This window comes from Prionailurus bengalensis, chromosome A3 (assembly GCF_016509475.1).
Source record: "Prionailurus bengalensis isolate Pbe53 chromosome A3, Fcat_Pben_1.1_paternal_pri, whole genome shotgun sequence".
Classification (NCBI taxonomy): Eukaryota; Metazoa; Chordata; class Mammalia; order Carnivora; family Felidae; genus Prionailurus; species Prionailurus bengalensis.
The window spans coordinates 104,989,601-105,269,782 of record NC_057354.1 but is presented as its reverse complement, the minus strand read 5'-3'; the positions used below and the strand labels follow the sequence as shown (position 1 = coordinate 105,269,782).

The 280,182-nt window shown below is 53.1% G+C and overlaps 7 protein-coding genes, 1 long non-coding RNA gene and 1 pseudogene across 13 annotated transcripts; 5 read left to right on the top strand and 4 right to left on the bottom strand.

The window, feature by feature from the left end:
- The first annotated feature begins 13,912 nt into the window (after nt 1–13,912).
- On the top strand, nt 13,913–16,292 carry DUSP2 (dual specificity phosphatase 2). Its single transcript, XM_043604052.1, has 4 exons — nt 13,913–14,437; nt 14,535–14,656; nt 15,096–15,315; nt 15,418–16,292. The coding sequence occupies exons 1-4, from the start codon at nt 14,050–14,052 to the stop codon at nt 15,630–15,632; spliced, it is 945 nt and encodes a 314-aa protein (XP_043459987.1). The 5' UTR covers nt 13,913–14,049; the 3' UTR covers nt 15,633–16,292.
- A 4,782-nt stretch (nt 16,293–21,074) lies between these two features.
- Nucleotides 21,075–37,438, top strand: ASTL (astacin like metalloendopeptidase). The gene is made up of 9 exons (XM_043604051.1): nt 21,075–21,120; nt 21,760–21,885; nt 23,785–23,846; nt 25,131–25,221; nt 25,894–26,011; nt 26,774–26,955; nt 31,314–31,395; nt 31,494–31,648; nt 35,865–37,438. The coding sequence occupies exons 1-9, from the start codon at nt 21,075–21,077 to the stop codon at nt 36,263–36,265; spliced, it is 1,263 nt and encodes a 420-aa protein (XP_043459986.1). The 3' UTR covers nt 36,266–37,438.
- Nucleotides 37,439–43,221: 5,783 nt separating this feature from the next.
- On the top strand, nt 43,222–46,959 carry ADRA2B (adrenoceptor alpha 2B). The gene has a single exon (XM_043604050.1). The coding sequence runs from the start codon at nt 43,695–43,697 to the stop codon at nt 45,021–45,023; it is 1,329 nt and encodes a 442-aa protein (XP_043459985.1). The 5' UTR covers nt 43,222–43,694; the 3' UTR covers nt 45,024–46,959.
- A 62,676-nt stretch (nt 46,960–109,635) lies between these two features.
- Nucleotides 109,636–124,393, top strand: GPAT2 (glycerol-3-phosphate acyltransferase 2, mitochondrial). Of its 2 annotated transcripts, XM_043604043.1 has the most exons (23): nt 109,636–109,766; nt 110,415–110,606; nt 113,928–114,056; nt 114,192–114,305; nt 114,966–115,039; nt 115,464–115,568; nt 115,813–115,941; nt 118,218–118,317; nt 118,702–118,835; nt 119,142–119,241; nt 119,338–119,550; nt 120,123–120,242; nt 120,412–120,494; nt 120,844–120,962; nt 121,693–121,763; nt 121,854–122,112; nt 122,201–122,349; nt 122,528–122,605; nt 123,081–123,212; nt 123,293–123,413; nt 123,511–123,576; nt 123,814–123,869; nt 124,151–124,393. In XM_043604043.1, the coding sequence occupies exons 2-23, from the start codon at nt 110,469–110,471 to the stop codon at nt 124,265–124,267; spliced, it is 2,607 nt and encodes an 868-aa protein (XP_043459978.1). In that variant the 5' UTR covers nt 109,636–109,766; nt 110,415–110,468; the 3' UTR covers nt 124,268–124,393. The 2 variants fall into 2 exon arrangements, with proteins under 2 accessions (XP_043459978.1, XP_043459979.1); XM_043604044.1 differs by lacking the exons at nt 109,636–109,766; nt 110,415–110,606 and adding an exon at nt 111,526–111,676.
- Nucleotides 124,394–124,564: 171 nt separating this feature from the next.
- Nucleotides 124,565–133,354, bottom strand: FAHD2A (fumarylacetoacetate hydrolase domain containing 2A). Of its 4 annotated transcripts, none has more exons than XM_043604046.1 (8): nt 133,144–133,354; nt 130,637–130,884; nt 128,618–128,834; nt 126,424–126,483; nt 126,069–126,231; nt 125,083–125,191; nt 124,885–124,972; nt 124,565–124,772 (listed from the first exon to the last, which is right to left on the bottom strand). In XM_043604046.1, exons 2-8 carry the CDS (start codon nt 130,876–130,878, stop codon nt 124,710–124,712), a joined length of 942 nt encoding a protein of 313 aa, XP_043459981.1. In that variant the 5' UTR covers nt 130,879–130,884; nt 133,144–133,354; the 3' UTR covers nt 124,565–124,709. The 4 variants fall into 4 exon arrangements, with proteins under 4 accessions (XP_043459981.1, XP_043459980.1, XP_043459982.1 ...); XM_043604045.1 differs by having other exon boundaries at nt 130,637–130,905; nt 133,144–133,344; XM_043604047.1 differs by having other exon boundaries at nt 130,637–130,861; nt 133,144–133,344.
- A 20,903-nt stretch (nt 133,355–154,257) lies between these two features.
- Nucleotides 154,258–239,222, bottom strand: KCNIP3 (potassium voltage-gated channel interacting protein 3). 2 transcript variants are annotated; one of them, XM_043604041.1, is made up of 9 exons: nt 239,087–239,222; nt 226,499–226,664; nt 165,510–165,634; nt 164,947–165,016; nt 164,660–164,730; nt 158,607–158,714; nt 157,799–157,903; nt 157,076–157,138; nt 154,258–156,414 (listed from the first exon to the last, which is right to left on the bottom strand). In XM_043604041.1, exons 1-9 carry the CDS (start codon nt 239,183–239,185, stop codon nt 156,367–156,369), a joined length of 855 nt encoding a protein of 284 aa, XP_043459976.1. In that variant the 5' UTR covers nt 239,186–239,222; the 3' UTR covers nt 154,258–156,366. The 2 variants fall into 2 exon arrangements, with proteins under 2 accessions (XP_043459976.1, XP_043459977.1); XM_043604042.1 differs by lacking the exons at nt 226,499–226,664; nt 239,087–239,222 and adding an exon at nt 181,990–182,116.
- On the bottom strand, nt 195,325–196,082 carry LOC122497208 (annotated as a pseudogene).
- Nucleotides 239,223–245,027: 5,805 nt separating the features above from the next.
- On the bottom strand, nt 245,028–260,581 carry PROM2 (prominin 2). Its single transcript, XM_043604039.1, has 24 exons — nt 260,178–260,581; nt 259,491–259,540; nt 258,862–259,064; nt 258,646–258,766; nt 258,305–258,368; nt 257,928–258,017; nt 257,439–257,638; nt 257,014–257,088; nt 256,146–256,209; nt 255,806–255,965; nt 255,367–255,519; nt 254,367–254,490; nt 253,758–253,849; nt 253,558–253,642; nt 251,012–251,158; nt 250,433–250,504; nt 249,524–249,616; nt 249,334–249,387; nt 248,903–248,983; nt 248,614–248,682; nt 247,825–247,914; nt 247,489–247,595; nt 247,061–247,135; nt 245,028–246,880 (listed from the first exon to the last, which is right to left on the bottom strand). Exons 1-23 carry the CDS (start codon nt 260,431–260,433, stop codon nt 247,072–247,074), a joined length of 2,514 nt encoding a protein of 837 aa, XP_043459974.1. The 5' UTR covers nt 260,434–260,581; the 3' UTR covers nt 245,028–246,880; nt 247,061–247,071.
- A 10,251-nt stretch (nt 260,582–270,832) lies between these two features.
- On the top strand, nt 270,833–273,219 carry LOC122497206. Its single transcript, XR_006301055.1, has 2 exons — nt 270,833–270,951; nt 272,482–273,219. It is a non-coding gene; the product is annotated as an uncharacterized LOC122497206 (long non-coding RNA).
- Nucleotides 273,220–280,182: the final 6,963 nt, after the last annotated feature.

The following is a 280,182-nucleotide window of genomic DNA, read 5'->3' as shown; positions in this document are numbered from 1 at the left end:
TGAGAGGTCAGGAACGGTGCCTTCTGGAGAGATGGGGATTAAATCTCCCCAGCTACCCCAGGGAGGCCTGGTATCCAAGGGCGAAACCAAACCTGAAGGAAGAACAGGGCAAAAATGTCACTTGTCCATCCCGTAGACCCCGATGGAGGACCTGCTCAGGCCAGGCCTGAGCTAAGAGCGGGCAACGTGAAACTGCCAAGGCCCATTCCCTGCCATCAGGGAGGCCTGAGTATTGGGAGGGGTGGAGTGCAGTGGTGAGCCTGGGCTCTGGGAGACCCTCGGAGAGGCCCTTGGTTCAGCCTGAGGATCTGGGAAGGCTTCCTGGAGGAAGTGAGGCGTAAGGGAACTCTTGAAGGAGGGGCCTGTGAGGGGTGGGTAAAGGCATCCCAGGCGGGGTCAGCCAGCACAGGGTGCTGGGGCACACCTGGCCTAAGGCGTGTGCGTCAGTGTCACGGGGCGCCTCTCTTTGCGCACCCGGCCAGAGCCGACCCCCTTGGCCTGCTCAGGGCCTTCGGTCTCCCCTCCGGCCTGGCCTCCCACCAACACTAACACTGGCACTCTCTTTCCTTGTCAGAGCAACCCCTGCCACACGCCCCCGCAGCGGACCTCAGGGCCCCTTCCCCTGACAGTTCACTTGTGGGAGAATCCTAGACATTCGCTTCCTGGCCTGGCCCAGCCACGTGTGGCCCCTGCAGCTCTTGCCACACCAGCAGCCACCTCTGGGTGCTTCAGTGCTTGTCCTTGGTTTGTAACCAGACTTTTTCTCCTAAAGCGTCTTCAAAAAACTTTCTTTGTTTTAATGTTCTAATTTATTTTTGGGAGAGAGAGAGAGGCAGAGCATGGCAGGGGAGGGGCAGAGAGAGAGGGAGACACAGAGTCAGAAGCAGGCTCCAGGCTCTGAGCTGTCCGCACAGAGCCCCATGTGGGGCTCGAACCCATGAACTGCGAGATCATGACCTGAGCGGAAGTCGACGCTTAACGACTCAGCCACCCAGGTGCCCCCCTCCTAGAGTGTCTTGATACATATTTACGTTTATGTAGAATACAGAGCTTTCTCTTTTTTATAAAAATAGTATCATACCATACGACCTTATGGGCAGCTCCCCTTTTTCATATTCTCTTGCAGCTTGTTCTAGATCAGTGCGTGTAGATTTGCGTCATGATTCTTTTACAGGTGCTTGGTAGAACTGTAAAAATTGTGTATTCCATTTCCCCCCGATACAGACAATGCTGCATGGGAAATCTTTGTACAAGTCTCTTTCCAGAGTGATACCCACAAGAGGGGTTGTGGGGTCAAAGGGCATGTGCTTTCAACATTTGGATAGGCCTTGCTGAATTGCACGTACCACCCCCGCCAATGATACCAATTTATACTCCCACCAAAGGGGCGTGGGGTTACTCATTTACCTGACCCTCCCAGTACTGAGCAAATAACCCCATCACATTGTTCCTGTGGGCAGAGTATGTTTGTTGGACATTTGCATTAAAAAAAATTTTTTTTTAAACGTTTATTCATTTTTTGAGTGACAGAGAGAGACAGGGCATGAGCAGGAAAGGGGCAGAGAGAGGGAGACACAGAATCCGAAGCAGGCTCCAGGCTCCGAGCTGTCAGCATAGAGCCCAACGTGGGGCTTGAACTCACGAACCGCAAGATCATGACCTGAGCCGAAGTCGGATGCTCCACTGACTGAGCCACCCAGGCGCCCTGGACATTTGCATTTCTTGACCTGTGAATTCTACGTTGCTCTTCTTTGCCCCTTTTTCTATTGTGTTCTTTGACTTTTTTTTATTCTTGCTTTCCTTCCCCACACTCCCTTTCTCCTCCCTGTTTATTTTTTTCTCTGACCGCCACCTGACACCCAATTTACAGGAGTTCAAATGTATCAATTCTTCCACATGTGGCTTTGTGTTGTGCATTTTGCTTATGGCTTTTTAACCCCAAAGCTTCCAACGTATTCTGGTGGATATTTTCTCTAATACTTGCATATTTTGGTCTTATTTTTTTTTAATTTTTTTTTCAACGTTTATTTATTTATTTGGGACAGAGAGAGACAGAGCATGAACGGGGGAGGGGCAGAGAGAGAGGGAGACACAGAATCGGAAACAGGCTCCAGGCTCTGAGCCATCAGCCCAGAGCCCGACGCGGGGCTCGAACTCCCGGACGGCGAGATCGTGACCTGGCTGAAGTCGGACGCTTAACCGACTGCGCCACCCAGGCGCCCCATTTTGGTCTTATGTTAAGTGATTTATTCTCCATGCAACGTGTTTTTGTGAATTTGAGATATGGATCAAAAATTTTGAAGGAGTGGATAGCCAGCTGTCCTATTGCTGTATGTGGAAGGGTCCAGTCTTTGCTCTGTTGGTTTGAAATAACGCCTGTGTCACTAAGTGGGCTTTTGGACCTTCTAATCAGTTCCATTGTTCCATCTGCCTATTTCTGGGACAGAACCACACTTGAAAAATGACCAGATTTTTGGGGCACCTGGGTGGCTCAGTCGGTTAAGCGTCTGACTTTGGCTCAGGTCATGATCTCAGTCCGAGAGTTCAAGCCCTGCATGGGGCTCTGTGCTGACAGCTCAGAGCCTGAGCCTGCTTCCGATTCTGTGTCTTCTTCTCTCTCTGCCCCTCCCCGGCTCGTGCTCTCTCTCTCTCTCAAAAATAAATAATCATTAAAAACATTTTTTGAATGGTTTATAAAAAAAATCACTAGAGTTTTGTGGCTTATTCTTTTAAAGTTCATTTATTTTGAGAGAGAGAGAGAGAGAGAGAGAGAACATGAACAGGAGAGGGGCAGAGAAAGAGAGGGAGAAAGAGAGAATACCAAGCAGGTTTCCACGCCGTCCACACAGAGCCTGACTCAGAGCTCGAATTCACGAACTAAGAGATCAGGACCTGAGCTAAAATCAGCAGTCGGACACTTAACTGACGGAGAGCCAGGAGTTTATTTTTAGAATAAGTGGGACAAGTCCTCTCTGTGTGTTCTTAATTTTCAAAAATTCCTTTGCTGTTTTTGTAATATTTTCTCTTTTCACATGAATGTAAAAAAAGTTTTGTCAGGGGCGCCTGGGTGGCGCAGTCGGTTAAGCGTCCGACTTCAGCCAGGTCACGATCTCGCGGTCCGTGAGTTCGAGCCCCGCGTCGGGCTCTGGGCTGATGGCTCGGAGCCTGGAGCCTGTTTCCGATTCTGTGTCTCCCTCTCTCTCTGCCCCTCCCCCGTTCATGCTCTGTCTCTCTCTGTCCCAAAAATAAATAAACGTTGAAAAAAAAAATTAAAAAAAAAAAAAAAGTTTTGTCAGATGCCATTAGAACATCTCACTGTTTGGGGCGCCCGGGGGGCTCAGTTGGTTGAGTGTCCGAGTTTGCCTCAGGTCATGATCTCACGGTCTGTGAGTTCGAGCCCCTCATCGGGCTCTGTGCTGAGAGCTCAGAGCCTGGAGCCTGCTTTGGGTTCTGTGTCTCCCTCTCTCTCTGCCCCTCCCCCACTCATGCTCTGTCTCTCTCTCTCTGTCAAAAATAAATAAACATTAGGGGCGCCTGGGTGGCGCAGTCGGTTAAGCGTCCGACTTCAGCCAGGTCACGATCTCGAGGTCCGTGAGTTCGAGCCCCACGTCGGGCTCTGGGCTGATGGCTCAGAGCCTGGAGCCTGTTTCCGATTCTGTGTCTCCCTCTCTCTGCCCCTCCCCCGTTCAAGCTCTGTCTCTCTCTGTCCCAAAAATAAATAAACGTTGAAAAAAAAATTAAAAAAAAAAAAAACATTAAAAAAAAGAGAACATCTCACGATTCTGATTGGGTTGTAATGCATTTATAGATCAAGCCAGGTAGGACCGCACATCTTCATGTGAAATATTCTTATTTGGGGGCCTGACATAGTTCTCTGTATACTTAGCTTTACCACGTCCTTTCAACCAAATTTTACAGCTGTCTTCACACGGGTCTTGCACCTTCCTGTTAGGCTTGTTTCTTGGTTATCTTATAGTTTTTGTTAATATTTTGAACGGCAACATTTTATTATAATTTCCCATTGGGGTGTGTGTGTGTGTGTGTGTGTGTGTAGGGAAGCAAGGATTATTGTGTGATGATCTTGTATCTGGTTACCTTGCTGATTTCCCTTCATAGTGCTAAGATTTGTCAGATGATTCTCTTAGATTCTTCTGACAGGGAGCCATATTTCCTACAAATAACAATGGTTTAGGTTCCCCTCCTACATCTCTTTCTTGTCCCGTTGAAAGACCAGGACCCACAGGCCTCTGTCCGGCAGCTGTTCTAGTGGGCTAGCTTGTCTTGTTCTTCCTCCTAGGAGAATGATCCGGAAGCTTCGCTATTAAGTATGATGTTCGCTGGACTTAAGAAGGCTTCTATTTTTTTCTATTCCTCGTCTGCTAAGAATGCCGCTTTCCCGTTATCTTGAATGAGTGTTAAACGGGATCTGTTTTTTGACAAGCTTGCTTGGCGTGGTGGAGCCTGGGATTTTAGCTGGGGACGTGGCTGCCGAGGATAATGGGTCTTCCTTGCAGTTAGGTGTGGGCCCAGGTCTGGCCGCTGGGTCACGAGCCTATTGTTTCATAATCCTTTACATTATTTACACATGCACAGCCCTTCATAGTTTCCAAAATGCCTTTCCGGAAGGCGGCTGATTCAGTTCCCACAACAAGCCAGGCAGGCAGGCAAGGTGGCGGTGCTCTGGGCCCTTCCTCGGGAGGCGTCTGAGGCTGACTCACCAGCCACAGCACAGCATGAGGGGGCTGCCCAGCAGAGCTCACTGGGAAGGGGAAGGTGCCTCCTTGTTGGTATGCAAGCAGTTTCTGTTTCCCTTATTTGACTGGGGCTGTGGGGTCTCTTCCCCCCCCCCTTCCCCCGTCGAGATCGGTTACGGCATAGCACCAGTCTGGGGGAGCTGCCCTGGCCCCCTGCGGGGTGGGGGCATGGGGGAGCCCAGCCTGGCCTCACCTCAAAGATTTCAGGCTGCTGGACACTGCCTTGCCCCGTGTCCCCCAGACCCACGTGGCCACCCCACGGCTCCAGAGTCTCCAGCAACTTATTCCCTCCCTGGCCAGGATGCAGTGAACTTCTCTTCCAGCCCTGAGGCTCTGGATGGGGAAACGGGAGACCACCGAGGACAAGCCCAGTGGCTCCTCTGTGACGTGCCCCTGACCCTTCCCCCACAGGAACCGCGGCTGTCAGCTGCCCACGGCCTCCTTGCTCAGCGTGGCTCTGGCACAGGGCCTCTTGTGACAGTCGGGCAACTGCGGGTGGCCCAGGGGCAGGAGAGTTCTGAAAAGGGGTGGAAGGAAGGGAGTGCGTCTCTAGGAGCTTAGACGGGACAGGTCCTCCCCTCCACCAGCCCCCTGCTCTGGACCTGGCCTCGCAGGTCTCACTTCCAAGTCCTCTCTGGACCTCTTTTGTCACCTGTAGATTAGGGCTAATGAAATTCCCCGGGGGTGAGGCCTGGGTGAGGCAAAGCAGGGAAAGGAAGAAAGGATGCACGAGAGCGCTCTGCACCCACCTCCTTGACTCCAGTCCTTTGCTTGGCACCGAGAGACAGAGAGACAGAGTGGCATCTGAGAGGGGCAGGCGGCAGCTGAGTGCACAGAGGCTCCGGTACAGCCGCAAGCTCCTGAGCGCTCAACAGTGCTGTGGTGCTCCCGAGAGAGAGTCGAGAGACAGTCGACGCTCCCTCAGGGCCGCCAGGGAGGCTTCCTGGAGGTGGAGGCAAAGCGAGCTTATCTCTCAGTCAAGGTGGTGAGGTTCCCTAGCCCCTGGAAGATGGGATCCAGTCCCTCTAATTTGTAGCTACTGTGGGTGGGTGGGGGGTTCGGGGCCCAGGTCCACCTTAGACTTGCTTCCTGTCGTTGGAGAGGCAGGAGCAATGCACCAAGCACAGGGACCTCACGGGGAGCAGAAGGGTTGACATCGCAGCTCAACCTTGAACCACTAGGGAAAATCTCTGAACCTCAGTTTTTTCATCTGCAAAGTGGGGAGAAAAAGTAATTCCTGTCAAAGTTAAGGGAATTCCTATCTTTTCTTTTTTTTTTTTAAAGAGAGAGGGTGCAAGTGAGCAAGGGGCAGAGAGAGAGAGAATCCCACAAGGGGCTGAGAGAGAGAGAGAAGTGGGGCTCACCCAGGACTTGTGCTCAGCCGAAGCAGGGCTCCAGCTCACGAACTGTGAGATCATTACCTAAGGTGAAGGCCGATGCATAACGACTAAGCCACCCAGGCACCCCAGTAATTCCTATCTCTTCAAGTGACATAAAGCGAAGAATGAGAAATGCCATAGAGTGTACCTAGCATCTGGTAGGCCCACAAAAAGTGTTTGAAAACATTGCTGAGTGTTTCTTGCTCTCAGCCAGTGTGAGGCACCACCCAGATGCCTGGGGCTCCTGGAACAGAGCTGAGCAAGCCCGCAGGGCCTGGGGTCTCCAGTGGGGCAGCAGAAGGCAGGCCCCGGTCCCCAGGAGCTGGGGAAGGTTGGCGGCATGGGGGGAGACCCATGGCCAGGCCCCTTAGCCATAGACGTTCTGGGCTAGAGTCTGCGGCCTGGGCAGAGGGGCCTGGTGGGGGAAGGGTGCAGGGAACTGAAATTCTGGTGTGTGGGGAAGCAACCAAAAATCTTGTTCTACCTGGTGAGCATCCTGTGCTGGAAGGAGCTGTCTAGTTCACGTCTGCCACCCCCCTGCCTCAGCAGGGGCTTCAGTCCCCAGATGGGAATATGTCCCCAGGCTCTGGGGCACCTGCTCTATTGGGGGGGGCAGTTCTGCAATTCTGACCTCAGAGTGCCGGCTTCCTCTCACTCCTTTGGCCTTGATGGACAGGAGCCTCAGGCTGGGGACGGAACTGACCCTCAGGTGGGGACAGTCCACCGCTCTGGCACCGTGCAGGGGAGTGTCCCTGGAGCAGCAGCTGTGCCGGGCCTGGGATGGTGTGGGGCTGCAGGGCAGGATGGAGGAGGGCTCCCAGAGACACCGGCCCCTGAGGGGAAATCTTCGGGGCTGTACTAGGGCCTAGCAAGTTTTCCTGGAGATAGTGGCTTCAGCAATGGCGGGGGGTTGGGGGCAGGTGGCCTCCCAGATGTAGGTCTTTCCAGCTGCTGCACCAGACACCTCCCAGGGCACTGCTCTCCTGCCCTCCCGTGGGTCCTCCTATGGGTTCTGGGCAAGGACAGCACACCCTCTGGCCCTCCTGTGTCTCTGGTGTCCCTTCCTCACCCTTAGTACCCAGACCAGCAGTGGGGAGGTCTAACCGCCTAGATTTCTAGCCTAATGACTCTTGTCTTTGGGGCTGCACCCTGGGGCCCATGGCCTCGTTCCAACCTCCTGCTCTTTTGCGCTCAGGCCGGCGTGATCTTGCAGCCTCAGCCAGCCAGCCCCATGATGGCAGGAACACTGGGCATCTGTGCCTACCTGGCCACCGAAGGCTCCAGGAAGGTGGGGCTGCGAAACTACCGGTGGCCCGCCTGGCCTAGCCTCCAGGGCCCTTTCCTGTGTCAGACTAAATCGGAGGCCTGCCCCTGCCCCTGGGGAAACTGAGGCCGGCACTCCTTGCCCAGTCCTTGCTATGCATGAGTCAGGCTGGGGAGACGGGACAGCAGCTTCCCCCCGGGAAGAAGCAGGGCACCTTGGTTGGGATGCTCAAAAAAGGACCTGCCGAGAATACAGCCAGGCCTGGCTCCTTGGACATTTCTGCCTGTATCGCCGTCTCCCTGACTTGGGGTAGTGGATGGGCTATAAGGAATTGTGTCACTGGGGATGACAGCAAAGCCCAGCTCATCGTGAAGTGTCCCTGGGGCACCCAGCACAGGGCCTGACACCCAGGGGAGTCTTTGCCACTGTATTTGCAGAGTCCAACACTAACGCGGGCCATCTTGTTTAGCCTCCAGATCTCCCAGGGGGATCTCCCCTCCAAAGAACGTGTGCGCGTGTGATTGTGCATGCACGTGTGTGTGGGTGTGTGCACGTGCACGCACGTGCGCATGGCCCTCTCTAGAGGTCCAGGGGCGACTCCGTGAACGGTGAGGGCTTCAGCTTTTCTTCAAGGGCAGCATAATCCGATCTGTGGCCCTGATCCGCCTAATCCTCTCCAGACACTTCCTCTCTCAACCCCCAAGCCATCTGTGCTGCTACAGCCAGCCTCAGAGCCAGGGCACTCCTGGGCACCCTCTGTCCTCCAGCCCCCCAGCTCCTCTCTGGCTGTGGCATGGGTGGCCTCCCTTCTCTGCCCTTCTCCTTCACACGTGCTGAGTAAGCGGCCCTCTTCCAGACTGTAAAACCGAGTCCCGGGACGTGGTGAGCACACACAGCAGCTGGCGTCCCCTGGCTGGCTTCTGGGTCCCCTGGCTGGGGGAGCAGGTGCCCGGGCAGAGCTCGGGGTCGGGAAGGAGGAGAGGAAGGCCTGGCCTCATCCTTCCCTTAGACAGCTGTCCAGCCCTCTGCTCAGCCCAAACCCGGGAGCCCTCCTCCAGTGGCTCTGTCCACAGTCCCTGCTCGTTCTCCCCACACCTGATCTGGACACATTCTCCATCTTCTTTACCACCCCAGGTCCAACCAGTTCCCCTGAGCCACTGCAGCGGCCCCCGGCGGCTCCCTGCACGGGTTCCGAGGACTTCTCTACTCATATGCCGGCCTGTTTCCTCTCCGGAACCATTCCCCGCGGTGGGGACCTGAGGGCTCCTCTTCTGCTCTGGAGCCGGGAGAAGGTCGGAGTGAGGGGCCTAGCGGGCCCCATCCTGACACTGACCTCTGCTCAACAGTGTGGATTTTCGACTTCCTATGTAATCAACTTCCCGTTTCAGGGCTAGCACTGAGACACGTTAACACATCTACAGAGGTGTGTCGGGCTGTGGCCGTGAGCTGAGCATCGGGCTGTCCGGGGCCCTGTGCACCCCGCATCCTCAAGGGCTTTGTGGCCGAGCCAGGAGATAGCGCTGATGCCCTGCAAGTAGCAAGGTCCTCCTGGATGGCCGCCTGTGTGCCCAGAGCCCAGCCGAGAGGAGGGCTTTGGGCAAGAGTAGGAGCAGATAAGAGGAACCTGGGTGGGTGGGGTGGGGATCTGGATTCCGAGGGCTGGAGGGAGGGACACAAAATTGTGAGCTCAAACTCTGGCTCTACGATCTACCGAGCTACGACAGCTTGGGTAACTTAGTTAGCCTCTTGGTGCCTGGGTTCCCCCATTTGTATTTGAAGTACCAGTCGTTCCTACCTCTTAGGCCTGTCTGAGGTTTGAATGTGACCATTCCCGTACAGGTTTTAGGACAGAGCCAGGCTTCCCAGTTTTCGCATTTACGGGCCGTGTGCCCTTGGTTCCACCACCTGACCCCTCTGGGCCTGGGTTTCCCTGTCTGCAAAGCCTGGGTAATGAGGTCGGCCCCCAAGCCCTGAAGCTTAGATGCAGGAATGCCTAGGAGACCCCCCCAACGCAGTGCTAGTAACTGCTCTTGTTTCATGAGGGCACAGAGAGGTTAAGTGACTTGTCCAAGGCCACACAGCAAGGAAGCAGCCCAGCTGTGTTTGAGCCAAGGCAACGTGGCTCCAGAGCCCCCAGGGCTCACTGATACATGCTGGGGCCATTGCCCTGCTGCTGGTGGCATCACTCGTCTTCAGGGGAGTGGACCAGCCTGGTCTTTGGTGGTGGTAAAGGTGTCAGGGGTGACAGGTGGGAAGGAACAGTCTCTGGCTCCTCTGGGCCTCCAAGCCCCCTTGCCACCCCTCACACTGCCCCCAGCCCTGGCCGTGAGGCAGCCCTGGGAGTCCTCTTATCACAGAGCCACGCACCCTGAGACCGCAGTGTGGTCACATTTCTGAGAATCCCTCGCCTCTTGCCTAACCGTTCCCACTGGTGACTGAGTTCTTCCTTAGCAACCTCTTCTTCCCTTCTCGGCCACTTCATCCTAAGCCAAGGGCACATCTGGCCAACAGGGTGGGAAGGGACCGTTTCACGGCTGCAAGAGGCAAGTGCTGGGGGCCCAGCGTGTGCTGGGGGTGGGTGCCTGCCAAGGGAGGAGGGCCTCCCCTAGCCCCGAGCCCGGGCACATCCAGGGGTGCAGCCCGGGTCCTTTTGATGGATACGCCCGTGGAGCATGGCTCTCGCCCAGGGGAGCTGGCTCTGGCTTTGGCAATGGGACCGGGTCTCCCAGATGCCCTTCGTCATGGCTGTGGCCTGCTCTCGCCTCCGTCCGCCATGCCTCATGCTCCTCTCTTGATGGGGGACCATGGCAGGAGGGAGAACCAGACCCCAGAACCACACAGAAGCTGGAAGGGGCTGTGGGGATTCTCTCCTGGACAGTGAGTCCTGACTCTCCCACCTGCGTCACACTCTTTAACATCTTTGGGTCCCATCTGTACCATCCAACTATATCATTACTCTAGGTGGATAACTAGTCTCACTTGCCATGAATACGACATAATCACAAAAACAAATATTATTGAAACAATGAGGTCAGCACCCTGAGGGCAGTGGTTTGTGATTTACTGCTGTATTCCCAGCACCCAGAAAAGTACCTGACACATCACGGGTCCTCAAAATATATTTTTTGAGTGAGGGGCCGGTAAATGAGCCAATGCACAGAGGAAAGAGTGATCTGGATACGGACGCTTGGGGAAGGCGCTAATGTTCGAGAGGTGTCAAAGCCACACCGGCTTCAAGTGGAGACTTTCTTCTCGACATATCTATTGTGGGGAGGAGAGCTTTCCCAGCAGACTGCCTGACTGTGCTCCTGCCCACAAGTACATGTGGCAACGTGCGTGGGGACAGACGCCAGCCCCTTCGGCCACAGGGGGACCCTCTTCCGAGTCGGGCTTTCTGACCCCTGGATGCTCCCCGTGGTGCTGGACAGGGCCATCTTCGAAGAGCATGCAGTCACCATGCCCGCCTGGCAGGAGCCTGTGGGGGTGGCCGCCGTGCCTCCTAGGCAGAGGCCTGGCACAGGAAACCTGACGTCACCCTGACTCACTCCTCAGATGAGGCTGAGGGTGCCCATCACTCGTCACTCTCACCTTCGTGCCTCCCTGGCATAGAGGATGGTAACCATGCCATTCATTTCTTCCTTCCTCCCTGGGGCGCAGGCTTGGGGTGTAGGTTTGGAAGGAGGAGGAAGGAATACGACACACAAGCCCACATCAGCACAGAGCTTCGAGCTTCGCGATTGTAGAAAGGAAACCACTTGGCGTGGGGGCTGGGTAGATGTGCTGGGGGGGGGGGGGGGTGGGCAGGGAAAGACCAGGAATCCCAAAGGCAGGAGGTGAATGACACTTCACTGTCCGAGCAGGTGGTTACAAAGAAGAACACAGCGTCATCATTTGTTCCAATTAGATATTTTAATTAAAAAGAAAAAAAATGAAGGTGGGTCCCAAACCTACTTCACAGTGCCCGCTCTGTAACTGAGTACGGCACGCCCCTGCTGTTGTCCCTTACGGTCTAGTGACGAGCGGGGTCCGCCCTCCAGAACCTGCAGCCTGGGGGGGCATCCAGTCGAACTGAGACCCCTCCTCACACTGTCTTCACCCGTGTGTGCCCGGAGCCCTGCCTCCCCTCTGCCAGGGGGGACGGTGTTCCTGCAGGAGGTGGCAGAGGAGGGAAGACATCCCCTGCCATGACTCACCAAAGGTCTGGAATCTTTAGTCAGAGCAGAAGTGGGGGTGGGACGTGGGTTTGCGTCTTCTTCTCCCTTTCTTCTTACCCCGGCCTTGGGCTTTCACCCTGTTGTTGGGGGTGGGGGTTACCCCAGTTTGGGAAGAGGGGGAAGGAGGCAAAAGAGAAGCTCCTCTTTCAGTGGTAAGTCAGGCCTCCTCGAGTCTGTGTTCCAGAGCTGCAAAAGGGACAGCCCCACAGCAGGTGGCTTCGAGGGGGGTGACAACACGTATGCAGCCACCTCAGGCAGAGCGCTGGGCAGGGCCCCGGGGACTGTGTCACCAGAGCAAACCTTTGATAATGTACTCCCACTCCCGAGTGGAACTTCGAGTCCGTTTTTCCCAAGGAGGGCAACAGCCCAGCATGGGAGTCCGCGATCTGCAGCCCCTACCATCGAGCTGATTTTCACTCCTGAGCCAGGATCTCAGCGGGCCAGTTCTCTCTCCTCCTCCCCAAGGAGCTGGAAGGCCGTGGCTCCCAGCATGGCAGGTGACGCCAGCCCCACGGGTTAGCAAGACTGGACCTGACTATTCTTTTGCATGCTCTGTAATTTGCCCCTGGAATCAGCCATTAAGTCATTTGCCAGGCTGATGCCAAGGATAAGGGCCCCATATCAGCCTCTGGGATCTGTGGCCCAGACACCCCGGCTCTGTTGTGGGCTTTGCCGCCTCAGCCTCCAGACTGGCCTGTAGGGAGGGACAGGACACTGCAGGGGCCCAGGCGCTGGTGTCACCTCATAGCCTTGGAACCGGTGTGGGTGAACAGCTGGTGAACTATGAGCTGCCATCTTACAGATGGGGACACTGAGGCATGAGAGAGTGACTTGGCCCCAAGAATCTCTGGAGTCCGTGGGGCTTCTGTTCCCTGGATCCTCTCTTCCCCACAGCACACATAAGCTACAAACGGTCTCAAACACTGTGCATACAGACCATGCTCCGACATCCATAGACACGGAGGCCCACCATCTTGAGGAGTTTAGAGTTTATAAGCCAAGTAGAGGGCTTGGGGGTTGACACGGGTCCTAGCTGCAGCCCTCCAAGACAGTCTGGACACAGGGAACAGCAAGGGAGCTGGAAGGATCTTACACAGAGCACTGAGTAGTGGGGGCCTAAGGGTTGGGATCTGAAATCCCACACAGCTAGGGGCAGGAATGGGGGCAGCTCCTAAACATCTCTGCTTTGGAGTTCAGCGGCCAAAATTTCTTGCCCCCAACCCAGGGGGGCAAGATCCTCCCCCCCACCCCTCCACACCTGGGCCTCACCACATCCGGTCCCTGGGCTTGTGGCTGGGGTGGGGGCGGGCAGAGGGATGTAGTCGCTGAGCTCCCCATTCTCAATGCTCGCTGTCTCGCTCTGGTGCCAGTCCAAGGTCCCTGCTGTCCAGGGGGCCTGCTACAGCCTAGGAAAGGTTGACAGGGGGCGTGGTAAGGGGGTGGAGGAGGCAGATTCTGGTAGTTCTTCTCCCTCTTCCCCTCGGTGAGGCTCTTGAAATTCCCACAAGGCCCCAGGGAGAGCCCAGCAACGTCAGCCAGAGTTCCCCTTCCGAGTAGGCCTGTGACTTGGGGAAGTGCTTCGCCCTGGGCCCCTGGGGTTTCCCTGGGCCCCAGGGGAAGCCGTGCCCCACTCATAACTGGAAACTCATCATAGGCCCCCTGCCTTTCCCCTGGAAGGTCCAGGGGTCCTTCTCATGCCCATGTCCAGGGTCTGGGGCCCAGAGGATAATGGTCCGGGCTAGCCTGGCCACTAACCTGCTGTAAGACCCAGAGTGCTGATCTCAGCCATGCAGTGCGGGAGAGGAGGGAGAAGGGGAAATAAAGTTTCTCCTGTGCGAGATTTCTAACTAGAAAAGGGCCATCTCAGCATGGCTTCCCAGTCTTCAGTGTAAAAATCATCACAATGTCAATTTTTTGGGGTAACAAATTCCTAGAGGGAAGATCCTGGAAGAGAAAGGCAGAAGGCAGAGGAAGCTTGGCAAGGGGCACGGCCTGCGCCGAAGTCTCCGGGCACGGGGATGTGCACCTGAGAAGCCAGTTCCCAAGCGCTGAGCGGTGTGGAGCAGCTCAAGGGGTGGGAGCGTTCTTCCAGGCTAGGGCGCAGAAGTGGCGGGTGGCATTCGCGCCCCACTGATCCTGGCAAACGCCTTCCCTCCCCAGCTGGTCCCGGCTTCCTCCCCCACCCTCCGCCCGCCCCGTCCCCGGGCCCGCCCAGCTCGCGCCAGCTGCGGGCCGCGGGGGCGGGCGCCGGCGCCTTCCTGCTGCCCTTGTATGGTGACCCGGGAGGCCGGCCCAGGGGGTACTTAAGCCGGGGCGCCGCCCAGGGCGCCCAGAACCCTCCTTTCGGGCAGCGCGGAGGCCGTGAGAGTCCCGGAGCGCTCCGGGTTACAAGAAGAGGAAGCGCGGTTAGAGGGGCCCGAAGAGCCACGGCCGTCGCTATGGGGCTGGAGGCGGCGCGCGAGCTGGACTGCGCGGCGCTGGGCGCGCTGCTGCGGGAGCCGCGGGAGGCCGAGCGCACGCTGCTGCTCGACTGCCGCCCCTTCCTGGCCTTCTGTCGGCACCACGTGCGCCACGCGCGGCCCGTGCCCTGGAACGCGCTGCTGCGGCGCCGAGCGCGGGGCCCGCCCGCCGCCGCCCTCGCCTGCCTGCTGCCCGACCGTGCGCTGCGGGCGCGCCTGGCCCGCGGGGAGCTGGCGCGGGCCGTGGTGCTGGACGAGGGCAGCGCCTCGGTGGCCGCGCTCCCGCCCGACGGCCCGGCACACGCGCTGCTCTCCGCGCTGCTGCCCGAGACCCGCGCGGGGCCCACGGCCGTCTGCTTCCTGCGAGGTGAGCGCCGCCCGCGCCGGCCCCCTCCCGGCCCACGCTCCCAGCCCGCCGCCCCCGCCGGGCCCACCCCGCTAACCGGCCCGCTCCCTCCCTGCAGGCGGCTTCGACGGCTTCCAGGCCTGCTGCCCCGATCTGTGCTCCGAGTCCCCCGCCCCGGCCATGTCGCCTGTTGGGGCCGAGAACAGCCGTTCTGACGCCAGGGCTCCCTTTTACGACCAGGTGAGTTGAGATCAGGGCTCCGTGCACTGCTCTCCCCGCCACCGCCACCGCCGTATTTGCCCGATAGGCACCTCTGGGGAAAGAGGCCGCCACTTGTGGATGCCAGGAGTCTCTCCATGTCCGCATTCGTGTGTGTGTGTGTGTGTGTGTGTGTGTGTGTGTGGGTCCGCAGCAAACGGGAGCACATCTATGTGTGTATGATATGGGCTGCTCACGTGAATCTGTGTGCCTGAAGTGTATTCGGGGCCTTGATGGGGGAGGTGTGTGTTTGTGTGTGTCCCCTTGTGTCCTCGTATTCTTGAGCGTGATCCTGGTCAGGATAGGCTGAGGGCTCCTCTTGTCCAGGCCAGCCTGCCCTGTCTTCCCTCACTGGTGTTCAGGCTCTCCAGGCCTGGGCCGGGAAGACCTCACCATCACCCCCTTCCTCCTCCCCATGCAGGGCGGCCCCGTGGAGATCTTACCCTACCTGTTCCTGGGCAGCTGCAGCCACTCCTCCGACCTGCAGGGGCTGCAGGCTTGTGGCATCACAGCTGTCCTCAACGTCTCCGCCAGCTGCCCCAACCACTTTGAGGGCCTTTTCCGCTACAAGAGCATCCCGGTGGAGGACAACCAGATGGTGGAGATCAGTGCCTGGTTCCAGGAGGCCATAAGCTTCATTGGTAAGAGGGGGGCCCTCGGCCCAGGGACCTGAAGGGGCACCTGTCAGCTCCCCTGCCTGCCTTCTTGTCTGACCCTCCTCCCCTTCCCCATCTCCTTTGCAGACTCGGTGAAGAACGCTGGAGGCCGGGTACTTGTACACTGCCAGGCGGGCATCTCACGCTCCGCCACCATCTGCCTGGCTTACCTGATCCAGAGCCGCCGCGTGAGGCTGGACGAGGCCTTCGACTTTGTTAAGCAACGCCGGGGAGTCATCTCCCCCAACTTCAGTTTCATGGGGCAGCTGCTACAGTTTGAGACGCAGGTGCTATGTCACTGAGGCAGGGCCGCACCTTGCTGGCTCCCCCAGGGCCACCGGGTCCCTCCGTTCAGGGCAAGCTGCCCCTTCCCTGGAATTCCAAAAGCCCCCAGCTGGTGGTGCTGGGAATGTGGGAATGCTGGACTTTCTCACCTGGTGCTCTTCTGCTAGGTTTGAGGGCTGGCCCTCATCCCGGGGGACCAGAATGGAGGGCGTGTCTGCTTCCCCTCGCCCCTCTGTCTCCTGGCAGAAACTGACTGGACTCTACACCCATGGATTCCCACTGGTCCCACCACCGTGTTGAAGCCCTTGGCAGCCCGAGAGCTCTGAGGGAACAAGCTGTGACAATCAGGAGCCCCGCCTGCAGGGGCGGGGAGGGGGGGGGTTCCACTACAGGCCTGGAGTCTGAGCCCTGAGCTCCTGGGGAGCTGGGTGTCGGGGAAGTGACGCGTCTGTGGCGTCCGGACCTCTGTGCTTGCGTGTGCGCACGTGTGTATGTGTGTGAGTGTTTCACGCCTGTATTGGCCAGGCGCTGGAAAGTTATTTGTGTTCAGCTGACATTTAACACTCCCTCCCCCACTTCCTCCCGGCCCTGTGGGCGGGGGTTGGAAACTTAGCACTTTATATTTATACAGAACATTGAGGATGCGTCAATAAAATATTGTTTTGTTTAAAAAACAACTTCTCAAGCGTCGGTCTCAAGTCAGTGCCTGGGAAAATGCTCGAACGCTGTTTCATCAGACCTCGCCTTTCCTCGTGCCGGCAGTATCCAAGAAGTGGAAGGAAGAAGGTGCTGGTGGGGGGGGCCTCACCTGCAGGAGGAGCCCCTCGGCCCTGCCCCCCCACCTCCGCCAACCGCCGTGTGGGTGTCCTGGCCCAGCTCTGTCTCCAGAGCTGAAGGAGGCAGTTTCAGGGAGGCTGTCTCCAACCTTATTCCTGTTCCTGGCTTTGGACCCTGTGGGGAAAAGGCCATGTGTCCATGGCTCGGGCCCCACTTCCTTTTTGGAACGTGGGTGCATATGTACGTGTGCGGGTCTATGTATGTGGCTGCTGCCACGGGTGTGGGTGTCTGTGCTCGGCTCGTACGCACCTGCATGCCGTGTGTACTTGAACGTATCTGTGTGTGTGCCCACGCGTGTGGCTCTTCCCGTGGCCGTACGCACGAGTGTGTGCTAGGCCGGGCCCCCTTTTCCCTACAGGAGGGCAGCACAGCCTCTCACCTCTTCTCTCACACACCCGGGCCGGGCCCCCAAGCCTCGGACTGCCCGTTTGCGCCGGGGCTCCCGGAAGCCCCTGTTCCAGAGTTCCCTCTTGTCCCCAGGAGTCATGTGGCCCGGGGTCTGGTGTGGAGAACACGTCACCAGGCATGGGCTTGGTTGTTCTTTCCACCCACTCAAGTAGCATGCCTTGACCGAATATTGGTTACTTGCCTGGTTTGAGACTACGCTGTCTGGGGAGGCATGAGTCGTGGGCCCAGGCCAAGCCAGAAGTGGAGGGGTGCATGCTGGGGCGGCCGGAAACGGGTACTGTGATTTGCCAGAGGGCAGGGGTGCTGAGGCCCTTGAGGACAGCTCTGGGACAGCTCACCCTGTGTCATTCAGCCTCCGCTCTGATGCTCCTGGCCCCTTGGAGTGTCATCTAACTCTGCCTTTCCAAACTCAGCTCAAGGGTCATCCCCGCGGAGTGCTGGCTCTTCCTTAGGAAATTCTGAGCGCCTGGCAGGGTGCACATGAGGGGTGTAGTTTGACGGTTAGGGAGCCAGCTTTGCTCGCTGTATTTCAGTTCCCTTATCTGTAAAGTGGGGTTTTATTATGAGCCCCTGGCAGTTAGGGTGGTCTTGAGAATGACACAAGTCAATCCGTTTAAGGGGCTTAGCCCAGCACCTGCACATAGTAGGTGCTCAGGACATGTTAGCGGATGGTCGGTGAAGGTTTTCAGGCGTGCGGGTGTGAAGGTAGGCGTCTCCGCTGGGCTGGATGCTCATGAGGGCAGGGCCTGTGGTCTGCTCTGCCCTCTGTGCCCGGGGTCTGGCACAGGTGGGCACTCATTCTACAAGGCCAGGTGAAGGACGAACAGCCCGCCCCCCAGCGCCTTGCTCCCTCGGCCGTCTAGGGGTGGGTGAGAGCTGGGCAGAGCCGGGCTTACTATCCGGGCTTCCTTAGGTCCTGAGTGGGGCTTCCGTTTGGACCTGCCACCAGCCGCTCAGCTTGGGGTTGGGGGGCGGGGAGAGCATGGGGGGCCCTGAGTCACGGGAGCCTTCCCACCACACGGTCACATCTCACAAACAGCAGGACTGGTGGCTGCCCACCCCACCCTCACCGCTACCCCATCCCTTCCATCTACCCTCCCCATCCAGCCTCCCTTGCCTGTGTTTTTAAGTTTGTTTTCCAAACAAACGGCATTTCTGTCTCTCCCCCTCCTTCCTTCTTATTTATTTTTTAAATATATATATTTTTTTAATTTGAGAGAGAGAGAGAACATGAGCAGGGGAGACGGGCAGAGGGAGGGAGGCGGGGAGGGGGGAGAGAGAGAGAGAAAGAATCTTAAGCAGGCTTCACGCTCAGCGCATAGCCTGATGCGGGGGGGCTCAGTCCCACAAACCTGGAACATGACCTGAGCTGAAATCAAGAGTCGGATGCTTAATCGACAGAACCACCCAGGCACCCTTTCCTTTCTTTCTTTCTTTCTTTCTTTCTTTCTTTCTTTCTTTCTTTCTTTCTTTCAAACTTTTAAATTGTGTTTAAAAATATACGGGGGGGGGGGGGGAGGGGGCGCCTTGGCTCAGTTGGTTAAGCACCCAACTTCAGCACCCAACTTCAGCTCGGGTCATGATCTCACGGCCTGTGGGTTCAAGCCCCGCATCGGACTCCGTGCTGACGCCTCAGATCCAGGAGCCTGCTTCAGATTTTGTGTCTCCTCCCCTCCCCTCGACCACCTCTCAAAGATAAGTGTAAAAACAAAACAAAACAGAACACTGCAGATATACAGTCGTCTCTCCTCATCCGAGGTTTTGCTTTCTGTGGTTTTAGTTGCCTCTGGTCAACCGCAATCCGGAAGCAGGCGATCCTCTCCCTGACCTCTCATTGGAAGGTCAATACTACCTAACACTGTGTCACAGCGCCGACACCGTGCGCCTCACCTCATCTCACCACGCAGGCATTTTATCTCCCATCGGCACAAGGAAGGGCAAATGCAGTGCAGCATGACATTTTGAGAGAGACCAAATTCACACAGCTTTAATTACAGCCTCAACGAGTTGTTGGGGCGCCTGGGCGGCTCAGTCAGTTAGGCGTGCGACTCTTGATTTTGTTGTGATCTCACAGTTCATGAGTTCGAGCCCCACGTCGGGCTTTGCGATCACGGTGTGGAGCCTGCTTGGGATTCTCTCTCTCCCTCTCTCTCTCTGCTCCTTCCTCACTCTCTCTCTCTAAAATAAATAAATAGACTTAAAAAATAATTACAGTGTTTATTAGTTGTTGTTAATCTCTTACTGTGCCTAACTTGTTTTCTTCCTTCCTTCCTTCCTTCCTTCCTTCCTTCCTTCCTAGGCACTATATCCAGCATGGCGCCCAACACAGGGCCTGAAACGACCCTGAGATCAAGACCCGAGCTGAGGTCAAGAGTCAGACGCTTAACCAACTGAGCCACCCAGGCGCCCCTACTATGCCTAATTTGTAATTTAAGGGTTTATCATAGGTATGTTTGTATAGGAAAAAATACTATGTATAGGGGTTTGTATTATCCACAGTTTCAGGCACCCACTGGGGGTCTTGGAATGTATCCCCTGCAGAGAGATTATACATTCATGTATAACATAAAATGTATCATCTTTACTATTTAAAAAAATTTTTTTAACGTTTATTTATTTTTGAGACAGAGAGAGACAGAGCATGAACGAGGGAGGGTCAGAAAGAGGGAGACACAGAATCGGAAACAGGCTCCAGGCTCCGAGCTGTCAGCACAGAGCCCGACGCGGGGCTTGAACTCACGGACCGCGAGATCATGACCTGAGCCGAAGTCGGCCGCTTAACCGACTGAGCCACCCAGGCGCCCCTCATCTTTACCATTTTTAAGTGTATGGTAATGTTGAGCATATTCAAGGTCTCCAGAACTTTCCCATCTTGCAAAGCTGAAACTCTGTACCCATTAAACAACCACTCCCCATTTTCTCTTTTCCCCCAGGCCCTGGCAGCCACCATTCTTTCTGTCTCTGAACCTGACTGTATACTTCATAAGCGGAATCATACCATATTTTCCCTGCGGTGAATGGCTTATTTTGCTTAGCGTAATGTCCTCAAGTCAAACTGTATCTCTCAACTGAGAATCTGTTGCTCTACCCAAGCAGGGCGATTATTATTATGATTATTTTACAAAGCACTCATCCGAAGCGGCCAGCTCATTGCATTTTTACACACATGAATACTGTGTCCGGGCACCAGGGGCAACTGTCTGTTCTCCCTGTGATTCTGACTCCTGTCTTTTGAGAAATGCTGGATTCTAGGCACGGCAGGATGCGGAGAGGCACTTGTGGACGGCGGCTGGTGACCTTGCCTCGTCTCTGTTGCTTCTTTTCGCTGGGCACTGGCTGGGGAGGTCCCCAAATCCCTCACCTCCAGGATTTAAATCCAGGTGGGACCCTTGGCGACCAAGCTCTGAGAATGGGCTTCTTCAGAGGCCAAGGAGCAGAGAGGAGGAGGGAGATGGGTAAGGAGCCTTAGTTTCTGGATCTGTGAAATGGGGATAAATGCCAGTCTTGCAAGGCTGTTGTGGGGGATGACAGGGGTAGTGTCCCTGCGAGGGTCCAGGTATGCAAGAGATACCCCTTTCCACATGGCAGGCTTCTCTGGGGTGCTGGTTACGCCGGGCGTTCAGCGTGTAAACTTTTCCTGATCCCTACGCTTGTGATGGTCCGCTTATAAAAATTAGTGCCCTTTCCCTCCTCCCACAGATAGACTGTGGTGCCTCAGGGTCTCAGGCAGCTTTCCCCATGTCTGAGCACAGGGCGGGGGCAGGAACGGGTCTCCACATATTGGAGGATGAGGTCCACGCCAGGGCGCCCACCTCAGCACCCTTCTGTGGTGTTCCGCTGCCCCCTGGTGGTGGGAGGGGACCTCAGAAGAGGCACACTCCCAAGTGGGACCCTCCCTCCCTGCAGGGCGCTTTGTGCCTGGATTCTTGCCTTCTTGCCCTCTTCAGCCAGGCTGGGAAGGGTTGACTAGGGTCCAGAAGGCTCGGCCTGGGCTGGGGGTGGGGAACACACGTAGGGGTGGGTAGGGCTGGGGGTGGGGAACACAGGTGTGGGTAGGGCAGCAGGTGGAGTTGGTTGGGGCAAGGCTGCAGGTGGGGGCTGGAGACGCTGCTATTTAAGCGTGGGAGTGGGGGTGGGAGTGGCTGGCTTGTCCTTGCCTGGGAGTCGTGCTCCCGCTTGCTGCAGGGCTCGCGGGGGGCCACCATAGCATGAATATGGGAGGCCTCTGGCCTTGGGTGCTGGGTCTGGTCTCTTTGCCAGGTAAGTGGGCTGCTAGCCTGCAGAGTGCTGAGTAGAGGCGAGAAGGGTGTGGCTGGAGCCTGCAGGGATCGCAGAAAATGGGCTCTCCAGGGATGTTCCCAGAAATCAGTTCCTAGGGGGCACCAAGGGGAGGCATCCTGAACATCGTGAAAGCAGAGGGCCTGCCTGGCAGGAGGTAGCAGGTGTGGCCCTCAGGCATCCCTGTTTTGCTGGTCATGCCAGGCTTGCTCGATCTGAGTCTGATTTCCAGAGTCCTGGGCTGAGAAGGGAGGCATGGGGCGGGGGCAGCTAGCCCGGGCTCACCCTCAGTGTTAGAGCCTGAGGTCTGGTCCCGCCTCTCTCTTTTGCTTCCTCCCCTATCTCATATACACAGCTATTCAGAGCCTGGGGCTGCTTTTTGGAACCCAGTGTTGGTCCCCTTAAAGAAGCTCCTTCCTCCAAGTCGTCTAGGCCTTGCCATCAGCTTGGACTGAAGGGAGGCCAGGCAGTCTCCCAGGACTACTTTCTGGGGGTCTGCCTTTGCGAAGGGCCTGGCTGTTGTGGTCTGATACTACCCAGCCCCCACCCCCCAGGCCCTGTTGTCCTCTCTCGCCAATGAGGGCACTTCGGGCATCATGGGTATGTGCCCGTCTGGGCCAGGTTTGATCCTAGGAGCACCCTCAGCCTCCAGCTGCTCAGAAGCCTGTGGAACCAGCTTCTCGGAGGGCCTGAACCCCGAGGAGACCCAGACATCCTGGGACAAGGACATCCCTGCGATTAACCAAGGTGAGGGCGCTGTGTCTTCTTGTGGGGTGGAGGGGCTACGAAATTGTCCACGTAGTGTGGTAAAAACCACGCAGAACACGCGGATGAGCAGAACGAGCTGGAACTGTGCCAGCTTACTGGGCTCTGGGTGAGTAGCAGCTCCTCGGTCTATGGGCAACTCTTGAAAAGTCTGTATTTCTGTATCTTTTCCATGAGATTGTTGCTTTCATAAGAAGGGAGGAAAGCCTACGTTTTTAAAAATGGCCCGATAAAAACGTGGGTCTTCAGTTGCTCCGGCTGGTGTTAAACTAAGTCATCAGCGGATGTTCGAAAAGATGTCAGCCACCTGGTGCAGGATAGGCTACAGGTGTGAGGGTATGAGCTGGGCTATAGACACAAAGAGGCATGAGGCCCATGGCCTTCCTGTCTGGGGATCCCCGCTGAAGAAAGGGAACGTCTAGGGGCGCCTGGGTGGCTCAGTTGGTTAAGCATCCGACTTCAGCTCAGGTCATGATCTCGTGGTTCGTGAGTTCGAGCCCCGTGTCAGCACGGAGCCTGCCTCAGGTTCTGTGTCTCCCTCTTTCTCTGACTGTCCCCCACTTGTACTCTGTATGTGTGTGTCTCTCTCAAAAATAAATGAACGTTAAAAAAAAAATTAAAGAGAATGTATAGATAACCTGGAATGAAGCTGTGGGGGTGGGGGGAATACTGGAATTCGGGTGTTGGAGCCGAAGTGTCGGGGGGGGGGGCGGGGGGTGACTTTGGAGGGATGGGGATCTCCCGGACGTGGCGGCTACCCTGTGGTCTGAACCGACTTGGAGCCCCGGAGCTACGGAGCCTCAGGGCAGTGCGCGACCTTTTGGTAACTGTGACCGGTCTGGAGGTAGCCAGAACCCATCTGAGGCTTCCCTGGCATTGATTTTGAGCTGCCATGGATCCTCTCAGCTCGGGCTGCTGGAGCCCAACTGCTATCCGAGAGGCCCTTTACCGGGAAGCACATCCCAGCCCCAGCTGCCGGGAATGTGGGCCGCTAAGGCCTCGCAGCTGAAGGCCCTCTGCCAGGGATGCTTGGGAAGCCACTCCCTCCCCTGCCCAAGGCGGCCCGCCGTGACTCCTGTGGGCCACGGGTCCGTCCCCTGCCTCAAAGTGGAACAAGTCTGTGGCGCCATTTGGGGTCCAGAGCTCCTGTGGGATCAGACTGGGGCTGCACCCCGGCGGAGTCGGGGTGTTCCCCAGCACCCCTCAGTAAATCGCTTGCAAGGTGCCTCCCCAGCCCAGGCTCTGCTTCTAGGGAACCCGACCTAAGGTACCGCCAGGGTGCCAGAGCCTCCTCTAAGACTCCTCACGGGGCTGTGGCAGAAACGGAGGCTGGAGACAGAAGCAGAGACTAGCTGAGATGGGGGGGGGGGGGGGCGGGGGGAGCCAGACTCAACCGGATCCAGACTTCCCTCCCTTCTGTGGTGGCGTGAGCTGGAATTTCACTTGTCCCCGCAAGGGTCCTGAATATCCTACCAATCGGCGGGCATTAGAGGGGGGACGAGGTAGGACAGGGGGGTCCAGGGCATGTTCCTAGAGTATGGCCTGTGCTGGAGAGGGGGGTGAAGGAGACAGCTGGAGAAAAAGTCTGCTTCTGATTAGCAGAGAGGTTCAAACGCAGAGGGAGGCGTGTGGGTGGCAGGCGCTCTGGGGCGTGTTTGAACAAGGGAGAGATGTGACTGGGCTGAGGGGCCATATATATTAGGTAGAGGGGAGACTCAGAGGGGCTGTGTGACTAGCCTGAGGCCACACAGCCTCGGGGGCCCAGGGAAGCTCCAGCTTCAGAGTCAGGAAGGACAGACTTTGGGGTTGCTTCTGGGGCCTGTCCTTAGAGTCTGGATTCTGGGGGGCATGGGCTCACACACTCCTTCCCTTCCTTCCCAGGGCTCATCCCAGAGGAAACCCCAGAGAGCAGCTTCCTCCTTGAAGGGGACATCCTCCGGCCGGTGAGCAAGCATACACATCTGTGTAAATAACTTCACGATGTTGTTGGAGGCCTTTGAGCCCAGCCTCTGGTGTCATGGGGGTGTGACGTGTGAAGGACCTGTCTCTGTCGCTCGTAGCTTGATAGACCACCCCCTCCCCCCACCCCCCTTCTTGCTAAAGTCACAGTGAATTTCCATAATTAGCCAGACTGAAGGGAAAAGAAGGGAGGGTAACTTCTATAGTGGTAACAGCAATCGGCCTCGGAGGGCTTCCTGAAGGAGGGCATTTGAGCCCTCAAGATCCAGCTTGGTACTGTGCCCAGGGGAGGTGCTCAGAAAGTACTGGAATGAAGGAAAAGATGAGCACAGATCGGCAGAGGGGCTGGTGGGGCTGTAGGGCGGTGGTGGTCGTGCACACCGGGGTGGTGGCCACGGTTTGGGGAGGTAAGGCAGGGACCCCATCCCCGTGGGAAGTGAGGGGTGGAGTCAGAAAGAGAGAAGGCTGGGTGGGAACTGGGGTGACTTTGCCAGGGAGCCAAGAATGCACGGTGTTCAGGGGAACAGAGCCATGTTTTTAGGAGACTGGGAGGCAGAGGTGCCCAGACCAGAACCGCGACCTGGTGACAGCAAGACCCTTCTGGGGTTTGGTGACTGCCCACTTGAGGGCACAGCGTGAGGCTGGGCTGCAGAGTCAAAGGCTGGGGCTGGGCGGGAGCCCTGGGGGTGGGGTGAGGCCCCTGTTTCCGGTTATTCAGTGAGGCCGGGGTAAGAGCGGAATCCAGGGAAGCCTGTGGTAGCCAGTGGGGCAGGACCCGCTGGGCTTCCGTGAAGCCCGTGCCTCCAACAGTTTTGGTTGCTGGAAGAGTGGAAAGAGGAGCTGCTGAGGCCAGGGGTGTTGCCTTAGCATGAGCCCTAACATTCAGGGACGTTCGGCTGACTGCTGTGTTTCTGGAAGGATGGGGCTGCTGGTGGGCCTTTGAGCTCTTTGGAACTAGGCCCCCCTGGGGAGCTGGGACGCCTTGTCAGCCTCGTCGGGAACAAGTAGTTTTGTTTTTCTGTTGGATACAATCGGTAACAAGTTCTGTGGTGTGGAACAAAGGGTGGTGGTGGTCACCACGGCTCACCTAGCAGGCCCCCACATCTCCCACTGCTCTGTCCTGTTTCTGATGTCCTCCTCACCCTCCTGGACCTGTGTCCTGCTTCTCACATCTTTAGGGTTCTTATGGCCTGAGATTTGGCACCATTGGGGGCAAGATGCTAGGCTAGTCCTACCCCAGGGGTCCCTGAAGTGCCCTCTCTCTTCAGAGTCCCTTGCGGCTGTTCTCAACTACCAGCAACAAGTGGCCCAAGAACGGGGAGGTCGTGGAGGTCCCCTTCCTGATCTCCAGCAGATACGGTGAGTAAGCACGCGCTCTGGGTCCTGGGAGCCGTGGGCCTCCCTCCGGCCCCGGCCCCTTCCTCCCCGTGCAGCCTGGGCTCCTCTCTGGGTTTCTTCCCTCTGCCTCTCCTCACGGATACCGCCAAAGAGCCTTTCCACAAGAAGCCCTTTTATTCCCGAGAGCCTCCTGAGCTGGGAGGGCCAAAACCCCAGAAGAGCTGATGGGGGGGACAGCCAAGGACTATCTGACCCATTTCAAGACCAGTCCAGAGGACAGGGACCTACCTAAGGTCACAGAGCTGGGGCCTGTCTGGGACCCAGCTTTCTCTACCTCCTCCCTGAGCCCCAGGCTACCCCCTTTTTTTTCTTAATTTTTATTTTTGAGAAAACATAAATTTATGTGGGGGAGGGGCAGAGAGAGAGCGAGAGGGGGAAGACAGAATCCGAAGCAGGCTCCAGGCTCTGAGCTGTCGGCACAGAGCCCGACGCAGGGCTCGAACTTGCAAACTGAGAGATCATGACCTGAGCCGAAGTCGGACGCTTAACCGACTGAGCCACCCAGGCACCCCTACCCTTCCATTTTGGAAGAGGGATTTGAAGCTCTGTGCTCACCCTGCAGGCGGGCTCCCAACAGGTCACAGGGGCTCTGGGGTCTTGGTGGGAGGTTCAGCCGGGGTGTTGCCTCCCCAGATAAAGCCAGCCGCGACATCTTCCTAAAGGCATTTGCCGAGTTTGAACGCTTCACATGCATCAGGTTTGTTGCCTACCAGGGCCAGAGAGACTTCATTTCCATCGTCCCCATGTCTGGGTAAGTACTCCTGGGGGCGTGCGTATCCACGCATAAGCGCGCATGTGCAGGGGGAGTTCCTCGGCTTTCTTCTGCCCTCAGCCTGGCTTTAACTAGGCCATTGTCTAAAACCTATTTGGGGGCCTGTCTCCCAGATCCAAAGCCCACCGCCCCCCCCTTGAGTGGTTGGCCCTGTGGGAGTTAGACCTACAAATACCCAAGGCAGAAGGTGGAGAAGGAGGGGAATCAGGTGCTTGATGTCCCTTACAAAACCCTCCTCTGGGGAGACTTCACGGTCTGGTGAATGGGGACAGCTTTCATGGGAGACACCCGGCCTTGGATCCGGGTTTCAGAGTGTAGGAACCACCCAACACCAGGCAAGTGCCTTATCTTGCGAGGCTCTCCTGCCTTCTCTGTGGAAGCAGGGATAACGGCGATACCCATTTCCTAGCTTGTTAGAGACCTAAGATCATGTGTGAAAACTTTGACTTGGGGACCCTGGATGGGGATGCTCATTCAATGAGCCGCTTCCGGTATCTGTGCTCCTATTCATGTCTACATCTTCCTTGTACCTCGGGTTGGTAATGAGTTCCAGTGTACCCATTTCACGGATGCCCAAGTGGTGAAGGGACTTGGGAATTGCAAACCTGGGACTAGAATCCAGGATGGAGACTACCCGTTGACGGTCATTCACTCCAGGACATGGGAGGAGGGGGAGGGGGCCTGGGTCTGCTCTGGATCTCTGGGCTGGTGTCTACCCAGTGTCCTCTCCTGGCCCTGCAGGTGTTTCTCCAGCGTGGGACGCAGCGGAGGGATGCAGGTGGTATCCCTGGCACCTACATGTCTCCAGAAGGGCCCAGGCATTGTGCTGCATGAGCTCATGCACGTACTGGGCTTCTGGCATGAGCACTCACGGGCTGACCGGGACCACTATATCCGTGTCAACTGGAATGAGATCCTTCCAGGTAAGCCAAATCGTGCACAGCCCACGCTGGACCTGGGGGTCTTGGGGCGAGAGGGCAGCAGGCACTGGCCAGGGCCTGAAGAGTTGCCTGCCACTTTAGAAGAGGTTATCCATTTTTCCTACCTCCTGCTTGTCCACCATTGGGAAGGTGGGGCTCCTGCTTCTCTTTGAGACCTGGAGGTGGTCCAGATACTGCTGCTCTGGGCCCCGAGCTTTCCATCTGCTCACCCAGAGTCATGCCTGAGTTAGGGAATCACTGTGTTTGTGTCTCATTTTTTTTTTTTTTCTCATGAACACAACCTGGTACCTGGGGATGGAGTTGGTGGTATCCTTTGACCCTTGTTCATGGTGCACTCAACTAGCAGTCCTTCATGTGCCGGATGCTGCTGTGTGGGGCGGGGGCAGGGCTTGTGTGCCCGCTGCAGGGGCTGAGCCGAGACCGAAGGCCTGGAAGAAGTGGACTGTGTGTGCCAAGTCCCAGATGCAGGAGGCTCCGCCCTTGTGAGATGGGCACCAATGGGCCTGCGGGACAGAGGAAGCACAGGAGGGCCATGTCCTGACAGGTGGCAGGGGCAAAGCCAAGGCTGGTCTGGGAGTGGGCCACTGTGTCGGATGCTGGTGAGCAGGAGCTGTGTGCTGGCCATGGTGCTGAGTGCTGGGCATCCAACCCCAGTAATGGTGGGATCCCACCCTTGTTGGGGGGACAGCCTGATTCAGGGAACGAGAAGAGTAGAGACAATCCCTTCATGAAAGAGGGAAGCAGAGGAGATACATGATAAGGGGTTTGGTCTAGAGGAATGGGTATAAAAGGGGAAGGGTTCAAAGGCTTCCTGTAAGTGGAGAACTTGTGGCATGAGCACTTCCGCTGTTGTGGAGGGAACCAGGTGAAGTAGGCAGGGGGCTGCTGCTCAAGAGATCCGCATTCATGGAGCCCCAGAGAAAGGGTGTTCTGGGGGAGACTTGGGTAGCACCTGATAATGAGAGGAGGGATGAAGCTTGAGATCAGAGCTTTGTCTAAGGAAGGGGGGGTGATGATAGTGACTGTACCCTGAAAACAGAGACTATAATCCTTCCAAGGGTTCATGGAGTACTTGCGAAAACTTAGCATATGATAGAAAAATATCAAATTTGAAAAAGTTAATTCAAGTGTTTTGTTGGTGATGTAACATGCAAAGTAGAAAATAACAAATCAAAACTGAAAACTTCTTATACTTGGAAGTTCAAGTCTAAAAAAACAACAATAATCCTCTTTTAGTTCCAAGGTTAAATTGCAGGAGTTCTTTAAAAAAAAAAAATCGTAACACACTAGAACTAATCATTCACAGCTAACGCAATGTTCAGGGAAATTGTGTAGACGTAAATTCTTATCAATAAAAGTAGAAAAAATTAAAAAAAAAATAGAAAAAATTAAGCATTTAAATCCAATTTAAAAAATAAAGCAGGAGGGAATGAAATTAAAGACAGAAGTTAATGAATTAGAAAACCAACGACACTCATAAACTCAACAGCGGTTTTCTTTTTTTTCAACGTTATTTATTTATTTATTTATTTATTTTTATTTTTGGGACAGAGAGAGACAGAGCATGAACGGGGGAGGGGCAGAGAGAGAGGGAGACACAGAATCGGAAACAGGCTCCAGGCTCTGAGCCATCAGCCCAGAGCCTGACGCGGGGCTCGAACTCACGGACCGCGAGATCGTGACCTGGCTGAAGTCGGACGCTTAACCGACTGCGCCACCCAGGCGCCCCTCAACAGTGGTTTTCTTAACCATAGAACAGGTTAAGACACCAGGTACTCTAGTGGGGAAAAATTGTTTAAGAATGAAGAGAAATGAGGGGTGCCTGGGTAGCTCAGTCAGTTGAGCATTCGACTCTTGATTTCAGCTCAGGTCATGATCCCAGGGTTCTAAGATTGTGCCCCATATAGGACTCCGTGCTGCGCGTGGAGCCTGGTTAAGATTCCCCTCTCGCCCCCCTCTCGCCCCCCCCCCCAAATAATAAAAAAAAATTCTAAAGGATGAAGAAAAAGGAGAATACATTTGTATTAGTTGATATGTGTAGAACAAACTAAGATATACAAACTAATAACTGTAATTGGGGGTGGGGAGCTGGGAACTTGGAAGATAGAGGGGGAGGTTTATCACATAGCTCAACATTTTTTTTTGACTTTTATTTTTTAATCCATTTTATTTTTTTTATAATTTACATCCAAGTTAGCACATGGTGCAACAATGATTTCAGGAGTAGATTCCTTAGTGCCCCTTCCCCATTTAGCCCATCCCCCCTCCCAAAACCCCTCCAGCAACCCTCAGTTTGTTCTCCATATTTATGAGTCTCTTCTGTTTTGTCCCCCTCCCTCTTTTTATATTTTTGCTCCCCTTCCCTTATGTCCGTCTGTTTTGTATCTTAGAGTCCTCCTATGAGTGAAGTATTATGATATTTGTCTTTCTCTGACTAATTTCGCTTAGCATAATACCCTCCAGTTCCATTCATGTAGCTGCAAATGTCAAGATTTCCTTCTTTGTGATTGCTGAGTAATACTCCATTGTATATATACACCACATCTTTATCCATTCATCCATCGATGGACATTTGGGCTCTTTCCATACTTTGGCTGTTGTTGATAGTGCTGCTATAGACATTGGGGTGCATATGTCCCTTCGAAACAGCACACCTGTATCCCTTGGATAAATACCTAGTAGTGCAATTGCTGGGTCGTAGGGTAGTTCTTTTTAATTTTTTGAGGAATCACCATAGTGTTTTCCAGAGTGGCTGCATCAGCTTGCATTCCCACCAACAATGCAAAAGAGATCCTCTTTCTCTGCATCCTCGCCAACATCTGTTGTCACCCGAGTTGTTAATATTAGCCATTCTCACAGGTGTGAAGTGGTATCTCATCGGGGTTTTGATTTGTATTTCCCTGATGAGTGATGTCGAGCATTTTTTCATGTGTCGAACATCTGGATGTCTTCTTTGGAGAAGTGTCCATTCATGTCTTTTGCCCATTTCTTCACTGGATTATCTGTTTTTTGGGGTGTTTGATAAGTTCTCTGTAGATTTTGGATACTAACCCTTTATCTGATATGTCGTTTGCAAATATGTTCTACCATTCCATTAGTTACCTTTTAGTTTTGCTGATTGTTTCCTTTGCTGTGCAGAAGCTTTTTATTCTGACAAGGTCCCAATAGTTCATTTTTGTTTGTTTCCCTTGCCTCCGGAGACGTGTTGAGTAAGAAGTTGCTGCGGCCGAGGTCAAAGGGGTTTTTGCCTGCTTTCTCCTCGAGGATTTTGATGGCTTCCTGTCTTACATTGAGGTCTTTCATCCATTTTCAGTTTATTTTTGCGTATGGTGTAAGAAAGTTGTTCAGGTTCATTCTTCTGCATGTCGCTGTCCAGTTTTCCCAGCACCACTTGCTGAAGAGACTGTCTTTATTTTGTTAGATATTCTTTCCTGCTTTGTCAAAGATGAGTTGGCCATATGTTGTGGGTGCATTTCTGGGTTCTCTCTTCTGTTCCATTGATCTGAGTATCTGTTTTTTGTGTCACTTTTGTTTTTTTGACTTTTAAACCAGATGAATATATTGCCAGTTCAAAACTGTTTAATATCTTAAGGGTTTTTAAAAGGAAGAGGTAAGTGTACTCTAGAGGCTGGTATGGCAGGTTGTGGAAGAGGCTGGCGGGGCCTGGGGGGTGTTGGGAGAGCAAATACCCAGGGTATGGCTGTTTTTTCAGAGGCTCACTGTGAAGGGCAGGACAGCGGCTGGGGGAGGGGATCTTGTCCCTCTCGGGCCTGGGGGACCCAACTGATGGGGGAAATGGTGCTCTAGCCAGTGGGGGAGTGTTTCACTTGAACCTGGGGGATGGGTGCTGCTAGCCTGAGGCAGGAAGAACAAGGTGACCTGCTGGGGAGTGGGAGCCCAACAGCAGGTGATGGCGAGCGGGTCTCTAAAGCTGGGTTGAAGGGTAGGTACTCTATCTCACGGGTAGGGGGCGTCAGAGACCCTGCGTAGCATTTGACTTAGCGGAAGCTGTTCTGTAAAAGTAGATGCACACTGGTGAGCTTGACAGGGGACAGAAGCAGAGTGAGCTCTAGGAAGCTGTGAGGTCCCTGTGCTTCCACATCAGCTAGTGCTGGTCTGGACCCATCGCGGGGAGGACAGGAGTTGGCAGTGAAAGCACCAAGGAGATGGGGACCAGGGACTGGTTGGTACTGGGAGGGGGGCACATCTGGCTGTAGTATTAGATCTGTCAGCTCAGGTAGAGTACAAGTACCTCGAAGGCCGCTATCACCCCACCCCTCCCTTCCCTGCCTTCTTCCCTATCACCAAGTTTTGTTGGTTTTGGCTTCCGTTTTTCCCAGGCTTTGAAATCAACTTCATCAAGTCTCGGAGCAGCAACATGTTGGTGCCCTATGACTACTCGTCAGTGATGCACTATGGGAGGTGAGGACCCCCTTTCCTTTTCTTCGTTCCTTCCTTCTACACTGCCCTGCCAGCCCCTGCTGTGATCTGGATTCAGGTCCCCACCTACTGGGTTTCAGGCTTGCCTTCAGCCGGCGTGGGCTGCCCACCATCACACCGCTCTGGGCTCCCAGTGTCTACATTGGCCAGCGATGGAACCTGAGCACCTCGGACATCACGCGGGTCCTCAGGCTTTATGACTGCAGCCCGAGTGGCCAAAGTCCCCGTGGGAGAGGTGAGTGACTTGAGAAATTGGAAGGATCCTATATTGAGGTGGTGTCAATGAGGGTGAAATGGGGGACTGAGGCTGCAGGACAAAATCACTGGGGTTACCACAAGACATGTCAAACAAAATATGTGAAAATGATCACGTAGGATTAAGAACCCTTAGGAATAGAGGTCCCTCTCTTAACCCTAACATGAGTATCTTCCAAAAACCCAGAGCAAAAATCATTTTTAATGTTAAAGCACTAAACTCAGGACCAAAACAAGTTTTTTTCACTGTTGTCCCGTCTATTCCATACTGTAGTGAAGGTCTTAGCCATTGTAGTATGGCAAGAAAAAAAAAATTAAAAATCTGAGTATTGGGAAGGAGGCAAAACTGTCACTATTCACAGACGATGATTATCTACATTGAAAGCAACCAAACCTATTCAATTATTGGAAGCAAAAGGATGTTAAAAGGTAAATGTATAGAAACAGAATTTCTTTTTTTTTTTTTTAATGTTTATTTTTGAGACGGCGAGTGCAAGTGGGGGAGGGACAGAGAGAGAGGGAGACACAGAATCCGAAGCAGGCTCCAGGCTCTGAGCTGTCAGCACAGAGCCTGACGTGGGGCTTGAACTCACGAACCGTGAGATCATGACCTGAGTCGAAGTTGGACGCTTACCTGACTGAGCCCCCCAGGCTCTTAAATGAGACACAAAGCAAGCCATAAAACTGCAAAGATTCATAAATCCAACTACATTAGTAACTACTCTAGTATACTATGTAACTACTACTTCTGTAATGACATAATAACTACTTATCAAGACAAAGTGAAAATACAAGTTACAAATCAGAACTCTTGCAACCCATAACTAACTGTATCTAAAATACATGATATATATTACATATTAATATATAATAATATAGATAAACACATGCTGAGCAAAATACAAAGCAGGAAAAAGGGCAAGAGACCTAATGGGGGAAAAAAACCAAATGGGAAATAAACACAAGACCATCAACCTTATTCATAATTGAGGAAATGGCAAGCGAAGACCACAATGTTACCACTTTTTACCCCTTAAATTGGCAGAAATCTAAAAACTTGATAATACCTGATACTAATTAGAAAATGGAGTAATGTCCTGTCCATACCCTGTGGACAGGAGTATAAATTGCTACAGCCACTTTGGTAAACAGTTTGACTTCTTTTTTTTTTAATTCTTTTTTTATTTTTTAGAGGGTTTAATTGACTTGGCCAATGTCCCATAACCAGTAAGTGGCACGTGAGCACCCCCCGAGGTAACCATGGCTCTATGCTCTCTCTAGGGTTGCCTAGTCTGGAAATTTTACGTAAATGGAATTATAGGATACGTGATCTTTTGTGACTGGCTTCTTTTACTTCATGTTTTCAAAGCTCATCCATATTGCAACCTATAGAAGCACTTCATTATTGTCAAATGATACTCCAACTTGGATGGATGAGCTACGTTTTGTCCGTTCATCAGTTGAAGGACGTTTGGGTTACTTCAACTTTCTGGCTATTATGATTCACGTTACCACGAATGTTTGTTAACAGGAACTTATGTGAACCTATGTCTTTTCCTTTGGATATATGCTTACGAGTAGATTGCTGGGTCCTAGGGTAACTCCAGATTGAATTGCTAAATTGTTTTCCGAATTGGTTGTATCATTTTTCACTCTCAAGCAGCGGACGAAGGTTCCAACTTCTCCATGCCCTTGCCAACACTAGCTATTATCTATCCTTTTATTTCTATCCTCAGTGGGTACGAAATGGCAGCTCATTGGCATTTTGATTTGCACTGCATACAGATGATTGGCTATCTGTATATCTTCAAAGAAGTGGGTTTTGATCCTTCTACCTGTTTTTCATTTGAGTTCTCTTTCTATTGCTGAGTTGAAAGTGTTCTTTGTGCATTCTAGATACATGTCCCTTATCAGACCTATCATTTGCAAATATTTTCTCACATTCTCTGAGGTTGATGGTGTCCTTTGAATGCAAACATTTTTAATTTTGATGGGGTCCGATTTACCTGTTCTTTTACTGTGGTTTTGGTGTCCTATCTGAGTAGTCTTTGCCTAAGCCAAGTTCATGAAGATTTAATCCTAAATCTTTTGCATGTGACTTTTGCTACCCAGTTCTAGCACTATTTTTTGGTCATTTATTTATTTTTTAGAGAGCATGCACAAGTCGGTGGTGGGGGGGGAAGAGGGAGACAGAAGTAGGCTCTGTGCTGAGAGTGGAGAGTCCAATGTGGGACTCAAACTCACAAATCATGAGATCATGACCTGAGCTGAAGTTGGATGCTTAACCAACTGAGCCACCCAGGTGCCCCTCTAGCACCATTTCTTAGACTATTCTTTCCCATACATAATATCAAATATTGCATCCTTTTTGAAGTTAATAAGTATAGATAATGTGGCAAGAGCTTTGTGGGTAACTACTGTTGAGGTTGGACTATTAGGAGAAATGAAATTGGGAAGTGGCTGGAAGGGGCTGTAGGTCTAGGGAAGGTTTACCATGATGGTAGACATTCAAGCATGCTTGGATGCTGAAATAACCCAATGGAGAAAGAGAAAGGTTGGATTCAGAGGGCAGAAGGATGCATATCTAGAACATTTGGGTAGGAGATGCCCTTGGTGGATAGGTCTCCAAGGATATGTCTGAGCTTCGTTGGTCCTAATGAGAAGGAAGACAGGTGCAGACCTAAATTTGCATGTGGGTCTTGAGGTGCAGATTCACGCACTTCTGAGGGCTTTGGTCACAGAGAATGACATGAAGTCACCAGCCTCGAGGCTGGGGAGAAGGGGATGGATGTGAAGGGAAAGGGTGTGACGTTGCCGACTGGGCTGCGGGAGAAGAAAGCAGCTAGAGATACCCTGCAGGGCTGTGGGTGGTGCTGGGGCAGCCAGGTGGAGGCATGGCATAGGTTGGTGACTTGGTTCTCCAGGACTGGGGTTTTGTGGGCAGGTGTGACAGAGGGGGGACGGTGCTTGAGGCCTAATTGCAGTGAAGCGTGTGGAGCCCAAGTCAGATGAGGAGAACGGTCTGGAAGTGAGGAGCTTGTAAGCAGGAAGACCTCGGAGTCCCTGCGCTCGAGGGGCTAGATCGTTGTGATATTTAAACAAGCGAGCTGGAAATATAGGCGTGGGCTGCCAGGAACCGAGACTTGGCAGTGGTGGTTTCTGGTACTGACCAGGTCTGATGGGGAGCAGGGAATGAACTGTGAGATCAATGGGACCAGAGGGGAGAAGAGTCGCCGTTTGAAGCCGATCAGCTCTGCTTTGGTCAGTATCTGGTTTTTTTTTTTTTTTTTAATTTTTTTTAACATTTATTTATTTTTGAGAGACCGAGCATGGGCGGGGGAGGGGCAGAGAGAGAGAGAGAAGGAGACACAGAATCTGAAGCAGGCTGCAGGCTCTGAGCAAGCTGTCAGCACAGAGCCTGATGCAGGGCTCGAACCCACAGACTGTGAGATCATGACCTGGGCCGAGGTCGGATGCTCAACCGACTGAGCCACGCAGGCGCCCCCTGCCCCCCCCCCCCCCGGTCAGGGTCTGTTGATGGAAGGGTGGGCTCATCATGAAGCCTTCAGCGCCTGGGCAGGGGTGATGGGTGAGAGGCAGCACTGAGAGGGTGGAGGGGCCTGGCCAGATAACTTGGGCTTAAGATGAAGAGGTTTACAAAGCAGTGGGTGGCAGCGGTGGTCCAGGAGAGGCAGGGAAGAGCAAGGAGGGCCTGTCTCACTAAGGACATGGGCCCGACAGGGCTCAGTAATGTCCTCCTGATGCTCTGGGTTTGGCAGGTGGTTGCAAATGCAGGAAAAGTTCTGTAGGAGGCTTCAGACATGGGGTGGTGAGAGCGGGGTGTCCCTCGGTACAGAGGACCCCAGGAGGCGTCGGAATGGCGAGGGCTGCGGTGTTTTCCGCCCTCAGCTATCTGGTGGCTTGACCATCAGCAGCTCGGGGGTATGAGTGGGAGACCATGGAAGAGAGCCCGAGGGCCTTTGTGGTGGTGACTGAGGAGTTCTGTGGTCCTTGTCTTTAAGTGTGGGTTGAGAACTTGGGTCTTGAAAGCGTTAAGCAGGGGCGAGGCAGGTTATCTCCGATGAGCTGAGCTATCCGTATGAACGAAACTGAAGGTCACTCTGGCTCTCTACAGCTGGGCCACACGTTTTCCTGCTGTGTTTCCGGGCCGTAACCTCCTGTCTTTCCTGCTTCAGGGTTCCAGCCCCACAGCGATGGTAGGAGCCCTACTCCTGCCTCTAGACCATACCTGCAGCAGCTTCTGAAGGCATTGTCGGCAGAATCTGGGCGCCCCGACCCCAGTGGCTCCAAGGCCAGAGCCCAGCGCATTGTTGCAGGGCCTGGAGAGAGCCCACGTAGCTGGAAGCTCCCTGCGCTGAGAAAGTTGGGTGTGGGGGCCTCTGCAAGGCTGCTTCAGACCCCAGCTTCCTCCCTAAACTCCAGGCCTGGAGCAGACATTCCTGGTTTGGCTCTAGAGAAGTCCTGGCTGGCCCAAGTGCCCTCTGTACCACTCACTGCTTCTCCGGAAGCAGAAGACCAGCCAGGACCCATCCAGGAGGCTTTGGGGAGCAGCTCTCCCAGGAGCACATGTACCTGAAAGTCCTTTCAGGGGGATGTGCAGAAGTCGAGCCTGTGGCTTCTGTCCCCAAGTGCGAAGGGCATCTCCGTCTAGAGTAGCCCCTGGGCCCCTCCGGGCAGTACCCTGTCTTCCAGCCCCAATCTGGCTACCCTGTGTGAGGCCTGGGACTCTCCCTCTGCCCCTTTCTTCTCCATATGTTCTCCTAAGGGCTTCTAGGGACTAGGGGCTTCTAAGGGACTTCTAGGTTTATCCGGGGAAGGCAGGCCAGTCAAGAGCTGCCTGGTTCTGCCTACTTTCAACTTCTGCCCCAGTCCTGGAGGTTGCTGGGAAGGGGAGGTGACATTCTCTAGGGCTCCAGGGCCAGGGGTCTGGAAAGGGGGGCAGAGGCAGGTTCCAGCCCTGAAGTCCCCTGGGAATCATTCTGTAGGTGAGTCACAGCCTTCCCAGCATGCTAAGGTACTGCCTCTGTCTCTCCCTTGGGCCAGGACTTGCAGGGGAGCCCATGGCTCGTGAGAGAAGTCTCCCATCCCTGATGTCTGGGCGCTAGGAATGTTGTCCTGCGGCTGTAACCTGCAGCCCTATTCCCCAGGAGGCTTTCAGCTTGCTCCCCTGCAGTGCAGGAAGGTTCTAGCGGCAGGGATGCCACATGGGGCAAGGAGGAAGGGTTGGAGGCACCCTCTAACACTGCACAATGGGGAAACTCAGCAAGAATGTGAGGCCCCTGAACATAGGACTCAAAGCTCCTTCCCAGCCTGTTTTGCTTTCCAAGAACCCTTCCCTTCCACACAGGGACTTGGCCAAAGGAGGCCCTGGAAGGTGTGAAGGGGCTGTAGGGGAGGGGGCTGGTCACCCTGCTTATCTTCCTTCAGCAAAGCCCTATTCCTGGCTCCTGCTTCCTGTGTGAGGGCTGTTCCAGGAATGAATAAGGTCTCCACATGGGCTGACAGGCCAGGAGCACCCCCCCCCCCCCCCAGAGCTGGAATGGCACCATACTTATGAACTGTCAGAAGCCCCAGGAAGCCCTGCCTGGAGGGAAGTAGGGGCCTGTGCCCTGGCCCCGTGGGGCCAAGTTCCTCACATGTTTTGGGGGAAGGCAAAAATAAAATTGGGTACTTGCTCCAAGCGCTAGGTACTGGGCTGTGCCTGAGTGCATTTAACCTTGCCGACTGACCTGGGAGGGGCCCTCAGGTGGTTACACCCACTTTCCTGGGGTGGAGAGCGGGGAAGCAGAGGGTCAGCAGCACAGGGCTGGGGCTTGCTGTGCTTGAGTTTGGGGGAGAGCGTGGCCTTTGCCAGCCTCCTGGGCCGAGTCGGGGTAGGGGGGCATCCTTGCAGGAGCCTGGAGCCTCTGCCCTCAGTCTCTCTTGGGTTTCAGTCTTGAGTTCGGGGATTTTCTCAGACTGAACAGGGGCCTGGTCTCAGGGATTAGCCTTAGGGAAGGACCGTCGGGTGGGGGAAACGCTGTCCCTCTGCTTGCCCCCCGGACACGAGGGGAGGAGTGTCTGAGTTTAAAGTGGGTGATGTGCTCCTCGCAGGGTGACAGCTCCCCTGGGAGATTCCCAAGCAAAGATCGAGGGTGTCAGAGAAATGAGTGTGGCCGCCTTAGCATCTCTGGGTCTAAGTAGTGGAGCCAGGCCTCTGGTTCTGGGCTGAGGGTTCTCGGTGGTCACCCTACGTCAGAGCAGGTGAAGTGCTTGGTGACCACGAGGAGGCCCTCCCCGTTCTTAGAGGCTGCCCGTGATGAGCCTCCATTAGGATATGGCTTTCGGTCTCAGAATTTGGGCTCTCCAGAGGGTGGGGCTGGCTGAGCCCGGCGGTTCAAGGGGAAGAGTGTTTTGCCCTCTTCTTTGGGGGTGATCAGGGATGAGGCTGCCCTTGTCGTTCCCCCATGGAGCCACCTATCACTACAGCTCCCCTTCTCCAGGCCTGTTCCACAGGTGCCACCCTGCCCCTGGGGTCCAGCCCCTGGAGCCCTGGCATGAGGGGTGTGCTGTGGCCAGGGCCCTGGGCTGTTACCCTGGTCTGTGGCCTATTCCCCAATCCCCAGGCACATAACTATGTGGGCTCACTCATCAATTTGTTCACTCACTGGACAGAATCGGTTGTATTACGTGCCAGGCTGGCTCGGCTATAGGCACCAGGAGTAACATGGTGGGCAAGGCAGGGTTTCTATTCTTGTGGAGGTTATTTGGGGGGTGGGAGAGGGATGGGCCGTGATTAGATAAATAAGGACCGTGATTAAGATTGGCAAATGGGGGGGGCATTCCTTTAGGTTGGTATTTCAACTGGGACCCAAACGATAGGAGGGACTATCTTATAAAAAAAAATCCAAAGAAATAGCCAGTGCAAAGGCCCTGAGCCACGAAGAAGGAAGGTGTGATGGGAGGGGTGAAATGAGGTGGGATGGGGGATGTTGGCAGAGCAAGGTGAGTGAGGGATGGTTTTATTCCAGGAGCAACAGGGAGCAGCCACTGGAGGGTTCTAAGGGGAGGGGCAAGATCCAAGATTTAAAAAAAATCACTCTGGATGCTCCGTGGAAAATAGACCGGAAGCAGGGAGAACAGTTGGAAGCCACTAACTACGGTTGTACAAACCAGAGTGATGGGGACTGTGGAAATGGGCAGAAGTGGATGCTTCTGGAGTATGTTTTGGAGTTTGAGGCAACCACACTTGTGACTGACGCAGGCGTGAGGGCCCCACATACAGCACCGAGACCTCAGGAGAGGAGAGAGTGTGGGGCCGAATGAGCCTGGAGTTCAGGGCTGGAGATGTAGTTTGGGGAGTCCTCAGCCTCTAGGTGGGAGCTGTGGAGCTAGAGGAAACTACCAAGAGGAGTTTGGGGCCAGAAGAAAAGGGACCCCAGGACTGAATGGCGGTGCTGCGACATTCAGGCCAGGGTCTCTCCGTCTCCGCGTTACTAGTGTTTTGTGTCATAGTTGTCGTGGGGGCCGTCCTGTACGTTGTAAGGTGTTTAGCAGGGCCCTTGGCCACTACCCACGAGATGCCAGTAGCGCCCCCTTCCTCTTGTGACAATCGAGAAATCTCTTCAAGTGCCAGATTGCCAAATGTCCCTGGAGGAGAAGGGGCAAAAACCACTCTCCGTGAGAATCGGTGATTGGGAGTTTTGGGGGAGAAGAGGGGGCTGAGAAGGAAGCGGTGAGAGCTAAGGAGGGAGTCAGGTCTGCAGTGTCCCCGGGGGTGGGGGTGGGGGTGGCAAGAGTCTGTCGTCTAAAATGTTTCTGAGAAAATTAAGAGGACACACTCGGACAAGAGTCCTGAATGACCCAGCAGCAGTAGATTCAGCCGAGGACAGGGTGCAGGTGCCCCATGGAGGGTCAAGGAGAGAATGTGAGGGGTTAGAGACCGTGCAGCAAAGAGTTTGAGAAGCCAGCAGCTACAGAGGACATAGAGGGCTTTCCAGGGCAGGGCCCGGCCCTGTAGCAGGGGAGGAGTGACCGTGGAGGGTGATAATTGCAGGAACAGAGTCCTGGGGGATAGGAGAGGGTTCGGGACACACACGCAGGACTTGCCCTCGGAGCAGAGATGGAGCTCGGATGCAGGCGCTTGTGGGGGTGACTTCCTGCCTAATGGCTTTCATCTTCTAAGTCCGAGGCAAAGGCACAGCTTGGAGTGGGGGAGGGCGTGCGGGGCGAGCAGGAGGAGGAGAGGGATGTGGATTCTGAAGAGTGGGAAAGGTGAGCACGCTAGGGAAGTCTGGAGATCTGTGGTCCTGACTTTAAAGCGAGGCTAGTGGATGCAATGAATGTTTTGCCCCGGAAAGAGCAGCTGTTCGGGTAAAAGCTGGGGGGGGGGGGGGCGGTGATTTAGGTCTGACCAGGGTTGGGGTTTTGTCGGGTGAGGTGTGATGGAGGAGAGGGTGGTGGCCTTACATTATAGAGGGCGTGGCTCAAGGGCCTGGGAAGGTCAAGGGGTTGGGTCACACAGGGTGGGGGTTCGGGGGATTTGAAAGGCTGCGGCTGCTGGATAAAGCTGGGGTGCGAAGCCCAGCTGGGCGTCGTCCCTGAGGAACCCTGGCACAGGAGAATCTGGGGCCGGTGTCCTCTCTCGGACCTGGAGAAGTGGCTCCAGCGCGATCAACTAAGGTGGCACGTCTCTTGCTGTGCTCTCACAGTTAGGGATGGGACAGCTGTCCCTCTTTTCTTTGGAAAAGATGGTGCGAGGTCAACTTCCCCCCCACCCCCGGCCCCTCTTCCCAAGGGCACCCCTCGGGGACGCCTTCATTTGGCCCTACCTTCAGAAAGGCTCCTGTGGAGGTCATCCGTGGACGCCAGGCTGCCACTCCCCCTCGTCATTCAGCAATCTTGGCCGGGTACTGGGGACAGAGAAGGGATGTGGGCTCCAGCGGACGGTGGGGGAGGGGTGCGCGATGCAGCAAACCCATCCACCCCCACCTCAGTACCTCTCTGAGCGTGAAAGCGGTACTGTGTAGCATCAAAGAACTTGGAAAGCAGGGTGTCTCTTTCTCTCTGCGAGGGCAGTGGGTGAAAGATGAGTAGACCTTGGAGAGTCGCCGGGCGGGGGGGTGGGGGTGGTGCCAGCCCCTGGGAAGGACTGGAGATGTGGGAGCTCAGGGCTTGCCCAGGGACCAACAGGTAGCCTGGTGGGGCCAGGAGGGCAGGCCAGTGCCCATCACGGCCTTCCTCTCCCACCACAGGTGGCTGGGTGCTCCTGGCTGGGTCCGGGATTGAGTCCTGCCAGCCCTGGTGGAAGTGGTCAGATCCAGTTGGGGAAGAGCTGAAGGAAAGCCCCGCTAAGGCCCCGAGGCTCTGATTCATGCGGGGCTGGGCAGAGCAGGCAGTACTGGAAGGTGCATGCGGGGGATGTGGAAGCTGCAGAGAAGAGGGGGAATCAAGTCATGGGATGGTCACCACTGCCCCAAGAGCCAGCTGCACATCTGGGAGGTGGCAGCAGGTGACACAGACCCTGGGGCTGTGTCTCACAGATGCCTGTAGCCTCTCCCTGGCTCCCTCCCCCCTCCCCTGCTCCCTGCCCCAGGCTTGTGCCCATTCAGTGAAGCTGCCCCTTCAGTGAAGACCCAGTGGGGGAGGAAGGAGCAGGGGAGAGAGTCTGAGCAGCCCTGGCCTCAGCTCCTTCGGGGTCCTGGCAGCCTCACCTTTCAAGGAAAACTTGGGCCAGGAGACAAAGGGCTGATGCTGATTGCAGTGTTGGGAGATACCCAGTGCCCGCCCCCCCCAGTCTGAGTATGGTTGGAGAGAATGAAAAAGTGGTCCCTCTTAATGTCCCTATGGGCCACCAGAACGCTCAGACTCCTCAGCCCCCTCCGCCCCTGGGACAGGGAGTCTCAGAGACAAGGCAGGAAACTACCTAAGTGGCTGCTTTCCAAGTTCCGGTGGCCACCCCTCAGTCCTCCCTCAGGGAAGGGGCTACCGAGACTTCTCCATCCCTGGCAACCTCAGGGCCCAGGCCTATCAGCCCAGCCCAGCCCAGCCGGTGGGAGGGATGTGTCCATAAAAACCTGTCTCTGGAGGAGGTGAGACAGGCTGGCTGCCCTGTCCCACCATCAGGCTGTCGGGCGATCCACCTAAGAAAACAGCTGAGTAGAATGGCAGGAGGCAGGGGCGGACTTGTACGAGGAACCCCAACACCCCCTGCCGTGTGAGCCTGGGTAGGGGTGAGATATTGTCTGTGGGCACTGAGCGGCCATTCCCTGGTCCCGTGAAGATGGGACAGTCAGGAAGGGAGGTGCAGTATGCGTGCTGTCTCAAGGCCTGGTCCTCTGGAGGAGGCCCACTTTCAGCAGTGGCTCGATGCTTATTTATACAGAGGATGTCATGCAGAGCTGTGGGCTATAAATATGGGGCCTGGCTCTAGCCTGGGGTTATAGCGTCAGGGGCTCCAGAAGCGGTGAAAAAATGTGCCCTTGAGGCTGCCCGGCCTGACGCTGGTGGCGGCCACAGGGAGAGTGAGTAGGGTGAGGGTGCCAGACGGGGCTCCTTCCACAGCCACCCCAAGAGGGTGTGCAGCAGATATGTGGGGGGTGCAGGAATGCAGGGGGGTGGTGTCAAAACACAAAGGGATGCTTCTCCCTTCATAGCCTCCCCTGACACCTACTTTTTCTCTGAGCCGTGTTAAGAAGACCCCACCCTTGCCTGAGTCTCCATTGCTGCTGCTGAGAGTGGAGTCCAAGCCAGTTTTCCTCTTACCTCTTTGCCCTTAGTGGAGGAAACCGAGGCAGCTGCGGGGAAACAGAAACCCTGAAGTCCTAAATCTTGGAGCACTGGCTTGCCCCACCGACCTTGGGAGCCTTTTCCGTGCGCCCCCCAGAACGCGGCGAGGACGCGGGTCTCCCGGCTGGCCGCGGACTATCGCCACACGCGGGCGGCGGCAGGGGGCGCTCGCAACCTGCCACGCGCGCCTCCCTGGGCTCCGCAAGCCCGACGGAATCCGCTCCGGGAGAGAGAGCATTTGGGGAAGGGGTTCCAGGGCAGTCTTCCCGCTCCCCCAACTCCTACTCGGCTTCCTTCGCGGGCACCGGGTAGGAGGGGGTGGTTCACTATGTTCCGGTGGCCCCAATCCACCCACCGACCCACCCTCTCTCCTTGGGGCTCCTGGGCGGCGCGGGGAGAGATCAGCTGGCGCCCACCGTCCTGGATCCTGGTGCTCGGACCCGGTCTGCAGGAAGAGAGGTCCCTCCCGGGTCCCAGCGCCCCGTGCGCACCCATCCTTCCACTTCTGCAAACGTCCTTCCCGGAGTCCCGAAGACCCCAGACGCGGATCTCTGGCCTTCCGTGGCGCGGAGGCCAGGAGGAAAAGGGGTAGGAGCGCCAGGGCGGAGGCCCTCGAGGAGGGCGGGCTGCTGCCGGCCGGTCCTCCCGCCAGGCGCACCTTCCACCCACCCGTGGTCCGCCGCCCGCCCCGCCTCCCTCCCCTCCTCCTACTCCCGCCTCCCGTCTCCTCCCTCCTCCGGCGCGCTCGCTCTCCTCCCATTCCCCTGCCGCGGCGGACTGCTTGCAGGCGCGGCTCCCGGCCAGAGCCAGCGAGCGGAACGGGCGCCTCGGCTGCTGCGCCTCCTCCGAGAACCGGTGGCGCGCCCCCCTTCCCCCCAACGCCGGGCCTGCCGGGTCCCGGGTCCCAGCGTGCGTCCAGCAGCTTCACAGCGGCAGGGCGCAACTTTCCCCCGGTCCCGGGCGGGGCGGGGACGGCAGCGGGACAACTTGGAAAACTTCTCCGGAGAGGACGGCAGGGACGCCGGGTGTCGGTGGAAGAGGATGTAGGAGGGCGGTGGCTGGCCCCAGGCATCCCTCCATCTCCTTGGCCGGGTTCGGCCTGGCCATGGGGCTCCAGCGCCTTGTGCGCCGCCAGGGGGTCGATCCCCCCTTCTAGACGAGCTGCGTAGGACAGTACCGTCTCCGGCTGAGCACGCCCTGGGCGAGCAGCGACCCCTCTGGCCGCGTCCCGTCCCGTCATGGACCACCAGGAGCCCTACTCGGTGCAGGCCACCGCGGCCATCGCGGCGGTCATCACGTTCCTCATCCTTTTCACCATCTTTGGCAACGCGCTGGTCATCTTGGCTGTGTTGACGAGTCGCTCGCTGCGCGCCCCGCAGAACCTGTTCCTAGTGTCGCTGGCCGCCGCCGACATCCTGGTGGCCACGCTCATCATCCCTTTCTCGCTGGCCAACGAGCTGCTGGGCTACTGGTACTTCCGGCGCACGTGGTGTGAGGTGTACTTGGCGCTCGACGTGCTCTTCTGTACCTCGTCCATCGTGCACCTGTGCGCCATCAGCCTGGACAGGTACTGGGCCGTGAGTCGGGCCCTGGAGTACAACTCCAAGCGCACCCCACGCCGCATCAAGTGCATCATCCTCACCGTGTGGCTCATCGCAGCTGTCATCTCCCTGCCGCCGCTTATCTACAAGGGCGACCAGGGGCCCCAGCCTCGTGGGCGCCCGCAGTGCAAACTTAACCAAGAGGCCTGGTACATCCTGGCCTCTAGCATCGGATCTTTCTTTGCACCCTGCCTCATCATGATCCTGGTCTACCTGCGCATCTACCTGATCGCCAAGCGCAGCCACCGCAGAGGTCCCAGGGCCAAGGGCCGCCCTAGGGAGGGTGAGTCTAAGCAGCCCCGCCCCGTCCCTACTGGAACTTCAACCAAAATGCCAACCCTGGCCTCTCTGGCTGCTCCTGGAGAGGCCAATGGTCACTCCAAGCCAACTGGGGCGAAGGAGGAGGGGGAGACCCCTGAAGATCCTGCGACCCCTGCCTTGCCACCCAGCTGGCCGGCCCTTCCCGACTCAGGCCAGGGTCGGAAGGAAGGTGTTTGTGGGGCATCTCCAGAGGAAGACGCTGAGGAGGAGGAGGAAGAGTGTGAGCCTCAGGCCTTGCCGGCATCTCCTGCCTCCGCCTGTAGCCCACCCCTGCAGCAGCCACAGGGGTCCCGGGTGCTGGCAACACTACGTGGCCAGGTGCTCCTGGGCAGGGGCGTGGGCACCTCGAGCGGGCAGTGGTGGCGGCGGCGGGCGCAGCTGACTCGGGAGAAGCGGTTCACCTTTGTGCTGGCCGTGGTCATCGGCGTCTTTGTGCTCTGCTGGTTCCCCTTCTTCTTCAGCTACAGCCTGGGTGCCATCTGCCCACAGCACTGCAAGGTGCCCCATGGCCTCTTCCAGTTCTTCTTCTGGATCGGCTACTGCAACAGCTCGCTGAACCCCGTCATCTATACCATCTTTAACCAGGACTTTCGCCGTGCCTTCCGAAGGATCCTTTGCCGCCAGTGGACCCAGACGGCATGGTGAGCCACCTGCCCGCCACCCGTGTGGGGTCGGTGCCAGGCGGCACCAGGGCCACTCTGATTCTTGCCCTATTTTATGTGGCCACCTCCCTGGGGCTTTCTGGTCCCTGCCTGGGTCCTGCAGGCTTCATCTTGGGAGCCCCCTGGGAGGGGCAGGGGCAGGGGTGCTGTTCACAGGGGTCCAGCTGAGGCCTCCGATTGCTGGCTTGGCTGTGGGGGGGAACATCTTCTCGACCCCCGTGAACACAGGCCCACGGATGAGGCTTGGACCTTCCTGAACATAGCCAAGGCTGGGCCAGATAGAGCACTTCTCTCCCAATGCCCCAGACCCCTGCAAGCCCACGGGTGGGCTTTCCTTCCTTAGGGACCCTTTGTTCCCTGGCTGGTCACTTGCTTGTGGCGTTTTTGTTTCTCATCTTCCCCGGGTAAAGAGCAGGAAGCCAGCCTTCCACTTTTCCCAGGAGGACCCGCTGCTGAGGAGGAAGAGGCAGAAACGAGGGATCCACGTTGGGCGCCCATGGTCCCCATCAGGCACTGGGTGGGGAGTTAACGGCCTGGCACTGTTTCTGGTCCTTCTTCCCTTTCCCCCTGCCTTTAGATTTGTAGCTCCTTTAAAGGCCAGAACCTTCTCTGGAATCGTTTTCCTTACCTGGCACCCCTCTGGCAGGCGGGTGTGTGCCAGCAGAGGCCTCGCCTTGGTGGGGTGGTCTGGAGGTCTGGCCTCCGCCTCGACGGGAGATCCCTGATCACTAGCATTCACCCCCTGCAAAAACCTGGCGACAATGGCTTGCCGCCTACTTGCTGCAGGGAGATGAAAGGCTTTGCGGAAAGCTTTGAGCTCCGTGGGGGAACGCACTAGAGAACCAGAAAATATGATTATTTGGAGATCTAAAAATCCCCTTTCTCTGTGTTTACCACCGCCTGTCTTCCTGTAGACTTTTTGTTCTGCGCCTGGGGTGCGGGAATTCTTACCCCAAACTGGAAGTGGGGAGTGGTAGAGAGAACCAACTACTTCAGTTAAAGGATTTCTTCGAGAACACGTTCTTGTGCCTGCAAGGGTTTAGTTATTATGCTGCATGACAGCTCCTCGACATTTCACCCGCGACACCGAGAGGGTTTTCGGTGGCCTGGCCCCCCCCCCCCCCCAACGGGGGACAAGTCTTTTGTCATCAGGCAGGCAAATTGTTTCCCCGAGATGGCTAAAAATACCCACCCCATCAGAACAATCTGAGATGAGAGTCTGTGGTGGGTGACAGGGCCCCCAGGCAGGCGCTGGGGCTGGAACGGGTGAGTGAGGGCCCTGTGGACTCCTTCAGGAGCCAGAGCGCCCAGGCGGTTCTCCAAGCCCCACGTGGGTCCCTGTGATGTGTAACTGATCCTACCTTGGGTGGGGGCCGGCTGGCCATCTCTGACCCAGCCATGTTGCTTCACCCCACTGATGAGGCTCCAGGGGCCTCTCCTCTCCTGGTTCTCTCCCCAACCCCAGGACCTAGCACCCAGAAGACTTGGGAGCATTGGAAGGATGTTTTCCAGTCTTCTCCAAGGAGCTCCTGGCTTCAGCATTAAGCCAGCGGGCATCTAGCATGGGGGGTAGGGCTGAGCAGCCAAGGCACTGTTGGCACTCTGAGGGGCCCGGCCGGATTTGGAGAGCTTTCTGGGGTGGAGAGAATGGAGGAGACCAAAGAGAGTCCTTTCTGGGGAGAGGGGCTGTCTAGCTCCTTCTTACAGTCTCATTGTGAGGCCAGGGCCTTGCCTTGGGGTGAGGCTGGGGAGGCTGGGCCCAGGGGAGTGGCTGACTTGTGACATCTGCTGACTGGTCTTGCGTGTGTCCCGGGAGACTCCTGCAATTATTGCCTGTGGCCCCCTTGTTGTGATATGCAGGTATTTTTTTTTTTAAGTCTGAGCTATTTTATCAATAAAGGATATTTTGTAATAAGCAAGCTGTGTCCTTGTTGCCCAAGGGCTGCCAGGAGTAATTGTTTCTCAGCTACTTGAATAGCATCTGTAAGCATGGGCTCCCTCCCAGGGCCATTTGCCCTTTCCTCCCCTAGGTACCTGGTACCTATCCACCTGCCTGTCTGCTTTGTCCATTCCGCGTCCCTTATCATTGCCAGTCAGTGGGACGAGAGTGGCCAGAGAAGCCTGAGACTGGCTGCCTGGCAAGGGAAGAAAAGGAGGGCTTCCCGGAGGAGGGCGCCTTGGGGCTGGGTCTTGGGGGAAGAGCAAGGGTACACCAAGAAACAAGACAGGAAAGGTGTTTCGGGCAGAGGACAGCACGCGCCAAGGGTGCGTTTGGGGGATTTGTGACAGTTTGAGAGTCAGTCTAAAGCCAGCCCCGCCTTGCGGTCAGGTGCAGCAGCTGGGGGCCAGAGGAGGTAGTTGGACAGCACCCACGGGGGGCGGGAGGAACACGGGGAGGAAGGCAGGACGGTCACTCTGCAGAATGTTTTCAGCTGCTGTCTTCGGCGAGGGCAAGAGTGGAATAGAACCGCTCTGCTCCAGGCTCTTTGACGCTAAGATTCAGTTACGAATATCAGAGCTGGAGGACCTGTGGACGTCACTCCTATCAATCCCATTTCCCAGAGGAGGCCTCTGAGGCCCCAGAGCCACCATGTGAGTTGGGTAAGGAGTTGAGTCGGGGATCCCATCCCACCTCCGTGAGGGCAGCCTCTGGGGCCCGTATCAGCTTGGCCCGGTTCTGAGGGCCAGGGAGGCCAGCAGGCTGGGGGCAGGGGCAGGACCCAGGGAGGCGCGAGGGCTGGGAGGGAAGGGCAGAGGGAGGAGCAGTGAGGCCCCAGGGTCTGGTGGTGGGTGGCCATCTCCCATAAACAGGATTCACACTTTCCTGGGGCCATGGCTTCCGCCATGGGCAACGGATGGAGACTCCTACGTATCTACCATCACTGGTGAACGTGGGGGAGGGACAGTGGGCTTCATCGAGGACTTGGTAAGAAAGCCACACTCGGTGGGGCGCCTGGGTGGCTCAGTCGGTTAAGCGTGGACTTCGGCTCAGGTCACGATCTCGCGGTTTGTGGGTTCGAGCCCCGCGTCGGGCTCTGTGCGGACAGCTCAGAGCCTGGAGCCTGCTTCCGATTCTGTGTCTCCCCTCTCTCTGCCCCTCCCCTGCTCATGCTCTGTCTCTCAATAATAAATAAACATTAAAAATAAATAAATAAATAAACAAACAAACAAACAAGCCACACTCGCCCGGGAGGAGCTCCCGGCAATTCCTACCCGTCTGCGTTTCCAGCGCCAAAGCCGGGAGGCTTGATGGGGTTAGATTAAAGAAGTTCATTTGTTTCCATTGACCGAGCCAATCAGTTTTCTGGCACTTCGTCCGATTACCTTGTTTAATCCTTATGCCCACTGTGTGAAAGAAGGATCTGCCCATTTTACTCGGGGGAAACAGAGGCTCAGAAAGCTGTGACGGCTTGACAGAGGTCACCAGTTGCAAGCTCTTTCCACTGGGCCACACTGTTTTACCTGAGGGTCTGTGGGAGGCAGGCCCCCGTGGCTGGGGGAAGAGCTCCCTGCCCAGTCTCTGGCGCTGGTGGCGGAAAATGAGCCCTTCTGGAGCGGGCCTTTTGGCAGTCCGGTTTGAACACGTTATCTTCATTCTCCCAACCTTGCTGGGTGGGTGTGGCCGTTTTCAGCAAGGAGGAAACTGAGGCCCCAGGTCACCCGGCTGGGCCCCCCGAAACCGCAAAGCGTTAAAATGCAGGTGCGGAAGAGTTGTGGTTCCCGCTCTCTCTCGGTGGCGCTGGCCGTTCGGGGATTCCGCAACGGCACCTGGCTGGAATCGGCAGGCGGCTGGATGGGCCGCTCGTGCCTGTCACTGCTGCGGACTATGTGAGTGATGGTATGTGTTTCACAGGTTTTCCGTTCCTGACAGCTCAGTCTAAACCCCGAATTTTAGTAAAGAAATGACTGAGGCCCAGGGAGCGATGGCTTGCCTTGGACCACCCCCCCCCCCCCCCGCCACCGCCCACAGCCACGTGGCGGCAGACGTGGCTGCCCTGTCACCGTGCCTGCCGTTCCAAGCCTTCATACTGAAGGGATAGCATCTAGACTCAAGGAATGACAGCACGGGTTCAGGAAACGTCCCCTGACAGCCGGCTGCGTGCCAGGGCCAGGGCTAGGCTCATCCCCGTCACGCTACTTTATGCAGTTCTCAGATCCTCAGAGTCTGAGGATCAGAGTCCTGGGTCGCACAGTTAACAGGTGGTGCAGCTGGAGCTCGATCCCAGGACCCCCGGCTCCCAGGCTGCCTTCTCTTCCTCTCACCGCCGCCCCCCTCCCATTCCTGCTGTTCTGTATGAACAGCACCTACGTTTGATTTCACCCGGAGCCCATCTGAGCGGTAGTTTGTTGAGGAGGTGGGCTCAGAGCAGCAGAGATGGGGGCGGGGGCGGTATAGCACGCCTCCGCCCAGGAATAATCCCCCAAACACCTTGGAGGTGAGGGTGGGGGACAGAAGGCAGCAGGGAGGCTTGGCAGTTCACCAGGTGGATGTGAGCTGTCTCGCCAGGGCGCGTCTACCTTCTGCGGACCTTTCTAGCTTCTGTCTTAGGACGACCTTGACAGAGGGAGGGACCAACCGAGAAGGCCGTTAAAGAAGCGGCGGAAGACATCTCCCCTCCAGTTTCACTCAGCGTGTAAGAATCTGGGTCCCTGGATCGCAGGGGATACCCTTGAAAGGGAGTTCAATCTCAGCCTCTGCCTCGGGCCAGCTGCTGAGAAATTCAGGGCCGCTGGAAATTCCTCTTTGGAACATTGCTGCGGGAGGGACCCCCCCAATCCGCCTGCTCAAAAGGCACCTGTGCCCCTAGGGCCGACTGATCTGCCTCCAAGACTCAAGGTGGAGCTCAAGGGGGAGGGAGTTTGTGAGGTCATTAGGCCCCTGCAACTCCCATCCTCCGCGTGACCTCCCTTTTCTGTGTGTGGGGGGCGGTGCCGAGAACGGGATGTGAGACCTCGCTCAGCTACCTCCTGCAGATGGGGTTGCTGCTGCCTGGGCCCGAAGAGCCCTCTGTCCAGGTGAAGCTGGTACTCGGTGATCTTCTGCTTCCCTGCTGCTGGCCAGGCGTTCTGCCTGGAGGGCCTGGTCGCTGTGCGCGGCAGGGCTGGTGTGGGACTTCGTGCCCGTGAAAATCGCACTGGGTCGGGGGTTGCTGGGGAGGCCGGGGTCGTGCTCTGCCTTTGTCTGCCTTTGTCTGCATTTGTCGGGCTGCCCAAGCAGGGCTTGGTTCTTCTTGGGGCTTCAGTGTCCCTGCCTGCCCACGAGGGGTTGACTCCATGGTCAACCATGGGTTGACCTAGCTGGAGGCTCCATCTCTGCCCTGCCCCCAGCTTTCTGGAAAACCCACATTCCGAGGGTGGGGAAGCAGGCCTCGGGCCTTCCCAGCCGGGCAGAGCCCCTGCCCTGTGCTGGCTGGAGGATCTCCCCCCAGCAGAGACCTCACGGCTTTGTGGGGGGTGATCTCCCTGCCTGCGGGTACCTCCGTGAGAGCGGGAGCTGGGCAGGGGTGGGAAGCTCTGCTCACGGTTGTTAGCAGGAGAGGCGGGAGCACTCAGCTAAAATTAGATTCTGGGATTCTTCGTGCTCCTGCATCCGTCCGTCCTTCCGTCCGGCGTGGGGACGGCTGTTGTCAGCACGCCAGGGCTGGAAGGAGCCTGGATGTCAGCTTGCACCCTCCCCAGGGCTTGCCGGCTCTGATCTTCTCACACCCTCGCCTGGCCTTTGGCCAAAGGCTCCTGCCCTTGGCGTGGCCTTGTGGCCATCTATCGATTAGCAGTGATTTAAAAGGAAGAGTGCCCTCCCCCCTTAATACCCACCGCCTCCCCCTGGGATTTTACCCCCCCTTCCTTCCTCTCTCCCCTCCTCTCCTGGCCCTTCCCACTTCCGGGTCCTCAGAGGCTTCTCCCCCTTCCCTGAGTGTCCCCTCTGCCTCCTGCTGAACCTCTGACTTCTGCCTCCCCCTTGGGGACAGTCCTGGCTCTTCATGGGACCTGCAGGCTCCATGGACCATTGTGGTTGCAAGGGGACCAGAACATACTAGAGACTAAAAAAGAGCCTGCCCCCCTGGCAGTTTGGGGCTATTTCTGGCCCCGCTGTAGCCCTCTGGGGTCCCTGGCGCTCTGGTGGCTGGGGGGAGGTGCTGGGCCCCAGCCCCAGGATGCAATGGTCTTAATCTTTGATTTCCCTGGGGAGGGGGCAGGCCCCTTCTGGAGCTGGGGGTGGGCCCTCCAACCTGAGGGCAGCCAAGGCTCAGATGGAATGCCACTACCTCTGCTCCTGTGGGGCCCTGGGCTGCTTTAGGAGGGAAGAGGGCAGGACCATGGTAGTGTGGGTGGCAGTGTGGAGTCCCGGTGTCCCTGTCATCCCCGTTTCCACCCCAGGCTGGCTGCAGCTGGGAGACAGGGAGCACGGGAGGCTGTCTGAGCCTGCTGCTGGGGTCCCTGGACACTGAAGTGGGGGGGCGGGGCAAGGGTTAAACCCAGCCCTCCCTCCCAGGCTCCACTAGGTCCCCGGTGCTCTCGGTCAGGTGCCGCTGTGACACTGCTGTCCTGGCTACAAATTTGGACAGGCTATGGCCTCTCCATCCCATGCTGGCCTGGCAGCTGGAGTTATGGTGGGTGCAAGACTGGTGACTGCCGGAAGGATTCCCTCAGCTGTTTCCGAAGCATTGGCCAGGGTCCAGCGGCTTGGGTCATGGTCCCAGGAGGGCCATCAAATTGCTCGGTGACCTTGGGCAAATCCCTTCCCTTCTCTGGGCTTCAAATTCCTCGTTGTCAGATAAAGGAGTCGGATTGGAGCATGTTCAAGTCATGTCCTGGGTTCTGCTCTAAGAACCGTGGAGCAGGGGCAGGGAGAGAAAGGGGCCCAGTCAGTGGCTTCCTGTCCCCACTTCACCCCTGCTTTTTTCTACCTATCCATTTTTAGGAAGCAACTCCCCCTTCCCGCCCACCAGGCTTCCTCCTCTGGGGGCGCCTATGACCTCCATCCCCTTCCTACCCCAGGCTCACGTAACACACGTCAGCCACCTCCCTGTCCTGCCCTTGACACCTATGTCCCAGCAAAATCTCACCGGCGTGAACTTCAGAAGGGCCGCCTCGGAAGACATTCATTCCTCCATGGCAGGCTGGGAGCTGGTGGCACGGGGGTGGACACGCGCCTGTGGCGTGGCAGAGGCCAGCCCTTGTTTTATGTTGGGTCTAAAGAAAGGCAGGGAGGGGCGCCTGGGTGGCTCAGTCGGTTGAGTGTCTGACTTCGGCTCAGGTCATGGTCTCACCACTCAGTTCATGGGATTGAGCCCCAGGTTGGGCTCTGTGCTGACAGCATGGAGGCTGCTTGGGATTCTCTCTCTCTTCCTCTCTCTCTCTCTCTCTCTGTGTCTCTGTCTCTGCTCCTCCCCCAGTTCTCCCTTTCTCTCAAAAATAAATAAACATTGGGGCGCCTGGGTGGCGCAGTCGGTTAAGCGTCCGACTTCAGCCAGGTCACGATCTCGCGGTCCGTGAGTTCGAGCCCCGCGTCAGGCTCTGGGCTGATGGCTCAGAGCCTGGAGCCTGTTTCCGATTCTGTGTCTCCCTCTCTCTCTGCCCCTCCCCCGTTCATGCTCTATCTCTCTCTGTCCCAAAAATAAATAAACGTTGAAAAAAAAATAAAAAAAAATAAATAAATAAACATTAAAAAAAGGTGGGGAAGGGGAAGGGACGTGGGTGAGGTCCCCTGGGAGAAGGGCTCCTGGAGAAACCATGCTGCCATAGGGTCAGGACCAGAATGACACAGAGAGAGGAAGCCCACGTTAACCCCAGCTGCGGTGCGTGTGCCTTCCGCCTTCGGACGACGGAAGCTGAGGGCAGAGGGGGTGCCTGTGCTCCCCTCACAGCCCGGCACAGAGCACACCAGGCAACATTGCTGATTGCGTGCGTTTTCCCAGGAAACTGGGGCAGCGTTGGCCTTAGTCACCTAAGGCTGGGGCCCCTGTGCTCTGGGAATGAATCTCTGATGTGGGGGCTTAATCGTTCTGTTTTGTTTTGTTTTCCAGAGTTTCCTAGAGAAATTCTGTTGGAAGGTTCCATGCTGGTCTTGGCTGAGCTAGGCGCGGGAGAACTGTCCTGCGGTGCGGGCGAAGCACCAGGACATCCCAGGAGGTGGTGGCAGGGACCTGTCCAGGAGTGTGGGAGCCTAGACGCGGCCGGTCAGAGAGAGGACAGGTAGAGAGAGCACACCGGTTGGATCATCCCACTGGCAGCGTGAAAAGGGTACTGACTTTGTCGTCAAACCTGGCTTTGTTGCCTGTGGGCCACGTGGCCTCAGGCAAACCGCCAAGCCTCTCTGAGCCTCAGTTTCCCCCCATTTCAAATGGTAGGTTAACTACATTAGGATTGGAGAGGTGTGCTGAGAGGTAGACGTGTGTAGAAAAGGTCCTGAAAGAGTGCCCGGGAGTGGCAGGGCCAGTCTGATTATTCCTCTCAAAGTCCAGGTCCTTTTCAAGGTAAGCTAGTAGAACCCTTGGTCCCCGGTGCCCCCTGAGTCACTGCTCAGCAGCCTGATGGAAGGAGGGTGGGCTCTGTGCCCTGGAAGATGGCCCCCTCTGGCATAGGGAGTCTGCTTTTTCCACCTTCCCTCACCCCTTCCTTCCCTGGGCTCCAAAAGCCTCTCCCACCAAGAGCTTCTCCCAAGCTCTTTCCAGGGTGTAGCTGGGAAGGGAAGGTTCTCAGGTGAATGTGTTAAATGTAGCATGTGTATACCTACCCCTCTACTGCTGTGTGCATGGCAGACGTCAGCTTTGGAACCCAGAACTCCCTATGCACTGAGACAAGCCCACAGGCAGTGCCAGCCAGGCATCCTCCAACAGCAGCAGCTGCTGTGCAAGATGAAACCCGTTTTCCCCTCAGTGTGGGGAGAACCCTTGTTCTGGGCAGGCGTGGGGGAAAGGGCTGCCCGGCCTGATGGCAGGGGAGCCATTGAGGGGGGGAAGGAGGGCCGTTTCTGGAGACCTCTAGGATTTCTGCAGCCGCCGCCGCAGCAGGAGCCAGGGGTCGAATGTCCGGGCCCGGGAGAACCCCAGAGACTGAGAAGATCGCACGTGGAAACACAGTTGCCAGCAGAGGGAATGGGGCCAGGCAACATGGCAGAGGTTGGGTGAGAGTGGGGGCTTCTTGGGCCAGCACACCTTGGCCTGGGCCAGAGATGGGCAGGAAGAGTGGGAAAGGGGTGCAGGGGCACTAGGAGGTCTTATTCTCTCGAGAGTGTGTAAAGGAAGGCAAGGATGGTTCAAGAGTCACCCAGCCCATGCAGTTGAATGGCCTATTCTGCTGCTTGTGAGTTCAATCACCTGGTTGGAGCGGATGGTGTTGCTCCCTGTGTTCCAGACTTTGGGCCCGATTTCCTCCACCTGCAGAGCACGAGGCCACCCTGCAGCCCCCATCCCCCAGTGTGCATCCGTGTGGCCGTGTGCTGAGCCTTCCCCGGCCCCTCCTAACATGTATCCCGTTTTCCTGCTGGAAGTTTCCTCAGCACTTATGACCAGCTAGCATCCTGGATATTTCACTTACCTGTCTGCTCCTTGTCATTGTCCCCTACTGGAATGTAAGCTCCCTGTGGGCTGCGATGGTTAACTCTCCCATCCGCCGTGGATCCTAGGCCTGACTGTGCCCGACAAACAGTGAAAATGTAAGGACTGGCCTGGTTGGCCGGTTGCCCTTAACGCAGTCTCCAAGGTTATTAAAATATCCTCGGAAATGTGGTGAGGGGAAGAAAACCATATTTATGAGAATTCCTTCCAGGGAGGGAGGAAGAGTGGGCAGGAGGATGGGAGGTGAGAGCCTCGAGGGATGGTCTCGAACAGTAACGGGTGTTGGTTGTTGGCTGAGCCACTTTTGGGGCCCGGGGGGGCCGTGAGTCCCCCCACAGCATAGCTTTGGTTTGGCTGGGTGGATTGAACAAGCCTGGGGCCCGGGGGGGGGGGAAACTTCTGGGGCCTGTGGAGGTGGGTAGAGGCTGCCCCCAGTGATGCCCTCCACCCCCCACCCTCTGCCCTATGCCCATCTTGGCTGTAGTCACAGGCTGGACAGCTGGTCCAGGATGAGTAATTTCGAGGACCTGTGTCTAAGAGAGAGACAACACCACACTGCACCCTAGGGGTGAGGTGGGGGGCTCCTGGGGGGACCCAGTGGGCAAGGAAGAGGCCCCCGGCACCAAGGTTACAGAGCACAGAGGGAGGCAGTACAGAAGAGGACACTCAGTATTCTAGAAGGGAAGGCGGGGCGGGGGACCTTGGTGAGGGCAGGAAGCCAGGAAGGAGGCCTGCGGGAGGGCTGCGCTCTGCTGAGGACTGATGGCTGGCGTCTCAGGCAGGAGGGGGACGGAAGGGGGAGCAGGGGGGCAGAATACTGTCCTCGCTATGGCTTGGGTGTGGGTTTGCTCACGATCTGAGGTGCCTTCTGGCCCTAGGATGCACCCCAGGGGCAGGGGACAGGGCGGGGTGAGGCCCAGGGCCAGCAGCCCTGCTCCAGAGGCAGCTGACTAAAAATAAGTCGAGATGTCAGGGTCTCCTGGCTCCAGGAAGTGGGGAAGAATGATGAGTGTCAGGAGGAGGAGGAGGCAAAGGGGAGGAGACAGTCACAGCTGAAGGCGGCCAACAAACTTGTTTGTTTATTTTCTTCTCTCTGGCCTGAAGTCTCTCAGCTGGCTGCTCCCTGGGTTTGGGTGAGGGGCACTGGCCTCCATGGACCTGCGGGCCTCCCCAGACTCCTGGCTACATGCAGAGGACCCCGTTTCCCATGCATTCCTTTGAGTGCATCAAACCCTGTGCATCCAATTTCATTTCTACCCTTTCATTCTGCAGATGCAGAAACCAGGCCCAGGTAGCTTAGGCTCTTGTCTCAGTCACTTGGGTGGCTTTGCCTGGAGCCACAGCCGAGCCCAGGTCTCCTTGCGGCGGGGCGGGGTGGGGGGAGGGCTTCTGCAGGGGGCTTCAGCCCAGATAGGGCACCAACACCCACACGGCTCTTAGAATGAGGGGCGATGTGAGGGTCTGCGATGAAAAAGGCCGCTCTGCAGGTGTGGTAACAGCCCTGTGGGTATGACACCGGCTGCCCCACAATTCTTCAGGGTTTACACGGCCCCCACCTTAGCCCCCCTGCCAGGCTTGCTGACACCTTGGGGGCATGGTGTGTCTTCCCCTCCACCCTGTGCTCCGGGGGCTGGGAGGGCTTTTCAGATGCCAGGGTAAATGTGGAGGGCCCTCTCCCCTCCTTCCTCTCCTCATGCCAAAGAGCCCCTGTTGTGGCGAACCCTGACCACCCGGAGGTCATGGTCCCCTTGGCTGTCCTTGAGCCTCCGTGCAGGGCCACTCTTGCTCTGCCGAATGCCTGTTGCTTCACCTGTGCCCCTGTGGTCACGGTCCCCCCGGGCAGCCTGAGAGGGCAGCGAGGTCCTCAGGAGGGGGCTGGGCTCAGGTCCTGTGCCACCTGCGGCTGCAGGGACAGGCCTGCATCCAGGGCTGTTGGAAAGGGTCCGGGGTTGCCAAGCAGCTTGCAGGAGGGACCCCTGTGCAAGGCTGTCAGCCCCCTTTATTCCCTCGCCTTCATTTCTCCTCCTCCTCTTCTTCCTTTGTTTCTCCAGGTCTGTTCATACATTCTCTAGAAGGGCTCAGGATCCTCAGTCTTGCCTCACCAACCACAGCTCCATCCCATGAGCGCCCCCCTTCCCCTCTCTCACTCACATGCACGTGCAAGCACACCCTCCTTCCCCCTCAACAGCCCCACTCCCTAGTGGCAGGCAGCCCAGAGCCTCTGGAAGCCGGGAGCCCCTTGGCCCTCTCCCCTCCCAGCTGGGTCATGCTCCAGTCCTGGCTAGCCTTTCTAGATTCTGGGGGTTATTTTAGGGAAGCCCTGATCTGGGTCTCATCCTTGAGGAGGCTCCCTTGGGATGGGCCTGGGGGTGTTAAGAGGGCCCCTGCTGTCACCCTGCCGCCAGCCAGGGAGGGCTCTGGGCCCACCGCATGGAGCCCTGAAGGCATGTGAAAGGCCAGAGCCTCATCCTCCCAGAGACTGGGATCACTAACAAACATGCCCTCCTGCCGAGGCCAAGCATGCGCTTCCTGCTGCCCTACGATTGCCTGGCTAGGGCCAGGCCACTCCCTCCCCTGCTCTGGGAGCTGGGATGTCCCACCCCCCCCTCAGCCTTGTAGCCCTGAGGTAGACATCTGTCTGGAGGCTCTCTGGACTTGAGGCTAATGGCCCAGAGGACGCGAACAGAAAGTGCAGCTGTGGACATCACGGCTTCCTGGTGGGGGCTGCTGTGGGCCGCAGGGAGCCTCCTGGGAGCCTTGGCCTCTGAGCTTCCCCAAGCCCCCAGGCTCAGGAGCACGACACACAGAGCCCAGGCCCTGCACTCACCGCGCAAACAAGCTCCCGAAATTCTCGCAATCCTGGGGTATCCAGCTTGATCAGGCCTAGAGCAGCCCCAGAGGGGATAGCTGCTCGTTAACAGGGCATCTATTCCCGACCAAAAGGGGTTCTTGGGCAAGTCCCTTCTCTGTGAGCCTGTTTTCTCAGCTACAAGATAGAAGGATCTCAAGACAAAACGGAATGTCTGTAGAGAGCATTTTCTGAACATTTTCTGTAATGCCCCCTCCCCGTCTCGCCCACAAACGCTGTCTCTGACCCTTTCCGGCAGATGCCGGAGGGTGAGATGCTCTGGAATAGCCTGTCTCTAGGCCGACCTAGGACCGGCCTTGGTCCCAGGAATCATCTGGGGAGCGGCTGCGCGGAGGAGCAACGCTGCATTCCGATCCTGGCTTATTTGCTATGTGACCTCATAAAAGTTTCTCAACTTGTCCGAGTCTTGTATTGTCATCTGCAATATGGCGTCCCTGCTGTACCTCACCCAGAGGGTCGTGGGGAAAGTTACGTTGAAATGCTTGTCACAGAGACGGTGCCTGTGTTTGCCGGGAGGACTAGGTAACCTGGGGACGTGGGTGTCGTTCAGAAGGTCAGCTCCGGGGCAGACTTTTGGACTGGAAAGTTCCCGGCTAGGCCGAGAGGTAAGGGTGTGGGCTGGGGCAGGGGCAGATGGGGGCCCAGGCTGCCTCCAAGACCACCCCCTCCCTCTCTGGGCTGCTGCACCAGCTAGGACTGCTACCTCTTCTCTGTTATTCACCAGTAATTACCCTAAATGCTACATCTGTTGTCATGACAACTATTACCCATCCTTAGGTAAAAGCCCTATTTGCAGGGGAGTCAGGCTATCTCCAGCTCCCTGGGCTCCATCATCGTCCCTGCAGCCCCCCCCAACCCACCTCAGGGTTCCCCAGCTGTCCCCCTCTCTCCCTCCCTCCCTCCCATTTTGTCCTTTCAGAGAGGTCACTCCTGTTTTCAAAATTCCCAGAATTTTCCTGTTACTTTTGTTTTTGGTCTCACTTTGTGACTGTGGGTCTCATCTCTCCTTCCTCCTCCCCTTCTCTTTCCTTTTCCCGGATCCTGAGATTCTTTCTTGGTTTCCGTCTGTCTCCCTCTCTCTGCTTGTCTGTGTGTCTCTCTCCCCCCTTCTCCTCCCCCCCCCCCTTGAGAGCAGCAGGGATAGCATGAAGAGGGGGACAGGGGGCCTGCTGGATGGGTCTGCAGGGGCCTCGGGAAGCCTATGGGGCTGCGTCACCTGGGCATAGGTGAGCCCAGGTTAGGCATGTCCCAAGAACCCCCCAGCCTATAAGGTGTGTGGCCAGAAGGCTTCCAGCTACTTCTGGAAAAGTGTGGGCCAAAGGGGCTGCCCTTACTCCTCCCTGACCTCCACCAACCCCTGCCTTTGGACTGTCCCTCTCTGGAACCCCAGTTCAAATGCTCTCCTGACTGGGGACTTGCACACTTACTGAGTGCCCCCTACACGCTCAGCACCATTGGAGGAACGTCTGTATAAGAAACCTGGCAACAGCTCCAGGAGGTAAGTGGTCCTATTCTGTTGTACAGGCCGGGAAGTGAAAGATCAGAGGAGTCAAGGAAGTTGCTCAAGGCCGCACAGCCGGCCAATGGAGGAGGCTAGACTTGAAATTCCTTTCCATAGCAGTGCTCTTCACCATGGTGCTCCAGTAACACTATTTATGTTCATTACATGTCAGGTGCTGTGCATTTAGTAACATGTGGAACACATTTAGCCCTCACGGCAACCCTGTAAGTTGGGACCGTGAGTGTCTATTTTACCAATGAGGGAATCAGGGCACAGAGAGGCTAAGTAACTTTCTCAAGGTCACTCTGTAGTCAGAGGTGTGCTGGCACTTGAACCCAGGTCTTTGTGCTGAGCCTGGGCTCTTAACCCCAAGCGCTGTTGCTACCCTCTTCCTCTCCTATGGGGAGGGGGCCGCAGAGGAGCAGGACAAGGACATGGGCTTCACATGCATATAAGTCCCTCCTCTCCCCCTCCCCCTGAGCCCCTGTAAAGTTCCCTCCGGGCCCAGCCAGGGATGTTTTGGGGAAGCAGAGGAGGAAGCCGTGTAGGAAGAGGCAGCACCCTCTTTTTTGCTGGGTTCCATGCAAGGGGGGGAGGGAGTTCTAGATGACCAGGAGAGGCCCACAAATCCTATAGGTCCCGTGGGCCTCCCAGGTGACCACAGCACCCCACAGGCACCCCCGGGGCTCTCCCCACTGGACCCAATACCCCAGGACCTTGAGGCGCAGGAAGACTGATGTGGCCGGGAGCCTGAATCAGGCCTGTGAGGCGCCGGCGTCTGCATGCTCTCCTGGCCTGGGCACAGCCCTTCTTGCCCTGTTGTTCCGGTCCCTAGAGAGCGTCTTGGGCCTTGGAACATGCTGTCCCAGAGTGCGGCTGTCGGGATGATGGAAAGGCAGGTTATTTTTAACAGCGGAGACTCACTCCCGGACAGAGCCTCTTCCTCATGGGGGGGAAGAGACCTCGAGGGAGGGTGGGGACCAAAACGCCAGGTGCTTCTGCCTTCTCCCGGCCCTCCCTTCTCTTTCCTCTCACTCCCCGGCCTGCGAGTCTCTGGCTGCCAACCATGAGGGAGGGCCTGGTGGCGGTGGGGCCTCAGAGGTGCCCCCCCCCCCCCCCCCACTGCTGGAAACCACAGGTCTGGGAGCTGGTCGGAACTGGTCTAAGCCGGCACTACCCGGAGGCCAGGCCTGCCTCATCCCAGCAGTCCCGGACCCCCTGTCTTTCTGTGCCCCCAAGGGACTTAGCTCATTCTCAAAGTCCCCCAGCTTTCCTCAGCTTGAGCTGGAACCCCTCTATGATGGAGTGTGGGCCCCACGGCGTCCCCGACTTCTTCAGACATCTCAGAGCTCACTCCTACCGGTCCTGACACCCCGTTCACTGGGTCCTACACGGAGCCAGGCGTGTGTTGAACACCTGACCTGGGTTCCTTCTCCCCTGCGAACCATTCATCCGGCTGAGGATGGGTGGAAATGCCTTACTCACTCCCATCTGGCTGCTGAACTTTTCAGTTCTTAGAATGACCCTCTCCCGCCCTCCTGTGTCCCTACTTCCAGGTGTCCTTTTAGGACTTTCAAAGGACACGCCATTACTTCTCACAGAGCATCATGTGAGAGCAGCTTGCTGCCTGGAGTGAGTGAGCACCAGGCCAGGGGGCCAGGACTTGGCTTCTGCCCCGCTCTGCCACCACTCCTGTCGGACAGAATGAGTCCCTCCTCCTGTCTCGGCCTGAGTCTTGTCACTTAGGCCAGGGTGGCGTGGGAGAAAACCTCCTCAAGACCCTCCTTACCTGACGCCCAGACTGAGTCCACCCTGAGTTCAGGCCCGACCAGCCAGGTCAAGGAGACGCTTGCTGGGCGACTGTGACAGTCACAGCACGACCCCCACTGCCGACCTAGCCCCCTGCAAACCCCTCTCCACTCTGCACTCAGAAGGACCATGGGTACAGCTCAAGGGCCGTTTCTGTGTATGTATATACCACCCAGAGCAAGGTACAGAGCATTCCCTTTACCCCAGAAAGTCTCTTGTCCCCCCTTCCCAGTCAGCGGTCCCCAGGAGAGAACAGCATTCTGCTTTACATCACCAGAGATGAGTTTTGCCTCCCGGAACTTTCGTAGACATGTAACCAAAACACGTATTCTTTTGTGTCCGGCTTCTCTTGATCAGTATAACATCTGGGCGGGCTGTCCAGGCTGTCTCAATGTTGGTCTAATACTACAGTTTATTGACTCATTCCCTGCCGCTGGACATGTGGATGGTTCCCAGTTTTTGGCCACTATGAACAAAGCCAATATAGATGCTCACGGACATGTTTTTGGTGGACACAAAAGACGCATTTCTTTTGGGTGAATACCTAAGAGTAGAAATACTGGGTCATAAGATAGGCAAGGATTTAGCGTTAGTAGGTATACCAATTCCACTTCTCTCAGCCGTGGAAGAGAGTTCCTGCTGCCCCGAGTCCTCGCCAGCGCGTTTGGCCAGTCTGTTGGGTGTGTAGTAGTATCTCCTTGTGGTTTTAATTTGCATTTTCCTATTGACTAATGATGTTGAGCATCTTTTCAGGTGCTTGTTGGCTATTTGGATATCTTCTTTTGTTTAAAAAAATTTTTTTTTAACATTTATTTATTTTTGAGAGACAGAGGATGAGCAGGGGAGGGGGAGAAAGAGAGAGAGAGAGAGAGAGAGAATCCGAAGCAGGCTCCAGGCTCTAAGCTGTCAGCACCGAGCCCAATGCGGGGCTCGAACTCCTGAACTGTAAGACCATGACCTGAGCTGAAGTCGGACGCTCAACCGACTGAGCCACCCAGGTGCCCCTGGATATCTTCTTTGGTGAAGAGTGTGTTCAAGTCTTTTTGCTCATTTAAAAAACGGGGTTGTTTGTCTTTTTCTTATCAATTTATAAGGGTTCGTTATGTACTCTGTAAGGATTTTGTCAGAAAATGTATTTTTTTAAAAAAAAATTTTTTTAACGTTTATTTTTGAGACAGAGAGAGACAGAGCATGAACAGGGGAGGGGCAGAGAGAGGGAGACACAGAATCTGAAACAGGCTCCAGGGTCTGAGCTGTCAGCACAGAGCCCGACGCGGGGCTCGAACTCACGGACCGCGAGATCATGACCTGAGCCGCAGTCGGCCGCCCAACCGACTGAGCCACCCAGGCGCCGCAGAAAATGTATTTTTTTATTGAGATAAAACTCACATAACATAAGATTAACCATCTGAAAGTGTATGATTTAGTGGCGTTTAATACATTGGCAGTGTTGTGTGACCATGCCTCCTGCCACCCCTAGCAACCATGAGTCTACTTTCTGTCTCCATGGATTTACCTATTCTGGATATTTCTTGTATAGGGAATCGTACAGTATGTGACCCTTTGCATCTGGCATCTTTTGCTTAGTGTGGTTTTTCCAGGTTCATCCTTAACTGTAGCAGGTATCAGAACTCATTCCTTTTCATGGCTGATTGTTATCCCGTTGAATGGATATACTCCCTTTTTTCCTTTTTTTAAAATTTAAATTTTAGTTACCACACGGTGCAATATTGGTTTCAGGAGCAGGATGCAGTGATTCATCACTTACCTACAACCCCCAGTGCTCATCACAAGTGCCCTCCTTAGTACCCATCACCCATCTAGCCCATCTCCCACCCACGTCCCTCTCTCAACCCACAGTTTGTTCTCTATCATTAAGTCTCTTGGGTTTTTTTTTCCCCCTCTCTTCTCTTGCCTCCTTCCTTCCCCTGGGTTCATCTGCTTTGTTTCTTAAATTCCACATATGAGCGAAGTCACATGGCATCTGTCTTTCTCTGATTGACTTAATTCGCTTAGCATAATGCATTTCAGCTCCACTACCCTCATTGCAAATGGCAAGATTTCATTCTTTCTGATGGCTGAGTAATATTCCATCGCGTACACACCCACCCACACGCCACATCTTCTTTATTCAGTCACCAGTCGATGGACCTTTGGGCTCTCTCCATAGTTTGACTATTGTTGACAATGCTGCTATAAACATTGGGGTGCACGTACCCCCTCGAACCTGTATTTTTGTATCTTTTGGGTAAATAGCTCATAATGCGACTGCTGGATCGTAGGGTAGTTCTATTTTTAGTTTCTTGGGGAACCTCCATACTCTTCTCCAGAGCGACTGTACCAGTTTGCGTTCCCACCAGCTGTGCAAGAGGGTTCCCCTTTGTCCACATCCTCGCCCACATCTTTTGTTTCTTGTGTTGTTAATTTTAGCCACTCTGACAGGTGTGAGGTGGTATCTCATGATTTTGACTTGTATTTCCCTGACAAAGAATGGTGTGGAGCATATCACATTTTTTAATCACTCGGCAGGCGATAGACTTTTGGGTTGTTTCCACCTTTAGACTGTTGTGAATAGTACTCTTATGAACACTTGTGTACCTGTTTTCAGTTCTCCTGGGTATATATCTAGGAGTGGAGTTGCTGATTCGTATGGTAATTCTGTGTTTCTATTTTTGAGGGACTGCCCAACTGTCTCTAAAGCAGCTTCCCCATGCTACATTCCTACCGGCAGTGTGTGAGAGTTCCGGTTCCTCCATATCCTCAACAAGACATTTACTGTTTGTTTTAAAAATTCTGACCACTGTAATGGGTGTGAAGTGGTGTCTCGTTGTGGTTTTGATTTGCATTTCCCTGATGATTAGGGATGCTGAACATCTTTACGTGTGCTCGTTGGCCATTTATGTATCTTTTTTGGAGACATATCTATTCAGATCTCTTGCCCGTTTTTTTAGTTGGACTATTTGTCTTTGTATTATTGATTTGTAAGGGCTCTTTATATATTCTGGAAACTAGATTCTTTTGAAATCTGTAAGGATCTGGTTTACAGATACCATTTCTTTTCCTTTTCTTGATGCACACAAGTTTTAAAAATTTTTTGATGGAGCCCCGTTTGCCTCTACGTGTTCCTTTTGTTGCTTGTGCCTTCGGTGTCGTGTCTAAGAATTCATTGCCAAACCCAAGGTCATGAACATTTTCTTCCAAGAGTTTTATAAGGTTAGCCCTTACATTTACATATTTCGAGTTCATTTTTGTGTATGCTGTGAGGTAGGGGACCACCTTCGTTCTTTGGCAGGTGGATACCTAGTTATCCCCAGGACCATTTGTCAAAGAGATTATGCTTTTCTCATGGAACAATCTTGGCACCCTTGTTGCAGATCAATTAGCTGCAGACATATGGATTTATTTCTGGACTCTCAGCTCTACCCCATTAGTCTATGTGTCTATCCTTATGTCAGTACCACACTGTCTGGATTAGAAAAAGTATTTTTTTTAAGTTTATTTATTTATTTTGAGAGAGAAAGTGCATGCACATAAGCAAAGAGGGGGAGAGAGAGGGAATCCCAAGCAGGCTCCGCACTGCCAGTGCAGAGCCCGATGCGGGGCTCAAACCTACCAACCGTGAGATCATGACTCGAGCTGAAATTGAGAGCCGGATGCTTAATCGGCTGAGCCACCCAGGGGTCCCTGTAAAAGTACTTTTGTTCCGTCTCCCTTTCTCTCTGTCCCTTCCTCACTCATGCTCTGTCTCTGTCTCAAAAATAAATAAACATTAAAAAAAAATATATATATATATATATAAAAGGGGGGGCACCTGGGTGGCTCAGTCGGTTGAGTGTCCAACTTCAGCTCAGGTCATGATCTCGCGTTTGAAGAGTTCGAGCCCCGTGTCGGGCTCTGTGCTGACGGCTCAGAGCCTGGAGCCTGCTTCGGATTCTGTGTCTCCCTCTCTCTCTGTCCCTTCCTCACTCATGCTCTGTCTCTCTCTGTCTCAAAAATAAATAAACATTAAAAACAAAAAGTACTGGGGCGCCTGGGTGGCGCAGTCGGTTAAGCGTCCGACTTCAGCCAGGTCACGATCTCGCGGTCTGCGAGTTCGAGCCCCGCGTCGGGCTCTGGGCTGATGGCTCAGAGCCTGGAGCCTGTTTCCTATTCTGTGTCTCCCTCTCTCTCTGCCCCTCCCCCGTTCATGCTCTGTCTCTCTCTGTCCCCAAAATAAATAAAACGTTGAAAAAAATTAAAAAAAAACAAAACAAAACCAAAACAAAACAAAACAAAAAAAACCAAAAAGTACTTTTGTTCCCTGAAGAAGACAGGCTTGTCTTCTTTGCACTTGCTGTTCCCTTTGCCTAGAATGTTCTTCCCTTCAGTGTTATGTGCCTCCTTTTTATCATGAAGATCTTCTGGAAATGTTTCCTTAGAGAGGCTTCCCTTTGCCACTCTTCACCACATGCTGTGTTTTATTTTCCTCATAGTACTTAATTGTGTTTGAATTTGTAAACTCCATGAGAACAGAGTCTTCTCTCCTAGGTATGGGACATAAGGTGCCTGCACACAACAGGCACTTAAAATATTATTGAATGGACAGTTTATGCTCCCTAGCCTGGAACGCCCTTCCCCACCTCTGCCCTGATTTCAGTGCTCCGTATCTTTTAATACCCCATCCAAGTGCCACCTGTAGCTTTCCCAGACTGCCTTTGTTGATGGTGCTGTTGGTGCCTCTTTGTCATGGGGAAGGTTGGACAAACCAGTCTCCTGCATTGATGGGATGCTCCCTGAGGGTAGGGCCTCACCTCTGCCTCCCCACCCACACCCCATAGCTCATATAGAGGGCCCTTGCTGCGGACAGGCTCTTAGTCTCGACCCTGGTCTGAGTATAGACGACTGGAGTGAAGGCAAATTTGGGTGAGGGACTCTTACCCAAGCTTGGTGACCATGGGTAGAAGGATTTAAGCCAAAAGGCAGAGTCAAAGATGATTTCAGAGCTTTTGGCCCCAGTGTCTAGGATGGTCACCATTCTCAGGTCAGAAATGTGGAACTTAAGTGGGGGACCTGGTGTGGAAACCAACAATGAGTTCAGCTTTCCAGAAGTTGACTTGGAGGCAAAGCAGACAGACCGTTCCTGGACGTTGCCAGGGTCGCGGGCAATCGAAGTGGGAGGTGACAGAGTTGGCCCTCGAGGACCATGAGCTCTGGTGTGGTCTGTACTGGAGGCATGGGATCCCCACAACCGTGCAAGATAGGCTACGTTGGTCCATTTACATTACAGGAAGCTAACGTTCAGAGAGGTGAAGCCACCTGCCCAGGGGCACGCCGCATCCAATAAGGGGGCCAGAATGACACCCAGGTCTCTGATTCCAAAGGCTGCCTGTCCCGGCAAGGCAAGTGCTATGGGGTTCCATCTTCCAGAGAATTGCCCTGGACCTCTGTTCCCCGGGTGCGTCAGCTAAAGGCAGAGGTGAGGTGGGACGAGGCTCAGATACGGAGGAGGTGCTGAGCCATAACTTCAGGCAACTGTAGCTGTCGGTGAAGGAATTCGAATATGAGGAATTTTCATTTGGGCTCAGGCCTGAAGACAAGACCGCCTTATACCAAGCGGCTGAGGTGAGTAGAGATCGTAAGACAGCACTGGGCCTCCCTTTGGCCTTTTCATTCTTCTTTCGTGTCCTCTTCTGAAGTCCCACCCAGCCAACCCTTCCACCCTTCCAGGGACAGAGGGCACTCAGGGCCCATCTATAGGTGAGCCTCTCACTGCCAGCTTCCCCGGCTTCCCATCCGAGGTCCTCGCTGGCTGCTTCTGCCAGTGGAAGGCACACATCTGGTTTCCCGGTGTTCCTGGGCCACCCAGGAGGCATGTGGGCGTGGAGGTAATAACATCCTTGGCTCCATGGGGAACTGCCCACTGCGTGCAGCTCCTTTAGGGGCTGTTTTCCTTGAAGTTATTCCTGCCTTCCCTTTGCTTCTGTCCACTGGGATGGAGCCCTAAGGCCACCATCAGCTGATGTCCCCCTCCCAGATCTGAGGGGCAGCTTGCGTCCACAGGACGGATGGGACAGGGAGGGCCAGGAGGGGGGTAAACGTAGCACTTCTGGCTCTGGCCCCTACTGCTGTGTGACCTCCGGCAAGCTCCCTGCCCTCTCTGGGCGGCAGCCCGTCGTCTGTGGATCTGGGGAGGACGGTGCTCACAAGCCGATTCATGGTGAGGTGAGGTGACGTGAGTGGAGAACAGGCCTGCCCGTGGCCAGCACTGGGGAACCGGGATGGTGGTTATGGCCGCCACTGTGGTTAGCTGGGAGGCCGTGAGGGGGGGTGAGGACAAGGGAGGGGAAGAGCCAGTAGCTGTGGTCTGGGGCAGGGGGCCTTCCACCACTCTGTGAGAACCCTGGGGTGGGGGCTGTGGAGAGGAGAGGGTCTAGAGGGGACAAAAAAGGCGAGGTGTTGTCACCAGGCTGCGTAGGGACAAGAAGGGGTCTGAGGAGGTTTACAGGGGCTGGAAACACCTGTCCTCCTCAGGCAACGAAGAGCCAAGATCCAGGGCCCGATGATTTACCTGCCCCACCAACGCTTCCTCCTGGGGAGGGACACCCCCAGCCTCCCCAGCGGCCCCACCGTACCCACCCCCTTGGGTCTCGCTGCAAGGCCCTGTCCTAATGAGGCTTCTGGGAGATGGTTTCCCTGCAGGGCACACTCGATCTAGGTTAATGGCTCCTCCCTGGGCCTGAGTGATGTGCGGGTGCCTGCAATGAACAAAACGTGGTTATCGGTCCCTCTGTCCTTGCCAGCTCCCAGACACTCACAATAGAATTACAGCCACGCGTCCGCCCTCCCAGAGCAAGGGCAGCCTTCCCTTAGCTGTCCTTTGGGGTGGGGCTAGGGTGTCCTGCTTAGGGCTCCTGCAGAGATCCTGTGGCCGGGCTTCCAGAATGGGCTGGGATAGAGGAGGATGAACACTGGAGTGGGGGTCCAGAGACTCAACTGTGGGTCACCATGGATCCTGGGCCGTTCACATGACTTCTTGGACTGGTTTCCTTTACCTTCCACCCCTGCCCCTCCCCCCCTCCCCAGGCAGTCTTATCTCTTTAGAACCCAGACTTACCCATGGCACTTTCCTGCCTAAAGCCTGTCAGTGGCTCCTCGCTGCCTGGGGACGAAGTCCAGACACCGTGGCTGGTGCTATAGACCTTCACATTGGGCCTGCAGCCCTCTGAGGGCTAGTGCTTCCCCACCCTTGCATTTGAGCCATGCCAGTTCCTTACCTTGGAGCCAAGGTGCCCAGTTCTTCCAGAATGTGTGGGAGGCAGCAGACTATGGCTAAGGACACAGGTTGAGGGTCAATTGCTCAGGGATCAGTCGTTCAGTATCCCTGATGTCCTTGGGTTTCTCTTCTTCCTGAGCACCCAATAGACCACATTTCCTACCCCCTTTCACCCAGGCATGGATAGGGCCAATGGGAAGGGGGCAGAAGTGACACATGCCGCTTCTACTTGGCCCAGAAAAGTCTCCCCTGTGCAGTCGCCAGCTCAGTTTCCACCCCGCAGCAACCTCAAAGGCCAATGGCCTAAACCTAGTGGTCCCAGAGGATGAACGGAGCCTGGGTCTCTGAGTCACAGCTTGGAGGCGGGTGCCTGACTCACACAGGACTATGAGGTGAGCAAGGAATCAATTTGTGCTAAGCCACAGAGATTTGGGGGTTCTTTGTTATGGCAGTTCACCTACCCTAACGTACAAAAATCTTAGAGGAGTAACTGTGGGCGGGCCATTAGCATACCACTCGGTTTTCTCATCTGTGAAATGACACAAGAATACCTACCCTGCAAAATTAGGCACTGAGATAGCGGCGGGCACTTAGTAAGGTCTCAGGAATTGAAGCCACTTGACATCATCACTAAGCCTTTGCACGTGCCATTCCTGTTGGCCTTTGCTCCCCAGCCTTCGCCACTCCGGGCCTCGCTGCTCTGGGAGGCTTTCTGAGCCCCCGTCATGATGGCTCTCATGCCTGGGCTTGGCAGCCAGCCCGAGGACACATTCTGCTGGCCTCCTTCCCCACCGCACCATTCTTGGTTGTCTCTCTGTCTGTCCGTCTCCAGACTGGGCATGCCAGCAGCCTGTGCAGAGCCTGTCACAAAGCAGGCCCACAAATGGCTTTTTTGTTTGTAAGATGGGGCTTGTCCTGCCCGTCTCTCAGGCCAGGGGCTGAGTCTGGAAGGTGAACGAGGCCCCGAGTGGCAAACTGCTTCGGAAAATGGAAAAGCCCATCCAGGACTTTTGGGGGTCAGTTCCTGGGCCCAGAGCACGCCCTGTCTCTTGCCTTGGCCCCACTCCCAGGAGCCCTAATCCCTGACGTTCCTCTGTTTGCCTTGGCTCGCTCTGTCTCTGAGACCTGAGGACAGCAGTTGCCCAGGTGGCTGGCCCCAACCAGAGCTCAGGTGAGACCTGTACCTGGGACAAGAGCCACGCCCCAGACCCTGACGGCCGCTGGCCAGAGGTGGTTGAGGACAGCTGAGTTTGACCAGAGCCCGGTCAACCATGCCAGCTGCTGGATCCTCCCTGACTTCCTCATCTCCTCTTTCCTTCCTCCCAGGTGCAGGGGGTCAGGAGTGTGGGTTTTTCTTTGGCTCAGGTAAGGTGGTGTGGCCAGCCTCCTTTGTCCCTGTGACATGGATGCGGGGGTAAGGGCCCCGAAGGCCTGCAGGGAGCCACCCACAGGAAGCATGGGGCAGGGGAGGAGGGGGTGGGAAGGCACTGAGGTGAGGAAAGCCTGGGCCCACTGGGCCCACGGAAGAACGGGAGGGGAGCTGTGCCGAGCTCGCTGGGCCAGACCTGGTGCGGCCAGAGGAGAGGCCCAGCCAGCCCCTGCCACCACTGCCTTTCAGAGAAGAAGAGCCCTGCCTCGGGCAGTGGGGCATGGGCTGGACCATGAGGGGACATCTCCCCCCCAGATTTCCTCCTCACTCCTCCACTGATGCTTTGGCCCTAGATAGTGCCGGAGCACAGGGGCAAGATGTGGGATGAGCCACCAAAGTCTTTGTCCAGAAGACATTTCCAATTTGGCACGAGGCAATGATTCCCCCCAGAGGGAGCCCCAGTTTCTCCTGGGGGGCTAATCCAGCCGAGTGAGGATGCTCCTCCTGGACCTCCCCACGGTCCCTGGCAGCTGCCCCCCGGGGACCCCTGCCCATCAGGGACCCCGACTTCGAGGCAGCCTGGGGAGTGGCCGCTTGGCTTCCTTGTCACCGGGCCCGCCTGCCCCATGAGGCAACTGCAGCCTACGGGTCACCTGTGCAGCACACACTACACACGGAGAAACTGATTTCCACCTCGTAGGTCACACAGGCACCGTGGTGGTGACGTTTGGTGGGTTTCTCAGTAGAAGTGGGACACGTGCTCTGTCTCACGGCTTCTCCCTGATGCGCCAGCTCCAGTCTGTCCCTGTGGCACTCTGGGAACGTTTACGTGGTCCTGGCCTCCTGTCCTCACTCAGCCCTGTCCCCGCTTTGCACCAAATGTCACAGCAGCAGCCTTTCCCATGTTTGCTGGGATTTTTAGGCCCCGTTTTAAATGGCACAACTGCTGTTTATGTAACTGTTCTATTGTGGTTGGGAGCTTAGGTGGCTTCTGGTTTTTCAGCTCTACAGAGAATGCTGCCCGGAACATTTTTGAGCAATAGTGCTTTCTCCTGCCCGAGGATGGCTCTCCAGGCGAGATTTCCAGAACTGGGGCTGCTGGCTCAAAGGGCTGCCACATTTTGAGTCATTGCACATCAGGGGTGAAAAGGCGCTCAGATGTCACCTGGTCCCCCCATTCTGGAGATGAGGAGACAAGCTCCAGAGAGGGGAGATGGCCTGGTTAAGGTGACCGGCACATCTGTGGTGCTGCTGGGGACTAGACCCAGAACCCTCTGCCCCTTCCTCTCCTGGAAAAGGGGACTGAGCTACTGTGGGTGCCCCTCCAAGGAGATCTAAAACGAATCTTTACTGAGATATAGTTCATACACAATTCTCCCTCTTTGTTGAGATAGACTTTATAATGTACCATACAATCCACCCGTTTAAACTACACACTTCAGTGGCTTTCAGTATATGCATGGGCTATGCAGCCATCACCACCATCAACATTAGAACATTTCCGTCACCCCCCAAAAGAAACCCTGTACCCTTTATCCATCACCTCTCAACCTTTGGCTCTGCTTCCTACCCCCAGTTCCTGGCAACCACCGGTCGCTTTTCCGTCTCTATGGATGTTCCCATTCTAGGGATTTCATGTAGATGGAATCGTACAATATGTGGCCTTTTATGACCGGCGTCTTTCACTTAGCGTAGCGTTTTCAGGGTTCCTCCTGTTGTCGGATGTATCCGTGCTTCATTTCTCTTTATGGCCAAATGATCCTTGCTGGCAGAAATATACAATTTGTTTATCGGCCCATCAGTGGATGAACATTTGGGTTGTTTCAACCGTTTGGTGGCTTGGAGCCTGCCTGGCCCTTGGGGGAGGGCTTCCGCTCCCCAGTGCTGGCCCACTTCCCTCTCCGCTCACGAAGCTCCACCTCCAATGAACCTTTCCCTCGCAGCCTGCAGGGAAGTGCTAGAAAGCCAGCCGCCCTCCTGGGTCCATTTCCCTGGAGTGTGGGTGGAGGGCAGGGGGCGGAAGTGCCTCCGGGAAAGGTACAGGACCAGTCCGGGACTCACCTGGAGGACCTCAGGCCAGTGATCTGGGGGCGGCTGCCCCATAACATGCAGGATCCAGCACCCAGTATGGATTAATTTGTCCATCCGTTCACTCATTCACTCACTCACTCATTCATTCATTTCCCGGGATGAACATGCCCTGATACCAGGCCCTGTGCCGGAATGAGGCCCTCCAAGAGCCATGGTCCGGTGGGGACAGAGGCCAGTGCCAAACCCTGGTGACACTGGGTGATGCCGCTGGAACCCAGGGTGGCATGCACCCTGGCCATGGCCCAGACAGGAGGGAGACCAAACCACAGGAGGGAAAGAGGATATTGGTCTCTCCTTGGGTATTTATATAGTCACAATGAATAATCTGACTTCATTGTAAGATTAAAAAAAAAAAAACAATCCCATTTACAATGGTATCAAAGAACAGAACGCTGACGAACAAATGTAACAAAAGAAGTGAAAAACATACTCTGGAAACCACAGAACACTGTTGAAAGAAAGCAAAGCAGATCTAAAGAAATGAAAATAGATGTCCATAGATCAGAAGACTTGATACGGTTAATATGGCGATATTCCCCCAACTGAACTACAGACTCAATGTAATCTCTATCAAAATTCCAGCTGGCTTCTCAAAAGAATGGAAAAGTTGACCCTGCTATTCAAACGGAAATGTAAGGAACCCAGAATAGCCAACACAATATTGGAAGAGAACAAAGATAGAGAATTTTTGACTTCAAAACTTACTACCAAGTTACTTTAGCTAAAGACTGTGTGGAACTGGCACAAGGTTACATTCCCATCAATGGAGCAGAACTCAGAATCTAGAAATAAACCCTCGCATTTACATCCAAATTACTTTTTTTCAATTTATTTATTTGTGTGTGTGTGTGTGTGTGTGTGTGTATGTGAAAGAGAGAGAGAGGCTGAGAGAGAGAGAATCCCAAGCAGGCTCCACACTGCCTGATGCAGGGCTTGATCCCACGAACTGTGAGATCGTGACCTGAGCCAAAACCAAGTCAACTGGTTGAGTCAACTGACTGAGTCACCCAGGCGCTCCTACATCCAATTGATTTTTGACCACTCCACCAAATGGTGTTGGGACACTGGATGGCCGCAGGCAAAGAAAGAATTTTGATCTCTGTGTCACAGCATATACAAAAATTAATTCAAAATGGAGCAAAGATTTAAATGGAAGAGATCAACGACAAAACTGTTACAAGAAAACAGACATGATCTCACGGCATGGGACTGGGCAGTGGCTTCTTAGATGTGACACCGAGAGTACAAGCAACCAAAGGAAAAAAAAAAAAACGGATAAACTGGACTTTTTCGAAAAAACAAAACAAAACAAAAAACCCCCATGCTTCCAAGAACACCATCAGGAAAGTGAAAAGATGACCCGGGAACCCAGGGAGAGGTGGCCACCCAGGCGCCCCCTCGGTGATAACGGCGGCCTCAGTGGGAAACCTGATTAGGGACCGGATGTACACAGTTCATTAGCTCCGCCCATAGTCAGGCTCAGACGCAGCGCAGGTAACTGTGCAGAGGGCGTTTCCCCCCAGGGTCCTCAGCGGCCACGCTCTGCGGTGTGGGAAGTGACGTCCTCAACAACGTCCACACCTGCCAGGCGGCATCCTCCGGGTGTCAGGAGCACCTCCCCGCCCTTGGGATCTAGACGAGATGGCCAAGAACCCCAAACTCCGTGCTCCGGGGCGGGGGGGCCTGAAGCCCTCTAGGAGGAGGTCTGTTACCACCGGGGCTCTATTCTTCCCCGTTTGACCCCCACACTGGTGTCTGCTCCATACCACTGCTCCCCTCCTCGGGCCCCTCAGAAGCCCCCTCATATGAAGCATTGTGGGAAGAGAGCAGATGCCTGGGAGCAGCTGGTAGTTCTGAGGAGGGGGGAGGGGGGGGGTCTCACCATATCCCGCAGAGCGAGTAGCTCTAAGGTGACATTTTAGACAGCTCCGAATCTGCCCATGGGACTCCTCACTTGGCCTCCCCCCCCCCCCCCGCCCCCGCCACGGCAGCTCCTTCCTTCCTCCTCCCTCCTTCCTCACCTTCTCTTTGGAGACACGTGTCCCCTGCACCCTAAGCTTGCCTTCTTTCAAACATCAGCTCCTGCCTTGTCAGGAAGCAAAGACTTTTCCAAACGAGCACGTCCTCTCTCGTCTCATCATGCCAGCTAGTGGAGCGGGGACAGTCCTGTGGCTCGGGAACAATCCGACAGCACCTAGGATACGAAGTATGCGTAACTCTGTGGCGTCCCACAGGAAGCTCCCACGCAGGTCTACAGGAGCCTTCACGAGGATGGTTCTCGAAGTGTTGTTTATGGCAGGGTAGTGTAGGATTAAATCAGCGGTCCAGCGTCAGGAGGACAGATAGGTGTGAGCCACGTGGCCGTCAGGAGCCACGAGCAAGGTGACACATCATCCCCGGGAGATTCTAAGAATATGGTGCTGAGTAAAGAGGTATGTGATGGGCAGGGGCTATACCGTGAAAACACTTCTGTGAACTGAGAGCACCGGCATCCATGAATCATACTAGATAGTTCTAAGGATACCTGGGTATTGAAGGACATCCATGGGAGGCTAGAGGGCGCAGGGGGGGAGGAAGGACACTGAAATAAGTCTGCCCGGGGCACCTCACAGGGCCTGAGTGGAGGCCTGTGCCTTGGCTCACACGCCTGGGAAGAAAGAGGCAAGAGTGGGGAAGGGCATCGTGGCTGGAGGGAGAGGGTGAACCGCCCCAGGGGGTGTGAAGCAGTTGCGAGGGGTGGGGCTTGTGTGCAGCCCTGGGAGAGAGCAGGGACGGGAGGGCCAGGGAGGCATGGCCTTCCGCGTGCCTCTCTGCCGAGGTCGGAGTAGGAGGCTGAGCCAGCCAGAATTCTTGGGCCACCTCTGGCTGAGTGCAGAAGGCGGCTGTCCCCAGTGGAGGGGTGGGAGTCTTGGGCCCTGGAAACGAGCCAAGGGATGTGGATGCTCAGAAATGTGCGGACGTGAGCAGCTCTGCAGTTCCTGGCCTGAGGCTGGCCAGCCCTGAGCCAGGCCTGTATTCTGCCTCTCTGGTATCCACCACCCTGGAGGCCAATGGCTCCGCACCAGGCTTGAGCGGGAGGGACCCCTAGGGCAGAAGTTCACTGTGCGTTGACTCCAGGATGTGGAGGCCCTGCCAGGGCTGGGGGAAGAGGCGGGAGGGGCGGGCTTCCTACTCGCGTAGACACAGCCCAGGAGCTGGCCCACGGGTGGGTAAGAAGGAGGGCAGTCGTGCACGGGGCGCTGAGAAGCTGGAGACGTGGGTCCCCGCCTCTGCCTGTCCTTTACCAGTGGCGTGACCTTGGGCAGGCTGCTTCCCTCCTCTCCAGGGATGTTGTGAGGTCAGGTACACTCCTGGAGGTGGAGGAACTTTGTAGCTGTCAGGTGCCGCTCGAGTGGGAGGTGGAGTGAAGGGCTGGCCTTGCAGCCCAATTCAGCGACTTCAGCGGGGCAAACGGAGTGTTCCCGGGGGGCAGGCAAGCATCTGGGCTGCAGGCTGGGTCCTTCTCTTTTGCCTGCCCTCCCAAACTAGCACCTGTGCTGGGGCATGTGCGAGCCTGGGACCGGATCCCTGCCCTGGCCAGGACACAGGGGTGGAGCCCGCAGAGGCTTCAGCTGGAAAGTACTATCCTCATGAAAAGGGTTATCACAATGGCAAGATGGGCCTGATATTTTTGAGAAGCAAATCATCTGCGAGAGAGCAGCCGGTCTCTTTGCATACGGCGGGCGCCCCGTGGGAGTGCGGCTCACCGGAACTGCCTGCTTGTAGCCCTGAGTATGTCGTGGGAGCCACACTGGACAGCTGGCCAACGCTCTTTCCATGTGGCTCTGGCGGATGCACTCAGACCCAGAGACGCAGGCCAGGCCCATCTGCTTGAGTTACTCGCAAGCGCGCTAGGTCAGTGCCCCCTCCCCTGCAGCTAGACCCTTGCCAAGGTCATAGGTGCTCAGTAATAGTCCTGGCCAGCATTCCAGGTCTCAGAGCCCTGGGCAGCTGCCCAAGGCTGGAGGTTTCTGCCCTCGTGGTCCCCTCCCAGAAAGCATGCTTCTTTGGAACCCTGGTTATGAAGCAGCCCAGTTGGCAGTCCTGTGAGGGGCAGGTGATGCCAAGAGAGAGCATAGAGGCCCTTCCAGGTGCCCCCTCCCAAGGGTACTTTGGTGGGGGGGTGGGTACACTCCGGTCTGACCTCACCTTTCCCGTGCAGGGGTTGCATCCACGGCACTGTCACATGGCCATCCGGGCTCTGCTTACATCCTTCTGAGGACAAGGAGCTCACTGCTTTGTGGGCAGCTGGGCTGGGTATTTTCAGGCGGATAGGGAGGATGGAATACAATATCTTTAAGTGCTGGGCACCATGCAGGGCCCACGGAGGTGCCCAGGTAATTTGTGCCCTCCTTGCTCCCAACTGTTGGGTGGTCTTTGTTAGCAAGTGCTTCCTGGGGCACCTGGGGGGCTCTGTTGGTTGAATGTCGGGCTCTTGGTTTCAGCTCAGGTCATGATCTCATGGTACATGGGTTCGAGCCCTGTGTCAGCACTGACAGCATGGAGCCTGCTCGGGATTCTCTCTTTTTCTCCTGCTCTCTCTCTGCGCCTCCCCCGCTCACGCGCATGCATTCTCTCTCTCTCAAGATAAATGGATAAACTTTGAAAAAAAGAAAAAGAAAGTGCTTCCTGTGGTGACCAGTCACTCCCAGCCATTGGAAACGTCCTTAGGCTGCCATCTGGAGTGGTGCAGAGCAAGTCTCGTCCTGTGTCCTTCAAAGTGTCTAAAGAAAAGCATCATGTCATCCCCCAACCTCTTCTCTCGTAGTCCTCTCACCCTTCCCAGACTTCACACATCCTGATGGAATCCTCAGAGTAAAGCAAATCACTATTGGCCATGGTCTACTGTGCCTCTCCCCACAGGAGAACAGGGCATCCGCGTCCAGCTGAACCAAGGAGGAGCCATGTTCCTTGTTTAGGCCAATGATCTGTGAGCAGAAATGTCACATGTCCCTTTCAGGCCAAAGCTGTAAGAGCCAGTCTGTGGTTTGCTCTGTCTCTTTTCCCTCTGTCACCAGATAGAATTTCCCAGATAAAGGCTACTTTGTTAGCTTGGGTTCCAGAGCTAAGATGACATGGGTCAGAGCCACCACAAATGTGGACCATGAGCGAGAAGCCATTGAGATTTGGGGATCTTTTGTTACTGCAGTGAAATGCAGCATATCCTGATCGATACACAGCCATTTGCTAATGTCTCTCCCAACAGGATCTCCAGCATCAAGGGGATGTGAGCAGTATGGATGCTCTCTATGAGCAGGGATTGTGGAACCATCTATTAATTCAGCATCTTTTACAGGAGCAGCACATGTGCTCGTAACAAACTTATGAGCTGAACGTGAATATGAATGTAAACAGCTGGCGAACCGAGACGTGCTCACTCCTCGCTCAAGCAGAGAAGCACCTCTAGCTGAAGAGACCATTGTCCTTCACTGGCATTCGATTCACCCTACTGATTCTCGGCCATCTCCCTATCCTGGTGGGTTAATTTTTTGAACATCTTACTATGAAATTTTCAAACCTGTAGAAACGTTGAATGAATCAGATGGTAAACACCTGTGTACTCACCACCTTGATTCTGTAATTTATATTTTAGTGTCCTGTACCACATATCTACCCACCTGGATATCCATCGTACCTTTTGGTAACTTCCAAAGTAAGTTGCAGACATCAGTACTCTTCTCCTGCCGCTCCCCCCAATATTCCAGCGGGCATACATTGACTAGAGATCAATATCGATTTACGTGTTTTTGATATATACAACGAAATGTACGAGTCCCAGGTTTTGACCAACACGAACACCTGCGTAGTCCCAATCGCTCTCAAGATAGAGAACATTACCGTCACCCCAGAAAGCTCTTTCAAGCCTTTCCCTGGTAACATCCATCTCAACCCTCTAGAGGCAAGCACTGTTTCGATGGGTTTTGCCTATTCTAGAAACTCAGATAAGTGGACTCTTACAGTGTCAGACTTTTTTTTTTTATCAGCAACACGTTCTTGAGAGTCACTGACCTTGCTGCGTATGTCTGTGGCTTGTTCCTTTTTGTTGCGGGGTAGTGTTCTGTTGTATGACTATGCCACACTGTGTTTAGGTTCCATCCTACTGATGGACAGCTAGGCCATTTACAATCGTTGGCTGTTATGAACAAACCTGCTAAGAACGTTTGTGTTTGAGCCTTTGTGTGGACATATGTCTTCATTTCTCTTGGGTAAATATTTAATACTGGAATCGCTGGCTCATATGTAGATGTATATTTAATTTTATAAGACACTGACAGATTTTTTTCCCCCAAAGTGCCTGTATTCTCTTCACTCCCACCAGCAATGTCTAAGAGTACACCCACTGCTCCACAGTCCTGGGTTAATTCTGAATCTAGATCCTCCTTCAATGAGCTCGCCATCCTTTCTAGCCGGTGTGACCTCGGCGTTGGTTAATAGATATACTGTGGTCCATCCAACTCATTGTCAAGCTCTTGGGCTAGGATAGAGTCCCATGGCTAAGTCTCAGAGGCCCAGTCTGTGAATAATCAGTTGCTTCTTCATCTGTGTAAATGCACCACCGAGCTATAACCTGTGCCCATCACCGCCGAGGGGACCGTGAGACAGTTTGTCAAATCGAGAAATGCTATGCTTCTAACATCTTCTTCCTAATGCCAGTCAGGTACCAAAGAGGGGCAGGGGTTTGGGTTGGCATGGCCAGCGGCGGGGCCCTGCATAGCGGCGACTATTGCTGCCTTCCAGAAGAGCCTGCAGACGCCATTTCCCGGTGCTCGTGAATCAAGCCATTGAATAATTTGCGAATCTTGCTGGAGATAAAATTCAAGCTTAACCATATGCGGGTCTTTTAATCTCTTCTTTGAAAATGGGTGCAAAATCCCCTCGTGCCTCCCTGATTTTTCAAAGGTCACGTAGTCAAGACAGTGAGTGCTTGGCCGGGTCTGCAGGTTTCTGTAGTTCCTACCTGGGGAGGGGAGGGAAAGGAAGGAGGCAGACAATGGACATTACTGAATACCTGTTTGTGAGCTGGGTGTATGTCGTCCACGAGCCATCTCCTCTCAGGTGTCACCATTCTCCTTTCAGATGAGGAAACTGGGTCCCACGGAGGCTAAATAACTGCCCGAGGTCACAGGGGGGATAAACGGCAGAGCTGGTATCTGAACAAGATTTGCATGGGTTCAGAGCTTCCTCCTACAGACTCAGAAGAGCCCTTTGGTGGCCTTGAGCATTGGTTGTGAACCTCAGACCTGTGTTGTTTTGGGGGGAGGCTGTTCCAGTGGAGTCGTAGGAAAGCTTTCCCACCACTGAGAGCAGTGTTTGGGCCAGCCCACACTTGACGGAGGTCAGCAGAGGACATGGGCCTTGGAAGTGAGCATTCTCTTCGTTACTGGTACACCTGATGCAGTGCCCTGGCCTGTCCTCACTGGAGGCCAGATAGGTGGAAAGCAAATGGCCAAGCTCAGTCAATAAGTGGGCGACCAGGATCTAAATCCAGGCCTCTCTACTCCAAAGAGTGGAGGGTGAACTCACCCTGCTCATGCCTTCTGCCCACGATGTGAGCCCATTAGAGTTATGGCAGGCCCGGGTGTCTGATACTGGGGTCCGCTGTGAGCCCAACGGGCTTGCCCGAAGGATCTATTTCAGCATGCTCCAGGGAAGGGGTGGGGATGATGACCTGGTCCTGGCAGATGAGATTATTCACCGGATTTCAAGGCTGTCAGTCACCACCACCCTGCAAATCAGGGAGCATCTCGAGGCACCATTTACTTCTAAATTTGTGAGGGGGGGGTGGGATTTGGGAGGGCAGGCCTGAACCGTGACAATAATTAATGTTGGGAAAGCGACTGCGCATCCAGAAAGACAGCCTCTCAAGTGCCCCAGAGGGCAAGCAGCCCTTGAAGGTAGCAGGGCCAGGGGACTGGGACAGGGAGAAAGAATGTGTGCAGGCATTTCAGATGTTTGCAGGGTTTGGCCAGATTGCCTGTGAAGATGAAGGATTATGGCATTCTTGCCCAAAGCCTGGCATGCAGCAGGCACTAAATAAGACACTTAAGGTCAAAATTGTACACGTCGTAAACAGAGCCATTTTCTGTGGGCTGTTAATATTTCTTGGAAGGAAAGGTATAGCAGAGGGACCCAGAGGGTTCCCTGGTCCAACAATGATGCCTTTGTGATATTAGCTGTTAGCTGAGCCACTGGCCCTGGGAAACTGGGTTTAGAGGGTTTCATTCAAGTGGCTAGGGATGAAAACGCAGGGCTGTTTGGAGTCTGGATGGAACCAGAGGACAAGTTGTGCATGTGTCTTGGAGCATGAATAGGGCAAAAGTACAGAGCGCACAGGCAGCCCGTCCCTAGGGCTTTGGGGGTGGGGTGGGGTGTCCTATAGGCTCCTTCAGTCTGGAGGGCCCCCAAGCCTTGCTGGGGTTGCTCGAGCTTCCCTCCACTCTGAGAGAAGGAGTGGACACAGGGACTGAACAGGGCCAGGGAGACCTGAACCCTAGGGTCCAGCTCTGTGCGGTGCCTCATGGCCCACGTGAAGCGGGGTTGACAAGGAGCCTGATCACGTGACCAGGAGCCCCATGGCAGAGTCGTGCGGGGAAGGGCACTGGGCTGGGGAGCTGGGGTTCCAGTTAGGGCTTCATTATGTCTTCTGAGCGTTCACAGACCCTTCTAGTCCTTTGTGCCCTCAGCTGTGAAACAGGGACGATGATGCCAATCCCTGACCTGACCAATTCACAGAGCTGATGGGAGGCTAGAAGGAGATAATAGGCACAGCTCTGGTAGGGTATGGAAGGTTGTGAAAGACCATTGTTCCTGCCATAGCAACAAGGATCAGGGAACTCAAAGGCAGATTGAAATAAATTATCCAAACTGAAGAGCACAGCAGACAAAAATTTTTAAATGTTTCCTTTAAAGCCATAGGATAGCTGTGGACACACACACACACACACACACACACACACAGTCCAAGTGAACTAAATTACAGAGAGGGCAAAGCCTTTCAGGAGAGAAGAGATTGGCAGTTGCTTTCATACTGCCTGGGGGGGTGGGGGTGGGGGGGCGGGTTGCCTAAACTGGGTAATGGAGGAGCAGGCCTGACAGGTGGAGGGACTTTCCTGGGAAAGGAGACAATGTCCAAACTTTCAACAACCAGGTGAACTTGTCTGGTATATTAGAGTCTAGAGGAGCCCCCAAAGATAGAGCTATCCTCTGCGAGCTGGCCTGCCAGTTTTTCTCCAGGGAGCTTTGGCCGAAAAAGCATCAGCCGGGGCCAGGTCTGGAAAGTATGAGATACATGATAGATTAGATAGATAGATAAGCAGATAGAAACATAGATAGAGGGGCACCTTGGTGGCCCAGTCGGTTAAGCAGTCGACTCTTGATTTCAGCTCAGGTTGTGATCTCTTGGTTCGTGAGTTTAAGCCCCATGTTGGGCTCTGTGCTGAGAGCATGGAGCCTGCTTGGTGTTCTCTTTCTCTCTCTCTCTCTCTCTCTCTCTGTCCCACCCCTGCTCGTGCTCTCTCTCTCTCAAAATAAATAAATAAACATTAAAAAAAAAAGAAACATAGGTACACACACACACACACACACACAGAGATATCTCACGGTGCTTAGATCCAAAGCCCTGATGGAGGGGGATGGGACCTGAACTCACCCTTGAAATATTAAAACCTCAGTGACCTGAAACTAACCCAGCTGCCATCTTGCTCTACTCTTGATAAAGACCAATGAGATAAACCCCTCAGGCTAGCAACCTGACAGGAAATCCGAAGAGAACATCAATGAAAACAAGAGTGGGTTCTTTGAAAAGATCAATACAATTGCTAAGCCTTTAGCCAATCAAACTAAGAAAAAAAGAAAGAGGGCACAAATTACTAATATCAGAAATGAAGGAGGGTTCATCACTCCAGCTCCTTTATTAAAATGATAATAAGGCAATATTATGAGCTGATCTATGCCCACAAACTTGATAATCTACGCAAAACGGACCAATTCCTTGAAAGATACAACCTGCCAACTCATGCACGGGGAAATAGACAATCTGAATAGGCCTATATCTATTAAAGAAATCGAGTCAATAACTAATAACCTTCTAAAACAGAAAGCACCAGGCCCAGATGGGTTCACTGGTGAATTCTACCCAGCATTTAAGGAAGAATTTATACTAATTTTCTACAATCGCTTGCGGAGGATAGAAGCAGAGGGAATACTTCCTGACTCATTTTGTGAAGCCAACATCACCCTAACACCAAAATCAGAAAAAGAAAACTATGGACCAATATCTTTCACGAACATAGATGCAAATAAAAGCTTGGAGAATCATTGCTAGGAGACTTATACTACAAGAAATATTAAAGGAAGTTCTTCGGGCCAAGGGAAAGAAGCCCAGACTACCAGAAAGAAATGGAGACTCTAGAAATTGTAAACATGTGGACAAATATAACAGATCAGTCCCCCCCCCCCGTTTTTAAAAAGGCTTTTGACCATTTAAAGCAAAAATAATAAGAATGCAGAAGTAAAATATACGGTAACACTAGCACAAAGGACTGAGAGGGGTAAATAAATTACACCATTGCAAGACTCATTTATTATCCTGATGTAAGTGATGGCTGCAGGAGTGTACCCATTTCAGAGATTCATTGAGCTGTATACTTAAGATTTGCACACTACATTGTATGTTAATTATGCTGTACCGCAGTAAAGTACTGTTAGCATGAAAAGAGAGAAATAATGGATATATGGAGCTCTGTAAGCTGTGGAAAACTCACAAATAGAACAGATGTTTATGTTTGTCAGGGAGGGAGTCAGGTCCTGCTCCCCGGAAGAGGCTGTTACAGGCTGAAGGTAGAGATGGGCTGAGAGGTTCAGTCTGCTTCCTGCTGTGCTGACAACGCAGGAATTTCCCTCTGTGATTGACTCCTGCTGGAGCCCATCTTCCTGCCTTCATGGGAGCCCCAACAGGACTTGGCCCATGAGATGAAAGGTCCTGAAGTCTGCCTTCCTGTTCTGGGACCTGGGGTGGGGTTGTGGGGTGGGGGTGGGGAAGCTGGGGAGCTGGCAGACTGCTCACACCCTTTCTGGGACCCTCTCCTTGTGGTGGGGAAAACTAGAATGTCAGCCTGGAGGGGACTTCTGATTCAGTCAATTCACTGCTGCTGTTTTGCAGAGATAGGACGTGGGGCCTAGAGAGAATAAATCTGAGAAATTGGACTTGAAAGCAGACCTCCTCTTTGCACTAGAACAGCTGCCTGGGGCCCATTTAAGCTTGCCTTCCCTGAACAAAGCCAGAGAATCCAGTTATCCCTTTCTCTGCCCTTTAAAAAAAAAAAAATTCCCCTTCCACCAATGCCCATGCTTTGTTCGCTCTGGGGAAAGCAGCTGAGAAAACTAGTTCATACTAAGGTGTGAGTGACTGATACCCATTTAAAGCCTTCCTAAAAAGGGCATGCAGATTAACCACCTCCAGGAAACTGTCTTAATGATGTGATCCCATCCAGCATGGCAGGTTGAGGAGAAATATCTGGGGTCAGGGGCAGGTAAAGGAGGTGAGAAAAGAGTTGTCAGTCTGCGGGCAGCATGGTGTAGGAGAGACAGCAAGGTTCTGTCTCCAAGTCGCTGGCTCATCTCGGGCACATTATATGACCTCCCTGGGCCTGTTTCTTCCTCTGTGAAATGAAGGCTGGACGAGAGAACAGCTCAGAAGCCCTTCACCTCTGACATCCTGGCCCTTTTCACTTACACCCTTCTAGCACTCACTTTACAAGAGTGGTTTTGCTACTATCTTTGGCTCTTATCACTTTGGAAGGAGATTAGAGCCTTGGGTGTGGGGGGTCTCCAGAAGGAAGGTCGCTCGGCGGGATGGACTCTGAGTTTCCCCCTTCCCCCAGGCTGCCTCTTGAAAGGGGCTGGAGGGGCCTTCTTTGCACACCAGAACCCCGACTGTTTCCCTGGGAAACAGCAGCAGTGCTCTCCCCGGATGGGAGTGGGGGTGGGGAGACAGCCCCACTCAGGGGCCCCAGAGGGAGGTAGGGGACCACCGCCAGAGGGGCTGTTCTCTCTCAGCTTCTCCCCAACATGGGGCCTCACAGCCACCTCCAACGTCTTCACCAATTCCCAAATTCCCCTCCCCTGCCGCACCTCTGGGCCTTTGCCCGGGAGCCCCCTCCACCTCGGCTCACGCTGCTTCTATCACTGAAGTGGCTCCCCGTGGCTCCCCATGGCAGGGTGCGGTTCACCATTGAGGATGGACGGCCATTTCCAGCTTCACTGGGGGGTTCCCTTGCTCCCGGCAACCCCCCCCCCCCGTGGGGAGGACCATGTCTCGTCCCTCTTGTCCACCCACTCCCCAATGCACAGTGTCTGCTTCCAGTCAGGGTCCAGGTCATGCGTTCTGATCACCTCAGTGGGATGGCCCAGCACAGTGTCGCTGAGTCCCCTTGGGAGACTGAGGAAGGGACAGGCTGAGAAGCCACAGAGGCAGAAGATTCTGGTTTCAAATCCCAGCTCGTAACATAGGAGCAGGTGAACTGGGGCACTTGGCCTCATGCCTCTGAGCCTCACCATAAAATGGGGGACTAGCGGGGGGCCTTTGCAGACCACGCTGAGTGAAAGTAAGCGAGACAGTGTATATGGAGCAAAGTGCTCGGTTAATGACAGTTTATATTCCTATTACCATCTGGCAGACCCCGGCCGGGCCACTCAGCATCCTGTTTCCTTGCTTTCAGGATTCAAAACTGTTTGTTTCCAAAATAAAGAGAGCAAAGCCCGTCAAATGGCAGTAGTTATGTAATAATAAAAGGAGACTTCATGGGACTAAGACTAAGGGAATGAGGCATAACACTGAGAGCCACCAGTGCAGACTGACAAAGAATCATCGATGCCACTCCCCAAGGGATCAGGGGGAGGGGATGGGAGGGTGGGGGGAGAGCCCGGAGGACATGCGTTCCTGGCCCCTCCCCTTAGGCTGCAGATTCTACTCCAGGAAATGGGATTCCAGGCAAAAGGCTCAAGAGCAGACCCCTGGGGCCACCGGATCTTCTTCGTCTGGCCTCCTACAGTGGTCTCGGGGAGCCTGAGGCCTGTTGGCAGGACTTGCTGTCTGATCAGAGAAGCAACGAACCCGTGCCAGGACTGGACCTTGGAGCACATTCGCACTAGGCTTGGCGGATCCTGGGCCACGTGTAACCACTCCTGGGCCCATCACGCACCTGTTCCTGCTGAACCTGCAGGAGCCTTGGGGTTTCTCCTAAATCCGCGCTCCAGACTGCCAGGCCCGGCGAGTGGACAACTGAAGAGCCGTGGCCAGATCCGGAGTGGCCCCGAGCGTTTGCATGACTGGATCCATTTTCTCAGCTCCGTTGTCCACAGGGGAAAGCAGTGACTTGGGCCTGGCCGAGGGACCCGGACAGTTCCTTAACATCATCGTTCAGAGCCCTGTTTCCTCTTGCTCAGGCGAGAAGGTTGCGTTGAGCCCTCAGGCCTCCAAGAGCCCACGTAAGTCCTTGTCAGTGCTGCTTGGAGCTCCTGCCTGGTTTTGATGGAACATCTCTTCCCAAAATTCCCCGAGAAAAGGGGCCGACGAGGCAGCTATGTCTGCAAATGTCTTCAGCGTATCGTCACGCTTGATGCGTAGTTGGGCCAATGTATTCATCCAGGTTCTTGTAGCAGATGGCTGGCCCCAGGGAGGATTTGACCCCCTGGCTGGTTGACCCTTTTGGCCCCCAGCTGCTGCTGGGGCAGCTCCCCCTGACCTTGTGCACATGTCCCTCTCTCGACCTCCATTGTAACATCCTGTCACTAACCGCCCTCGCCGCCCCCGTCCACCCCCGCCTGGCGATCATTACAAACAAACACAGCAAATAAGCAAAGAAAACACTAGCGGACAGCAACTTTAATTACCAGCCAGGCACATGGAGATCACATTCCAGGAAAGTATTTTGACAAGACGCACCTCCTGGGCAAAAATGGAAAGCATTAATAAGAAAAAAAAAAAGAGAGAGAGAGAGCCCACCCCTGCCTCTCCCAAACTCTGCTCTAGCAGTAGCTGCCTCCTGTTTGAGAAGACCTACATCTCAGGAATATTAAGTTTTTTATTGGGGTTCCTCCCCCCTTTTTTTCTTTGTTTTGGCAGAGAGGGCGTTTATTTTTTGAATGAGTACAGCAGCAGTCGAGGTAGACATGGGGTAACAGCCAAGCTAGGCTGAGGCCTCCTTTGCCTTGGCTGGGGGTGGGGGGGGGGGTGAGGCGTGGGGCTTATTGCCGGGCCTCACTGGCCACACAGCCTCCCAGTCTGTGGGATTGTTTCAGGACTCCCGGTATTAGAACGAATGGACAAATAGGATGTCGGGTGGCTCGGTCGGTTGAGTGTCTGACTCTTAGTTCCGGCTCAGGTCGTGATCTCATGGTCCTGGGATGGAGCCCCGGGATTCTCTCTCTCTCCCTCTCTCTCTGCTGCTCCCCTGCTCTCTCTCTCTCTCTCCTCTCAAGATAAACTTTTAAAAAAATTAAAAAAAAAGAAGAAACGGACAAGTAGAGAGCAGGCACAGTGGTGCCCAGCCTGGGATCCCGGCCGGGGGTTGCTGGTGCAGATCAAACACCTTCAGCAAGCTCATGCTGCTGAACTGGGGCCATCTCCTGGAGAGGCACGGGGAAGATGTGACCCCCTGCTCATTCTTGGGGAGGCAGGAAGGGACTGGACTGACTCCGTCCACTCAAGGTGGGTGGCGGGCTTGAGGTCACCAGCAGCTAGTCCGGGACCCTCTGAGTGCCCCTCGTGGATGCTCGCCATCCCACTACGCGCACCCGGACTCCTCCTCCAGCTCTGCAGACCCCAGGGAGGGGTCCACTGCAGGGACTGGGCCGGGTTAGTCATAGCTCAGCAGTTGGGAGAAGGGACGCCCCAGCAGCCACCTTCGCGGTCTTTCTGGGTGTGCAAGGAGAAGCCTCTGAGAAGCAGGACCGCGTACAGAACACGACCCCATTTGTGTAGAAAACAAGGACTATGTATTTTGTGAGAAAACGATGAATATCTTACTCCCGTATTTGAATTTTAGAAGGTTCAGAGGAAGACCCCCCCAAAATTGTTAATAATGATTACTGGGGAGAAGGAAACGTTTCATCGTAGACATTTGGTACCTGTTTACCATGAGCAAGTATATATTTTTGCATGGAGTATTTTTATGAAAAAATCATACCAGCTGAAGTTACTATCTCTAGGGACAGAAACTTGTTTGGGGGAGCAGGAAGTAGTTAAAAGACACGTTAGCAGTGCCTAGAATATTCAAGTGTGTGGGGTTTTGGGTTTTTTTCTTACAAAAAGATGTTCTTGAGCAACTTAAAAAAATCTTGAAAACCTAGTAAATAAATAAAAAATAAAACTCTTGGCTGCAGCTCCTGAGCACTGCACCCCCCCCCCCAACCCTCCTCCACTGCCACCCTGCCTGGGAGGCTCAGGTCTCAGGAAAGCAGATTTGGTCTGCAGCTGAAGGAAGGCCTGCAGAGGCCACACTGGCTGGACTCAGGCAGGAGCTAGGCCCAGAGTGTCTGTGTGCTGTGGCCAGGGCAGCTCGGCGCTCAGGAACCCAGCTCCGTGGGCCTCTAGGAGGGGGGCTCAGAAGTCACAGCATATATCCAATCCTGCCATTAGCTTCAGGGGAGCAGGGCCGGCCCCAGGAGCCTTGTCCACATCCCCAGAAATGGCTGGTGCTCTTGCCACTGGACCCTGCTCCCTCCCCACATGGGCAAAGCACCATTCCAGTCTCCAAAGCTCCTCCAAGCCACTCTCGTTGAGTTCCCAAAGGGGCCCTGGCTGACCCTGAGCCCACTGGCTGCAGGGTCCACACCTTTGCCTGGTGAAAGGCTTGACTCAGCATGGGCTGGGGGAGTGGGTGTGCTTGGGAGAAGAGGTCCCAAGCCCCTTCCCGGCACCAAACTCCCTTCCCCCTCCCCACCCCCCTCTGCTCTTCGGTGGCTGGCGGGGCGGCATTGTTCAGCACCTGACAGCTCCCTCTGCTCCCCCAGCTCCTGCCTCCCTCACTGTCACGTCAATTTGGACAGCTGTCATGCCAGCTCTGAAACACACCCAGTTTCCCCCACTCAGTTCTGGAAAGAGCCCTGGACAGGAGCCAGGAAACCCAGCCTGGAGTCCTCACTTTGCGTCAACCAGTCTGGCGACCTTGGCATTCTTTTCCCTGGGGAGTGAGAGGTATACCACCTTCCTGCCCAGCTGGACAAGAACATCAGGAGAGTTGAGGGCTGGAGGAGGGAGGGTTTTTATTTATTCAGCATTCAGCATTTACTAAGAACCTGTAGCATGCCAGGTGCAGTGCTAGGGGAGACTCTGATAAAGAAGAAGGGGTCTTTAACATCGAGGAGCTCACAGTGCATTGGGGTGAGCAGCTGACGAGTGGACAGAGAATTATCTGGGAATTCTACCGTGAAGGCATTTGAAGTAACCAAACAGGGCCTTGAGTTCTGCCTGGGGGAGCTTAGAAGTTTGCAGAAGAGGGAGTTTTTGATCTGGGCTTTGAGGGATGGCTAAGAGTTCACCAATTAGAAGAGACCAGAGGAGGCCCATCGGCAGCAGGCAAAACAAAGAAAGCAAAACATGTTTCACCTAGAGATGCATTAGAAGGGTTGTGGGGGAAGATGAGGCTGAAAAGGCAGGTGGGCACCAGATAGTGTTTGGCCTTTGTGTTAGATACTTTTGGCTGCAACTGAAGGAGTTTGCCCATCTAAAACGTGTAAATGCACGTGATGCTTTTATTATGTCACATAACAAATAGAGGCAGGGCGTTGCCAGGGCTGGCTAATTTAGCAGCTCAATGATGTAGTTAAGGACCATTTTTCCCGCTTTGGGCTTATTTCCTCATGGTCACAAGATGGCTGCCACTGCTTAGACAACATGTCCTCACACATCCAAAGACAGCAAATGGGGAGTTTCCCCAGAAGTCTCAGCAGACTCCCCCCAGGTCCCTTCACACACACATACACATACACACACACACACACACACACACACACACCAGTTCTCACATTATCCCCTAGAGGGAGGAAGGAAGGGTAATTGGCACGGGGTCACCCCGAAGAGCAGCGATCTAACTTGCTCAAGGGTTCCCTGAAGGCTGGCTGTCTCTGTGGGGAATGTGCAGATGGCAGTGGAAAAGTCAGGGAACCCGGAGCTCAGGACAGGCTCAGGACACATGGCGGAGTGGGGGACACCGTGCCAAACTCTTCCCCCTCAAGGCTGAAATCTCTCCATTAGAGCTTTGCTCCTTTGGATTAAGCATCACCCTCCTCTGTTTCACAATGTGAACACCAGTAGCAAGGCAGAGACACTCAGGCCACAGTGGGAGGCCTGTCCAGAAAGGCCAAGGGCCCAGGGCGTCTTGCTGGGGAGGAGGCTCTAAGAGAGAAGGTGATCTCCGCTGATGTCTCTGGATGCTCCCAGTACTTCCTCTTAGAGCCCTCACTCTGCCAGTGACGCCTGTCATGGTTGTGGCCGCAGAGGCCCGGGCTGAGGGTGGGTCAGTCGGGGGGACAGTGCGGCCGGGGGCAGAGTCTTCCCTGAGTGCTCCCCGATGGCAGAGGCACTGGCATTCTGCCTTCTTTCCAGACCAGGCAGCTGAGGCCCAGAGAGCCCTGGCACACAGCTGAGCGTAAGCAGAGGGAAGAAAGGCAAGGCTTCTGTACGTGCTGCCTGGGGGTGAGAGGGCTGTGGGTGGGCTAGAGGTCCCCCCTCCCTCACAAAGCAGTGCCATTAGGTTGGCTCCAGGCTCCCCACAGGCAGGTGTGAGAGAGAAATAAACTTCCCTCTTGTTCACACGCTGTTACTCAGAGCCGAAATGAATCCCAAGGGGCATGAGCCGTCGCCTTTTAAAGTCCTGCGAGGTGGCCAAGTGGCTTCTGGGAATGAGTTCCTTCGCCACGCACCCCCTCCTCGACCATCCCTGAGCCGCCACCTCCCTTCTCTTCCATTTGGTTCCTTGATACACGTCATGTCCCCCACTGTCCTGTGAGTCACCCCCATCCCCCCTCACCATCTCTCCCACACAAGTGGGACACATCATCTCCGCCTCCCCAGTCCGCTCTTCCCCTGAACGCTTTCCTGAGGCTGACTGGAGGTGGGGGCGGGCAGGTGGGCAGGGCCCCAAGCACACCCTGCCTCTCACCCTGCCTCTCACCTCCCAGCCTACCCCCTGCAGGGCGCTCTTCTGTCAGATGTGGAGACTGACCCCGTTGGAGGGGCAGTGTTGGGGGAAGGTGTTCAGTTCCCAAGAGCTGACAGAGTGAGCTTTCAGAAAGTGTGACCGGCTGTGGTACCTGGACAGGCTCCTTACCCCTCCAGTCAAGGCCCAACTCTCATTAGCTGGCCGTGGAGCCCACAGGCCCAACACTAGGCGTGTACTCCTCTAGGTGATGGCACTGCGTCTCCAAGAGGGCCCCTCTGAGAGGCACAAGCTCCAGTAGGGCCGCTGGGGTTGAGCTTCAATTCTCCGCGGTTGGTTCATTCCTCAGCTGCTCTGGCCAGCCGCCCCCGGCTGGGGACAAAGCCAGAGAAGGCACCGGGCGGGAACTGGCAGGGCTGGCCTTCAGTGCTGTCGGCCCTCCATCCTGCTCTGTGGTCACTTTTCTGGACCTCAGGTCCCCTTTAACAGAATGGGGGTAGATGTTCTTTGAGCTTCCTCTGGGTTCCAACGTTGAAACTGACACCTATTTCCGTTTGTAGCTGTGTGACTTTGGTCACATTGCTTGCGCTTCCTAGGCCTCGTTTTGATTCCGTGTGAGTGAAATAGACAACGAGAACCCCTGGAGATTAGATCTTTGGGATGGAAGAATTGTAACAACAGTGACCCCGTGGCCCTCTAGCATTTGCAAGGTGCTTTAACACAAAATATCTCATTGGACCCTCCCAACAACCCCGTGAGGCGGTGTTACTTTCACCGCCGGCTCGCAGTTGGAGAAACAAAGGCCCAGCTCTAGGGGAACAGGTGGAGAGATGGGCCTTGCCATTCTGTCCCCTGTCACCAGATGAAAGGCCAGATCCCCAGGGAAAGGCCCGGGCATAGCACGAGGGAATGGTGGCCCAGAATGCCCTCCTCCTCACCTTTCTCTCCTGGGTTGGGATCTCTGGGAAGGCAGATGAGAGGTGGCCCCTCCCCGAGTGCGGGTTCGAGGGGGCAGAGAGATGCTGCTGACAGCTGTGCAGATAATTGTCACTTCTCCGTCGCTGCTAATAGCATGTTTAGCTTGCGACTCCTCTGTTTGCCTGGTGCCTCCCACGGGCCCCGAGCTGGGAGTCTCTTAGCTTCGGCTTGGGCTAGGAGAGTGATGACAGAGAGTGTTCCCCAGCCCTGACCACAGCCAGCAGTCTACTTGGACCCTGGACTTGGTGGGGGTGCCCCGCAATTCCATGCCTGGGCTCTGCCCCACCCTAGGAAGATCCCTCCAGGCTCTGGGAAAATGGAAAAGGCCTCCTGTTCTTGGAAACCCGGCTTCTCCATCCCTCCAAGCCCCACTGCTCTGTGACTCTCTTGCCCCCATGCAGAAGGACCTAGTGAGGGAGGATTCTGCATCTGAATGGAGTGGGCTTCACAGAGTGGGCAGGACTGGGGCCGGCCCACCTCTAGATTACACTTGGACCCCTCCTTCCTACCTGCTTACCTCCACGGGCCACCCTGGGACACATCCCACATACAGATCTGGTCCTGCTAGGACAGGTTGGACCCCTAGTCCCCAAGGCACAGTCAATCCTGAGCCCCTACTTGCCAGGTTAGTAGACAACCTAGCTCACACTCTGGGGGGGCTGCTTCTCCCCCTGGCTCGTCCGCAAACCCAAGCGTTCATGGGCTTTCCAAAAGCGCCCTGCCAGGTTTCCCTCCTGAAGACCCTTCAGGCTGGTTGTTTCCATTGCCCTTGGCCTGGTATGTTATTGTCGCACGGTGGCCCTGTCTTCCTCACTCCGGGGTGTAGCCCTTGGCTGATGAAAGGCTTTTCCCTTGGGAGTCCGTGGTCCTCTGCTGGGCCACGTTCTGGTGACCCACTTGCCCAGACAAGATGGACCCCACAGTGAGCAGCAGAGAGCAGCTAGGGCAGGGGAGTGGGGGTTGGGAGAGTCTCTCTGTTCACTGCCTGTCTTAGGGAGGCACTTAACTGATGATGTTATGATTCCTTGTTTACCATATGCATCACTTCTGGAATGTTCCTTCCAGGAGGGTAAGGGCTTGGTCCCACGCATGGCAGTCTCTCCAGTGCCTAGAGCGGTACTAGCCTGGCCTAGACCCAGTACTCAGTTACCATTTGCCGACTGAATAAACGTGTACACGTTTTTGTTCTCTTTTCCCTTAACGTTATTTCACGAAGAATTTTCCAAGGTTGCCATTTTTCCTGGCCGCGTCATAAATATTCTGCCTTATTGACACATCATCCGTCCGCTCCACAACTTGCAGAGCCTTTTGGCTGATTCCAGTTTTGTACTATTATAAATAATGTTGCTATAAACAGCCGTGCACATATAGCTATTTTCCCCTTGCAATTATGTCTTTGGGAGGAATTCCAAACAGTGGGATTACCGGGTCAAGGAACATGGCATATTTATGGCCCTGGTTATGGTGGGACTGGATGATGATCAGTCCCCAGGATGGCCCTAAGCTTTGTCTCTCAGTGCCGTCCACAAAACCCTTTGGTGCCTGGAGAGGTGCTCTCCCTGGCTCCTGATGGGCTGTGGGGCCAGGTGCAGTGACAAGGGAGTTTGTGGAGGGGTCAGAAGGAGGTGACTGTGGGAACAGCAGAGATGGGGCGTGTCCCCCAGTTCCCGGGGCCAGGAACCCTGCTCTGGGAGCCTGGGAAGGCCACTTCCTCTCTCAGACCGCCTTCCTTCTCTGGGATCAGCTCCCTCCCGTCCTGGAGAACCCACCCCCGTCTCTGAGAGGGGAGCAGTATCCACCTGGGAGCTGCAAGAAGGGGCAGACCCTGGTGCCTCAGCTATTTCTGGCTTCCCTCCTCAAGGCCCTTTGGTGGAAGGCCGCGTCTGGGGAGAAACAGGAGGCGTGGAAACAGGTTTTGAGCAAAGGTCGGCATTACTGTAGAGAAAGGGTCCGCTATCTCCAGTCTCCCCCCAAATGCTCCGTCTGCCTCGCACTTCCTTGCTCCCTGAGCTCCCTTAATCCATCAGTCCCCAGACCCAGGGTCCTGGATGGTAGAGGGGGAAGGGTCCACATCAGCCCCTTCTGGACCCTGATCTAGAACCTGCCTTCTACTGGAGGGGAGGGTGGCCAGGGTGTGCCCCTCTCCAGGCGTACCTGTCCAGTCCCGAAGAGACTCAGTCACAGTTGGTGAAGCCGGCCTGCTCCTTGGATGCCTGCACTTGATGGGGACCTTGCAGGCTTTATGCCTGATGGAGCCTGGTCCTCGTGATGAATGGTGTGCTGGGAAAAGGGGCTGCTGTTTCCAAGAGCTGGCGGAACCAACCCCAGCAGTGCTGGGTGGCAGAGACCTGGGTGCCCCCAGCACGGGGAGGGAGGAGTTGGGGCTCCCAGCGTCCCTTGGCTCTCCTTGAAACTCCTCCCAGGCTCTTCTGGCTTCCAGGCCTCCGGCGGCAAGAAGGTCTGGGAAAGAGTACAGAAAGAGCATGGGACTTCTCATCCTGCCTGTCACTAACTGGCTGTGTGACCCACGCTCCCCGGGTGGGTCAACAGCCGTTGACGCCAGGGCACTGACACTCACTCCTGCCCTGTGTGGTTTCTGCAGTGGCTTGGGTCAAGGCCTCAGCAGGGTGGGCCTCGCAGGGTGACTGACCTGATCCAGAGCTAGCTTCGTGGCCGGAACCAGACGGGTGGGAGCCTGGAAGGAGCCCGGTCCCTGCCTCCTGAGGTCAGCCCTTGGCCAGGTGCTAGGAGCCCCTCTAGGTAGGGGTGCCAGCCCTCTTTCCTCAGCCTCCCCTCCTCTTCCCATGCCTCACTCGGCTTCGCAGAGATGGGAAGCTTTTTGCTGGCTGATGAGGGAAACAATGGCTTTGGGAGCGTGTGGGTGCACACGGGGGGGGGGGGGGGGGAGCGTGTGGGTTGTGTGATTTTCCCGGACAGGCAGGCGTGAGAGGGAGAAGAAATTATTCTGTCTAAAATCTCAGAGATGAGTTCTTCTCCAGAGCTGGCAGAGTGACTGTTTCATGGCTGGGTGGGGAGGCACGAGAGAAGGTGGGCCATTCCCAGGGGCAGGCGTGAGGCAGGGCAGGGCCGGTCCCTCGTGAGGATCCCAGGCAGGCCATGACGACAAAGATAACCTTTTATATTTGCCCGGGCATCACCCCTTGCAAGGAGCCGTGACACCCATCATAGCAGCCGGTCCTCACCAGAACCCAGAAGGACCATCGGGCAGCCAGACCTTGTAATTAACTCAGCTTACAGATGAGGAAACTGAGGCTCCAGGGTATTAACTGACTTGCCCAGGTCAGAGAGCCAGTTAGTGATAGAGCCAGGGCTTGAACCCAGGCCTCTGAACCCTGAAGCTCACCTCTGCCTGGCACCCACTCCTTAATGTCCACATGGTTTCTGAAGATGAAGACGGCGAGGGACCACCAGAGCAAGGAGCTTATGTTGTGGATCCTTAGGTAGAATTTTTCAGAGGTTCCCTCCCATCCCCCACCCCCTCCCCAGACTCGACCTTCAGAAGTATTGTCTTTCATGTTGGAAGGGGGAAAAGGTTGGGTTGAGGAGAAGGCTGTCCTCCTGGGACCCCAAGTTCCGAAGTGTGGGGAGTGGGGGCCTTGGCAACCCTGGGATTCACAGGGAGTCTCCAGCAATCTTTCGGACTTCTAGCTCCCAGCCTTGATGTGTTTTTGTCTTTGGTTTTGCACCACAGAAAAGCAGCAAGCTAACAATGGCAGGAAACTGAAGCCCCCCCAAGATTCTCCGCCTCCTTTGCTGGCAGCATTTCATTAGCATAGTGGGACTTCCTGTAGGGATGGGCCAGTGAAAGGAGAGTGGTCATTCTGGTAGTCAGTGGGGCTGTTTCTTCGATTCCAGGCTCATCGTGGTTGACTTCTCCGTCCACTGCAGTTCAGGCCTGCGGCATCTGATTGCTCTGACCAACCAAACGTCACAGGAAGCGATGTGCGTGTGACTTCCAGGAGGAAGCTTTAAGAGCCCATGTTAGTCTCCCCCATCTCTTTCCGTGTTTGTGAGGTCCTGGATGCACCTGTTGAGATGCAGCCTCCATCATACTGGGTCACTGAGTGACGATATCCACGGTGGACATGTTGCATGTGTAAGACATTGTACTGCTTTAAAGCCATTGAGATTTGGGGGCTGTTTGTTACCACAGCATACCCGAACCTGTCCTGACTGATAGTCACCAAGTTGGCCAATAAGAACCTTGCCTAAGACTTTAGAATTAGGACCTAGGCCTTTCTAGTGGGCTAGACCCATGATATGTAAACCTTATTGCTTTGTTTTTTTCCATGGGGATGTGGAAGCAGAGAAATCATTCTTTAAAGAGAGAGAAGAAAACAGGAACACAGGTAAGGAGAGATGGAGAGATATCCCTAGCATTATTCTTCTTGCCTAACATCTGGATGCATAAAAATCCCTGTGTCCTTTTATGAAAGGCTTCTCCCCACACCTTTTTTAAAAGCTTATTTATTTATTGGGAGAGAGAGAGAGAGAGCACAAACCAGGGAGGGACAGAGAGAGAGGGAGAGAATCCCAAGCAGGTTCCATGCTGTGGAGCCTGTGCGTGGAGCCTGACACGGGGCTTGAACTCACAAACCGTGAGATCATGACCTGAGCCGAAATCAAGCATTGGATGCTTAACTTAGAGCCATCCAGGCACCCCGAAAGGCTTCCCCTTTTTATTATACAAGCTTGGGTTGGTTTAGGTTGCTTCCAACCAAGAGCCCTAATACAGAGTGAAAGGGGATTTGAAGACAAGTCTCCCTTTTACGGATGAGGTCGCTGGGGCTCATGGTGGTCAAGTGGTTTGTCCAAGGTCATAGCCATTGAGGACAAATGTTCACGTGCTCCCTTTCTTGGTGAAATAATTCAAACGGTAACAATAAAAATGTTAGTCTTCACCTCTCCTTCTCCCAACCCACCCTCCAAAAATTACCGCTCATCAATTTGGTGGGCATTTTACTAGAACTTTAAAAAAATGTGTTACAGGGGCGCCTGGGTGGCTCAGTCGGTTAAGCGGCCGACTTCGGCTCAGGTCATGATCTTGCAGTCCGTGAGTTCGAGCCCCGCGTCGGGCTCTGTGCTGACAGCTCAGAGCCTGGAGCCTGTTTCAGATTCTGTGTCTCCCTCTCTCTGACCCTCCCCCGTTCATGCTCTGTCTCTCTCTGTCTCAAAAATAAATAAACGTTAAAAAAAAAATTAAAAAAAAATGTGTTACAAACATATATATATATATACATATATATATATATGTATATTTACCCCACTCGGTTTTATTAGAAAAATGGGATCATATTATCCCCATTTTTCTGAACTTCGCTTTTTTTCATTCATCAGATTGTTGACGCTTGCAAATTCTATCTGTGCCTGGCCAATCTGGTGATGTGCCAGGGAGAGAAGGGGTGGATGAGGCCAGGGGCCAGATTCAAAGGACTGAAGGTCAGAAAACCCTCTAGGCAGTGGGTGTGGGGGTGAGGGGGAGACTCAGAGTGGGAACCTTCCAGGCACCTGCACAGCCCGCTTTGAGTCCCCTGACAACCCTCCCAGGCGGCCAGCTCCTCTGGCCAGCTCTGCAAGGATGGGGAGTTTGGCATTTCGTTTAAGTTAAAATCTGCTTCCCCTGTGAGTCCTCCCACTGGCCCAGTACCTCTCCATTAGTGCCTGGGGCAAACTGCTTTATCTGCCTTCCTGCCCCCCACAGTAGATCAAGAAGGAGTGGGTGCCACTCCCTCATTCTCACACCAGGGCCTCAGCAGCCCCAGCGATCAGCTCTGTAAAAGGCGGTAACAAATGGCCAGGAAGAAATCCAGAACTCAAAGGCAGAGAACCAAAGGCCCAACAGCTTACAGAGAATGGAGAGGTAACCAAAACAGCCAGAAGGCAGGCAGGCAATTAAAGGAGGGGGCTGAGTTTTCAATTAACAGGCTTCACCGCTAGCAGCGGATAATTAACAGATTAGCAGGGCCGGTAGCAAGGATTGGGGCAGGCACTAGCGGTGGAGGAGAACTGGGGCTCCAGGTTCCACAAGAATGAAAAGGAATCTTCCAGCTTAGGAACCTGAGGGCACTGGACTAAACAGGGACATAGTGTGCAGGCTGGAATGCAGGGGAGAGGTCCAGAGGGCAGGGGTAGTGCCCGATTGCCTCCTGGCCGGAGAGGGCCCTTGGTTTGCAGAGCCCTCTCTCCCTGGGGAGGCGCTGAGGAGGAGATTTATGAAACTATCGGGGAGTCATGGTGTTGACATCCCTTGAACTTGCGCATTGCCGTACAGCTCACAACAAGCATTCAAAGTCATTGGGGGCAAAGCTGTATAATATAGACTTGAGAGCAAGGACTGTGACATCAGACAGTCCTGAGTTAAAAACTTGCTCTCATTTCCTGACTGCGTGTGCCTCATTGGACATCCTCGCTGCTGTCTCAGACTTCCCTGCTCCTTTCTAGGTAGGCAGGGCCACACCAAAGCATAGAAGAGCCAGTGTGCAAGCCTCCAGCTGTATCCTCCCCTGCCAGGGGGTTTGGGAAGGCCACTGTTCCAGAGAGCAGAGCCTCAATCAGCCTGAATCCCTGAGTGACCTGTGCGGAGACGATGCTCCTGCCAGCCCCCTAGAGACATATAGTGGGAGCCAGAATGAACTATTGTGTTGGTATGAGATTTCAAAGATGTTGGTTACAACAGCAAACCGAGCCCTGTCCTGACTATTCCACGGAGTCACCCCCCACCTCTCCGAGGCTCTGTTTTCTCAGGCATGAAATGGGTAAGAATGATCCCCACCTCGAATGACTGTGGTGAGAGTAAGGGAGATGATGTGTAAGTTGGCTGAAGGGTATTCTCAGCTCCTAGGTCCCATACCCCCTGTAGAAAACGGCAATGTTGCCACAGGCCAAGGTCAAAGACCAAGGACGTTTTTTGGCCCCAACTGGTGGCTGGAACTTTTAAGTGCTGAGCAGATTTTAGCGGTTGAGCTCCATGGGATGCTGGAGGCCTGGGCTACACCCTCCTGGGGAGGGGGGACGCCAGGTCAGCTCCCCCCCCCCCACCTTCCTGGCTTCTCCAGCTCTCTTCTGTCTGCAGTGTGGGGAGAGGGGCTGAAGGCTGCTACCATCATTCACGCCTGGGGAGGGCTGGCTGGGCCAGTCGGTCCAGAGCTGCTGGCCCCAGCCGACTTCCCTTGGTTCTTTCAGGCCCCAGGGCTATAAGTGACTCCTGTGACCTGTCCACAGCGTGGCCCCCCGCCCCAGGCCCTGCCTCTGCTCTTCTGCAGCTAAGCTTTCCTCCCTCTCCTGGCCACCCCTTTAAGGCTACCACCGACATCACCTTCAGCCTGTTCCCAGCTGGTCCCACCTTCCCCCAAAGACGAGGAACAGAGTTACAGCCATGGAGGCGGCTTTCTGTTCTCCACTCTGGTTTTGGCCTGTTCCCCACTGTTCCTGTTTGGTCTATAAGATCAAACCCATTTTTTTGTTTCAGCTGATCTCATTCCTCCTGGAGTTTCTGATGCTCCGCATCCAAAGCCCAAGCAACGGTTTCTGTCTACTTTCCAAATATGAAGCCGTCTCACACTCTCTCTGTAGTTGGCTCCCTGCTCCGAGCTCACCTGATTCTTTAGAGGCAGAATGTTCCAGGCACAGGCTTTTAAAATTTCCTTCTTAGCCTGTGCGTGTTCCCGTGGGACTCTCCACCCTCGATCCAAGGAGCTGTTGTTTCCCCCAAGCCGGTAGCCACGCCTGTCTTCTCTGGGGCCTTCCTGTCCACCATGATTGAGCCCACTGACCCCTCTGGACTCTCAGATGCACAAACCCAATCGGGGTGCCCCCACGGCCACTGGGGATCCTGATTAGGAAAGAACTTGGCTCTCAGATGTCTTACCCAGAGCCGCAGATCAGCAGGGGTTGGCAGCTTCCCTTGTGTCTCTCACAAATGAATCTCTGTCCAGGCTACTGCTAGCTGTTGCCACTCGAGCAATCAGAGGTATGGCCACTATGCAGTCCACCACAGTAGCCACTGGCCATGTGTGGCTCATGAGCACTTGAAGTGTGGCCGGAAAAATTGAGATGTCCTGTGAGTGTAAAATGCACACGGGATTCTGAAGACAGGATGAAAACAGAATGTGGAACATCTCATTAATAATATCTAACACATAGATTATCTAATTAATACCATAAATGTCTCATTTATTTGTGTCGATTATATGTTGAAATGACAGTATTCAGAACACGTTGCTTTAAAACATTATTGAAACTGATTTTGCCTGTTCTTTAAAAAAATTAAAAAAAATTTTTTTTAATGTTTATTTATTTTTGAGAGAGAGAGAGACAGAGCACGAGCGGGGAAGGGGCAGAGAGAGGGAGACACAGAATCTGAAGCAGGCTCCAGGCTCTGAGCTGTCAGCATAGAGCCCGACGCGGGGCTCGAACTCACGGACTGCGAGATCATGACCTGAGCCGAAGTCGGATGCATAACCGACTGAGTGACCCAGGTGCCCCTTAAAAAAATTTTTTTTAATGTTTATTTATTTTTGAGAGAGAGAGAGAGAGAGAGAGAGAGCAGGAGCAGGGGAGGGGCAGAGAGAGAGGGAGACGCAGAATCCATGAAGCAGGCTCCAGGCTCTGAGCTGTCAGCACAGAGCCCAACACGGGGCTCAAACTGGTGAACTGTGAGATCGTGACCTGAGCTAAAGTCAGATGCTTAACCCATTGAGCCACCCAGGTGCCCCTGTTCTTCTTATGTGTCATATGTGGCTGCTAGAAATGCAGAAATTTTTAATATTTTGTTTCTGTTTTGCAGCGCCCGCCCCGGATGCCTCTCCATCACTCCCACCATGTGGAAGGCTGCTCTTGAAATGCTGTGTATTAACTTCCCATTGCTGCAGGGTAAGCACTTACCACCAACTCAGTGGCTTAACACAATACAAATTTACTATCTCATAATTCTGGAAGTCAGAACCCTGACCCAGGCATCGCTGGGTTAAAATCAGGATGGCTCCAGGGCCGTGTTCCTTTCTCCAGGCTCTACAGGACAATTTATTTTCCGCCTCTTCCAGCTTCTGCGAGCTGCCCGCACTCTTTGGCTTGTGGCCCCTTTCCATCTCCAAAGCCAGCAACTGCTGCTCGAGTCTCCGATCACGTCTCTTCTGCCTCCCTCTCCATGTTTAAAGGACTCTTGTGATGACGTTGGGCCCACCTGGATAATCGGGGTCATCTCCTTATTTTAAGGGCAGCTGCCCGGTATTCTTCATTCCGTCTGCAGCCAGAATTCCCCCTTACCGTATAACCTGTGCCGTGTAACTGTTTCCAGGGATCAGGACGTGCGTTCATCCAGGTTCATTCTTCCGCCTCCCATCTGCTTTCTTATCCTGTTCAAACTGGCAAGATCTTGGAGGTGACTGATGTGGGGACATGTTTCACTTCCCCCGTTTCCCTCCCCCACGGTCTCCTGGGAGCTGTTTGGGGATCATATGGTCCCAAGGAAACGGATTCCATCTTGAAGAGGGGGTGAGGGGAGAGGGAGCATCCGACGTGACTGAAGTGAATGAAGCTTTGGACACATAAGAACACGTGAAGTCCGGGGGCACCTGGGTGGCTCAAGTGGTTAAGCGACTTCAGCTCAGGTCACGATCTCGCGCTTCAGTTCCTGAGATGGAGCCCCGCGTTGGGCTCTCCGCTGTCAGGGCAGAGCCTGCTTTGAATCCTCTCTCTGTCTCTCTCTTTTTTCCCCCTCCCCTGCACGCTCTCAAAAAAAAAAAAAAAATGCATAAAGTCGGCCCTCAACCAGCCATCCTTCCCACGGGACCCTGCCTCCCGTAACCCCGAGGAGGACTCTCCTGCCTCTGCGTCACCCCTCCCCTGGTGGGCAGTGCTTTGTCTCGGGTGTGCTAGTCAGCCTCAGCTAATCCTACGGCTGGACCGATGGGATAAGAGGTGGATGCAAATATGAGCTGGACCATCAGACCTTCTCTCCCACAAATCCGCAGTAAGAATGCAGACACGCCGGCAGTCCATTGTCCAGGGGAACGTGGGAGCTGTAGGCTGAGGAAGCCTCTCTTCGTCCAGAGGGATAGAAGGTGCAGACGGCATGGGCGAAAAAGCCAAGGAGGGCTTGGAGGCAAGCCCGAGGCCAGGAGAGCCAGAGAGGGCGGCGGCTCCTGTCTCTAAGGGCTCTCCAGCTTGTGGTCCAGTCCCGCCTGAGGTCTGACCGCTCCCCTGGCCCAGCGGGTCTGAGATGTGCCACTCATCCTCAGAATAAATCCCCACCCACCTCTTTTTTTCTCTGTAGAGAAGTTGAGTGAGTTTCTATCACTTAAAATCAAAAGAGCCCGAGTAAGCCACCCTTCCCATTCCCACACCAACCCTGGGTCCCCAACCTAGCACCCCAGCCTTTTGGGGACCCTCGTGCGGATGCCAGACAGATGAGGCTCCTGAGACTCAAGACTGTCACCCAACTGCCAGGGTCACAGAGGCAGCAGCAAGTAGTGGGACTGCACCCCAGCTCTTCTGACCCCAAACCTGGGGGCCCATGTGGTTAGTTGTCTACCCAACAGCCATTCTCCCCTTCTTCTCCCTCAAAGCCAGGGATGGTTACACAACCCAAATGACCAATGACAGGTGGCCTCTGAGTAGGGATTTCTTGTGAGACTCGGTGACTCTTCCCTTTGGCCTTTCCCTTTCCCCTTATTCCTCTCTGGACCATGAAGCTCTGCCTGAAAAGGCAACGGGCGTCTTGTGACCATGAAGACAAAGGCACTTGCCGAGGATGACAAGGTAGGAAGCTGAAAGGACCCCGGTCCCTGATAACCTCACCCAAACCCCAGTGGCCTCCTGGCCTCTGGACTTCTTATTACTTGAGGTAAAAAAAAAAAAAAAACACCCCAAAGCTTATTTGCTTAAGATGCTATTGTCAGGCTTCTGTGGTTTTGTTATATGAGCCTGTGACTGATTCTCACCCGTGTCCTTTTGGTCACGGATGGAGTTTCCCGGCAGGAAAGGAGAGGGCTTCAGGGACTCTCTATTGTCATCATTTGGCACTATCAGGTTTGCAACGACAGACGGAAGATCGGCAGGAACTTGGCCTTCCTTGGTACTCTAAAGGGGAAATTCTAGGAGGATTCCTTCATCAAAGAGGAGAACCCAAAGGAAGATGGCCACCACGGGAGTCAGTCGTTTCATTTTATTAGTAAAGAAACTGAGCTCCGTGTCAGTTAAGGTATTTTGGCTACCGGTAAAGAGGACTCAACCAATGGAGGCCTAGTTGAATGGGAGTTTATTTTACCCACGTAACAAATCCATGTGGTTTTAGGATTGTCTCACAGCCCAGTAACGTGACAACGTGAGGTTAGCAGGTCTGAGGTTTTCTTGGCATTTCCCTCATTGCAAAATGGCTGCCACGGCTCCAAAAATCACGTCCTCGCTTACCGGTGAACAAAACTGGGAAGAAGGGAGAAAGGCAGGGGAAAGAAAAGAGGTGAGGGCCTTCCCCATCTTTTCCAGAAATACCGCAGCCGGGTCCCCCTTCTGTGTCATCGCCTGGGAACGGGTCACATGGTTACACCTCGTTGCAGTGGAGGCTGCCCAGGCACGTATTTAACAAAGGGCAGAGGTACTGTCACAACTGCTTACACAGTCGTGATCTCTCCTCTGGCTGGGCGCATTGCCACCCAGCCCAATCAGGGGTGTGTTTGCAAGTTGCGAATGCCTGCCACGTGGGTGACTGACAAGGGGATCCCACTTGTCCAGGATCAGACATTGATTGGTGAAGAAAACAGGGCTAGAACCCCAAACCCCTCTCCACTGACTTGTGAAGGGAAGAACCTCTGCGTCTCGGTGTCACAGATGCTGCTGGAGGGTCAGAATCCGGTACTGTTGGGGTAGTCCACACCCTGTAAGCCAGTGCCCTCTGCTGGAGACTGGCCAAGAATGAGTGCGTGATGAAATTCTGGCCAGTGAGATAAGACACAGAAGCTGCTAGGGGGATTCTGGGAAAAGTTCCCTTACTCTTAACAAGATGTAACCAGGAGAAGAAAAAAAGAAGAAGAAGAAGAAGAAGAGTAAACCAGGAAGAGGTGGTCTCTCTGCTGTGTGCAGTCATGTCTGGATGCGATGCCTGGAGCTGTGGCAGCCATGCTGTGATCATGAGAGAAGCTGCCCCAAGAGCAGAGCTGGCCCACTGACGACAGCACGGGAAGCTGTCTATAAGATCAAACCCATTTTTTTTCCAGCCGATCTCATTCCTCCTGGAGCTTCTGATGCTCCGCATCCAAAGCCCTGGGTCTCTAGTGATGTCACTGTAGCACTGAACTAACCAGCCGTGAGCTGTCCTCCCTCGGAGCTTCCTTGTGCAGGAGACCTCTCTTTTATTGTTGAAGCCCTTTGAGTTGGGCCTTCTATTTCTTTCAGCTGAAAGCACTCTAATCAATCTGTACATCTCTCTCTGCTGCATTTCCTGCTCCAGAGGCAGGTGCAGACCCGCACCAAGCCTCCCCATTCTGGGGGAAAGCAGTGCTACCTGTTCTTTGCCCACAGTTGGAGCTCAGCCTCTTGTAGCTGGCTGTTCATTAGGCAACATGCTGCCCACTACAGCCATGAAAAAGCCTGAGAACTGCGTTCAAAACCCCAGGCAGCGGGAGATGTGGCTTGAGGGGAGGTGTTGTGGGGGCCACATAAAGAAAGGTCTTCAGATCCCCATGCCTCCCCCCGCCATAGCCCTGCCCAGCGCAGCCCAGCATTGCCCCCAGTGCCCTCAAGAGACAATGCAGCAGCCACCCACCAGGTGCTCGTGGGCCAGGTGGGGCAGAAAGGCTGGTGGTTAAGTGCTGGAGAATCCCCAGACCCTGGGGCTCGCCCAGAATGGGTTTTTGTTGAGGGATTGGGACCATTCTGTCTCTGCAGCTCTCCTGGTGCAGGATGAATACAGGCCAGTTAAGTACTTTTCTGGCAACTGATTATATAGATTTGCTTCCATATGAGCTCTCTTGCAATGACCCAGGACCCCAAGAGGGCCCTCCCCCAACCATTTATGTTGAAAACACTCTGAGCCTGCTAGCCTCTTTGCTTTCTGGGAAAGAGACTCTGGCAGGGAGAATGGCTTAGAGGGGGGCACTTCTGGAGGCATTTTCTTTGTCAGAGGAAATGCGAGAGGGCCTGAATGTCGCCCGGTCCCCCCAGGCCACCCACCGCTAGCTGCCAAGTGGTCTGCAAATTGCAGATCTGATCCTTCTGCTCAGAGACTCTAATGGTGCCTGCCTCCCTGGGACGGCCAGGCCTGAGCCAGGCAGCAAGGAACCTCATATTCTGCTGTTCCGTCTTCATGTTGCTAAGCTCTTGCTTGGGCCATTCTCTCTATCAGGATTCCCAAACGGTCCCAGGTGATTATGCCACCCCGGCGTGGCCATCAGAGCCCTGGGGATTGGTTCAGGTGTGGGCATGTGACTCCGTGACTCAGGGTTAGTTGTGGGACTTTTGTGGGAACCTCTGGACGAGGGACGCCCACACTTCTGGGTTCGTTGGCTGGAGACTGTACAGCTGGCATTGCTAGGGACCATCTTTGTCATCCAATGGGGTCAGCCTAAGAAGGAAGACAACCCAGAGGCAAGCCGATTGGAAGAGCACCCGGGGACATCCTGATGACATTATCTCAGTTCCCGAATCCGTCTATACCTGAAACCTACCTCTAGGTCATTTCAGCCACGAAATTCCCTCTATTAAAAATAAACAAAGTAACAAAATTGAACAGTTTTAGGCTCTCTGTCATTCCCATTACAAGCCGTTACATATATAAAGGCAGGACTCCCTCTGGGGCAGAATTAACGTCTCGCTTCATTAGCATCCCCTGTCCTTTCTCTCCCTGCCCAGCTGTGCCCTTCTGCGGGAGTGGACCTTACTGTCGCCTCAGCTGCTGCGGGGCCTCAGGTACAGTTCACTGTACTCTCAAGTGGAGTCAAGTTCCCGGGTGCGTTATCATCTTTGGTCAATACAAAACGCCTCTCTTGTTTTCCTTCTTCTCTTTTATCTCTGCCCCACTTCCATTCCCTTCCTCCGCAGAGGCAACGTGCTAACGGAACTCGTTCCTCCACCCCCTTGTAGGTGGACGCCTAGGTTCTCTCTGACAACCCTTGTCCCCAGAACATCATGCTGTACACGTCCTATGGAGCTGCGCCCACCTCTTTTGCATCTCTACCGGGGAATGGAGCCACGGGGTTGTAGGGCTGTGTGCTCTTCACAGCAGTATCTCCACCACGGCTGCCCTGGTCTGTCCTCCACCGCAACACCCTCGCCGACATCCCCACATTTCCACCTGACAGTGACACTGGGCTTTATTCAGCTAAGTCTGGCCTGTCTGCAAGATTGCCTTAGTTCTCTGCTGCTGTGCAGCAAGTTACCACAAACGGCGTGGCTTGGAATAATATGCGTTTTTTTTACCTCCTATTTTCTGTGGACCAGGAGTCTGGGTCTGGCTCAGCCGGGTGTCCTGCTCGGCCCGCAATCAAGGTATTGGGCAGGCTGCATTCTCATCGGCGGCTCAAAGAGACAGAGAACTGCCTCCAAGCTGCCTCAGGCTGTTGGCAGAGCTCATCTCCTTGTGGTTGTAGAACTCAAGGTGGCTTGCTTCTTTCGGGGTCAGCAGGAGAGTCTCTGATCTCTATATCCTTTTTTAAAAAAAAATATTTATTTTGAGAAAGAGAAAGAGAATGAGGGAGAGTGGGGGGAGGGCAGAGAGAGAGAGAGAGAGAGAGAGAATCCCAAGCAGGCTCCACAACACCAAAGCCCACCTGGGGGCTCGATCCTATGACCTCGAGATCACAACCTGAGCTGATATCAAGAGTCAGATGCTGGGGCGCCTGGGTGGCTCAGTCGGTTAAGCGTCTGACTTCGGCTCAGGTCATGATCTCGCGGTCTGTGGGTTCAAGCCCCGCATCGGGCTCTGTGCTGACTGCTCAGAGCCTGGAGCCTGTTTCAGATTCTGTGTCTCCCTCTCTCTCTGACCCTTCCCCATTCATGCTCTGTCTCTCTCTGTCTCAAAAAGAAATAAACGTTAAAAAAAAAAATAAAAAAAAAAGAGTCAGATGCTTAACCAACTGAGCCACCCAGCACCCCTCTACATCCTTTTTAAAAAACAACTTGCATGGTTAGGTTTGACTCACCTAGGCTAATCTCCCTTCTGAGTAAATTAAAGTCAACTGACCAGGGGCTTTCATTACATCAGCAAATTCTCTTCACCTTTTCCATAATCCATAACCTAATCAGGGGTTGACATCCCATCACCTTTGTTATATTTCACGGGTTAGAGGCAAGCTTATAAGTTCTGCCCGTAGTCAAGGGCAGAGAATTATACAGGGCTGGGGCAGTGGGGCTCATCTTAGAATTCTGCCTACCACGTAGGTGTAGCATGATATTTTGGGTGGTGGTGGTTTGTAAATTATGGTGAAGAATCCACATCATTAATCTTTCCGTCTTAACCACTTTAAGTATACAGCTCAGCGTTGTTAATTGCATTCACACCGCTGTGTAGCTGTCACCACCGTCCATCTCAGGAATGCTTTTCATCTTGTAAAACAGAAACTCTGTACCCATTAAACACCGAGTTACCATTTCCTTCTTGCCTCTGCCCCTGGCAACCACCCTTCTGCTTTCTATCTCTATGCATTTGAATGCTCTAGGTACCTCATATAAGTGGAATCATACACTTACGCCAGTCTCTTTCTGCCTGGCTTATTTCACTCAGCCTCGAGGTTCATCCGTGTTGTAGCATGTGTCAGAAATTCCTTCCTTCTTAAGGCTGAATGATATTCCATCGTATGTACGTACCACAGCTTGTTTATTCATCTGTTGATGGACACTTGGGTTGTTTCCATTTGTTCGGCTACTGTGAATAATGCTGCTTATGAACATGTGTGCACAAATATCTCTTGGAGATTCTGCTTTCAATTCTCTAGGGTATGTACCCAGAATTAGAATTGCCACATCTTGGAGCTCCTGGGTAGCTCAGATGGTCAAGCTTCCAACTCTCGGTTTTGGCTCAGGTCGTGACCTCCCAGTTTGTGGGATCGAGCCCCGTGCCAGGCTCTGCACTGAGAGCATTGCGCCTGCTTGGGATCACACGGAAGTTCTAGTCTTAATTTCTTGAGGAACTACCGCATCGTTTTTCCTATTTTACACTGTTTACCCATGTTTCCATTTTATCCTCCTACCAACAGCTGCAAAGGGTTCCAATTTCTCCATATCCTCACCAACACTTGTTGTTTTCTGTTTTCTTAGTAGCCATCCTAATGGGTGCAAGGTGGCATCTCATTGTGGTTTTGATTTGCATTTCCCTCATGATTAGCAATGTTGAGCATCTTTTCATGTGCTTCTTGGCCATTCGTATGTCTTCTTTAGGGAAAAGTCTGTTTGGATGTCTTATTGTTATCATCTGAATTTCACTGCTAGTGATTTTGACCATATCCACGTAGGTTTCTTAGATTTGGGGGGGGGGGGCTTCCTCTTCCCACAAGTGCCTGCTCATATCCTTTGTTCATTCATTTTTCTTGCTGATTTGCAGGAGTTCCTTGTACACTAAGGCTGTACTAATCTTGTAAATTTTAGACTTTGCACATATCTTCTCTCATTTTGTCATGTGTCATTTGGGACAGATATCTTTCATTATGATATAGTTAAGTACCCCTCTTCCCCCCCCCCCCTTTTTTTTTTTTTGCTTTATGGATTGTGCTTTGAAATGTTGTCTATTAAATCCTTTCCTCGCTCTGGGTTTCATAGATATTCCCCTCCATGTGTTTTTTTTTTTTTTCCTATCAATGTTATCATTCGGCCATTCACATGGACTCTTTGCCCATCTGAGCACTCTCCTTGTAATGGGATAACATCATTTTCCCCTATAAAGTGAGTCAGAATTTTCCCAGTAAGACCAGCAGACTTTGATGCACCTTTTATTGTATATTAAGCTTCCTTAGAACTAGGGATCCATTTCTAAACTCTCCACCATGTCCCCATGGGTTGTCTGTTCTTTCACTAACATCAGACTGTTCTTTTGTTTGTTTTTAAACAACGTCATTGTAGTATGCCTAAATATTTGGGAGAGAGAGATTCCTGTCCATTCCCCTTTTATGTAGGCATCTGTAGAAATTTATTCCTCCTCACACATTTCAGAGTAAGCTTTCATAGCTGGAATTTTTATTGGGATTACAGCGATGTTACAGATTAATTTAGGGAGAGGTAACATCGTCGTATATTAGACCACCCCTCCCAAGAGCATGAGATGACTCTACTTGGGGAGTGTCTACACCCACACTTGGCTCCCACCTAACAATTAGCAGGCAATGGATGGAGTTTGCTAAATCAATGCTAGGAGTTGATCTCCAAAAAGGAAGAAAGAGTGGCTCTAGAATGTTACTCAGCACCACTTCCTCCGATCCCAGGCAAGTTGGGCAATAGGAAGGGAAACATCCTGTTATAGAACCTATGTTTTCTGGGTAGACGAAATCCAAGTATGATGGATAAAAAGCATATAGTGGGAAGTTGAGCTTCCCACCCAGAAGGGTTGGATTCCCCTGAAGTGAGAGCAAGGGGCAAGGGGATCACAGAACAACAGAACGATTCCTGGCTTTCCCCAGGGTTGTCCAACCCTCCTGGCCAGCATCACATGGTGGCACTGGCTGGTTCACCATCATCAATGTTGTTTGGAGGATTGATCATGCTTTTCCAAACCCATCCCCTCCACAGTCTTCCTGAGCCACATTCTAACCATGCGAAGTAAGTAGACAGATTATTATCTTTATTCAATAGAAGAAGAGAACTAAGGTCCACAGAGAAGAAAGTTCACTCATCACTCAACAAACATTTATCAAGAGTCCATAGTGCTGGCCCTGGGACGTAGCAGAGACCAAACAAATGGTCCCAGCCTAGCGTTGGTAATAAGTCAGCAGCAGAAACCATGACGGGCATGTTGCTTTTTCAGCCAGCACCCCTTCCGTGAGGGAATCAACCTCTCCACATCCCATTCCTGTTGTGGTGGTCAATCAAGGTGTTCCCCTCTCATTTTGCATAGTTAGGGAGAGAGGGCAGTGGTCTGGGCGGAACCAATATGGCACCATACTCCCTAGACACAGTGATTGGGCAGAGGGTGGGCAGACGATCCTAGCAGGACCAGAGTCTTCCCCGGGGTTTTCATATGGATGTTGGGGGACAGACATTTCTTTCTAAGGTTGCTAAAGCAGATGGGTCTCAGGTTGCTGGCAATCATCTTGGTATAGGAGAGAAGTGTCAAGAAGAATAAAACCAATTAGAGACAAGTAGTGTAGACACACAGGAGAGAATCAGAGACTGACAACATCGTTTGATCCCTGGATCCAGTTATGCCTGAAGTTAGCACACCTACACTTTCTAGTTATGTGAGCCAACCCATTATCTTTTGGCTTGGGTTTATTTGAGTTATGATCGGTGGAGAGGAAAAGAGTGCCCCTGGACAGAGACCACAACAACAAGTCCAGCTTTATGCCCACTCCGCTCGACTGTCATTCCTCAGGATCACCACTTTTAGATCGAGGCTGGTTTTGGTTCTAATTTCCCATTTCGCAGAATCTCTTTGAACCCTAATTCTGCCAGCAAATACCTTTTATTCCTTATTGTTTCATGGCATCTTCTAGAATGCTAAGCCCACCTTCTGGGTCAATATTCAAGTCGTGGATAAAGATGTTGGGGTGAAGGGCCGAGCCCTGTAACACAAAACACCCTCCTTCTTCGGGCCATCCAGCCTTTAACTTTTCACACTGTTTCTGACATTCCTAGAACCCCGAATTCCAATTATTATACAAGGACTTCATATTCCCACTCCTCATTCCCCACCCCCCACCCCAGCTTCTTGGCTCAAGTGTTCTTCCACAGATCTGCCAACCTCGGCCAGGGAGTGAGATGGCGAGCATCTCTTTGCAGCTTTCGTCTTCCCACTTTCCAGCCTCCAGCACCCGGATTCCACTCCTCCACTCTCAACTGTGCAGTTTATTGCAAAATTTAACAAGACTTTATGGAAGGTTCTGGAACAGTGGAAGGGAAGTGCAACACAGAGCACAACCCGATGGTTACCTCCGAAGGTAACTGGGCTGAGCCCCTAGACCTGGAAAGGGAGGTGGTCATCTGAGAAAGGGACTCTTTCTCTGACACCCCCTGGTGAGTGTCTTTCTCTGTCTGGGGCTCCTGAGTTGCCGTCCAGGTTGGGTGGGTCCAAGCCCAAATGAGCTGCTCTGTTTCTCCCAAGGTCAGGTCAGTCACAGTCATTCTCCGCAGCAGCTGGCCTGCAGGTCTGGCTGCATGGCAGCTCCACATTTTCTGCACCTTCTTGAATCTTCAATTCCCCGACTCAGATCCACGTCTGAGAAGTGAGGTTTCTTTTCAAATGTCCAAATTACAGCAGACAACAAAAGCAAAACACATTTTTTTCCCCCAAAGAAGCAACATGACTGAGAACATAACTCTGCTCACTGACAGACTTGGTTTCTGCTGTCACAATCCGGGCAACTCTCCAGTCTGAGGCATCTTGGGAATGCTTGGGGCTACGTCTCAACATTGAATCTCCCTCAGGAGGAGAGGTGGGAACCTACCTCAGATAACTGTGAAATTCAACGGCCTATACAGATAGTGTTCCCAGAACAAAGGGGGTGTCAGGTAAACTCAAATCTGTTCTCTTAGGAGTCAACCCACAACTTCTAAATAAGGGTGGTTTTGTTTTTGTTTTGTTTCAGCCTCAGGATCGCAGGATCTAGTTGTGGCCAGTGCACCCAGAAAAGAAAGGTACCATGGAAAACATGGATTTTGCAAGTGCCGAAAGGGCACCGCAAACCCGGGTTAAAGTCAATGGACACAAACATACAGCCCGGGTAGATATTACGCAAAGTGGCACAAAGGAGGCAGAGAGATGGCTACACCCTGGAGGGGTAGGTTGGGGGCAGTCACATCAAGGGCAGTGAGTCGAGGAGGAAGGGATGTGAACCACCTTTTCTCTCTCTCACAGCCAGGCCTCCATGTGGTTTTGCTCATGCTGTGACAACAATATTCTGAAACTGGGTTTCTCGTGTGCATCAAGTGCGTTCATTACAGGGGAGCAGTGGGGGAACACAGCCGTCATTGTTCCTTCCCGCATTTATTCTATATGGTTTGCCTGCTACTTGCGGGTCCCCTGATGTGTGTTGGGGACAGTCAAAAGGTGAATGAGTTAATGCAGTCTTCATTCACCTGAAGCTTAGGGCCGAGACATGAGTTGGGTATCAATCCAATAACTGCACGAATAAATAAACGGGTCACAGGACCACCTGAAACCCAGGTAGCTGGTGACTGCAGCTCGTCCCTGACTATGGTCTAGAGTTCTAACCAAGGAGGGAAATGACCCTGGGGAGGACTGACTTGTTTTTCCATGATCCATAACTGGCTTCTGGTGATTCTCTTTTCTAAACGTTCCCAACTTGGAATTTTGCTAGATGCTGAACTCCAGCTTGGGAGGCCATATATACCCCGGGAGAGAAACTCATTTATTAGAAACTGGCTGCCCTGGAGTCCTTGTTCAACCTTCGGGTATCCTCGAGTCTCAAGGACGTCTCCAGGGGTCTCCACGTCCCCACAGGACCTGCCTGGAAGGGCGAACCGGGCGCAGCACAAAAACAGGGGTGCCCCCAGGAGGCTGTGCCCTGCACGCGACTTCCATGCCATCAGAACGCAGCCGCCCCGCCTACAGTCAGCTCGGCCCCCGCCCCCAGGAAGGATCACGTGGCCGAGCAGCGCACGCGTGGCGTGGCGTGGCGTGGGGCGTGGCGTGACGCGGCGTCGCGTGGCGCGGCGTGACGTGGGGCGTGGCGGGGCGGGGCGCCGCGGGGGCGGGCCTCCGAGCCTGGTGCGCGTTCCAATTGGTGAACGGGGCTCCCTTTTAGCTGGCTACGCAGAGGCCGCCAGCCCTTGCCTTCCGGCGTCTTCACGGGCTGCTGGTTTGGCGGGAGTTCGCGGCGGGTGTGAGGTGAGAACCGTGGGTTTGCTCCCGCGCTGGGGCAGGTCAGACCAGGTCTAGGATAGTTCCGGGGCCTTCCCATCTTGGGAGCCAGCTCGGCTCGGGCGACTTTTCTGGGGGGTTGGCGAGGGTTGGACGGAGTGCGGACTTTGCAGGGCCTGCCGCGCAGATGAGTCCTACTGTGGCTTCCCGGCAGCCTAGACGCGTCCAGGTCAGACGTTCGACCCCACCACTGGCGCAGTCGCTTTTTTTTTTTTTATCTTGAGACAGCTCGGGGAACGCTTTGCAAGGGGTCTGGTGAGAGGCCCGAGTTCCGAGCCCGCTCCTCCCTCCGTTCCCTGGGCATGCCATGTTCAAGCTGCGGCTCTTTGTGGGGAACAGACATTCCACACAGGAGAGCGGGTTTGGATGTTATCCCTTGACTAGGGGCTGCAAACTCAGCTGTGCACACGGGCTGGGTATCAGGTGTGATTGATGTGGCAAATGGTAAGGCAGTGCTTCCGGGCTCCAGCCAGCCCAGGCCGTCTGGGGTACAAGCCAGAGACGCCCGCTCTCAGGTTGGGGAGTGGTTTTTTTTTAATATAACAGCAGTAGTTGGAAACCTGTTGTTTTTAATAGAGCAAGCTCACTAGCTTTAAACGTTGAAGTTAATTAATCAAGTTTTAGAACATTATGTGGCCAATGTAAAATACGTATATGAACTACATTTGGCCCTTGGGATGCCAGTTTGCCACCTCTGCTATAGATGTCCAGGCAGGAGCTACAGAGTGACAGAAGCCCCTATTTTGGGGACTTGAGCACTAGAAAGATCTACCCCAGAACTGACCTCTGGATCTTATGAGCTGAGTAGTTGACTCGGGGTGAATGGGAGTTACCCCTTGCCCGTGTTTTACGCTGCCCCTTTAGGGTTGGCACGGATCTAATGGGGCTAGATTTTAAGAGTGGGGGTGGTCTGAGGCTGGGGAGAAGACATCCTCCTTGCAGGGTAGGCAGAACTCCTCACATTGCAGCCTTGGCTTGGGAGCTCCCTGTGCCAAGTGTCTGTGAATGGGGCTGTGAGAACGTTTTTCAAAGTAGGAAGTACACTTGGAGGGAGTCTACCAGAGCTTGTGCACTGAAGGAATTTCCATCCTCCTGCCTCTTGGCTTCATGGTTCTAAATTGTGCTAAGTGGGAAGAGGAGAGACCCAGGGGAATTCTGGGAGAGGAAGTTCCAGTCTGCCATCCAGCACTTCCTGGGTCCCTCCTCTGTGCAGCTGTTGCCCCCAGGAGACTTTCAGATGATGTGGGGAAGTGAAACCTTGGCCCTGCAGGAGGCTTCTTGCCCAGCAAGCTTGGGCTGGGGGAATCAATGAACAGAGGCAACAATTAGAGGGTGATCCAGAGGCATCAAGGATGGAGAGCCATGGACAGAATTTGGTGGGATGACAGGGAAGGGAGAAGGCGCTTCCGCATGGTTATTTTGTTCATTGTGTGGTGGGGTACGTAAATAATTGGATCAGCCTACCCATCAGCGACATTGTGAGAAATCTGGTCAGAGGGGTTTTTAGCGTCCAGTTTCTAGGCCCGGAGGAGTTCAGAGTCGTTTTGGGGAAGAAAGATGTTTGTTAGTTCAGGGGAGTATTATGGTGGGAAAGAGGGTGCTGAGGAGATACCAGGTGGGAGCGTTTGTGGAGAGTACTATTACGAGGGGATCCACTATGGAAAACTCTGTCTTGCTCCCAACCAGATGAGCATTCTTTGGGAACAGGTCTGTGTTCTGGCCCCCAACTGTCCCCCACCTAGTACCCATGATTGGATGGATAAATTTCTGAGCAGCTGAGCAGGACCTGGTAGCCTTGTGATGATGGTCCTGTTCCTCTTTAGCAGTCGGATGCCTCCTTCCTGCCAATCCAGCCTTCTTTCCCTGTGCACAGAAGGGGTCTCGGTTTCCATTGTCACCCCGTCTGTACTACGAGATGGCAGGGTGGCCGTTGATGGCAAGGCAGCCGATCCCTTTCATGTTAGCCCGAGGGAGCCCCTGATCTGGACGTTGTGGTATCTTTTGAGGCCAGCTGGCTTCCTTTGTAGGACTTGTCAGGTATAGGGTGGGGCTTTGATCTGAGCCAGTCTCCCTCCATCTTCCATCCCAGCTTCTCACTCCTCCTGGTCCAGGTATTGTCCGTCCGTTCTGGAGGTGGGGGCTGAGGAACAGTCACTCCAGGAACTTCTGGTTGTGGCCCAAACTACAGTTTCCCCTCCATCCTTCTTCCTCTCCCCAGGTAAGGTTCCTGTGGGGGGAGAGAGAGGCGCAGAAGTGGCTAGTTCCCAGATTTTATAGGCCCCCAATGGATACTATGTTGGAAGCCAGACTCCAGACCAAGCAGAGGAACACCCAGAACAGCCAGGAGGTAGTGTGGCCCTTCCCATTCCCCCAGTACCCTCTGTCCTCTCCCCTCCCCTCCCATGTCCCCTCACTTCTGGAACTTCCTTCCCCCTGCTAAGGACTTTGAGACCTCTCATTTCTTCCTGTGGCCCTTTTCCAGACCAGCTTGTGGTCCTCAGGCTTTGGGATGAAACTGGAGGCTGTTACCCCATTCCTGGGGAAATATCGCCCCTTTGTGGGTCGCTGCTGCCAGACCTGCACTCCTAAGAGCTGGGTGAGTGATGTTGGGGCTGGGCCCCATCCAGGAAGCTTGGATGCCATGGCTTTGGGAAGCAGCTTCCTTTATGTCTTTCTGAGTTCAGCCCTCTCCTGCCCATGCCTCTGCTCTTCTCTCCAGGGGATGGATGCACCCGTGTTGGTTGTATTGTCAGCCTGGGGCTGGCTTCCAGGCCTGGGAGAGTTGGGTGGAGAAGTGCAGAGAGAGGAGCTAGGGTGTGGCCAGAGGGCTGGGGTCTGGCCATGCCTGCGTGAGTCTTACTGTTCTGGGGACACTAAAGTCACATAACATGCAACACATGCTTGAAGACCTTGTGTCCATGCCATGTGCTGGTGCTGATGAGCCCCAGGGTCCTGGCAGAGATCCAGGCTACATGTTCTCTGACGTTGATAAGAGAACTTCTCAGAGACTTTATATGCTACACTCCAAGAGGCTGATTCTGTAGAGTGCAACACTTCTGTTTTGACCATGGAACTCTTCTTCCTGAGGAAGTCTCCAGATGAGAAATGAAATGCTGTGGTGTAATTGTCTCCTGGTATACTCAATAGTTCATCAGGCAGAGACTACAGAAGATAGAGCAGGAGCTTTCCTTTGTTGGTTTGTGAAGGCCCCCCCCCGACCCCCAAGGACATGCTGTCCCTGGCCCCTCTCGTGCAGGAGTCCCTCTTTCACAGAAGCATAATGGATCTAGGCTTCTGCAACGTGATTCTGGTGAAGGAGGAGAACACCAGGTAGTCTAGAGCTGGGGGATGGGTGGAGGGTGGTGGGCAGGGCCCTTGGGTGCAGGGCTGCTGGGGCCCTGCTTTGCGGTGTTTTTCCCTTTGGTGGAAAAAGAAGGGCCCCCGTCCTCTGTTCCATACCCGCAGGTGGGGAGAGGCAGCTTGGAACTCTCCTGCAGATTGTTCTGTGAGCATTTATGGATTGCCCACAGTGTGTCAGGCCCTAAACCCGTACCCCACTTAGCAGGGAGAGGGGAGGGATGGGGGCACAGAGGGGCAGGTGCTGCTTCTTCCTGCTCCATCATAAGCCAAGCTCAGGTGTTCTCAGGCCGTGGGACTCAGGTGTGATCCCTTTCTGATGGAGCATGCTCTGTAGACCCTAGTGCAGCGTGGGCCCTCTGAAACATCTTCCCCCTGCTCTGGGGGCTGTGCTCAGGTTTCGGGGCTGGCTGGTTCGGAGGCTCTGCTGTTTTCTGTGGTCACTGGAGCAACACATACCACCTTGTCGGGATGCCCCAGAGAAGATCATGGAAAGAACTGGGTGAGGAGGCATGGACTGGGGTCTGGATGGCACTTCTGAGACCCTTGAAGGGATGACAAATGCTCTAGGCAGGGGTGGTTGAGAGGGCTGGCTTCTAGAGCATTAGCTTTGCCTGGCGCCCTTCCTTAAAGATGTAGGATAAATACTGGAATCTGTGCTTGTTGGCATGCTGTGGTGCTGAGGGAAGTTACCTGAGAGATTTTAGTCTTGCCCCAGCCTAACACCACTCCTCCTCACACCACAGGGTGCAGAATGTCATCTCAGGGAGGGACCCAGGAGGGGCTGGAGAAGGCCAGGTGTCAGGCCTTGTGAAGAAAGAGGTACAGCGCATCCTGGGCCATATCCAGGCTCCACCCTGCCCCTTCCTACTCAGGTAACTCTGTGCTGAGGGGCATTCTTTTCTGGGCTGGGGCCTCTGCCCTTCTGGAAAGTGAGTGTTGGTTAAGTTTGGGGAAAGACTAGACTCCCCTCCCGGGAAGTTGGATGGTGTGTTTACCAGAGAGCCCGAGGGAATGCCTGAAGACGCTGTGAGACCTTTTGAGGACAGCTGGCTCCTTGGTGAGGCCAGTCAGGTATGGGGTGAGGCTTTGACCTGAGTCAGCTTCAAGCCCAGGTTCTTACCATTGCTGGCCTGGCGTTGTCTCTCTGTCCTGAGGATAGGGGGTTGGGGGTCACCCCAGGAAGCCTTGGTTGTGGTCCAGACTTCAGCTCCTTTTCTGTTCTTCTTTCTCTCCCCAGATCAGGTTCCTGTGGAGGAGGTGAGGTGGTTGGTTTCCTCCATCTTACAGGCTCCCATGCTCTCTCCCACACTCCTGTAACACAGGTCTGAGCTCTTCTGAGATGCAGGGCACTGTTCCTGGAGAGTGGAGGGACGCTTGGGACAGAGTAACACATGGCTGCAAGGACAAAACAAGGGCTAGGATTGAGAATACCTGCAGGGGAGAAAGAGACTTGTAAGCCAGGGACGAAAAGGGGAAAGGAGCCAACGTCGAGGGGGCAAGGATGGAGGGAACAGTCCTGGAGGGAATAGCATGAGCTGTGGCCATAGGAAAGGGCCAGGTTTGCTCAAGAAGCTGATGGGGTTGGAAGCTGGTGAGTGAGGGAGAGAGAGAGCCGTTGGAGACGAAATTGAGAGAAGGGACAAGATATGCAGGGCCATTCAAGTTGTTTCAATTTGATTTTTAAGTGCAGTGAAAACCAATGGAAAGGTTTTGGGCAGGAACTGACAAGATTAATTGGAATCAAGAGTAGAGAACAGAAGACTATTTGGGAAGCTTTGTTAGTCCAGGTGAGGTGCCATCCATGGGGCATGGGGTGGTGACAATAGGGGTTGGAAAAATGGATTGAGAGACCAGTGTGAAATTAACAGATCTCCCTGATGGATTGAGGGTGGGGGCAATGAGGAGAAGAGATCTCAATCACGGGAGAGCCAGGTTTTTGGCAGAGCACCTGGTGTTGTGGATGGAGGGGGCAGGCTTGGGGAGGAGTGAGTTTGGCCCACAAAGGATGTTTTGGACATAAAGAGTTTCAGATACCTGACTTGTTGGAGACACTGAAGAGGTAGTTGCTTAGTCTGGAGCTCAGAAGAGATTGGGGCCAGGAGCATAGATTTGCAAAGCTTTAGCATACGGATGATGTTTAAAGCTGAGAGATGAATGAGTCACCGAGGGAAAGAAGGCACAGGGCTGTGCGTGGTGCTTAGCTGTCTTGAAAGTGCTCAGTGGTCAACTGCTTGGTTAGGACAGGAAGTAGAGGTTGTCAGTAACTTTGACCAGCCTTCCATGTGACAGTTGTTTGACTTTGCTGAGACTTCTAGTCCCTTGACCTGACCATCTTTATACCAGTCATCAGCCCCTCTCTTGTCTTTTTTTCCCTCCTAGACTTGCTTCAGTTCCAGAGCATTGGAATTCATGGTGATAATGTCCTGGTGAAGGAGTCACTTGATTCTGTTTGGACTCAGCTACCTGCCTTTTCTGTACCTGCCTTTTCTGTTTCCTTTATGAGATTCTCAAAGAGGCACATAGCATTCGCCCAGACTGATCCAGACTGCTCCTCAGGTTTACCCACTGTCAACTGATGCCCCCATCTTCTGCTTCATAGAGAAATAGAAGCCACTGGATGAGGGCATGCTGCCTGTCCACCACGTCTCTGTGCTGCTTGCATCTACGCTGCTGTCCTTGTTCCCCACCAGTCCCCCCACTGGGCCTCTGGGGAATGCTGCCTCAGGGACTTGGCCCTTTCACTTCTCCCCTTTTTGTATCACTAACTCCTTCCTTTATATTTCACCTTTCCCAGCAGTTTTCAAAGACCAGGCTAGGTTATGCCTAGAGAGGGTCTTGGTACTCTAATTTCCTTTGGGGTAAATGGAGGCAGGAGATGCCCTGAAGCTGATTTGAGGCAGTTGCACCATGGAGTCTTGGGAAAGTAACAGCACCTCACAGGCGTGGAGTTTGGTGTCAGGCCTGCCTTCCAGCCTCTGCACCACCACTTAGCTTTCTCTACTGTTCAGCTTCTGTAACCTCCTCAAGGCTCACTTCCTTCTTCCATAAAGTGGGGACAGTAATAGTACTTGCCTTAGAGGAGTGCTGGGCAGCGTTCTGAGGGCCTGTGGGGCCCAGACACAACCTCAGACTGGCTGTCCCTCTCCAGGCTATTCAGCTGGGCGCTGCTGCGGTTCCTGAAATGTGTCTTCCTGAACGTGCAGCTCCACAAGGGCCAGATGAAGATGGTCCACCAGGCCGCCCAGGCGGTAAGGCCCACCCTCCATTGGGATGGGGATGGCGGGAACAGAGGAGCAGAGGCTAGCCAAGCCCCAAGTTGGGACCAGCCCCATCAGCTGGTGGGAAAAATCCACTGCTCTTTGACGACCTTCTCTTCGTGTCTCACGGTCTTGCTCCCACGGGGCTTCCTCTAACGTCTTTTCATCATGGTCTTAACCATTATGTCAGTGCATTACCTTAAAAGTTGTTGACAGAGCTCCTCTACTTTTGGGAAATGTGCTCAGAGGAAGAACTGCTCAGCTGAACCCTCCCTCCCTCTGGGGCTGCCCTGGGTCCGGAGGTGCTGGGTTTCAGCTTCCTGCATCTTCAGGGTGGGGGCAGATTGGCACTTCTCTCTGGCTGTCCCCAAGCAGGGCTTGCCGCTTGTCCTCCTCTCTACCCACAAGTCCCTCCTGGATGGGATCCTGCTGCCCTTTGTGCTGCTCTCCCAAGGCCTGGGTGTGCTCCGTGTGGCTTGGGACCCCCGCACCTGCTCTCCCACCCTCAGGTAAAAGCTTTGTGCCCCTAGACATACAAGGCAGAAGTCCCCAGCCCAGGGCAGGGGTGTGTGGGGATGTGTATGGGGGTGTTGCAGCTGCCCAGAAGCCTTCTTCATTGTCTCTCTGTTCCCAAGTCTGCCATCTCCGCCAGTGGGGCTCAGATGGAGGGTTAGCCCTAAGGCCATGCCTGGCTTCAGGATATTCAGGCAGGATCCAGGCTGGCCGTGGTGGGCCAAAGCTCTCACTAGCTTATCCTGCCTTGGTCCCATCTCCTGAGCCCCTTCTCTCATCAAGCTTTGCCTTGTGCCCCACAGAGCTCTGCTAAAGAAGCTTGGGGGCCTTTTCCTGCCCCCAGAGGCCAACCTCACCTTGGACAGCTCTGAGGGAGTCCTTGCAAGGGCCGTGGTCCATGCCGTAAGTGCCCCCAGTGGTTCCAGTGGGGCCAGCCCAGAGTACAGGGACTTGTTGCTGCACTGGCCTTGATATCTGCCTCCCCTAATTCTCTTCCAGGCTATAGAGCAGCTGTTGGTCAGCAAGCAGCCCTTGCTTATATTCCTGGAAGAGCCTCCTGGGGTCCTGGGGCCTCGGCTGTCAGCCCTGGGCCAAACCTGGCTGGGACTGGTGGTGGAGGCTGTCCAGGTGGGCGTTGTCCCAGATGCTATGCTGGTGCCAGTGGCCATCACCTATGATCTGGTTCCAGATGCACCCTGTGATGCATACCACGTGAGACCCTCCTGCCCCTGGGGACCCCAGATGGGTACCATCTCTAGAGAAGATACACATTGTTTTGGTTTTTAAAAATTTTTTGAATTTATTTTCAAGAGACAGATAGTGCAAGCAGCAGGGGAGGGTCAGAGAGAGAGGGACACAATGGAATCCAAAGCAGGCTCCAGACTCTGAGCTGTCAGCACAGAGCCTGATGCAGGGCTCAAGCCCATGAGCTATGGGATCATGACCTGAACCGAAGTCGGATGCTTAACCGACTAAGCCACCCAGGTACCCCATGAGAAGATACACCTTATTGTGTCCTGTGGCCAGTTCCCTTTAGGGCTAGGGTTAAGGGGAGAATTCAAAGGACTTCTTCAATCATCATCCTGTGGCACTTGCCAAGGCCCTTATAGTTACCGAGTCATTTCATCCTCACAAGACCCAGTTAGAGGGATTTCTCCTGTTTCATGGTTGAGAAAATAAGCTTGAAGAGGTCATGGTCATGTACCAGTTCGGGCCCAAGATAAAACAGAGCAGAAAACAGTGACCCCAGGAAATTTGTTCACTCAACCCCTCCCTCCCTGCAGGCCTCGGCCCCACTGGGGTTGTGGACAGGAGCTCTGGCTGTCCTGCGGATCCTGCGAGGCTGGGGCCGCAGCCGCCCAGTCTGTGTCCGTGTTCACCTGGCCCAGCCCTTCTCCCTACAGGTATGCAGCCTGTTGGGTAAGGCTGGGAGTACCTGGGGTCTGTCCCGTGGCTTCTGGCAGCCTGGCCCTCAAAGCCCTCTGCAGGGATAGCCTTGCCTGCCTCAGGTGGGCTATGTGCAGGTTTCCTGGTGGGCCAGGGTAGGCCACCTAAGAGCCTTGTCCTGGGCAGGAATACACCATCAACGCTAGAAGCTGCTGGGGCAGCAGGCAGACCCTGGAGCAGCTGCTGCAGCCCATCGTGCTGGGCCAATGGTAGGGGCATGGGCGTGTGTGGGTCTCAGGGGCAAGGCTGGTAGCCCTGCCAATCCAGCTTGTAAGCTGGCACCCCTTTCCCCCATACCCACAGACACATCACCGTCTCCTCCAGCCTTCCCTCACCAGTTATCCATGGGTCATCTAGAACAGTCCCAGGCCTCCCTCCTTGCGTATAACCTGACTGCGGGACGTGGCAGATAGGCCTGGAAGGGGCTAGAGTTACATGAGCCACCTCTTGCCTTGGGAGTGGGGATGGGGAAATATCCTTACCTTTGAGGAAGGTGGTTTCCCCACAACTGTTTTTAGGTTTGGTCCCTTTATCCTGTGATCTGTGTCTCTGTCCCAGCACTACTGTCCCGGACACGGAGAAGGAGCAGGAGTGGACTCCAGCAACTGGGCCCCTTCTGGCGCTCAAGGAAGAGGACCAGCTCCTGGTCAGGAGGCTGAGCCGTCATGTCCTGAATGGTGAGGGGATCTGGGCCTTTCAGGGGAGGCTCCTGAGTAGTGTCTCTGCTGGTTCAGCCAGTCATTGGGACCCTCCATTCCAAACGGGTTTCTGCACCTGATGCCCACTCCTGTGTGGCCCACTTGGGACATGTGAAGAGGAGTGGAAGCTTTCTTGGCTCTGGGGAGCCAGGGCAGCCAGGGAGAACAGGAGGGAGCCACTAAAGGAGTGCACACAGGCCGGCTAAGCCATGGAGGATGCACTGTGCAGGGGGCAGATGGCTGGATGAGCCACGTACCCAAGGCCACACCTGGCCCTGCCTTGGGCTCATCACTTTACCTTAGCTGTAAATGAGGGTGATGTCAGCTGCACAGATTTACGCATATAAGGGACTTAAGAGCACCCTCTAAAGCAGACACTAGGTTAACCGAATTCTCTTTACTACCCTTCTTGAGCGCCTTCTCTGTGGCAAAGACTATGGGTTGAGTAGGCTTGTGAGGCAGGGACGGTCCCTGAGCTCTCAGCATGTATTTGATAAATGTTGGTTCTCCACAGGAAAGGGTGGCACTCAGGGACCAGGCCTTCTCTCCCCTTGCCTGTGGTGGAGTTGTGTGGGGGGTGTGTGGCCGCTGCTACGGGTTGGGGGAGGAGGGTTCTTGACTAGGAAGACTCGCTGGGTGATGGAAGGAGTAGGCTGCTGGGCCTCAGGCCCCGATCAGCATTCCCACTCCTCTCCCACCGCGGCCCCAGCCAGCGTGATGAGCTCGGCAGTGATGAGCACAGCCATCATGGCGACACTGCTGCTCTTCAAGCACCAGAAGGTAGGGGACAGAGTAGTAGGGGCTGGGCTGGGGGAGGGGGTGTGGCCTTCCTGCTCAGCTCCTGTGCCGTCCCCCCTCCCCCCCCCACAGGGTGTGTTCCTGTCACAGCTCCTGGGGGAGTTCTCCTGGCTGACCGAGGAGACGCTACTGCGTGGCTTTGACGTGGGCTTCTCAGGGCAGTTGCGGTGCCTTGTGCAGCACACGCTGAGCCTGCTACAGGCACATGTGACCCTCCTCCGCGTCCATCAGGGGGACTTGCTCGTAGTTCCTCGGCTGGGTCCCGGCCTCACACACCTGGCACATCTGAGTGCTGAGCTGCTGCCTGCCTTCCTGAGCGAGGCTGTGGGTGGTGCGTCCCCGGGGCCTGGGCTAGGTGGGACGGGTGTAGGGGTGAGGGAGTGGCTTCCTTCTTCATTCGAGGCCCTCTCCTCTCCAAGCCTGTGCTGTCCGGGGGCTGTTGGCAGGCAGGGTGCCGCCTGAGGGACCCTGGGAGCTACAGGGCATCGAGCTGCTGAGCCAGAACGAGCTGTACCGCCAAATCCTGCTGCTGCTGCACTTGCTACCACAGGACCTGCTGCTGTTACAGGTCAGCCCTGTCCCGTCAGCCTCCCCCCACGTGGTTGTCGGAAGAGGTCCGGGGCCCAAGCTTGCCCAGTCCAACCCCTTAAATCCGCCTACGGCAGGAGGTCTCTGGCCCTGCTCTGGCCGGGCTCCTGCCCATTTCCTGGTTCTCTTGAGGCCATATGGGTGCTTTTTCTCCTCAGCCCTGTCAGTCTTCCTACTGCTACTGTCAGGAAGTGCTGGACCGTCTCATCCAGTGTGGGCTCCTGGTTGCCGAGGAGGTAGGCGGAGCGGAGACAAAGCCCGACTGGGGCCTGGCTGCCTGATCCCACCCAGAGTGACAGCTGCCCCAGGCTCTTCCTCTGCCCTAGTGTGCTATGGGGGTGGACATGTCCCTGGCCTGGCAGACAGGGAGGCCTGGGTCCCGCCTCTGCCCTTCTTTGCCCTGGATTTGCCACATCTTCCCTATCATGACAGGACTGGACAGCTGTACCTCTGAGGTTCTGTGCATACCTCCTGTTTGCCCCCCCCCCCATTTCTTGTCCACAGAACTGTGGTTCTTGAGTCAGTGCTCACTTCCGTTCACCCTGCAAGTTGGCTCAGCAGGTGTCACGGTCTAGTGTGGTCCTAGGTGTCCTCTTGGGTCTCCTTTTCTGGTTTCACCTCCATGTGCCTGGTCTACTGTGTACTTGGTCTGGGGAAGTGGGAGGCTCAAGGCTGAACCTGTTAGGGACCAATAACTCCCATGGCCCCCAGACCCCAGGCTCCAGGCCAGCCTGTGACACAGGGCGGCAGCGTTTAAGCGCAAAGCTGCTGTGGAAGCCAAGTGGAGACTTTACTGATAGTGACAGTGATGACTTCGAGGAGGCTGAGGGCCGGTTCTTCAGGGTAAGTTGGGAGAAGCCACAGTGGAAGGAGGGGGCAGGCAGGCAGTGGGAACTGCCCTCATTCTGGTCTGTCCCCTCCAGCTCAGTCAGCAGTCACGCTGCCCTGACTTCTTCCTCTTCCTCTGCCGCCTGCTCAGCCCGCTGCTCCAGGCCTTTGCACAGGCTGCCACCTTCCTCCACCAGGGACAGCTGCCTGATACAGGTGAGGCCCACACTTCCCTGGCTCTCCAGAGGGAGGGGGGAGAGCTCAGGGCAGAGGCTGTGCAGGGGCCCCAGGCCTAGGTTTTTCTCTCCCACAGAGTCGGGCTATGCTGAGCAGCTGTTCCAGTTCTTGCAGGCCACTGCCCAGGAGGAAGGGTTCTTTGGTGAGTCCCCAGCGGCCAGCCCAGACTCCCTGAAGGCAGGGGAGGGTTTGCCGGTGGCTGCTGCCCCCTGCTGGTCAGTGACAACCCCAACTCCAGGAAGGAGGGCTGCAGGATACAGAGAGGGTCTTCACATCTAGTCTGAGCCCTTTTTGGTTAGTTCCTTCTCAACACAAGAGAAGCCTATTCCCAGTGGTTCCCTACCACTCCCTATAGCCTTCACTTCTCTCTTCCTTCCAGAGTGCGCAGACCCAAATCTTGCTATCAGTGCTATTTGGACCTTCAGAGACCTGGGGGTAAGAGGGGCCAGTTTTACCATCCTCCTGCCTCCCACCCCTACACTCTGAGAGAGTTGCTCTGGGAAGAATAGGTATGGTGACAGTAGTTGGAGAAGGTAGGATGGTTTTCCTGGCCTTCTTGGTCTCCTAAACCACTCTCCTACCCAGGGGGGGGGGCTTAAGAGGCAGCACTTGCGCTCAAACACTAAGGCCCAGTGGTCCCCAGGTCTCACGGCAGTTTGCCGAGGGATGGGCACAGCCTCCCGGGTGGGCGCTCACAGCCCTTCTCTGTGGTCCAGGTGCTGCAACAGACACCCAGCCCTGCAGGCCCCATGCTCTACCTGTCCCCTGCGTTCACCAGCTGGGAAAATCAGGAGAAGCTGGAACAGTTCATCCGGCAGTTCATTTGCAGCTAGAACTGTGGGATGGAGTGCCTGCTGAGATTCTCAGCCCCAGATCATAGCCATGCGCTGGAGCCAGAAGACTGGAAGGGAGGCTGTACACCCCTACCCGAACTGTATATAAAACCTTTTCTTGTTTCATTATCCCTTGTCGACTCTCTTGCATTCTCCATCCTTTGGTGTGTTAAGCGAGGGGACTGGACTTTTCCCAAGGCCAGTGTCTTTTTTGGGGTATCTTCTCCTTCCCTGTAAGAATGTTCTATCTTGTTCCCTGAAGCCCTAAAAGACGATAAACTGTAGCAGAGGCCAAGCTGCTGCTTTGGGCTGAGAATTTTATTGATGAGCACCTCTTCCACCCGGAAGAGGCAGCTTGAAGCAGCTGGCACTGGGCTGCTCCCTGTGATGGACGGCAGTGGATGCTCCCACCTCTTAAGTCCAGGGCTTGTGGTAAGACCCATCACACCACCTTGTTGATGATGACGCCTAGTTCTTCGATTTCACACTGAACTTCATCACCCTTCTGCAACAGCAGGCCATGAGGACATCAGTCCTTTGGTCTCCGAGGCCTGGATTTCTCAAGGCTGCCAGGGATTCTGGGTGTGTGTGCCCTTTCCTCCTTTCAGTCAACCTACCTTGAGAAAGACTGGAGGTTTCCTGAATACACCAACACCTGGGGGCGTCCCAGTCAGGATGACATCCCCTGGGTAAAGAGTCACGAACCTGGGGCAAATGGGACAGGTGAGACCAGGGGCTGAGATGGCCACAGCCAAGACTGGAAGGCTCAGCTCAACCTCAGGTGGGTGTGTGAGGTAGGGCCCCATCCCACTTACTGGGAGACCCAGGCTATCAGCTCTTCTGTCTTAAACACCATCTGGTTGGTGTTGCTGCTCTGGACCACTTCCCCATTCACTCGGCAGCAGATCTTTAAGTTGTGTGGATCTGAAAAATGCAAAAGCACCACGCTGGGGTTCTTGTTTTCTCTCAAACCCCTCCCTTTACTCAAAGCAAATGCAGAGGTAGGCTTTGTGACTTCCCAAATGAAAGGCCTGTCTGCTGGTCTCCTTGCGTCTACCACCTAGCAGAGTATCTGCCTGGGTGAGTTTAGGAGGGCCTGTCCCAGACCCTCAGTTGGGAGAGAAAAAATGGCTGTTTTTGCCTTAAATGGCCATCTGTCCACAGCAGAGGCTGACAGCTGCAGATACATAAGTGACTTGGTATCTGTATAGGCAGGGGCACTGAAGCCTCCTGCATCTGACGGCAGGGGACAGCTTACCTGTACTAGTGCCCTAATAAGCACTTTTATTATTTTTTTTGCCGTACACACGCCCACTCCTTAGAGCAGCTGGAACAGTTTCACTTCACTGATGGCTGGCTACATCAGGTGGTGTAAAGCTGGACACCCCCACCTAGATGGCTGGCTGCCCTCCTAATCACGGGCTTTCCTCTTGTTCACTCTGCCCTTGCTGCTTATAACCGGTGCTGCCCTGTTAACACTGGCTGCAGAGGTCCTGATCTTCCTTACCGTGGAAAAGGTGTACAGGCTTTTGACAGCCACTTTCTGATGCTCAACACCTAACTTCTGGTTCTTTCCAACTTAAAGATGCTCCTGGATAGTGGCAGCTAGAGGAAGTCATACCTCTGCAGTGAGGGACATGAAGGATGCCTGTGAAACTCATGGCCTAGGCTGACTTGCTCTCTAAGGAGTCAGCAAAAGGCAACTCCATCCTCCCAACTTCCTGAGTGCTGCTTTTCATTTACTCTGATGCATCCATGCAAGAGCAGGAAGAGTCACCACATGGGTTATCTCAAGACCTACCTGCTATACTGTCCTTGGTCACCAAGGCAGGGCCCAGGGGGCAGAAGGTGTCAAAGGTTTTTCCCAGCAGCCACTGCTTTCCATTGCGTCTCATTTGCCAGTCACGAGCACTTACATCATGAGCCACAGTGAAGCCGGCTACGTGAGCCATGGCATCTGTGGCCTTTAGGGGACAGGGGATTTGGCCAGATTGGAAGTTAGATCATCACGGTGACACCAACCCCCATGACAAAGCCTTTATCCCATGTTAGTAGCCAGAACTAGCCAAAGATGGGCAAGGAATAAGGCTGGGAGCAGGTAGTTGTCAACCATTTCCCAATGCCACAGACCACTGGCAACTCCTCTTCCACCGTACCTTGATGTGCTTGCCTTTCCTTCCAATGATCACAGCCAGCTCCACCTCCCAGTCCACCTCCTGTAAAGAAAGAAGCAGTGGGCTGCCTGGCTCCATTCCCATGCTGAGGGGTATGTACCACCCTGCCTCAGGCCCTGGGTCTCTAACAGTGGGGAGTGGCTGTGGGCCCACATAGGTGTTCACCATGAGCCAGATGTAGTGAAGGAGGGGGAAGTGTGGCTTGTAGACCCATAATCCTCGAGCACTGGCAGGTAATACCACTCCATGCAGGCACAGCTCTCCACTGTGACTGCAGAAGGCAAGAGGAGTCTGGGCACTGAATTTACAAGTGACTTGATGCACTTGCTCTTGATTCAAAAAAGGGTGAATACCAAGTAATAACAGCTAGCCCTACTGCACGCCAATAGCATTCTATATGCTTTCAGGTATTAACTCATTTAAATGAAAAGAAATGGGCACGGCCACAGAAAAAGGAAAACATGCTCAGCCTTTCCCATAATCTGCAAAGTACAACTATAAAACAGATACAACTTAGCCTTTCAAACTGGTTGCTCGTTCTAATGGTAACAACCAGTTGATCTGAGCACCCCGACACCTGACCTTGGTCTCTAGGATTGCTTCCCACTAGACAGAACTAGGTTTCTTAGGGGAAATGGCAAATTCCAGGTCTGAGACAGAATACAAGATAAGCCTGGAATATCTTGGCCAGAAAGCAAGGGAAGTACTCAAAAAGTGACAGGGATGGGGCCAACTTGGAGCCCCCCACTGGCCAAATTGAGAGCATTTGAATATCAAAAAGAATGTTAGTGATAGATTACAACATACTGGGTAAAAATAAAAATCAGAAATACACCCTGCTAGGGACAGGAGTATAAAAAGGGAGGCAGCTTTTCTTCACAGGATGCCAGCTAATAAGAGTAGAAGGCGGCATGACAGAAAAATCACCTTTTTCTAACCCCTCATACATACAATGATGGATTCAGGTGAGGATCCCTGAGTGAAAAGCTATGTGGCAATAAGAATAGTCACAGGTTCTCAAATTACTACCCTATAGACTGCTTAATTACCACAGTGAAATACACCTTTCCAACGAAGAGATCGTGAACATCAAGTAAACCAAGTGATCAAACGGCCTCTCAGTGGGGTGTGATGCACATCTGTTGGTACAGACTGCATTCATATCATGAACAGGGTTAGTGCCCTTATAAAAGAGATTCTTGCCCTTCTACCATGTGAGGAAACTGCAGAAAGACAGCAGTCCATGAACCAAGCACCAAATGTATCAGCACCTTGATCCTGGACTTCCCAGCCTCCAGAACTGTGAGAAATTCGTTGTTTATAAGCCACCCAGTCTGTGATATTCTGTTACAGCAGTCCAAATGAACTATGTGAAATCCTTGACAAAAACATTTAAATCTAATCATGAGGAAACCGACAAATCCAGAGTGCGGGATATGCTAAGAAAACTTGTCAGGATTCTTCAAAAAATCAGTGTCACGAAAGCTAGAAAATGGCAGGGGGACTGTTTGCTATCAGAAATCACCAAACTAAGGCCCACAGGCCGGATCCAGTTCACTGCCTGCTTTTATAAAGTTTTCCTGGAACACAGCCATATTCACTCATTTATGTATCAGCCACGCTGCTTTTCCATGACAGTGGCAAAGCTGAGTTGTTGCAACAGACACTCTATAGCATTCAGAGTCTATTATTTGCTAACTGACCCTCTGAGAAAGTCTATGGATCCCTGTTTAGATTAGAAGCACTAAAGAGACATAGCCAAGTACAGTGTGTGGCCTTGACTAACCCTGGTTCAACAAAAAATAAAACTGTACCCAAATTAGAAATCCTCTTTGGAGGCAATTGGGAATATTCCCAATTGGACCATATAATGGGTATTATGTTAATTTTCTTAGTGGTGATAGTGGCTATTATGGTCATGCAGGACACTGCTTACTCTTAGAAGATGCATGCTAAATTTTATTATTTTTCTACAATTAAGGTGCACTATTTTTGTAATCAGTAAAAGATATGTTAATTCCTTTTTCTCCTGAGACCAGCCTTCCACTGTATAGTCCCCAGTAGTATCTGCTTAATACACTAAGCAACAGGCAGCTTCTTTAGGCATCCTGAGTGCTGAGCACCCATGCGCTGGGCCCCGGTGACTGGGGAGGGCAGTGAGGAAGGAAGCACTGACCTGGCTCTCGGGTGGGAGGATGACCTCGTCGTAGGGCCCCACGATGGAACTGGCAAACTTGCTGAAGATGATGGGCTCCTTGGGCACAGGAACGTTCTGCTCTTTGCAGTGGTCCACATAATTCATTCCCACACACACCACCTTGTCTGGCCGTGTGACAGGGGCCAGAAAGGTCACCTCTGACCGTGGTAGGACTGGCAACTGGGCAGCCAGAGCTCTGCAGAGACAAGAGCAGGAGAGAGGGACTGATTGGGAGCAGGCCAGCAACCCTTGGGCACACTGGGCAGGTACTGCAGCAGCCACAAGTTTTGCTCTTTAAAGGGGCGCCTGGGTGGCTCAGATGGTCATCCGTCCAACTCTTTTTCAGCTCAGGTCATGACCTCATGGTTCTTGAGTTCGAGCCCTGCAATGGGCTCCACACTCACAACTGGAGCCTGCTTGAGATTCTCTCTCCCCCTTTCTCTGCCCCTCCCTTGCTCTTGGGCATAATCTCTCAAATAAACGAACTTACAATTATATACTTCCAGATCTATAAACCATCACAATCAATGTGGAAATCAAACCCAGCTATTGTCCCTTGGTATCAGAACACTTTATTTTTATCTATGTTGATTTCCTTTCCCCTATTAGGTAATACACATCATGTAAGGAATTCAAAAGGTGCAAATGGGAAGAATGGAAAGGCCGCTCTTCTCCCCTTCTCCTAGTCACCCTGCTCCAACCTTGGACACAGCTACTGTGTCCTGTGTAGCTCTTCACGGCTGCTCTATGTATACTCTGCTCCTCCCGTCCTTTTTTTAGGCAAATGACACCAAATACATTTTTAAAAATACATGTATTTTTTAGGGGCACCTGGGTTGCTCAGTTAAGCGTCCAACTCTTGATTTCAGCTTAGGTCATGATCTCACGATTCATGAGTTCAAGCCCCACGTTGGGCTCTGTACTGACAGTGCAGAGCCTGCTTGGGATTCTCTCTCTCTCTCTCTCTCTCTCTCTCTCTCTCTCTGCCCCTCTACTATTTGCATGCATGCATGCATACGCACTCTCTCTCAAACTCAAAAATAAATAAATACATATTTTTGGAGATCTCTCCATAACAGTATATACCTTCCCCTCTTTTTTCATATGGCTGTATATACCTGCACAATACAGATACACCCAATTACCTGATGAGGGATACAGAAGTAGTTTCTTTCTTTTTTAAAATTTTTAAAATGTTTTATTATTTATTTTTTGAGAGGGAGAGAGAAAGAGAGACAGTGTAAGCAAGGGAGGGGCAGAGGGAGAGGGAGACACAGAATCCAAAGGAAGCTCCAGGCTCTGAGCTGTCAGCACAGAGCCCGACGTGGAGCTCCAACTCACAAACTGTGAGATCACGACCTCAGCCGAAGTCGGACGCTTAACCCACTGAGCCACCCAGGCGCCCCTGTAGTTTCTAATCTTGCAAGACTATGACAGTATAGGAAGCATACTGTCACCAATGCTGTGTGCTGCCAAACGTCTGTATTTTGCCGGCTTAATATGTAAAAATAATAACTCAAAGTGGTTCTCAATTAATTTCATCAGATTCCACACGGATCCTGGCTTTGGGGAAGTCCCTACCTAATCTAGCCCCAACCCTAGAACTATCTTTAAGAACACCTCTTTGCAGTCCTCTCTCCTTCAAGGAGCCAAGAGTCCAGACCTTCCCTCCTCTCCCTCCCCCCTCCCAGGTCCCAGACTCCTCAGGCAGCCAGGAACTTAATACCCTGGGGAAGGCAAGTGTGATGAAGCAGTTTTGGCTCCACCACCAAATGTGTGGCTTTGGGATAGTTAATCACCATCCCTGGGCCTGAGGATGTTGTCATACAAGATTTCTAAGACTCTTCACTAAGAGAACAGGTGAGAAAGGAAAGGTAGAGTTACCCTGCTCACTTGCAAAAAAGTTACTAGCTGGTTGTTTCCCAGGGCAGGAATGGGTGGAACGAGAAAGAGGGTAGCAGGACAGCCATCGTAGGGCTATGCTGCCTGTTGATTTACCTTCTTGCCACCGAGAGAGTGGCCTCTCCCTGCTCCAGGAACTCCATCATTGTCTTGGGCAGTGTGGGGTCAAAGGCGTTGAGGTTAATGACCCCCCCGCCATTCCCTGATTCCAGGCCCAGGTGAGGTCCCATCAGGTGGGGTGCCTGGAACTGCACCAGTCTCATATTTCTGGAGGGTTGAAAGGGCCACTTCTGAGCCTGCAGCCAAGCTGTGAGCAACCTTCTACAAGAGACCAGCATCAGAACCTGTGAAGAAAAAATTAGGTCCTAGGGGACAGAGGGAGCTAAAACCACCATCAAGATCCACAAAGTTCCCTGAGCTGCAGCCCAAGCCCTTTTGCCCACCAGCCATTCCTAGAAGTAGTCTGCATTTATTAGTTATTTCACTGTTACATTTTATAAGGTGACTGTTTTTTTTTTTTTTCTCAATTCAATGCATGTAATGAAGCATTTCTAGAAGAGTAACTACTTCATGCCAGGCACTAATCTAGATAGGAGGGATTCCAGTGTTCCTTCAACCACTGCTTTCTAGAGGTTTACACTGTACCTGGCACATCTCTGAGGCACTGGACAAACAGTATAGATCAGACACATTCAGTCCTGCCGTTCTGCTGTCAGGGGAGACGGATATTAACAATGACGTTGTAAGTAAGATCCAGCAATTGGGACCACTGTTGTAAAGACCAAGGGTCCTGCCTTTGTCTAGTTTCTTGAAGTGATACTGAGCTGAGCTGGGCTGGCCTTAAAATAAGCAGGACTAGAAATTAGTTAAGAGTGGGGCACAGCATGGGCAAGTGACCACTGGTAAAACTGGCTTCACAGCTGTCATAGGCAAATTTTTAAATGCCAGTTTGATCCTATTAACCTCCTAGTGAAAATGCTTTCCATTGCTCACATTACCAAGCTAAACCCCCTACCAGGCTATCCCAGCCTTCTAGAAGCAACTCCCATGAGCCTCTCCAGACAGTAATTATTTAGTTTTTCCTGCTGAAGTACAGGCTACCTGAGGGAAGAGACTGCAGACAAAGGGCAGGGTCAAAGCCTGACAGGCATCATTGGGCTGTCTCCTCTCTGGGTTCTAAGACTACATCTGTCCTTTTCACTGCTTTTTCATAGCATTGTGACTGGCACACAGAAGGCTCTACACTGCTCTCTGTTGAATGAGCAAATACCAGAAGCAGGGGCTTGACTTTTCGCTACTTGGGAAAGCTTGGTGATTGTCAATATGGCTATGTCTTCCTTTCTCAAATCACTTAGAAGGTATCAACAGGGCTCAGGTCCTGTTTGGAGTTCCAGGCTTTACTCAGAGGCAAACCCCATTCTCCTGTTTTGTTTTTAATCTAAGTCTGGCCTTCATTCCAAACAGTCTCTGCCCTGCATGGGCCCTTGCTTTAAAAAGTAGCCCTTTATGCTCAGTCATGTGGAGGTGGACCCAGACTCCTGGTCCTCACCCTGATGACTCAATTTGCCACCTTCAGTTAAAGATTCATTAGACCCAGGTCACTGATCTACTGTCATGGCCAGTAAGTTTGACCAGAAAACAAGGAGCTTTGAAACTTCTGCCCTCCTGTCTTATACAACCATGCTACTGTCAAAAATGTGTTCAAGCCAAAATGCATGCACTCAGATCTCCACACACTGAAAAAACAGTAACCGCTCCCGCTGAATGCCAGGTGTTAAGTGCTTTACCTATAATATCTGATTTAATTCTCTTGACAGTTATGGAAGATAGGTACTGTTAGCCCCATTTTACAAATGAAAAAACGAAGGCTTAGTAAGATGAAGGCGTTTTCCCAAGTTCCCAGGGAGAGAAAATAGCTGGGACTTGAATCCAAGTCCAGGTGACATTGAAATTCTTGGCTTGGGCTAAAGTGTCCTAGAGATGGGTGGGGGTTAGATCTCCAACAGATCTCCTAGAGCCCCATGGACACCCTGTCTGCTATCAGCCAGGGAAAACTTGGGTCACATTCTGGTTGCTGCTTCAGGAATAAGGCTGGTCATCTGCTCTCCAAGATAACCCCAGGCCCCACTGACTATGACCTTCTCACATGACAGGCATATTCAGGCTCTCATTCCACCCTACAGCAATCCCCTCAGGCACAAGGTCCCATTTTACAAAAGGGGACACTGAGGCGTAAAGAAATCATCTGACAAAGTACCAGTTAGAAAGTGGCCCCCGTGCTTCTGCGGTAATCACGATGCAACAGGGCACGAGCTCAGTTCAACTCCGGAAAAGTGTCCTTAAGCAAAGAGGCAGAGATTCGAGGCAGAAACAGCACAAGCATCACAGCCTGAGAGACGCGGGCCCCGTCCCGCCACCCACTCGCTCAGCACCCTGAACCAGTCCCCCAGCTTGGTCCCTGGCACTCAGCGGGCACTCACGACGGCCCACCCACCTGTGTGGTCAGAGGGATGGCGGGGGGGGGGGGGGGGCCCGGTCCAGTCCTGACCCCAGCGGGAGACCTGGAGGGAGGCTGAGACCGGCCCGCCCCCACCCCAACCTACCTGGCCGCGGCGGCGGGTCTTGCCGGGCTCCCTGAGCTGTCGGGCTAGGGCTCACCGAGCTGGGGGCCGAGGTCAGCGGGCGCCTAGACACCTGCAGCGCGTTTCGGAAACAGCGACCGGCGGGGAACTACGGGGACAACACGCCAGGCTGCTTCACTAAGTAAGACTTTTGCACAAGTGGGCGCTGCCTAGTGACGCCAGAGAACAACAGCCAATAGAAGGGCGCCTCATTCCGACCCGGAAGCCAAGCCACGGAGGGGGCGGGCCTAGCGCTAGAGGGCAGGTTGTCTTTCACGGGTTCCTTCAGGCGTCTGGGCAGGTCCCGACGCAGGTGAGGCCGACCGCCTCCGTTCCGCTCCCCCTCCCCCCACCCCGGGCGGACACTCCTCTTCAGCGCGCCAAGGGAGGGTTTCCTGAAATTTTGTGCCCTAGGCGCCTCGCCGGCCTCACCTGCGTCGGGCCCTGCTTCTAGGCCAGGCACCGTTCTGATTGTTGGGCAAAGTGTGGTGGAGGAGACCAAATGATGGCGTGCCGGTTCACAACAACGAATATTTTTGTCTTCTGATTCTGACATATCACAGAGAAGAGGAGGGATGATTGCGCCCATTTTACATATGGGAAACCCGAGGCGGAAGTGTTTTGCTCAAGGTGACACAGGAGTGTGAGTAGTGGAACCAGCATTTTTGACCCCAAGTGCGGTCCTTTACTGCCATTCTCAAGCAGCCCTGTCTTCACACGCATTGTGCTGGGCCTAGGGCAGGACAGCGGGAGGCATAACCTCCAGCATCAGAGAACAGGCATTCTCGTGTAGAGGTGTTTTAATTACACAGGCAGTTACAATCCGGCTCTGTAGGCCTCTGGCATATGAAGACATATTAAGTGGTCTGGGCAAGATGCCCGAGACTTAATCAAGGACCAGATCATCAAGGGCTTTACTCGTCCCACGAAGGAGTCTGAGCCTTATCTAAGCACACGGGACATGTCACACACAGGGTTAGACTTGCATCTGAGAACTTTTGCTCTGGCCACTCCTCCAAGGCAAATGAGTGCAGTGGGGCAGGTGGCTTGGTGTGTGGCAGAGACCGTGAGAATCCAGACATGTTTAGAAGGTAGAACAGACAGCTCTTGATGATGACAGGAAGTGGAAGTGAAGGCGGAAGAAGGTCTCAGGCCAACTCCTAGGTTTCTGGCTGGTAAGTGGCAGTGCCATTATGGCGACAGGGGTCCTCCATTCTGGAGGGGCAGCAGGTCTAGGGAGAGGATGATGAGCTCAGTGTTTGGATGGGTTGTATTTAATGTGCCTGTGACACATTCAAGGAGGCAATGCAGGGTGGACATGGAGACACAGGTCTTAGAACTTGGGGTTCTAGTCTAGCTTGAAGGTAGAGGTCAGCATACAGAGAGAAACGGGACTTGTGAGGGTAAGTGTGATCAGGAGGAATGTGGTAAAGAGAGTCTGATATAACCCCCAGTCAGAAGACCCATCAGGTAAGGATCAGCCAGAAAGACTGAAGGGAAACAGGGAGACAGGGGAACATACAACTTAGGCAAAATTTGGGGACTGCACCTTCGAAATGCCAAGGAGAGGACTTCTGCTTCTGGACAAGATGAAACAGGTGATGTTAGTAAAGACCATGATCAAAAAGATGAGAGAATACTATGAACAAAGCTACACACATAAATTTTAACAACCTTGATGAAATGGAGCAATTCCTTAAAACAGCCTGTCACAATTCACCCAAAATGAAATAGATAATTTGGATGCACTGTATCTATTAAGGAAATTGAATTTGTAACTTAAAAAGTCCTGAGGGGCACCTGGGTGGCTCAGTTGGTTAAGCGGCTGACTCTTGATTTGGGCTCAGGTCATGATCTCACTGTTCCTGAGTTCAAGCCCCACATTGGGTTCTGCTCTGGGATCCTGGGAGCACAAAGCCTCTCTCGGATTCTCTCTCTCCTTCCCTTTCTCTACGCATGCTCACTCTCTCTCAAAATAAACAACAACAAAACTCCTAAAAAAGAAAGATCTAGTCCCAGATGGTTTCACTGGAGAATTCTACCAAATGTTTAAAGAATGAACAGCAATTCCACATAATCTCTTTCAGAAAATTGAATAGGAAGGAACATGTCTCAATTCATTTTATGAAGCTAGTATTACCCTGATACCAGAAAACAAAGACAGTACAAAAAAGGAAACCACAGGGGCGCCTGGGTGGCTCAGTCGGTTAAGCGGCCGACTTCGGCTCAGGTCATGATCTCACAGTCCGTGAGTTCGAGCCCCGCGTCGGGCTCTGGGCTGACAGCTCAGAGCCTGGAGCCTGTTTCAGATTCTGTGTCTCCCTCTCTCTGACCCTCCCCCGTTCATGCTCTGTCTCTCTCTGTCTCAAAAATAAATAAACGTTAAAAAAAAAATTAAAAAAAAAAAGGAAACCACAAAGTAATATATCTCATGAATACAGATGTAAAAGTTCTTAACCAAATATTAGCAAATCTAAGTCAGCAATATATGAAGATAATTTTCTACCATGACCAAATGGTTTATTGCAGGAATACAAGGCACATTCAATATCCAAACACTAAATATAATTCACCAGGTTAATAAGCTAAAGAAAAAAAAATCACCAAGTCATATCAATTAATGTAGAAAAATCCAACAAAATCCAACACCCATTCATGAAACATACTCTCAAAACTGAGAAGGGAACTTCTTCAACTTGATAAAGAACATTTACCAAAAAGCCTACAGTTAATATGGTTAATGGTGAAAAATTGAATGCTTTCCCCTCAAGACTGAGAACAAGGAAAGAATGCCGGTTCCTACCCCTCTTATTCATCATAGTACCGCAAATTCTAGCTAGTACAATAAGGCAATTGAAAGGACATAAAAAATGTATAGATTGGAAGGGAAGAAATAAAACGATCTCTTTTTGCAGATGGTATTGTTGTCTTCATAGAAAATCCACAGTGGGGGAAAAAACCCTCCTGGAAATAATAAGTGAATCCAGCAAGTTTACAGAGTACAAGATCAACATACAAAAATCAACTGTATTTCGGTACACTAGCAATGAAAATGTGTATCCTGAAATTAAAAATATAATACTATTTGCTCAAATAAAAATAAATACTTAGGTGCAAATCTAACTAAACACGTACAGGACTTGTGTGCTGAAAACTATAAAACACTGACAAAAGAAATAATCAAAGATCAGCATAAGTAATGAGATATATACCCTGCCCACAGATTGGAATACCGAACACAGTAAAGATGTTAATTCTCCACAAACTGATATACAAATGTAACATAATTCCTACCAAAATCCAATCACAATTTTTTCTACATAAGACAAGACTATTCTAAAATTTACACTGAAAGGCAAAGGAACTAGAATAGCTAAAACAAATAGCTAACTTTTCAAAAGAAGAAGAATAAAGTGAGAATAATCAGTCGACCTGATTTCAAGACTTATTATATGGTTATTGTAATCAAGATTGTGTGATATTGGCAGAGGGATAGACAGATCAATGGACTCACAGAAATATATCCAGCTGGTTTTGAGAAAGATACAAAAGCAATTCAATGGAGGAAAGATAGTCCTTCCAACAAATGGTGCTGGAGCAACTGTACATCCATGATCTTATATAAAATTTAACTCAAAATGGATCACAGATTTAAATTTAAAATGTAAAATTATCAAACTTTTATTATCTTATTTTTTTTTAATTTTTTTTTAACGTTTATTTTTTTGAGACAGAGAGAGACAGAGCATGAATGGGGGAGGGTCAGAGAGAGAGAGACACACAGAATCTGAAACAGGCTCCAGGCTCTGAGCTGTCAGCACAGAGCCCGACGCGGGGCTCGAACTCACGGACCGTGAGATCATGACCTGAGCCGAAGTCGGCCGCTTAACTGACCGAGCTACCCAGGCACCCCTCTTATTTTTTTCAAGTTTATTTTTTATTTTGAGAGAGAGAGGGAAGAGAGAATGAGTGGGGGAGGGGCAGAGAGAAAGAGAGGGCGAGCCCAAGCAGGCTCCGGGCTGTCAGTGTAGATACCGACCCAGGACTTGATCCCACGAACCGTGAGATCATGACCTGAGCCAATACCAAGAATTGGATGCTCAACTGACTGATTCATCCAGGTGCCCCTAAGATTATCAAGCTTTTAGAAGAAAATATAGGAGAAAATCTTTGAGACATATGGCTTAGTGAAAGGTTCTTAGACATTACCCCAAAAGCTTAATACAGGAAAAAAAAAAAGTAGTGGACTTCATCATAATTAAAACCTTTTACTCTGCAAAAGGATGTTAAGTGGGTGAAAGAACAAGCTACAGACAGGGTGCAAATATTTGCAAACTACACAGCTGACAAAGAACGCACACTAGGATATATAAAAAACCCACAGACTTGTCGAATCACTATGTTGTATACCTGAAACTAATGTAAAATAGTGTCAACTATACTTCAGTTAAAAAAGAAAAAAGAAAACCCCTGAAAAATCAACAGAAAAAAACAAGCAATGGATAAAGGACATGAAGAGATGTTTCACTGGAAGCTATACAAATGGCATATGATCACATGAAAAGATGTTCAATATCTCTATAGAAATTAGGGGGATGAAAATTAAGACCATGATGAGATATCACCGCACAATTATTAGAACAGTTGAAAAAATAGTGACAATACCAAATGTTGGGGAGGATGCAGATAACTGGATTTCTTATACATTGCTGACAGGAATGTCAAATGCCATAGCCACTCTAGAAAATAGTTTGGTTGTTTTTTAAAAAAAAACTAAACATGCACTTACCATATGGCCCATAAACTGTAGTCCTGGGCATTTATCCCAGAGAAATAAAATTCTATACATGATTGTTCATAGCAGTTTTATTTGTAATAGCTAAAACCATGGAAACAACCAAAATATTTTACAGTAGGTGAATGGTTAAACAAAATGTGGTACATCCATACTATGAAATACTACTTGTCAATAAAAAGGAAACAACTTTGGATATCCACAATAACTTGGATGGATCTCAAGGGCATTGTGCTGAGTGAAAAAGGCCAACCTCCAAAGGTCACATTCTGTATGACACCATTTATAGAACATCTCAAGATTACAGAGATGGAAAACAGATTAATGGTTGCTAGGGGTTACTGATGGGGGTTTTGGTATTCCGTGCAAGCGAGAGAAAAAAAAAAATCTTTTTTTTAAGCCACTGTTATTTTGGATCCCTGTTACTTGCAGTCACACACAGTCTGAACTGATAAGTCTCCTGTCACTCTACACTTTTTTGAATTTCCTCCTCCATCTCAGTCCCTTTCAAACTCACCCTCCTCCACACACCCTATAGATGATGGCATCGCTCAAAGCATGATCCGTACTGCTCTTCTCCTCACTCAGTAGGATCCCTAAGCAATCTTTTTCATGCTTGATGGTTTCATTACCACCACAGAAATAAGTCTCACATGAATCCAACTGCCTATTGGACATCTCCATTTTGATGTCTCAAAAGCACCGTAAACAACATGTCCAAGACTGAACTTATGATTTTTCCACGTCAAACATGGTCTTCTTCTCTATTTCAGGGGATGTCATGACAAGCTGTCCAGCTGAACAGCTCCCAAACCAGAATTCAGTCTTTGCCCTTCCCTCACTCTCACTTTCATTTCCAATTCATCTTCATGTCCCAGCAACATTACCTTCCCAAATCTGAGTTGTTAGACTTCTTATCCCAGGTCAAGCCACTATTATATCCTACCTGGCTGCGTTCCTACTATGCCTTTCTGACAGATTTTAAAACATGTTCACAAATTGTTTAGCACTCCTTCCATCAATAAGTGGTATCTAATTTTCATCCATCGAATTTTCTGTGAGCTGAACTTAGTGACTCACTTCTACTAAATACAGTGCAGTGGATGATCCTGCCTGATTGCCAAGGTCAGTGTATTACTCTGCTTGGGCTGCCATAACAGTAGGTGGTTTAAAGAACACACGTTCGTTTTCTCAGTTTTGAAGGCTGGAAATCTGAGATTAAGGTGTTGGCAGGTTGGGTTCTTCTGAGGCCTCTCTCATTGGCCTGCAGATGACCACCTTCTTGCTGGCTCTTCACATGGTCATCCCTCTGTGTATGCACCCCTAGTGTCTGTGTGACTAAATTTCCTCTTTTTATGAGGACACCAGTCACACTGGATTAGGGCCCACCCTAACAGCCTCATTTTAACTTAATCACCTCTTTAAAAGACTTATCTTCAAATACAGTCACATTCTGAAGTGCTAGGGGTTGGGACTTCAACCTATGAATTTTGGGGGGACACAATTCAGCCTGTAACAGCTAGGCAATAAAAGGTGGTACAGCCTCTTCTTGGCTCTCCCTCTCAACAGCGTATCAGTCTAGGTCCAATCAGGAAAGAAATCACACGGGAATTTGATCAGACTTAAGTTTAGTATAGGACGTATTAAGTAGAACAGGGGATTGCAGTCGTGAGGGATTGCCCAGTAAGACTCTAAAGAATATAAAAGTAATAACGGATATAAGAAGTCAAACCCTTAAGACTCGAGGAAGCACCCTAGGAAGAAACCTGCCAAGGCTGGGATTCCCCCCACTCCCCTTGTTGGAGATGGCGGAGATGTTTAGAGCTATACTGGTGAAACCTACTAGAAATCTGGAGCTCACTTGAAATCCAAGCTTTAGGGTACTGGCAACATTTTACTGGAAGCTCTCTGTTACAAAGCCAACTGACGAAGGGAGTGCCAAGGGAGGTTGCTGGCCACCAGAGCTTCTGGGACCAGGTACTGCAGGAGCTGGGCACTGGGGAAGTGGGGAATGCTGTAGGATCCTGCTGCTGAAGAAGTCTGCAGGAGCTGGTCTAATGAGAATGCTGAAAACAGGAAGCAGAATCCTTTCTTCCTAGAATGGCTCTCCAGTGCCCTCTGTAGACAATGCTTTAGTGTCAGCTGGCAAGGAGAAAATATTTAAAGCGCCTGGATCCATTTTTACAGAATAGGCAAAAAAAAAAAAAAAAAAAAAAAAAAAAAGTGAATCTAGAGCTGACAAGCAACAAATAGGTAACTGGCACAGTCCAGACCTTTGACTACTCTGCTTCCAGATGTACCCCCTGACACATATTTGAATTCTGTACATCAACAAAATAACTCTCGATTTCTATCTAATATGAGGTTACTCTTCTTAGGAGTGAAGAAATTCTCACACTTTCCCCAGGGGTCAAGGTACCCATCACTCACTATGTTAATCATTGCTCAATTTAGTAAAAGTCCCCTGTTAGAATATTCTGTTGCCTAAGTTTCTCACAACTTGTGGATAAAGGAAAATTGGGAAGGAGAAACAAATGGTTAGCATATCCAAACATATCAAATAGAAAATAAGCAAAACTTTTCACAGAATTATAACAAACAATCCTAAAATTTGTATGGAACCACAAAAGATCTTGAATAGCCAAAGCAATGTTGAAAAAGAAAAACAAAACTAGAGGTGTCATAATTCCAGATTTCAAGTTATATTACAAAGTTGTAGTAATCAAAACAGTATGGTACTGGCACAAAAACAGATCCATGGATCAATGGGAATAGAACAGAAAACCCAGAAATAAACCCACAATTTTATGGCCAATTAATCTTTGACAAAGGAGGGATGAATATACAATGGGGAAAAAACAGTCTCTTCAATAACTGGTGTTGAGAAAACTGGTCAGCCACATGCTAAAGAATGAAACTGACCACTCTTTTACCATCCACAAAAGTAAACTCAAAATGGATTAAAGACCTAAATGTGAGACCTGAAGCCATAAAAATCCTAGAAGAGAGGATAGGCGGTAATGTCTCTTGACATGAGCCATAGCAACACTTAAAAACACATTTTTTTAATGTTTATTTTTGAGAGGAAGAGAGACAGAGTGTGAGTTGGGGAGAAGCAGAGAGAGGGAGACACGGAATGTGAAGCAGGCTCCAGGCTCTGAGATGTCAGCACAGAGACCGACACACGGGCTCGAACTCATGAACTGTGAGATCATGACCTGAGCCAAAGTTGGATGCTTAACTGACTGGGCCACCCAGATGCTCTGCAACATTTTTTTTTACATATGTCTCCTGAGGCAAAGGAAACAAAGGCAAATATAAACTACGGGGACTACATCAAAATAAAAAGTTTCTGCACAACAAAGGAAACAATCAACAAAACTAAAAGGCAACATAGTGAACGAGAGAAGACATTTACAAATGATATATCTGATAAAGGGTTAATATCCAAAATATACAAAGAACTGATATAACTCAGTACCCAAAAAACAAATAATCCAATTAAAAAATGGGCAGAAGGGACGCCTGGGTGGCACAGTCGGTTAAGCGTCCGACTTCAGCCAGGTCACAATCTCGCGGTCCGTGAGTTCGAGCCCCGCGTCAGGCTCTGGGCTGATGGCTCGGAGCCTGTTTCCGATTCTGTGTCTCCCTCTCTCTCTGCCCCTCGCCCGTTCATGCTCTGTCTCTCTCTGTTCCAAAAATAAATAAACGTTGAAAAAAAAAATTTTTTTTTAAATTAAAAAAAAGAAAAGGGCAGAAGACATGAACAGACATTTCTCCACAGAAGACATACAGATGGCCAGTGGACACATCAAAAGATGTTTAACATCACTCATCATGAGGGAAATGCAAACCAAAACCACAATGACCTATATCACCTCACGCCTTTCAGAACGGTTAAAATCAAAAACACAAGAAATAGCAAGTGTTGGTGAGTATATGGAGAAAAAAGAATCTTCATGCATTGTTGGTGGGAATGCAAACTGGTGCAGCCATTATGGAAAACAGTATGGAGGTTCCCCCCCAAAATTAAAAATAGAACTACCCTATGATCCAGTGATCACACTATTGAGTATTTATCCAAAAAATACAGAAACACCAATTCAAAGGGATATATGCATCCTTATGTTTACCACATTATTTACAATAGCCAAACTATGGAAACAGCCCAAGTGTCCATTGACAGATGAAAAGATAAAGAAGATATACATGATGAAATATTATTCAGCCATAAGAAAAAATGAAATCTTGCTATTTGCAACAATATGGATAGAGTTAGTCAGCAATCAGTCAGAGAAAGACAAATATCATACGATCTTATTCATATATAGGATTAAATAAAACAAACAAATGAATAAAAGAAAAACAAAAGAGAGCAACAAACCAACAAACAGATTCTTAATTATAAAGAACAAACTTATGGTTACCAAAGGGGAGGTGGATGAAGGGATGGGAGGAATAGAGGATGAAGATTAAAAACTACACTTATGATGAAAAAAAATTAAAATGATTAAAAAATCAACGAAAACAAACAAAAAAGCAGCCAAACCGCTACAGTTCTCCTTTCTGTAATTTGTCACAAGGCTGTAACCGATACTGATAGCTTTCTTCTTTCACTGCACCCTCTGTATTTCCCCTGCCCTCAATGAGAACCTTAACTGCTCGGGGTTCACACCTAGAGGAGTGACTTAAACGCTCATTCCCAAAATGTTTGAGCCCTCAATGGTCCTGCCTTTTTTGGTTTCTGTAGTTTTTCATTAACCTTTACTATTGCTGTATTTTTCATTAAACTTTACTACTAATACATGTCTTGTGAGGGCAAATCTCTGTGCCTTCTGTGATGCAGGAGGTCCAATGTAATCTACTTGCCACTAGGTAGCTAGCCGGTGCCCACAAGGAGTGGTGCCATATCAAGGATTAACACTGGTCTCTGCTGTTGGCAGACTGGGCACTTAGCAATAGTGTTAGGTCAGTCTTGGTAAGGGTAAGTGCACATTGCTGAGACCACGCATGGACCCTATTCCTGCCAGCCTGTTCATGGGCCCATTGAGCAAGCACTAGGGTGGGGAAAGAGGCTAACTAACATCCAGAGTACGTTAGTAAGTATCCATGTTTCCCACCTATTGTTGTGCTCCTGTGCAATGGATGCCTTTTGGTGGGCATTCACATGTACACTAATATCTTCATAGTCTATGTCCTTTCAGAGAGGTCCATCCCCATAACTCTTCTCCAGACTTACTTGTCATCAATTTGACAGTAATTTTATGTGTCAATTTGGCTTGGCCACGGTGCCCAGAAATTTGGTCAAACATTATTCTGTGAGAGTGTTCTTTGGATGAAATTAACATTTTTAAAAATGTTTATTTATTTTGAGAGAGAGAGGGCATGAGTGGGGAGAGGGCAGAGAGAGAGAGAGAGACAGACAGACAGACAGACAGAGACAGAGAGACAGAGAATCCCAAGCAGGCTTTGTGCTTGGAGCCCTACACGGGGCTCAATCTGATGAACTGTGAGATCATGACCTCTCATTTCATGACCTGAGCTGAAATCAAGAGTTGGATGCTTAACCAACTGAGCCACCCAAGCGCCCCAAAATTAATTTTTTCAGCAAGATATATTTTTTTAATTTAAATTTTAGTTAACATACAGTGAAATATTGGTTTCATAAAATTAGCATTTATATCAGTGGAATTTGGGTAAAGCATATTGCTTTCATAATGTGCATGTGCCATGTCCAATCCATTGAAGGACTTAACAGAACAAAGACCACCCTACGCCAACCAAGAAAGAATTTTTCCAGCAGATGGCTTTTCAATTCAAACTGCAGCTCTTTCCAGAATCTCCAAACTGCTGGCCTATCCCATTAGATTTTGGACACACAAAGCCTCCACAATCACATAAGCCAATTCCTTAAAATATCTATCTATCTATCTACCTACCTAGGTTCTATTCTTTGGAGAACGCTATTACGCCAATTTTTCATTCCTGTTCCTTCCAAGTGCTTGACCATAAAGCCAAACCATTAACAACAGATCATGAACCAATAACCAGTAGATTCATACTTCTGGCCATCTCTCACTCCAGAAAATCAAACACATTGCCCAAAGTTCTAGCCACAGGGGAGATTTTTCTTTACCATTGACCTTCATCCCTGAATGAGGTCAAGGTCACCCCTGAATGCGATGACCATGCTGCCTTGTAACTTTGGGGAATTATCAGCGTCATTTCATGCAAACCCATCTGTAGAGCATGCCTGAATATTTTATTTTTATTTTTTTAGTGTTTATTTTTGAGAGAAAGAGAGAGACAGAGTACGAGCAGGGGAAGGGCAGAGAGAGAGGGAGACACAGAATTTGAAGCAACTCCAGGCTCTGAGCTGTCAGCACAGAGCCTGACACGGGGCTCGAACCCACAGACCTAAGCCAAAGTTGGACGCTCAACCAACTGAGCCACCCAGGTGCCCCAGAATTTTTTCATTTTCTGTAAACATATCCTAAAGATCATCCCAGGAAGCCTTGCCTGTGGGTTGAGAGAGAGAGAGAGAGAGAGAGAGAGAGAGAGAGAGAGGGAGGGAGGGAGGAGGCAATGCGACTGGAATTGGTGTGAAAATAATCTGAGTCACCTGCGCATTCAACTTAGTTGTATCTTCCACACCTGCCTGAGCTCGGACTCTTAGCTACCATTTCCATTTGATGACAGACTGGTGCTGCACATGCCCAACCTTATAAGTGAGGGATCCAACAACACCCAGATTTTTTGGGCAGCTCAGACTGCATGGCCACCTAATATCCCATGGTGGGATATAAAACCCAACAGCAAGCCAGTACTGTTTTTCAAAGTCAGAGTAGATATTTGAGAAGAGGGTATAGACATGCTCTAGTCTTAGAACCTGAACTGTGATGATTCTCTTATCAGTGCTTTCCAGAAGCTCCATATAGTGTCCCTATCTGCCCTAAGTTTCAATTATCAGATGACTCCTACCCCAGCCACTGTCTAATTGCAAGTGCATGAGAGACCTTGAACAAGCATCACTCTGAGATGTAATAATAATCAATGACTGCTATGCTGTCATAGCTGACCCCAACAGCAACCTCTCTGGTTTCCCTGCATCTTCTCTGGCCCCTCCAATTTGGAGTCCATGTTTCAGCCAGAGGGGCATTTTCAGAACAATGATTTGACAATAATACACTCATCAGTGCCTTCCTGCTGCCCTCAGGCTGAGGCCCAAGCCTTCAGAGGACCTCCCATTTCACCTCCATCTGCGCTCAGGATTCCGGGCTCCAAGTCCCGTCTCTCTAACCCAGTTCTGGGCAGTGCTGTCTCCCTCCTGTGCCACAACCCTTTACCTGGCTCCCTCCCACTCATGCTTCAGGTTTACCTCAAATGCCACTTCCCTCAGGAAGCCTCCTGAGGTCACGTGGCCTGTCCAAAGGTTCTCAGACCTCACCTTTGTGGCTGTGGCACTGGTTGTAAATTTACACCCTTTTGAGTGATTTATCTTTTCAGTGAAGACTTTATCAATGTCTTGTCTTCAAGAAATTATAGGTTCCACCAGGGAGAGGTCTGCAAATATTCTGTGATTTTATCCTCAGACTCCCCCAGAGTGCTGGGCATATAAAGGTTGTTGTTGTTGTTTTTTTTCCCAATGAATGAATAGTGAAGTAATAGGCTGGGATGAATGGGGGCTGGAGAGTCTCGATGCCTGTCCCACAGACACAGGGGATATGGCCTGGGGTGGGGGGGACACAAGTCAGAGACCAGGGCCACCTCCCTTTGGGCTCCATTCGTTCTGCCCAGGACAAAGTTCCACTCAGGGCTGGGGAAGTTCGTCAACAAAGCAGGGAACTTGAGGATTTCACAATACTGGTTGGGCTGGCAGTTGGCTGTGGGGGACTGACTGATGGCCTGCTCTTTGGGGCTTTATTTTTAGTTTCTGGATGTTTTACTGTATTTGGTAATTTTTCAAAACTGGGAAAAACCATTGCCTGGCTTCATTTGCTGTGCTCCTGGGTCAGGACACAACCAGAATTGCTCAGGAAAGTAGAAAAAAGAGGGGCTGAGCTGGGGGTGAGTGCTCAGACTGTACTCTACAGTGCAGGCCAGAGGAGATGTTTCAAGAGATGTTTCAAAAAAGACCCTGACCCTGGTGCTGCGGAAAAGCGGGTCCCATGACCCATTAGGCTCAGGGCCCTGACACCTGGCCCCACCCTGGGCTGTCTGCCATGGCCTCCTTCCCTATAACCTTCGGTTCAGCAGCATTACTGACCACTCCCTTCCCCAATGTGCCAGCCACAGTGCCAGTCCTGGCCCCAGGAGGGACCACCATGGCTCCCACTTGCAAGACGCCCACAATCTGGCAGAAGAGACAGCACTGGGCACTCTGGCCCCTAACCCCACCCGTCTCCCCACGCTTCCTTCAGGACCCGCTGGAGTCTGGAGCGCATGTTCACCACCCCACAGCTGAGCCTGACATGCAGGGCCACAGCAGTTGAGAATTTTTCAGGAAAAGTGCCAGTCAACCCAGGTCTAACTGGCTTATGGCGGTGGGGGTGGAGAGGGGAATCCTGTTAACCAGTGGCTCATAAGTGAAGAGTCCAGAGAGTGGGAGGGGGCTTGCTTAAGGTGCAGTTTGATTTTGAGCTCAAGAGCTTCCCCTCCCCCACTTGCCTTCCCCGGACCTTGCTTTCTCTCTCTCCATCCTTCAGTCAGGCCATCTTCTGCACCGGCTTCATTCCCGCGGCTCCCTGCAGGTACGAAGCTACAGCAACAACTCCAGGACTCACACGACCCAGAGTCTGAGAGTATGGCAGCAGCGCCTTTTCCCAGCATGCCCAGCATATGTCTCCCTGGGCCTCATTGGCTGTAATCGGGTCAGGTGCCCGCCCCCCAACCAATCACTGACGGGGAAAGGCGTTGCCGCGATTAGCTTCGTCTGGCCTTAGCGGTAGTGTGGCCGCCAGGGCTTCACCAATGGAGCGTGGAGGAGGGCTCCGCAGGCGAGATTGGGAGGCTACTGCCAGGAGCAGGGGGAAGATGCGGGGAAGCGGAAGACTGGTGTCTTTCGTTCCCATGGTGCCCGGGGACCTCAGTGAGAGCGAAGTTCCTGACAGTCGTTTGTTGCCAAGCGAATGGAGGTGCCATCTCAGGCAAAGGGATGGGGTAGGCTTAGATACTGCATTTAAAGGAAGGTTCGGTAATGTTCAAAGCCAGCTAAGAGACCTGAGCAGAGGGAGCCCTGCGTCCAGATCGAGGTGTGAAAGCCAAGATATATGAGTTAGAGGGAAGCTGGGGTTTCCTAGTGGAGGAATAGACAAAACAAAAAAGTACACAGCAGTTGTTAGGGAGCCCTGTTCTAAGACTGATGGCCCTCAGCAGTCGGGACAGACGTCGGAGGGAAGTTTGTGGGTTGGACTCTTGTTACACTGTCCCTTCTCTGAGACCTCTCAGCTCTGGCCAAGGTCTAATTAAACCTGTATCTTCCCCTTCAAGAGGGGTGTGGTGGGTACGATGGATAGAGTGTTTCTTACAGATCCCTCATCTTGGCCCTGCTTAGGGAAAGGTTTAGTCTGGGCCACATTGTGGCCTATAGGCACCATTCCCTGTGCAGACTGACCCTCCTATACCCCGCCCTCTTCTCTAATCTCTGAACCCTGCAGACCTCACTTTGCAGGCAGCTAGATTCTGCACATTCTCTTTATAACAAGCTAGTTCAGACAAAGTCCATGTGATTAGAGCTGGCTCCTGTGAAACCACAGATAGCTTGCCTCTGGTATTCCCCTAACCTGAAGGGCTAGGGTTCATGTGAGTGGGTGAGGGGGGCAGGGAGAGGGGGCTTAGCACCGGCTTTGGGCCGGCAACAGTGTCCATGGCCTTGGAAGCTTGTCTGGGATGCAGAAAGTTAATGGACCAATGAAAAGAACAAGGAACCATGTCCAGGATGACAGAACCTGGCTCGAGGAGAGCCTCACAACTAGCTCTCAAAGCCTTACTGACTGCAGCACAGCTCCCCTCTGGAATGTGTCAGGGGAAGGCAGGACGGACAAGGGAAAAAAGGCTCCCAGCCACTCTAAAACGGACATCGCAAATACTTATACTGAGGCGGGCCCCTCAGTTCCTCACTTTGAGCCTGCTTCCTCTTGTTTTACTCACAGTTCTGTGGGACGTCCAGGTCCTCTGGCAGTCTTTCCCAATGAGCTTTGTCCCCCACCCTGGCATGTGCCTCGTGGTAACTTCTGTCATGGTCCGAATCACTCCCGTGGACATTTTGCCTTCTGGGTCCCCGGACTTGAATTTCCCAAAGGCAGAGGCAGTGGTTTATCCCCGTGGTCTCACATTGCAGCCCACACATAGTGTATGAGAAGGTATCTAATAAAGGTAGAATGATGCCTCCCTTAGCGTAGACCCAGGAATTTGGAACTTGGCAGGGGCAGGGATGAGGATGAGTGGAGTGTCACTGCCTGGCGTGGAGGAGGAGGCAGAAAACCACCCCGAGTAGACACATAAATGATTAGAAGCTCATGGACAGACCGCCTGTGACCTTGGCTGTTGCTGAGGCTCCAGGGCACCGAGCAAAGGTTAGAGACCGGAGAGTGCTGAGACATTGCAAAAAAAATCTCCGTCCCCACAAGTGTTTTACGGGACGGTGTGGTTGTTTCAAAGTTTGGTTCTGTCGGGATCACACCCTCAGCTGTTTGACGCGTGCTCTACACACGACTCTTTCCCCTAGGGTCTCTGACAGCCCAGATGTTTCTGCGGCAAACTACTGTCACCTGTCTGGCTTTTTAGACCCTGTAGGGTGTCATTGAGGTTTTCAAGCTTTCTTCAGGATTTTCTTTTTTTTTTTTTAATTTTTTTTTCAACGTTTATTTATTTTTGGGACAGAGAGAGACAGAGCATGAATGGGGGAGGGGCAGAGAGAGAGGGAGACACAGAATCGGAAACAGGCTCCAGGCTCTGAGCCATCAGCCCAGAGCCCGACGCGGGGCTCGAACTCACGGACCGCGAGATCGTGACCTGGCTGAAGTCGGACGCTTAACCGACTGCGCCACCCAGGCGCCCCTTCTTCAGGATTTTCAAAAGCCTAGTGGGTAAGCCTAAGTGGGGAATCCAAACGTTAACTTACTTGCCATGGGCTGGAATGAAATCTGCTCAGTGAGGTAACAGTTACGCAGTCTGATGAGTGTGTCCTAGTTAATCAAATAGGGACTGATAAGTGTATCTTCTCTCCCAGCACCCAGCTTGGTAGACTTTTGTGGAACTGTTACTTGCTCAATCGAGTTTTCTGGGGGGAAACCATGTGCAGAATGAGGCAGAAATACGAAAATGTCTTTGGGCTGTGAAAGAAATGACTAGTAGCTTCCCTCCCGCGTAGTTTCCTCCGGAGCCTGTGGAGGGCGGGGAAATCGGTGAGGAGGCCCGGTTGCAGCGCAGTCGCCCCCTGGTGGTCAACGGGGAAGCACAGCACTTGTAACCACAAGCAAACGGTGTCTCCAATGAAACCTCCACGTGGGGAGGAAAAGAGAAGCCATTCATCTTCTAAATCGTAGACTGGCCATTGCTTTGGAAAGTCTGGAGCAGAACACGATAGGGAAGGGTACGGGCACCTTACCCAATGTCTCTGGGCCTCACTTTTCCTATTCCTTGCAGTAAAGGCACCAAAGAAGAAGCCTCTTGGATAGGCCGTGTGAGGGAATGAGACAAGCCAGGCCACAGGAACTTCTGCACTTGCTCTGGGCCATGTCTCGTGTCTGGGGCCATGTATCATGTCTCTCGAGAGGAAGAGAGAGAGAGAGAGGAGAGGGAGAGGAAGAGCGAGCGAGATCGGTCAACCTGGCCACGAAGTGAGTGGTGGCAGAAGGGTGGGGCATGTGGACTATGGGTTACCCAATATGGCCTCACTGGTACAGATTGCTCCCCGTTAGCCAACTGGTCCCCAAATAGGCTTTGGGGTTTCCAGGGAAACTGGGAACCATAACAGATTGATTTATTTCCAATTCATTCCAATACCTGGAAACTCCTTTTGAAACATCTGTCCTTTCTCTGGTGACTTACTGGTATGAGTCACCCTTATATAGAAGGGGAAAAAAAAATACATGAAAACTTCTGTGGGGTAAGAAGAAAAGATGTGCATATTTATCAAGAGGCTAGTAAATATTGATATTTAATCATTGTAACAATTCCATCAGAGGATTGTTTTTCTGTTCATTTACAGCGTGGAAACGGAGGATCGGCAAGGTAAACTGATGTGCTTGGGATGAAACAGAAAGCTCCGGAACTGAAGCATGGGCCCTGTGCCCTAAATGTCACAGGGCCTTAGAGGTATCTTCTCTATCTTGGGGCAGGGTGGAGGGGAGGGGGAGATTTAGATAAGAAGCCTCCCTCAATCCCTACCACCCCCTCCACCTTGGGCAGCCCTTCTAGTCCGGGCTTCTGATTACTGGGTGGCCAGTCACTTCATCCTGGCCCACACAGCTGACTGGACCAGCCCTGACACCTTTCCCAGGGCAGCTAATCCATAAGCTGCTGATGGCTTAGTATGTGAAAGGCCACATCCTGCAGGAAGGGTGGTCTTCAGACCAACTGGGGCCCGTGAGAGTGTGGGGAAAGAGGCTTGGTAGCAGGAGGACACTGCACGCACCAGGGAAGTTTCACAGAGGCAGTGCCCGGAACAGGGAACCAGGCTGAATATTTACTGCTGTCTGTGTTCTTCATGCTTTCGTACCGCGGACTTTGTAGCTGGGGGAGGGGAAGTAAATCTCTCAGGATTTTCTCAAGTGTCTGTTGATGGCAAAGTTGTGTTTGTCTGAAAACATTTTTATGTTGCCCAGTCTAAAATTCCAGGTGGGCAGTTATTTTGAACACATTGAACATATCCCACTGTCTTTTAGCATCATCGTTACCGATGAGATGTCATTTGTCAGTCTGTCGCTCTTTCCTGTCTGTCTGGCTCAGTGATCTTTGTCTTTGGTGTTCTGCAGTTTCACTGTCATATGTCTTAGGTGACAGTTTCCTTCATTTAGCCTGCTTGGGACTTGTTTGAATTTCTTAAATCAGTGTATTTGTTTCTGTAATGGTTAATCTTCTGTGTCAACTCGGCTAAGCTATGGGGCCTAACACTAATCTAAATGTCTCTGTGAAGGTATCTTGTGATGTGCTCGCTATTTACAATCAGGAGACTTTAAGTAAAGCAGGTTACCCACCAGAATGTGGGTGGGCCTATTCAATCAGTTGAAGGCATTAGGAGCCAAAACTTAGGTTTCCTGGAAGAAGAAGGAATCTACCTCAAGACTACCACAGAAATTTTGCCCCAGGTTCTGCCCTGCTGGCCCGCCCTATGAATCTTGGGCTCAAGATTGCAAACTCTGGACTTCAATTCTTGCCTGAGTTTCCAGCCTGCCACCCTGCCCTGCATATTTCAGACTTGCCAGTCCCCATGGTCGTGTGAGCCAATCCTCTTCCACCAGAAGAACCATGACTAAAATAGTGTTGGTCAAGTCTAGAACTTCCCGGCTGTTTCCATTTTTTTTCTTTAGGGACCCCATTGAGATTTAAGGTTTATTTTCTCACTCTATTTTCTGTTTATTGACCTGTATCGTAGTTTCTATTGTTTCGTTTCTCTGAGTTACAATTTGAATAATTTCTTTAGATTTAGAATTCCGAGTCACTGATTCTTTTGTCAGCTGGGTCTGATTTACTGTTAAACCCATTCCTTGAATTTTAAATGTGATATATATATGTATTTTTTTTCCAGAAGTTTTACTTCTTTTTTCACATATGCTTAGGCATTCAGTATAGTGTATTTTCTATATGCCTTTTCGAGTATGCCTTTTATTTCTTAAAAAAATTTTTTTTTAATGTTTATTTATTTTTGAGAGACAGAGAAACAGAAGATGAGCGTGGAAGGAGCAGGGAAAAGGAGACACAGAATCGAAAGCAGGCTCCAGGCTCTGAGCCATCAGCACAGAGCCCGACATGGGGCTCGAACTCACAAGCCGTGAGATACTGACCTGAGCCGAAGTCGGAGGCTTAACCGACTGAGCCACCAGGTGCCCCTGTTTTTTATTTCTATAAACATATTAAATAGAGTCATTTTATAGTTGTGTCTGGTAATTCCATTATCTGAAGCCCTCTGGGTCTGTTGATGCAACCTGTTGTTTCTGCTAAATATCAATTACGGTGCCTTGTTTCTTTGAATACTTAGTCATTGTTGACTGAAATCTGTTCATTTTCCTTAACTGTACAAGGATCACTACAAATTAAATTCCCAATCATATTTTCTGTGTGAATTTGGGCTGCAAATTCACATGGGGTTTAGCTCATGATTCCTAATTTTAGGGGTGAATTTTCCTACTGTTTTATCGAGGGCTTGAGGTAGTCAACTTTTCTTGCAGTCTCCTGGGAGAATGTGGGAACGGCTGGGTTTTCTTCTGTTTCACCTTCATTATCTCCAAGGGTGTAACTGGTGGTCCAGTTTTAGGGAGGAAGGATTTCTTGATAGACTCCTCACCTGGGTGGATCCTGGGCTTTATCTCTTATTCCTTGGGCTTTGGCAGGATGTGAAACCGAAGCACAGCCAATCTCACCTGTTTCAAAAAAATCCTTTCAGGGCTCTGCTTACATCTTGAATTTCCACATCCACTCAGTTCCTGGTCCAAGAATGCTTTACCATTTGGGCTGTTCAATGATGCTTCTAACAAATTCTTTTATTCTAGATTTTTAGTTGTTTTGGGTGGAAGGAATAATCCAGATACCCAGATACTCCATGTTATTGGAAACTGAAAAGCCTATATTTTTAAGTGTTAAACCTTGCACTTCTGGGGGGTAAACCCCTCTCTGTCATGATATATTGCATATATCATGTACATCTAATATAACATTGTTGAAAGGAGTTTACTGATATTTCTTACATCTTTGTTTCATAGTTGAGAATGTCCTGTAATTTTTTTTCTTATCCTATGATTGATTTTTTAAAAATCCTGGTAATACCAGTCTTTAAAATGAGTTGGAAAGTGTTCCCTCCTTGTCTTCTATGTCAAGACCCAGAGAGACAGAAAGAAAGAGAGAGAGAGAGAGAGAATGGGACTTGTCCCAAGTTCAGGCCCAGGTCACGACTAAGGTCTCCTGTCCCTGAACTCAGGGCTCCTTCTGAACCCCTCACTGCCACCCAGCCACACAGGGGGCATAGCCTGGTCACCATCTCTGCACTGGGTGTCCAGGTGAGGAAGGTACTGAGTCAATGAGTGGAAAACAGATGTAGAAATGGATGGATGGAGCTAGATGGATGGATGCATGGATGGCTACATGGATGGATGGTGGACTTTCCTGACTCTGAGCTCTGTAGCCCGTCACGAAGTAGGTGATTCAGTGCTTACACCCAGCTTACAGCCACTTCTTGGCCCCGTTTTTAATAGCTGGGAGGACCTAACATCTTTTAGCCCAGCTTCCCCACCTGTGCTCTTTAGGCTGTGACCAGAGTGAACGTGCTCGGCATGGAGGTCAGCCCATGGCAAATGCAGGACATCCCATCCTAGACAGCAAGGTCAGGGCTTCCTTACCTGGATTGTGCCAAGGCCCTGGAGCTCAGGCGGAGTGGAGCCTTTGGTGTGTGTGATGGTAAAAGTGGGTTCCTGTCGTCTCTCCTCCCAACTATTGTTGAGATGCCCACCGGCCAAACCTGGTGACTCATGGAGGCGTGGGTCTGTGTTCACTGTGGAGGTGATGTCACGTGGCCTGGGGTCTGGTCGTTGAAGCAGACGACCCCAGAACCTCCTTCCTCCCCACCCTTGAGTGGGGGACACCCCTTCATCTCTTCCCTGTCAGGTTCTCACTTCTTGCCCCTCCCCTGGCATAATCCAGAGTTTACACTTTTGAAAATAAAACCAGGAAAGGAAGATGCCTTCAGATAGATTCTACTTCTGCCCTGTGACTTGCACCCTCCAGCCAAGGGGACACGGCAGAAATGACTTCCTGGAACTGGAAAAGAAAAATGGTCTGGGAATGAAATACAAGTAGCACCTCAAGAAGTCACCCTGCCCCACTGGCTCTGCATAGGTTGCAGGACTGGAGCTTCTTGTAAAGGCTTCCCAACCGTGGGCCTCTCTTTCTTCCCGACTCTGCCTTCAGTGATACCACAGTGAGAGCCTGAAATCCAGCGAGCGTGGAAATTGGCAAATGCTACAATTCGGGGAATGCAAAAGACATTTACCAGCACAGCACTGGGCAGGAGCCATGGCTAATAGCAGCAGGGATGGGAAGGGCTGTACTGAACTTCAGAGTTGGGATAAAGCCAACAAGAGTCCCTCTTCTTTGTCAAGTTTATTTTATTAAAATATACAGGACTGAATATTTGTGGGCGCTGAGAACAGGAACCACCCTCCCAGGCTGCGCCCAAGGGAGACACTTCTGCCATGCAGACATGCGGCCAGTCCGCATCCCAGCGTGGGAGACAGACCCCTCCTGGTTAGATGTGCAGCCAGTCTGGCCCAAGGCCAAGAGGGGCAGGGGCATGGTGGTGACCCTTTCCTACGGCCTTAGCCCCTTAGAAGCACAGCTACACCGGCTGGGAGGGCTGGGCTGGCGGTGGATGGAGAGGGAGAAGATCCCTGAGCCAGGGAAAGCTGATGCCCTCCTGGAGGAGGGAAGAAAGACCCCCGAGTCAAACTGGAGACGGGGTGTCAGTGCAACTCTGAGGGAGAGGACCACCTGTGTGTGGGTGCCAAGGGGTGCCCGCGGCCAAATCAGGCCAGTCTCCACAGCCTCCACCATCCCACCTTTCCTTTGAGGGCCCTGCTCACCCTAGGGCCAGGCCTGAGCAGAGACGGGATGGCAGCCAGTGGAATGTATTGTATGGGAATGTTCCTCGGAAAGGCCCATGCTACCTGGAACTGGGTGCCTTCTTGGGGAGCCCTGGACGGGTGGGAGCAGCTAATCTCTCTCTCCTGGAGGTTTCTGTTGGCCTACGATTCAGCCTCAGGCCCCTCAGCCATCATTCCTGGCTCTGTCTTCAGGCTGACATCAGCCTCCATCCCCAGAGCAGAACCCAGTCAAGGAGAGTCCCTGGGGTTTGTGCTTTTGAATGTTGGTGGGCTGGGCTGGGGATGGGCTTTGAGCCCCCACTGCTCTGAGGCACAGAACTGACCCCCATGCTTCTTCCCCAGGGCTGCCTGTACTGGGGCCACTGCAGCCCAGGCCTCAGCTCACTAGCAGGGCCTGATCTTGGAAAAGCAGAGTGTCCCTGGCTCCCCTTGTGGGCTGCAACCTGAGCCACTCTGGGTGCTTGTGCTTTTTGTAGGGGGCTGCGTGAGCCTGTGTATGGAGGCGTGGCCACACTGCTTCAGGACCCTAACCAGGAAGTGGTAGTGGGAATGCTCATCCAAGCTGGGGGCCAAGGGAGACAGAGGCTGACGGGAAAGGAGGGAGAAGCCCCTTCTCAGGCCTGTTCTGCCACCTGGGCTCCTTGGCTCCCAGTCCCTGATCTTTGTGACCTCTTCTCAGGACCTATTAAGACCTTGGGGTTGAACACTCTAGTGCTTGAGGCGAATGGGCAGCCCTACCCACTTCATTCCGACTGAGCTAGGACTGGGGCAAGGGAAAGCTTCTTCCATTTCAGTGGACTCGGCAGACAGTTCCCCTCCGATTCTCCACCGAGAAGCCCAACCCCCGAGCTTGAATATCCCCCTTCCCAGGACGGACAGAAGAGAGTCCATGGGCCCCTTATCACTGGAGCTTGGCCAGCTCAGTGGAGTGGCAGGCATCTGGGACCCCAGGGCAGCGTTTTGAGGAAACAGCAGGCTGTCTCCATCACCACCTCTTTCCTAATCCCCCCTCCCTTGATCCTGCTGCCCCTTCAAGCGTCCTGTGGGGACAGGCATTCTGGGAGTGTAGTCAGTGGGCAGGGAGTGGCTGGGGGACAGGAAGGCCAGAGTAGCCCCCGGAGCCTGGCCCATGTATGGTGGGAAAGAAGGGTGGCAGGAGGGAGGGGTGAGGGGGCTCACACCAGAAGGGCCTTTGGAGACTGGAGCCTCCTCTGTAGGGGATCTTGAGCACTTCCCTGGCAGCACCCCATGGCCAGCAGCCTGCAGACACTGCTCTTTCAGTGCCCAGTCCAGAGGCAGCCCCACCCCGCTGGCCTGGGACAGGGACTGGCCGGGGTATGTGGTTCTCATCACCTAGATCCAGCTCCCAGCCAGACTCAGCCCCGCCCTGACCTCTGCCCACCCCCCACCAGCCCAGAGGAATGGGCTGTGTGTGTGTGTGTGTGTGTGTGTATGCGTGTGTCCAGAGCAAACTGTTCACTTTTTCAAATATATTAGAAAAAAGTTTCTCATGGAGGCTGCTCCTGGCAGGATTGAGGTTTCTTTGGGGACAGAGGTGGCAATGGCCACTCAAGTACCCCTCCCCACCGACATGTCCTAGATGACGTTCTCAAATAGCTGCATGGAGCTCATGATGTTCTCATCCTGTGTGGAGAGAGAAGGATGAGAGACCTGGTCAGACCCTAGGTGGGCAGGCCGGGACAGTGCCCAAACTGGTCCTACCTTGAGCAGGTTCTCGCCGGGGACTCGGAACCCTGCGGCGACCACTCTGTCTGTCTCACTGGGTGAAGGGGCGGCTGGTGAGTCACAGCCTGTCTTCAGCCCCACGGCCTGACTGCAAGCCCATCTGGGGGCTGCTGTCTCACTGACGGACAAAGTCCCCTGGCTCTACTCAGATGGAGGCCAGGGGCACCTGAGAGGCCACTCTGGGAGCGACGCAGATGGCTGAGGCCGGTGGAGGCACATGCCACGCTCCCACTCGCGCACAAGGCTGCTCTGCAGACGAAGGTCACCTGCAACGCTGGGGGAGGCTCCAGGCACCTCTCTCACTGCGTGACCCTGTCCGGAGGGCCAACGGCCCAATCATCCTCCTGTTGCCCCACGTCTGTCCCCTCTGGTGTGAGGCACTATAAGGCCGTCCAAGGGATGCTGAGGCCACGGGCTGTGGGTTGTAGGCTGGCATGGAGCAGGTGGCAAAGGGATGGGGCCCAGACAAAAGTGTGAACGTGGAGTTTGGAGGTCGGGAGGAGCTCGGGGACTGGCAGGGGCAGGACCCTGGGTGTCCTTAGCTCCGGATGCCACCTACCTTCTGACAGGTCTCCAGGAACTCATCAATGGTCACCACCCCATCCTTATTCCGGTCCATTTTCTGTAATTCAAGCCACACCCTTGGTGAGTCTGTGGGTCGCCTCCATCCCGGCCTGTCCCATCTATCTCCTACCCTGGATCCAGGCCACGTAAAGTGCCCTCCCTAGCTACTTCCGTGGCACAGCTGACCTCTCTGGCACCTCCCCAGTCTGTTCCCCACACCCAGCCACTTCCTAGAAGCTTTCTTGGGCTTACACTTCCCAGAACGCATCCCCGTGCTCCTCTGACCCCCTCACCTCCCTGACAGGCAGCCAGGGCAGACGGAGCAACTGAGGCACAGGAGGGGCCACCGGCCAACGGGAGGTGGAAACTTCAGCCCCTTTAGTCCCCATGGACACAGAACAAAGGCACCACAACCCCACTCCTCTTATGGAGTTTTTCTGGAGGAGCTGGGAGAGCTCTTGGAAGGCACCGGAACACTGGCCTGGTATGTCAGTTGCCCTGGAATCTACAAGCCCTGGCTTGCCCTGTGATGAGGTTCAGGGGCTCAGGGAGTGGGGGATCCTGGTAACCAGCCAGGTGGGGGGTGCCGGTTTAACCTCCTTGTGGGGGGAGTGGGGCTCAGAGAGGGGAGTGGCTTGCTCAGGGTTGTCCTAAGAGGAGGAGCCCCCTCCCTCCCCTGGCTGCCCTGCCCCTCCAGGCCCAGGGCTGGAGCACTCACCTGGAAGAACCTCTCCACGTGCTCCAGAGGCGCGTCCTCCCTCAGGATCGGATAGGTGTGGCGGCCCATCATGTCATAGATGGACTTCATGATGGCCAGCATCTCCTGGAGCAGGGCCAGAGGGCCAGGCATGAGCCTGGCTGCGAGGATGTAGGGGGGTACCAGGGCCCCAGGAGAGGGGCTGCCCCAAAGGGCGAAGGCACTGCCAGGGCAGCAGTGAGTGAGCAGGCGGGGTGTTCAAGCTGGAGACAGATGAGCTCACCCCCATCTAGTCTATTCAGTGCAGGCCTCTGATTCTCCAGAAGTTGGAGATAGATTTTGGTGTGCCGTCTCCAAAATTTGAAATTGTAGCGACGATTTCATATACAAAAAAAAATGTTTGGGCAAAACAAAACCTGACTGTAGACCTGTGTGGTGAGGTCCCCCACCTGCCTTAAGGGTCCACACTGCCCCCTTGACTGGGGGGAGCTGAGGCCCACTCCTCCTCCCCCTGTCCCTAGCTTCTCCAGTTGTGTCTCCCTCAGGACCTCCCTGTGAGAGAGAATGATCTGAGAATACTGGTTGAACCGGTGAGGGGCACACCAGCTCCACAATCCCCTGCACCCCGATGTCCAGGACCAAGAGCCTGGGAGAGGAGGAGAGCCCCCTGGCTGCTGTCCCCTCCAGGATTGAGCTGAGAGTCGTGTCTCTGGACAGGAAAGGGAGACAGGACAGTCAGGGTGGCAGGAGAGTGGAGGAAAGAGGCTCGGAGTGTGGAGCAGTAGAGAGGAAGAGGGGCAGACGGCCACCACCCTCGACCGCCCTGTACCTCTTTGGTGATGTAGCCATCCTTATTAATGTCGTAGAGGTTAAAGGCCCACTTGAGCTTCTCATGAACTGTTCCTCGCAGCAGGATGGAGAGGCCGACCACAAAGTCCTGTGGAGGGAGGGGAGGGTGAGGAGTCCGATGCCCAGATTTTACTTCCGGTTTGCTGTGTGCCTTCACACCTCTATAGGTGAGGAGCCTTCATTACAGAGCAGGCTGATGATGTCCATTAGGTCAACACCTTGTGAGTGTGTGCATGTATGTGTGTGTGTGTGTGTGTGTGTGTGTGTGTGTGTGTGCATGTGGTGGGAATGGCATGGTGGTCGGTGCTTATCTTCTCAAATAAAGATATTCAAATACATGGTGTCTTAAACCCATTTAATGCACGGCTACTGAAAGAGAAGACCTTGGGTGCTCTTTTAATAAAGGAGAATGTTCTACTTTTAGTTTACCAAGGATCTGCATGTCAAGGTGCTTGAAAACTCATGGCTTAAAAGCTAAACCAATAGTGCTCAGCTTTGGGGTCATGACATACCGGTGTGTTGCAATCACCTCTGAGGTGTGACAGAGGATTTATTACAATGTTATAAGACATAAATGTTCCAGTGGCTTCTGTGTGAAAACTCCAACTGCTCTTAGCGGTTGGTGGAAAAGCAAACCCTCCCTTCCATTTCCCGGAAGGCTTGCAGGTTGAGCCTTCTCTGCCCCACAGGGTCCTCCCAGGTTATTCTGAAAGAAGGCAGCAGAGAAGGGCTGTCCCGGAACAGGAAGTGGAGAAAGGCAGATTGGGGGCGGGGGGAGCAGGGGCGGGGCAGGCCGTGCACCAAGGGTTTTGGTTACCACTCAAACATAAGATCTTCTGGATCTGAAGAGGCCTGTACCACGAGAAAGAGAGACTAAGGGAAACAGAGGAAAGCAATCTGGAAGAAAGAAAAATTATTCCAGGAGGAAAAAAGACGTAACAAAAATGACCAGAAGTGAAGGTTGGAAATCCGGCATCCCTAAAATAAGAATAGGACGCTACAGAAAGGGAATAATTGACAACGAGAAAGAGCTCCTGGGAATTAAAAATACAAAAGCAAAATGACAGACTCAGAAGAGGGTTTGGGAGAGCAAGTGGAATCTTCCATAAAGTCGTGTGAAAAGGCAAAAGAGCTGGAAAACAGAAAAGAGGACAATGAGAGGTCTCCTATAGAGGACACAATGCCCAAGCACCAGGGGCTCCCAGGAGAACCGAGAAATGGAGGAAAGCAGGTTAGAGAAGACGAAGGACCCCCCAGGATGGAAGACCGGGAGCGTCCAGGTCCTGCCGAGGCCAAGCACGTGGAAACACGTGTGCATGGAAACAGCCCACAGTGTTGCCTGTGGGCACAGGTCATGATGGCATTTCAGTAAACCAGGAGCAAAAAAGAGGATCCTACAAGCTTCCAGAGAGAAAAACAGAACCAAACGGACAACACAAAAGCAGGTCCTGTACACAGGGTCAGGATTGGGCAGGTTTTGCAAGAAGTGAGGCCACCACCGCTGGGAAGGAGGACAGCTTCCCACCGTAGCTTTGCTCCCACACAATGTACCGAGCAAGAGGGAGAATAGAACGAAGATGTTTCCAGACATCCACAGGCTCCAAAGTTATCTCCCACATACTCTTTCATAGGAAGCTGCTGGAAGCTGTGCCCCTGAAAAGACAGAATAAAGCAAGGACGAGGGAGATGAAGAATTCCAGAACCAGGAGACCCACCCGGGGGGGGAAAGGGGAGGAGGTGGGAGGCTGAGGAGCGTCCTCAGGGAGATGCCCGTTCGTTTGTTCGTTCGTTCGTTCTGAGACTGGAGAAAGGCCTGGAGGTGAATTCATGACGAGGTCACAGACCCCGGGCAACTGAAAACCCAGGACCACTGTTAACTGGAGGCAAAATAAGAATGTGCGGAAAAGAAAAACATAATCCGCTCACCAGAAGGCTGAGCGGGGCATCAAATTCACGTCATCAGAGTAAAACCACGGTCCTTGTCCCACCTGAATCCTAGCATTCTGGAAAGTCAGGGGATGGGAAAGGTGTATGCGTATGGGAGACCCAGCTCTCATCCCCACAGCAGACAGAGGGTGGTCTAAAACTGGGCAGCCAGTGGGGCACCTGGGTGGCTCAGTCGGTTAAGCTTCCGACTTTGGCTCAGGTCATGATCTCACAGTTTGTGGGTTGGAGCCCTATGCCGGGCTCTGTGCTGACAGCCCGGAGCTTGGAGCCTGGTTCCAGTCCTTGCAGAAGGATTCTGTGCATCCTTCTCTCTGCCCCTGCCCCACTTGTGCTCTCTCTCTCAAAAACCAATAATAATAACAAAATTTTAACCGGGCAGCCAGGAAGCAGCAACAAGCGTACTATGCAGACACATGGAGACGAATGGTGCAAATCCCCTAAAGCAGCAGAAGGGGGTTGTCTCTGCAGGTGTGGGGTGGGTGGTTAACAGCTGGTTTTCCAGAGCACATCCTGTAAATCTACTGGACTCTTAAAGCCTGGTGTGTATAAGTGAAGAAATTGAAAACGTTAAAGGAGAAAGGTGATAGTTCTTACGTGCCCAAGTGTGGGGAATAATCACTGAAGCTCGGGCATGATTTAGTGAGGAGTCCAAGCGTCCCTGAAATCACGTCACTGGGGTCTGACAGGCTTTCCCGGTGGGAGGCAAGGGCGTGCAGTCCGACCGGAGGCAGCAGGGAATGGCCCGTTCTAGTGCGGGCTGCCGGAGGGTGCTGGCAACACCATCCCCCCGTCTTGTCTGCACACACCCAGGTCTGCCGTGTACAAGCCCTCACGGTCAGCCACAACCGAGGAACGCCTCCGTTCCATGTCCCTAAGAGTGTGGGTATGAGAACAGTGGTGACGGTACCAGGAGGGAGACGTGTGGGAATGTCCTCTGGGAGACCATCCATCCTCCCTAAGCACACAGACGCCCTCCTGTCCCGCCAGCACACGTTGGAGTACTTGGCAGTTCCAAACGTCCAGCCCCAGGGTGCCTCGGTGGCTCGGTCGGTTAAGCATCCCACCTCTTGATCTCAGCTCGGGTCACGATCTCACGGTTCATGATGGAGCCCCGCGCGGGGCTGAAAGCACGGAGTCTGCTTGGAATTCTCTCTCCCCTTCTCTCTCTGTCCCTCTCCCGTTTGCGCCCTCTCTCTCTCTCTCTCTCTCACACACACACACACACACACACACACTAAATAAATAAACAAACGTTTATTAATTTCCAGCCCCACACAGCACAATCTCATGTGGAACTGTCACTAGCTGTAACTCCTTGATCTTAACTCCGAGGCATACGATGTCCATCGCGTCCACAGCCCCTGCTCTGCGGCTGTCCCTGAGGCAGAGCGCAGGGAGGCTGAGGGTCTCTGCAGTGGCACAGTGACACAGAGAGGCCTCGGTTTCCAGGCTAAGGCACCCCTGGGTGCACATGAGCGGCATCCAGTGGAGCACACAGGAGGGGCTCAGCCAGAGGGGGGAAGCAGAGGTTTGCAGGCATAAGCTAGTAACTATAACTCTGCAGTCGCATGTGGCCTGGCCAGTGAACAGCACAGGGAGTGGGTTACTGCAGGGGGAGGTAAGGGAGAGGCAGCCGCACCTTCCTCCAGACACACAACTGGGCAGCGTGCTGGTACAATGAGTGAGTCGAATACGAAAGGCCCTGGAAGGCACAGAGGGTTGTGATGCATCGCAATCTACACACGTGGCCCGTGCCTGGGCTGGGGAGGCCAATGCCAGGCTCCCTCCTCTGGGCGAATCCCAGAGGACCCAAGAGGAACAGAGCAGCGGGCAGACCCTGAGGTGGGCCGCGGGACCACTGCTCCCGCTTGGTGAAGATGAGGTTTGCTTGTGTGCGGTTTTGTTCACCTTTAATTAATATGTGTCTTGTCTCTCAAAAATAGAAAAAAAAGATTGGGATCATTGTAACTATCAATAAGCTGACCTGACTTTCTGTTTTCTTAATTAAAAAAAAAATTTTTTTTAATGTTTATTTATTTTTGAGAGACAGAGAGACAGAGCATGAGCGGGGGAGAGGCAGAGAGAGGGAGACACAGAATCCGAAGCAGGCTGCAGGCGCTGAGCTGTCAGCACAGAGCCCGACGCGGGGCTCGAACTCACAAACTGCGAGATCACGACCTGAGCCGAAGCTGGACGCTTAACCGACTGAGCCACCCAGGCGCCCCTCTTAATTTTTTTTTTAAGTTTATTCATTTATTTTGAGAGAGAGAGAGACAGTGCAAGTGGGGGAGGGGCAGAGAGAGAGACAGAGACAGAGACAGAGAGACAGAGAGAGACAGAATCCCAAGCAGGCTCTGCACTGTCAGCATGGAACCCGATGCGGGGCTTGAACTCACAAAACTGTGAGATCGTGACCTGAGCCGAAACCAAGAGTTGGACCCTTAACCGACCGAGCCACCCAGGCGCCCCCTGACTTTCTGTTTTAAGGGCACATTGAAAGATTCAGTCTGAGGCAGTGAGGGGGGTCAAGAGTCACCCCCACCTCTCGAGGTCCTTCCAGCCATGGGGATCCCAACCCGTGGTGCACCCAGGATTAGGGCCTGCTGATTGAAAGGTCCCTGGGGACATAGGTGCCCTCCTCTCTTTCTGAAAAAGCTTTCCTAGAGCAGAACACTGCAGTCAAGAAGGTCCTTAAGATAAACAAACACACCCATATGAAACCGGAGGAAAGGGTTTCATGGCAGAGAAGCAGGCGGAAGGCCTGGGAGGATGCCACAGATGTAGGACCTTTTGAGAAGGTGCCTAGCAGAGGGGCTTCGGCACCAGTGTCCCTAACCCCGCCACTGACAGCACACCCCACCTGCCTACCACCTTAAAGGGACCACCAGACCCCTCCCTCAGGGGGGCGAGAGCAAAGACAACAGGAGGGTGACAGAGACCTTCCTGGCCCCCACCACGCACTGGGCCCCTGGTGAGCTGTTTGGTCATCTGATTTCCGAATGAGAAAAACTGTCTCACAGAGCCCTGGCTGGGTCCATTACACGAGTGCTTCTCACACTTTATTCCCAGAACTCTTCGGTGCCCCTTCAAGGATACACGAGAGACTGGTCACAGGGTAGGACAATCAATTTCTCCTGCGTGCCCTGGTAATGCTGGGGTTTTTACTGTGTGCAGGTATTCCTTTAAAATAAAAAAGATGACGACACTGTAGGTTTACACAGGCACTAGCCCCAAGAGTGTGGCCAGGAGAGGGTGGGGCCCCTGTGGTCACAGGGCAAGGCTGTGGCCTTGGGCCACCCCACCCGGTCTGCCCCTGTGTCAACGTGCCGGCTGGCTGGCGGCATAAAAATAAACTGAGCAGCATTACCGACAGGTTATTATTACACCCCGGCTCGTCCAGGGGCTTTCTGAGCCCGGCCCGCTCGTTCCTCTGCTTTCCTGTCAGCTGCCCTTGGCCCTGGAAGCCGAGCAGGGTGGTTATCGATCAGGCCCAGCTCTCAGCAAGGTTCTCCTCTCCAAAGAGGTTTCAGCTTTTCGCCTGCAGCTATTTTTGGGGCCTGGGCTCCACAGACGGGGCCTCTCTCAAATGGTCCCGTGTGGCCGGCCTAGGTGCCGCCCACGTCTCTGCCCGCCCGACAGAGCCCGGCAGGGCCCTCCCGGGGGGCAGGTGTCACTCACCAAGCTAGCTCAGGCTGGGTGCTCCCCCTGTTTTGTGGCAAGGGATAGATTCTGGGGCTGGGCGCCTGCAACCCCCACTATTAGCACGGACCCCAGAGTTAATCCTTGCCCCCTTTTCAAATGCAAATTCACGTGTGCCTTAGAAGCTCCCTGGGCTTGGCAGCCCTGGAATGGAAACAAAGGCTGAAGGAGAATAGAGTGGCCAGACTATCCCTAACTTCAGCGAGGCCCAGGGCCAACCGGGCACAGTCCACCCACTCTCTGGCTGACACACTGGATCGTTTACACCCAGGATCATGTTTGGGCCACTGAAAGGCCCGAGAGGGTGGCACCCGGGCAGGGAGATCCCCCGCCCCCACTGTGGGCTAGAGGGGCAGGGGGTGTGGGAGGGGGCAACGGGGGACCTACCTCAAAGCGGATGGCCCCATTCCCATCGGCGTCGAAGGCGTTGAAGAGGAAGTGTGCATAAGTGGTGGCATCTGCGGAGAGCAAGGGCAAGGGCTGGGGTGTGTTGCCATTCCTGGGCTGGAGTGCCCCACCTTTCCAAGAGGACAGAGGCAGCTCCAGGCTGCAGGCAAAGGGTGGAGGCAAGGATCCCTTCCCCTTTAAAGGTGACACCCACTGTTTGTAGAGGTGCCATGGGGGGCGGGCGGGGAGGGTTGGGAAGAGCCAGGGGGGACTGGCCTCAGACTCACCTCCCTGAGGGAAGAACTGTGAGTAAATGAGTTTGAAGGTGTCTTCATCCACCAGGCCCGTGGGACACTCCTGCAGCAGGAAGCCACCCCCTCAGTGACCTCAGCCATCCCTAGCGCCCCCCCGCCCCACCCAAACTCCACAGGGTCTGGCCTTGCCCCTCCCTCTGGGGATACCTGCTGCTTGAGATACTGCTGGGCTCTACTGAGGCCTGATCTGGGAAAAGCCTGGCAGTGGGGCAGGGTGATGCAGGCGGGGGTGAGTGGGAGGGTGGCGGGTTGTCCCTTCATGCCAAGTTGGTCCCTCCCTATGCTCCTCCCCTCTGCCAGCATCAGAGACACACAGCATAGAAGATGGTGCCTTCAGAATACTGATTCTGGGACTTGACCCACCCCCAGACAGCTCTCCCACAAAACAAGAGACTCATCAAGGCCCCTGGGATATTTGCTGTGCCCTGGAGAAGTTTTTAGAAGGTGCCCCTGGGCCAGGGTCTCTCCTGCCTGGAGCTTGGGCCAGGAGGGCTAGGTGGGTCCGGGCCTCTCCCAAGGGGATGGGGAGCACTCACGTTCTTGAAGCCCCTGTAGAGGGACTGTAGCTCCTTCTTGGTGAACTTGGTCTGTGCCTGCAGCTGGTCCAGTCCCTCTGGCTGGTGGCGCACTGTAGATAGCTCCAGCTCACTGTCGCTGCTGTCTGGAAGGAGACACAGACCCCGGAGGGTGGAACAAATGCCCTTGCTCCTTCTCTTGCTCTATTGTGGGCACCAGGCCATGGGCTAAAGTAGGGGTGGAGGAACTCTCCTTACGTGACTACCAGGTATGGCTCCTCGGGCTGTGCACTGCACAAAAGGTGGGGCTATGGGGGAATGACATTCTCAGGAGTTGTGTCTCATGGCTGCTCTGCTGCTTTGCTCCTCACATAGAGTTAGCTCTCCCCACTTGCCTCACCTCGAGCATGTCCACCCTCTCAGCCACATGTGGGATGGGGGGGGGGGGGGCAGGAACTGGTCTGATCCTAGAGAGACACTGAACAAAGGGAGATGGGAGGAAAAAAAGACAGCGAGACAAGCTCAAAGGACCTTCAGGCCTCAAGACCCAATTCCTGGACCACCTCCTCCATGCTGCCCTCCCTGATTTCCCCCCAGGAATGGGGAGGTCACCCCCTTGGCCCATCTAGCCTAACATGCTGCTCATTGGCTGTATTTGGTATGAAGCTGTCATTCGCACCTGGGTAGGAGGTCAGATCTCAAGGGCCGCCCATAGGGCAGGGACCAGACCTAGCCTTTAATAATAACATATCAAAATGTTAATTAACCATGGTTACCTTTGGGGGGGGTGCGGAGGCAAATTTCAGGTGATCTTTACTTTTCTATTGATGATTTTTTTTTTACATTTTTCTAACATCCTTTGATATGGCATGCATCACTCTTACAACACAAAATAAAGCTACAGACAAAACAGCACTGAGCACCTACACCTTGCTGAGCAGCATGCTCACATAATTATAGAACTTTTCACCGAAACGAAAAGCAAGATCCCCACCCACTGCACTATCAGCATCCCTGGCCTCCCCTGGCATCCTGCAAAGCACAATGGTAAGCCCATGACGATCTCATAAGCTGCTTGCTTGTTCCCACTGCAGGGTAAGGGCTGCGAGCCTCCCTGAACTGCCCACCCTGTGCCCGCAGAGCCTAGTGCAGTGCCAGACATGGAATACTGCTAACGGGAGCACCCTGAGCCCTGTGCTGGGCTGCCCCATTCTGGGCCTCTCCCATGAGTACTGCTGGCTCCCACTGAGGGCCACCGTGCCCTGCAAAGGTGCCCAGCAATCAGGCTGTTGCCTTGGTCCATGCACATGCCTGATCTCCAGGATAAACCATTTCATACCTTCCGTCTGTTTAAATTCCCAGTGCCTCCTGCCCCATCCTTACTCTCAGGATGCTTCCTACATCCCTGAGAAAACAGAAGCCACAGAAGAAAATTTCTCCCCACATCTACCGGTCTACCGGTATTGGCCTAAACATCCTCTTTCCTTCCTCCTCTGGGAATCACTGTCCTGGTTCCTGGCCAAGGCAAACCTTTCTGCGTGCACAGTAGGTCCCAGACCCTCTCACTGTCTCAAGCATGTGACTGCCGCAAGTTTCCCCACTGTTTCCTCTTTACCCATCATCTTTTTTTCCTCTCCCTTCTGGATCATTCCCTTCACCATGTGGACATACTATTGAATTTGGCAATCCTTTGTCAAGTTTAGTATCGGTAAATTTTGGAAGCCAGTGATTCTACTCTGAATAAACATCCCAAACAGAATCTCAGCCAGCTAAGGGGACTATACATTGACGTTCAAGGCAATAGTATCTTTGATCGGGAAACTGGAGGCATCACAGGCAGGACGGGTGGGCACAAAATGGGGGATGCACACACAGCAAGGCGAACCATGCAGTGCGTTAAAGGGACACACAGCAGCATAAATAGATGTTAAAAATTGGTTGCTTACTTCAACTAAGAGGTAGGCATTTCAGAATGGATGAAAAAGCAAGACCTGACTATATGCTACTTACAAAAAGGATACCTTAAATCAAAGCCACAGATGTAAAGTAAAAGAGTGGAAAGGAATACGAAACCTGGTGTGGCTCTATTAACGACAGACAAAGTAGACTTCAAGGCAAAGGGTACTACTAGAGACAAAGAGGAACGTTTTATAATGATATAAGGATTAATTCATCAAGAAGATAGTGCAATATGAAATATATACATATACCTAGCAACAACTTTAAAATACCTGAAACAAAAACATTCAAAACTAAAAGGCGATACAGATAAACCACAATTTCAATTGAAGTATTTAACACCCTTTTCCAGTAAATGGTACCATAAGTAAACATACAAAAGATGTGAAAGACATTCTCAACCAATTTGATCAAATTAATATTTATAGAACCTTCTGCCCAACAACTGTAGAATACATATTCTTTTCAGGAGCACATTCTGTGGTTACTAAGACAGACCAGATGCTGGAATAAAAAGCAAAATTCTGACCACAGTGGTATTAAATCGAGATCCCCCCAAAAAACAAGAACAATAAAAAAAAATCCCAAACGCTTGGAAATTAAACAACACACTTCTAATGAACTCAAACGTCAGAGAAGGAAAATCACAAGGTGAGTTTTGAAATATTTTGCACTGAATGATAACGAAAATACAGCAAACCAAAAATTTCTGGATGCAGGTAAGTCCGTGTTTAGAGGGAAAGTTATAGTTTTATGTTACTTTATTAGAAAGGAAGATAGGTCTAAAGTCAATGATAGAAACTTCTAGATCTAACTTTTTCAGAATCCAGGAAAAGAAGAGCAAATGAAGCTCAAGGTTATTAGAAGAAAGGATGTAATAAAAATAAGAGTAAAAATCATTGAAAAAAAACCAGATAAACATGGAGGAAAAACCAATAAAGTTATTAAGAAACCCAATAAGTGAGTCATAGACTAGGAATCTTTATGGGCTGGATTTAGGCAAAGAGCTCTTAGACATGACACCAATAGCATGATCCATAAAAGAAAAGTTGATAAACTGTACTTTTTAATAACAACTAAAACTTTTGCTCAACAAGAGATACTGTGAAATAAAAAGGTAAACTCCAGACTGCGAGGAAATATTTACGAAGCATATATCTGATGAAGGATATCCAGATTATGTGAAGAACTCTCGAAACTCAACAGTAAGAAAACAACTCAAGTTGGTAAGTGGGCAAAGACTTGGTCAAACACTTCACCATAGAGGACGTACCGATGGCAAATAATCCCATAAAAAGGTGTCGAACACCACTGGCGATTGTGGAAATACAAATTAAAACCACAAGGAAATACTACTCCACGCCTCTTTTTTTATGTTTATTCATTTTTGAAAGACAGAGACCGAGCACAACAACTTTTACGCAACCGTTTAGAGCAACTTCATTGACAGTCACCCAAAGCTGGAAATAGCCCAAATGTCCTTCAACCAGGGAGTGGATACATCATCTGTGGTACATTCACCCAATGGAATATCACTCAGCAATAAAAGTCAACAAGCTATTGATATACGCAGCAGCATGAATGAACCTCGAGTGCATTAGCAAGTGAACTAATCCAGACTCGAGAGGCTGGTTAATGTATGACATCTGGAAAAGACGAAATTATGGAAATCACGGGGAAAGACGATACATCAGCGGCTACTAGGGGCTATGGAGCAAGGGACGTGTTGAATGCAAAAAAAAAAAAAGGCAGCCTTAGAGAATTTTTTGTGGGGATAGAATTGTTCTATATCTTGATTGTGGTAGTGGTTACATTATTATGCATTTGTCAAAATTCGTAGAATTGGGCACCAATAAAGGGGACCTATATGTAGAGTAGAAACATATTAAATAAAAACTAGATAATTGCCTACAGGAGAAAGACATGTGATAAAAGGGGAAAAAATAGCAAAATGAAAGACGGGTTCTCTTTTTTTAAAGGAGGTTTCTCACCCAGCGCAGAGCTCAATGCCCAGTACAGACCCCAAAGCAGGGCTCATGACCCTGAGATCAAGACCTGAGCTGAGATCAGGAGGCAGATGCTTAACTGACTGAGAGGGGTTTTAAATGGGTCAAGACTGGGGAGCCTGGGTGGCTCAGTCGGTTAAGCATCCGACTTCAGCCCAGGTCATGATCTTGCGGCCCGTGAGTTTGAGACCCGTGTCGAGCTCTGTGCTGACAGCTCTGAGCCTGGAGCCTGCTTCGAATTCTGTGTCTCCCTCTCTCTCTGCCCCCTCCCCGCTCACACACACTCTCTCTATCTCTCTCAAAAATAAAGATTAAATTTTTTTTTAAATAAACATTAAAAAAATTTAAATGGGCCAAGACTGGTAATGTCCCATGAACGTTACTGTGACTGGTAATGGCCCCTATGGGCCAAAAAATAAAAACAAAACAAATATCCTAAACTTGTTGCTATTTCTTCCACTGAATAAAAAACAAGAAAACAAAACTTCCTCGAACTTTACCATCCCCTCCAGCTATTTCTTTTTTCTCTTCTTTAACTCTCTGTCTTTACTTCCTCTCCTAGTCTCCCCTGAATGAACTTACTCCTAGGGGGCATTTCCCCACCACTCCATACAAACTGCTTTTCTGAAGAATCACCGGAGACCCATGTTACTAGTCCAGTAATCTTCACTCCTCAATCACACAAGGACCTACAAGAATGAAAATTACAGTGACAAGGTCCAGTGGCTGGACCCTTGAGGACATTATGCTAAGTGAAATAAGTTAGGCATAGAAAGACAAATACTGTATGGTCTCACTTATACGTGGAAAGTAAAAAAAAAAAAAGAAACTACATTTATAGGTACAGAGAGTAGATTGGTGGTTGCCGGGGCTGAGGGATAGGGGAAATGAAGAGATGTTGGTCAAAGGGTATAAACTTCCAGTTATCAAATGAGTAAGTTCTGGGGATCTGATGTACAGCGTGTAGACTCTAGTTAACAATACTGTGTTGCATACTTGAAAGTTGCTAAGATAACGGATCTTAAATGTTCTACCGCCACCACACATATGCACGCATGCGCGCGCGCCCGCGCGCGCGCGCACACACACACACACACACACACACACACACACACACAAAGGGTAATTATGTGACATGATGGATGCATTAATTAACCTTATTATACCAATCGTCTCATAAATTTACGCAATGTTATATGTCAATTATATCTCAGTAAAGCTGGAAAAACAAATGAAAATTACACGCCCATTTCACTTTTGAATGTAGATATAAAACCTTACAATTTTTTTTACAGTTATTTATTTTTGAGAGACAGAGACACAGCACAAGTGGGGGAGAGGCAGAGAGAATGAGACACAGAATGTGAGGCAGGCTCCAGGCTCTGAACTGTCAGCACAAAGCCTGACATGGGGCTCGAACTCATGAACCCGTGAGATCATGACCTGAGCTGAAGTCAGATGCTTAACTGACAGAGCCACCCAGGCACCCTGAATGTAGATATAAAACCTTAAACAACATGTTAGCTAACTGAATCCAGCTGTACTAAAAAAAAAGTACATCACGATCAAGAAGGTTTTATATGGGGGCGCCTGGGTGGCTCATTCGGTTAAGTGCCCAACTTCAGCTCAAATCATGATCTCACAGTTCATGAATGTGAGCCCCACATCAGGCGCTCTGCTGTCAGGGCAGAGCTGGCTTCAGATCCTCTGTCCCGCTTCTCTCTGCCCCTCCCCCACTGTGTTCCCCCTCCCCCTTTCAAAAATAAATAAACATTAAAAAAAATAAGGTTTGGAGTGTCTGGGTGGTTCAGTCAGGTAAGCGTCTGACTTTGGCTCAGGTCATGATCTCACGGTTCGTGAGTTCCAGATCCATGCTGGGCTCTGTGCTGACAGCTGGGAGCGTGGACCTGCTTCAGATTCTGTGTCTCCCTCTCTCTCTGCCCCTCCCCCCACTTGCATTCTGTCTCTCTCTCTCAAAAATAAATAAACATTTAAAAAATTTAAATAAAAAATTTAAAAAGTTAAAAAAAAAGGTTTTATCTGTAATAGTACACAGAGGGAAAATCATTATGAAAACCTTAATACAGAAAAGGCATTTGATAAACATCCATATCTATTTATAATTAAACAAACACTAACCAAACTAGGATAGAAGGGAACTTTCTTAACTTGATGTAGCTTATATTTGCAAATAACATATTTATTTACAGAAAATATTAGATTTAATGGCAAAGACTTAGATGAATTTCCTTTAAGATTTGGGACAAGCCAAAGTTGGCCACAATTACCACTAATTGATATCCTGCCAGTGCTCTAAGGAAATTTCAAAAAAGAAAGAAACAATTTAAGAATTGGGAAGTAAAGGATAAAACTAACATTACTTGTAGATGTTCGGTCCCTACAGGGACAAAAAAATCAATATACATGAGAGTTTAGTAAGGTTGCCAGATACAAGATGAATTTACAAAAATCAATAGCAATTTTCTACACCAGTAATAACCACCTAGAAAATATAATTAAAAATATAACATTCATGGGGCACCTGGGTGGCTCAGTCAGTTAAGCATTCCACTCTTGATTTTGGCTCAGGTCATGATCTTATGGTTCGTGAGTTCGAGCCCCACTTTGGGCTCTGTGCTAACAGGGTAGAGCCTGCTAGGTGATTCTCTCTCCCTCTCTCTTTGCCCCTCCCTCACACATCCTCTTTCTCTCTCTCTCTCTGAAAAATAAATAATAAAACACTTAAAATATACATATATAACATTCATGACAGCAATAAAACCTCAAAAGTATCTAAGTAGTAACCAAAACTCAAAGGACTTCTACATGGAAAGGTAATCTGAACAAATGAGACATCCCATTTTGGATAGGACCGTATAATATGAAGATACTATTTCTCCCCCAAAGTCATCTACAAATTCAACACAATTCCAATTAAAAATCCAGTGGGACTTTTTGAGGACCCCAATAGACTTACTCTGAAATGTACATGGAGGAATAAAAATCCATAAAAATCTAGAAAGGAAGAGTGAAAAGGGAATTTTTCCCATTAAATACTAATATAGAGTCACAGTCACTATAATAAAGCTGTGTGGTTGGTACAAGAACAGACAAACACACCAAAAAAAAACCAGACCCAGCGAGCTCAAAAAAGAGACGGAGGTATAGCAGGAACTTCACAGAAGATTTGTGGAAGGGTCACGTAGTTTAGTAGGTGGTTTTAGGAAAACTGGCCCAGCACAGAAATCTGGATCCCATTCTTTTTTTTTTTTTTTTTAATTTTTTTTTTCAACGTTTATTTATTTTTGGGACAGAGAGAGACAGAGCATGAACGGGGGAGGGGCAGAGAGAGAGGGAGACACAGAATCGGAAACAGGCTCCAGGCTCTGAGCCGTCAGCACAGAGCCCGACGCGGGGCTCGAACTCAGGGACCGCGAGATCGTGACCCGAGCTGAAGTGGGACGCTTAACCGACTGCGCCACCCAGGCGCCCCTGGATCCCATCCTTATACCACGTGCAAAAATGGGCTCCAGATGAACTAAAGAGCCAGATGTCAGAGATAAGCTATTGAGTTAAAATGTGAAAGAATCTCTTGCTATCCTAAGGATGGGGAAAGATTTCTTAAGACTTCCAAAGTTCAAAAACCAGAAAGGAAAATAAAAAGTGGATGAATTCGATCACATCAAAATGAAAGATTTCTGTTTTAAAAAGGGCACCGTGGCTGGTTAGAGACAACTCAACAGAATGGACGAAGACAGCGTACAGTGTTTAAAGAAAACAACGAAAAAAGAATATCTGGAATAGATAATCATCAAAAAAGGAAACTGGAAAGATGAAGAAATACATGAACGATGGCTCAACCTCATTAATAAACAGGAAAATGCAAATTACATTGGGAATGCAACAGCTAGATTGGCAGGAAATAGTAACAATGAAATAAGCAAGCTGGCCAATCCTTAAAAGCTGGCTAGGGAGAGAACAGAGGTCAATGGGAATTTTTTTTTTTTTAATTTTTTTTCAACGTTTTTTATTTATTTTTGGGACAGAGAGAGACAGAGCATGAACGGGGGAGGGGCAGAGAGAGAGGGAGACACAGAATCGGAAACAGGCTCCAGGCTCAGAGCCATCAGCCCAGAGCCCGACGCGGGGCTCGAACTCACGGACCGTGAGATCGTGACCTGGCTGATGTCGGACGCTTAACCGACTGCGCCACCCAGGCGCCCCAATGGGAATTTTTAAGCATGCTTGTGAGCAGCTAACCAGTACACGCACACGCGGGGGGGGGGGGGGGGGGGGGGGGGGGGGTTATTTGCATTTTCATGCTAAGGCTGCATACATCTGCATACCCTAGGGGGCAGTAACCCTCCCCTAGGTACATGTGCTTGAAAAATAAGAGTGCAGCCACCCCAGTGTTCTACCATAACAATAGCTTGGGGGCACCTGACTGGCTCAGTCAGTTGGGCATCTGACTTCGGTTCGGATCACGATCTCAGAGTTCGTGAGTTTGAGCCCCACATCTGGCTCTGTGTGGACAGCTCAGAGCCTGGAGCCTGCTTCAGATTCTGTGTCTTCCTCTCCCTCTGCCCCTCCCCTGCTCTCTCTCTCAAAAATAAATAAACATTAAAAAAAAAATAGCTCGAATTGACCGCAGGCCCACTGACAATAGAGCAGATAAATAGATTGTGCGACATCCACTGGATGAAATGAACTAGAACACATGGCAATGTGGATGAGTTAGAAACACACTGTTAGATGAAAAACCAGTCCTACGAGACCAGTATGACTCCATTTCTTATAAAATTCAAAACCAAGAATAGCCAAACAATTTGTAGGGATACGTAAGAGATAAAATGATAAATAAGAATGAAAATCCAGGGACGACAAGTGCAAATCTGGCTGGTGGTAACCCCTGGGGAGGGAGAAGAGAAAGTCAAGAGAGGGGCAGGCTGGTGATGTTCTAGTTCGGACAGTGGAGGTGTGTGGGGGGTGGGCAGGATAGGCTCATTGGTGTTTATTATTATTTTAAGGCACATATAAAATACATATTTGAATTTAATAGAGATTAAAGTGTTAAAAGTAATTAGAGTCCCCAGAACAAGAGAAAATGAGAGAGAGAACACTACAGTGTCCCAACTCTATATGGCAGCCTTACAAAACACCGCTGGTCTGGACCAAACAGGACACTTGGAAGATAAGAAAAAGACAGTAATCCCCAAAGAAATGACCAACGAATACAGATGGGCAAGTTAGAGATGAGCAAACTGAAGAGGCTAATAGGTATGCAAAGAGGTGGTCAAAATCATTAGTATGATGTTGGGATGAGCACTCGGTGTTGTATGGAAACCAATTCGACAATAAATGTCACGTTAAAACAAAAACAAAAACAAAATTAGTATGAAAAATGCGTCTGAGAGCAACGAGGAAACAATGTTACACTCATTAAATCTGCAGAATCGAAGAGCTACTTTAAAAATCAAGACTCAGTTGGGGAAGGAGGGCTAACTTTTCCCGGGCCTCCAGACTCCAGTAGCAGGCAGACTCCGGCCTGTCATCTGCACTTGGATGTCTAGGAGGTTCTCAGATGGAGCATTTCCAAACTGAGCTCTTGATCTTCCCTCTCCCCAACCTTCAGCCACAGCCTTCCCCAGCTCGGGGGACAGAGACTCCATCCTGTCGAGTGCTTGGGCCCAAACTCTGGGCATAGATCTTCCTCCCAGCACTCAATCCACGTGCATGGCCAGCCAGCTCTAACTCTCAACGTACATCTCGCCTCTGACCCCTTCTCCCGCGTCCGCTGCTCCCACCCCGGTCCAGGGCTCCGGCATCTCTCCAGGCATGTTGCCCTCCTTCTGCCTTGGGTCCATAGGTCTAGTTTTCAAATAGCGCTGAAGGAAGCTGCTGAAAACATATCCTTGTGTATTCCTCTGTTCAGCAACCTCCCCCAAGCTCCGAATATAAAAACCAAAGCCCTTAAATGGCCAATAAATGTGCCCCCGCCCCCAGCTCCGACCTCCTCTCCCAGGTCTCTGCCTTTGCTCCCTCTGCTTCAGCCATTCTGGCCCCCTTGTGCCCGTCAAGCCCACCGGGCACACTCCCTCTGCAGGGCCCCCACTTGCTCTTCTCTCTGGCTCTACTGCTTTTCCCTCGGAACCCACACCTGCTTCAGGCATCTCCTCGAATGGTACCTCCTCCGAGATGCCCCCTCCCCATTCCTATCTATCCTTCATCTCTGTTCCACTTTTGTCCATTCGGCCATGATTCCCTGCCAGACACATATTTCTCTGTTTACTAGTGGTCTGGACTGAGTTGCGTCTCCCCCAAATTCATACGTTGAAGTTCAAAGCCAGTGTGACTACATTCGGAGATAGCGCTCCCGGGAGGTAATGGAGGTAAGGATGAGGTCATAGGGGTGGGGCACTAATCCAATAGGACTGGTAGCCATATGAGAAGAGGAAGAGAGATTTCCCCTCCCCCACTTCCTTTCACCCCCTCTACACACATATGCTCCAAGGAAAGGCCACGGAACTGTCTGGAACTGTCTCAGGAGCAGGGAACCTGGTTTCCTCTTGACCCCCACAGCATCCGGCCCCATCCTGGGCACCCCACATGCTCTCAGGGGACACCGGGGGACACCCCTCTCCTGGCGTATCCACGGGAGAAATCCAAGGGGCCATCCCTCTGGTTTGTTTCTTGTTCCGGCCGAGACGCAGCCAGATCTCTTAGGAGCCGCCAGAGGCATCACGCCCACCGTGTGCAATTACGGGGCGTGCTGGCAATTAATGGATCTAAATAGCCATTTTGTACAGCTTCCCTCAAAACACTGAGTAGCCTTGCTCAGCCAGACTGAAGTCGACCTGCGTCCATAGCCTCCCTTCCGCCTCTCCCTTCTCTCACTGCTCCAGAGGCTTGTCCTGGACATTACTCATCCCCCACCCCATCGACTGCACTGATTAGCAGGGGCTCAGCGACAAAAGATTTAACCTCTCCATCAAACAAACATTTTTGCCAAAGGAGCCAAGGCATGAGGCTTTAAAAATTTTATTCTAAAAGCTGAATGTTCCAACTCTATACGGCAGCCTGACAAATCACAAACTGGGCTCGCCTCCCAGGGGAGTAAAAGTTCCAGTTCAGGATGCTGACCCCACGCCGCACGGCCCCCTCTGTGCAGGACCCACCTGCACAGAGGGGCTTGTGAAAGGTGGGTCCAAATCTTTAAATCACTGAGCGAAGGCACACCAGGTACCGGGTGAGGGGCGTTTGTTGCCTACCTAGTACGAGAGCCCGGGGAAGTCCCCTGCGGCTGTGCAAGGGTCCCCTGGAGGCAGCTGCAAAACCTTCCCTTGCGCCTACTTTGCTCAGCCAGCACCCATCTTGGCTCCTCTGGCAGCAAAACTCTGTCCACAGTGCGGACCCCACTGGCTGGCACCAATCCCTCTTACCCAGCTGGCAGGTCTCAGCCCTCGCCGGGTCCCTGCTGACCAGGTGACCCCTAGACCTGGAGGTCTCACTGAGGAGCCCCTGTGGGGACCACTGTGGGGCAAAACGCCCCTTCTGTCTGTCAGGGGGTCCTGGGCTTCGAGGTAAGACTCCATCTGAGATTGTGGCTAAGCCACTTTGAAGCCACTAGATATGCAACAGTTGAGGCACTGACCTGGGGAGGGAGGGGGCTTTGCCCAAGTCCCCCATCCTACAGCAACAACAACAGGCCTCAGGCTCCTGTCCTGCCTTCCTATCCCACAGAAGCCACCCACAAGGAGCCTGGCTCTCTCCTTCCTTTCCCAGAGCCCCGCCCAGGAGCCTTGGGCCTGTCGGAGGGGAGGACGAGGACTCTACAGAGCACATAAGGAAGGGCGCCTACCGCAATGAAGGGCCTGTTAAGTGCGTTCTCCTCTCCCACTAACTCCTAGTACATGGTTAGTGACGTGTGACGCTGGGGGGAATTTGGGCTAGCACGTTTTTGGCAAGAAATAACAAGAGGTAGGACTTTTAAAGTGCTTACTCTGTGCTGGGCGTTGCTTTACGAGAGTTTACACACAGGCACATATTTAGTCTTTACAGCAGCTCGATGAGGGAGGCTTTGCCCACTTTGGATCTGGACCCAGGCGGCTGCCTCCACTCTGCCTTGCTGGCGCCCTCACTGTGAGAGGCCAGGACGTGTCCGTGGCTCCTTGGCCCTGCGGAGTTAGAGACGCATCCAGGACAGGCGTGCCAGAGTTGGTATAGGTCCTGGCTCTGCCACTCCTTGGCTGGATAACTTCAGTGAAGTTACTTACCCTCCCCAAGCCTCAGTTTCCTCATCTACAGAGTGGGCCTGCTGCTGGGGACAAACTTAGGAGATGCCCAAAGATAGCGCTCACTAGATGCGGGCTGCTGTCGTTGTCGTCAGCGTCAGACCTGGAAACTGCCTAGGGGTCCCGAGGAACAGACAATTTACAAAGGGTGGCAGACCCTGCCAAGGAGGACGCCAGCTGGGATACGGTGAGTGTCGGCTGGCCCCCCCGGCAAAGGCAACAGGGGGCGCTGGGTGGAGATACAGAGCAAGAGAAGAGTAGGAGTAATGGCCACCCCTCAGGCCTGCTCAGAGCCAAGAGGCAGCTGTGGACCCGGCAAGTTCCCAGGCCGCCTCTGTCAGCCAGGGCTGCGAGGCCACCTCAAAGAGGGAAGAGCAGGGGCAGTGGGTCAGGCCGTGCACACCTCCATCTGGGCGCCCTGATTCTCCCCTTCACACTTCTGTCTCTTCACACGCCTATACTCCCATGTCACAATTCAGCCTCCCTGTCCCCTCCCCAGCCAGAGGGGTCTCCCGTCAGAGGGCACCTGCCCAGGGATGTCCTAAAGAGAGGGCCAAGCCCCTGCATCACCTGTGCTCCTGGTGGCCTCATACTGCCTGGCATACAAAGAGTGCTCACTAAATGTGTGGTGATCGCGGCATATAATTTATACTTACTCAACACCTGCTGTTTGCCAGGCAGTGCTGGGCACGCTTTGGGGCCATAAGTGTATAGACGCAAGTCACTGACACCGTTGGAAAGGCCATATGGGGTGGGGACGGGGACACAGAAAATTTCAGAACAGTGTCACCTAACACAACCCCAAGGGCCAGGGGGCCAGAGCGGTCAGGGAAAGTTCCCAGGGGAGATGGTGCCTCTAATCCAACGCCCCACTTATAGACGAGGAAACAGAGCTCACAAAGGAAGAGGGACTTTGCCAAGTTAATGACAGCATGTCAGTGACTAAGTCAGGGCTGAAAAGCAGCTGTTCTAGGCCCTGGCCACCTAGCCCCTATTGCTCCTTCCAGAGAAAGGCTTCTCAACCTCACTACTGACATTTGGGCCTGATCGTTCTTTCTCGGGGGTCCCGTCCTGTTCCTTGCAGGATGTTCAGCAGCATTCCTGGCCTCTACCCACTAGATGCCAGTAGCACTCTCTCCTCAATTGCGACAATCAAAAATGTCTTCAGGGGCGCCTGGGTGGCGCAGTCGGTTAAGCGTCCGACTTCAGCCAGGTCACGATCTCGCAGTCCGTGAGTTCGAGCCCCGCATCGGGCCCTGGGCTGATGGCTCGGAGCCTGGAGCCTGTTTCCGATTCTGTGTCTCCCTCTCTCTCTGCCCCTCCCCCGTTCATGCTCTGTCTCTCTCTGTCCCAAAAATAAAATTAAAAAAAAAAAAAAATGTCTTCAGACATCACCAGATGGCCACTGAGGTGCCACACTGCCTTCAGCTGAGAGCTACGAGTCTAGAACTTAGGAAATCCGGACTGCGAGAAGAAACACGGCAGCCAAAGTCAAGTTTGGGGCACAGATGTAGCCAAAAAGGTCTGGTGTTAGGCTTGCAAACAAGCACCAAGGATTACCAGCCCAGGGTCACTTTTTACTGGTGTGCCCTACCCTTGGAGTCCCTTAGATTTGAATTCTGCTTTTAACTTTTCCAAAGTGCTTTAGTTCACTGCACCCCTGGGAAGTGGGTAGGGGAAAACATACTTTTATCCTAATTCTACAGATGAGGAAATTAAGGCTCAAGAATGTTAAAGGCGCCAAAGTCACCCAGTAAGCTAGTGACCAGACCAGGCTGGAACTCCCCCCACAGAGTCACCCAGAGACAGACACTGACAGGAGACTCAGGACAGACAGAGGACCTTTCAGCTTCGGCAGCTACTTCTAGAAGGCTGCATCCCTGGAACCCAGATCTATTAGTTCCTAACAATCCCAGGGGCATTGTAACTCTGGTGTCTCACAGATGGGAACTACGGAAGCTCAGGGGGGACAAGAGACACACACACAACGACATGCAGCCCCATCTAACAGTCCCTTAGACACCACCTGGCCAATGGGCCTTCCAGGCACTTAAAGGACACCACTCCCCATCAACACGGAACATCTGGAACGTCTAACCCTCGCCTTCTGATGCAGGAAGGGAGGCCTGTTTCAGTGAGAGAATGTCTTCAACCACAAATCAGTCCTGTTAGTGCCAGTAATCACTCCATTGTTAATTACTGGTGATGCCAACGGCTCACAAAGTTTGCACATTTATTACATGCCAAGAATGGTGCTGGAGGCCTCAGAGCCCCACTGACTAGTTACAAGTCTGCCACGGCCCACTTCGCGGGTGATGAAACCGAGGCTCAGAAAGGGTAAGGAAGCTTTACCGCCAGCACGTGTGGGTGGCAGGATCCCAGCTCAGATTTGGCGGACACGGAGGCTCCGCTCCTCCCACCGCCTCAAGACACCACAACTCCAAAGGGCACAGGTGGCTAACCGTACCAGAAAGGAGGCACTCTGTTCGAGCCTGAAGTGGTTTTTTTTTTTGTTTTGTTTTTGTTTTAGCAGGTTGAATAAAGCGTCGGTAGTCTCGGGCATACTATCCACCTTGCAAAGAAATCCCTTTTTCCTTAGACGTCACCAAGGCAAATTTCACAGGCCCACACCTGGGAGTTGGGATCAGGTAGGAAGGTTTTGCAGTACCAAGTAGAATGAGGCCACTAGTCCTCCTGGCCCCTGGTGGCCCCACGACGGTCCAGGAAATGGGGAAGATGGATGTAGGGGCTATGGCTTCCCTGAGCACCAACCACCATCCACACCCACCGAAGACTCCAGGTGGGCAAAAGATAGGGTATACAGGATAGGCTAGTGGCCTGTGGGAGGCGCGGGTCCTCAGGGGATGCTCATCCCCCCATCTCACCCCAAGCAAAGGCATTTCCCATTCCCACTAAATCCCCTGTCACAGATTCCCCAGTCAGGGTCGCCATCCAGACAAGTGCAGGCCCAGCGTGGGCAATTTTCCTCTCCAAGTAAAATTTAAAGCTCAAGGTGGCACCTCTCAGAACCACCTTGATCACATCCCTTCTCTTTGGGTCCCACGAACTCACCTAGAAAAGGTGTGATGGAGCCTGATGGCTTCTTCAGGGCACATAGCCATGGACTTCAGGTAAAGAGCCGGCTCTGGGCTCTGAAGGCAAAATGGAGGAAGGGCCTTGCTTCAAGCCCTTGTGCCCTGTCCTGCCCTCAGAGGAGTTTGGGGGCACATCCTCAGGCTGGGGGGGGGGGGGGGCTGCCGGGTGGTTCAGAGGCAAGGACAGGTTCTTCCTCCCTCTCCTGCTTGGGTCTCTGAGTTTCAGTCCCAGGAGCTGGCGCCTGGCAAGGTCAGCAGAGTGCTGAGGCAGGCAGAATGCCCGTCCTCCTCTGAGAGGACAGCAAGGGAGTGTAGGTGACAGAACAGGACAGGCTGGCCCCACCGTGCAGAGGTACTGGGCTGCAACCGCCTCTTTGGATCTGGGGGTGGGGGTGGGGGGGAGGGAAAGTTACAGCCCTGGGGGGTCAAGGTCCCCTTCAGAATGGGTGTGCCCTAGAGGGGCTTCTCCTCTTAACCTGCCCAGAAGTCTTAGGGAGGTGCCAAAGGTTGGGAAGCAGCTGGAAGGGCTCGGGTCAGGGGTCCCAGGGTGACTGTCCACTGTCTGATTTAAGAGTAGGTCTGTCTCCTCAATTAATATTTTATTGGGACAGAAATGTGGTGCCGAGGATTTGGTTACCTGAGCCCCTGGGCCTGAGCCTTGCCTAGGGAGGGGGAACTGGATGTGGGCAGGGGGCGAAAGGGGCAACCCCCGTGATGTGGCTGAGGTCTCCTATCATTCCCATCATAAGGCACCCTGGGCTGAGGATCCTTCCAGTCATCTACACCCCGAGCCACCTCCCCACCAACGGGCGGGCGGCCCAAGCCGGCTGTGCTCACCCGGGGTGGCCCGGACCTGCGGGCCTAGAATGGCTCAGGGTGTCAGCAGGCATCTCGCTCACGCCCACCCTAGCGCCGCAGTCCATCCCCTCCGGTGCTCCTTGGAGCCCCAGGCCTCTCCATCCCCTTAGTTCCAGGCCCAGCCCTCAGGAGTCGGGAGGGGGCGGCGGCTCTGGAGGCCAGAGCCGCTGAGCGCAAAGTGCCCGAGGGCCTCACCTCGCGGGGCCCCGCAGACCCGCGCCCGGGAGCGCGACTGCTGCTCCCTCCCTACACACTGCTGGCCCCGGCGGAGGGGCGGATGGCCACGCGTTACCTTCCATGGACATGGGCTCCAGGATGCCGAACTGCTTGAGGACGGCGATGAACAGCAGCACCACCACGGCCATGGCGCACAGCTCCATGCCCTGGATGCCCATGGCGACCCGGGCTGCCTGGGGCCGGGGCGTGCCCCTCGCCCGCGCGTGCCTCGGGAGGCGCCGGGGCCAGTGCAGCCCGCCCGGCCTCTGGGGGAGGCCGCGGCTCACATCCCCCGGCAGGCGGGGCTGCGGGTGTCGACGGGGCCGAGGCCCCGCGAAGGGCGGCGGCGGCGAACTGGGCAGGCCGGGAGGTTGGACGCGGTGCGGCGGCAGAGCCCAAGCGCAACTTTCGGAGTCAGCCGGCAAACTTCGAGGCGCGGCGGCGACGGCGCGGAGCGCAGTTCGGGCGGCCGGCGCGGGCCAGAGACGCCTCCATGGCCGGCGTGGGCGCCGCGCCTCTTTCGCCCCCTCTCCAGCCCCGCGGGCGCGGGGACACGGGGGCGCGGGGACACGGGGGCGCGGCGGCTGCGGGGGTCCCGGGTGCTCCCGGCCGCCCCAGCCTCCATCGCTCCCCGCGCGCTCATTGGCCTAGGCAAGGCGACCACCCGGGGAGGCGTCCCCGGCGCGCCCCCCCCCCTCCCGCGCGAGCTCGGGAAGGGGCGGAGGGAGGTGGCCCCGCCCCTCACAGCCCAGCCCCCTGACCGAGCCTGGCGCACAGCCATCGCCACCCGGCCATCCCCCCCGGAGGCCGCGCGGTCGGTGGTTTTACCCAACTGCCCGTACAAGGTGGGGGCTGAGTGGCTGGGGAGGGGGGCCGGAGGCCGGAGAGGAAGGGAGCCGCAGCTTCGCTCTGTGCGGGGAGTCGGAGCTCCAGTCTCCTGGCGGAGGGGTGCAGAGCCTGGCCTCCGCCGCTCACCGCCCCGCGGGCCAGCGCAGAGCGGGCCTGCGGGGGATCGGGGAAGCCCTCTCTCCCTGGGGTATTTCCCACACCATCAGCCCTCGGCTGGAGGTTGAACTTGGCCCTGGTCTGCCCCCCGTTGAAAATAGAAAAGTTGGTATCCAAAGTTATCCAGTTCTGGAAACCCGTGTGCGCTCCAGACTTTTGGAGGGAGTGTGGGCTTTGGTATTAGAGACTACAGAACTGAGTTTCACTCTTGGTTTTGCTGCATGACCTTGGTCGAGTCACGGACTTGCGGACTCCTCCACATGGAGGGGCTGGTGCCTGCCTGCCTTTCCGGATGTGGGAAAGAGCTAAGCGGATGCCAAGTGCACGGGAGTGCTAATTCGTTTGTGGATCGCTCTCTTCCTGGCCCAGGGGCGATGTGTAGGAAAGGAAGGAGAAAGGAAGGGGAGAGGTGGGGGCGTGGCAGGGCGGAGCCCGGGATCCACCAAGTACCCGAACTCCCGGACCTGAGGGCGGAAGCCGTGGCTCTCTGCTGCCCTCCGGCGGGCGCTGCACTCCCCAGGTGTCCTCACCAACCCCCAGCTGAGACCGCGGGAAGAGCGGGCTGCTGTGAACACCAAGTTCCTCAGTTCGCCCGGTGCTTTAGGAAATCCAGCCCCGCCCCACGCCTGTTTGGACCTAGAGTCTGAAAAATGGTAGCTTCCATTTACGAACCTCTGCCACCCACTCGGTCATTCGTTCGACAAATACTGAACGGGTGATGCTCCCCAGGCACAGAGCTCGGCGCCCGGGTGGGGTGGGAAATCCAGCGTGCACGGCCGGCCGAGGGTCCTTCTGGAGCTGGCGTCCGTGAGCCAAACCTTTAGGTTTACTTGTAATCCTTAAGGGCTCCCCCTGGGCGTTTCTCTTCCCCACTTTACAGTTCAGGAAACCGAGGGCTAGAGCACGGACTGGGGAAGACGCACAGGTGGAGCGCAGGCCTCCCGGATTCTAGCAGATGCTGACGCAGCCTAACGCACGGTTCCAGTGGAAACGGAGGTGAGAGGCTGCCGGGTGTCTTCTGGCCTATGTAGTTCAATCTCACTATTTAACACACCTAGTTAAAAGTCTGTTATTGCAGACATTTTTAAAGAACTGTAAACGCACAGCTTTCAATTGCATTTATGTGGGCATGCGGTGAGTTTTCACTGACCAGAGGCAAGAGTTCCAAGCACAGATGCTAATGATCGCCCGAGAAACGCGGCGTTGTTGGAGCACATGAGTTGCTAAAGTTTATAAGTCTGGAAAGGCTCAAGAGCCTCCTGCACTCTAATTTACACACTTACGTGCTGAGCAAAATCTAGCCTGTGTCCCAGCTAGTTGCCACCAATCCTCAATCAATGGTCTGGTGGAAAGTACATTAACCTCTCTAAGCCTGTTTCCTAAAACGGGGATGATAATCCCACCTCTCCAGGGGCTTGTAGGGGATCAAGTGAGACAAGGGCTGGCCTGTGTCACGGGCTCTGATGGCCCCTTATGATGTGTTCTCGGAGCTGGGTGTGTACAGGGTGCCAGGTGTGAAACAGAGAACTGGGCAAGCAAAGGAAGGCATAAGAGGGTCCTCCTGAGGCTGGCCCACCCCTGCTCCCTTGCCTCAGTTTCCCCTGGTGTTCCTGAGCATCTTCCCTGTGAAAGCTTCAATGGCTGCTCATAAACACTGAGCTATAAATGAGACATCGATCCCCTGGCTATGCAGTGTAAAATATTAACGATGCCTAAGTGGATACCAGGGATGAGAGCAGAATGTCCGCTCGGCATTAGCAGCCTGGGCCATGGGCCTAATGGATAGGAAACTGACTCCCCTGCTCTCTCACTAGCTTGGGGCCTGCCAGCTCTGGGGCCAACCAGGTCCACTGAGGCTGGGCTGATGGCCCTATCACACTCCCCTCTTCCACAGGACCTGGACAGGGAAGCTGGCAGACAAGCCCCCAGGCCCCATACATCCTCCCCACACCCACGAAGTGCCAGGCCAGGCCTTTCCCAGCTGCCTGTAGCTCCCCTTCTAGAGGGTCATTTGCCCCATCCCTAACATCCCCCAAGTGCCTCCTTCAGCGGGGAGCATACTGGGTGTTGACAGTGTTCCCTGCTGGCTCCCTGCCTTGGGGGGTGGGGCAGGCTTAGGGGCGGGGCACATATGGAGAAATCTCTGCAGTGCAGGGTGCTGAGAGCTGCTGTAGAGGTAGGGAAAGATGAGGGGCAATGTGGAGGGAGCAGTCGCGCTACCCCAGATGATAGTAGACGGCTGGGGAGTCCTGAGCCCTCACTTGAAGACCTCAGGGTGTCTGGGAGGCTCTGAGAGGCCTGGTGTCCTGGTCCAATTTAGCAAGTTTTTAGCAACTCAGCCTCAGCTGTTTGGGGGTGGGCTGGGACATACCCCAAACCAAGCCTTGCATCCTGCACCTAAGGTCATGGTCTTCCTATGCCTAGAATACTGATACCGCTCCAGCTCTGCCTCCAGGAAGCCTCCCCAGATTATACCAGCCCTGCATCAACCCCCTTCTCCTCAGAAGCCCCCCGGCCTCTGCTGCCTGAGCCATGCCACTCTGCTGTGTTTGGGCTGTCTGCCCAGACATCTTCCATGCCGTCCCATGCTTCGCCTTTCTCCCCACAGCTGTACTGTCAGCTCCTGTGGGTTGGGACCCTGTCAGTTTGACCAACATTCATTGGTTGCCCCAGCCTACTGACTACCTAGCTGCCTAAGGATTTCAAAAGGTCTTTTGACTTTTAAGGGAGGGATGGGACTTCACACATGCTGTTTGAGGGACCCGTTCCCGGCAAACAGCCCAGCAAGTTGTTCCTGTCTCAGCCCTCCCGGAGAGCAGGCCACCCTTGGTTCTAGGACATTCTCCTGGGCAGACCAGACATCACTCAACTTATTTCTCCTTGTCGTATTTCATAGGAACCAGACAAGAGTGCCCTTGGAATTCCACATCCCAAAGAAACGCCTCTAGGACTCCTCCCCACGGGTGTCCCAAAGCTCTTCAGATGCAGTGCTTACAAAGCTGAAGTATCAACCTTCCCCCAAACCTGCCCTTCCTTCAAGCTCCCCGTCCTAGGGGCTCAGTCCAAAACCCTGGTCCAGACTGGAATCTTCCTGTCCCATTGCTGCCCAGTCTACCAACACACCTTGGCACTGTGAGCCTTTCTCACCCCTCTCTGCTCCACTGCCCCCAGGCTGGCCATGCCATTGTCCCTTTCTCCTGGACTCGTGATGCCAACCACCAACAGAGTGACCATCTCCACTCTGTCCTCCTCCTATCTCTTCCCCCCATTCAGCTACCAGAGTGGTCATCTCAAGATGGACGTCAGGGCCTGCTTTTCCCTTGCTTACAACCCCTAGTGGCTCTCTGACTCAACCCTGGTTATGTTTGCCTGGATTCGACGACAGCCGTCCAATTTCCTTTGTGGAACCCCTTGCTCCTGCCAGCCTCAGGCCAGTGATTTCGGAGATTTGGGGATATAACTGGTCAATCACCACCAATTCCTCTTTTCCCACTGCACACCACCCCTCCACTGCCACAGGGATTGGTTCAAGGATGGGTACCAGCTGGGGGCCAAGACAATGACAGACCTCCATGAGTGGCCCTGGGAGAAGCAGGAAAGAGGCACTCTCTTTCACTATGGTAGCTAAATGGCCACCCTGCCACCATGTGGGGACAGCAAGCTGGAGAATGGGGTTATTTCTTGAGAAAGCAGGATGAATGAATAGCCCAAGTTCAGTTGACAATGTTATATGCCTTGACCCAGCTGTGCCTGATGGCACAGCTAAACCCGTATCTTTCAGTTACAGGAGCTAATAAATCCCCCTACTGTTGCTTAAGCCAGTGTGAGTTGGGTTGCTGTTCCTTGCAACCAAAAGGGTCTTGATCAATGTAACCCCCATTGCTCGCAGAACAGAGACCAAAATCCTTAACACGGCCCATAAGGGCAGCTGACATTTACCAAGCACTGACTACGTACCAAGCACTTCAACTCCACTCAGCTTCTTCATTTCTCGCAGCTCCCAATAAGGCAGGGATTTGATAAGAGGAAGAGATCGAAGCACGGAGTGGTTCATTCTTTGCTGAAGGGCACACAGCAGATAACACACAGCGTCAGGGTTTGAACCCAAACGATCCAGCTCCACAGCCTCCGATTTTAATTCAATCCTGCCATGCCCCACTAGACCAGTGTGGTTGGGCCCTTCCTCTCCTTCCTGCTCACATGACCCCAGCCATGCTTGCAGCTACCTGAGTGGGCCCCACTCTCCCACCTCTAGATCTCTGGGCATGCTCTTCCCTGAGCCATCACTGCTATTCTTCCTCCTCCTCTTCCTTTTCACCCAGCTAATTAGTGCCTACTTATCCTTTGGTTCTCGGCCTAAGCATCACTTCTGCCAAGTAGCTTCCTTGACCTGCTCCCCCTTATTAGTCTCCACCACACCCCCCCATCCTCTTCCCTCTTTATAGTTCTCACTGTGTGGGTTTAGCTATTTCTTTCTGTGTCCGTTTATTTGTTTATTATTTGTCCGTTTATTTGTTATCTGTTCTCCCACTGGATTGTAAACTTCCTGAAGGTATAAGTTTTACCTGCCTCAACGAATTTATGAAATAATTAATGGAATATCAGGTGATGCTTTTCCTCCGACTATTTTAGCAGAGGCTATCCTGGTGTCACTAGCAGGAGCACTGGACTGGGAGTCCAAGAGAACCAGGGCCAAGCCCCTAGTTCCAACCCTAACCTGTCAGCAGAGTTGGCTAAGGCACGCCACCGCTCTGAGCCTTCCTTTCCTTCTTTTAAAATGTGGCCACTTGATGACATTTACCTGCCTGTCAGTAAGCTCTGAGAACCTGACAAGCTGATGGATGTGAAAACATCCCAAGACAGACATGATGGGCCCTGTTCCCGGAGATGCTCCTTCCTCAGAGCCAGGACAACCTAGGAAGTGACACCAAAGGAGCCTACTTCTCTTTGCTTTATGGTATTGCCCAACTCTTCCAATCAAACACACTCCCGGGAGCCACACAGAACCCATCCACACAGTCTCTGCTCTGGCCCAACTTCAGATGAAATGTGGGAGGTTTGTGGCAACAGGTAACAGAAAACCTCCATTCCTTTAGTTTAACCCATAAGGGACTGTACAGTGTCACACACAGAAGTCCAGCAGGAGGGTGGCACCAGGGACAATCAGCTCAGATCCAGTAGTATCATTAAGGACCTGGGCTCATGTATCTACCTACATACACCTCCAGCCTCAAATCATCAACCTTACTCCTGCTCCCCTCATGACCACAAGATGGATGCCTAATTCCAGACATCACATCCTGACATGACAATGTCCTGGGAAAAAAGAAGGGACCATCTCTTCCTATGTCTCCTTTTTTATAGTGAAGAAGACTTACCCATTAACAACTGCGTTAATTCTTCTCATGAACAATTCCTCATGTTTCATGGCTGGAATTATTTCACAGGCGATGCCTAAATCTGTTGTCAGTGAGAGGGATGAGACCACCACTGCAGGAGAGTCTGCTAGCTCTCCACCAAAACTCATTCTCCTCTCTTCTACAGCAAAAAAGTATTAACTAGACACATGTTTGCCCAGTGGTGACAGCATTTCTCTGACCCCTTTGTAATCAGGTGTGGCCATGTGACTAAATTTTTGCCAGTGGAAGTAATGGGTGCTGCTTTGGGGATGGAGGCCCTAAGTCAGTGAGTGAGTCTCTAACTCATTCTGTCTTCTCTTTTCCTGCTGACTAGAACCCAGACATGTCAATGACCAGCCTCAGCCATGTAGATCACGACAAGTCTGGAAGGGGACGAGAGAGTGGAGCCATAAGATGGAAGGGACTTGGGTCCCTGAATGACCGCATGGAACAGAACTGCCCACCAGCCTGGAACACTCACCCTGAGATGTTAAGGGAGAAAGAAATAAACTTAAAAAAACTCTCTCTTTTTTTTTTTTTAAATTTTTTTTTCAACATTTATTTATTTTTGGGACAGAGAGAGACAGAGCATGAACGGGGGAGGGGCAGAGAGAGAGGGAGACCCAGAATCGGAAACAGGCTCCACGCTCCGAGCCATCAGCCCAGAGCCTGACGCGGGGCTCGAACTCACAGACCGCGAGATCGTGACCTGGCTGAAGTCGGACGCTCAACTGACTGCGCCACCCAGGCGCCCCTAAAAAAACTCTCTTAAAGAAAGAGAGAAATGAGTTGAGAGCTGGCTATTTTGAAAATAGAGGTAGAAGGGAAGAGGGAGACACCATATACTGAAGGCTTCACAATGTTGGAAAAGCAAACACTTTTGGGCCAAACTATAGAAATAAGATTGTTGCAAAAAGCATTTTTCAAAAGTCCTTTGAGATTTATCAGCCAAACAAAGATGGCCTCAAGTGAGACACAACAGGTACAACAAGGAATCCAGGAAATAAAGCAGCTATGGGAGAACCATATTCAGAAAAGAACTTTGGTAGTGGTTCCTGAACACAAAACTGACTAGAAGGAAATGGACCAGAAACTGACCAGGTGTTTGAGGGAATTACATTGTGGTAGAAGCCAGAAGTCTGGCTCCCAAAAGCCTGTGAGTAATCGAGACCTACAATAACTCTGGGCCCTTCTAACTTGCACTAGCAGAAAACTTGGAAAGCTCTATGGCCCTAAAGGAGGACACACTTCCCAACACCTAACTTGAAATGTGGCTGAGAGGGAAATGGGCAGGGAATGGAAGGCAAGGCTGGGACCGTGGAGGACAGCAGGCAAGGTGCTGGTCCCAAAGAACAGAACTAAGGTAGGTAGTTAAGCTTTCTCATCCCACTGCCAGGGTGGATAGCCCGAGGATCCTCACTATCCAAATCGACACATATCTGAATTCAGATATGAAAGTTATTGTAGTAATGTCAGGTCATGGGCAGTATACTGTATCATCCAAATCTATCAGATTCCTGAGTTTTAGATAACAAGTATGAGAATTCGTGAACGAAATGTATTTCAGAAAATTATCTGAATCTGTTCAGTTCTTAAGTTCAGATATGAAGAAGTTGGCAGGGCCACAAGGTGGAAGGCACCTGGGCCCTGTATATCTGCGTGGAGTAGAGCCATTCACCAACCTGCACACCCACCTCAGGATGGTCACAGGACAGACAAATAAACTTCTTTGTCCTTAGGCCATTGAGTTTTGAGAGTCTCATTGCTTTAGCACCTGATCTAACCTAATTAATGCAAACGTGATGATTCAGATCAATCAGGACCAGGGCAAGGGAGAAGGCCCAGCTCTACTTGTAGCTAAAGGAGGAAGGGAGACACTTGAACCTGGGGCCAGAACCAGAGCTCTCTAATGAGGGACAAAGTAAGGGGTAGTTTGGGACAGACAAGCTACTATGTCTGTCTCTTTGTAGTATCTAGGCCCAAGGCCCACGGTCTTATCACCCTACCGACTGAGTAAAGTGATATCAAGTCAAGAGAGTCGACTTCCTCCAATGCAGGGCTTTAAAAAGACTTTAGAGGGGCACCTGGGTGGCGCAGTCGGTTGAGCGTCCGACTTCAGCCGGGTCACGATCTCGCGGTCCGTGAGTTCGAGCCCCGCGTCGGGCTCTGGGCTGATGGCTCAGAGCCTGGAGCCTGTTTCCGATTCTGTGTCTCCCTCTCTCTCTGCCCCTCCCCCGTTCATGCTCTGTCTCTCTCTGTCCCCAAAAAAATAAATAAACGTTGAAAAAAAAATTTTTTTTTAAATAAATAAATAAAAAGACTTTAGATTGTGTCTTACCAGCCTTTACTGATGCTCTCTCCTTGGGTGGGTCTTAGACAAGTCAATGCCACAAACATTTATTGAGCCCTTACTCTGTGGGTGGTCCTGATGAGCGTTCTACATAGTCAGTTTTTTGTGAAGATCTTTCTTCGATGGGCTATTAGAAAAGTTCCTCAAGGCTGAGAATATTCACTGCCATTGTCTGAGCCAGGTATCTGCTAGATGCTTTAAAAGAATTATCATCCTCATGTCAACCCTAATTATGGAGGAAATGAGACCATTTACCCCTATGGCAGAGAATTCTGGTTGCATAGACTTAGGATCTGTTCTTCCTTTCTTTCTCTCTAGCAGAATCCTTATTTTGTTGGGGGCAACAATGTATTCTGCTAAAAAAAAGAAAAGCATTTCCCAGCTTCCTTTGTGGCTAGAGATGGCCATATGACACAGTCTGGGCCAATGAGATATAAGCAGAAATCATTGGGTGATTTCTAGGAAACTACCTTAAAGAAAGTAAGACAGACTCAGCTGACATATGCCTTTTTGCCATTTCTCCTCAGTCTTTTCTGGAATGGGTTATGATGGCTGTACCTGAAGCCATGAGAGAAGGACACAGTTTCCTAAATTATGACTTGAGTTGCCAAACTAAACCTAACAACTACCTACCTCTGGATTTTTCATTGCTTGACAAAACTAAACCCTGGTCTCATTTAAATCACCATTACTTATGAAGGAAACAATCAGCAAAACTAAAAGGCAACCAACAGAATGGAAGAAGATACTTACAAATGACATATAAGATAAAGGGTTAGTATCCAAAATCTATAAAGAACTTATCAAACTCAACACTCAAAAAATGAATAATCCAGTGAAGAAATGGGCAAAAGACATGAATAGACACTTCTCCATAGAAGACATCCAGATGGCCAACCGACACATGAAAAAATGCTCAACATCCCTCATCATCAGGGAAATACAAATCAAAACCACAAAGAGATACCACCTCACACCCGTCAGAATGGCTAACGTTAACAACTCGGGCAACAACAGATGTTGGCAGGGATGCGGAGACAGAGGATCTCTTTTGCACTGCCACTGCTGGTAGGAATGAAAAATGGTGCAGCCACTCTGGAAAACAGTATGGAGGTTCCTCAAAAAACTAAAAATAGAACTTACTACCCAGGAATTGCACTACTAGGCATTTACCCAAGAGATACAGGTGTGCTGTTTCGAAGGGACACATGCACCCCCATGTTTATAGCAGCACTATTGACAATAGCCAAAGTATGGAAAGAGCCCAAATGTCCATTGACAATGAATGGATAAAGAAGATGCGGTATGTATGTATGTATGTATGTATGGTGAAGACTGGGGCCAAGAAAAACAGCCCAATCATTGGGCTGGAGGGTGGAGCAACCTGGAGGTGGGGAGGAGAAGGGCAGAACAAACAGCTGGAGCCCTCAGTTGGGGATTAAACCTTTAGAAGGAAGCTCCCAGTCACAAGACTGGCAACTGGCAAGGAACAGGCAGACATCGGGCAAGGCAGGGACCTCCAAAAGCCAATGTGGTCAGCACAGGAGGTGGATGGGGAGGCAGGGGTTGTGAGGCACACCACCCATCTCTCTGTGACACTGCCTTCCGAGTATATTAAAAAAATAAATAAATCACCATTACTTAGGTTTTCTGTTCCATGAAGCGGAGGAGAAACTGAGGCTTCAGAGATGTACCCCAAGTGCTCAACATTGGTAAGAGGCAGAGCTGGGGTTTGAATGTACTCTGAAGCCTGGAGGCAGAGAAGCCCATGATGATAACAGGGAAGAGCTGGGGTGAAAGATGAAGATAGTCTGCACCCAGGTAGTGGCAGAAAGGAGGGAACCTCCCTGAGAGAAATGAAGGAAGCTGACAGATTCTGTATGTTCCAAATGCAGCCTGGGAGGAAAAACTATAGATTTTAATAGTCTGCTCAAACAATGATTTTGTCATAACTTACATGTTTAACAAAACCTAAAAAAATATTGAGGGGTGCCTGGGTGGCTCAGTCTGTTAGGTATCTGACTCTTGATTTCAACTCAGGTCATGATCTCGTGGTTTGTGAGCTTGAGCCCCACGTCAGGCTCTGTACTGACAGTGTGGAGCCTGCTTGGGTCTCTCTCTCTCTCTCTCTCTCTCTCTCTCTCTCTCTGCCTCTCTCAAAAGAAATACTGAGATCGTTTTTAAATGGCAGTGTAGCATGGTGGTTAATAGTGCAGGGTTTGGGGCGCCTGGGTGGCTCAGTCGGTTAAGCATCCGACTTCGGCTCAGGTCATGACCTTGCAGTCTGTGGGTTCGAGCCCCGGGTCGGGCTCTGTGCTGACAGCTCAGAGCCTGGAGCCTGTTTCGGATTCTGTGTCTCCCTCTTTCTCTGACCCTCCCCTGTTCATGCTCTGTCTCTCTCTGTCTCAAAAATAAATAAATGTTAAAAAAAAAAAATAGTGCAGGCTTTGAAAACGGACTGTCTAGATTCAAATCCCGGCTTTTCTACTTATTAGACATGTGACCTTGGGCAAGTAACTTAGCCTCCACAAGACTCAGTTCTGCAACTATAAATGGGAATGATAATACATATATCACAGAGTATGAGGGTAACATAAATTAGTGCATGTAAAGCACTTAGAACAGTGCCTTTCACCCATTTGAGAGATCCAACAGGGGATGAAGCTTCTGTTGTTATCACAAAGAAAGGATTCATCATACATCCTGTTGACATTCAGAGACCAAGCAGGAACATAGGTGAGTTTAAATACATCTGTGTTTTTATTTGTCTTTAATTTTTTTAATGTTTATTTATTTTTGAAGGAGAGAGAGAGACAGACAGAGTGTGAGCAGGGGAGGGGCAGAGAGAGAGCGAGACACAGAATCGGAAGCAGGCTCCAGGCTCCGAGCCGTCAGCACAGAGCCCGATGTGGGGCTCGAATTCACAAACTGCGAGATCATGACCTAAGCCGAAGTCGGACGCTTAACCGACTGAGCCACCCAGGCGCCCCACATCTGTGTTTTTAACCATACAAGTGACATTACCTCTCTCAGCCCCTGTGAATGCAGAAAAGGAAGATTCCAGTTACGATGAGTAGCTGGCATCAGACTTACCTTACCAATGAAAACAACTGTAAAGTCTAGACAAAACATGTAAAGCAACTATATGTAGACACTGGGCATCAATTAACATAGGGTAATGATCCTTGAGAATCACACTAAATGATCCCCACATTCATTTCTTCTTTATTTCTGAGCATATTTTCCAAAATGCTGAGCAGCAGAACATCCTAGCACTGGTGGTCACGCTGGATTCAGGAGATAGAGATAAGACTTCGAGACTGCCAAGGTGGCCATGATTTGAGAGGGCAGGAGTCTGGAAATGAGGGAGCCACCAAAAAGGAGCAGCCCCCAAAATCTATGAAAATATCCCTCGGGTCAATTGTTAGGCTGTTCATGAGCAGAGAGAGACTCCAGGAGGGCTTACGGAAAATAGCAGTTGGGGGGACTGAAATCTCCTAGAACTGTGAGAAAATATCAAGGGTTGAGCCCAGCCAAACACTGGTGAACAACTTGGGCTTTCTGCTGAGGTCCCAGAAAAGCCATAGTTTAGGATTCAGGTAATTCCTCAAGAGAACAGCTACACTTCATAAATAAGAAAAAAGCTGAAACAGACGTATGTTAACAAAGCCTAAAAGCAAGCTTGGACAAGAGGAGTGTGATTTGCCAGGAGGTTAACTCCTGAACAAAACTCAACACTCTTTTGTGGGAGGGAAGGTAACCCAGAGCCTCTACAACTTACCATTCACATGCATAACAAACACATCATTCAGCATGCAATAAAAAATCGCTAGACATATGAAGAAGGAAAAGTGGCTGATCATGAACTTAATAGAAGCCTACAGAGATGACCCAGATTTTGGAGTTAGCAGATAAGGACTTCAAAATAACTACAATTAGTATATTTCCAAAAATAGAAAAGGAAACGGACCAAATGAATCCAAAGATGAAGTTTAAATTTTAACAGAGAATTGGGATCTTGCACCATTATGGTTGATCGGGGAAGCAGAACCACTATGAGAGATATAGAATAAAGGCTTTATTATAAGAATAAGACCTTACACAATTGGGGGAGTGGGGTAAGAAGTCTATGGAAGGCTGTTGCCTCCACATATGCCTGAAGTTGCTGTAGGTCAGCAAGACCAGAATATAGGGGAAAAGGCTGGATACAAAGGGAGAAAAAGTGAGAACGAACTGGGACCCATATCTATCTCTTACTGCCTTTAACACTGATGACAAAGGTGATGTGCAGGAGAAGCAGACACTGTCCACGACATGAAGCTGCACATGTGTCTGACCCATTATTCAATAAAGAAACCTTCTTTTTTCTTTTATTAAAAAAAATTTTTTTAATGTTTATTATTTTTGAGAGAGAGAGAGAGAGAGAGAGAGAGAGAAAGAGCAAGCAAGGAAGGGCAGAGAGAGAGAGGGAGACACAGAATTGGAAGCAGGCTCCAGGCTCTGAGCTGTCAGCACAGAGCCTGATGCGGGGCTCGAACTCATAGACTACGAGATCATGACCTGAGCTGTATGTAGTTGGCCGCCCAACCGACTGAGCTACGCAGGCACTCCTCTTTTTTTTTTTTTTTTTTTATGTTGAAAAAATTTATATTTAGAGTTAGCCAGCTGGACTCAGTTTAGATGATCCCAATTTTGTGGGCAACATCCAAAGCATCATAGTCAGGAGCCAGTTGAACATACGCTTTCTTTTCTCCACCAGGCCTGATCAGAGTGTTGACCTTGGCCACGTCAATGTCATAGAGCTTCTTCACAGCCTGTTTGATCTGGTGCATGTTGGCCTTGACATCCACAATGAACACAAGAATGTTGTTGTCTTCTATTTTCTTCATGGCTGACTTGGTAGTCAGGGGGAACTTGATGATGGCACAGTGGTCAAGCTTGTTTCTCCTGGGGGCGCTCTTTCAAGGATATTTGGGCTGCCTTCAGAGACACAGTATCTTGGGCCATCGGAATGTAGGTGAGGTGCAGATCTTTTTTTTTTATGACTGTGGATGCCTTTCAGCACTGCTTTCTTGGACTTCAAAGCCTTTGCTTTGGCTTTGGCTTTGGCTTTGGCTTTGGCTTTGGCTTTGGGAGGGGCAGGGGCTTCCTTCTTCACCTTCGGCGCCATCTTCGTGAAAGGGCTCAATAAAAAATTTCAAGGCATGCCACGAAAGAAGAAAATGTGACTCATGCTTAAGGGAAAAAAAAATAGCCAATAGAAGCTATCTCTGAGCATTGCTAGATGTTGAATTTAGCAGATAAAGACTTCAAAGCAGCTATTATGAATATATTCAAAGAACTAAAGAAAGTCATTTTTAAAGACATAAAGGAAAGTGTGACTGATGACTTAGTGGATGAAGAATCTCAATGTAGTGGCAGAAAACATAAAAAAACTGGATGAAAATTCTGAAGATGGAAAATGAAATAACTGAAATTTTAAAATTCATTAGAAGGGGGGTGCCTGGGTTGCTCAGTCGGTTAAATATCCTACTTCAGCTCAGGTCATGATCTTGCGGTTCATGGGTTTGAGGCCCGCATCAGGATCTGTGCTGACAACTCAGAGCCTGTGCCTGCTTCAGATTCTGTCTCTCTCTTTCTCTTCCCCTCCCCCACTTGTGCTCACTCTCTTTCTCTCTCTCTCTCTCTCTCTCTGTCTCTCTCTCTCTCAAAAATAAACATCAGGCATGCCTGGGTGGCTCAGTCAGTTGAGTGTCCAACTTCAGCTCAGGTCATGATCTCACGGTCCATGAGTTCAAGCCCCACATTGGGCTCTGTGTGACAGCTCAGAGCCAGGAGCCTGCTTCAGATTCTGTGTCTCCTTCTCTCTCTGCACCTCCCCTGCTCACACTCTGTCTCTCTCTCTCAAAAATAAACATTAAAAACAATTTTTTAAATAAATAAACATTTAACAAATTTAAAAAATTTTTTTACATTTATATATTTTTGAGAGACAGAGAGAGACAGCACAAGTGGGGGAGGGGCAGAGAGAGAAGGAGACAGAATCCGAAGCAGGTTCCAGGCTCTGAGCTGTCAGCACAGAGCCCAACACGGGGCTCAAACCCACAAACCATGAGATCATGACCTGAGCTGAAGTCGGATGCTCAACTGACTGAGACACCCAGGTGCCCCTGCAAAAATTTTCTAAATAAAACTCATTAGAAGGACTCAACAGCAGACTTGAGCTAGCAGAAGAAAGTGTCAGTAAACTAAAAGATAGATGAATAGAAATTATCCAATATGAAGAAAAGAGAGAAAAACATTGAAGAAAATTGAAATGACTCTCAGATACCTTTAGGCCAATATTAAACATATCAATATATATGTGATGAAATTCCCAGAAGAATAAAAGAGAGAGAGCAAAAAAAAAAAAAAAAGAAAGACAAAGAAAAAGAAAAAAAAAATTTTGAAGAAATAATAGCCAAAAATTCCCAAATTTGATGAAAAGCATAAATATCCAGATCCAAAAAGCTGAAAGAACTCCAAATATGATAAGCATGAAGATATCCCCACCTATCCACATCACAATCAAACAGTTGAAATACAAAGACAAAGAAAAAATCTTGAAAGCAGCAAGAGAAAAATGACACATCACATACAGGGAACAATATGATTAATAGCTGTCTTCTCATCAGAAATAATGGAAATAGGGGCGCCTGGGTGGCACAGTCGGTTAAGCGTCCGACTTCAGCCAGGTCACGATCTCGCGGTCCGTGAGTTCGAGCCCCGCGTCGGGCTCTGGGCTGATGGCTCAGAGCCTGGAGCCTGTTTCCGATTCTGTGTCTCCCTCTCTCTCTGCCCCTCGCCCGTTCATGCTCTGTCTCTCTCTGTCCCAAAAATAAATAAACGTTGAAAAAAAAAAAAAAGAAATAATGGAAATAGCTGGAAAGCAGTAGAATAACATACTCAAGGTGCTGAAAGGAAAAAAAAAAAACTATCAGCCAAAAATTCTCTTTTTTAATTTATTTTTCTTTTTCTTATCTTTTCTTTTTTTATGTTCATTATCTTTGAGAGAATGACAGAGTACAAGCAGGGGAGGGGCAGAGAGAGAGAGGGAGACACAGAATCTGAAGCAGGCTCCAGGCTCTGAGCTTTCAGCACAGTGCCTGACTCAAGGCTTGAACTTGTGAACTGCGAGATCATGACCTGAGCCGAAGTCGGGCTCTTAACTGACAGCCACCCAGGAGCCCCAGCCAAAAATTCTTTGTTTAGCTGAAACCATCCTTCAAAAATGAAGACAAAATAGAGACATTCCCGGATAAACAAGGAGAATTCATTGCTAGCAGACCCGCCTTACAAGAAATACTAAAGGAAGTCCTTCAGGCTGAAATGAAGTAATTCAAATCCATAGGAAAAAAAAAGAAGCATGGCAGCAATTTAAATTATTTGGATAAATTTAAAAGACTGAATACAGTTTTTTTCTTATTTCAGCCCTTAATTTCTTTGAAAGATATGTTTGCATAAGCCAATAATTATAGCACTGTATGCTTTGGCTTATAACATATATGAATGTAATATATGTGATGATAATAGCATATAGGAGAAGAAAAAAAAGACAATATGGTGGAGGAAAGTTTTTATATTTTACTGGAATTAAGTTAATATTACTCTGAAGTAAATTGTTATGAATTAAAGTGTACATTGTAACCCCTAAAGGATCCACTAGGCAAGTAGGTCCAAATAATGCAGTGTTAAAAATCAACAGAGGAATTAAAATGGTACCTAAAAAATATATATATTTAACACAACAGATACCAGTAAAGGAGGAGCAGAGAACAAAAAAGAGACAAATAGAAAACAAGTAGCAAAATGGCACATGGAAATCCAACCACATCAATAATTACAGTAAATGTGAATGGATTATAAGTGAATATCAAAGGGAAAAAAAAACAGAAAAGAAGATAAGGAAAATGTGTAAATGAGCCCAACAAAGGTGTAATTGGAGCCCCAGAAGAAGCAAAGAGAGAGCAAGCGACAGAATCAGAATTTGAAGAAGCAATGGCAGAAAAATTTCCAAAACAGATGAAAGATATCAAGCCACATTTTCAACAAGCTCAACAAAACCAAGGTGGGGATAAATACAAAGAAAGCCACAGCTAGGCATATCATAGTCAAACTGCTGAAAACTAATGGTAAAGAGAAAATCTCAAAGGCATCCAGAGGAAAGAGACATTCAGGGACATAATACAAATGATGGTAGACTTTGTGACAAAAGCCATAGAAGCCAGAACACAATGGAAGAACATTTTTTCAAAGTGCTCAAAGAGAAATCACTGGCCAACCTATAATTCTATACCCAGCAAAAATGTCTTTCAAAAAAGAAGGGCAAATTGAGGCATTCTGAATTAAACAGAAACTGAGAAAATTTATCATCAGTAGATACATTCCACAAGAAGTACTAAAGAGATGAAGTGTCCGAGGTCAGAATCAACTTCTGGGAATAAGTTTTTGCCCCTTACAGGCATCATGGGATCTCGCCACATCTTGAAAATCCTAGAATCAGGACCAGTGATCTCTGGAAGGAAAGGAACTTCATGTGCCTTAATTGAGCAGTTCAGCCTCCCATGGTTCTCATGGTCTGGAAAGATTTGGAAGGCATGAGAAAAGTGAGCTGCTTGATATGTGGACAATTCTCCAATTCTTACTGTGGTAGTGGGCCCCTCACTGCCTACTTAAGGAAAACTCTCTTTTGCTTGCCCAGTGACCTTGTTTGTTTACACCTTGGTCAGGAAGAGAGGATATCTCTGCATACCTCCATCTGCACCCAAGGCATATCCAAATCCTCATCTAATTTGGATATTAACTCCAAGGGTTTATAAGAGTCTAGGAATAGTGAACAGGTAATGGAAAGAGGGACACTTGAGGCCACCTTGTCTTCAGAACCCCTTATCTCACTTCTTAGGTCCCTGTGGTAGAAGATTCCTATTCCCTCTCTCATTTGGAGGACTTCTAATCTCTTCCTATGTCTTTTCTTACCCTTATACAGGTCCAGTCCAGAGGAACCAACCAGCCCCAGAATGACAGGACTGAATGAGGCCAACTATAGTTCTTCTCAGCAACTTCCCTGCAGACACTTACAGTTTGTACAATGTCCACCATGTGAGTCTGTGAGTTTCTTTGGGTAAATTTATTTTTCTTGGCTAAACTTGGCTTTCCCACCTCTCTGTGTTGGCAAGAGGACCGGGTAATGGGAAGTCAGGAGATCAAAGGCCCTGTGCCCTAAGCTATGTTGCTTCTCACCTCCTTGGGCCTTGGTTTCCTTATGTCCATAGTGGGGGAAACACTCCTTAACCCTTGGCCCACCCCCTTGTATTGTTGTGATAATCAGGTGTACCCATGTAAGTGAGAGTGTTGTATATGCTAAGGGGCTCCATGCACATGTTAACTAGTATATCATGCTGAATCTAGGCTGGGGCCCTGTGCACAAAATATACACAGGAAGCATTGTTGGCCAACTCAGAGTCTGCTTGTTCTCCCTGGCATTCACCCCAGTCACAAAGGGTCATCAATCCTCATGTTTTATGACACTGATGCTAAGTGCTCTGAAGTCACATCCTTGCTGCTGATTTGTAAAGAAGTTTGAACATAAGCATTTCTTTGTTTGAACTCAAGCCCAGGGCCCAAGGGTGTCTTGGGGAATTTCCATTCAGGACACTTTGGTGTTGGTGTCTCAGCTCTTGTGGTGGCCTCTGGCAGCTCAGGGAGGTATGCTTATTACAGATGCCCTGCGTCAGCTAGATGTGGATGAATGGCCTGGGAATTAAAACCTTGGGGTCTGAGATGGGAAGCAGCAGGGGAGAAGCCAAAGCCCTGGGCTTGGGGTTGGAAATCCTAGATCTGAGACCCGCCCTTGCCTCCATCCCTCTCTCTGAGCTCAGTAAAGCAAGGCAATTGAGAGCTAATAATAGTAGCAACTTCTTGAGTGTTTACTATGCAGGTGCTCTCCTAGGCGCTCACATGCATAATATTGTTTAATCCTCGCACCTCTGTTACTATCCCCATTCATGACTACAAACCAAGAAGCAAGGGATTCTAACCTGAGCACGTGTCCCATGACGGCCCTTGGCAACACTCAAACATTTCCCCTTCTCGGAGGACTTGCGAGGCCCTCATGGAAGAGGGGTCAGGGGCCAGAGGAGTCTGTTAGCTAGACCCAGGGGAGGAAAAGTGGTTTTTGAACCTTCCTTCAATCCAGAGAGACGTAGGATTTCAGAGTTAGAAGGAAGCTGAGCCTCATTCATGCATTTACTCATTCAACATATATTTTACTGAGTGTCTGCTCTATGCCTGGAAGATACAGCATTAAATGTGGCACACACAGCAACTGGCCTCAAGGAGTGTATGCTCTAGAGGGGGAGACAGACCTTGAGGCGGCTATGATGGGGCAGGCCAACGTTGGTGGTGGAAGACATACTGCAAAGCGCACCATCCCAAACCCAAAGCCCAGAACAGGTTTCCCAGAGAGAGCTTGAACATTTCCAAGACCAGGTCTGAAGGCAAAGAGGGTGTGAAGGGGATTTGACTAAGTAGCTCCAGGATAGGAGAGTGGGACCTGGAGTGAGCAGGTGGGGGCTGGGTGGGAACAGAAGGTGAGCCAGTATAATGGACTCTGGAGAGAGCTGAGCCTTGGCAGGGCCAGGCAGGGGCCAGAAGGTCAAGATAAGGGTTTGTTCATTCATTCATTCATTCATTCATTCATTCAAGGCTTTATTCCGAGGACAATGAAGCATTTGTCCTCTCTCCTCTCCTTACCTCTCCCCTCCTGCCCTGCCCTTTTCCTTGTAAAGACCTCTTTAGTTGCTACATGACCAGATTAGGGCTGCAGTGATTTCCTCCCAGCTCCATTTTAAAGAGGCGACAGTGAGGCCCAGCCGGGGGCTGTGAAGTCACACAGTGGCATAGTGGGGACAAGCGCCCAGGCCTCTCAACTCCTTGGCCAAGGCTTTTTCCTCAGCCCTCATCCCCCCCCAGACTTGAACATATAAAAGACACTGGGCAGCACCCTGAGGGGTGGGAGGTGCACGGAACACCCCCACACAGGACACACAAACTCTGGCTGTCCTGTGCTATACCCAAGGACCAAGGCTCGAGGACAGCCACACACAGCCTTGGAGTGAGAACCCTGGTCGCCGCTCAACACAAACATTTTTACCAAAAGAGCAGACTCTGGGGTCCAAATTTCCAAATCATATATGAGAAGTTGAGTCTATAGAGCTGCCCATCACAGCCTGAAGCACAAGTAGACAGAGGATTTAGTGACGGGACTCACACGAAACCAGGTATTTCAGATTCATATGACCACACATGCAGTGTCACATCCAATGTTTTCTTTGGCCCCTGAAACCTGGAAGACAGCCAGGGATGGAATTATGATTCCCAATGAACGGATAAGAAAATCAAGGTCTGGAGAGGCAAAAAGTGTTCCCAGCTGTCACAAAAACAAAATTTGTTTAACCTCATCTGACTGGTACTTCTCAAACGTATCTGACCACAGGATCGCTTGTCACATGACACGCACTACTATCCCACGGGCCATCCTTGGAGAGACACTGTTCCACCACATAAGCTTTCAGGGAGTAGCCAGTGTGCCTCAGTTAGCATCGCCCCTAGCTCTGGGGTCAGGCTGAACCAGGAGCAGATCCTCCTCGTAGATGCAGGGCCCTGGAGAAGCCCCACTTTGTTCTCCCCAGGCTTCCTCACTGCATTGCTGGGAAGATTAAATGAAATGACTCTCACAATGGTTTCTATTAATGAGTATTTCCTCCTCTCTGTTCTCTCAATGCCTGCTTACTCTTTTTAGTTGCAAGTCTGTAACTGCCCCATGTCCCTATTCTTTTCCATATTTTCATCTCTTTCTCTTTCATTATATATGACTTGATAGAAATTCTAGGCTACCGAGTCAAGCTCGTTAATTTGCTTTATTCAGGTAACCATTCTGCTATCCAACCCATCTACGACATGTTCTCTGTTTCAGCAATTATAGTTTCTCTTCCAAGATCGTTGATTCTTTTGTGTGCATATGATGTCCTCTTGGACCTCTGAGAATATTTATTATACTTTTCCTGTTCTACACTTTTTCTTTTGTTTGTCTTAGTGACTCTATGGATTCGGGTGTTCCTTCTTCATTTCACTGAGCTTTACGCTTCTCTTCGATGTTGGTTTTCCTCAAAAGTTGGGTGGCTCTCAGGTACGGATCCGTGTTTGCGTGTTAAGTGCGTGTAGACCTACCCCTGCAGGGAGGGTATGGCAGAGTAGGATGGCTGACATGTAGGGTGTACCTGTGGTTCGTCTTCTGGGACTAGGCTCCCTGTGCTTTGGCATCAACCAGTCAACCCAGGGACTGCTTGGCCTCTTAGGTCCACATGCCCAAACTTAGCTCTGGAATGTCTTGCGGACCTTTGTGCAAAGACAGAGGGTGGGGGTGGCCCTCCCCCAGGTGCTCCTAGTCCCGTACCCCTTCTGCTATCTGTTGCCACTCACCCAAGTCTGAAAGCTGTGACACTTCCTATGCCCCTTTGAGCTGTGGGTTCCCCAGATTCCTCCTTCAGGGTGATCCCACCTGCCTTCTGCCTTTTGGGGATTCCTTGCAATTTCTGGCTCTCTGAAGGCACCCCTTCCTCATTCTTTTCTGGTTATCTTTTCTGTCCTTCCTGGGAGAACTGGAAGCAGACGTGCACTGTGATCACTTGGCCCAATCTCTCTTACCTAACGTAAATAAAGCACCAGCCGTGGCTCAATCGCTGTAACTCCTTCCTATGCGATAAGTAAGTATGAGGGTAACACTCGCTAAGCCCTGGTGGGTGCCCTGCCCTGAGCAGAGATGCCCACTGGATCCTGCCCCACAGTTGTGCGTAGTCTGGTTTATCCTCTGGCAGGGATGCTACGGGGCACTGAACAAGGGACCTTGTAGAGGTATACAAGGCATACCCAGAATGCAATGGGAAGGGAGAGGCCCTGAACCACAAACCCAAAACCAACCACCTTGGCTGCTGCATACATTCATTGTTTCCCTGAGATTCTTAGTGGAGGAAATCAACAAACAGGGAAACTAACAGTCAAATCTCTGTGGAGAGTCCAAGTGAACCAATATAGGCCTTGTATGTAGATATTTAAATGATGATTTAAATATATTTAAATGATGGACTCAGTAGTATCAGCTCCCCAACAGTAGCTCAATCAGTACTGACCCCAATCGGTACTGCATCTGGTCCTGGCCTCAGTAATCACTTTGTCACATGCTTCTCGTGGGCCTGGCTTGGGGTAGCCTTTCCAGGGCTTAGGAGAATCAGCGTGTTTCCCTTATGTTCCGAACCTCCCCAGGTTCCCCTGTTGCTGCCTCCTCCCTCCATCTGACTGTTGAGATTAAATTTCTCTTGATCGAACTGGCTCAGGCAAAGGGATTTATCTGCCCTTAAACTAAACCACAGGAAGAGAAGGGGACAAAAATGACCAGAAAATGTGTTCTCAGACCGTTCTCCACCTCTCACACCCAAATGGCTTCTTCTACATGGCTTGGTACTTGGCTACTAGAAGCTGCCAGGCCTCTGTGTCCCTGCATCTCCGCTCCAGACACAAGGCCACTCACTGTCAAAGGACCTGGAAAGGGATCTCATTGGCCTGGATGGGCCAGGTGCCTGCCCCGGCCAGCAGGTACTCCTGCCGTGGTTGGTCCAGCAGTGTCAAAGGGACCACGTCTAGACTGAGAAGCATGGACAAGCTGAGAGCCCTTATCCCAACCAATAGTTAGAACAGGACGGAGGTTGCTTTCCGGAACACGGAGAAGTGCTTTTATTGATAGAATAGACGATAGAAACCTTCTGCAGACATCAAGGCCAAGCTCAGGGGATGGGCACAGGAGCCAGAGACCTTTCCATGTGTGTGTGTTTGTGCCTAGCTCGGCCCTGGACCACTTTTGTCCAGTCTTTTGGCTTTAAAGCCTGTGTATGTGCCAAGGACTCCCAACTTTCTCTCTCCAGTCCTCAAGTATCTCATATCCCAACTGCCAGCTGTCTCCTCAACACTTCTACTAGTCCTTAGCCATCTCAAACTTAATGTGCTACTGCTGAGCTCCCCACCCCACCCCCCCACCCCCAACACAAGACCCGCTCCTCCGTTTCCCACCACAGTGAACAATCGTTCAGATCTCCAGATGCTCAGGACAAAACCTTTGACCTTGTCGTTATCTTTGACCTTCTCTCTTTCTCTTACACCCTGCTACCACCCGTCTGTCAGCAAAGCCTTTCAGCTCCACCTTCAAATGCCTCCGGGACCAGCCTGCTTCTCACCACCTCTGGCACCTGCACCCTGCCCAGCCTGTGAGCCTGATGACCACGAGGACCCCACCGCCCTCCCGGCGCCGGTGGCTTATTCTGCTCCCTTAGCAGCAGCAACAGCAGCGGCAGCAACAGTGGGAAGGGTGGGCTCCAAATAGGAGGCACCGTGACCCCTCACTGCTCTGCTCAAATCCCCGGGCCCCATCTCACTCCCACCGACAACTGAAGCCCCCCACCCCTACCCTGTGACCTCTCTGAGCATCTCCCGGTTCCCAGACACAACAGCTCACCCCTGCCTCTGGGCTTTGGCCTGTGCTGTCCCTCTGCCCGAAAAGCTTTCCTGTAGGCTCTTCTCTCCCCACCTCACGTCTCTGTTCAAATGTCACACATTCCCTCCAAGCCCTTCCCTGGGCCCTCTACCCCTCTTCCCTGCTCTGCGTAATTTCTGGAGCCCTGTTACTTTCAGATATAATATTTATATACCAATCTCATGTTATGGCCTATAAACTAAAGGGATTTTGGTCTTAGATCCCTGTTATGTCCCCGGGACCCAGAACAGCGCCCGGCAGACAAGCTTGAGGGCTTGTTGAGTGAATGGACAGCTGGATGGTCTCAGCCTCGCCTGGAGCTGGAGGGCAGAGGAGTCCTGGATGTTTACATGGGACCCACAGGGTCCCCCCTCCCCGGGACCTCACAGGGACTGGGAGCCACAGCCTTGGTGCTCTGGCCCAGAGGCCCTCTGCCATGGCAGCCGCTGGGCCAGGTAGGGCCACCACAGACTGGTTCCTTCCTTGCTGCACCTGCCATAGTGTCTGCCTCACTGGGCCTGCCCTCCTGGCCACGAGGATTTAACTGGGCAGATGTTGTGCTTCAGGGAGGGTCAGGCGACTCTTCCCTAGGCCCCCTGTGCACCCTGACTGGGCCCGGACGGAGAAGGGAAGTAGAGCCCAGAGTGGTTCTATTAGCAGCCCCCATCATCCTGCCAGGAGGGCGGGCCTTGGACACCATCCATTCCCCCCAGACTCTCCTCCCACTCCCCCCCCCCACCATATGGAGATGGTCCCCGGGAGAGGCCAAGAAGCACTGCCAGCCAGGAAGCCCAGCACAGGAGACCTGGCACCCAGGAGACACTGTAAATAGCGGTCAGGCTCCACCCCCCACCCCCAGCCCAGGGCAGGAGCAGTTTCTGGCCTCCAGTGTGTACAGACACCCACTCAGGATTGGCCTTCCCCATCACCTCAAGCTGCCCCCAGGCCCTCCCTCCTGCCCTCCCCATTCCTCAGCACTGCAGGGCTCCCCGGGGAGCAGCAGCCACACCTTCTTGCTCCCGCTTCCTCCCCACTCAGCCCTGCGACTCAATTACTCCAAGGCTCTCTTCCTCACCGCTGCTGCCAACAGCCGGAGGTGGGGCATACGGGCACCCACCAGGCCCGAGCCCCTCCCGGAAGCGGTCACAGGCAGGGCCTGGAGGCCTGGGAAAAGGGTGAGCCCCTGCCACCCCCGGCCCCCCCAGCAGGGAGGACGGGGAGGTGGACCAGCACAGGGACAAAGGCCCTGAGTTGGCATTTTCGGGTTTGCGTTTGGAGACAATTAGGAGCTGAATTATTAAAGATGTGTGAGAGAAGAGGCTGTTTTTAAGAAAGCATGAGTAAGCAGGGCTCTCTCACAGCAGCACACGGGATCGAAGGCAATCAATTGCCATAATGGCTGTAAATATTTACTCGGCTTAACTGTGAACGTGTGCGCCAGCCACGCACTTAACACAGGGGTCCATGCCCAACAGACCCCAGGCAGGCCAACCAGAGGGGTGCAGCTTCCGTCTCCTCCCCGTGTCCCCTGCGGCAGAGGCTCCCTAAGGGCCGGGGCTTTGGAGTCAGGTACAGCTGGGCTCTCCTGAACTGAGTCTGTGTCTTACTTGCTCCTTGCCGCGGGCCCAGGGAGGAAAGTTACACGTCGCTTTTCGTTTTACAGGTGAGGAAACCGAAGTTCAGAGAAGTGAAGTGACTTGCCCGAGGTCACACAGCTGCTAAGTAGCAAAGCTGGGACCACACGCCTACCCTTTCTAGAAACCTCTAGGCTATGCTGGGACCCCCCTCTCTGCCCTCTCCTCCTCCGCTGTGGCACTCCCACCACCAAGCGGTGACCCGGCCCCCAGCCAACAACCTTCCTGCCTGAGGACACATCTCAATACTGGCAAAGGCCACTCCTCTGCCAGGGCATGCCCTTCCCGGAAGCCCCTCCACCCTGAGAGCTTGGCTCTGAGGGCGCCTGCAGGGGCCAGGCTGTCCCAGGGATCAGGGGTCCTTCTGATGGTGGACTGAGGATGTTGCTTCCAGAACAGCGCCTGGTGTCTTGCCCCAACACACAGGCAGTCTCAAAGCCCACCTCGTTCACAGAGGACGTGCGGATGGGGAGTGTGCACGCTCACGACACGCATACGCGTGCAGCTTAAACAGCACGTTGAGCACAGACCCAACTCAACCACTTCCCGTGTGAGTTCAGTGCTTGGAAATGGCTCAGTCACCCATCGAGTACTCTGCTGCCCAACTCGAGGTGCTGGGACAGAGCCCTTAGCCTCTCTCGCTGGGCCCCTCATACTTGTCAAGCTGAGACACTGGAGCTCAGACAGCCGTGGGGAGTAGAGAAAAGAGCACCGACCTGGGAGTTCCCAGACCTTTGGACAGCTCACACTTCCTTTCCAGACCTCAGTTTCCCCATTTGTGCCTTGAGAACTCAGCGGGTCTAAGAGGAATGCCACAGGGGCTGGGGGAGGGGTGGGGTCTGCCATTATATTTTCCCAGGCCCAGGGAAGATTGGGGGGGGGGGCGGGATTTTGAGATCTCCAATGGCGGGGGACCGCAAGGATAAACCACACCTAGACCCTTGCCTCTACTCCCATCCCTCCGGAAGGAGCCAGGCTCCCGGAGCTCCAGGTTTACCCAGCACAGGCTGGCACCAGGTCCCCAAACACTGCCAGCTCAAGCCTAGCCCTAAAGCCCAACCATGGCAGGTGTGTTTGGGGGGGGGGAGGCTTAGCGAGGACCCTGAAAGGTAGGGGACGGCAGAAAGGAAGGTCACCCAGCAACCGTTCCCTCCCAGCCTGTGGCAGGCTTGGCACTTCATGGATGTGTGTTGAATGGATGGACCGACGCACAGATGGACAGCTTTTCCCTCTCTAAGCCTCAGGTGCTCCTGGAAGGTGGGGTTGACGGTGACGCCCACCTAGCAGGATCAGCCTGATCGCGGCGGAGGCCCAGACAGCATGCTCTGCCGCCTGCAGTTCCCTCCTCACCTCCCCCAGACCTGTGCTCTGGCCACAGCCCCTGTGCAGGAGCCTTGCAAACAAAGACAATGACCCCTGGCTCCAGGCACATACATTTCCTACGTGTCACCTCAGAGCCTTAGGAGTGGGATCTCTAAATGCAAGGGGGAAAATGGGAGCCTGGGGTGGCAGTCAACGGTGGGCGAATCGATCCCTAGAACTGAACTCGACGGGCAGCCTCCTGTGGTCCTGCTCTACACATGTGGGAAAGCTCGAGGCTTAGCAGTCGGGCCAGAATCCCCCAAGCAGAGAGCGGTCTGCCCAACACCGTTTGGTCCAGCACCTGGTATGTGCCGGCACTGTGGTGATATGACAGGCAAGTCCTCTGGGGAGGTGACGTGTGAACGGAGGCCCGAAAGGGGGGAAAGCCCACCCAAGCGGACGCTCTGGGCAGAGAGGACAGCATGTGCTAACATCCTGCCGAGGCAGAGCGGGGCCCTGAATGTATTTAAGGTTCGAGGGAAACCGCTGAAGGGTTTTGGCAGGAGGACGGCTTATTTGTTTTGCAAAGCTGCTTCTGGCCGCTTGCTGGCTGGAGCCTGTACTCTGGGGGCCACCTCTGGGGAGATACCTCAGCCGGGAGGCAGGAATGAGAGAAGGAAGCAGGGATGGGCGGTAATGAGGACTACCCTCTGGGTGCTCTCCGCCACGGTTACTGGCTGAGGAGGCGGGGGAGTCTGTGCTCCCAGCGAGTGCACACTCCAGCCCAGGGCCCCGGGCCCTCTCCATCTGCCTGACCTGCCCCCTACCCAGGCTCCTCGCTCCCCACTTGGGGCAGCCCCTCTGTTTAGGGGGCAGGGGATGATGGTGGCCTTGGCCGCATGAGCCTCCCACCTGGGTAGGGACCCTCCGCATACAATCACCCTACCCAGGCTCCGGGCTGCTCACAGCTTACAGGTTTCTGCCAACCCTTCCACTCACTGCTCTCTGTTTTCTTCTAGAAGACTTAGAGGCGGTACGAGGCTTTCTCCTGCTGGACTATGCAGGTCAATACTACTGAACAGTTGCTTCCTCGGTTGCTCCTTTCTTCCTTCTGCTCACTCCCTCACTCATTCACTCATTTTCTGCTCCGGGTTGCACTCTCTTCTGAGGCCTGTGCCATCTCTGCCACTCCCCACTCCGGTACCAGGATTCTGGTCACCGCTCAGGCTCAGTCTTCAGCTTGTCGTTCTAAAGAAGGGAGCCGCCAGAGTGGGAGGGCCCAGGCCTGTGGGGAGAACGTCCTCCCTAGGTCCCAGCCAGGACACCTGCCTTCCCCACCTTGCCCCTGGCCTCTGCCTACCATTCCCACCACTGGAGCCCCCTTTTCAGCGTCCAGCCCAGCCTCAGTCAGGCTTTTATAGACCCTCCCATATCTGCCCCCCAAATGTGGAAGGGGACATACAAGTATCATCTTTTATTTTGCAATGCAAGGGCATTAAAAAAAAATGGTGACTACTCTGTCTCTCGGGCATTATGCCAGGAAAAAAAAAAAATGAAGATGTAAACCATTGAAAGGGAATATAGTTAGTTTACTAAGTTGGTTCACCACTTTCCTCATTTCACGATGGGAACCCGTATCAGCCTACAGGCTGGTGGTCAAGCGCCTAGTCTGTCCATCTTGGGAAGCATTCGTGTTAGATTACTATAGGTAACCTGCCACCCCGCCGTCGGGCACAAGCCCAGGGTGTGGACATGGCCTCTGTCTGAGCCTCCCCTCATCCACATCTGAGCAGGATGATCAAAGAAGGCCTTCCTATGTAACACTTAGGATTCACCCTGCCCTCCTGAGACCTCTGGGGGTGACCCAAGAAGGAACCATTGTCACCTGAAGGCATACTGAGTCCCAGCAACAGGGACAGGTACATCGTGGGCAGCAGAGAGGAGGGAGGCCTGCTGGGGAGAGGGTCCCAGCCTGTCCTGGGCTTAGCTCAGGACATCAGAAGCCAGGATGTGTCCTGGAAATGAGGCGGAGGAACTCCAGATCCCTGTGTCCCTGTGCTCCAAAGATGTGGTGGTAGGAGGGAAGAGCTGGTGCCAGAAGGCAGAGCTGGTGGTTTGAGATTAAAATGGTCCGGGGGGTGCCTGAATGGCTCGGTCAGTTAAGTGCCTGACTCTTGATCTTAGTTCAGGTCTTGATCTCAGGGTTGTGAGTTCCAGCCCTGTATTGGGCTCCACGCTGGGTGTGGAGCCTACTTTGGAAAAAAAAAAAAAAAAAAAAAAAGGAAAAAAGATTCAAGTGGTCCATTGTGGCAGACGTGTTGGTTCCTGCTGCCCCCTGGTGGGCCTATGGGGAAATACCAGCCAAGAGAGACCCTTTGGCAGAGAGGCAAGGAGGGAAGGAAGGCAGGCAGGAAGGTTGGCCAGGCCAATGGGCACGAGCCTTTCCAGCCTGTGAACATCTGCCCAGGACCCCCAGTTGCTCAGCCACCAAGGTTCTGTTTTGCCTGAGCAGCCCCAGGCATAGCACGTTTTCTCCCATCCTAGAGCATTTGGAAGCTACTTCTGCTTTCCTCCCCACCACCCCAAATGGCCCCCAATCCCCCTTCACCCAAGAGGACGAGGACCTGGACCCCACAGCATCAGGGACACGACACACGCCACGCTGGGAAAGGGTTCTGCACAGGAAAGTGGCGATGGGGCCCAAGACGCCCCTGTATCTGGGCAGGTAGCTACCAAACAGCTTTCGGGGGGGCTCCCCTTGTTCACCTTTCTACTTAGTGCCCTTTCCACTGACCCTCCCTTTGCATCCCCGACCACCCTGTCCTGCCTATTCTGATCTGACCATTTGGAGGCAGGCAGTGGGGGAGGCCGGGGAGGCAGAGGCCAGGGCCTGAGCAGTCCATTATACCTGTCTGGAGAATCCTCCCCACTAAAGCATCAAGCTGCTCACTGTTGGCTTTTAATGAACTTGACTTCCTTAGCAAGGCTCTGGGGAGAGGTTTGGGAGTGAGTGGTGGAAGGGCACAGGGTCCCTCAGGACTTGGGGAGGGCATCTAGGCAGAAGCCAGGACAAGGCAGGAGGGGGCAGTGGCTCTAAAGGCAGGCCTTGGACCCCAAAATACACCCCAAGCGGAAGGATCCAGGCCCCCAAAATGCACTTCAAGCCCTCAGGTCTCTGTGTCTGGTTAAAAAGGGGGGGGAGGGACCACAGGATTTACAGTTGGTCCTTAACCTTGAAAATTGCCCTCTCCAGCACTCACTGCCCAGATAAGGAAACTGAGGCCCAGAAAAGGGGAAATTCTAGCTCTGAGTCACTGCCCTAGCCCTTTGCATTACAGACTCTGGCAGAACCCTCAAAACCACCCCCTATTCTACCTGTTTAGTGAATGAGGAGACAGGCTCATAGAGACCGAGTAACTTGCCCAAGGTCACACAACCAGTATAAAGCAAGCCAATACGGGAGTCCACACGGTTGCAAAATGAAGAAGGTAAAAGCCCATCTCATGAATGCAAAGACTCTCATGCGCATCTCACCACAACCTTCTTAATGACCTTGTGATTTGATTCTTATGACCATTTTACAGGTGAAGAAACCGAGAGGTTAGAAGCAATTTGCTTCATGCAGAACTATGTTAAAGTATTTAAACAAGGAGGCCATTAGACCGGGATGGCTCTGATGCCTTGGTAGCCCATGCAAGTAAACCAAACTATGCCAGAGTCAGTGCACTTGAATCTGAGAAAACAAAGCTTAAGAACAACCAATCGCAAACAGCCAACTAGGCTTGCCCTAATAAGGCAAGCGCTTAGGCTAGGGTCAATCAAATCATTTCCTCGCCTTGCTTCTGCATATTCTTAAAAAAAAAACAAAAAACAAAAAAACCCAGCCTTCCCCTGGCTCCCATGGGTGGTGTTCCCAACCCTCTTTGGTTTAGCACTACCCAATTCAAGCAGATGTATACGCAAATAAACTTGAAAAAGAAAATGTTAGTGTGCCTCAGTTTCCCTTTTAACAGTTCTGGCGGCAGAAGTGGAATCCGAAGCAGACCCTGATGGTCCCTGGGAGCAACAAGCAACTAGGCGTAGGCACCTGCCCTCCCCACCTTGTCCCTCTACCCCGACTCTTGGCACTCACTGCGTTCTTGCTGCACCTGAATGAAGGTCATGGGAAGTCCCTCGCAGATAACTGAGCTTCACGGCTTTTGCGTTATAAGCTCTCTAATTTTATTTAAGCATTTTTTTTAAAGTTTATTTATTTATTTTGAGACAGAGAGAGAGAGAGAGAGAGAGAGAGAATCTGCACTGTCAGTGCAGAGCCCAATGTGGGGCTCAAACTCATGAACCATATCATGACCTGAGCCGAAGTGGGACACTTAACGAGCCACCCAGGCGCCCCAAGCATTTATTTACTTTATCAGACTGGGTCCAACTTAAACATGATGAGCTCTCCAACTTAAACCAGACTGGGTCCAACTTAAACTGGACTGAGCCCAGGGGGAGGCCTCACATAAGTACAATTTTGTTTTAAGGAAAGGAGAGGAGAAATGGGTTCCTTCAAGTCCAAAAAGTCCTGGACTTCTCCATTTAGGACTCTGCCTAACTGTATGTATGAAAATCATGGGCTCAGAACCCATGTTTGTTTGGGTCTAAGAAGCCAAGCCATGGAGGAGTTTCAAAGGCAGGGAATACAAGGTAGCAAAATATGCCACCCTAAAACATGCCTCTGCGGCCTAGCAATTATCTTAAGCTGATAAAGTCATTTTAGGTAACAGAATTGCTTTGGATTGCTCGTTGACCGAGGAAGGAGGAATCTGTGCCATAGCACGTATCTCCTGCTGCGCCTGGATCAACACCTCTGGGATAGTAGACACTCAAATACAGGAAATGAACAAAAAGGCGTTTGGCTGAAATCGGTTGATGCCTCTTCAGATATATGCTTTGATTTACGTGATGCCAACCGGCTGGGTTCGTGGGTGCCCTGGTGAAGAAGCATACTTCAATCTCTTGGTAACTTCAATCTCTTGGTTTTATCATCCTCCTGACAGTTATCACCGTACTCCCCCTGGTGCACTGTGTTCTCTCAACGGTCTTAAATATATGTTCACGGCCATCAGAAGTACATCAGATGGTCTCACTATGCACGGAAAAACACACAAGATCAACAATGAGATGAACGGCCAAAACGATTCTTCCACAGCCTGACGTCATAATCTAGTGAGTTTCACAAGATCAGAACTTAACCCTGAGGATGACTGACCGCAGCAGTCATGTCAAATTGTCTGTCAATTTGTAGGAAAGGATGGCCAAAAGGGGAGAACTGTTAAAGAGATTTAACAAGGAGGCTGCTGGACGGAGGTCTGTGCAATCAAATCCAAACTTAAGCCAGAGTCCAGGAAATTAAGAACAACCAATCACAAACAGCCAACTAGGCCTTCCCCGATAAGGCAACCGCTTAAACCACGGCCGATCAAACATTTCCTTGCTTTACTTCGGCACCTTCTTTATAAAACCTCTCCCCTAGTTCCTGTCTGTGGAGCCCTCCTAACCATCTCCTGCTAGGCGCTGCCATGTCTGAATCGAAGTGTGCTCAAATAAACCCTTGAAATTTTCAATATGCGTCAGTTTACCTTTTATCCGCTATGAGTGCCAGAGATAGTATCCTGTTTAAAAACTGTGGAGGGGCGACTGGGTGGCTCAGTCAGTTGAACGACTGACTTCAGCTCAGGTCATGATCTCATGATTCGCGGGTTCAAGCCCCACGTTGGGCTCACGGCTGTCAGCACAGAGCTTGCTTCGGATCCTCTGTCCCCCTCTCTCTCTGCCCCTCCCTTGCTCATGCGTGTTCCCTCTCAAGAATAAATAAACATTTAAAAACATAAAAAAGTGCAGGCCGCCTGGGCGGCTCAGTCGGTTAAGCTTCCAACTTCAGTTCAGGTCATGATCTGACAGTTGGCGGGTTCGAGCCCCACATCGGGCTCTATGCTTGGAGCCTGGAGCCTTCTTCTGATTCTGTGTCTCCCTCTCTCTCTGCTGCTCCTCCGCTTGTGCTTTGTCTCATTCTCTGTCTCTCAAAAATAAATAAACTTTTAAAAAAGTAAAATAAATAAATAGTAAATAAATAAATAAATAAATAAATAAAAACTGTGGAGATAAAGCACAGAGAGCATTGCATGGCCTCTCAGGCCTGCGAGGGCATTATGCAACGTCTGCCCAGAGCATCTGACTCTCCAGGGGAGCAGAAGTCAGAGGTACAATTGATGAGGTCCCAGACATTTTACAAGCCTATAAATCTGATAAGATGCGATGATTTCCTCTTCTCTCTGGCAGAGGAAATAACCCTGCCGGTGGCTGTCTCACTGCCCTGGATCTTTCTTAGTTTCAGCCTGAGAGGTCATATCCCAGTGTTCCTTTTATTTCTACCCTCTCTAAAAATCCCTGTGTTTCTCTTTTGAATCAGCTTTGTCATTCTGGTTTCCTCATTAAGTACTTCAATAGAACCTTGATATACGTTCACTGTCTATTTGTGGAAGAATGATATTTTTAACACAGAGAGAATGATGCTTTGACAATACAAGCCAGCTGTACCCAGCTCTATCTGTAACCTCGAGTCTTTGCTGTCCCAGTCTGAAGCCCAAGCCCTCTTTCCTGGCTCCTGGCCGTCCCCCTGCCTCTGCCTCTGCCCCATGCCTTGTCCCTGGGAGCCCCGCCTGGGCACCTGCTGCAGCGCAGGACGAGTGGCTCAGAAGACAGGGCTCTCCCTCGTCTTCACGTGGACTCCACGTCTCATATGCAGCTGTTAAACTCGACTTTTCTTGTTGAGTTGGGGCAGAGGCGCCAACAGCCAAGACCAGCTAGACAGGTCACACTGAGGGATTAAGAAACCGGCTCTGTGACTCACCCTTTCTCCCCCCACCAGGGGGCAGAGAAGGAAAAGGTTGGTGAGGCAGAGAAAGGAACATCTTTGGAAAGGTGGCTGGCGTGCTGTTTTTCCTCCTCCCGCACCCGGGGGGCTTTAGTCCTCTGTCCAGTTGAGAGGCTTCTGAGAAACCCGTTTGGGTCTGGGCATGGGTCCCTGGGGCCATGTGGGTCTGAGCCACCCCTGGAGGAGGTCAGGTGATGGCTGTGGCTACGATGGCCAGAGGCAGCCAAGCGAGGAGGGGGAACCGGACACCCACCCGGTAATGGTCCCTGGAGGTAGGGCGTGTGTTTCTGCAAAGCACCCTTGGACCCTGTGGAAGAGAGCTGGGGAAATGCATCTTCAATGTCCCTCTTCCTCCTGCCTGGAGAGGGGAGTATCAACAGTTGGGAGATGAGGTCAGGGGGCATCCTGAGCAAAGGAAGGGAGCCGGCATTGGTCCGGCCCCCAGAACCAGGCGGGAAGCAAGGTGAAGAAGCAGTGGAGATGCCCAGGACCCCACCTACACTCGGCCTTCCTGCCCTACCTTTACACCTGAGACAAGTCAGCAGGGGGGGTGGGGGGGGAGATCCCAAAGCGAATGAGGAGCTGGAGCTCTGATATGGGCCAGAAAGGATTCCCTGAGTATTTGCTAACACCTAATTCCATCAGGTCTGCAATGCGGTCCGCAGTGCCACAGTGCAGACCGAAAGGGTCAGCGGTGACCGAGGAACCCCGCTTCCTCTGGCTCGCTCCTTACGTTGACATTGAGCATTTGTGTTTTAGCGGCATCGCAGCGTTCACACCCAGACTGCCCTTGGCCTCCTTGCACCCCCACTTACTGTGAATCCCAGAACCAGCACCCAGGGCTGGAAGGAGCCCAGAAGCAGGCCAGAAGGCTAAGCCTTTGTGGGTTTTGTTGTTGTTTTGCCAGATGAGGAACCGCAAGACTAGGGAGGCAGACTGCACCTTTGGGTGACACAGACGTGCAGCATCTCCCTCCTTTCAAGGCAGAGACACACAGAGGGAGTGAGAAACGGCCCCCATGAGCCTGCGAGTGAATCAGCCTTGAAAAAGGTGCATGAAGCTACCAGGCAATAAAGACTCCCATCGACCGAAACCCAATAAGCAAGGGGCCTTGCTGACTCTCCTGCTGTCCTGTGTAGCAGACACTCGGACACCTGTCCCCCCGGGGACAGGTGAGGAGCCAAGGCTGAGTGTGGTTGGGAGAGGTACTCCTGGTAACTCTAGGCGCATCCCTCTGCCACCAAGCCTGGCCCCCAGGTGCCTCTCCTCCCAGAGAAGTGGCCCGCCATCTGCCAAGTCCCCTCCTCCTCCACAGTGGCTGCCTGGGGCGGGGAAGGTGAGCGGCTGGCAGACAAGGCTAAGAGGCATCATGAGCCCAGAGTTTCCACTTCTTTGGAAAAGCTAGCTTACGACCCAGGGCTCCCATTTCCTGCAGCAACACTGGCCTGAGTCCCACCACCGAAAGGCCCCTGAGGTCGCCACCCCTGCTTTAGACTCAGCCCTCCATCCCATCCCCTGCTGCAAACCTTCACTACATCAGAGTCCTGTCTTCTTACTCTTACAGATCTGTTATTGCTTTTGAGTATTTAAAACCATTATTGGGGCGCCTGGGTGGCTCAGTCGGTTGAGCGTCTGACTTCGGCTCAGGTCATGATCTCCTGGTTCACGAGTTCGAGCCCCGCATCGGGCTCTGTGCTGACAGCTGGGAGCCTGGAGCCTGCTTCGGATTCTGTGTCTCCCCCCTCTCTGCCCCTCCTCTGCTCACACTCTTGCTCTCAAAGATAAATAGACATTTTAAAAAATTCTTTTTAAACCATTATTATTCGACCGACTTTGAAATGATTGACGTGATTGATTATATGTGCAATTTTGTGTTTTTATTCTTCTTAAAATATTATCCTTGGACAAGGATTTAGCGTACAGACTTTGTACCAGGTGCTCAGGACAAGTTCCCCTGCCCTCAGAGAGGGGACAAGAGTCAGGCTTTTCAGCCCAGTCCCGCCCAGTGTTGACACATTGTCCCTCAGTGTCTATGAGCATCTTTGGGCAGCAGCAGTATTTTTGATCTTTGGCTAAGCTAAAAAAGCCAACATGTCACGTGTCTACAGTGCTACATGTACATGTCTTAGGGATTTAATTTGATATCTCTTCAGAGAATCATGTGATTTCTTTAGCCTAATTCCCTTCATAGCCCTCCAATCACAGGATGAGACAAAAGGGTCCAGAAGCCCCGAGCTGTCGAAGGTCTCTCCTTTCAGCGTCTGGAGCTCCTGACACCACCTTCCCCGGCGCATCTCGCCAAGAAACGCCAGGTCCCCGCGCACGGAGCCCCTAGCCTTGTGCCAGCCTCCTGGTCCCCAGGGCTGATCCTGGGGGTCCCGCTTAGCCCTTGAGCGCCCACTGTGGGGAGGGGCCGAGCAGAAGTGGCGCCTGGCCCGTGGTGCTGTCACTCCCACGTGGGCTCCTCCCCAGGCCTGAGCCTGACAGCCCCCCTGTATCCCTACCAGAAATTCCAGGTTGGTTGGTATTTATAGATTTTGAAAGGTGGCTGTCACTGAGCAAGCCCTTTCTTTAATCCTCACTGCAGATGTCACATGTCTTTGATGGAGGAAGGGGTTCTCGGGTGGGGAAAGGGAGGAAGAGAGAGGCCGGGGCAATGGGGTCAGGGTATACAAGGCGGGTGGGCGGGCGCCAGAGCTTCCTGCTCCCTCCCAGCCTGGGCTGGGCCGAGTCCGTGCACCTTGGAAAGGAAGCGCCCTCCCACCTCCTTTCCCTCCCCAGGCCCTGGCTTGGCAGTGGCTGGCTGGAGGTCAGATGGCAGGGTTCCAAGCCAGGGGGTCCCTTCTAGTTCTGCCCTCAGGGCCACTGCCCCCTCTGATGGCCCCTGCCTCACTCAATGCAGGAGCAGTAGTCCTGAGTCCCAAACCTGCTTCTTACCGCTCCCTTCACCGGTCCTGCCAAAGCAGCCCTCACCTCGAGCCAGGTTCCCAGAGATGAAGCGGAAGAAGAAGCTGATGATGTCTCCCAGGTGCTTCTTGCAGCCGTGGTGGCACTCCTGCAGCCTCAGAGCAGCCCCCCGGGCTGGTCCGGGGGTCTCACCGTGCCCCGCCACCCCTGGGCCTGGCCCCATCCTGGGGGTCCCAGCTCCCGCCCTCGGCTCTGCCTGACCAGCCACAGTGCAAGCTACCCCCAGCCTGCTCTGTTCTTCCTGCCTGCTTCCCCCGACACTCAGAGCCTTCCTGCTAGAATTCTCTCCCTCTCCCCGCTCTAGTCTGTCTCTCCAGGTTGAGAGCAACCTGACCCTCAGGGTCTTGGCATCTCTGGCCTAAACTTCCCTTCTCTGTCCTCTGTCCTCCGTCCTCTGTCTCTGCCTCCTGCTCTCTTAGCCTTTCCCAAGACCTCCTGGCCACTCAGCCTCAGCCCAGAGCCCCCAGGGGCTGGCCAGCACCTGCCAGCCCCACTGCCAGGGTGGGCTTCCTGGAGCAGCCCCTAATCCTACCCCCAGGCCAGGCCCTTCACCTTGTGCCTGGCTCTGGCTCCTCTCGACCCCGCAACTCACTCTTCCTGGAGGCAGAAGGGCTCCTGCAGCTTCCTGGGCTGAGAAGGAGGTGAGAGTGGGGGTGGGCATTGCCCCTGAGCTCCCAGCACCAGTGGAGGAGGTGCCATTGGTGTGATATTTGGCATAGGGTGTGATCTCACTGCAAAGGGGCCTCACCCATATCCCAAGGCTTCTCTGCAGCCAGAAAGGGAGTAGCCTGCTCCCATCCAAGCTTCTGCCTGGTGGGGGGCAAGAGGGAGGCATAGGGGCCCTGGGCAGAGCTGGGGGATGGGTAGAGCCCTGGCCTTTGGCTATTTCTTGACCTGTGATCTCTGCTCACCGACGACGCCAAACCACAGCCCCGTCGGTGTCTCTATAGAGTAGAGAATGGGGAGATGAAAAGGGGTCTCTCTGATGAGGAAAGTAGAGGACGACAAGTATGACTAGAGCGGAAACTGCTGACCATCCCCCCGCCCTCAGATTCCTCGGGCACCTGCTATGCGCCAGGCACTTTTCTAAGGTCCCTCCGGCCGCCAGCGTATTCAGTCGTCAAAACAACCTTACAAGGTACGTGTGGCCGAGAGCGGCACACGAGTGTTCGTTCTTCTTCGCTTCTCCGCCTACAGAATTCAGATTCTGTTGGAGGCGGTAATGTGCCCACCTTAAAAAAAACTACCACTCCCCCACCTCCCTTGCAGTCAAGGTGGCTCAGTTGTGGCCAGTGAAATACAGGCATGCATCTTCCAGAGATTTCTACGAGAGTGTTGCTTTCCTGATGTAGGCACTACCGTTTCCTCCTTCCACCCAATTTCTCCTTCCTCTTGCCTAGAACGAAGGCCGTGATAGCTGGAGCCAAAGCAACTACCTTGTGGCTGTGAGGGAAAGGGCAAAAACAAAAACAAACAAACAAACAAACAACCCCCACAAAACACAAAGAGCCCCAGAGACCTTGATTCTGACATCCCCAAGCTGCGAAACTGAGTGCCAGCCACTGCTTGGCCCAGATTTCTCAGATCTCCGTCTACATTAAGCCACTGTTATTTGGGGTTTCTGTTATATGCAGGGACAGCCAAGTCAAAACATTCCCTCCAAAGTGAAAGACGAACTTGCACCTTGCCCTCCCAGCGGGTGAAAGGCGGTGCAGTGTTGGATGGGCCTTCCTGGGTACCGCAGGTCAGCGTGCCGCGGCAGACCGTGTGCTTGGCTGACAGTAAGCAATGGCTGTGCAGCGGCTCAGGCTGCCTGATGACCCTGCGCGCTCACTGGCACACGCTGGGTTTAAGGCAAGGTGGCGCGCTCCGCAAGGCCAAGCGCAGGCCCCCGTAGGAGCGTTCCTTGCTCTCCCCGGGCTTTCGAGCAAAGCCCTGTTTTCTTTGGCAAAGATCTTTTGACATGCAGCTGGCGGCTCGCTACTGGGCCCGCATGGACACAGAGGACATGCCGGAGGGACACCAGGTGGCCGTGGACCTCCGTGCCCATCAGGGGCTGAGAATCGACCTCTCCCCCAGCTCGGAAGGCCTGTGTGCGTGCAGCGTTCCATCACCACGTGCAGGTGCTATGTCGCTATGCCTGAGCGCAGGGTCGGAGGGTCTGGAAGGCCCAGGCAAGTGTGTACGAAGTGACTCGGGCCCCCCTGGGGCCTGCTGCTCGGCCAGCTTCCCCTCAATCCACACCAGTGGCCCCGCGAGGCGTCCCTAAGGCCATCTGAAGAGGAAGAACGTTCACACGTAATTTCTAGACGGAGCTGTGAGAAATGCTGGCCGCAACTCGCAACTCGCAACTCGAGGCTGACCTGGTGGCCCACTCAGCAGGGAAGGGTGACGGGGAAGGGGAATCTTTGTGGTGGGCAGACTGTTGAATACGACTGCTTGCCCACACTGCCTGGAAGAAGAGATGGCCTGAGCATCATCGCTCACGGGCGGTTGCTAACCATTTGTTCCGGGATCAGGGAGGAGAAGGAAAGGAGATGCCAGGAGGGGTGACTGTTCTCCAAAGGGCGCCCAGACCCGAGAAGGAGCTCAGTAGTCAGGTGGACAAGATGGCCTGTCGGCCCGTATTCCTTGCTGCCTGGCACTGCTCGCCAGCAAAGTGCCGTGTGGACTAAGATTACTTACGGGTTCAATACAAGAACTTCTCACCAGGCTGATGTGGCTACAGCCGTCGCCAAGCACCCAGCCTGCCAGCAGGGTGACAAGCCAGCCACCAGCCAGCAGGTCGGCTACATCGCGTCCCCCGCATCCTGGCAGGGACAAACCACTTATCCTCTCTGGAGCGGACACTCATTCTGCGCATGGACCTTCCCTCCTGCCCACCCTGCTTCTGCCAACACCATCACCCCTCACAGTGTCCCACACACCATCGTCACTGACCAAGGGACTCATCTGACAACAAAGAAGTGTGGCCAAAGGCCAGCGTTTGCATGACCCGCTGACCTTATCCGGTTGCCCAGGCCCCGGAGCCGCTGGCCTCACCGAACAGTGGAAGAGGCCACGGCAGACCCGGTCCCGGCACCTGCCACGCGGTTATGCAGATGCTGTCCCGTCAGATGCTGGACGTGCTACTGAATATGCTGCTTCTCCGGCAGAACGAGGGATCCAGAAGCCAAGGGAAATGGTACCAGTGGGTCCTCACGCCCCCTCGCTGCGTTTTTGTTTCTCATCGCCAATACTCTGGGCTCTGGGTCAGAGGTGTTGGATCCCAAATCAAGAATGCTTCCTTAAGGGGCGCCTGGGTGGCGCAGTCAGTTAAGCGTCCGACTTCAGCCAGGTCACGATCTCGCGGTCCGTGAGTTCGAGCCCCGCGTCAGGCTCTGGGCTGATGGCTCGGAGCCTGGAGCCTGTTTCCGATTCTGTGTCTCCCTCTCTCTCTGCCCCTCCCCCGTTCATGCTCTGTCTCTCTCTGTCCCAAAAATAAATAAAAAACATTGAAAAAAAAAATTTAAGAAGAAGAATGCTTCCTTAAAGGGAAACACCAGTGGACCTGCTGGACCGGAGGCTGAGGCTGCCACCTATCTGGAGCTCCCCACGCCACTTAGACCATCTGACATGGTGGGTGTTGGGTGGGCAAATGATCCTGATCATCCAGGGGAGAAGGTTCTACAGCTGCACGAGGTGGGGGAGGGGAGCGCTAGATCTGAAATCGAGTGAATTCTCCAGGGACTTGATTAATACTGCCAAACACAGGGATAAAAGTTAGTGGGGTGTTATAGGCAGGAAGGCCAAGAGCTCAGGTCGCCTACAGGGATGAGAGTTTGGATCAGTCCACCAAGGACTCTTAACTGAGGCCTCTGTGGTGGTTTACAGACTGTTACAAATTTCCTACAACAACTCCGTGCAGAGGCAGTCTGTTTCCCTTTCCCTCAAATCTGGGCTGAGCTGGGGACTTGTTTTGACCAATAACATTCAGTGGAAATGATGCTATGTGAGTTCTGGAGCCTAGGCCTCAAGAACCTTTCTGTCTTTTCATATTGGAACAGCCCCTCTCGGAAGCCAGCCCCCTTGTACACTGAGTCCGCCGTGCGGTGAGGAAGCCTCAGCAGCCCTGGAGAGGCGGACGGGCACTGAGGTACCACACGTGAGTGGAACCTTCTTGGCCCAGCCCAACCACCAGCTAAACACAGGCAAGTGAATCGTCACAATCAATGCCATGTGGAGTAGAAGCGCCATCCAGCGGAAGCCCGCCTTCATGCCTCACCCACAGAAATGAGAGAAAACAAAATGGCGGGATTTGGGGCTACTTTGTTGGGTGACAAAAGGGTAACTGAAACACCCCTCTCTCAACTTGGGGTTGGGACTCAACACACTCTCTCCAGAGAAATCCTCTTCGCCAATCATCTCCCCCGCAGACTCCAACCACTCAACTTTCCATACCTTTGATGAGGGTGAAGGCTTCAAGAGCCACGTGGCCAGTTTCCAGATAATTCCTGGCATCTCAGTTGGAAACACAATGTTGTGCACATCTTGGTGCTTCAAACGCATTAAAATTCTGTCAGCATATATTTAGATATCCTTATAGATTACAGACAAATTAATTTACTTTTTTGTCCTCAGGTCTGTCTACCACCGCTCCATTTATCGGGGTACCAGTGATGATGGCAGCTTTATGACTTTACATGGGCTTGACAGAGGCAGAAGTGAGTACCCAGAGATGGACGCAATGGCTGAGTTGGGTCTCCACTTTGGAGGAGGGGGCAGGAGTGTGTCCGTTTGCATGAGGAACGGTTACACGTATCACACAGACGCATGTGGCTGCCTCTCCAGTGTCCCTACCGGAACGACAAGGGACGTGGGGGCATTCCCCGGAGTGGCAGGCAGGGCCCTGGCCTCGCCACATCCAGGTCTCCTCCTCTGGTCTTCTAGAGTTTCTGTGAACTTCCCACCGGTCTAGAGTAAATGCCTCTCTGGACAAAACGGGCCAGCCTGGACTCGGTGGTCTGTGGCCAAGACCCCAGGTTATTCTGTGGGTGGTATTATTGTGACAGCTTTACAGTTGAAGAATCCCAGTCCTACTGCCCTCATGGGGAGCCACACTTGAGGAACGGGTCTATCCAGTTGGTAGCCTAGCCCAGCTCCTGGAGGGTTGTTCTGGTATCCCGACAGGAAGGATGTTTAGATGCTGTGGAGACATGCAGAGCAGGTCAGAGTCCCAGAGTCCTCTGGTCCCTGAGGACGAGCCCCCCAGTATTGGTGAGGGGCACACTTTTCAGCTGGGGATGGGGGCTCCTCCATGCTGCCTGCCCTGTGCTCCCCGACTCCCGGGCCCATCTCAGAGGCCACCACTGCAGGCTCCCTCCCAACTCCACACGGGGGCCTCCACAAACCAGGAGGGATGGACGGCCCAGCACAATGGCAGCTGGTCTAACCCTTGCCCTCTTGACTCCTGGCCCCTGAGTGCCATCCCCTCCTTGACACGGTGGCCTAAGCCTCGGGCACATCCCTATGTTTTACTGGGCCTTGGCTTCTCCCCCCAAGCTGCCCCAGAAATGTGTCTCTGACCTGCTTCTTCTGAGTGGAAAAACCCCTGACAACAAGGGTGCAGTGTCTCGGCCTTGTGGCCGCTTTCCACGGGCACCCGCTGCCCAGGACACCGCGGCTGGGCCCTGCTGAGCTCAGGGGCCGGGCAACACTGAGCGACACCTATTGTTCTCTGCCCCCAGAGCCCTTGAAGTCTCCTGAAGGAGCAGAAACGTCTCACTTCTGCACGGTTTAGCATTTCACATGCACACGAAACCCTCAGTGTGACCGACCCAGTAGTGGCATCCTGGAGGGACACACAGAGGGCTAAGGACACACATTTGGACTAAGGAGCTCGGGGCGGGGAGCTACGCCTAGTGGAGACAAGGGGTGCACCGGGGTCTCGGCCTCTCAGTCTGTGGGGGTGGCCGCTGCCTCCAGAGATCCCTGACGGTCCCCGAGAGAGAAAAGATACGGATGACACACATCAGGGTGGGCATCCTGCCTGGAGCACAGGGAAGAAGCTCCAGAACCTTCGCTCAGCCCCTAATATCCTGTGACCTGCGGAGTCACGTGACCTCCCTGAGTTTCAACCGACTTTCGTAAAAAACGAGGAGTCCGCAGCGCCTTCCTCACACAAGGAAACAGGATCTTGTTTTTGCATGTTTCACATACCCTCGGAGCGCCTGGCGTGGTGTCTGATAAACAGGTTCACGCAGGGGAAGGCACCAGGCTGGGCCTGAGCCATGGGTGGGGCCCCGGCCCAGCTCCACTCCCCTCCACCCCCCCCCCCACTCCTCTGCCTCCCCATCCTGCCCCCCTGCTCACGGCTATGACAAGTCTTTAGCAAACACATCCTGACAGCTCAGCACAGCAATTAACCTGAAAGACCCTGGCCTCCAGGAACCCCGCCCTGAGCTAAAGGTGGGACCTGTGGGTGCGGCCCTCTCAGCCCCTCTCCTTGTGACCTTGAACACACCAAGCCCGCCTCCAAGCTTGCTTCTCTCCATGCCTACCCACACTCATGGGTGCAAAAAGCCTCAGCCGGGAGGTGGCACATCACACTCCTGCCTGATGCTTCGTGCCTCCAAATTGCAAGTTGGAGATGGGGCCCAGCAGGCGTGAAGCCCCAGGGTGAGGTGGGGGAGCTGGATGGAGAGGATCAGGGAGGGAGAGACACCGAGGTGTTGGTCTTGTGCTATGCCAAGAAAAGCCTGGAGGGGGCGCCTGGCTGGCTCAGTTGGTAGAACATGCGACTCTTGAACTGGGGTGGGGATCAGGGGTCGTGAGTTTCAGCCCCGCCTTGGGTGTGGAGCCTACTTAAAAAAAAAAAAAAAAAAGAGAAGCCTGGGGTGTAAGGCCAGTAGGGCCTTTGAACCTCAAGCAACACAAGCCGTGTCAGTGGGAGCAGACCGACCCCGCGGGTGCACACAGCTGGCCACACCGCAGCGCCCCGGCTCACCTCTGCCCTTGGTTTCCATCCCGACAGAAAATGGAGTTGTTTTTGCCCTGCTGCAGAACAGACAGCACTACAACGATGCGAGCTTCCCAGGTGAGCTGTTTGCATGAACTTTCGGCGACTTCACGTTTCTGCCACGTGCAAAAACCTATCCTCCCATCGTGGCCCCGAGAAGTTGGGGAGCACACGTGGACCCCACCTCTGTATTCACGTGCACTCGTGCTTCTGTGAAAGGCCTGAGCGCGGAAGGGGGCGGGGGGGGGGGGGAGGGCCGGAGGCAGATGGCAGCAAGCAGCACAGATGGGCAGGGGCTCTGGGGGCAGCGGAAGGGAGGGGCTGGGCCCGTGCCGGGAGCACCCTGAGTGGGGTTGCGGGTAACGGGCAGGGGCCTGGTAAGTGGCAGCCCCTTCCCCTCACACACTCCGTGGAGGTGACCGCCAGCCGCTTTGCCTGCTACAGACCTGGGCCTCCCCTCCCCTCTCCTCCCATCAAGCCTGGGAGCCTGAGGCCATGATCGACGCCCATTCTCCGGGTCAGAGGGACTGAGGCTCCCCGGAAATCACGCAGAGAGGGCTGTCGGGGCCCAAGTCTGCCCTTTTCCTTAAAGGCAAAGCGGCAGACTCTGCTGCACGCCTCGTGCCTGTGATCACACGCGTGTGGGTGTGCACGCGTGGCTGCGAGGGGTGTGTGTGTGCGCCCACATGTGCATGGGGGGGGGGCCCGCAGGCTTGTGTGTGGCGGCGGCACAGGTGTGTTGGTCGGTGTGCACCGTGTGGTGGGTGCGCCCGTCCGTGTGAGGGCACGAGGGGCTGCGTGAGGCCACCTCCGCATCTCTTGCTCTGTCACGCTCAGCAAACATCAAATATCACCACGGGCAAGCGCCAGGCAGCCATTTGCTGCGTTCCCTCAGGACCACCCGCGGTGCGGCACCCCCCACCCCCCCACCCCCCCGTGAAGAGCCGGCCCCAGCCCCTGGGGTGCACTGGGCAGGACCAAAGAGGGGCTGGGGCGGGGCCTCCTCCTCACTGGGCCTCCTCACTCATTGCAGCCCATCCTTTTCACAGAGGACTTAGGAAGGACGCGTGAGCAGCCCAAGGTTACCCGCTGAGGGTGGGCAGGGCGAGCTGGGCCTGTCAGACTCCGACGCCTGGCTCTACCTTCCCAGTGACCTCGGTGGAGTACCCCTGCGCGGTCCTGATCCTCTGTCGCCCCCTCCACGGGTCCTGCTTTGAGCTCAGTGCCTTGCTTGGATTGACGGGGAAAAGCACGAATGAACGGAAAGCGCCATCTCCCAATCTAGGCAGAGGTTGGGGTCCCAGGGTGGTCTGAGTCCTCAGATAGAAGAGAGCGCACAACAGATGCCCCACCCCCACCCCCGCCCTCCTCCCAGCCCGCCCCAGCCCCTACCTGAGCCCTGTGGGGCCGCACTGGACAGGATCCACTTGACCAGGCAGCACCGCATCAGGGCCTGGCGGGTGAGCCGGGGCCTCTGCCACTTGACGCCCTCCTTCTTGCTTAGCGGTGTGCGCCCGGGATCCCCCAGGAGGCTGCCATCTGACACCTTCATCACTTCCTGCAGCAGGAACAGGCAGAGCAGCCCTGAGCCCTTGCTCACTGAGAGGACCTCTGGGCCAGCCCCAGCCTCCCGGGCAAGGTCGACCTTAACTCCGCCAGCGTCTTGACCTCCAGGCGTGCATGCCCAGAGGTCCCAGCTCAGCTGGAGAGTTCCCAGGGCACTGCTGACCCTGGTACTGGTCGTCCCCTGCCCCCCTCTCTCCAGGAGCTCTCAGCCGCTGCAAGCCAGAGGCAGCTTCAGGCACAAACAGTGTCCACGAGAAAAGCAGCCCGGGTGCTCCAGGATGACGGCATGACGTCCAAGGCCGCTCTAGGGCTCTGGGCGCTGTGTGCCTCCTACGCACAGTCCCCTTTGGCCACACCGATCTACTCGGGGAAGACACCACTCTTCCCCATGTCGGCACAGTCCAGTGAGCCCCACCCCCACCTCAAGAGCCAGCTACCAAGTCACCTCTCCCAGGCAGCCCCCCAGCTTCAAAACCTCGGGGATCTGGCCCGTCCTTGTGTTCTAGTTCCCTAACAACACGGCTGTGCCGTGACGACCCGCTGAAGGAACTCCCGGACGAGGGCAGGGCTGGGGGTTTCCCTACTCTGCACCCTGGCCTGGCATATAGTGGGGCCCCCAGAAGGAGGGAGGTGAGGGTCCACACTCGCTCATCAAGCCCCCCATCCTGGCACAGGCCTGGTTGCCAGAGACCATCGTCCAAAAGCCCTCACTGGACTAGAGCCCGGACACGGGAGTGGATCCACGCAAGGTCACACGGCCAAGTCAGGTTTCCTCACTTGGCTCCTGAGCCCTCCATCTTTTTCACCTCGAGGCAAGCAGAGGTTGAAAGGAGAGCCGGGCGATCTCCCCCGTGAGGGGGCACATCGATGGAGCCCTCTACTCCAAGCTGTGCAGCCGTCGAAAGAAGCAACTCGAACAGGTCTGGAGGAATCCTAGAGCGGGGAGCCGTGGAGGGAATGCCGGGAAGTGGGCTCCTTGTCGTGTGCGGCAAGGGACGGTGGCCACGGTGGCCCCTCCGGACATCTGCTGGGACTAGTTTGCTGCCTTTGTGAGATGCCCTCCTGCTTGGGATGGCTGTGCCATGGGTGCGGCCTGGCCCATTGGGCCACTGCCATAGGTAGCCCCCAGGTTCACTCTGCCCATGACGCATGGCCTGAGTGCCAGTCGTGGGAGGAAGCGCCCCTGGGTGGGCACTAGTTCTGAGCAGGTGGCCAGGACAATGGCCACTGGGGTGGCGAGTTGGTGATATCCTTCCAGGGTCGTGGAATTTCACACGTGGTACCTTTGGACAGTCCTGAAAAGTATGTGTCTCCCCAAATAAACAGATGTGCAACTGGCCAAGTTCTGCAGACACAGGGCCCCACATGGCCCCTGCATCGGTCAGCTCTCAGGCGTAAGAAGCAGAGACTGACCCAGGCTGATGATAACTGGAAAGGAATCAGCAGTGGGAGGGAGGGGGGAGGGTTCCAGGCCAACCACAGTCCCCCCAGAAAGGACAGAGGGCAAGGCGTGGAAGACAAACCAGAGCAAAGAGCAAGCAAAGGGACAGCCAGACCTCAGCCACAGTCACCCCCTGGAAGAGGGCAGCCAGGTCAGCCAGAGCACGTCTGCCTCTGCTGCTGAATACACTGGCCCCTGCTGCTGGCCCCGCCAGCCTAGAGGCTCTGGGCCTGGGACCCCCCACTGGCCTCATGGCACTGCTGCCCCTAGGACCTGGAGGCTGCTGTGGGGGGCCTTCTCAGCTGGGTCGCTAGTTCAAGGTCAGGAGTGGAGGAATCTGACTGTCCCAGCCCAGATCGTATGCCTGATCTCTGGCTACGAGAGGAGCCAGGAAAGCAAGCATCTGGACTTTAAGCCTCTCTCATGTCCTCAGCAGGGGCTTTCCTGAACGAGAGGTAGAAGAAAGTCCCCACAAATGTCCCCTAAACTGTGGAGTTTGTGCAAACGCCCAGGTGAGGGGAAGGGTTGTGTTGCATTCCCCAGTTAGGCAGGAGAACCCTCCAGGGGCTGGGTTGGCTCAGGGCTCCAGGAGACCCGTTCATATTTAGGGCTGGACAGTCTGCCTCCCGGCCAGCTTTTGATGAAGTGGCCGCCTAGACAGGGTGACATCCACACCCCTTATCCTGATTTCTGGAGCCTTCCCAGTTGCAAGTGCCATCTCTTGTAGTCGTCACCCTCCAAGCCACCTCCCCAACACCCACGCTCAGCAACGCCCCCTACATTTCCTTCCCTACTCCAAGCCTTGCCCTGGCAGTGAGAGGGGTCAGTGGTGCCCAGAGCCACAGGAAGGGTGAGCACACACCATCCTGGTGGGGCAGAAAGAGGGCGTGACAGGGGTCCCCAGAGGTCTCCCAGTGCCAGAGATGCTGCGGGAGGTCCCCTGTATGCACATGCACACGCCCATGTACACACAGGTCCTGCCCAGGCTGTGTCAGAGAAGCATCCTCTCCATTGTTAATGATCTTATTCAGGAGAGAAATGGCCTCAATGAATAAAGTCTTTATTTCAGTCCGGGAGCGGGGAGGGGGCAGATTGGCAGCTGGTGTTTGGTTACTTCATGAATTCTTTGCTGTAGGCTCTGCAGCTGGGGTCAGCGGAGAACGTCAGAAGGAAACACTGCAGTGAGAGCATCAGAGCCTCTGTTGGGATCAGGAGCTACCTGCTGGGACCCCCTCTGTCTCAGGACAGTGCTGGTGCTGGCTCCTCATGGAGCCCCCCGCTAGTCACGGGGATTCTGTCCTGCAGCCCAGGCCTAACTAATGTGGGAGAGATGCAGCCTGGGGCCCAGGGTTCTGTCCTCCAGGGAAGGCTGGGAGGGCCACAGGCGGGGCTGAGACCTCCCTTTGTGCATTTCATTCTGGGCCTCAGGGTCATGAAAATCCCATGAGGTTGGCAACGCCGCTCCTGTCTTAAAGTTGAAGAAACTGGGGTGCCTGGGTGGCTCAGTCTGTCCAGCGTCTGACTTTGGTTCGGGTCGTGATCTCGTGGTTCGTGAGTTCGAGCCCCGCGTCGGGCTCTGTGCTGTCAGCACGGTGCCCGCTTGGATCCTCTGTCTCCCTCGCTCTCTGCCTCCCCTGCTTGCACGCTCTCTCTCCTCTCTCTCTCTTTTCTCAAAAAATAAACATTTTTTAAAAACAAAAATAAAGATGAAGAAACTAAGTCCAGCAGAAGTTTGGGGGCATGCCAGGGCCACACTATCCTTGGGGTATCTTGGTATTGGTCACAAGCTGTACTGCTCAGGCTTCCTGGGGTCGGGCCCTGGAGAGGCCTTGGAAGTTGGGGAGGGATTCCCAAGCCACCTCACCATGTCAGACTAACAGTCTGTGAATGTCCCGATGCCCTCCTGGACTGAGGAGCCCCAGTGTGTGTGTTCTCCCTGGTGCAGAGAGCTGGGGACAAGAGTGGCAGGAGCCCTGTCCCCTGAGCCTGTGCCCTGAGCCCTGCTTAGGAGGGAGGAGCCCTATGATGGCCTTCCCCTGTGAAGTGGCTGAGGGGTCCTCGCAAGGAGGAGAGGAGGGGCCCATAGTGACTGAGACAGGGTATGGCCACAGGCCGTGGACTGAGCCCATCAGACCTTGGGGGAGGGCAGGAGGAGGGACAAATGACCCAAGTGACCGCAGGCCATCCCCATGAATCTTTGACACCAGTCTGGGAGAGGGTCCGACTGGGCTGTCAAGAAAGTTAATGGCCACCTTGGGATCTGGAAGCTCTCAGGCACAGAAGAGAGGGAGCCCTGAGAGGTGACATATTACCACCCTTACCCCCAAGCTGCCTCTGTGCTAAGAGGTGACAGAATTGAGGAGAGCTGAGTCAGTGAGGAAACTCCAACACAAATTCAATCCCTTCCCACCCCTGCTAAGGAACCACCCCCCTCCTCCGTGGCTTCCGCTGCATTTCACACAAAACCCCAGTGCCTTGGGCCTGCCTCCAAAGCCCTACCCAGGCCAGAGCCCTGCCTGCCCCTGGACTTCCTGTCTCATCTGCCCACCGCCAGCCTCACCGTGCTCTGTGCTCTTGACACATACGGGGCAAGTTCGCACACCACCTTCGCACCGCTGGCCTCTCCACCTGCACCTTCTATCCAGGATCTCCCCATATTATGTCTCACAACCACACGTGATTCTTCAGTGACGTCAGTAAAGCTTCAAGTGAAAAATATTGCCATATATACAAAAGAGAATACATATATATGTGCGTGTGTGTGTGTGTGTGTGTATACGAAAAGCTCAAGAAATATTCACAAATGACTGGGGTCAAAGTCCCCTCGTGCTCTTCATAATTCACATGAGAATTTCTCTCTTCCCACTCTTGCTTGATCCTGGCATCATTTCCATAGGGGACAGAGCCATCCCTCCATCCTCCATGGGCCCCCGGGGGTGGCCAGGATTGGGTGACAGGGACCAATGAAGCCAGAAGACCTGTGCCCCGAGGTCACACAGAGTCCCCAGTTCATGTGGGTGTTCTGGGCCACATCCCAGAAATGGCCCTAGGCTGGCCCTAAGCTGACCCTGGGGACCTCAACCTAATTTGAAGTCCACAGGGTCCCTCAAGGGCAGAGACCACAGGTGGGCAAGGTCATTCCCTGACAACTCTGCGCTGAGACTCACAGCTCCTGTCCAGCCAGATGGGTCAGGAGCAGGTCTTAGCTCACTTCCAAGTCCAAGTCTGTGAAGAGCAAGGGAGGGACAGAGAGGACATCAAGCTGGCCATGTACTTGCTACGGGCCAGGCACTGGGTTTGTGTAGAGACTCGTACTTGATGCTCACATCAACCTATTGAGGTTCCTTAGACCCTCCTCCAAATCACCCCGCTGAAGGCCAAGTCCCATAATAGGCTCTTTCTCACACCCTCTTACCAAGCTTGCCTGGCTCCCTGCGGTGTGTGTGTGTTCTCTCGCTCAAGGTCAATGAGGAGTCAACCTAACTGTTCAACTTGTCCTGGTGGCTCTGGCTGGAGGTCCCGGGTTCCAGGGGGTGGGGCTGTGCCATTGGGCACCTGGGAGAGGCTTCCCTCTGGTTTGGGAGATGACTTAGACTCTGGGAACCCAGACCGCCCCTCTACCTTTACCTCCTTTTTTATAGAGATGAGGTGTGGCTCCAGCTCAGAGTCCCAGCAGGCCGTGGGGATGGGTGGGGGGGGGGGAGTGGAATTCGGTGCTGTTGTTTCATGGCAATGTTATGGTTACCTTCTACTTCGTCAACAGCTACCCTCTTTCCATTTACAATAACCATTTCAAGATCCCCCTCAAGGGGAGCCTGGGTGGCTCCGTGGGTTGAGCATCTGACTTCCGCTCAGGTCATGATCTCGCAGTTCATGAGTTTGAGCCCTGCATCGGGCTCTGCTCTGACAGCACACAGCCTGGTTAGGATTCTCTCTCTCCCTCTCTCTCTCTGCCTCTTCCCTGCTGGCTTGTGCACGCACACACTCTCTCTCTTTCTCAAAAAATAAACATTTTAAAAATAATCATTTTGTATTAACTATATATTGAAATGATAATATTTACACTGGGTTCAATAACATTCATTAAAAATAATTGCACTTTTTAAAGAAAACTTTCTTTAATGTGCCGACCTGAACATTTAACACGAACCTGTGGCTCACGCTACATTCCCATTGGCTAGCACTGTTCTAGATGGTTCTCAGACCTGCCGGTTGGAAGCTTTGGGACAGCCTCCTCCTGCCAGGGCACACCCTGATCCTAACTCCTCTCTCCTTCTCAAGTCCCAGCTAGGGTCAGTCAGATTTGTTCCAGAGAGGTGGCCCAGTGGAGTATGGAGGAAGGCTGGGGGACAATGAAGGAGGAGGCCAACTTGGGGGGCTGCCCGAGTCCGGGGGAGGAAGAGGGGGTGTTGAGCCAGGCCCAGGCAGTGGAATGGGTTGGGGGGGGGATATTAGTGGGTATTTAGGATCTGCTGTAGGTGTGGATAGTGGTGGGGGGAGGCGAGGTGACTCCTCAGGAACTAGGACACCTATCACCATGGAGACGAAGAAACAGACCGACCCCCTCATGCCTTCCAGCTGCCCCAGAGTGACATCTGGACTTTGCACTAGGAACACCATCACCTGAGAGTTTTCACCACACCACAGAGAGGGCCCAGATCGTTTTAAATAAACTACAAGAACCTGGGCCAGCACATCTCACCTGTGACTCCCCACTCCCTGTGGTCAGCTGCCCTGCTCACTGCCCCGGGCACAGGGGACACAGCTTCATCCTGTGGGGGCCCAGCCCATCTGGTCAAGCCACCAGGGGTGCACCCAGGTGAGACCTTGAAGCAACTACTTCTGTCTCCGTGGTTCTCATCAGCTGGGCTCCGGAGAACCCCCGAAGTGAAGCCCAGAGGCGGCTTGGCAGAGGTTGCCTGTGCGCATGGGGAAGCATGTTGGGGAGGGGGGGGTTGCATGGCTGGAGGCAAACCCCAGTTAAAACATCCAGGCTCCCTCCCTCCCAGGTCATGTCATACAAGCAAATGCACGGGCGAAAGGCAGACCCCCAAACATTTACAGACATTTATGGATGAGAAATAGCATGAATGGTCACATAAGGAGCACTGGAACCCACCGGATGCTGGCTTAGAAGGCACGCTCAGCCAGGGAGGGGGATGTCAGGGAGGTTAATGTTATTTCAGCCCACCAAGTACAGTGGGAAGAGGTCTGCAGTCAGCCAGACAGGAACTTGAATCCCAGGTCCTCACCTCCTGGCTGGGCGGCCCTGGACAAAGTACTTGACTGTGCTGAGCCTCAGTTTCCTCATCGGTGAAATAGGGATAATAATATGCCTTTATAGGACCGTGGGGAAGGTTAAATGGGGGAACATACACAAAACCCCGGCAGGAGCACGGTTGTCGATAGTCTTCATTCTTCTGATGCCAAGTAAGATCTGCTGCCCAGGGCAAGGGTCAGGGCCAAGCGATGGCCCAGAGAGATCCAACTTGCTCTGCTCAGCTGCTGCGCATCAGAATCACCTGGCAGCCTCTCCCACATCTGGCGGCCTGGGGGCCACATTATTTGATTCAGTGGGGCCTGGGCTGCTCTATTTTTTTTTTTTAATTTTTTTTTTCAAATGTTTATTTATTTTTGAGACAGAGACAGACAGAGCATGAACAGGGGAGGGCCAGAGAGAGAAGGAGGCACAGAATCTGAAACAGGCTCCAGGCTCTGAGCTGTCAGCACAGAGCCTGACGCGGGGCTCGAACTCACGGAGTGTGAGATCATGACCTGAGCCAAAGTTGGCCGCTTAACCGACTGAGCCACCCAGGCGCCCCACTATTTTTTTTTTTTAAGTTTATCTATTTATTTCGAGAGAGACAGAGACAGCGCCAGTGGGGGAGGGGCAGAGAGAGAGGGAGCAAGAGAAAGTCCCAAGCAGACTCAGTGATATCAGTGCAGAGCCGGATGCGGGGCTCGAACCCACGAAGGAACGGGCAGATCATGACCTCAGCTGAAACCAAGAATCTGACGCTTAAGCTTAACCAACTGAGCCATCCAGGCGCCCCTGGGCTGCTCTATTTTTATAAAGCTCCTCAGTAGATTTGACAGTGCAGCCAAGATTTAGAGGGCTCGTCGCACCAAATGGGAAGTTCTAGACCTTGTCTGTGGGAGGAAGGGCTCTCAGGTTCTCAATCTCCCTCCCCGCCTCCCTCCTAGGAAGGCTGCCTCAGGGCCAAAGTCTGGGTCAGCTGGAGAGCTGCTCAGATGTGGGGCTGATTGCCCCCCCGCCCCCAACCCTGTCCTGGGGACAGCAGCGCAGGCGGCTCACTGAGCAACCACTCCTCATTGCTTGCTCTATTTCCATCACTTGAGACAGATGGCAGGAAATGGCGGTGGGCGTCGTGTCGTGCAGGCCCCAGGGATTTGGGGTGGGGAGGCTTTGGGGAGCCTCGATTCTCCACCCACCCCTGGGTACCTACAGATGCAGGCCAGGCAGCCAGCCTTGTGAGGGGGGAGCTGAGACTGTCCTGAGTCCCTGCCAACACTTGCACACGCACGCACGCACGCACGCACGCACGCACTGGAGCAGGGGAGGGGAGGGCTGGGTCGTCCCTGCCCTTCCTCTGATGGCTGCCACCTGGGCTAGGACACAAGCTCCCCACCTGACCCTTGCTGTGTAGGCAATGAGGGTGTCCCATTAACTCAGGGGTGGACTTGACCTGATCACTGACAGCATTCTCCTGCTGGAGTGCCCTTCCCAGGCTCTGCTCAGGATTCAGAAAATAGTAACATTGACACTCCAACCATTTATGGAGCTCTTGCTATATGCCCGGGCTGTGCTAAACAGGCTGGTGTAGGATCTCATTTATCTAGGAGGTGGATGATATTTCCCACAAGAAAATGAGGAGACCATGGCACAGAGCAGCTAACTAACTTGTCCAAGGACGCACAGCTAATGCATGAAGGGGCTGGGTTTGAGCCCAGATCTTCCTAATGCAGAGCCAGGTTAACAGCCAACAAGGTGCAGCCATGTTATCGCCCCAGGCCACCATCATCTCCTGGCCAGGGCCCTTTGAATACCAAATAGTGGAGACGGGGCTCTGTTCTGTAACAAGCCAGTGGGCATATGTGTGTACATATGGGATGGGGCATGAGATCTGCCTCCTGGCGCTTTTGCTAGTGTCCCCCCCCCACCTTTACTCCCAGCCTCCACTGGGCAGCACAAGGTACCGACCTCGGGGGAGGGCCCAGCACAGGCTATGAGTGCATCTAGGACCAAATGGGGAGACTGAACCTCAGAGAGGGGACGGACCCCGCCCAAGCTCACAGGGTCAATTGGGTGGAGTTGGCCATAGAGTGCCCATCTAGAGAGAGGATCTTAAAACAGAGTCAGGGTGGACTGGGCACAGGGGCATGGCACCAGCAGCAGGTGGACTCGGGTTTACCCCTTGCTTGCCCTGGAGGTGCGTGCCAGGGGGCGGGGGCAGAGCTGGAGATGAGGCCAGTGAAGACCCGTGTGGGCTTTGCCTGGCTGAGCACGGCACAGGCCCATGCCTTTGGGGTCGGTGGGGGGGCGGGGGGGTGTTGCTGGACAGAGACCTGAGGCAGGACACCAGAGAGGAGAGGCTGGGCCAACTGGGATGTGGGACAGGCCCCCTCTCGGCTGTCCCGCCAAAGCTCAGCTTAGTTCCCCCTCTCCAACTCTGGCACCTGCCAGCCCCCTTGGTTCTCTCCCTGTCATGTGGCTGCTTTGTGGCACTCTAGGACGGGGGCTGATCGCAGCTGACAGATGCACCTGTTCAAGGGAAACATCAGTCAGCTGGGGATGGGGAGCTGGGTGGGGGCACAGTACACAGCGACTTACCCCCCACTATGCCCTCCTTCCTGTTCTGTTTCCTTCCTGCCCTTTGTCTGGAGGACCAGCTAAGAGGACTTGCCAAGTTCTCTCTCCTCTTCTTTCTTTGCCTTGGAAACTAAGGTTGCCCCTCTCCCTCACAGAGGCCACATTCAGGGCTCCACAGCTGCTCCTGGGCGTCACCAGAGATGCCTTGGAGTGGGGTAGGGAGAGCAGATGGGCCCCAAGCCAGCCTGAATCAGCTGAGCACCTCCCACTCCTGTGGAAGATTTTGATAAGAAAAGGGATCCTGATTTCGAAAGATTGGGATCCTTTCCTTTGCAGTTCTGGATCTGCAGCCCGGAAAGGGACCTAGGGCTGGCTCAAGGTCACATGGCTAAACCAGGGGACATGGCCAGGGGTGGGGTCTGGCTTGCGTGCTCACTGAAGTTTTCAGAAGGAACAATGGGCCACAAACCCATGGAGCCAGCCCCCAGCTGGGATGGGGCACTCCCTCAGCTTCCTGCTTACAAGAATGCCACTCTCCCTTTGTAGTCTTTTCCCAGGACGTCCCCAACCCTCCCACCAAGCCCTAGGGAACTAGGCTTTGGAGTAAGAGGGATCAGGGTTCGAATTCCAGCTATAACACATTTCAGCTTGCAATCTAGGGCAGGCCTCAGTTTCCTCATCTATAAAGTGGGTACAATACCAAGAGCTACCTTGTGGGCTGCACGGGGGTCCAGGGAGATAATGCAGGTGCAGGCCCTGCTGGAGAGGCCAGGCAGGGAGAAGCCGCCACCTCAGCGATCCTGCCCCTCAACCTGCCCTTCTCTCAGACCCCACCTGGGCAACAGTCAGAGGCACTTCGCACCCTATCTCAATTCGGGGCTTTGATCTCTATCTTTGAAAGTGGGTGAGCAAATTCGGGCCCACCTCCGGTAAGTGGCCTGCAAGAAGGTTGGAAGCTGGGCAGATAGCTGTTCCTATTGCATAGGCCGGGCCACGAAGACAACACTCCCTGAAAACCTAGGACGGCAGCTCGTGCCTGCCACGGGAGACCCTGTGGTTCTGTTTGTTCCTTTCCCCTAAGAGCTCGCGGGGTTCACGCTGCATAGGCTGCTCCCCTCTCTGAGCCTCAGTGTCTGCAGAAGGGGAAGGGGCAGTGCCTGCCCTCCTGGGGCGTCATAAGGATCCACAAAGGACTGGGTAGTGCATGGAGAGGCTAAGGGACCCATGGGGTGTTATTGGGGGCAGCCACTGACCATGACTGACAGGCAGCTGAGGGCAAAGGAGTCGGGCCAACATCAGCCTGTGCTCCGAACTGCGGTCCCGGCTAGAGAGGAAGATTATTTTCCCCAGTCCCCCTGCTGACCTTGGTGAGGGACTCAGTGGTGGCTTCCCTTGGGACCTCTGTCCCTGCCTGGCACCCGCTCCAGTCTCTGGCCAGGCCAGCCACAGGAAGGCCACCGGCAGGCATAAGGCACAGTGAGATCCGCAGGGGCCTGGGAGCCTGCCGGACTCTGCTCACCAGGCAGGGGAAGGGAGTGAGTGACCGCCGGCAGGTAGGGCCAGCAGAGGAAAGGAAGGACTGTCTCCCGTTTGGTGGATGGAGCAGGCTTGCGTGCACCTGTGTGCGGCCTGAGTCTAGAAACCCCTCCCTCTGCGTGCGGGCTGGTCGTGCGTGCAGCCCAAGCCAGCTGTGGGCGCAGTCACAGGGCACGCTTGTGTGGTGCGTACTATGCCTGCACAGGACCTGTGCTGGCTGTGGCGTGTGTGTGTGTGGTGAGTGCAGAGCACATATGCCGGTGACAAGGCACTAAGTTTCTCCGCTTTTGCCCTGGAGGCTGCTGGGGGGATCCGCGATGACAGGAGAGAAAGCATCTTTCAACGCGCCCTGTCGCCATGCTTGAAGGGTTTCATGTCATCACCGCTGCTGGTCCTCCTGTCGCCCCTGGGAGCTGGATCAGAGAGGCCAGGGGTGGCCCAGGCTCTGGGGAGGTGTGGCCTGGAACTCTGGGCTGCTTGTCCTCATGGGTGAAAGAGAGGCAGGAATCCACCTCTGGGGGGCGGGGCGGGGGGGGGGAGGTGAAGGTCGGGGGAGAGTGCAAGATGTCAACCCAATGTCTATCCTTCCTTGCTCACAAGACCCTGATTTTATTTGAGTCATTTTGCCCGTCCTTCTCTCTACTTCCTGCTGCCTACATGTGCTGGCTGGAGCTCCAGCAGCCATGTTGGACTTTAAGGTAACCTCAAGAATGGAAGCCAGTGAGACAGATGGAGCCTGAGCCCCTGCTGGCCGTGGGGTCTCCGTGCCAGCCCTCTGTTGCCTCCCTCTGGACTTGAGCCTGAGAGAGAAACGTGACCAACCCTGTTCAAACCTCTGTCAGTCGGGGTGCTCTGCTACGAGCGGCCAGATCCAAGCCTGACGCCTCTTCCTTCTTCCCGAGCAAGACTGTCCCAAACATGTGAGGAGCTTGTAAGGCATCAGGACAGATTTTTCTGAGTGTGGGATTCTGGGATTCAGCTTGTTTTCCTTTCCCTCCTTCTTCTTCACTTAGTCTTCAGCCTCCCAATACTCTGCCACTAGCTCGTGAGCTCTATCCCAGGCATATTCCTCGCCTGCTCTCTTCCAACCTCCCAGCAGCCCCGCAGAGTGGGAACTATTAGCATGTGTCCCTGTTAGGGGGCTCCTAAGCCCTGCGGGAAGTGGCGTTCATGAATTATTTGAATAATTAAAAGATGTATTCATGGCCCTGCCTTCAAGCCTAGGCCACCCCCTCCCAGCACTCAGCCTTCCCCCACCGGTGGCGGTGGCGAAGGGCTGGGGACCCAGGCTCAGGGTCAGCGGCCCTGGCACTTGCCCCAGGGACCCAACTGAGCAGGACCAGCCACCTGCCTGACCCCAAGCTCCTCCTCTGTCCAACTTCTATGCCACAATCACCTAAAGCCTCTCCAGTCCACAGGGGGCCCCAGAAGTCTAGCCTCCCAGACAGGACAGCCCAACATTTACTTTTCCAAAAGTGACCCTACAGGGGACAACGGGGCTCGAGGTCAAAGGAGGAAGCACAGCAGGGCTCCCCGGTCCGGGGCCACCCTCGGAAGCCCTCGCTCCCCACCCCTGAGCGAGCCCCCAGCCCCTCCGGGCGCCTACCTTCGCCCGCTGCATCCTGGGCGCTGAAGGAAACTGTTGCCGGCCTCCCCTCTTCGCAGCTGAGAACAGGACTGCCGGGCCGGCTGGCAGCTGCCTCATGTTTGCTTGGACCCAGACGTAATTGCTACGGGCGGCTCCTCGCCCGCCCCCTGCCCACCCCTCCCTCCCCGCCTGCTTCTCCCCGCTCCACCCCTTCTGCTCTGCCTCCTGCCTCTCTCAATCCCTCTCCCTCCCTCCCTCTCACTCTCTTTCCCGCCCTCCCCCTCTCTCCCTCTCTCCCTCCCCACCCCTCTCTGATAATTCTCAGTCCCCCTCCCGGGCTCTCTGTCCCACTCTGGGTATAAATGGTTCCTAATCCTTCCCTCTGAGCCTGCTGAAGCCCCTTTTGCCTGGCTCTTGGCTCTCCCCTCTGCTCCTGTTGCGAGGCTGGCGTCTCTCTCTCTCTGCCTCCCCCGCTGTCTATCTCTTTCTCTAACGCACACACCCTCTGCTCCCCTACCTTGGTCACAGGAGGGTGGAGTGGTGGGTGCACAGAGCCTCCGCTGGGAGCGGAGGGGGGGCGGGAGGAGAGCTCCAGCGCCGACCAACGGGGTGTTGGGCAGGGAGCCTGGATGGAGAGCCTCCCCTAAGGCATTTCCAGAACAGGCCAGCCCCTCCCCTCCCTGCTTCCCCCACACAGAGACAACCTCGGGTCATCTTAGGGGATATGGGCTGCGAAGAGGGATCGGGCTCCACCGAGGCTTGGGGTCTTCCTGGTGCCCCTCCAGCTGCCCTGCAGACATCCTCCGGCCACCCCTGGTGCTGGGGCATCCTTTCTAGGGACATCATTCTGGGTCGCTGGGTTGGAAGTGGCCGCCCTGATGGGGGCTCATCACTGGAACGGGTGACAGCCACCATGACCACATTATGTGGGTCACACACAGGGGTCCTTCCAGCTCTTTCGTGTGTCCCTCCACCTTCAACTGCCTCCCTTTTACCCCACATGGGGCCTTGCAGTGGGGAGCCCTCCTGAGCTCCTTATATTGCCAAGACAGCCTGTCTCTCCAGGGCCTGTCCTCTGTCCCCAGCTGGGTCCGAGGTTGGGACCACATCAGGGAGGCTGGGGGACCTTGCCAGATCTACTGGGAGGTGGAGGAAGTGGAGGAAGGGGGTGAGGGTCCCTGAGTTGGGGAGGGGATCCTTCCTGCCCCTCAGGAGGGCAGAGTCCTGGCCACTTGCTCAGTCCCGGGAAACCACCCAGGAGCCAGGTGCCCAAAACCTCCGCCAAGTTTCCCTTTTCTGCACCCCGAGGAGTCAGCCTGTGCCAGTGGTTCCCATGGAAACAGAGCCTGAGACACCCCCCTCCTTTGCAGCATGCATGGGAGCACTTGCCCTCCCTTCTCTTTTTTTTTTCCTTTTTTTTTTTTTTTTTTTAAGCCAGCCAATTAGCTCCAACTTTCAGATCCTCTGGGGAGGAAAATAGTCTGGAGCTGTTGACCCACTGAGGCAAGAAAGACTGCTTCCGGCACAGGAGGCAGCCCAGGGGTCCTGTCCTGCCGGACAGGCTGGACCTCAGGCCAGGAGCCCCAGGAAGAGGGTGAGAGGCTGTCTGTCAGGGGCCAGGCTCTCTGGGGCCAAGTCCTTGCGCGCTCCACCTGTATTCTGAGAAAGCGCCCACAAGCAGGGACTCACTGAACATTCTGTCTTCACAGTGGCCTTGGGAGGAAGGCCATTATCTCACTTTGCAGATGATGAAAGAGAGACCCCAAAAAGTTACAGGATTTGCCCAGGGTCATAGGCTAGAAAGTGACAGAGCCGGTACACGGAGCTTGTTCCTTTCATCCCAACGTGACCAGGTGGATCCCGCCCCGCCTTGTATGTTTCACACATTAGCTAGGAAACACCTACCACGTGGTCCAGGGTAGGGCTGGCCTTACCCGTGGCATCGTGTGAGGAGGCTGGACCAAAGAAGCCCCCTGGCCAGACCAGCACAGCCCTCCGCAGAATCACCCACATGCTACCTGGGACGCCCACTGAACTTTCACTACTCAGGATGCTTTCTTCCAAGGTAAGGAGCTTTGAGCTGCAACAAAACAGGACAGCTGCCCTCCCCTGCCAGGCCCCCATGCCCACGGGCCTTGGGGACCTCCCACTGCAGCTGCCTGCTGGCAAGGACGCGTCCCTCACACAACACTCATTTGGACCACGTGTGCCCCTTCCTCCACTCTCCCGCCCCCCATGCCCTGAGGGCTATTCCGGAGCCCCAGGCCCTTCCGGCTGGGTCCCTCCACTGGACCCTTGGGCAATGCAGGAATGAGACAGGGCAGGAGGCAATGGAGCTGGAGGACGTCCAGGAGCAGGGCTCCTCGCTGGGCCTCAGCAGGGCCGAGGCGCGGGCTGGCGGGCATCGGGCACCAGCAAATTTTCCCCAGGAGGGAGTCTGGGAGTCTCCAAAGATTCTTTGGCAGTGTATCAGACCCAAAAAAGGTGAAGAAAGGTTGCAAGACAGCCTCGCCTTGTGGGCTGCAGACACTTCAGCCTGACGGATTTCAGCTGTGGTTTTCCTCACATTGGCCCGGAGGAGGGGGAACCCGAGGATGGGGGAATTTGGAAGGGGGAAAGGAAGGGATCATTGTAAGCCCTGGGGAAGGCTGCTTCGTTGGGTCACGTTTGAGAGGAGGCAGTGGTGAGCACCTTCAGGTGGCCAGTCTCACCTTGGTAAGGGACTCACCCCACCTCCGCCCGGGAGTCTTGGGGTCTTTAGGACCTTCCTCAGTTGTTGCTCACAATTCTCTCCACTCCAGTCCCAAGTTCAAAGCCCTCGTCCCTGGGCGCTCCAAACCTGACTCCATGGAACCCCCAGTCTATATCTTTTTCCCTTGGTCCTTTTTTGGGGGGCCCCTGGTTCTGCCGGCCCCTGGTCAAGGGGGTGGTGCAGGGAGAGAGAGAGAGAGAGAGAGAGAGAGAGAGAGAGAGAGAGATTGAGATCCTCAGTACAGTTTCAGGGTTTGGGCCCTCACCCCACCAAGAGCCTCTGTCTGTGAGCAAGGCCCCCCTCGGTGGAGATGAGTCTCACCACACCTGTGGAATCCCCACCTCACAGGCGTTCAAGAAACGTCGGCTGCCCCCCTGGTCGCCACGGCACTCACGGTGTCACCGTGACGCTGAGCCAGCACAGCTGTGGAATTGCAAAGCTACCGTCACCTTATTTGTGTCTTCCATGGGTCCTTGAAATCTCTTCTGCTGCCCACCCTCCGGCGGCGGGATGGAAACCCGGGGGGCCCAGGAAGCTGCTTGGTGGGGAGATGCCACAGTTCTTCACCTGGCGGTAGGGTGGCGCCCGTGGTCGGCAGGTGGCGGGGGCTGTGACTGGGCAGGAACAGGAGCCGGCCTGGAACCGCGCTCTGGTTTGGGAGGTTTAAAGCTGTACCTGTCCTCCTGCAGGCAACTCCACGGGGCCCCAGAGCCGGGCCACCCCCCTGACTGGGCTCTCATGTGGGCCCCAGGGGGCTCTCGTCCCTGGTCGGTTTTCACTCCTCAGGCAGCCTCCTGGGACCTGGCCCGAGAGCCCACACAGACCCCCTAGCACGGTCCGTCACCTGGGCCAGCAGGCCTCTCCTTGGCTCTGCGGGCAAAGCAGCCAGCCTGTCTTCTGCTCTCTAGAGTGTGCAGGTGGAGGCGAGACATCAGTCCACTGGATTTCCCAAATTGCAGGGGACACCGTGAAGCTCTCTCTGAAGCTTGAAGCGAAGGGTGGGCGTCCCACACCCTCCTCGGACTTAGTTCACCTCAACATCTCCCCGGTCTAACCTCAGCGATGGACTCTTGGGTGTCCTCAGTGTGGCGAGGGTTCGGGTCACCGAAATTCTGCATCACTCGTGGGCGGAGCTCAGGGCTGGGGTGGGGTCATCTCTGCACACACCCCACTTTCCTCTCGGGTACAGCAGTGTTTGGTCAGCATTTGCAAGCTGGGGGAGTGTGACTGCTCACTGCTCCAGGAGCGGCACAGTCAGGAAGTGCACGGAAGGATGGGGGACCAGGAGGAAGAGGCTTCAATCCGGTAGCACAGGGTATGTGGGCCAGGCTGGCCACCGACCTCCCAGTTCAGTCCGTGGAGTTTAGGCCTGGGCAGACTGAGCACTAGGAGAGAAAAGCAGGTCCTGACTCTGGGAGGGTGGAGAAGAGGGACACTGGCCACGGTCCCCCGGAGCCGGGCCTCAGGTTGACCCCAGAGAATTCAGATACTGCCTGAAATGCCACCATCAGTTGATGCCTTGGGTTAAGCTGTGCCCCCTCTACTCAGCTCATCCCCGGTCTCCCTGCCTTAGTTTTCTCACCCATAAATAGGTCAGTAACTGCCTGCATCTGAGTCGATGCATGTGAAGTGCTTAGCACACTTCCTAGTTCATACTCAGAAACTCAGTACGTGTTAACTCTCTTTGTCCCCTCAGGGAGCCTGGGCTGGCCCGTAGCCATGTGGCTCGTCCTTGGCACACTGGAGCCAGCTGAAACTGTCCTGGCCAGCCACCTGGGACCTCAGACGGCCTGGCCCATGTGGCGTTTCTTTGGCAGAATCTGGCACTCGTGGCCCACGGGGCCTGTGCTCTGGGATGGCCAGGCTGGAGCATCTGGCAGAACTCCCAGGGCCTCCCATCTGTCATCCCTGCTGCCACAGGGACAGCAAGGACACTTGGATCAAATCTCCTTGGAGACAGGGCCTCCCTCCCACACACACCCTTGGGGAATGGGGACCGGCAGCATGCCCAGAAGGAAACCTCCAGGGCCACCAGGATCAGGGGACCTGAACCCAAAGTCTGGCTTTAGCTTGTGAGACCTTGAGTCGGCCACATAGCTTTCCAGAGCTTCATTTGCTCAACAGTGAAACAAGGATGAAAGTCCCCATCGCCTTCAGGGAACATCGTGAAAAGTGAGAATGGGACCACAAAGGGGCTTTGTTTCACACGTCACGTAGGATTAGCATTTGGGGATCCCAGCATTTTAAAACTGGGAAAATATGTCATATACTGTTCTCGGTGGCTATTTTGGTCTCTCTGTCACCTGCTGAGTGCCACCCCCATCCCCAGTTACCAGAGCCTACAGTGATATTCTCCAAACTAATCTCCTTTGGACAGTCAGTGTTCCATTGGCTGGGCCCAGGTTTCTGGATTCTAAATTCAAATGCAGCCTTTCCCAAGTCGTGGCGGGGGGGGGGGGGGGGCAGGAATCAGTTAATTTTGCAGAACTACTACTTCTGATCGGGGTGAACTAGGTCATTTGGCCTGAATTCTCAACTAAGGACAACTTAAAATCTACTCAAAATATACTTTTTCTGAAAAAAAGTTTGATTGGGGGTATCAGAGAACAAACAAGGGAGTAAAGAATCAGAGACAAGATCTGGGAAAAGAAGGAAACCCAGAGACACGTGGCTTTGGGGCTCCTTCCTCCTTGGGAGGACCACTGACCCCAGAAGACACTCCAAAGGTGCTGAGCAGAGCTGTTAAGCCTCTGGGACTAAGGAGGTAAAAACTAGGCCCACCAAGAGGAGGGGGTGCCTGGCAAATCTTTCATGCTTTGGGTTGGGACCCCAGGGGAATTCACCCCCAGAAAACAAATGAGCCGGAACTAGACCAGCACTCCAAGGGACTGCAAATCATCTCAGTCCTGAAAGTAGATTAAAACAACCGTGGTTTGCTAAATCCCAAGCCGTCCGCCAGGTGTAAACGTAATCCTCGTGGAGGTAGACTAACTTCATTCTATGCCTCAGATTCTTTCTACAGGTTTTCCGATAGAATGTGTGGCGTTCAGTCAGAAATCGCCACGTATGTGAGGAGACAGACAAAACTAACAAGAACCAAGGGAAACAACAGACACTAGAAATAGACTCAAAGAGGGTCCGTATCAGGGAGTTATTAAAATAACTATGTGCAGCATGCCCACATATGTGAAGGACAAGGTAGAGAGCTTTGCTGGAGAACCAGAAATGATGTTTAATCGTCCTCTTTCTATTTTTATCCCATCAACTTCATTCTTAACATGCAGGGTGCCACGGTTCCCCTGCAGAGGCCAACGGATGAGAGACAAGGCAAAGAAGCTTCGGGGAAAAGCCAAAGAGAAGCAACTGTGCTACATTCAAGGATGCCTGTCTGGGGTGTGCTTGCAATAATGACAGCGCGTTGTGCATGCACCGTCCTACTTTCTAGTAGCCAATCCGTTGCTGCTCTGTAAGATGCAACTGAACATAGACACCCTCCAAAACTCAGCAGACTACAATCTTAAGGGGCTTTGCGCCTTCGAACAGGGACCCATCTCCCTCCTCCCTTGTACCTGCCAAGACCCAGCTCGGCCCCTGGCCCAGAACAGTCATGGCAAAAAAAAAAAAAAAAAAAAAAAAAAGCAGCATTTGAGCACTTGTTTTGTGGCAGACTCCTGCCAAGGGCTTTCCATGCGATGCCACAGCTCTAGGAGCTGGTTGTGACTACTCTTTCCACTTTACAAATGGAGAAGCTGAGGTCTGGGGAACACACATAACATGTTCAAGGTGTCCTGGCCACCTAGCATTAAAGCCAGGATGTGCGCCCAGGTCCGCCTGCTCCCAGAGTGGGTCCCACTCCCCACCTGCTGATTGCTGGGGTGATCCTGGATGTCTATGGTCAGAGGAGGCCTTGGCTTCTCCTCTCCAAAAACACTCACCAAACCCCAGGCCGTAGCCTGGGAAAGCCGGTGTTAAAGATCCAAGGCCAAGGCTTAGGAAGTGAGAACACTTTCATGGATCCGAGGTTTTGTCCATCTCTTCTCTCTCCTCCTCCCTTTCCCTGTTTCTAGAACTCAGCATCCAGCATGCAGAGAGGGCACAGGGATGGACTAGGGATAACCCTAGGCCACATGCATAGGATAGAAGGAGTAAGGGCCACAGGGAAAAATCCTGTTGTGGCCACCAGATCTCTTCCGGGAAAGCTGGGTGGGGACTGTCGAAGAGGCTACTTTCTGGGGTCCCAAGTCCCTTCCTAGAAAACCAGTGCTCAGAGAGGAACTGCAGGACAAATAGCACTGTTTCCAACCTGGGGTACGGGCAAGGGGCTCAGCCTTCAAACAGACCTCCTTCGCCCTACTGGGGGGGCCAGAAATCCAGGTCAGGACCTGTGGAGGGTCCAGGTCCCTGGGCAGTGGAGGGCTCGAGAGCTGTGAGGCAGAGTCCTGGTGGCCCCTGGCCCACTTGGTGGCTTTACCCGATTAGTTTGGTTGGGCAGGAGGGGGTCCCTGGGTACCAGCAAGGTAGCGGGATAAGGTAGAGAGGGGACAAAGTGGGGAAAAAGGCCTCCCTGGGGAGAGGACATAAGGGCTGGAGCAGAGTAAAGCTGGGACAGGTGGGCGGGTCAGATGAGGAAAAGGAGCAGGAGCTTAGAGAGGAGTGGACAGGGGGCGGGGCAGATGGTGACAGAATGGGGTTGGGCGGGGCCTCGTCGTCTCACCCCAGGGGCTGAGGAAGGGGTTCCAATAGATGGAGAACAGGCTCTTCCTGGTGCTAATATATTGCAGCGAGGAGGGTAAGGGCTCGACACCTGGAAGAACCTGTTGGCTCCTGTAGCTCACCAAAAGTCACGTGTACATTTGAGAATGAAAAAAGGGGTCCATGAGCAGCAAGGGGGTGGGAAAGAAATAGGCAAAATGGGGTCAGGTAACTGGAGTTGAGGGACAATCCAAGCCTGATGCCAGTCTGGGCTCAGAGCAAGAGAAACGGTGTCCTCTGGTCCAGTCCGAGTCAAAGGGGAGGGAGGCAGGCAGCATCAGGCATCACCGAGCAGTCAGCAAACATCCCTGTTATGGATTAAGAGCCAAATGGGTGAGGCGGGGGCGGGGGGCAGGGCTCCGGCTGGGTGGGCCAGATCCAACACTCGGACCCTGTCAAGTTCCAGAACATTCCCTCCCTCCTGGGCCCTAGAGACCCCGGGTCCCACACCCTTCCTTTCCCTTCTTCCCCCCACTCCTGGCACTTACCTACTGGGGCCCTACAGCTTCAGGGAGGTGACCCGGGGGATGCGGAAGAGCTGAGTCTCCTCAGAACTGGTGGAGCTGTGATGTTGCAGAAAGAGTGAGTGAGCACCCAGGCACAGACCCTTGGCCCTGACGCAGGGACAAGCCCAGAGCCCTGATTTTCTGGCTGCAGAAGCTCTCCAGGGGGTAGGAAGAGTTCCCAAAAGCAGAGGCTGGGTAGATGTGTTTGCAACAAGGATGTGGGCAGACCTACGAAAGAACTTTCTGGACCTGGAGTGCCTCAGAGGGTGTGACTCTTCAGGGCTAGGCATGAGCCTCCTCAGCCTGGGAGGCCTCAGGAGGGGGTGTGCTGGGGGGGTAGAACCCAGCAACTAGAAGGACGCCTTCCTGGACCCCTGATGTCCCCTCCTCAGTCCTGGCAGCCTCCTCACCTGAGGCGTTTCCAAATGGGACGAAAGTATTTGGAGGTCTTGACGGCAAAGATGATGCTGGGGATCAGGAAGAAGGTGCACCATGCCAGGCAGAACCAGAAGGCATTCTAGAACAGAGGATGTGAGGTCAGCTTGCTGTGGCTAGCCAGCAAAGTCTTCCCACCCTGCTCTGTACCCTTAGTCCTCCCATTGACTCCATGAGGGGTGCGGGCTGAGGGGAAGGGCTGGTGGGCAGGCCTGGAGGCAAGAGTCCTGCTTCACCTCGTGCCCTGCTCACGCCGCCCCTCCGATTGGGGCCTCCACGTCCACGAGCCCTGATGAGCTTGAGGCACTCACCCAGGGGTCAGCGATCATGTCACACAGGATCACACGGCCATTGTCCAGGGCTCGGGAGAGAGGCTGGCAGGTGGCAATGTGCTGAGTCACCTGTGGGGTCAACATGAGGCAGGTACATGCAGAGACACTCAGACCCACAGGTGTATACCCCATATTCAGAGAAAGAGGTTGACAGGAACAGAGTTAGGTCCAGGGACCCCGTAGGGAGCCACTGCACAGTTTGTACGGACACATGGATGCAGGGACATAGAGATGAGGACACATTGACACAGGCTCATTGCTCCACTCTTATCTTTTCCGTCCCATTCACCAGCCTCTGTTAAGCCCCTACTGTGTGCCCGGCACTGTGCACACACACACACTCACTGCATACATGTGCACATACACACACACATACTCAGGGTTGAACAAGACCCCACCTGCCTAGTGTGGGTGCCAGATAGCTTGCAGAGGCTGTGGTCAGCCCAGGCCTGCAGGAGGAGGTGCACGTGGAGAGCTGGACAAAGGGACCGGCATGAGGAAGGGTATGGTGACAAGGTGTGGGGGGCACGTTCTAGAGAGCCAGGGCCAGCCCAGCTCACATTCAGGCCTCAGAGAGGGGCTGTGGCAGAGGCTGAGTGAACAGAACCCAGCCAGGAAGCAGGGGTGCAGATCTGGGAGTTTGGGCTCAATGCTGAAGGCCTAGGGCACCCCGAGGGGCTCTCGGGGCAGAGGAGGGATGTAACAGTGTGAAGAGCCGGTGGTGCTGGGAACCTGCTTGAGGCCAGGAGAGCTTGAGACCCCACTCACCTCCTCTCTTACCCAGGCCACGTACTGGGAGAAGTAACCCATCTCTCGGGTCAGGAAACACTCACTTTCCTGCAGGACAGAGAGGAGTCCAGGACTGGCAGGTGTTCCAGGAACCAGCAACCCCGCGCCCCATGCCGGACAGGGCAGGCCGAGCTGGCTTTCCTGGGAGCCACGGTGAGGGGACAGGGATGGAGAAGCCTGGGTAGAGGAGAAGCTCCGTGTGCCTGAGCGCCTCAGCCCATCTCTGACTAGGAAGCAGCCCCCCTGCCTCTGCCCATCTACCACTCACATTCCTCAAGATACTGGTGGCCCAGGTAGGCAGCTGTCCTTTTAGGTAAGTGACATTGTCCAAGACACGAGAGGTCTCTGTCTGGGGGATTGAAGAGAAGAGAGGCTTAACTTAATGCCCTGCTCGTTCGGCGAGATGCTATGCATTCATTCACCCATTCATTCATTCAACGTGTAAAACACACATACTCACCTTGGCGGGGGGTGGGGGGGTGGGGGGGGGTGTTAGGCCCTAAGGACACAGAGGCTAAAGATGGTGGTCTTTAAGGATCCGCTCATCCACCCCCATTTCTTCCCACCCTCTACCCTCAACCTCCAGCGGGACTGGGCAGAGCAGATGACATCCCAAGCCAACAAGGCCCTGACTTCCTTTTTCCCTCTGTTGCCCACCTGCCCCCCCTCCCCCTCCCCCTCCCCCTCCCCAGCAGCCACCTGGAGATTCGGGGCTGAGGATGCCAGGGCCCTGACAGTGAGGTTGAGGTTGGCCTGTGGAGAAGAGAGCAGGGATGGTTAAGGGAAGGGATGGGTGGAAAAGGAGGGTTCCCGGCCCTTCCTTCCTCTTTTACCCCTCCCTGCCTCTCCTCTTCCCCAGGTTCCAGGCTCCCTGGGCCTCCAAGCTTACCACAAGGCTCTGCTGGGGGAGGACCTTCTCCTGATAGAGGTTTTTGAGCCCTTGGGCTTCCTCTTGCAACTGCTGCCCCAGCACAGAACTGCCCTGAGGGGAGACAGGGATGGGAATGGCACTCTGCCAGGGACAGCCCAGCCTTCGCCAACACATCCTTTACCCAACTGTTCAGCCAGCCATACTGAGAAGATGTGGAAAGTGCTGGGCTCAGAGGCAGAAAGCCGAGGCCACCTGAAGCTCCTGGGCCTGATCCAGGTTTGGGGGCACTAAGCTCAAGTTCTAGGTCCACCCCTAGCTGACCAGGTGCTCCTAAGTCGGAGCCACAGAGGTTGTCTGAGCTGCAGTGGCATCTGCTGAAACAGGAATACTCCTTGTCTACCCATCATGCAGAGTTGGTGTGGGGTCTATGTTTTGAAGAGAACTCTTTAAGCTTTAAATACTTATAAATACAAAATGCTATTTTTTTCCAATAGCGGGTAAGCTCCTCGAGGGCAACTATCGTGATATCTGGTCCGTCGCATTGTCCTCACACCTGTCCCAGCAGATTCCCTGAGCGGCGTGCACTAAGAAACGCTTGCCCAACTGTGTGATGTCAGAGCAGTTACTCCATGTGATCTGAGGTGGAAGATAATCTACTTCGCAGATGAAGAAACCGAGGCCTGGAAATGCTGAATGACCTGCCTACGGCCACACAGCCATTGGTGGTAGGTAGAGCTTGAGTCAGAACCGACTCTGCCAAGCTCTTAAGCCCAGCCAGGGGATCCAGAGCCTCAAAGGTCACTGGTGGGAGCCCTCAATCCCCTGTCCTTGCCTTCATGCCCTCCAGGCCCTCCCACAATCTCCCTCCTCCCAGGCCTCTCTCTGTCTGACTTCTGCCTGCCCCGTGGGGTCTCGGGTCTTTCTCACTTGGGTCCGGGCCAGTCCTTCCAGCTCCTGAGCCAGCTTCTCCACGTTGGTGTTCACCACAGGCTTCTGGATCTGGAGACAGACAGGAGAAGCCAAGAGGGGATGCACTATGGCTCCTCCAGCCCTGTACTGGGGTACAGTCTATTCAGAAGTACCCCAAACGAGCTGAATCTATCGTGACACGTTGGTCACAGTGGGTTTGACCTGAAACTGTAAAATAAATCAGGCATTTCCCATTAGGATAGAAGGGGAAAAAATGAGGCGGCCTCTGGTGTAACCCATCGAAGAGGCCTCCTCCCACCTGCATACTGTCCACAGCAGTGGGTTCAGGACCATGAACAGCGACACACACTGCTGGGTGGGAGCACATTCCATCCGGCCCAGCCCAGATGGTGGCTCCAGGACAGGCTTGAGGCACAGGGTGTGCAGACACCCCCAACAGGAAGAGGCCCCAGGGATGTGTGGAGAGGTGAAGGGAACATGGAGGGCTGTGATGAGACAATACACCACCCCCCACCCCAGCTCCTCTGCAAGCCCCTCTGTTCTTCCATGGTCTGGACTGAGGTGCTTCCTGCTGACCTGATCAAGGAAGGTGGAATAGTGGATGTTCTCCAGCCCACTGCTCTGCAGGGCTTCCAGGTCCCGGTGGGCGGCTGGGCTCAGCAGGTCCAGATTCTTCATGTCTATTTTAAGGTTCTGCAACTCCTGCTGCAGCTTGGTGGTATACTGAGGGGGTGGGGGACAGGGTGAGGGTGTGCCCAGTTGCTGAACCAGGACCCCAGAGCTGCTATCCTAGGTGAGGGGTCCCCAAGCCCTCAGGGCCCTCCTTCTGGATATCCAAGGCCCCCCCACCTTGGCTACTCCCAGCCCCAGACAGTCTCCCAGGAGGCCTCTGCTTCCCACCTGTCCCTACTCCAACCCACCCCCACCAAGACCTAGCTCTCCTCTGCATCTATCTGGCTCACGGACAGAAAACAGACCCTCTGGCAACCCAATATGAAATAGCTTCCCTGGCCCAACTTTATCACAGCACCCTTGTTAAGGTCTTCAAAGTGTCTGTTGTTCTGAAATTATTTGTGGGCTTGTTTATTGCCATCAGCTCCAGGAGAGTGGCAACTTGTCTGCCCATTCTGTACCAGCCCCTCAGTGTAGAGCAGAGGCTCACATGTGGCAGGCACGATACAAGTTTGTTGAGTGCATACAAATGAGTGAATGAGTGGGGAAACACAATCACATTTCCAAGAGAGACCACAGTTTAAGGGGACTCTTGAGGGCACCTGGGTGGTTCAGCCGGTTAAGTGTCTGACTCTTGACTTCAGCTCACAGTTCGTGAGTTTAAGCCCCATGTCAGGCTCACCCTGACGGTGTAGAGCCTGCTTGGGATTCTGTCTCTCCCTCTCTCTCTCTGGTCCTTCCCTGCTTGCTTGTGTGCTCTCTCTCTCTCTCTCTCTCTCAAAATAAATAAACATTAAAAAACAAAAGGGGACTCTTGGCATTTTCCAACCATTGCTAGAAGAGACTGGGCATGAAATTCAGCCCCGATGTTTAACAGATGAGAAACTGAGGCTAGAGAGGAACATTCACTTGCCCAAGATTTCATAGCAAGTTAGCTAACAGAACCCAGCCCCGCTCACCCCTCCCTATCCTGCCACACTGCTTCCCTCTAATCCTTGAAAAGGCGGGGGTCCTATGGCAGTGTTTCAAGCACAAGGGTATACCTGACAGGTATAGCATAACAGACAGGTACACCGGAGAGGCTTGAAGGCGAGCAGAGCCCTCCTGGTGCCCTGGAAAGCACACCTTGTCATATTTATTTCTGCATCGTCAGCTCGTTCTTATCTCCTTTGAAGACAAGTGCTCTTAAGGTCACATTTGGTGTGTTGCACATGGCCCTGAAGGACTGCCCAGTCCCTTTGAACCTGAAGCTTGTCCACACTATTCTGTGAGCTGGAACCTCCCCTGAGAACCATGACGTCCAGCTAGCAGAGCAGGGGCACCTTCTGCCCGGGTCCCCTGCTGCAGTCCTCCCTGGCCAGCCTTCATCCATGGGGCAGTAGCTCTGGCCTCACATTGGGATGTGGCTGCTCTGTGGACCTTTCGTCTGCCAGGGATGCAGAAAGGGGAGGCAGCTAAGGCAGTGTGCCAAGTACGCAAGATTACACTTTCAGACACGGAGTTGGAACTGAAATCTGAACCATTTGGCTATGCTACGCTGTGGGTTGAGAAGGGCTGGTAGATTTAAGAGGAGTTGGAAGGGTTTCTGGAGAGGAGGAGGAATCAGGAGTTAGCATGGTAGGAGTGTGGGTCAGGGGGAGAGGCAGGGGGGAGACATAGGGTTTCCCAGGACATGCTTGGGAAAGGCTCCCCAGGGGCCTTGGGAGTCCAGGCGGCTCTCCCCACCTCACTTTAAGTGCAGACAGAGGTAAGGAAGGAATATGTTACAGCTTCTGTACACCCTGAGGAAAACGACATTCTCAAAATACATCCCCTCCGGTGAAGCAGCCATTCCTTCTCTCTGTCCTAGAATTGTCTCTTGCCAGTATGGATATGGTTTCTATACACCAAGCTCTGGCAAAGTCCAGTGGTTAACGGAACAGGCTTGAAGGGCAGGGCTCAAACCCTGCCCACCTACTGGCTGTGTGAGCCTGGCCAAGGGCCTCTGGTGAGCCCTTCCCCAGGGACAGCTAACTTCATCACCGTCATTTTCACTGTCATACCCCATTCTCAACCACCCCACTGCTGACTGCAGTGTCCCAACCAATGCCCTGTCCTCAGCCAGGACACGCACACCTTAGCCCTCTCATTCACTCTCCTTAGCCTTTCCTACTACAACCTCAGCTGTGTTCACTTCTTCCCCGAGCACAGCACTCAGAGCCGGTCATGGCCTCCAGGCCCTAATCCATCCACCCACACACCCTAGAAGCCTCCCTGGGCTCTCGCCCTGGGTCAGGCTCTGAGCTTTCACCTGGGGCCTCTGTCCCTGAGGCACCTCAATTGCTCCTGCAGACTTCTCAAGTTCAGTAAGATGGACCTACCACAGAGGCAAGGCCAGAGGAAGGGGTTCTGCGGGAAAGAATCCCCACAACCCTCCAGAATCCCCACAACCCTCCAGAAGGTTCCCTCACCTGGCTGATATTCAGGTGCTTCTCCAGGTCATAGGAGTCATTGAGCTGCAGGACGCTCCAGAGCGCGGCCCCTTCCTTGCACTGCCTGGGGAGAAGTAATGGGCATCGAAGACAAGAGAAAAGGACAGCAGGTGGGGGCTGACATCACCCACCTCAGCTGCTCCTCACACCCTGTCCCCCAGCCTAAGCATCCCACTCACTGATAGGCCAGGAGGATGCTGATGTTCTTCTTCAGGCCAAGAAGCTGAGACAAGTTCATGGATGGGGGCAAGTTCCCTGGGGTGTCTGCAAACTGGAAAAGGGGCAAAGAGGAATGGGCCTGAAACAGGCTGAGGGCAAGGCCATCCCAGCTCCCCTAGAGCCTGGTCCCATGCCACCTTGGCACAGAAGAGACCACGACCCTGTGGCTGCAGCCCAAACCTGCCTCTAACTCAAATCACCCCTGGGCCGTTAACTCCTTGCAGGGAAACTTCTCTGGGCCAGCACCTTGGCTCACCTACTAGAAGCACTGGAGAACCAGGATTTCCAGTTTGCAGACTCAGTATTAGGAGAACAGACAGACTCGGGTCTGGGTGCAGCCCCCGGGATGCCTGCCCTGGGGTCTGGGCATTATTCCAGGGACTCGCGGGTTTGCTCTCTCTCACCCCTTTTCCACTGGTCATTTCCTGCCTTTCCTTGGCCATCTCCAGCCATCCTCCTGTCCCTCCCTCCCTCCCCTTTCCCCCTCTGGCTCCCACTCCGTTCTAACCCCTTGCTCTGCCCTCAACCCCCTCCACCTCCCTCTGGGCTGCAGAACACGGCAGGCTCACCTTGTAGAGCTCTCTGCTCTCCCAGCTCCGGCACACCAGCGTCTGCACATTGCCGCCCACCAGGAAGGTGGCGAAAACAAGGAGGATGAGGGGTGCGGCAAGGAGGAAGCTGAAGCCCACACCCCTGGGGGAAGGCAGAGGGACAGGGTTGAGATGGGAGAGAGAGGCCAGCTGCACTGGACCGCGCCCTCTGTCCCGCCACATCCGGGGGCCAGCGTGGTCAGCGAGTCGGCCCCAGGGCAGGGCCCTTGGAGGGCTCAGCCTCCTGGGCCAGGGGGGAGAGCTCAGAACTGCTGGCTGTTCCCCTCCCCCTTCCCCCCCTCCCCTCATCATGGGCGTCCTGGCTGGCCCTAGCAACCTAGAGGAGAAGGTAGCTGCTTCGCTGGAAGAGACAGGAGTGCCCGCCTCTGAGACTAAGGCACATGGAGGAGACTGGCTCCAGAGCTCAGCCCTCAACAGAGCCACCTGCAAGGGCCGCAACTTAGAAGGGTTGAACAGGACCAGTGCTGCCCCGGAGGGCTTCTCTGGGGGACAGGCACAGCCCCAAGCCAGGGTTTGAGGCTTGGAGAATAGAACAAAGGCTGCATTTCAGCCTCCACTCGCCCCTTGGGTCAGGCAGATTCTATCTCGGGTGCCACCTCCTATTGGTAGTACCACCTAGATACTGGGTTAAGAGGGACTCTGAGGCTACGTTCGACTCAGTGGGAAAGGGAGCCCGCTGGTTACTATAGTTGCCACTGGTGTGGAAGGGGGAAATGCTTCTTATTTGCCATTCCCGCTCTAGTCCACCCTTGTATACAGATGAGGACACGGAGGCCCAGGTGGGTGAATAATTTGCCCGGAGCCATCCAGTGAATCGGTGCCAGAGGCAGAGGTAGAGCTCAGCCTCTTGATCCCCAGGACTTGCTTCTGTAGCCACACTAGGAGCTGTCCATGGGCATGAGAGGAATCTGGGCAGCCCAGTGGGAAAGACCCTTCCCCTCTCCCCAGCCCTTCTTACATCATGAGGAAGCGGGCTCCAGCCTCGCCCTTGGCTTCCGAATGGCCGGGGTCCTCCCTGGCAGCCAGCCCCCAGATGCCGAGGTTGAGGCCCAACAGATTACAGACCACCACAAGCAGGACTGCAGAGCACAACACGCAGCCCAAAATCCACCTGCCGCAGAGAGGGTGCGGTGTCACTGACAAGGGAGGCGCCAGGATGGGCTGGCATAGGACCTAGGGGCTGGGTGGGGCCCCGCTGCTCCTACGGGGTCCCCAGGCTCAGATCCCAAGGGCACACAGCCAAGGTGGAGACAGAGGCCCGAGGAGTAAGGGGTCTTGGCTTAAATGGAGGCAGACGCTTAGTGCAGCCAGGGGTTGATGGGGGCTCAAAATCAGGCCCACAGTGGCTGAGAGGCTGGGCTGCCTATCCCATCCCCACCCCATGGACTCCCAGGCACCTGTATTTCTCATATCTCTGCACCTCCTTCAGGTAGGGGCGGCTACTCTGTTCCACCTCCTCCAGCGCCTGGCTCCAGCGAGAGGCTGCCTCCCAGCCTGGGAACTCTTCGGCCAGTGTCCTCAGCCCTTCAGGCTTCTGGGCTATCACCTTCTTCAGCTCTGCCCAAAGCAGCAGAGACTTGTGGGAGGGGCAGGAAGAACGTGTGGGACCCGCGGAGAGGGCCCACTCTCTGACCAGGCCCAGATGGAGGACAGCCTTCCCCTTCCACCCTACCCCCACTGCCCCCCTCCTCCTCTCGACAAGTCTCTGGTGGGGGTGGCCCCTGGACAGGGCCTCACCTTTGACCACGTTGGCCGTCTGCAAAGCTGCCAGGAGCGGGAGTGCGTTGAAGGTGCTGTTCTCCTGCCAGAACAAAAGGCAGCTGTGCCTCCCACTTCCCACCTGCTGTCCCAGCTTCAGGGACCCTTGACATCACCAGGCCCAGAGGCGGGGCATCCCTCTTAGTGCTCCCAGCTCAGGAAATGAGAAAACAGGCTTCCCCTTGTTCTCTTGGTCAATGGCTTCTTCTCTCCTCCTTCAGCCCGGCCTGACTCAGCTCCCCAAAACATTGCTCCTGGAAGACCCCTCTTTGGCCTCCCCGCCTCTCTTGCCGAGACTGCGGCACCCTCCCAGCCATCCGCTCTTCTCTGCCATCCATCCTACGCATGCCAGGCCTAGGTCCCTACAGTCCAGCCCCAACCTACTCTTCCTAGCCTCAGCTCCCATTTTCTTCCTCCCGGGAACTTCCGCGCCAGCCGCCCAGCACAGGTGACTCACCATTTCCCCAACTCTGGCATTTTCCAGGCCCTGGGTCACAGGTGCTGACTCATGCCGCACCCTCCCCCACAGCCCATCTGCACGACGACGGGTTGTACCTCCAGGGCTCAGCTTCTGTCCTCTCTCCCTTGCCACCCTCGCCCCCCCCCTCCACCTTGAGGGGCCCAGCTCTTCCTTCTGAGTTCCAGGCCAGCCTCCCCCATCAGAGAGCGTGCACTTGAGAACCGGCATCATGAGCCTCCAGCCCAGGGAGCCATATGGGAGGTAAGGCCCTGATTTGACCCAAGTCTTAGGTTCAGCTGGGTTCCCACCCCAAAGGGGGAAAACGGGATCCCTCACTTGTGAGCTCCCAGGTGATGGGGAAGTCAGGTAGACTGGGCAGGCACTCACCTCCTGGACCATGCTGGAGAAGTTGGCCTCTGGGACACCCTTCAGCCGATGCAGGACATCGTCCACTGGGGACACCTGAAATAGGGTGGTGGTGGTATGGCAAAGTCCATAGACAGGCCTGAGGGGGGTCCCTGAGGGAGGATGGGAGGAACCCTCAGTGTCCCTGTGTGCAAATGGGGAACACCTCCCCAGGTGGCAGGGAGAACTCAAGGAGCTAATACACACGAAGCTCACAGTACGGCGCGTGGCCCAGGAAAGCTCTTGCCCCCATTGCCAGGATGACCATCGTCAATCCTTGGAGAGGGGAGGAGCCGCCGAGGAAAGGGATCAGGAGTCTGCCTCAGGAAGCATCCAGGGATTCCTGGAGCAGCAGGCAGAGCAGCGCCCCCACCCCCGTTTCAAGCGGCCCTGTCCTGGGCCTGCACCTGGTCAAAGTCAGCTCCCAGCTCCAGGGCACGGGCTCGGCTCTGGGCCTCTGTGCAGTCCTGGCAGCCAGGCTCCTGCAGCAGGGTGAGGAGGTGCTCCCGGCGCTCCCGGACAGCTGGCTCCAGGTCCCGCTGGCCCTCCCGCAGCTCCACCAAGGTGGCATTCAGGGCTTGGAGGTGATCCATAGAGAGCTGCAGGGCTGAGAGACACCGCTCTGGACTGAACAGTCTCCACTGTTATTGGCACAGAACATCTCCCCCCTCCCCCCAGCCAAAGGGATGTGGGTCATTAACTTCCGCAGTTTTAATGGAAACTGCCCTGGGACACATTTAGCCAGGTTGTGGGCAGGGATGCCAGGAGGGATCCCAGGATACAGCCATCAGAAAGTCAGGGGTCAGGCTTGCTGAGGCGGGGAGAGAAATCCAAGGCTGAGCGAGGGTGGGGCCTGCCCCCAAGAGGCAGCCACCCAGGACACTGGGCCCACTCACCCTGGCCCAGGCTGTTCACTGAGGTCAGCACTTCATACACGGTGCTCTTGAGCTGGGTGTAGATCGTGCTCCCAATGCTCTTGCCGACACCTAGGGAGCACAGGGTCGTCTGCAGGGCTGGCCCCCAGAAGCCGAGGGGCCCTCTTCACCCATCCAGCCAGCTTCCCCAGGCCCTGCACTGGGCTCTGCAGGGGAGGTCTTGGCTTCTTGGTCCTGTCACGTGGTGACTACTGTGCTTCCCAGCTGGGCCCAATCCCTGTCTCTTCAAGGGTGTGCCCAGGTGGAGCCCAGGATGAAGGGGTGAGAGGGTCCCCAAGGCAGGCCTGAGCAGGGGGACCCAGAGGCTGGCCAGCCTGTCAGCCAGCTATAACCCTCACCATCCAGTTCCTCCAAGACTCGCTTCTGGGGAAGGGAGAACTGCTGTGCCACGGCCTGCAGCTCCTAGGCAAACACAGGGTCATGAGGCTGCTCTTCCCTGTCACCTGACAGCCCCCTCTTGTCCCTTCCCTAGCCCTCCCGGGACTCCCCACACAGCTGGGTGGCCATCCTGAGGATGCCCTGGGAGCACTTATGTATTATAACAACTCTCCAGCAGGGGGCAGTCAGGCGCGTGTTGAAAGGGGCACCCTTTCTAATTTGCAGGTCCCACTCTACTCTGTCCGGCCTGGGGCTGGTGCTCAGGCAGGCTCCTGAGGGTGAGGGGTTACTGGGCACTGACCTGGGGGACATCGGAGACCAGGCCCCGGAGGCTGAGCAGAGTCTCCGGCACGGCCTCCACCCCGGGGGCCATCTGCTCATGCATGCGCTGGTTGGTGACAAAGGCACAGACCACACCAATGCTGCAAGGATGGGGGAGGAGGCAGGGGCTTGCTGGATGCCCACGAGCACTTTGGACCTCAGCCCACACCTCCCACCTGGCCTGGGCGCCCCTCACAGTAGCACGAGGGTGGTCAGCAGCAGGAAGGCCATGAGGGTGCCTCGCTCACAAGCCATGGCCTTGTGCTCCGTCTTCACGCGGCCCCCACAGCGCCGGCGGCAGCGGCAGCAACAGAAACAGAGCCCGGCGATGGGCACCAGGAGGAGGTAGAGGCCCGCGATCACAGCACACACCACGTAGCCAGCCTCATACCGCACCACCTGGGCAAGGGGGCAGGGGTGAGGGGTTGTCCTGACCCTCCCAACGCGGCGGCTTCCGGTCCGACCGCACAGGGAAACCAGAAGGCGAGGGGATGCGCCCACAGCGGGCACTTTGCACACGTCTCCTCGAACCCATGCAAAGTGCGTGGTGTCCCTGTTGTTATTTACCATCTCGTAGAGGAGGAAACTGAAGTCAAGGTTTGCTCACTGCAAAACCCCAGGACCAGTTAATGGCAGAGCTGCGGTTGGAAATTAGGCCCGCGGATTACAGCGTGAATGGAAGGGGGGTAGGGGATGCCGGAGACCCCCACCCCGAGGGACACCCAGCAAGGTGGCCTGAGCTGAGGAGGCCTTTCAACTTCTGCCCCTCATGCTCACCCCACACTGCTCTCCGCACCCCCCCCCCCCCCGCCCCCCAGGGCTCACCTCATCCACCTTCACGGAGGACGGCTCATTCAGCAAGGTCTTTACCAACTCTAAGGAAAGAGTCAAACTGGGCGTTTGAGGACAGCAACTGCCCTGCGCCTGTGTCCACCCTCACTGCCAGGCCAAGGTGGGCTCTCTGGAAGGGCTCCTCCCACCGCCACGGCACCCTAGGAGAAGCCCTGCGCATTCATGCCCCGGCCTCCGGAGGAGGCAGGGCTGCCATAGGTGGGAGTGGCTGAGAGGAGGCCCGGCCGACCCCTCCTCCAGAACCCGACAGGTGGGCCCAGCGGTGGAGAAGCCGGAAGCCTGGTTAAAGCAGAGAAGGGGCCCGGCCTAGCAGCCCATCCCAAGAGGCGAGGGACAGGCTGGGAGGGGCCCTGCAGCCCCTCCTGTCCTCCCAACCCCTAGCACCCCTAGACCCAGAGAAAATCTTAGCCAGGTCTTTGAGGACTTCTAATGTAATTTCTTCTATTTGAGGACAGAGAGACTGAGGCTCAGAGAGGAAAAAGGGCTTGCCCAAGGTCACGCAGCAAGATTTCCAGGTGATGCCCGTGGGCCTCCGGGGACTTCTGGGAAGGAAGGCTGGGGACCCTGCCCTCCAACTGCCCGCTGACGGGGTAGGCGCGCCCCGCGGTCGAGGGGGAACCCACTACCTCCGAGGCCCGCCCGAGGGAGGGGCGTACTCACCGGCGGGGAAGGGGTTGAACTGCACCACGGAGAGGAAGCGGCGCACGGTGCCGTACAGGGGGTTCAGGGGCCCCGGCGGGCGGTCGCGAGGAGCCAGCCAACGGACCCTGGCCGCCGGGGCGAACACCAGGCGCTCTGCGCGGCCGAAGGACCTGCAGTCCGCGGCCCCTGCCCCCAGCGAGCTCAGGATCAGCCCCAGCCCCAGCCCCAGCCCCAGGCCAAGCAGGGGCGCCAGGAGGCCGGGTACGCGCGTCATGGGGTCGGCCGGGGGACTGAGGGGCAGGCAGGACGGGGCTCAGGCGGCCGGGGGTGCGGACGGAGCGCGGGGCAGGCCGTGCATCCTTCACCAGCCCGTGTCCCCGCGGCTCTCAAAACCGGCCCGACAGGTTTGGGCTCCCGAGCTACCTGGGCGCCCGCCCGCAGCGCTGGAAGGGCAGGGGCGGAGGCCTTGGGGAGGGGGGCAGGGCCTGGCCCGGACCCGCCCCCAGCGTCCTGGGGTGGGAGCCAGGGCGTCTTCTCCCCTCCCCAAATCCTCGTAGGAGGGCTGCCTCCGAGCTGGGAAGGGGAGACAACTCACTAGCTCTGGATTGTTGGGGGTGACCCAATTTCAAAAATTGTATTCCATAACCCAGACCCAAGAGCCCAGGCTGGGGCTGGGAAAACAGCCACCCAGCGAAGCGCTGGCCCAAGGGGTGGCGGAACGGCGGCACAGACCCAGGAACCGGGCTCCTCCCCCCAGCTTCCTCTGGGGCCTGCTCTGTCCCCTGGGGTCATGCTTGCGCCTGCTGCCAGGCCGATCTGGAGCAGAGAGGCCACCAGGCTTTGCCCCAGAGTGGCTCTCAGAGGAGCCACTCGGACAGGCGCAATCCTTCGGGAGGGTGGGTCCCAGCTAAGGTGTGCCCTTTGGCCCAGCAATGCCCCCATCCAGTCAGCAGCCAAAAGAACTAATCAAGGATATGGCCAGAGATGTGTCCACACAGGTCTCTGTTTTGTAAGTGGCTGTATGCCCAATACCCAGAGGGTGCCTGGAGCTGAGCAGGTTGTGGGGAAGTATTGCTAAATGGTTGGGGGATGTTTCTGGCAGTGTTCTTCACGATACAGAAACAATCCCGATGGCCGATGGCCGCCATCACCAAGGAAATGGAAATGGTGCATCTCACAAGACACACAGGGCAGTCATTAAAGAAAATGATGTGGAAATGGCTCTTTTGACCTTAAAGATACAATGCATTAAAAAGTGCAAACAGCTGCTTACAAAACAGTACGTAGAGTGAGGGTATGAAACACTGGATCATCTCCAGGTAGAATCTCGGCGATTTTTAATCCTTTTCTGCCCATTTGTACTTCCTAATTTCTGTGCAATCAACATGTGTTCATCGTGTTCAAAGAAGTGATAGAAGTTTGTGAGTGCCCATGGCAGCCCTCTTCCCCAGCGGGAGCCCTGGAGGGAGGGGCTGGGGCTGGGGCCGTCACCCCTGTGACCCCTCCCCAAGGTCTCCTGCCCCGCCCTTCCAGCTCTGCCCTCCCTGATTTGCCAGGTGGGTGAGGGGTGTAGAGATTTGGGGCTGTTCATGGTGGGCGGGGTCCACAGTAAAGAAGTAACTTAAATTTGAGTCAGGGCTGGGCCTGCGACAGAACCCTTACCCTTCCTATGGCTGCGCCTATGGTTTTCTCAGAGCAGTAAGGAGTACACAGTCTAGAAGGAATGGTCCACTTAATAACGGGGTGCAGACAGGAAACGGAACCTCATCAAAGGGTGACTCAGAGATGAGGATCAGGGCTGCAATGAGAAAAGTGGGGGGGGGGGGGTGCTGGCTCCTGGGGTCCAAGGGAGGCTCCAGGACCGGTACTGCCCCTGGAGGCCCAACCCCAACCTCTGAGGGAGTCCCCTGGCCATTCTGCCCTGTGACCGTGCAAGCCAGCTAAATTCGGGCTGTGCCCAGCCCTCACTCTTCCCATCCCACTCATTTGAGTGCAGTACCTGCGCTGGGGGCACCATGGCCCCCCTGGAGGCTGCCTAGAGGAAGGCTGGTCTCCCCAGAGCCTTCCCCCTCATCCTCTCCTCCAGCGTGAGCTGTGTGGAAGAACTCTCTGCGGGCCAGCACTGGCCCAGAAATAGCCCTTTCCTAGCTTCCTATAATCCACTACGGTGCGTGAACTCCACTTAGGGTTTTGTTTTGTTTTTGTTTTTGTTTTTGGTATTCCCTGACTTGAGTGCACTGGTGGCAAAGGAGTTTAGACCCCAGTTTCCCAGGAGGTCAGGGAACCCCAGGGACTTTGGGACATAAACAGCCCCGTCCCCGCCTCGTCCGGTCTCCCCCTCTTGCTCTCTCTTCCCAACTATCGCAGTTAAGCCGTGAGTTTCTACTGCTGTTGTTTTCATTAAGTGTCTGTAATGAAAGCCCTGCACGTTGAAGGTGAGATTTCTCCAAGAAAAAATAAAACACACCAAGCCTCTTTTTTGGCCTAGGGGCAGGAGGGTTGATAAAGATACTGCATCTACCAGTTTGACAGATGGACAAAGTGAGACTCCAAAGAAGGGATTTTCCTGAGTCAGTGACCAAGCCAGGAGTCTCCTTCCTGAGCCGGATCCTGATGGAACAATCTTTCATTGGAGGGATTGGGTCAGCCCCACCTGGAGGTCACCTGGCAGAAACACCAAAAATGCTGCTGTAATTGATTCCTTGGGGGAGGGGGGCAGAGCAAGTGGCCGTGTTGGGGCTGGGCGGGCTGGTTGGACAGCAGGGAGGACTCCGCAGCCGCCTCTAAGAGCTGCTGGGCTTCCAGAAGTGTGGAAAGGGGTTCAAGGGTAGTCCTGCCCCACCCCCTCCTTTTACTCACGCGTTTCTGGCACGCCTGCACCTCCCTTCCTCCTGCTACCCACTGGGACCCTCTGCTCTCCCTGGAAATTCTTTGGTTGATCTGGGATAAGCTGTCCCTAGTTACCTTGGGAAAACTTCCTGGGGTCACTTTCCTACCCCTGAGTCACAGTCCTCAGGAGCTTGATGGTCCCCAGGGCCGCACAGCCCTGAGGTTAAGGGGGGGGGGAGAGCTGGGCAAGGAGAGGGGTTCTGCCCTTCGGAAAGCGGTAGGGCTCATAGAGCCTGAGGACGCTAGGTGCAGCCTGCCGGCTGCCTCATGCGCCACCTGCTGGAAACAGGAGGGGGTGCCCAGCTGTCAGGGAAAACAGCAGACTGGTTCCCCTTCTCTCTGGCCTCAGGTGTCCAGAGAATTTCCACCACCACATACCCCAAGCCACAAAACCATCCCTTCTCCCTCATTCCTGCATCCAGCCATTCAACTGCATCCCACCTCCTGAGCATTTCTCCAGAATGGACCATTGAAAACGCGGATCAGACCATGTGACCCCTTGGCTTCAAACCCTCCCATGGCTCCTTCTCCAGCCTCAGGACGAAAGCGAATTCCTTCACTTGTCTCCCCAGGTGCCACCAGAGCCCTCGGTTCCCCCCCCCCCTCCCGCCCCGGTGGTTCTCACAGTGCTCTGCTCTCATCTTGCACATGCTCTGTCCTGTCCCTGCCCACATGGTCCCCCTGCTGTATCTCATCCTCTGCTTTCACCCCATTTCTGTTCATCTTTAAGACTTGGCTCAAGGGGCGCCTGGGTGGCGCAGTCGGTTGAGCGTCCGACTTCAGCCAGGTCACGATCTCGCGGTCCGTGAGTTCGAGCCCCGCGTCAGGCTCTGGGCTGATGGCTCGGAGCCTGGAGCCTGTTTCCGATTCTGTGTCTCCCTCTCTCTCTGCCCCTCCCCCGTTCATGCTCTGTCTCTCTCTGTCCCAAAAATAAATAAATGTTGAAAAAAAATTAAAAAAAAAAAAAAAAGACTTGGCTCAATGGGGGGGGGGGGGGCGCCTGGGTGGCTTAGTCGGTTAAGCATCCCACTTGGCTCAGGCCATGATCTCACGGTTCGTGAGTTCAATCCCCATATTGGTCTCTGTGTTGAGAGCTCAGAGCCTGGAGACTACTTCAGATTCTGTCCCTTCCCCACTCATGCTCTGCTTCTGTCTCTTTCTCTCTCTCTCTCTCAAAAATAAATAAACTTAAAAAAAAAGACGTGGCTCAATGGTCATCCTCTCTGGGAGGCTCCCGGACTCCTCAGCCAGGCTCAGTTGGGGGTCCCTTCAGGCTGCCCCATATTTCCTGGTCATGAGTCTGTCACCCCAACATAGAAGTTGTATTTTATTCACCCTCATATTCTCCGCCTCCACCCTGACCCCAGGCTCAAGCACAGAACCCAGGGTACAAAGTATTCTCCATAAATGTTTCCCTAGACTTGAGGAAAGCAGATTTCAAAACATGTAAAGATAAGACATTCTATATCAGCCAGAGAGTCTGCAAGTGAATGTGATTTACGAATAGATGGGAGAGTCCCCAAGCTGAAATTCTGTGCATGCATGGAGGTGAGTAAAGCAGGCAAGGAAGGGGTGGGGTGACTGGGAAGGGGAGGGGTCTCTTGGGTGAGTGGCACGTCCCTGGGAACATCTTCGTGAGCCTTGCCGAGCATTAAGGATGGTGTGCAGCCTGAAGAGAGGCCACAGGGAGCATGTGGGGTTTTCAGCAAAGCGTCTAGTGTCCCTGTGGTAATGACTGCAGGCCAGGTGCAGCTTTCAGCATGGGTGCCTGGGCACGGCCACACCCCAGAGGCAGCAGGTATTTCAGGACAGGCAGCTTGGTCAGAAGTAGTCGGAGTCAGGACGGCAGGGGCCCGGGCACATGGAGATGGCTGCACTCTGGTCTGCTGTTACAGGGTGAACTTCTAAAGGAAGCAACCCCGTACTGAATAGACTCTCCAGAATGACTTGCTTAGGAAGGATTCAGGTCAGCTGAAGACTTCAGTCCTTGCAGCCCAGGCCCCCCGGGCAGGCCATGCACTCTCTGCATGGCCAGGTGAGTCCCCTTGAAACAAGAGGGTCACCGTGTTCTCAAGACCCGTCGGTCTCTTTGTCGATTAGGAGGACAGCATCTTCTGACTCAGGCCAGACCTCCTCAAGGGTACCCAGCATCCTCTTCCTCATTACTCACAGCCTCCTTGGCTACCTGTTCTCTCCAAGGCCAGGGGCAAGGGCTTATCTCAAGGTCAGGGCCCAGGCCACATCTGGCACTGACATCTGTTCCCTCCTCAACCCATGGCACTTGGGGAGAAGACTGAGTCTGGTTTGCAGAACCTCGGGGCAATCTGGGGTCTCGTGTTGTCCAGGAGTATCATAGAGGCAGGTCATGCCCCTTCTAGAGCCTGACTTAGAAATGAAACAGACACGTGTTAGAAATGAGCTGCTGGCCCTATCGTAACATCCTCTGTAGTCCAGTCTCTTCCAGTCACCACATTAAGTGCAAAGGAAGGTTATTAATGTTCCCTCTTTGAGGGAACATTTGGAGGTGCCATGTGTCCATTTCTTCATCCTGGGTGCTCGTGACAACACCATCGGCCAGACTCTCAGGAGCTCTGTCTGACCCCCAAGTCTCCTTTTTGGCATGTCCTGCCCAGATGCCCAGGAGCGCCATGGCAAAAGCCTTTAGTAGAGTTTACACTGCAGCTAGAAAAAACTGGCTCCACCCCTTGTCCCCTTGAGAAGGCTCTGGAAGGACATGAGATGTAGTAGCAGAGGCTCCTCATGAGTGCAGGCCTGGAAGAGGGGGGCTAGGCCTGAAAGACGAGCCCACCCAACCACAATCAGGAGACTGAACTGCATGGTGTCAGGAGGGTCAATAAACAACATTCTCCTCTGTGGGAGAGTTTCAGGTGGTCTGTCGGGTCAGAACCTGTCCCTCTTGCTCAACGCTGACTACACAAAACCAGGAGGATAGGTGCATGATCCTGTTGATGAATGAGCAGTCGAAAGAATCTCGATCCACTGGAACGGTGGGTTCTAGCTTGCAGCATGAAATGGAAGCAGGAGAAATGTGGCGGCCAATTCACAAACAGATTTCCTAGCTTCATAACTGTTTGTGGAAACAAAAAGACCATAATGGGTCAGCTGGCCAAAGTTAGCATATGTCAGTAATGAGGCCTGATATCTAAGATGGCTTTGTAATGCTAGACAGCCTGAGAGGTCAAAGGTCGCGCTGCAGAGGCCCAGGGGCATTGTCCTGTGCTGCTCAGCCCCGCTCTGGAGCTTTAGACAGCCAAGACCAGATGAGGTAGGGCCAGAGCAGCAAGCCGTGAGAAGCCACCTGTGTCCAGGACAGGACCACCTGAGGGTCAGGAGGAGGGCCAGGAAGGGCAGGGGAAAGCCTCCATTGGATTCTGGTGTTTCCCACTGAAAGCAGCTGGGGACTTGCCCAGCCTGTCTCCTGCCACCACTTCTCACCTGCATTCTCTGAACCTCTACGGACCTGGCCACCAAGCCTCTGTCACAGCCACTGAAGGAGTCTAGACCAGCCCTCCCAGGGCTCTGTTCCAAACAGAGGGGCTCTGGTTCCCTGTCTCATGCAGCTGGTGCATTCCCAGTCCGAGGATGGGGCAAAATGTGTCCAGGGTCCCCCTAGGCCGTGGGAGAGGACGTAGGAACACCTTGACACCCAGAGGTCACAGGCACACCTGCATCCCCACAGCCAGCCCCTCAGAAGTATTCTCCCAGGAGGCAGGGTGTTGTATGAAGGAAGCAAATGGACAGTTGCTTTTCTGGGTCTCTTTGAAAGGAAAGGTCTTTGCTCCCTGGGTGACCTACGATAAGAACGCTGCCCTCAGCCCCATTTCATTAGAGAAGGCCAAATCCAAAATGAGAGGCTTGTAGTGACAAGTGTCATGCAATGCCTTTATCCGATGCACAAGTACTGTTAACTGAATCACAGGTACACAAAACGTTAAATATACACACTCCCCAGAGGGCAGGGTGTGTGTGTGTGTGTGTGTGTGTGTGTGTGTGTGAATTATACACCAGTCTGTGTCCCTAAGATGTAAGGAGGCATCATCAAACTGTGGGAGGGGCTTCTGAACCACAAACCCTTACCCAAAGAAAAGCCAGCTTAAAAAAAATTTTTTTTTCTAACGTTTATTTATTTTTGAGACAGAGAGAGACAGAGCACAAACAGGGGAGGGTCAGAGGGAGGGAGACACAGAATCCGAAACAGGCTCCAGGCTCTGAGCTGTCAGCACAGAGCCCGACTCGGGGCTCGAACTCATGGACCACGAGATCGTGACCTGAGCCGAAGTTGGCCGCCTAACCGACTGAGCCACCCAGGCGCCCCAAGAAGAGCCAGCCTTTGAGGAACACGGACGACGGCAAAACTCTTCATTCCCACGGGAGACTTTCTTTTCCCGTTAAGATGCAAGTCCCCAAAACTTCAGTTTGGAAAACAGGTTTCTGGGGGGCTGTAAGGGAGCTGTCATCTGAGCACAAAACTTGCTGCTCAAGCAAGAAGAACAGGGAGAGAGCAGACATAAAGGCCTCGCACACAGCTAGCAGTTGAGGGGAGCCTTGATTCGGCTGCCCACCGAAATCACCTGTTGCACCCCCCTAAATGTGACTCTCCAGGGCCAGGTTCCAGGTATATGCAGGTTTTGTGAGCTCCCCACGGGTTCTGATGGGCCAGGTGGACTGAGAGCCACTGCCATGGGCAGACCTAGCCCTGCTCCAGGAGAGCAGCCCTTATCCTGAAGGGCAGGGGCACCCCCACCTCACGCACTCCTGAAGTTTCCTGCGGGGGCATGGAGTAGGGTGTCAGGATTCCACTCCTGCCTGTGGCCATCTCCAACCCCACCTTTCCCATGCACCATAGGCAGGTCCCTCTGTGCCAGGCTTGGGGGACCAGATCAGCACAGGTCTGGGAGCGATACGTGGGAAGGAGGTGTAGGGAGAGAGCTGGGTCCCTCAGCTATTCTCGGGGTATGAGGGGCAGAAGGAGTGGGTCACGGGGAGGAGCCTGGGCCCCAGAAAGTCCCCAGAAGCTTTGGGGAAGCTTTCAGTTAGTTGCGAGTAGCTGGGATTTGGGGACACACACCTGTCCCCAGAATGTTTGGAGATGTAGAGAGCTCCCCGACAAGGTCCGGGCAGCCTCCGGGGTTGCCTGGGTCCCCAGCCGGGCCACAAGAGAGCTCTTGGGGATGGGCTAACGTGCCAGCAGGAAAACAGACAAGTGACCAGAGCAGTGAGGTCCCCGCCTTGCTTCAGTTGGTTCTTCCAACGTAGAGGACGGTGAGGGAAGGGCTTCAAAATCAACACAATAAGGGGTGCCTGGGTGGCTCGGTCAGTTGGGCACCCAACTTCAGCTCAGGTCCTATCTCACTGTTCCGTGAGTTGGAGCCCCCTCCGGGCTCTGTGCCGTCAGTCTCTCTGAGACTGAGAACAAAGCCAAGGCTCTGCTTTGGATCCTCCGCCTCCTCCTCTCTCTGCCCCTCCTGTGAGCACTTGCTCGCTCCCTCTCTCCCTCTCTCAAAGATAAACAAACGTGTGAAAATAGTGATGACATAATCGGACGATTGGAGCAGTGCCTTTACCTGGGGTCGCCGTTGCCGTGCTGGCTGTCAGCCGGGGCCGCCCTCAGCTTCTCGAAGCTGCTCTCAGCTCCCTGTATGTGGGCCCCTCCGCCCCTCAACCAGCAACGGTGCGTCCGATCCTTCTCACACTTGAAATCCCTCTGACTTCCCTGTTGTTTTTCTCTTGCCTCTTCCACCTTATCCCCCTGCTCTCTGGCCGACTCGTCTGCTTCCTAGACTGTGATTAGGGACCCAGTGGGGCCCGCCTGGATGTTCCTGGATTGCCTCCTTGAGAGCCAGCTGATTGGTAACCCTAATTACATCTGCAAAGCCCCATCACATCACAGAACAGTATTTGAACTAACCCGGCGGTTCCAAGAAGCAACAATAACACAGGCTCTTTCTCTGTTTTGTTTACTTCTACCCTTGGGATTGCTTCATGGTACAGATGGCGGCTGGAGGTCCAGCCATCACATTCACATTCCAGGCTGGGGGATGGCCTGGATGGGTTGATATCCCTTCTGGATGAGGCACCACCTTCCTCTAAGCAGCCTTCCTAGAAGTCACTTCCAGACCTTGAATGTACATTCCATCACCCAGAGCTTGATCATAAGGCCACACGTAGCTACAGGGAGATTGGGAAACATGCTCTTTGGGCTGGGCAATCTGCTGGAATAAAGCCAGGGTTCTGTGGCCTAGGGAGAAGGGAAGTGGGACACTGGGTGGATCCAGCCTTCACTGCCCCCTGAGTATTTCAAGGACATTTGACTACAGATGGCTTTTTTTTTTTTTTCACTGAGCACGCAGTTCAGAAAGTGTGGCTCTTTTCCTTTAACCTGTGGAGAAACGTATTACATCTACCTGCCCCATACATGTACACGTTCTACGGTGGGGAACCCAAAAGTCCCAAAGTGGGGAAAGTATTCTTTCTTTTAAAATTGAGATTATCTATTTATTTAGAGAGAGTGTGTGTGAGAGAGAGAGCGCTCGCACAGGCGGGGGAAGTGCAGAGAGAGAGAGAATCCCAAGAAGGCTCTAAGCTGCGAGTACACAGCCCGACGTGGGGCTTGATGTCCCAAGCTGAGAGATCATGACTTGAGCCGAGATCGAGAGTCGGACACCTAACTGACTGAGCCACCCAGACGCCCCAGGAGTGAAAGTATTCTCAGACCAAGGTACATGGTACTGAAGAAAATATAAACAGAGAGTCGGAGGATGAAACCCGAGAGACTGAGAACATCAAGGCATTGGTGGAAGGCGTTGGGACATCCCAGCGGGGTGTCCCATGGGATAAATTACTGCCATCTGAGGAAACAGACTCCCCTCGATGGCCAGGCCAGGAGAACACCTGGGTGAAGAAGGCGCTGGGCCCGGATGCAGGTTGGTCCCTTTAGAAGTGTGATACATGGGGATCGTGGGTGTCAGCAGGATGGGATTCCCCAGGAGGGAATAAGCTGGAACCAAGGACCTAGGCTAAACCAGGGACCGGGCAGGAAGCGTGGGGTCCAGGTACACACTTAATCCAAGGTCAGTGTGAAGCAACAAGGTGGCCCGTGGCCCACCGGCTTTGGCACCAAGGGGAGGCAGGCAGCAGGCTGAGCAAAGCAGGGCTTAGGTGAGTGCAGATACCAAGGCACCCGACAGGGGGCTGCAAGTGTCAGCAGGCAGCGGGAGGTCAAGGGCAGGAAGGCAGAGCAGGGCAGCAGGAAGAAGGAGGCCCCAACTCTAGTTTGTTGAGAGCCCCCCGGAAGGAGCAGGACCTGGGCATGCACGCTGGAGGCAGACGCTCCAGGGTCGGCTCAAGGACTCCACACTTCTCCACACCGAAGCTCTGATAGGGAGGCTCAAGCAGCTCTTCCTGGGGAGACGTCAGGCAGCTGGGAGCACCCTGGAAACTTTCTGGGAGAGACGGTTTCTGCTTCAGGTCGGTGGGTGGGCACAGCTGGCATCCCCTCTGGCGGAAAATCCTTGGGATTCAGCAGCACGGCCGCATCGTGGAGTAGCCCTGGGCCTCTGCACCTCCGTGTCAGCCGAAGGCCGTGGACGGCCTTCCCAGAGCAGCACCGCCATGAACAGCGGCCCACAGATGGCCCCACTGGATCACAACACTCCCCCACTTAAAACACCTCAGGGCTACTTGTGCCCCCTAATAAAGTTCTGCCCCCCCCCCCCCCCAGTGTTTGTTAAATGCTATGACAGAGACAGCGTTCCGTGTTCACCCAGCCCCAGTTCAGCCTCCTCTCCCCGAGGCGGAGGAAGACTGCCTTTCCCAGCCTCCCTTGTGGTGGGGTTGGGGCCATGCGTTGGATCCCGGTGGACAGGCCAGAAGCAGAGGTGAGGTGAGTTAGCCCCTGGCCAAAGCACAGCAGAGCACGTGTGAGGTCCCACAACTCTCTGCTCCCCTTGCATGGGGATGCTGAAGCCACACAGCGGGATGGCGAGGTTACAAGATGGTGGGACGTCCTTCAGCCTGGATCCCTGGGCCGCTTGGCAGAGACATGGAGACGAGGCACTGAGATCTGTAGTTAATCTCTTCCTGAAACATAACCTAGACTATCCTAGCTAAATACAGCCACCAGATGGACCAGGGGTTCTCCCGAGTCTTCACATGCAACCCTCTCACAACCAACTGTTATCTCCAGCGCCACACCCTTCTATCCCCAGACACAGCCACCCTGAAGATGTCTCGGCCCCAACATGCCCTTCTGTCATGCCTGTATCTCTCTGCCACGGGACATGCCATGTCATGGCCCAAGTGCCCTCTTGTGGTTCTCTGTGGTTAAGCCTCCTGTGGTTCCCTGTGTTAAGCATTTTTAGGCAAGGGGTTTCAGGTTTCACCTCTATGCACAGAAGGAACGGCAACACAGAGCCTCTATTTGGGGGGTCCAAAGACTCCCTCAGCACCTTCTCCAGAGCACTTTCCATAATGCCTTCCTCTTCCCATCCAACAAGCTGGGGTCAGAGCCATCTCCCCACCACAGGTCATGATCTCCTCCCCTATCCTGAGACCTCTGCTTGTTTCTATGGTAACAACTTTCCAGACCCGACCCAATGGGAGACTGGGTGGCAAGCCAGTGTGTGGGCTCCCTGTCCTGTCCAAGCTGCAGGAGTACAGAGTGCCCACAGGTGTCAGTTAGAAGCAGCCTGTCCCAAGCTGAGTAAATGGGTGTATTGAAAAGGAATGAAGGGGCCCCAGGGTGGCTCAATCGGCTGAGCATCCGACTTCAGCTCAGGTCATGATCTCGCAGTTCATGAATTCGAGCCCCACATTGGGCTCATTGTTGTCAGCTCAGAGCCTGCTTGGGATCCTCAGTCCCCCTCTCTCTGCCCCTCCCCTACTTGCACTCTTCTAGAAATAAGTATGTTTTTTTAAAAAAGGAACAAAATATTTAAAACGTGTGTGTGTGTGTGTGTGTGTGTAAGGCTGAAACAAAGAGCTATAATTTGGAATCCTTATAAGAAACCTTGGATAAAGGTGTGCTTCCAAAAACTCCAACCAAAGATTCTGAATGTGACTTGAAGTTGTCCCTGGGGAAAGTGCATCTTTCCAAAACAATTAGTCCAACAGAGAACAGGATATGCCACATAATGAGGCAAACTGACATTGGAACCAAAAAATAATTTCAGGCGCATTTTTCCAAGAGTTCAAAAGACCATTCAGTCCACAAACCTTCACTGAGCACCTATTAGACGTCCACCACCATGCTGGGAGCACGGCTGAACGGAGGAATATTTCTGCAACTCCGTTCGCTTAAAAATAAAAAAGGAGCAAACCTAAATTAGTAGGAGCTATTGTAGGGATCAGGGTACAAAGATGTGCTAGACAATGACAAGAAAATAGAATCCTTTTTCTTGTTGTTTCTCTGCAGACAAGGCTTCTAAAGAGACAAGCCATCTTATTTTCTTTTGAAGCAGACAAGCTGGACGTCCCGGATCAAATGTCAGCAAAATCCATGGGATGTACTAAGACCGACAAACGCTGAACCGGTGAAGTCACTCCGGAGTTATGAAGACATGAAAAGCAAAATACCATCCTGGAAATGTCAGCCCAAACACGTCTCCTATGGTTTTACTCGGCCGCTAGACCAGGAGAGTCCCAGGTCCCCTTGCCTTGCTTGTAACCCTGGAGTCCCATCGCCAGGGGCTCCCAGCTTCATATTTACTTGCACTGGGACATCACAGAACCCCTTTTAATCCGTTTCTTCGCTTGGAAACTTGGTGTATTCATAGCCCCTCCCCCTAAAGAGGAGGTGATGTGATGAATATTCAGCATTTGAAGTCGTTCCTGCCACGCGGCAAATGTTCAACAAATGTTGGTCATTATCATCGGAACCTGGGGCTCATTAATACATCGAAAGTCATCGTGGCATGGCTCCGTGAAAGGGGAACCGTCGGAGGGAAATCATTTAGACTTCTCCAAACTCCTCCAAGGGGACTATGCCACAAGTCAGCCACTCTGGGAGATGACATTCCAGCATTTGGGGAACTCTTCTCCAGCCTGGCTTTCAACAGGGCCCTAAGCACATTCTCTTGAATACCTGCTGTGGTGGCACATTTGCACCCTAGATGCTAATTTTTGGAAAAAGATAAAAGTCGTTTTCAGCCAAGGCTGGTGAAGTGAATAGGCGACCGAGGTGACTCATGCCATCTATTCAAAAGTGGATTATGATGATGACGTAAGGAAACCAGTTCTCTTTAGCGGCTCCAGAGAGCACTGGGATTTCTAGGGACCCCCTCCTGGGCACTCAGATGACTGGTGCAGCACTGCCACCTGGTGAAGCCTAGGGGAACTACAGGGAGGTTATTAAAAGGCCAATAAATCCTTAAAAGCACAAAACCGGAAGGCAGAGCTCCTAGACAGCAGCGTACTGGAGTCCAGCAACACTGCAGAGATCTCCTGCCCGCCCCCCCTTCACCAAGTGTTCCCCTGAAGTTAAATTAATGCGATCTACTCAGCTAAGTCTTAGCCTTTGCCAGGCAATTAGTATTTCCTTCCTTCCTTTTTATTTCTTTTTAAACCCAGAGACATGAATCACAGGCGCACACACACACACACACACACACTCACATATATTTAGACATTTTATATATACTGGATGCATAAATCTTAACTGTACCATTTTGACAAACAGATACGCACCGTGTAATCCATACCTCCATTGAGATAAGGAACATTTTCACCACCCTAGGAAATTCCCTTGTGCCTCTCCTCTAAGAGGTAGTGACTCTTCTATTGTCTGTCACTAGGGACCAGTTTTATCTTTTCTAGAGTTCCATGTACATAGAATCAGAGTTGGCACTCGTTCAGGAATTCGTTCTTTTTATTGTAGAGTAATATAGTCCATTGTGTGAATGTTGCATAATTTGTCTTTCCATTATACTGCTGATGGGCATCTGGGCTGTTTCCACTGTTGGCTACAAGAACCGCCCTACATACGAGGAACATTCTGTGGAAGTCTTTTTTGGAACAAATGTTTTCACATCTTGGGCAAGTACTCAAGAGTCAGCTTTCTGGGTCAGTGGGTAGGTATATATTTATCTTTATAAGACACTGCCCAACCATTTTCCAAAGTGGTGGTAGAATTGTTACCTTCCCACCTGCAGTATTTCCTTTTATTTCTAAAGTTCGAAGGAGTCCAATTCTATGTGAGCTGCAAAACAAGGCAGCTCACATAGAATGAGCCTTCATATAAACTATTGCGTCAGCATTAGGTGAAGCAGATGTTCTATGAAACTCACCACGCTTTGAAATGGAAACACTTGATTAAAGCATAATATGTCTACTCATAAGAATGTAACAGCTACCTCCAGATGTCAAAACCATAAAATAAAAAAAGAAAATCACTTCTCACAAAAAGGAACCAAGGATCCTTGGAGAATGGCTGATTCCAGATTTGGTGCAAGGAGAGAATAAAATGAGGGGCACCTGAGTGGCTCACTCAGTTAAGTGTCTGGCTTTGGCTCAGGTCATGATCTCACAGTCTGTGAGTTTGAGCCCCACGTCGGGGTCTATGCTGACAGCTCGGCGCCTGGAGCCTACTTCGGATCCTGTGTCTCCCTCTCTCTCTGCCCCTCCCCTGCTCATGCTCTGTCTCTCTCTCTCTCAAAAATAAATAAACATTTTTTAAAAAAGAAAGAATAAAATGAGCCTGGAACCTCCTGCTAAGTCAGAAAACAAGGGCATACTCAAAGGAAAGGATAGAGGGGCCAGCCTGAAGGGCTCCCACTTATCTACATTTTATCATAACAAAATGATGAGAGATAAAATTCTCAGTACAAATATCTTACAAAGGACTTGTGTCAAGAACATACCAAGAACTCCCACAAATGAATCAAAAAAATAGAATTATTTGAGGGGTGCGTGGGTGGCTCAGTCAGTTAAGCATCTGACTCTTGGTTTCTGCTCAGGTCACTATCTCACAGTCTGTGATTTCGAGCCCCATGTCAGGCTCTGCACTGGCAGCGTGGAGCCTGCCTGGGATTCTCTCTCTCTGTTCTTCTCTTTCAATCTCTCTCGCTCGCTCTCTCAAAATAAATAAATAAATAAATAAACAAACAAAAATAAATTTAGGAAAAAAAAGAATTATTTTAAATGGACAGAAGATTTGAATAGTCACCTTCTAAAAAGTAGATACCCAACGTGGCAATGAGAAAGAAGGAAATCTGGCCCTTTGTAGCAACGTGGATGGAACTGGAGAGTGTGATGCTAAGTGAAATAAGCCATACAGAGAAAGACAGATACCATATATTTTCACTCTTATGTGGATCCTGAGAAACTTAACAGAAACCCATGGGGGAGGGGAAGAAAAAAAAAAACAAGAGGTTAGAGAGGGAGAGAGCCAAAGCATAAGAGACTCTTTTTTTTTTTAATATATGAAATTTATTGTCAAATTGGTTTCCATAAGAGACTCTTAAAAACTGAGAAGAAACTGAGGGTTGATGGGGGGTGGGAGGGGGGGGAGGGTGGGTGATGGGTATTGAGAAGGGCACCTTTTGGAATGAGCACTGGGTGTTGTTTGGAAACCAATTTGACAATAGATTTCATATTAAAAAAATTAAAAAATTAAAAAAAAAATAAAAAGTAGATATCCAAATGTACAATTAGCATTTGAAAAAGTGATCAATATCATTAGTTCTCAGAACAATGAAAATGAAAACCACCATGAGAGACTACTACCCGTGAACCAGGCAATTAAACTTTAAAAGACTAAAATTATATAAATAAACTTTAAAAGACTAAACTTTAAAAGACTAAAACTGGAACTCTCATACTTTGCTGATAGAGGTGTTGTAAATTGCTAAAGTCATTTGGGCGCCATTTGACATTATCTTCTGAAGTTAAACATATGCCTTCTCCGTGACCCAGGAATTTACTCCCAAGTATCTATTTCCAAGAGAAAGACATATGCTTACCATGAATGTCCATAACAGTTGTATTCATAATGGTCCCTAACTGGAAACAAGTCAAATATCCATCAACAGTAGGATAGATAAACAAACTGCCATATATTCATACAACAGAATTTATACCATTAGTGAAAGACAACAAATTGCTGATACATGCAAGATGGTTGGATTACACAAAATGTGGAGTGAGGAAGCCAGATTATACGATTTTTTTAAAACGATGATCAAAAATAGGTAAAACTAGTCAAGGATAGTAGAAACCAAAGCAGCAATTACCTCTGGGGACAGGGAGGTGAGACGCTGGGAAGACCAGGTGGGATGGGGTGGATTGACTGGAAAGAGGAGGCAAGAAGGAGCCTTCTGGAATAATGGAAATGTTCTGTATGTTGACCTAAAGCTGGCCGGTGGTTACATGGATCTGTGTATTTGCCATCCGCGGATCCTCACGAGAGTAACCTCTAGAAGATGTCATTCAGGAAGAAAGAAAATGCCTCCGGAAGGAAGGTCTTCTGGAACGCAAGAAGGAATAGAGATAAACATGGGGGCAGATCCAAACAAACACTGATTGTATAAGACAGTGATCATGTTAGTACTTGTAAAAACAACACTTAGGATGGGTCGGTCAGTGCGGTATATCGATTGCAAAGACTGACCCAGTTCTTCGCCCCTCCCTGTGTCCACACCCTTTGTAATGTGATTGTTCAGCTCCCTTAATGCAGAGGTCGAGTCTGTTTTCCCCTCCTCTTGAATCCAGGCCAGCCTTGTGACCTGCTTTGGCCAGTAGAATGTGCTGAAAGTTTTGGTGCGCTAAATTTGAGCGGAGGCTTCAAATGGCCTTGCTTGCCTTTATTCTCTTGGACCTCTGCCACCAGGAGAGCATGTCTGAGCTAGCCCCCTGGAATAGGAGGGAGGAGAGCAGAGACATCCCATCCGAGGCCATCCTCCACCAACCAGCCACACAGCCAACCCATCCCTTGACTGTAGACACTGAGATCAGATCAGCAGCACCATCCAGCTGACCTGCAGATTCATGAGGAATCATATGTAGCTGTTGTTTTAAACCACTAAATTTTATTAAAATTTTTTTTTTAATATTTATTTATTTTTGCCAGAGAGGCAGAGTGGGAGAGGGGAGGGGCAGAGAGAGAGGGAGACACAGAATCCAAAGCAGCCTCCAGGCTCCGAGCTGGCAGCACAGAGCCCGATGCGGGGCTTGAACCCATGAACCATGAGATCATGAACTGAGCTGAAGTCGGACACTTAACCGATCTAGCCACCCAAGTGCCCCGAAGCCACTAAATTTTAGAATGCTTTGCTATGCACCAATAACTAACCAAGACAGGAGTGATTGAAGCTAAAATATCCCAAGGTCCTTACTGTCTTTGGAGGAATTACAATGAAATTGAATACGAGTATGAATTAAGCATGCTTTAATATAATTCAGCTTGTTAAAATGTTAACAATAACCATGAAAAAGAATGGAAAGAGTATGTACATTTCAAACCTGTAAAGTAAAAACTAAAATTTGTTAATCAATCCGAAAGAAAACAAGAAAGAAGAGGGGAACAGGCAAAAAGAAAGTGCAAGACTGGTATAATATAAAAACATATTAGTGTGACGGTTAATTTTTATAAATACTTCTTTAATGTTTTTATTTTACATCTCAAAATGTATTTATTTTGAGAGAGAGAGAGAGAGAGAGAGAGAGAGAGAGAGAGGCAGAGAGAGAATCCCAAGCAGGCTCCATGCTCAGCCTGGAGACTAACGAATGTGAGATCACGACCTGAGCTAAAAATCAAGAGTCAGAAGCTCGACCGACTGAGCCACCCAGGTGTCCCTGTGATGGTTAACTTGACAGGGCCGGGGATGCCCAAATATTTTGTTAAACATTATTTGTGCATGGCTCTGTGAGAGCGTTTCCAGAAGAGATTAGTGTTCGAATCGACGGGCTGAGTAAATCAGAGGGCCCTCCCCGGTGTGGGTGGGCATCATCCAGTATGTTATCGGACTAAATAGAACCAAAAGCCAGAGGGTTGAATTGGCTCCCCCTGACTGACTGTTGAGCTGACACACTGGGTCTTCTCCTGTCCTCTGTGCTCTGGGTTCTCAGGCTTGTGGGCTTGGGCTGGAATTTACACAACCAGCTTTCCTGAGCCCTCAGCTTGCAGACAACAGATCACGGGACTTCAGTCTCCATAAATGCATGAGCCAATTCCTTGTAATAAATATCACTATTTATCCAATAGAATATATATATATCTTATTGGTTGTGTGTCTCTGGAGAACGCTGACTGATACAGAATTTGGTACCAACAGTGGTTCTGGAAAAAACAGAATTTTAAGGATAAGTTTCCTGAATTTGTTCCAGGGGTCCTGGAATGGGCTCTCTAATCTGATTGTATTTAAAGACTCAGGGTGCCTGGGTGGCTCAGTCGTGAAGCATCTGACTCTTGGTTTCAGCTCAGGTCACAATCTCACGGTTTCATGAGTTTGAGCCCTGCGTCAGGCTCTGCACTGGCAGCACGGAGCCTGCTTGGAGTTGTCTCTGTCTCTGTCTCTGTCTCTGTCTCTGTCTGCCCTTTCCCTACTTGCGCTGTCTCTCTCAAAATAAATAAATAAACTTTAAAAATAAAATTAAAAAGCAGTGCCTGGGTGGCTCAGTCGGTTCAGCGTCCAACTTCGTTCAGCTCAGGTCATGATCTCATGGTCCGTGGATTCAAGCGCCGCATCGGGCTCTGTGCTGACAGCTCGGAGCCTGGAGCCTGCTTCGGATCCTGTGTCTCCTTCGCTCTCTGCCCCTCCCCCGCTCATGCTCTGTCTCACTCTGTCTCTAAAATATAATAAATAAATGTTAAAAAAGATTTTTTAAAAATAAAATTAAATTGAAAAGAAAGACACTAATGATTCTATTTCTAGGAGTAAAGAGAGACATGATCCGGCAATAGAGATAAGCAAAATATCTGCATTGGATATTCCTAACCAACCATTTTGTAATGAAGCAAGGAGCTAGAAGGAATATTTTTGGAAAACCAACTGTAGTCTAAGGGTCTGACATTAAGCTTTTGATAGCCAAGCATCCGTTGCAGATGGATGTCACAGCTGTGTGACAGTTACTGGTAAAACAAATGGGTGAGAGACCCATGTTCCCCTTTCAGAAAGCCCTGGGTAACATAACTGACAGCTGGAGTGACCCCACTTTCCCCATCCTGTGCCCTAAGTCCTGCTCTTATGTTTCAAATTCACCAAAGAGTGAACCCGAGAAATCCTAGGCACCCAACCCTCAGACCCCAGTAAAGGCAGAACCCCAGGTCAGCATCTTCTCTCCGTCTCTCTGCCCATGACCTATAAAGATTAGACAGAAACAAATGAACTTGAGAGTAGGCAAACAATAGAAAAAAATCAATGAAACTAAGAGTTGGGTTATTAAAAAGGTCAATGAAGGGGCGCCTGGGTGGCGCAGTCGGTTAAGCGTCCGACTTCAGCCAGGTCATGATCTCGCGGTCCGGGAGTTCGAGCCCCGCGTCAGGCTCTGGGCTGATGGCTCAGAGCCTGGAGCCTGTTTCCGATTCTGTGTCTCCCTCTCTCTCTGCCCCTCCCCCATTCATGCTCTGTCTCTCTCTGTCCCAAAAATAAATAAACGTTGAAAAAAAAAATTAAAAAAAAAAAAATAAACATTAAAAAAAATTTTTTTAATTTCAGAAATAGAAAAATCTAAATAAGAAAAAAATAGAAGATCTGAATAGCCCCTAAAACCAACCAAGGTACACACTCCACATGTAATAAATCCAGTTAACTAGGTGAATGCAACTAAATATTCAAGGAACACAAACTCTTCCAGAAGTGGGAAAAATCATGAAATTGGATAATCCCAAAATGCAAGTATTCTTTGACATTAGAAAATCTATCATTGTAACTTACTACATTGGGGTGCCTGGATGACTCAGTTGGTTGAGTTTAGCTCAGGTCATGATCCCAGAATTGTGGGATCGGGCCCCATGCTGGGCTCCACGGCGCATCAGAGTCGGCTTGGGATTCTCTCTCTCTCCCTCTGCCCCTTTGCCCCACTAGTGCTCTCTCTCTTTAAAATTAAAAAAAAAAAACACACATTTTATTTATTTATTTATTAAAAAAATTTTTTTAAACGTTTATTTATTTTGGGGACA

What these genes read in the sequence shown, in the direction of transcription:
- ADRA2B (XM_043604050.1), top strand. Translation starts at nt 43,695, where the DNA reads ATGGACCACCAGGAGCCCTACTCGGTGCAGGCCACCGCGGCCATCGCG.
- KCNIP3 (XM_043604041.1), bottom strand. Translation starts at nt 239,185, where the DNA reads ATGAGGCAGCTGCCAGCCGGCCCGGCAGTCCTGTTCTCAGCTGCGAAG. An exon ending in CCAGGATGCAGCGGGCGAAG is followed by an intron (nt 226,665 to 239,086) that starts GTAGGCGCCCGG and finishes TTCCTGCTGCAG; the next exon opens with GAAGTGATGAAGGTGTCAGA. An exon ending in ACAGTTCTTCCCTCAGGGAG is followed by an intron (nt 164,731 to 164,946) that starts GTGAGTCTGAGG and finishes TGCTCTCCGCAG; the next exon opens with ATGCCACCACTTATGCACAC.
- GPAT2 (XM_043604043.1), top strand. Translation starts at nt 110,469, where the DNA reads ATGGAAAACATGGATTTTGCAAGTGCCGAAAGGGCACCGCAAACCCGG. An exon ending in AAGATCATGGAAAGAACTGG is followed by an intron (nt 115,569 to 115,812) that starts GTGAGGAGGCAT and finishes CTCACACCACAG; the next exon opens with GGTGCAGAATGTCATCTCAG. An exon ending in CACCCTGTGATGCATACCAC is followed by an intron (nt 119,551 to 120,122) that starts GTGAGACCCTCC and finishes CCCTCCCTGCAG; the next exon opens with GCCTCGGCCCCACTGGGGTT.
- DUSP2 (XM_043604052.1), top strand. Translation starts at nt 14,050, where the DNA reads ATGGGGCTGGAGGCGGCGCGCGAGCTGGACTGCGCGGCGCTGGGCGCG. An exon ending in GGCCGTCTGCTTCCTGCGAG is followed by an intron (nt 14,438 to 14,534) that starts GTGAGCGCCGCC and finishes CCCTCCCTGCAG; the next exon opens with GCGGCTTCGACGGCTTCCAG. An exon ending in GGAGGCCATAAGCTTCATTG is followed by an intron (nt 15,316 to 15,417) that starts GTAAGAGGGGGG and finishes TCTCCTTTGCAG; the next exon opens with ACTCGGTGAAGAACGCTGGA.
- ASTL (XM_043604051.1), top strand. Translation starts at nt 21,075, where the DNA reads ATGGGAGGCCTCTGGCCTTGGGTGCTGGGTCTGGTCTCTTTGCCAG. An exon ending in CATCCCTGCGATTAACCAAG is followed by an intron (nt 21,886 to 23,784) that starts GTGAGGGCGCTG and finishes CTTCCTTCCCAG; the next exon opens with GGCTCATCCCAGAGGAAACC. An exon ending in CCAAAGTCCCCGTGGGAGAG is followed by an intron (nt 31,649 to 35,864) that starts GTGAGTGACTTG and finishes TTCCTGCTTCAG; the next exon opens with GGTTCCAGCCCCACAGCGAT.
- FAHD2A (XM_043604046.1), bottom strand. Translation starts at nt 130,878, where the DNA reads ATGCTGGTCTCTTGTAGAAGGTTGCTCACAGCTTGGCTGCAGGCTCAG. An exon ending in ACTCTCTCGGTGGCAAGAAG is followed by an intron (nt 128,835 to 130,636) that starts GTAAATCAACAG and finishes TTGTCTCTGCAG; the next exon opens with AGCTCTGGCTGCCCAGTTGC. An exon ending in GACCAAGGACAGTATAGCAG is followed by an intron (nt 125,192 to 126,068) that starts GTAGGTCTTGAG and finishes TGCATTTTTCAG; the next exon opens with ATCCACACAACTTAAAGATC.
- PROM2 (XM_043604039.1), bottom strand. Translation starts at nt 260,433, where the DNA reads ATGACGCGCGTACCCGGCCTCCTGGCGCCCCTGCTTGGCCTGGGGCTG. An exon ending in AGTCTTGGAGGAACTGGATG is followed by an intron (nt 258,018 to 258,304) that starts GTGAGGGTTATA and finishes TGTGCTCCCTAG; the next exon opens with GTGTCGGCAAGAGCATTGGG. An exon ending in TGGGAGCTGACTTTGACCAG is followed by an intron (nt 257,089 to 257,438) that starts GTGCAGGCCCAG and finishes ACCCTATTTCAG; the next exon opens with GTGTCCCCAGTGGACGATGT.